Here is a 288,358-nt window from a genome sequence, read left to right as displayed (position 1 = left end):
TGCTACATAAGAACATTTAAAATGTTCTTGTAACATACTTGCTTCCAGTGATTTCTGAAAGTCTTTTTGGGTCTAATGCATTGTAATACAATTCATTTTATGACTACATGCCCATTTTTTGGTGTGAAAATGTAATGATTTATATATATATATATATGTATAATTGGCTGGCATCCTGTGGTGCCAGAGAAAAAGACTTGCCAATCTCAAGAGTGTCATCTGATTCCTAGTTTTGCAAGCTGCTGTAATCTCTTCACAATATTAAAAATTAAAGCAAGGCAACGTTACGATGATTACAAAAGGCTTGGTATTTTGGTTGTGGGTTCTAAGGGTTTTGCTTATAAGGAAAGAGACCTAGATGCAAAAAGAAACCTTTTAGAAAGAAGTCTTAGGAGGAGGCAGAAGTTTTTTTGACTGATTTGCAATTCAGTGAATAGATTGAGTATACACTACAGTACAGTAGTTTCTGGCATTGTTCACCTACGCTGAAGTTACTGGCAAGCTAAAATCTGGAGTGGAATATCTTTTACTAACATATGAGCATGAATGTCAAATGAGCAAAATAAATTGTATAGGTTAAGATAATATAGGAGGAAACATGCTTTGCCGTCATACTTTAAAACATCACATACTGAGTAGTAAAAACAGCAGATAATAAGAGGATTTGTTGCTGAGTTTGTTTTTTTTCAGTGGCTGCTGTGACATTTAAATATGGAGCAGAATATGTAGCAATAAGATTTCTTGTTTTGCCTGCATGGTGGCATATAAACACTTTGATATATTTAAAAACTGGTTCATATGAGAATGAAAACAAAATCTTCTTGTCCTCAAAGAAAACAGCAGAATCTTCTTGACTTGGCTTTGACACAAAGCGACGTTTGCATGAGAGCCCCAGCTGTTGCCTGAGAGGAGCTACTGCTGTATTATTTCATTCAATATGCAGGTATGTATGTCATCTTCTTAATGAAATTGTGAAACCTTGTAAAAAGACACTGTTAGGCCTTGACCCCTTAAAAGCACTATCGGTAAGTTGTTTACTAGAACCACCTGAGAAATTCTTCAGATGGACCTGGTTGGAGTATTTGGGAACCCGGGTATTTGAGAATACAAGTTAACCAACCACTGAATGCTGAAAAGTTTTGCATTTTTTTAAAAAAAATTAAGTTATTTTATTTCTCTTCCTTTTGCTGTTTGGAAAAAGTTCAAAGAATTTGCTTGGATTCTAGCACTGTAATCGTATACATGTTTACTCAGAAGTAAGTCCTACTGTTTTCAATGGGCCTATTCCCTAGTAAGTGTGTTTAAGATAAATGTATGCTCTTTTGGAGGACCATTCATCCTCCATAAAAGGGAGGGGATGCATGGTTACTTTTGGGGTGGGCAGGTAATGGGGGTCACTCTCCCATCCCAGGGACATGGTGTGACCAAGAGCAGCTAAGCCTCTGTACAAAACCCAAAGACTGAATATAATTGTTTTTGCTGCAGCCCCAGATTTAACAAGAAACATGGCAAGAATGTGCCAAAACATGCCATCTTCTTTAACAATTGTGCCACCAAAAAACTTCTTTTCTCCTCTATTCTGTTGTTGGTAGGGTCAGGAAATAGTGTTTAGCTACCATTGACATTTGTAACTCTGTATAATTTTTGAGTTTCATAAATGCTAAGGGCATTGGGTTCCTTGCAGGTTCAGAACTTGAGCAGCACTGATAGGTGTGGATATCATTTCAGAGTCAAACACTTGTGAACACTAATTCTGAAATCTCGATTTGCAGTGTTCCTGCTTTCAGAGAGGAAAGGTTGGGGAAACAGAGGAGAAATCTTTCTCATGAATTTATGGCCTAGAGGATATAAGGAACCTGGGGATGTCAGTGTTGTGTCCAAATTGCTCTCCAGACATGGTAAGAGCATTAAGAAGAGCCCATCTGGCTCAGTATCCTGTTCTCATAGGAGCCACTGTGAGTTTTCTCTCCATATTGATGTTTAGTCCAACTCAGCACTAGAGAACAGGTTTTCCCCGGGAAAGGAGCAGGGCAATGGGGTAACCACTCAGGCTCTTGCTCGGAGAAACCCCCAGAGCAGATTTAGGAGCACTTGCGGGGAGAAGTATGTTCCATCATGCAAGGCAAAATCCTTGTACTGTACTGACAGAATGTTTGGCATAGTGCTACATTGAATACAATGTAGGGGGTATCCAAACGTAAATTCAAATATGCAAAATTGTGGGGTGGGGTGGGATCATCAGGATATGGCTAAGCACCTTAATGCTGCCCCCTTTCTGTGTGTGCCTTAATGCAGATTAAATAAAGAAATATCACATGCAGGGTTTTGGTTTTTTTTATTAAATGGACAAGTCTTTTTAAACTGTTTCATTTTGGCTGCATGATCCCTAACTGCAACAGTTAATACTGAAGACAAAGTTCCCACTGGCTTGCACTGATTTAAAAAATAAAAAAAAGGATATGGGAACACTGTTATTTTGTTACTCGTTTGAAAAAAAATTCCCAGGGAAAAAGATAAAAAATATGTGGGGTGCTTCCCATGGGGTTCATAGTTGTCTTGTGCTATTAAACAAGTAAGATCTCACACTATATATTTTGCATGTGGTGAAGTCATTAGGTTTCTTATTTGAAGCGCTTAAAAATAATAAAAAGAGACCTTTGTTATACAAGAATTATTATGTATGGTGTGCCCGTTTCAATGCACTTAAAATAAAAAGATCTATTTAACTTGCAGCATTGTACATCCATTGGGGTGATTAAAAATGTTTTTAAAATACAACTAAAATGAAGAGCCAAACCAGCAGCCCTATATCTTGCTGAGCCATCTGTTTGCTGTTTTCTCCAACCACATTTACCAATATTCAACTGCTTTCGTGTGAAAAGCGTTAATGTATATTCTGAGTGGGAAAGTGTGCCATTTTTTGTGTGTGACGCTGCTAGAAGTCTTCTGTGGAAATTTGCTCTGCTGAATGTTTCATTGGAGTATCAGTATTAATTGACTTAGTATTGTCAGATGTGTTCTCAGAATGCCTGTTCTGCCTTCTGCTCCTAAGCTTAAACATCATTGGAATTAAAAAAAAAACACCACTATTGAGGTTCATATGATATACAGTGAAAAGAAGGAAAGCATGTCCATGAATATTTAACATTTTTATCATGTGAAAGAGAACTTCAAGAACCCCACTTCATAAGGATAAATAGCTTGCATCATTTTGCCACAGAAGTTTTCATTCTTGGAGAGCTACAACTTTGCTTATTCATAGTGGATCGGTCTCATCAATTCTTTATCTTAAAGACTATCAGACAGAATCCAAGTTCCAAAAGTAGAGGAGCAGTAGTATGATAGGACTGATATCTTCTTGGCATAGGAGCCAACATTTTGGGGCCATGGGGGCTTTGGCCCCCAAAATAAAATCTTTGATGGGGCTGGGCCCCTGCAAAGTTGATGGGCATTCCCATTCAAATGGTGTGTGTGCACCGTGTCATGTGATTGATTATGCAGGGCAGAGCTTAACTAGGCAATGTACTGAAATTCTTTGATTTTAGTACATAACATTGGCCTGGTTCTTGCAGCATGGTAAGCCAAAGTGTGGCTTAGCAAGGCTCCACAAATGTGTGGGGCCCTGGAAAAAAGCTTGCAGTCACTTTGTCAAGGTAACAGATTGCAGTTAGCGAGGAGAAAGCTTAATCACAAGTCCCAGTTTGGATGACTCGTGAAGATGACCTTGGCTTAGTTCAAAGTGGTGCAACAGTAAAAAGGACTGGTGGGGAGCAAAGAGGTTGTGAGCTTCACTCTGGGAGCCCACACATTCATGCTATCTCTCTGCACTATATTTTGGCCTACTCTGTCATGTGAACCAGCCCATAATATTTTGGTGGTGGTTGCATAATTTCAGCTCTGACCCGAAAACTATTACTTTTTAAAGCAGCCAACTGATGTTAGGGAATATGCTATTTTCAGCCTGATCTATACTGATGGGGTAAACTATCCTGATCAAGCTCAAAAACCAAGATACGTTACTCTACTCAGAAAATTGCTCAATTTATTCTCACCCAACTGTCAATCAAATCGGATTATATGATATTCCTAAATATGTCCTTGGGAGCATGATAATGTTTTGTTTCCTTCTTCAGCTATTTTCTATCACCTTAACTTCCTTGCAGATCTTTCCCTCCCTTCCACACCCCTCTGATACATGGCATGTTGTTATAGCCATGCTGAAAATGCATTTTTCCTCATGCAGCTGGCATTTGTCAGGGAGGGAGGACTTAAAATCTTTACTGGCTTGTATTTTAATCCAAACCAGAGACATTTCAGGGCTATGATGCTTGCCCCATATTTGGGGTGATGATTGCAAAAAACCAAAATTAATGTATCTGAGCAAGGAAATGTGTAATTTGGCAACTTGACTACTCATTTGAATCTGCCTCTATGTTCAGTCTTGCTCATAGTCTTGAACCCACTGATTAAATGGGGAGTAATACTAATTTTAATCTGTCATTGAAGCTTTAGTAAAGCTATCAATTAAATCGATTGAAAATTGTAGCCCTAGAGAAAATTAATTCAAAAGTTTATTATTACTAGCGGGCAAAAGGCCAAAGCAGAATATTAGCACAGACTTATAATCTTCACAATACAGTTGCCTAGTTCATATTAATACTGTAGTTGTACAAAGAACACTTTAATTATAAGAGTGATCATTTCTTTTTATAAAAACACATTTTAAAAGACTGTTCCATAGGTCAGAAAACAGCTTACTTAGGCCCATACATATTTATGGATAAAATTCAGTAGTGAACACCCTTGAAATTCATAGGTCCTATGAAGGTTAATGCATAAGTTTATATGAGATATTATATTCAACATCAGGCCTCTTCTTTCTTTTTCAGAGGAACCATAGGCTACAGCCTGGCAATTATAATGTTAGTCTGATTAGTTGACATGTATTCATTTCTGTTTTTGGCACATGTGGATGTCCCATGTGCTAACATAATCAGCAATAAAATGGGTCAGAAAGAGGAGGTGAGTATATTTCTCTGTGCCAGGGCAGACTTCCTGCTCCTGAGATGTGCAGGAAAATATTTACTTCTTTAAACAACAACAACAACAACAACAGACACACACCAAAATGGCAGAAGAAGCAGGCACATGAACACTGCCCTTGGGCTGAAAATATACATGCATTCCTGAGATCCCAATTCCCCCTCCTAATCTTTCCAACCACGAGGCAACATGCTGCCATTTAAGTTACAAGAACCCCAGCAAAAGAGAAACTACTGTGAAATGTGTCTAGGCACCTGCACATCTTCCAGTACTGATTTCTTTGCACACAAGACTTCCAACCCCAAGAGTGTCAAGCCTTTTTTAAAAAAAATATCATGGCCTCTTTCAGCCTTGGCCAACCTTCTTGGGGCAACACCTCACTCTTGGACTCGCACACAGGTACATAGCCTGGATCAGGCCACTGAACTGGAGGTTTGCCACCTCTGCTTTTAAACTGTAAAGGAGGCATTATCCCAACGTAGCACAGCCCTCTGTGACTGGTGGCTTCAGTGGGTGAAAGGGAGAGAAAACAAGCTACTCTCCCTCCTTGCCCCTACCATGAGCCAGTGCCACTGCATCGACTTCAGGAGATGAATCTGTTTTTTCTGCCTTCAGTCATAAAGCCAAGGACAAGCCAGGGGTAGTTCCTTGGGGGGTCTTGAGCCTGTTACTTCCCAGATGGGGCTACCTGCAGAGATGGGTGTTTGGAGCCAACCTCAGGGAGACCCACCCCAGTCCTTATTCCTTGGCTAGGTGCTGCCCTGTTGAGCAAAGGGAATGCAATGGTTATCCTAGCTAGGTTGTCTTTTAATCCATCTGAGAAGTTCCACATATGGAAACATGTTTCTTTGCATGGATTTCCCTTTGTTTAATTAGGCATGCATCATTGATCAGAGTGCTGCTCAGTTATTTGCACTACATTGTTTTCACTGGAGTGAGCATTTGGGCCTTATCCAAATGTGCATCCACATGCTCATTCCACTGAAAACAATCCACTGCAAATCGTCATCAGCCATTGCCAGTCCAAGTTAGTGTCTCCTAATTGTCTAAAACTGGAATTCGAAATAAGCTTCCAGCAGTGAAAGACGTTTGTGAATTTTTTTGTGTATCACAGAGAACAGCAATCCTGTAACATACTGGGATTGCATAAACATTCTTTTTTTACATAATCTGGATAGCCTTGGGAGAACGTAATCAAAATGTTGACAATTCTAGTCCTTTAATTTGTACTTTTGGTAGGACCTTCACATATTCAGTGTCACCTACTTCAACTGCAGCTAAAATGCAGTTTAAGGCAGCATGACAGACTCATTCTGTGCTATCTTTAAAGTGACTGCAGAGATGTGAATGCAGAATAAATCAAATCAAATCTCTTACCTGTATCGTATCTGCATAAAGCATACGAATGTGCCTTTGCAGAGCTAACTGCTTTAAGCTTAGTGGTCTTAAAACATTTTTTTCAAGCTGTTGTTGAATTAAAACTGTGATGTAGCTACTGGAGGATTCTAATCAGTTATATATTACTAAAGGACAGTCAGGTTTGAGTGAATTTAAAGAGTGTAGAGCAGGATAGTTGATATATTTTCAGTGGATTTGCAGCGCAATCCTGTACTTAGAAGTAAGCCTAAGCTGTTTCTAGGGATTGATTCCCAGGTAAGTGTGAGTGGGGTTGCAGCCTAAATGTCTGGAGGAGCAGCGTGTGAAGAAGATATTATTTGATTCTATGATTCTAATGTAAAATGTATGGAAGGAGTTAAGATTATTGGTTTCAGGGTCTCTGAAAGATCTTGCTCAAAAAGGCAGCCCAGGCATTCATGTTGAATCCATCTCTTTGTACGAGACAAAAATTGTGTTTGCATTACAGTTGCTACAATTTTATTATTTAGTTTTTTTCCTTCCTGCCAAATGGTCAAGATTTATATCAGCATAGGTGAAATAAATTTATGGAAATCCATATATTGAAACTTTCAACAAGAACCCTAATAGTGAATGTCACAAAGGAACTGGCTTTCCTCCTCCCCATGTAAACTGATGGGTGTTCTCTTGATCCTCTACATCTGGTTGTTTGTTTGTTGGTTGGTTGGTTGTGCAAGCATGCCAAATCCATTTTAATTTCACAACCTGAATTTCAAATATATTTTTGAATACCACCTGCTAGTCTGGAAGAGCCTTTGGACTACAGACAATGCTGGTAGACTCTGCATGGGAGATACTCAACCTTGTTAGCCAGTAAGGAATCTCCACCACTGGGCAAAGAATGTCTTTGTTTGGGACCCATCTCCTGACATGAATACTATTTAATATCTGCTTAGTGCCAGCATCGTAGAAATGCTGCAAAGTAGACAGGACTGATGTAATTTCTAATGAAAGGACACAGCTAGATGAGATGAAAATAGAGGAAAGAGGATAAGATTTGTTAAAGGCTACATGGGAATGCAATAAAATCTAGCTGACCCAGCAGTGTGTAAAAAATGTGAGGTCCAGGAAAATCTTGGCAAAAGTATATTTCACTTTAAGGAGAAATATGTAGGCAGAATAATGTGCTAATTTAGATGAAGTAGAGGATAAGGCTGATGCAAGCATGACAAGAGGCATTTAAGACAGGAGTATACAAGACAAAGACAGATTTCACATGCTTAAAAGGGCTTTTGAAGTTCTTTCCCACTTGTGCATGTGTGAAATACAAAAATGAAGCATTAATTGATGTACTGTATAATGCTGTTAAATTGATTGCGGGCCATATAAGATAGATTTACAATCACGTTTCATTCTACATTTTTCATATGTGTTGCTGTTGAGTAGATTTTTTCGAAATCTGCAATAGTTTTAGCGATCCACCAACTATTTTCCACAGAGCTTGGCTTATTTGCGAATATGTTTTTTAGCATTTTAATCTCTCCTCACTATGTCGTCTTGGTTACTGTTAAGGGGTTCAGCTCCTTTACCCAATCCTACTTCCTTTTCTATGATGGTGTCAGCATCTTCCAAACCATTCTTTCTTCTTTGATCAAATTGATAAGGTCAGGAAAAAAGCCTTGTCTATTTCATTGTTGTTTTCCAAAAGGGCATGTATAATTTTATGTTGTTATTTAAAAACCAACAGCTGATGAGATCACTTTCGAATTCACCAGGGCTTTCCATGGTGTTGTCAGTTTCACAGGAAACTGGAAGGGAAGAGAGAATGAATAAATTTCCGAATGAATGAAGTTTGAGTAGGAAGCAGTAGTGCAGAAAGGTGAGTTAAACACTTTCTTGACAGTCACCAACAATGGCATGATGGGATTCCATTTGCATCAAGCTGCAGGAGAGTATGGACCAGTACTCCAGGCAAACAAGGAAAGCGTTACCTTCCACATGCTATCTATCAAGAGGGGAGGGTGGCGGTAACAATATCCAAGGCAGGATATTGGATAATCCACAGGAATGGTGGATGGGGTGAGCAGGAAGAATTTTCTGAATAGCAATTTAACTGCTTGAAAATGCAGATATGATATGGGCTAGAGGCACATAGAGCTGTGCACTCCTGAGAGAAGGACAAATCAGTGACAGTTAGTGGGTGTGTGTGGGGGGTAATCAGAGGTGGAGTGGTAAATACTAGTCAATTCATATCAGTTTGTAAACTGATAGTGAGACTTAAAGGTTTTAAGGATTGGAACAATGGTAATGAGTGTAGTAAGAGGGAGGGAGGGAGCTTTAGGACATCCATTCTCAAGGTATTTGGCATGAGTGGAGCTAGCAAAAGAGGTTATATAGTAACTAGACTAAGCAGCATAATGTGGCCAGTGGCTTGGATGTGCATAGAAGGAACAGAGAAGGAAAGTGCAGAGTTGAGTCATTATTTAGCTCAGTATTCTTCTGCTTAGTGCATCAAGAGGTTGATGAAAGTATATTCAAACATTTTATCCTTGTTGCAAAAGACAAAAATTGCTGCCCTTATTTTTTTTCCTTAGGGGAAAAAAAGCCTGCATTCATAGTGAAGTGTGTGTATTTCAAATGTGTATACAATATATACAGTACACACATACACAGTAAATTTGCTCAATATTTCTAAATCTGCTTGCAGCTTAAAGTGCAAACAATTACCGATATTTTTAAGATAAGCATTTTCAGAACGTGGCTGGAATATTCATTGGTCTGCATTAAATGAGGCTTGTGGCTTCCAGCTCACAAAAAAAACCCAAACAAACACGTGATGGCTGCAGCTCACATAAATAGGATCACTTGTCCCCCTCAGCTGAGACGCTAAAGGGTGAATAGTCATAAAAACTGAATAAGCTTTTCTTTTCCATTTCCTAATGAAGCCACATGGTTAAGCAGTGTGTGGGAAGCTTGCCTATACCACAACTGTTCAGTTCATAAACGAATTATTCACAGCTAGGACTCTTTGGCAACTGTCAGGAGCAATAAAATATTAGGTACACAAAAATTATTTCTTTTAAAATGTTGAAACTATCTGGGTGCTAATGTGGTGGGTGATTCATGCCTGAGGGCCAGGGATTAATGAATTTGGGTGAGGACTGTACCCCAGTGCCTCTGTCCCAGTGCTGACCTCCTGCATACCTGGATAATAATAATAATAATAATAATAATAATAATAATTTATTTATTTATACCCCACCCATCTGGCTGGGCTTCCCCTGCCACTCTGGGCGGCTTCCAACAAACATTAAAATACATGAAATATCACAGATTAAAAACTTCCCTAAACAGGGCTGCCTTTAGGTATTTTCTAAATGTCAGGTAGTTGTTTATCTCTCTGACCTCTGGTGGGAGGGTGTTCCACTGGGCGCGTGCCACTACCGAGAAGGCCCTCTGCCTGGTTCCCTGTAGCTTTGCTTCTCGCAGTGAGGGAACTGCCAGAAGGCCCTCAGCGCTGGACCTCAGTGTCCGGGCAGAACGATGGGGGTGGAGATGCTCCTTCAGGTATACTGGACCGAGGCCGTTTAGGGCTTTAAAGGTCAGCACCAACACTTTGAATTGTGCTTGGAAACGTACTGGGAGCCAATGTAGGTCTTTCAAGACTGGTGTTATGTGGTCTCGACGGCCGCTCCCAGTCACCAGTCTTGCTGCCACATTCTGGATTAGTTGTAGCTTCTGGGTCACCTTCAAAGGTAGCCCCACATAGAGCGCATTGCAGTAGTCCAAGCGGGAGATAACCAGAGCATGCACCACTCTGGCGAGACAGTCTACAGGCAGGTAGGGTCTCAGCCTGCGTACCAGATGGAGCTGATAGACAGCTGCCCTGGACACAGAATTAATCTCCGCCTCAATGGACAGCTGTGAGTCCAAAATGACTCCCAGGCTGCGCACCTGGTCTTTCAGGGGCACAATTACCCCATTTAGGACCAGGGAGTCCTCAACACCTGCCCGCCTCCTGTCCCCCACAAACAGTACTTCTGTCTTGTCAGGATTCAATCTCAATCTGTTAGCCGCCATCCATCCTCCAACCATCTCCAGGCACTCACACAGGACCTTCACCGCCTTCACTGGTTCTGATTTGAAAGACAGGTAGAGCTGGGTATCATCCACATACTGATGAACACCCAGCCCAAGCCCCCTGATGATCTCTCCCAGCGGCTGCATGTAGATGTTAAAAAGCATGGGGGAGAGAACGGAACCCTGAGGCACCCCATAAGTGAGAGCCCAGGCGTCTGAACATTCATCCCCCAACACCACTTTCTGAACATGGCCCAGGAGGAAAGAGCGGAACCACTGTATGAGAGTGCCCCCAGCTCCCAAACCCTCTAGACAGTCCAGAAGGTTGATGGTGTCAAAAGCTGCTGAGAGATCCAGCAGCTTTGACATTACATATTGGGGTCTACCATTGGGCAGCTACTGATGTCTCAGTGGCCTCAGAGGGCAACACTGCTGCCCCTGAACAGAGGAAACTGGTGGGCAGATGGCCCATCTGATGGGATACTGCTGAGGCTTCTCAAAACCTAGCTATGTTGTCCACTATAACCCCTAAATGATCTCTGGAACCTATTTTGTTTATACTGTAGCCGCATTCTCCATGTTATTATAATTTTGAAAGTAGCTACCATTAACCTTTCTGTGCTGTCTTACATAGTGCTGGGATACATTGGGATAGTGTCAGACTGGGACTATATCTCCCATAACCTCGTTTGTTTACAAGTAGAAAAGCTATGGAAGATATCATGCAGATGACTTCTTGTTTTGTTCCAATAGCAATAATAATTTATTAAATTTCTATACCACCCTTTATCCGAGATCACAGAGTGGTTTACAATATAAAAACACAACAATGCATAACATAGTAACAAACAAAAACAATTAACACCCCCTGCCACAGTTTAAAAGGCCATCAATTGTTTAATTAGCCAAATTCCTGGACTGTTTTTGCCTGGTGCCTAAAGATATGTAATGACAGCACCAGACAAGCCTCGCTGGGGAGAGCATTTCACAAATGGTGAGCCACCACAGAAAAGGCCCGCTCTTCTTTTGCCACCCTCTAGACCTTATGTGGAGGAGGCACATGAAGAAGGGCCTCAGATGATGATCACAGGGTCCAGGTTGGTTCATATGGGGAGAGGCAGTTATTGAAGTATTGTGGTTTAAGGGTATGAGCTATTTAAGGCTTTATGGGTCAAAATAAAGCCCTTAACTGCCGTTAATTTAATTTTGAAACAAACATTAATATGTTGTTGTTGTGGGGAGGGGGAAGTGATAAATCTATTAATTTGTTTTGCAATGGCTGATGAGAGGACATGTTTTCCTCTACAGCTAGAGAGAGTATGGAACTGTGGGCTTTTGGTTCATCTTGTTTTGAAACCTTCCCAATAGAAGAGATTATAAAGTCTTGTTTTTTCCTTAGCCTTTTCCTTAGCATTCCTTAGCATTGCTGCTGCCTTGTTTGTTTAGGAAGGGCCATAGCTCAGAGGTAGAATATTTGCTTTACATGCAGGAAGGTCCCAAGCTCAATCCCTGGTCTCTCTAGGATAGGCTGGGAGAGACCCCCGCCTAAAAGCCTGAATAGCTGTTGCCAGTCAGTGTGTAGATATATGGACCAGTAGTCTGACTTAGTATATATTCCTACATCTGGTAAAATGAATCTTTAAACAGTTTAGCACCAGCCGCCAATGTAAAACTCCTATTTGGACATAAAAGTGTATGGCATTAACTTGCATTAACTGTCCTCTGTTAGGAAATGGCTTATCCTGATTTCTGCTCACCTTCTGCATATAACAGGCTATCACTACCCAAATATTTTATGGTGTATTTAAATACAGTGGTACCTTGGTTTACGAACTTAATCCGTTCCGGAAGTCCGTTCTTAAACCAAAGCATTCTTAAACCAAGGTGTGCTTTCCCATAGCAGCGGGGGACTCAATTTACAAATGGAACGCAATCAACAGGAAGCGAAACATGTTCTTATTCCAAGGCAAAGTTCACAAATCAGAACACCTACTTCCAGGTTTGCAGCGTTCTTAATCCAAGCTGTTCATAAACTAAGCTGTTTTCAAAGCAAGGTACCACTGTAGTTATTTTCATATCAGTGCTGTAGTGTTGCTGAACTGGACACAGCTCTCAGCACCCTTCTGGTTCCCCCCCCCCCCCCCCATCCTACCAATCAGACTTGTGATTTGGAATCTGACAAATAGATAAGATACAAGGGAAGGAACTGATGTATCAGTTAGTTAGTGGTATTACTAAAGCACTGGCACCAAGTATCCTGTTAGTTGCCATGGGGTTTCCTCAAATGTAGTTCTTGGAAGCATTTGGAAGGCATTTCTTCTGAGGTACGGTAGTAGGTTACAGAGAACCATAACTAGCCTGTTAATTTCTCTTCCTCTGATCTTTCTCATAGTACTTCCCTAGTCCAGATCAGCAAAGCTTTTAAGGAGAAGGTGGACAGACATACATGAGTTCATTTGCCCAGAGACGTATGCAGCCTTATATAGGTGGAAGAACAACAAAATTGTATTGTGGCTTAAAAGAATCTTAAAAACGGACAAATTTATTATGGCATATGCTTTAATGGACTAAAGTCCACTTCATGCCAGTGATGGAAACTGTGAACAGAGGACGAGGGAAACTCAGCAGGCAGCAATTGCATCCAATGCTCTGGTGTCGGTTTTTCTGAGGAAAGGCTTTGTAAAAAGGAACATAACTATTCTACTTCAGTGATAGCATTTATTGTTTTCTGTTTTGCTTTCCTTACTTTTGAATCAGGAAAAACCTCCAAAGAAGCCCTGAGAGGGTAGCAGAAGCCGCCAGAAGTCTGTGCTTTATAAAGAATAACATGAAAGATTAAAAATAAAAAGGAAGTGAAACAGTTTGAATGCCAACAGTGCCACTGAAAAAGAAGTGAGGATAGTGCGAACTGGCAGAAGTTTGGGGAGGGTTTATGGGCCCACAGCAAAACTGAAATAGGAGGCTGGGTGGGCCGTTCACAACAGTTCCCCCCACCCCATGTGAATAAATCTACAGATTGAAATGAGCTGCCTAGCGTAAGGGTGGGTCCTTGTCACTACTACTCTTCCTTCCTCACGGGCAATGGAGAGGGAGGGCATCATAATGAGCTTTTAGATGCCAAAGTAAGGAACAGACACTGCAAAAGCCCAGAAGGAGATGTAATGGAAAGCTAGGGAAAGCCAAGCAGCAAGAGATCATCAAGTCCTGTGCCCTCAGCTACTCCTGTGACATGAATATGTCCAAAGTCATACTCCTCAAATGGAAGAGAATTTGGGTGAAGGCAATGAACAATGTTCTTTTTAAACATTTTGGTGGCAAAAGGCAGAGACACAGAAAACCCTATTTTTGTAACTTCTCCTTAGGCTTTAATAATACAGGCATGATCTTACCTGTGTAAAGTCTTCACGTGTGCCTGATTACATTTAAATGCAGTTACCATGTGTGCTTTCCCTTTCATGTGTAATGTCATCATCCTAACAAAACCAGGCCATTGATAACTGGCATGCTACATTTACAAATGAATTGGCCAGCATGGCAGGTACATTTTAATGTGACTGGGCACACATATGAAGTATATGTGTTAAGGACTTTCACCATGGCCCACTATCATCTGGATTAAGCAGGCCATGGTAAGTAACTCTTGGTAAGCATTGTCTTCAAGTAGCTCTAACTATCAGTTTCCTATCAGTCCTGGGGCAACAAGATTCCTTTCATGGGCTTTGATTAGTTGAGTCTGTTCATTTTTAACGATCACCTACCATTTCTTCAGTGCTGTTCCACCCTCCCCCCATTGCAAACACCTCTGCAGCATCTGCATTGCTTCTGAATAGTGTGTTAAGGGATGACTGCCACGTTAATGAGTCTGTTATTCCATCTTCTTGGATGAAAATAGTGAAAATATTTAGAGTTTGCAGGCTGCCTAGAGTTTTTAAGTAGGGAAAAAAACCTGGAGGGTGACTTGAACTACTAGTAAGTGGAAAATGTTGCAACCCATGATGTGTTAATAATTCCTGTGGTGATATGTTCTATAGACATGGAATGATTATCGGGCTACACAGTCAAGACTTAACACTGATTGTTGGCATTTTTGTTGTGCTGGAAGAACAAATGAGTCATGCAAAGAACTCAGTCTTCAGATAATCTTAGATATTCTGTTAACTTTTGAGGATTAGCTTCTCCTTGGTCGAAAGGGCAATTTGGGTTTCCTTTCTCAGTGGGAAGTTTGCTTTAACCCCCATTTCCCTCTTCAATGGGTTTTCGGGTGGGAAAGCACATTATATTTTAATGAACTAATACAAAACAATTTCACTATGCTTTGACAGATGTTTTGAGTAAGACCTCTAGATGTATTGCTATAAGTAAACTTTTAACTGATTTAATAGTAATTGCATCTTCTTAAAGAACCCTGGGATGCAATCCCTAATTGATGCTGGTCTGAAGTTTTTGCATGTAAATTTTGGGGCTGCAGCAAAAACAATTATATTCAGTCTTTGGGTTTTGTACAGAGGCTTAGCTGCTCTTGGTCACACCATGTCCCTGGGACGGGAGAGTGACCCCCATTACCTGCCCACCCCAAAAGTAACCATGCACCCCCTCCCTTTTATGGAGGATGAATGGTCCTCCAAAAGAGCATACATTTATCTTAAACACACTTACTAGGGAATAGGCCCATTGAAAACAGTAGGACTTACTTCTGAGTAAACATGTATACGATTACAGTGCTAGAATCCAAGCAAATTCTTTGAACTTTTTCCAAACAGCAAAAGATTCTTGGGAGAAGGCCGTGACAGTTAAAGATTTCTTCCCCAACCAATATGAAACCTGGTATCTGTGTGCCCTGGGTATGCTTTTCTGAAACCCTCCTCTCATACATGAAGTACTGTACCCTGCTTGCTTTTTCATTTTGCTTGTGGCTCTTGGTGAAGTTGTGTGATTGCCTCATCATATGCTTAGCTAGCAATTTAAGCCTGCCATGCAACCACAAAACTGACAGAAGCTAATTGAACCAAAGCTTGATTAAATGCAGGTTGTGCTGTGAGCTAGGTAGATTACACATGAAGCAATTCCACAACTTTTCAGATTTTGCAGGTGCATTTATCCTATATTCTTGATGTACCAATATGTTGACTCTTCCTGCAACTGGCATGATAACTTGGAAATTTCTTGAGGATACAGGGCATAAATTAAATGAATTAATAAATATCATAGTGTGCTAATTGGATAGAGATGTTGGGTACCAAATGCAGGCAACTCCCCATTTGCACACGTTTGAGGCACATACAACTGATACGTGCACCGTTTTCAGCACCGGAAGGGTGGGGCTTATGTGCGTCCCGCCAACTCGCGCGGTGTCTTGGAATGAAACCCCCTTGCAAATGGGGAATTGCCTGTATGCTTCTTAGAGTGGTTATTTGATTCTCTTTGGGTACTATGGGAAGTCACTGAATGCATTTCTAAAGTTATCATTTAGTCTAAAACTAGTTTTAAAATATTATATGCCATGTGGCACTAGTATGTGGTTCAGAGCCTGTTACTAGATCAAAAGGCTGTGTTTTGCTCCTGCTGAGTAGACCAGTGCATTTGCTTATGTATAAAAATGTCCTTGTCTTTTCTGCTCAGCATTTGTTCTGCGAAATAGATCTGTGTGAATGCTAAAACTGTTTCCAAATGGAAGTGAGACTTATAAGCAAGCTAAATGACACAGTTTAGAGTATCTGATGTTTCTATAAATATATAGGAGGGAAAGTATAGCTTGAAAAAGTTAAGTACTTCAAAGGGCTGGCTATACTTTTCAGAGGCAACTGTAGCTTTGGATAAAATAGAAAGAAAGGAATCAATACTTGTAATTGCATGGATGGAGTTAAAAATATCTTCGGAGGTTAGAAAGTTGTTAACATGACAGCTACATTTATGCTACAAATCTTTCCCCAGAGCCTATAATCATACCAGAAGTTACTGTAGATCTATATGACTTTGCATTTTAACATAATCTTCAAAAGTAGAATAAATTTGCACGAGTTTTGGATTTCCTCAGCAGCAAATGTAGTGAATTAATTTTCAGTCAAGGAACCTCCAGTTCAGTTCTGTAACATATAACTCTGGAAATTATCAATTGATTGTTTCCTTTTTCTTCCAGGAAAAGATTAAGAAACCACCTTTCATTCTCATTTTTGAAGGAAATGAATTGAGAATCATTTAACATTATCAGTGATTAAGAACATTCTCTAGAAACTTGTTTGTACTATCAAAACCCTCTCTTGTTTTAAAATATATCCTATTGCTGTGGGTCCTCAGAAGCCATAAGTTGGAGAGAGTAAACCAATAGTGAAAACCAAACGCTATCAACCAGTAATCTTTTTAAATACAGGCAAGATAGCCAAGCAAAGGCTACGGAGATTTAAAAAAAATTGGTAAACTGGATTTTTTAACCAGGTAAGAAAATAATAATAATAATAATAATAATAATAATAATAATAATAATAATAATTTATTATTTATACCCCGCCCATCTGTCTGGGCCTCCCCAGCCACTCTGGGCAGCTTCCAACAGATTAAAATACAATAATCTATTAAACATTAAAAGCTTCCCTAAACAGGGCTGCCTTCAGATGTCTTCTAAAAGTCTGGTAGTTGTTATTCTCTTTGACATCTGATGGGAGGGCGTTCCACAGGGCGGGTGCCACTACCGAGAAGGCCCTGTGAGGAGTAGCAAGTACCCACTAAGGGGTTAAGCTGTGTGCTATGTGCTGTGTGTCACCTGATCACTGGGAGGTCCCACATACGGGAATGTTTCTTTGTTCTGTCTGTGTGAAAATTAGTTTCGGTTTTGTCCAGAGAAGGGAGAGCAGCCATGCCGTCTAACTCTCCCGGTTAGATGTTATATCTTTCTGTAAATAAAGCAATTAGTTTAGTAAAGAGAAGCTGTTCTTTGTGAATTATTGTGAGCTACTTCCAGTTAAGTTCACACAAGGTTTCACTACGCAAGGAGAAAGAAGATACTCTGCAGTTTCTTTGCCAAGAGTCCGCTGATAAGGAAGCGCGACTGGACCCTGAAGGTGGCAAAGACCTAATGAACTAATCAATCACTCATTAGGGCCGTAAAACTCAACAGGCCCTCTGCCTGGTTCCCTGTAGCTTTGCTTCTCGCAGTGAGGGAACCGCCAGAAGGCCCTCAGCGCTGGACCTCAGTGTCCGGGCAGAACGATGGGGGTGGAGACGCTCCTTCAGGTATACAGTCCCATTGTCTTAATTTGCATTCTGCAAATCTCTTTTGATCTCTAGTGTTGTATGGGGTCATGCAAAGGGATATGCAGACAATCCAGAGATCCACCTGCCCCACATTCTATTTCAGTACTTCCTCTGACATATGTTTTGGAATACGACAGCAAAACTCAGATTTGTGTGCACTTATCCACCTGAGATTTAGGAAGAGCAATGTGTATTGTTATAAATGAATTCTAAATAGGAGTCATAATGCATCTGTATACAGCTTTAAAAATTTCTGTGCTAACTGCAAAATAGAATGGATTTTATTTCAAACCTTGTTAATTCATTCATAATTTCAATTTTTAAAAATAGCAAGCCTGAAATGACTTTCAGTAGTAGGGTTTTTGGGGGGATTTGGAAATTGAGGGGATTTACTAAACTGATGACTCTTTTTTGCTTTTATAAATTTTCTCCTTTGGGCAGCACTTTCTAAGTATTACAGCCGGGTGAATCAAATCAGAAATCTGAATGAAGCACTAAGCGACTGCATTAGAGTTCATTCTTGGAAACGTTCACCTATATCACACAGTACTTCCAGGAAGGAAGGCACTGCCTTTACACTGTAGTTACCTTACACTTTAATTGGTTTTTTAAAACACCAGGAAGAAGAGGAGACCTCCCTGGAACTATTTTCAATGAGATGAAGTAGAAAGCTTCATACCTTGTCATCAGTAAAGAACACACAGTAATCTAAGTGGCACCAACACAGTGGCCTGGTTCACACGTCACAGTAAGCCAAGCTTATCGGGACTGTGTGAATTTTCTGGCTTCTGGAGATTAGGCTGCACCCACTTTGTTTCTTGCTGGGCTTTTTTAGCTCAGCATGATACAGCAGCTGTATCATCCAGATAAAGGATTATGGTTGAACTCTCTCTTCCTTAGCTATGATCTGGAACCAAGAACAAAACTAGTGCTCTTTCCGTCATGTACCACTTCAGTGCTTTATTTCTAGCTTGTATTAAGCCACAGTTCCCTCTTATGTCAGAACCAGACACTTTGGCTTAAGCCAGGTGTGTTATATTAACACATGACATTAAACTAGATGTGACATTAAGCTAGAATTCCTTGATTGGACATAATGGGGTAACTGTCTTAATACAATCCAGAATTGAAGTGCCACATTGGTATGAAAGAGGAGAAAAACTCATCCCTGGCATTTCCCTTCATAATCATGGTTTATGAAACCTGGAATTATCATCTACATCATGCCATTATATCTGAATAGCTAAACCATGGTTTGCAAATGTCCAGAAGCCAGAAACCATAATTTGAAATGGGTTTGTAATGGTTTGCAGTACATCTGTATTGATTAAAACATGATTGTGATTATTGCTCCAGAAACCTCCTTACTGTAGAGATAGAAGTGTTCAAGCAGGCAGAAACCAAAAACCCACACTGTTGTTTCCTGAGCACAATCTGTTTCGCACTGTGGTTACCGTGTTTCTCATATTATAAGACATGTCTTATATTTATTTTTTCCTCAAAAAATCACACTATGGCTTATTTTCAAGGGATGTCTTATTTTTTTCCTCCTCCTCCTGCCGCGGCCGGCATTGCTGCTGCGCCTATCACTATGTCTTATTTTCGGGGTATGGCTTATATTCCTTGAATGCTTAAAAATCCTGCTGTGGCTTATTTTATGGGTATGTCTTAAAATATGAGAAACAGGGTATACTTGCAGGTGGGATCACTTCAGCTCTTTGCACCTCTCCTCTGTTCAGAACAGAAGGGAGGGAGGGTACCCAGTCCTGGCATCCAATGAAAAGTGTGCATGTTAAGAGGGGATTATATAATGTATGAGAGACTGAGCCACTGCAAATAAGAAGAGCAATCAGTGTTTTATGCATTTTAGATTTTAAGGGGATATTTACTGAGACCTTTCAAGAAATACTAGTCAGGACGCTGCTGGCTGCTCTGGAGGGCACCAGGTTGGTAAAAGTTACCTTGTGAATTCATAGTAACACCTGGGCAAGATATATTCTATGAATCCTTTGAGTTTGTGTGTGGGTTTAGGGTTTTCTGGAAAGTTTATCCAATTATGCTTTACAGGAGGGTTGACAGGGAAGAAGCACCAAAGCACAGCTACACTAGTAGTAGTGATGATGCATGTCTTGTTAACTTTTATTTGTGTGGTCGTTTCCTCCTGTTCGTAACTGTATATGGTATTTTCTACTCTCTGGCGTACTTTCAAAGAAAAATGGAAGAATGTCTATTTCAGTGGCATTCAACCAATGGAAAAGGGTCAATAAAAGCTAAAGAATACACCCTGAATCTAATTGAGATCTCTGGTGTACTTGCACTTCCTGATTATTTTGCTTCCCTCATTATGTTATTTTAGAAAAATTTCTGTAAGTAAGAAAAAATGTGCCTGCTTTCTCTGTGCTGGATGTAGAAACAGCATTAATAACACAAGCTTGAACAAAATAATAGGCATTGAAATGCTGATTTCATGAACAAGACATAATGAGAGTGAAGGAAGCTGTGAATTACTTCTTGTGTGAGCTCTGTGTGTGAAAGGAAGGCATTTTTTAGGTCTTATCATTGTGAAACATCAGAATGGTTTATTGCAATGTCTTTGTGTGTTGATGATTTTGTGTCAGTTATAGATAAGATGATGAATAGAAAACCATGTAGGTGTGTGTGCGTTTCTTGGCTCTTGCACACATGCATGTAAACAAGAAATGTATAAAAATGGTTTCCCAGACACCATTGAGGCCCAGACCTACATAGTTGCAGAGATGGATGTGCTTTTAGACCTCTGGTCTACATTGTATTGGTGTTCATTCGATGGTCTTTGTTAGCTTTGATTGTGGCAGAGGTGTGAACCGATTTATTTGGTCATGTTATATTTCCTCCCTTTCCTTTTCCTCAGTCGCTGGCCACTTCCAGACTGTGTCACTGTTTCCTGCTGAGATTCAATCACAGACCATCAAATTCAGGCTACACAATTAGAATTGATTTGGAGCTATTTTGCAAGAAATTCACTTCTCAAAATCAGATTTTTTGCAATAAGAAAAGTAACAGTGAAAGGCCCTGAAAAGTGTGGGATAACATTTGCTGAACTCCTTGAACACAAATTAGAACAAATCCTCAATAAAGAGCCAGTGTCCTATTATTTTCATGCAAACAAATTAGTATGAATGTTACAGCCTCTCATCTGTTCAGCGGCTTCAGGCCACTCTCCGGAGGCAGGGGCATCGCAACGGGGCGGGCAGCGCCCCCTGGCCCAGGGCCGGCCCTACGGCCAGGCTGGGTGGCACAGGGTGCCGGCCCTCCAGGCGGCAGCCACGCTGCCGCGCTGTGCCCGCCCACCCACCGTCATGGGAAACGGGGCGGGGGGCGCCGGAGGGATCTGTCGCGCCAGGGCGCCAGGTATGCTGAAGACGGCCCTGTTGATGCTTGAAGCTGGAGGGAAGCTAGGAGCAGCATCTGGTGCTTTGAGGGACCAAGGAGGGACCTCCTACACTTTTAATTTAATACAAATTAAGGCATTTGATTGAAACAGGTCAGCCCTTACTCATCTTGATTTATTGGTTCATTACTTGTACAGAAGATTGGATAAAAGAAAATGAAATGTAGACCTGAATGAATAACCCTGTAAAAATAAAATATTCAAAAAAGAAACTCATGATGAGCAGATTTTAAAATGAATTGCAGAAATTGCTTGAGCATAGTGTTGTCTTGAGCAAAGTCTGTCTTGTTCATCTCCAAAAACTCAGTTTCATTTACCTGGGCTAAGTTTCTACATGTGTTACTACATGCATGTATGGAAGTAATTTCCACATGTATTCTGAAATTTCATGTAATGCTGAAGCAGAGAACTCAGTAGCACTTGGTTGTAACAGAAGAGCAGGGAAGCCTCTCACTCCCTTCCTTCTATGGAGAGACCTTCTGAGACCATCCGCAAGCTCCTTTAGTACCCTTGAGTTAAGCTCATTAGACCCTGGAAATTTGAATTCATTTAAAGTAGCTAGGTGTTCACTTACTACCTATTTTTCCTGTCTTGGGCTGCAGCACCCTCCTTACTTTGTTTATTCTATTATCACAAGGTTGGGCACCGCTTTCCTTTTGGGTTAAGATAAGAGACAAAGTAGGTGTTGAGCAGTTCTGCCTTCTCTCTATCACCCAATGGCATTTCTCCATCTTCTCCACTGGGAATTATTTTCCCAGGGCATTTCAGTCACAGTGTTGTGGAGGAGAGGTGTTGAAATAACAATGTATTATCCCCATTATTATATGGGGATAAAATAGAGCTGCAGATTTAACGTATCAGATTTGGACCCAAATAAAGAATGGAATCAAAACAACACAGATGAGGATGCTCTCAAACACGGCAGATACAAGGCAAATCTTATGGTCACTGCTCACCCCTATTAAATACTTCTGAAATTGTGGCTACCCTTCTACTCTATCAAATTCCAGAGTGCTCTCTTCTGAGCCCTTTGCAATTGTTTAGAATATCTTGCCAGACTTCTAATGTCAAAGCAAAGTAGAACAAGGCTGACATTTGAAGCACATGGTGGCATTTTCTCTCCTCCTGTGGTGTGATGTAGCTATCTATTGCTCAAGTTCAAAAAGAAGACATTAGTGTTACAAGAATGGCTTTGTGTAAGAGATTTAAAAAAACCCAGTTCAGTTTTTAAAATATGGCTTATTTTTTTAAGCGCTGTTCCTTTAAAAATGAAATAAAAATGTTTTCTTATAACTAAGTGTTCTGGAGGAGTCTTAATTCAGGCTTGCAGCTGCAGGCTATTTTTGTTGTTGCTGCTGCTGCTGTTGTTTTAACAATGCTCTCTTGGTTAGACCTTTTCTTTTTTTACTGTGTCAGGGTGGGGAATTCTTTTCAACCTGATGGCCATATGCTCTCAGCAGGAGCCTTCCCAAAGCTGTGTGTTGGTAGAGGCAGAGGCAGAGGCAGAAATGGGTGTAACAATGGATGTGGCTCTTACCTTTGTACAGTGGGCTTCATTCCAGCCATGCAAAAGTTGGAGGTTTCTACACACTCACACCCACACACCAACACTCCATCCATCGAGGCAAGCAGGAGGCATTATCACAGCTCCAGTCACATAAGGGCACTCAAGGAGGATACATAGGAGAGAGAGTGAGGGGTGTGGCCTGGGGATAAGATATGTGGCCTGGGAAGGAGATGTGGCTGAGGGAGAGTCCTGAGGGCCACATAGAGACATCTGAAGTGCTGCCTTCATACCTGGGCCTCAGGTTCCCCACTATGTGCAATCAGGTATTGGAATTAGCATTGGTTATCATAGCTATCATTCTTACTTACGTTTCACATTTATTTATTTATTTATTTATTTATTTATTTATTTATTTATTTATACCCCGCCCATCTGGCTGGGTTTCCCCCGCCACTCTGGGCGGCTTCCAACAAATACCAAAATACATTAAAATATCACAGATTAAAAACTTCCCTAAACAGGGCTGCCTTTAGGTGTTTTCTAAATGTCAGGTAGTTGTTTGTCTCCTTGAACTCCGATGGGAAGGCGTTCCACAGGGCAGGCGCCACTACCAAGAAGGCCCTCTGCCTGGTTCCCTGTAGCTTTGCTTCTCGCAGTGAGGGAACCGCCAGAAGGCCCTCGGCGCTGGATCTCAGTGTCCGGGCTGAACAATGGGGGTGGAGACACTCCTTCAGGTATATATACTTGAACACTTGAACCAACACAACTTTCTCATGCTCCCCTGTTTTACTCCCCACTTTGTCCTGATAGGGACCTGGGTGGCGCTGTGGTCTAAACCACTGAGCCTCTTGGGCTTGCTGATCAGAAAGTTGGCGGTTCAAATCCCCGCAAAGGGGTGAGCTCCCATTGTTTGGTCCCAGCTCCTGCCAACCTAGCAGTTCAAAAGCACGCCCAAAAAGTGCAAGTAGATAAATAAGTACTGCACCGGTGGAAAGGTAAACGGCATTTCCGTGCACTGCTCTGGTTTCGCCAGAAGCGGCTTAGTCATGCTGGCCACATGACCCGGAAAAACTGTCTGCAGACAAACGCCGGCTCCCTCAGCCTGTAAAGCGAGATGAGCACCACAACCCCAGAGTTGTCCGCAACTGGACTTAACTGTCAGGGGTCCTTTACCTTTACCTTTTTTTTGTCCTGATACTTTGAAGATTGCTTGTTCAGCTTTGCATTTTATAACTGGTTTTACTTACCTAATAGCCATAGTCTACAAGGAATTTCACAAAGTGAGTGGGCTGGTAAAGTGAGGTATGCTTAGCTCTGTCCATCTCACTTTTGTGTTTGTGCTTGGTAGTCAGCTGTTAAGGCTACTAAGAGGCTTTCATGGTAGCTACAGGTGAGAGTGATCCCTGGTAAGGGGGTCCAAGGGGAAGGATTCTGTTGGTATGCCCAGGTGGGGGCTAACGGGTCACAGAACGTTTATGTATCCTATGCTGCACTGTTCATTTCCTAGCAAAATTTGAATTTTAAAACAAACAACCTTATTTTCCAAGACAGTAATTTACCAGTTGTGCCATTTGGAGTTATGCAGAAAAGGGGTAACAATTAACACATTGTAGAGAAGAGTAGGGATGTAGTCTATGTTACATAGAAGGTCTATAACAGAAACCTATTGAGTACATTTTTAAAGTACTACAGTGCCAGGAAGTGCCAAAGGATATTTGGACACATGAAAATGCGCCCAGCTGCTTAGAGGAGAAAAAGACCCTGGTAGGATTGTATTTTGTCCATTAGGCATCTGTCAGCAAGTAGACACTATGAATCCAATATTACTATATTTAAAAAAGCAACCAATAAGTTTTATAGATTGGTTTCACAAAGTTAATTGCATTTTTACAGCATGATCCTTTGCATGTCTAACTGGAAGTAAGCCACACTGAGTTTTCAAGTAACTGTGCTTAGTGTTGCTATCATAGAAAAGTAATCTCTTTCAGGCAATATTTCTTTTCATGCCATTGAGCTCTAGACTAAGAATAGGATTGCTATGAAAAATGAACGGTTTGAACAGCTGGGACTCACAGTTGCTTGCTCTGACACTTTTCCTTTTCTTTTTTTTGGAGAGAGTATGTGAGGGACGAATCTTCAAACACCATGTTGATGCTGGCTCCCTGTAGGGAATTTAGCTATTGAGAATCCGTTTTGTGGAACATTTGCTACATGTCAGCATTCTGAACTTCAGAGTAAATGTTGTAGCTCCCCAAGGTTTCCTTCCTCTGAAGCAAGGCCTGAAATAAAATTACATTAAAAAAGGGAAACCTTTTGTTTGTCACCATCACTTACAGCTGTATGTCCAATACCTGCAATGAAAATAAATATCTGAAAAGCACACAATATGCATTCCCCAAACTTGAGATCTGGTGGCCCTATACACTAAAGCCATTTAACTAGGAAGGCCCTAGGACTTGTCCATCTGCGCAGAATATTCTCTCATGGGCACAAAAGGCTTTTCAGGGCTGCGGTACAAATAAGCAGAATTGGGCTGGGCTGTGGCATGCTGAGGCATGTCATCAAAAATGTATGTTCTGCGTAGACAGTGAAGGAAGCTGCGTAGAAAGCTTCATTGAAGGAAAATGGTAAATCCCAATGTGTAGGGATGCCATGTGTGATAATCACATGGCTGTGGTGAGAAGGTACAGGGCGTTTCTGTGTGCTTTGGCTTCTGTCATGGTGTTCCATTGCACAGGAAGCGATTTAGTCATGCTGGCCACATGACTTGGAAAGCTGTCTGTGGACAAACGCTGGCTTCCTTGGCCTGAAAGTGAGATGAGCGTCGCAACCCCATAGTCGACTTTGGCTGGACTTAACCGTCCACGGGTCCTTTACCTTTTTAGCTATTTTACTGTGTGCAAGGCTTACAGGAGCCAGTAAACTGCATGCAGTTGTGTCTTTGCAGGCACAACACGTATGTGCACAAGGTGTAGTAGGCAGATATTCAGTCATCACGTTGTACTATGTGTGGGTTTTAACACTCTTTCCTGTGCCGAATTGCTTTCCAGACAGGAAATGTATCACATTGTGACAGAGCACTCATGCGAACCACAAACGCTCTTGAGTCTAGGCCGATGAAAAACATCAACCTAGCAAGAAGTAAGAAGCCAGGCATAGACCCAATAAGTGCATGAATTGTCTTGGATCCAAATGTGAATTGCAGTCCACAAAAATTTCTAATACTGGTTGTAAATGTAAGTAGATTACTGTATTTTTTGAATTACAATTTTAAAATATTGGATAAATATATGTTCTCATTGAAAGCAACAGGAATGTTGGACTTGCAACATGGACAGACACTTGCTCTTATGTTTCTTAAGCACTCAGTATTTTAAGGAATGGTAGGGTGTAGTTCAGTCTTGACCATAGGGTGGCTCATGGTAACACTGCTACAAATAACGTGAAATGCAATTCTTAAATCTACCTGCTTAGCTTAAATCTACTACTTGTGGAAATGCTTTAGCCCTGATACTCAGTGGTGTAGATGAAGGAAGGTGGTTCTAATGAACTACTGTGAAGCACAGCTCTGTAAATGGGGTTCCTAAAATAATATCAGAAAAGGCTTCTATTTCAGTCGGGCTGCTTGCCTGACATCAGAAGGGAAGGGAAGGGGAAGAACACAAAATGCTCCAGGTTCAGTTCCCAGGATCTCCACTTAGAAGGATCACAGATACCAGCCTGGGAAAGACTTGACCCGAGACCTTGGAGAGGTGATACCAATTAGAACAGACAGTACAGTGGAGGATGGAACAATGGTCAGAGTTGGTGTAGTGCAACTTCATACTTTCAATTCATGATTCTGAAATTCAACAAAGCTCATCTTGTTGTTTGTAAAAAACAACAACCCAAACTCCTCAGAATGAAATCACACTTAAATAACAGTAAAGCTCCAAGTAAAGTTACAGGGTAAACAGCATTTCCGTGATCTCTGGTGTTCTGTTGCACCAGAAGCGGTTTAGTCATGCTGGCCGCATGACCCAGAAAGTTGTCTGCAGACAAACGCTGGCTCCCTCGGCCTGAAAGTGAGATGAGCACCACATCCCATAATTGCCTTTGACTGGACTTAATCATCCAGGGGTCCTTTACCTTTTAACTTACAATTCATGCAAATAATATATTGGTTTTTTTAAAAAAATTAAAGTCCAGACAACATATTAATCAGAAAAAGGCTGAATTGAAATACATGCCAAGAGAAAGTGGACCCAGTGAGTGGCTCTTAATACATCCCATAGCCTGAGGGGAACCACCAGGAAGGACCATTGTCTGAAGGAAGGGATACTCTTAACAGGACCACCTCTAATGATGTTAAAGTGTATGGAGAGATGGTGGCTCTTAAGATAGCCTGGTACTAAATGATGTAGATGTTATAATAGTAAATAAATACCATCATTTCTGCAGTGTTTGAGAACCAGAATAGGTATTGAGAACAGAGTGTAATATGTTTCCAGTGGCCGCTCTGTATTGCAACATCTGAACACAGTTCAGTTGTTACTACACTTTGGTCTGAGCCTATGTCTGTGATCTAGCAACTGGAGTCTTGTAACTTCGGGGCTCTGCTTCTGCGATTATTTTTTGAACAAAAGACAAAGGCTTCTGCTGTTCTTTCCTACATAAAGAAAGCTTGGCTTGTGAGGTAGAGAATTTCTCTACACACACACACACACACACACAGAGAGAGAGAGAGAGAGAGAGAGAGAGAGAGAGAGAGAGAGAGAGAGAGAGAGAGCCTCTCTGTAGAAAAACAGAAAGTCCTTTTAAATTTGATTAAATCCTTAGTAGATTTAAGGGAATGAAATGGCCTGCAAAATGCATTTAAATTTTTTGAATTAGTATGCGCAAGTGGACAATGGTGTTCTGCTCTTGGAAAGTGATTTGTACTGAGCACTTGATCTGTGGCTGATAGACTAGTAATAACAGTAGTAGATACTGCAGCAAAATATTATTTCCCTGATTAGAACACAACAGAGGGGGGATCCTAAGCAATCAGCTCTGATATGAAAAATAATTGATAATACTGTGCAAGTACTGTATAAGAATGCTGCTGTGTTCAGCACAGTTCTGCTGGACACAGTGAGATTCTGTGTCTGCTGGTGGTAGAATATGTGTAATGGAACAAGAACTTGTAAGTTGTAAGTTATTGGGATTCAAAAGAGTTTTCAAGTTGTGAAATGTGATTCCTTAAAAAGGGCAGTCACCAAGTACGGTTCATGCTATAAACAACTCACTCTATTGACATAAGTTCATTCATTGAAAGAATCCTATCAATGGGGTTTTTGTTCCCATCTGCAAAATGCTTGGTATGTGGCTGCCTCATAGTATGTGCCTATTTCAGTGTGAGCTCTTGCCTCCTCAAGGGCAAGCGGGGAAGACTATATAGTGAATTATTAGTAATGTAGTTAGCTTAGCTATCTTGGAAGGAGTTATAATTTCTAGGTTTGACTTTCACATAAGGCATACTATAAAATTAAACAAATGAATTAACATTCTTGACAACGTTGTTGTTTTGGAATAACATCAATCCCTGATCTTGTCTCAGTTTCAATATTTGTTGTGGTTGGAGGAGGGAGGATCAGCAGCTAAAACAATTTTAAAGAAAAAGCAGGGGTTGTTGACTTGTGTAAAGAGATGATATCTGAATAAAAATGGAGGCAAGTGGAACTTGCAATGAATTGTTTAGTGTACCACAATGGCTGATCGGCATTCTGTGACCCCTGAGCGTGCTTTCAATTTGATCTAACTCTGTGCACAGTTTGTGACAAGTTTAGAAGGCAACTGTCTTCCTACTAACTTTGGTAGCCTCCTGGCTACAGTCTGAAACATTTGGTATGAAGTTTTTTATCATGGAATTGTTTTGAAGACTGTTGGCTATATTCCTGAAGGATTCCTGGCCTGCTATTTTTTTGTATTGTGTTAGAACTTAATGCTTTTTATACCCAAGGAATTATTAAAACTTTCATTCTCATGAATGATAAAACACTCTTTCTAACTGGAGGTAAACAGTAGTTTAAGAAAGTTGAACAAAGTGTGAGTGAGAGAAGCATTGTTTCTCATGGTTGTTGTTGTTTAGACGTTTAGTTGTGTCCGACTCTTCGTGACCCCATGGACCAGAGCACGCCAGGCACTCCTGTCTTCATAGTATACATCCTCATTCATTTTGACCTGCTGCTATCTTCGGCCAGACATGTTCTGCAGATTAAAAAAAAAAAACCTACCAAAAAGTTGAGGCAATGGGATTAGTATACATGCCACAGGCAGTAAAACTTTTCCCATCCCAATTTCAACACTCTTAAGAGGGAGAAAAAAACACCATACTCTGTCTGCCATTTATAATATGCAATTTAGAAAGCTCTAAAAACAGCAAAGAAATAGTTCATCTCAAATCTAATGAATACAAATATCTTCTGCAGCCTAAGCATAGCCCCTTGCTTGAATGTTTTTTCCCTTAATTTCTTAATCAGACCACTGAATTTGAGTGCTTAAATATTAGCAGATTTTTGACAGATTGAATTGTTCAGAATTGCGAGGCACAGCTAGGAGGTAACAGTAGCAATTAGGGGAGCTACTTGAGGCATGCCTAAGGGCTTGTGTGTCCTGCAGGACTCAGGAGTTTTCTTGGAAAAGCAACATCCATCCACCATGCTGTAGCATAAACTGATTCTGAAGCAGTATTGAACTTCAAAAGTGGTGTGGCATGTAGTATGTGAGACTGATGTTCTGGGCCCTGGGCACAGTAAAGCAATGGGTGGTGGGCCAAGGCATGGTGAAATTGCAAATAAACAGAGAACAACCACTTGGGATATAAAACAGGCCACAACTTTATTGATTACAGGCACATGCCTTGGGTGTGTATCCTGGCTCAAATTGCCTATCTGCTGCTTTATTGTTTGAGAGGATTAACCAAGCTTAAGGGTCGCCCTATGATGTACATCAAATCAGGGCGATCCCACCAGAGATCACAATATTGGTGATGCTGTGGCCCTTTAGCGCCCATCTGGGTTTCTGGACAGAAGTACCCCCACCCTGGATTCCTTAAACATGATACAGTCATACCTCGGGTTACGAACACCTCGGTTTGCGAACAGTTCGGGTTACGAACTGCGCAAACCCGGAAGTGTTTTCGATGCGCGTGCGGTCGTGCGCTTTGCGCATGCGGAAAATGGCACGTCGCGTCCCGTTCAGTTTACGAACTATTCGGGTTACGAACTGCGATCCGGAACGGACCGCGTTCGTAACCCGAGGTATTACTGTACCTTGATTTCCTGGACCAGGGAGTGAGTGGGGGTGCTCCCAGCCCACCATCCATACAGACTAAGGATCCAACCTAATCCACCACACAATTTGGTCCCATCCCACTGACTCACTGCCAAACCAATTTCATCTTCAACCAATCCCTGCTGCTATTACACCGAGCTACCAGCCCTCATTTCCCCCTGCAGAAAGTGCACCCCAATGGGTCTGTATAGAGCCCCGTTGTCAAATCTAATGCCAAGGTGCTGAATCACCTGACCCTTGAGTGCCAACACTGCGCACTGTGCTACCCTGTTCATTTTCTTCCAAGTGTGATTGACTTGTGCAGGCTCCAAAGCACCGCTCCCATTCTGCCATTCCAACGGTTCTGACCACATAATTGCCATTACAGTTATAATCAGGGCATCTGGGGACCCACAACTGCAATGTGCAATGTCAGCCAAGGCAGCAGGCCATCCCATGTTATACCCCTTTGGCCAAGTCATGTACCAGTAGTATGGGCTCAGGCATTCAGACCAAGATGTTGGCCCCATGGTGTCTAATGCACAATGCTGTGAACGCAGATCCACCCACCCACCCCAGGTGCCTGGAGACTTGCTCTGCCACTGAGACTTCTCATTCACTTTCTTGCCAACTCCTACATACTTGCAACTGTCTGTGACTGGAAGCCATAGTGCTACCTGGAGTGAGAAGGATACTATAAAACATGCCTGGTATTTTCATGTGTTTCTGGCAGTATATGTGGTACTCTGAAGCCACTTAAGAGAAGGTTGGATAGACATTTCTTCTATTTATTTTAAGGTCATGATTCAGTAGTGTGCTTCTGTTCATTTGCAGGCCATATTTCATCCATGACCAGTTCCTCACCACTTAATCTCACTTGATCTCAAACATGATTTACTTTATTATGAAATGTTTATCGTTGCAATTCTTAGATGCGTCAAGATATGTATAGTATTCTCTTTGTTTTTCAAGGGTGCATTTGTGTCATATGAAAACTATCCTACGTGATAGCACCTGACATCTACCTAAAACAAGGAAAGTAGTTTGTCTTGCTATCTTGATTTCACCACTATAACATTTTGCATTGTCAGGAGAAAGATCTGGCTTGTCCAGACTTGTTGTGTATAGTAATATTGTTGTGATGTTATAGTTTGCTGGTGCATGGGGAAAGAGATAATTTCCCTCAGAAGATTCCTGATTGCTGTGTTTGGAGTCACCCTACTGATCCTACCTTTCGGTTTGGGCTTTCTTTTTCATATTATAGAACCTTAATTATTGCAATTATTGTTTTAAAGCAAGATGTTTTAAATGCTGCCAGACTACAGTTTCCATCATTCCTGGCCATGCTCAATGCTACTGTTGGGAGTTGTAGTTCAGTAATATCTGGAGAGGTTAGCCATCCCTGTTTCAATTGTACATCAATTTTTATTTTAATGTGAGCTGGGTTTTTGTATTGCTTTGTCATTTTCTGGAATCCTTTGGAATTAAGGGCAATCTAAAGGCCTAATAAATAATAATAGATATTATCATTATGTAAAGCAACTTATATCTGTTGAAATCATATAGGGCCCAAGCCTTTCCAGTGCTGCTAAGCATCTCTCATAGTTACAATTACATTAGTCTTTTCAGCATCTGTTGGTGCCCTCTAGGTGGAAAATTCTGTTTGTATTCGTATTGGATTTGAACTTGTTATTGTGTATGCAATTGTTTATATATTTTTAATTGTTTTGCTAAATCACTTTGAAATGCCTCATAGGAAATGATTCAAAAATGAAATAAATAATCACAATAATATAATAATACCATTTTGGGGAACAAATATTGATCTGTCCATATCAGTGTTTCGTCTGGACTGTTTTTAGGTGCTACCCATAAAATGAGTAGCAACATTAACAGCAAAAACTGAGAACTGTATTCCCAGAGATAGCTTGTGATTTTTTTCACACTAAGCACTGAAGGTGGCTAACAATAAAAACATAACATAGATAATATAATTACAAATGATTTAAAGTACATAATAATAGAAATAATATTAGGGAATGCTTCAACTTGATTAATATTCCAAATCCAGAGTTTGGGAGAGAGGAGGAAGGGGGCAGAGGAACTCATTGAGCTAGAGTTGCTTCATAGCATCATGGAATTGTAGAGTTGGAAGGGACCCTGAGGGCCATGTGTCAGAGTTGCTTAAATCAGATTCAGTGGCCTTCAGCATTTCATGGTTTCGGTTTTCCATTCCAGATTTAATAAACCATACTTTTTTAAGCTGGGAAGAACTATCCTGGTTAATTTACCAACATTAAACCAGGGTTCCACATTTTGAGGTGAGAGGGGGAGATGTGAGCCCTGTGCGTGTTCCTGGTTTCATAAACCATGGATACTGACCCAGTATCTTCTGAATTAGTATGGCCTAGACTTGCAAACAAAATATCTTGGTACCACTGTAAGGGCTGCCTCTTGGAATCCGAATATATCATATTGTATTTGGCTTTTATTCAAATTAGTTCCATTTTAAAAAATAAAATAAAAAGTGTGTGGTTATCTAACCAATTTCATCAGCAGTTATGGTAAGCATTTTTCTTTTGCAAAAGCTGAGCTACTGTGTAGCTAACAAGCTAATTAACATAAGCAAGATAATTCTTTGCAGATTTATTAGAGTTTCTGAGCAGAGCAGGAAGAAGTCAGAGGGAAATAAGAAATTCTAGTTATTATTGTTTTCTGCTTTGCATAATGTGATCTGAATGAAATCAAGTAATAAAACATCTCATTTATCTTTAGACTTTCCTTTCACTGTGGTTTGGGTGTAGAAGAATTCTAGGTCAGGGGAAAATATAGTTGTCGCCTTGGTTTTCAAATCTATTAAACATGGGAAAACTCTTTCTCCTTAGTGTTTATAGCTGGGGAGCGGTGGACAGTAGAAATGCACACATTGAGGCTTTGGTTTATAATAAATATCTATATATTTCTTTATCTGAGTTTTCTATCTACTTCAGTACTGATCTATCACAAAATACACTCTTAAATAGTAATCTGGTCTCCCAAAAATAAGTGAATCAGCATCAGTCTGTAAGAATATACTACTTATTGTTTCTTCTGTACATACAGCTGTACACCACCACAGCTCTTTTCATACTTAATTTATGTGCCCACTCTATAGTTTGCTACTAGTAGTTCAGAAAACACAAGTCCAATATGGTAGGGGATGAACATCCCTGAATACAGTGGGTTATGTTTCTGAGTATAACCATGCATAGGTTTGTGCCGCATGTTCTTAAGTTACAACATCATAATTTGTTGATCAGTGTTTTTGGGTACTTGAAACAAAAATCAAGTACAAAAATAAAAGATTTCTACTTCATTCTTACAAAGCAAAGCCTCTAGAAGCATGTGATTCAACCATAGCCAACATATTATTTAAACACGACCATAATACATTAAAAAAAATCAAAATAAAACAGAGCAGCAGAAAAACAATGGCTTAGATTTGAAGAAGAAAAAAATACACAAATAGACAGAAGCTCATGGAAGGGGTTTTTCCTTTCCTTCTAAACACTCTCCCCTTTGTGCTGTGAAAAGGTTCCTGAACAGCATGAGAATGGCTTGGGGAGCTGGTGTTGGAAGAAGGAATTACCCAAAATCAGACAGAAGCATTTTGCATGAAGGAAATTCTCATTTTGCACAATTCAAACATTCACTTTGTGGTTCTTAGGATGCAAACGATTTCAAGTCAAAACACACTGTGAAAGCCAGCAACAAAAAGATCTGTCCCCACCCCAAGAGTCTTTACTTGATACCCAGAAGATGCTGGAAAACCTCCCTGGGGAGAGAGTGTCACAGGCAGAGCAGCTGTCACAGGTTACAACCTGCCTAACATCTAAAGAGGGACCCAAAGACTAGCCTCCAAGGAGGATCTTAATCGCAGGGCATGCTAATGTGGGATGAAGTCATATCTCGTGTGTGTGTGTGTGTGTGTGTATCAGTATCATTAAAACATAGATAACAGAACTCTTTTTACATATGCCGTACAAAATATATTTTAAAAACTCCCCTGTGAAGCACTCTTGCCACTCATGCAGAGACTCAGTTTTATTTATTTATGTATTTATCTTGTATATTTATGTATTTACATTCATATCCTGCCTTTCTTTCATCATGGAACACAAGGTGGAAATACATGTGGTTTCCAGGCAATCTCTCATCCAAGCACTGACCAGACAGAGGTATTAACCTCATGTGCCTTCATTCAGACCATACCCTGAGATATATTTAGACACCACCATAACTCTTGCCTCCCCAACATCTGCCCTAGGTACTCAGCAACTGCAGCTCTCCTCACACTCTAGATTGTATCATGAATGTTCACTTCAAGGAAACACCGTGACTGCCTCATGGCTTCTATGGAACCACCCACACTTTCCTTGAGATGTGTTATTTGGTGTAATAAGCTGATTTACTGATTTTTGTAATGAATTTTGTACTTTCGGGTTGGGTTTTTGTTGTTGATCTTATTCTGTTCACTGCCATAATATTTTTTTCTTAAAGTCAGCAATACATTTTTCCTGGGGAAGGGGGAAATAAATAAGGCACTTTTCAGAGTAACAGTATTGCATGTAGGGGCTTAAGGAAAATGCAGTTCCTGGATTGCTTTATTGTGCATCTCAATAGAGCCTCTTCTTGAAATGAATAGTTGAGCTGTGGCAGAGCATATGTGGAGTAGGCATGGGTGAGAAAAGAGCCATACTGACCTCTAATGAAGCCAGTCTATAGCCTCAAATTAAACTACAGTTTGAAACAAACAATGGTTTAATGTGAAGAAGAAGCTTGCTAGTTCACGGTGTACAGATGTCCCCATGGTGCTCCTTCTGCACTGCTGCTGTTTATGTACCATAAACAAAACAAAACAATGTTATCAAAACCTGGGCTCCTGGTCTGATTCTTCCCAACAAACTACATGTGCTAACCAAGGGTTGTTCTTGACTCACCACTCATGGTTTGTTTGGAAAAGCAAACCATAAGCCTAGGTTGAGATGACACAACTCTGCCAGATGACACAGACCAGGGGTCAGCAAACTTTTTCAGCAGGGGGCTGGTCCACTGTCCCTCAGAGCTTGTGGGGGGCTGGACTAAAAAAATTTTTTTGGGGGGGGGATGAATCAATTCCTATGCCCCACAAATAACCCAGAGATGCATATTAAATAAAAGGACACATTCTACTCATGTAAAAACATGTTGCTTCCCGGACCGTCTGCGGGCCAGATTTAGAAGGAGATTGGGCTGGATCTGGCCCCCAGGCCTTAGTTTGCCTACCCATGACACAGACACTCTGCTTTGCTTCATGGCAGTAGCAGGAGGTGCACCCTGGGAACAAGTACCGTACTCTGCTAATTCACATTAAAGCATAGTTGGTTTAATTAATGGGATGTGTGAACTGGGCCTTTGTGTAGGCCAAGCAAGATTATGCCTTCAGTCTTTAGTCATATGTACCTTAAACACAATTGTTATCCTTCTCTCAATGCTGAGGAAACAGTTTTGAACTACGGTAACTGTAGAGAATGTACTGTACTGTACCTCTGTTCTCTTCCTTAATCTTCAGTCATTCAATGGCATTGTACCTCTTTCTCCAACCACTCCAAGATCTTGCTTGCTCTGTTTCTCAGATCTCATACTACCACAAGACACAGGCTCTCCTTTTCCCCAATGATTATTGCCATAAAAATTGTTCTGACAGTGCTGCTTGTTGCCAAAGAAATTTTGAGGGACTATTTCCATTGGAATTTACATAAAGAAACAGGACTTGACATTGTATGGGATGCAAGTAAAGCGGTAATGAGAGGCTTTTTAATACAGAAAAATAGCTTTTTGAAGAAAAAACAGGAAAAGAAAAAGGAAGAAATCCTGAAATACCTCATGGAAAATGAGAAGAAGTTGATCGACAAACCAGACGATCATCAAATCAAGAATAATATTAAGATGCTACAGACGCAATTTTCCATGTTGGTAAATCAGGAGATAGAATGGAAGATAAAACAGATGAGACAAAAAAATTTTGAATCAGCAAACAAAACGGGGAAGTTATTGGCTTGGCAACTGAGGAAAAGACAAAACCAAAATACAATAAATAAAATTAAAATTCAAGATGATTTGATGGAAGAACCAAAGGAAATTAGAAAAGCTTTTCAAAAATATTATAAAAATTTGTATAGCAAAGAGAAAGAAGATGTTATAAAAATAAAAGAGTATTTGGAAAAATATAAATTAAAGCAGATCTCAGAGAGTGAAAAAAATAAATTAAATGCCTCCATCTCCGCCCAAGAAATTCAAAATGCAATAAAGAAGATGAAGATGGGGAAGTCACCAGGACCAGATGGACTTTCAGCGAAATATTATAAAGTATTGAATGAACAACTGGCACCTGTCTTGGGGGAATTAATGAATAGCATACTTAAAGGAGGGAAGATCCCAGATACTTGGAAAGAAGCGTACATAACATTGATACCGAAGCCAGGTACAGATGGTATGGAAGTAAGGAATTATAGACCAATTTCGTTATTGAATAACGACTACAAGCTCTTTGCAGATATAATGGCTACAAGATTGAAAGAGATATTGAAAAGTTGGATTTATAAAGATCAAGCAGGCTTTCTACCTGGTCGGCAACTAAAGGATAATGTAAGACACATTATAGATGTGATAGAATATTTAGAAACCAGAATAGATAAACCTGCGGCGTTAATGTTTATTGATGCAGAGAAAGCTTTTGATAATATATCTTGGCAGTTTATGAAGATGAACCTGGAACAGATGAAAATAGAGGGATCTTTCCTGAAAGGAATAGAAGCGATATACTCGGAACAAAGAGCTAAGTTGATAATAAACAATGTTTTAACAGATTACTTTGAGATTACGAAAGGGACAAGACAAGGATGCCCGTTATCACCGTTATTGTTCATTATGGTCTTGGAAGTGTTATTAAATAGAATTAGAGAATCTGAAAAAATAAAAGGAATAAAAATAGGTGCAAGAGAATTCAAGCTAAAAGCATTTGCGGATGATTTGGTATTGACCTTAGAAAACCCCAAAGAAAGCGTTGCAGAAGTATTAGAAGTAATAGAGGAATTTGGACGCTTGGCTGGTTTTAAATTAAATAAACAAAAAACGAAGATGATAATAAAAAATTTAGAGAAAGAGGAAAAAGAAGATTTGCAACAAAGATACGGTATTGCAATTGCAAAAAAAGTAAAATATTTAGGAATATGGATGACAGCTAAGAATATAAATTTATATAATGATAATTATGAACCAACGTGGAAAGAAATAAAGAAAGATTTAGAAATATGGAACAGGCTGAAGTTGTCGTTCCTAGGCAGAATTGCGGCAATAAAGATGAATGTGCTTCCCAAAATGTTATTCTTGTTTCAAACGATACCTATTATAAAGGGGACAGGGCAATTCAAAGAGTGGCAAAAAGAACTGCAAAGATTTGTCTGGCAGGGGAAAAAACCAAGAATAAAATATAAAATTTTGATCGACAAGAAAGAAAGAGGTGGATTTTCCTTGCCGGACTTGAAAATGTATTTTGAAGCGTCCTGTCTATGCTGGATAAAAGATTGGATAACATTGGAAAACACAGACTTGTTAGATTTAGAAGGATTCAACAACAGAGCCGGTTGGCATGCATATTTGTGGTACGACAAGAAAAAAGCGCATAAAGGATTTACGAACCACGTGATAAGAAGATCATTATTTGAAGTCTGGGAAAGAAATAAAATGCTGTTAGAAACCAAGACCCCATGGTGGATTTCACCAATGGATGTATTTATTGTGAAAAAGGTGAACATGGAAGGAGAGAGGTTAACATATGAAAAAATTCTAAGAAAATCAGAACAAGGATGGAAATTGAAAACATATGAAGAAATCAAAGATTCATTAACCAGTTGGCTGCAATACCATCAAATAAATGATATATTTGTTAAAGATAAAAAGATTGGCTTTGAGGACAAGAAGTCCAAAATTCATATAGAATTGCTAGAAGGCAAAACAAAATTATTGTCTAGAATGTATGATTTGTTGTTAGATTGGGATACAAAAGATGAATTGACAAAAGAGGCCATGATTAAATGGGCAAAAGATTTTGGGCACAACATAGACTATGATTGTTGGTTGAAGCTGTGGAATCAATCGATGAAATTCACTGCATGTATCGCACTGAAAGAGAATATGTGGAAAATGATATATAGATGGTATTTAACTCCAGTAAAATTATCTAAAATGTATAGAATGAATGACAGATTGTGCTGGAAATGTAAGGAGAGGGATGGAGACTTTTATCATATGTGGTGGAAGTGCGATAAAGTTAAAGAATTTTGGGATATGATATATAATGAACTGAAGAAAATCTTTAAATATACTTTTCCAAAAAAACCCGAATTATTTCTGTTAGGAATTATAGGTCAAGAAATCAAAAGAGAGGACAATGTATTATTTTTATATGCAACAACAGCGGCCAGGACTTTACTAGCCCAAAAATGGAAGACACACGACCTACCGACGATCGGAGAGTGGCAGACAAAAATGATGGACTATGCAGAATTAGCGAGACTCACTAGCGGGATCCGGAACCAGGGGGAAGCAAGGTTCCTAAAAGACTGGAGTAAATATGTGGATTATATGGAAAAAAACCGTAGAAGTTTAAAAACTCTTGCAGGGTTGAAGTAAATCCTGTGAATTGAATGTGAAGGGAAAAATTTAAGAAACTGCGAGACAAGCTTTGATTAGAAAACCTTATGAGGGGAGGGAGGGAAGTCATAGTAAAAGGTATGTAGAGGTGTTATGTTATAATTTGAATGTTTAAAAATGTAATAATTGGAAAATCTAATAAAATGTTATGAAAAAAAAGACAGTGCTGCTTGTCTGCACTGCAAGCTGTTCTGTCTAAGGAAAGAACTCGATTAGCTGTCATGAAAAAATTAGTTAACTTTGTTGAAATAGTGGCACCTGTCCATTTTACCCTTCTTAACAGTGCCCAAGTTATGCCATGTCTGTTTGTATGGCCTTCAGTAACTGGAAAATTGTTTCCAGTTATGATCATGAACTTATTGTATTGCTTATTTGTGATTTTGTATAACGACAAAGGGTAAACCAGTTGCAGCAAACTGTAACTTTACAGAAAGATACAATTGCAGCAGTAACAATTTGCTGAGTGTGGGAAACCAATTTGCAGACTTCCATTCTTACAACTACTTTGTTGCATATGATTGAGACACTTTATTGCTATGTGAAACGCCAACATGCCGATAACGGAGCAAGTCTGAAGGAATGAATTGTATTTATTGTAAAACTTTTCCTTTAACAATATGTGAAAATTCCAATTATGCGGCATTGTAATTTTGAGGGGTATATTATTATTATTTTCATCACAGACCCTATGTTTTGTTAATAATGCTCAGAGTCATCTCAAGAGGAAAAATTAATACTGTGAAAGAAAGATTGGACAATGCCTTCATCCCCTGGTTCTGTTCTCTTGGTTGTTGGTAACTCCATATTGGCATTTTTAAAAAATCGAAAAACAGGTCAACTCCCTGTGTTGGTGTTATGCTCCAGTCCCATCATTGGTGTACAATGTTATACAATCCAAAGAATGTTATAAAAGGAGTTTTGTTAGAAACACCAGAGTTGTTCAGCACTGTGTAAGTAAATAATGATGGAAGTACATAACTGAGCAGTTCCCTCTTTTGTTGCAGGACCAGTCTTACAGAAGCTCTTGAAAAAATGTGGTGAATAAAAACTTGCTCTGTTTACAGGGGGGAAATTCTGGTAAGCAACTCTATTTCTTGTGCTTTTGTAGTTGTGCCCATTAAATTGTTTCAACTGCTCTGCTTTAATTTCTACTTAGATAGGAAACCTATAATTTTACAACGTTGGTTACTGGTGTGGGCAGTATTTTCCTCCTTTTCTTTTTTCCATTATTTTAGTTTTGCATGAAGACTTTTGGGTTATAATGAGAAGTCTTGAAAGAAATCAAGCTGAGCCTGGAGGCAAGGAATGCACTAGACAGTTTAATTTCTGAAACAGCTTCCACTTATTGTGCTGTGGCTTTTACAAAGTACTTAAAAGCCTTGGAGCTAAAATCTAAGGGAGGAGTATTATACAGGTTTGCCTTAAAAAAGAAATTTTCTATTGCATCACGCAAACGAGTATTATGGTTCAGATAGAACTATTTTTAAAAGGTTGATATAAATGATTTCATAACAGTGTGGAGACTGACATACCACATCTGTTTCTTATCTCTTGTACCATTTCTTTTTTATATACCGGTAGGACTGATTTTGTATAATGTTACTCCTTGTTATATCAAACAATGGCATATAACCTCCCTAGAGATGATCCATGCAGATTTCTCATTGGAGGAAAGGACTTCCCATATAATTCTACTTTTTGTTCATCAATTTCCAAGTGTGCTGACTGAAATTAGTAACTCTTGTTAGAGACTTGGAAAAAGGTGGAAGATATTACCGTAGTGTCTAAACAATTGGTTTTTTCCCCTCCCACCCCTCCCCCTGGACAGAAGAGTAATAAATCTATATTTGTAGATGGTAGTTGCCAGTCATCAGAGTATTCATTTGAATACTTTATAAAGGGGTGCCATATTTCAGCAAAATTGTCTGTATCAGTTGCCATCATTCAGGGCATGTACTCTCTTAGTTTTTCAGATAAAGCAATATGTTCTGCTTCCATTGTGTGATGTGTAGGTGATCCAGTCCTTTCCCATTTTTTCTTTATATTTTTTGCTGCTACCAGAAGAAAAGTGATAAGTTCCTTGTGCAATAATCTGAGTGACTTTAAAAAATTGTTAATAAACCTAGGCATGGGTTGCATTGTACATTGTGATTCGTACTTTTACTTATTTCCGTAAATAACCTTTCCCCAAATGGCTGGACAAATTCCCATGTCCATCACATATGGAAAGACATGCCAATTACCTTGCACCATCTCCAGCATGCTGAAGAGGATGTTTTCTCTATATAGCTGAGTCTTATAAGTGTTAAATGCCATGTATCTATTAACTAAAAAAAGCCCAAGGGGTAAAACATCCACAAGCACCACTTTGCTCTCTCTTTTACCCTTTTGCTGCCTGCTCAGCAGGACTTTGGATATCTTACATCCTCTGCCATCAGTTTTCACCCTACACAACCATTCAGTAGGATTGCTCTGCAAAAGCAACATACATTCATTTCCATATCACATAGCGTGGCATACTAGTGCCTTGACATAATTATGTGATTTATTTAAAGATATTTATGGCTTTTCTGTACGTTCATATGCACAGCCTCAACAGTAAGGATGTGGCCTCAGTGAGAAAACTACACATTGCTTGCTGACTAAAAGATCTCTCCAGGTTTTTCTTTTAATCTCTTTGGCACATGAATTATGAAAACAGCATTGGAGCTTGGTGTGATTTTTAAAAAATGAATAACACATGATGAAATATTTTTATTGGGTTGCTTATTAATCAGGTTGCTGAGCTCAAATTAAGACAGAAACCTGGGAAAGTATCCAGGCTGACCAGTGACAGGAACTGGAATAATGATGCTCATGTGCTAGGTTTTTTTAAAAAATGCCCAGGAGGACTTTCATCATAGCTATTTAAAAAGAAGCATCTGTTCTATGTATGCATAGCACTTGGACTTAGGATGTGTTCCTGCTTATTGTCTCATTTCTCAAGGATCATTTGGTTCTGATGGTAGTACTGAAGAGAGATAATTATGGGTAAGATAGTTGTGGTCATTGATAGGATTTGTTCATATAAATCATAAGGTAAAAAAGCTTATCTAGTATGATATTGAATTGATGCACAGTTTTATATTAATACTGTTTCAAAGGGTGATTCTGCATTCTTTCTAATGCCTGTTTAGTATTTTAAATAATATGAACAGGAACAAAAAATACTTATTTAATTTAGCATTTTATTTTCTCAATAATAAACATTTGGTATCTTAACACTCCATCAGTAGAGCATCTTTAGCCAATTACCAGTAGCCATTTTCAAAATGAAGGCCCCCAAAATGAAGCAGGGGACAAACCATAGCACAGTAGTAAGGTCATGTGTTTTGCGAGGCTGAAGTCCCTAGGTTCAGTCTCTGGCCTCTCCAGCTATAAACACTGGGTAGGTAGTAATGTGAATGCCTCTGCCTGAGGGTCGAATCAGATGCAACATTCAATGTAGGATTAAATTTAATATGTCCAGTTATTTTATTCTAAATAACATTAATAGGGGAGAAGGGAAGACCAGGATTGGGGCCATGGAACATGGGGAAGGAGGACAAGCCTTTTCCCCCCTTACCATGAACCTTATGAAGAAGCACCCCCTTGAAGCTGTGGTTAGCCCCAAAAAGGAAGCTGTCACTGGCATGCTGACAGACGTTCGTGCTCTAGGATTTAGCTGCTTCCTGTCAGTGATCTGGTTCTCAGTGTGCCCAACTTTATGAGTGGTGGTCAACTAAATTTTACTCAGACCAGATCCATTTTAATTATTGCCCCTAAGTTATGTTCTACCGGTAGGTACATAGTATGTTAACACACACATTCATGCTGAGATTTCACTGTCAAGAGTGGCTCAGGATTTCATGTCCACCATGACATGTCCCAAATATATTTCATGCCACCCATGTTATGGTAATAACAACTTGCAAAACAACATCAAACCTGGGGTTACATGAAATACATTCAACAAACACAACAAACACAAAGACATAACCAGCTGTGCATTCACATAAATAATGCTCTTGTATATTTTCCATAATATCAAATATTTCTCTTACACATAATCAGCACATAAAGTTCAACAAAGTAAACAGAAGTCCCAATAGATCAGTTCATTCATAAGGTCCAAATATTTGCTAGTTTCTATTCCATGTATGTCTTAGTATATTCATAAAATCCAAATGGGAGCTTGCTACAGTTCCACAGAATCTTGACAAGGATTTCCGGAATAATGGCCTTGTTTTGCCTTCCTGGGCTTTGTCAGTTGTACATGTTCTAAATAATATAAATGAATACAATGTCATATTTCAACATATATTAACAAATAAAATAATAATATTGTTTATATTGTTTATATTATTTTTTATATTGTTTGTTGTACCCATGTTACGGGGCAAACTCTGGACTTCTCATCTTTATTTCCCCTTCTTTTAAAGCTCTCACTTAGGATACTTTGTGAAAAGCTTTGATTATAAACCAAGTCTGCCTTCATAGCTGTGCCAGCACAGAATTACATCCTATATGGGGTTGAGGGAGAGAGGCTGTGCCTCTTCAGATATTGTTGGGCTCAAGTTCCCACCATCTCTGGCTATTGGCCATGCTGCTGCTAGGAGTTGGAATTCAACATCTGGAGGACCCTTGCCATGTGGGGTGATATGGTACAGGAGAGCCCACTGCAAACACCATGATCATCACGATGTTGCAGTGAAACTGTCATACATCTAGCATGAACCCAGTTGAGAGCACATAAGTTGATTTTTCCTTGGTGTGCAATCTGTGGGCAAGTTGCAATATGAAGGAACAGGGTTGGTGAGTATTTCTGGAGAGCTTGGCAACTAGCCGGAATAACATCTTGTATATCTGACATCTTCGGAGGATTTTAATAGAATGGAATATCTTCTGCTTTGCACTTGTGGGGGCGAGGGAATAACTGTGCTAAGGGTTAAAAAAAAAAACCTGCCACAAAACTGAAAAGATTTTGCTCACTGAAATCCAAATATAGTTTCCATTTAATATCCTTAGAAGTGGCTTGAATTGTAGATTGACCCCAGAAATTATGGTTTCTTTCTTGTCCTTTCTTTAATAACACTTCCCTTTAATATGCTTAGAAGTGGCTTGAATTCTAGAAAGACCCCAGAAATTGTGGCTTCTTTCTTTGCCATTTTTAAATTAACATTTTCCCTTTAACATGCTGACAGAACATCCATTTCTAAGTATTAGGTTTGTCTGTATCTGCATTCCTTCCAGTAGCACCTTAGAGACCAACTAAGTTTGTCATTGGTATGAGCTTTTGTGTGCATGCACACTTCTTCAGATACACTGAAACAGAAGTCACCAGACCCTTATATATAGTGGGAATGGGTGATTGGCTGATAGGTGTGGTAAACCTGTTAACAACAGCAATTGGTCTTACAGGAAAAACATGCAATTTATTACCAAATTTAAAATCATGGAGAGACCTGGTCTGAATAGAGACATTGGATTCTTATCTCATTATACATGTTAAAGCTATTTTTAGCCATCTCACCCCTTGCTTTTTCCTATAAGACCAATTGCAGTTAACAGTCGTCAACAGGTTTACCACACCTATCAGCCAATCACCCATTCCCACCACCCTTCTTAGTAATATCCCTCCCCACCCTCTCACTATATATAATGGTCTGGTGACTTCTGTTTCAGTGTATCTGAAGAAGTGTGCATGCACACCATAGCTGCCAAGTTATCCCTTATTTTAAGGGATTTTCCCTTATGCTGAATAGGCTTCCTCGCGAGAAAAGGGAGAACTTGGCAGCTATGATGCACACGAAAGCTCATAGCAATGACAAACTTAGTTGGTCTCTAAGGTGCTACTGGAAGGAATTTTTTTATTTTGGTTCGACAACAGCAGCTCTTGTTGTTGTTGTTTAGTCATGTCCAACTCTTCATGACCCCATGGACCAGAGCACGCCAGGCACTCTTGTCTTCCACTGCCTCTCACAGTTTGGTCAGACTCATGTTGGTAGCTTCAAGAACACTGTCCAACCATCTCATCCTCTGTCGTCCCCTTCTCCTTGTGCCCTCCATCTTTCCCAACATCAGGGTCTTTTCCAGGGAGTCTTCTCTTCTCATGAGCTGGCCAAAGTATTGGAGCCTCAGCTTCACGTTCTGTCCTTCCAGTGAGCACTCAGGACTGATTTCCTTAAGAACTGAGGAGTGAGAGAGAAGCCTTCTTTTCCAGAAGTGAGATTATGTTTGTTGTTCATGCATTTTGTACACTTTACCACTACTAACAAGAGCTTTAGCAGTGGCTAAGGGTGGGGGGGAGGAGATGCTTTTAAATTATTTGTCATCTCAACCCATTTCGATGGTTTATTTATTTAAATCTCAATAAATCAGTAGTAAAATCCCCAAGTGTATTATCTATTATTAATCAGTGCGATTTTGAAACTTGCATCAATCTTATTTTAGCTGTACTCCTTTTTTCCACCCTTGTTTTGATTAGTATTTCCAATAAGACTAGTGTGATATGACTTAGGGGCTACTGCACCATATATTTCAATATATCTACCTACCTTAATCAATACCCAGTAGAGGCAAATCTGGAGAGGCACAGTATTGGGACTGGATTGCTTTCTACTCAAGTGGAGTGGGAGGGGGGGATGAAGAGCAGGGGAAGGTGCACCTAAGCCTGAAACTTTATCCCTTCTTCGTTTCAGGAAATAACTAACAGTGCAATTCAAACCCACGATCTGCCAGGATAAGGGAGTTGGGATTCAGTGGATCCTAGATCTTCCTGGCTTAGCTGGGGCTACACCAGTAGAAGTCCTTCACCCTGGCTAAGCTGGTGATGTGCCAGAATAAGGCCCTCAGCTCAGCTCAGCTGGCGGAATTTAAGCTGGTAGAATTTATACTGACCAAAGGCCCCCAAAAAGGGACATGGTCAGTGCAGGATGGGGTAAGGAAAGACATACCTATTCTAGACCCCTTTCGGCTAGGACAGGTGATCTAGTAACCCAGCAGAATTTAGCTGGCAAATGGTAGTGTCTGTCAAATTTCTCCCGAATGAAGTTTGGAATGGGGTATCTTACACTAGCGTAACTCGTGTAATTTACACATAATTTCAATAGTTAGGATTGGACTGTTGGAGTCATTTTAATGTAGGCCTATAGAACTTGAGAAGCATATTGTACTTTCCAAATGTTCAAAGCAGCTCACGTTATCTTAGGAACAGCCCACTAAAGTAGATTAGTGTTGTTATTCTCATATTGCAGGGGCAAAGGAGTAAAAGAAAAACCTCCCCCAAGTTCCCATCCAGATGGGGCCTCCTGCAGCAGCTATTTAGGAGCAGCAGAACTGTACACGCTTCTCTGGGAGTAGGTCCCATTGAACTCAGTGGTGCATACTACTGAACAGCATTGCACTATTAAAAAACGTTTCTGCAATTAGTAAATGAGCGAATAACGTCACACTTCTTTTGGTCCTGAGCTTGTTGCTAAAGCAAGGTTTAAACCAGCAAATTTTTCTGACTCATTCATCTATTTCAGACTTGGCTAATCTGATGTTGTTGGACTCCATCTGCCCAAGTCAGCATAGCTAATGGTCAGGGATGAGGAAAGTTGTAATTAAACATCATATGGAGGGCTACAAGCTAGCTGCCCCTCCTCTTGCTTTATATGTTATAATACATAAAGCGAGTTATAATCCTGTTTATCATGTGAAATATAAACTGAATTAGATTTGAAGACAATTAGATTTGAAGACAATTATGCATGAGGAAATACAGAAAATCTTATATAAATAAATAGATCCATTTACTATGACTCTTCAAATGCTCAACGTAGTTTTCTTTGTAGTATTCAGGGTATATTTGAATTCAGTCCAGATGCTTAAGTGTAGTTTGTAATTTTTTATTTTATTTGCATTGATACATGTACCTGGCAATCTGGGAAGATCTAACTAAAGAGATTGTGTGTGTGTGTGTGTGTGTGTGTGTGTGTGTGTGTGTGTGTGTGTGTTCACAACCCTTCAGTATATTTCCAAACTATAGGAGGTTCAACCTATATTTCATTAATCCATTGGTTTAGTGAAGGCAAAATAGCTATCCCAGTCTAAAACTTGAATTTGTGCAATCACCTGTGTTCTAAAAGTATTTTTGAATTATTTCAGGTTTACAGCAAAGTATGCAGATGAACTTTTACAGAGCTGGCACTGTTTTCTTCTGTGCACAAGAATGTGAAATACCTTCAGAAAAAGGTATTTTTCACATAAGTGTCAATGTTTGCTCTGCTTCCATAGGAAATTTATTTAACTGTCAGCTGTATGTAAATAGCAGTTATGATCCCTTGTCTGCTGATGTGACAGCTGCAGACATGGCTCCTCTGTTCAAGACAACTGTACTATAGAGGATCTGCATTTAAATATTAACACAGGCTGCCTGTATGCAGACACATGTGCCACTCTGTTTTCTCATCAGTACTTTGATTGCTTTAAACCCCATGGGTAATTAGCATGATTGTTACTCAGAATATGCAGATAATCAATTAAATTAAATGCCACTGGCATTGGAAAAAGGTCAAACCAGGTTTCCCTAGTCTTTTCACAACCCAAACAGCTTTGAGGAAATAGTGTGTGCTTGTGATGTTACGTGATTTTCTCATATTTTGTCTTGATTTGGATTCTGTTCTAGTTCCTTGATAATATTTTGTTTTAAAATTGAAAGTTTCTTTCCCCCAAAGTAAATGCACATTTATTCAAAATCTGATTAAAACTATTTGGTTTCACTGTTGACAAAATTGATGAGCTTGATGCAGTGATTCCAGCTGTTCAAAATCTGATAGTCATTTACACTCAATTTCAGATACATGTTGTCCTATCCTACACAAGTTGACTTAATAATGTTTACTTCCAGCCACAAAAGTTGAACCAATATTTGTTGTTATCTGTCTATCTCAAGATAAAATTGAGTACACCTTTTAAAAATGAAAGTTGTATTGCTTACCAAAACGTTTCCAAATATTTTGAGGACTCTATTATTCTTTTGATGAGAAAAGGCTGTGCTGAATGTTCTCCAATAAGAACTTTCCCCCTGAAATGAGTTGTGTGATACTGTCTTAGGGGTTTTAATTAGGTAGTGGTTTTGGGGTTCTGATCCCCACCTTGAAAGAGCTTATCATTTGGGGGGCTATTTTAAAGTATATTATAAATTTTATTATAGATTATATGTCATGATTGGCTATTAGGATACAATTCACTTTGCAAATCAGGATTTTAAGTTTGCTGGTATTGCTACATTAGGTTTCTTGCTTATGCCTTTTGTACATGTATGCATTATCTCATGAAAGTGGAACATAAAGGAAAACTGCTTTAATATAAACTAGTAGTTATTGAGATTATATGTGGGGTGCTATGAACAGGCATTATGAAGTATTGAATTCAAGAGATAAGGTCATTGTGCATGTCATCACTGAGTATGTGATTAATCTGTAATTAATGTGCTAATTACATAAATTGGTTCTTATTCTAAAGGTTATAGGGGAAATCAAAATTCATGAATATGAATCCTTGAATAATCTAGAAATTGTAGAATGCACAACAGATGGGGCAATGAGTACTTAATTCCTGTTGGTAATGAAGAAGGATAAGGGGTTATAACTATATAATGGAACACAGGAGGAAATCATACCTCACAAACAAGTGTACTAGGGCTAAGGGATTGATTGTTAAGAAGAATGAATGCCTAGTGTTATTGGAGGATACGGACACTTCCTAGTTGAAATGTGATTAAATTGCATAAACATTGTTCTTTAGATGCACTCATATCTTGCTTATCTCTTACTACCATTTTTCTCTCTGCTTAGCACCTATTATTGATCCTACTTGTTTAGGGAGGTTTTTAATGTTTGATGTTTTATTGTGCTTTTAATTCTGTTGGGAGCCGCCCATAGTGGCTAGAGAAACCCAGCCAGATGGGTGGGGTATAAATAAATTATATTTCTACTACTACTACTACCTGCTCTTCCATTGTGGTACTCCGCTTCTTAACTACCTTTCTCCAGTTTGCCCACTCCTTCTTTCTGAGGCAGGCTTTGAGTTGAGACCTGATGGTTTCACACTCCCCATCTCCTTTTCCTTCTAAAGCCCTGGGCACATGTCTCTGCTCCATTTGTATCTCCTGCACATGTCATCTTCACCACTATTAAACTACCTGTGCTGGGAGAAATCAGTCTTTAATGAGAGTCATGTTCAAATGGCACAAAGAAAATGGAATACAATTGTTGTGGGACACAACTTTACTCTTACACCAAACATTGGGTACTCAGGGTTCTCACACCCCAAAGTTGTATGAGTGACACTGGCGGAGGAAGAGGAGTAGGGAGGGAGCGCACTGCCCCCGGCAGCATGATCCTGGTGGGGTGCCATTGTGGCTGCTCCCCCGCCCGTGCTGGGCGCCACGCACCCGCAAGCGGTGCGCCACGCCCCCAGGAAGTGTGCCGTCCCCGTCCCCATCAGCTCTCCGCCCCCCCAGTGCCAGAGCATGAAGCTCCACCACTGATGAGTGAATTTCTCCTATTCAATGGAATGCCCTTGGCAGTAACTGCCACGTCACCCCTGATTCTGTTTAACCCAATTCACTGAGAGGAACCTTTTGACTTTGAGGGGAAGAAAACCTTGCATACATTGTGTACACACAAAGAAAGAGAAAGTTTACACTTAATCTCACTCTGACCTTTTTAGCCCTGTTGGAAAAACCCATGCACCAATATATGCCTTTCCTATTCCCATTTTCTTAAATAATTGTTAAAGTTAAATGGATGTGAAAATCATATGGCTGGCATTTTATTACGACATGCATACACACACACACACACACACACACACACACACACATGCAGGCATAATTAAAGGGTTCTTGCCTAAAGAAGTATTCGAAGAGAGATAAATTTGAATTAAGGCTTAATTACCAAGATACATACCTATTAACTTCACATGATTTATTTTTTTCTAACTTGCTTGGACGACTAGTTGCATTTAATCTGAAACTGTGCTGTTCTCCTCAGACTCATTTCTTCTCCTCACTACTTTTATCAGTCATCACATTTCATGCTTTGAAGTTGGGAAATTCTCAAATTTATTTTTTTTAAAAAAACAATGAGCTCTGAGAAATCCTGCTGTGCCTGAGGTACAGCATGGCTATACAGTATGTGCTCCTCTGCTAACTGCCAGTATAAGGCAATAGTAATTTGGAAGTGTCAGTATTTAGTGTAAAATTTGTGAGTGAAACCTGCTCTACTTTGGGAAAACAGGAGGAGACAAAAAGAGCAGATAACTCTTGGCCTTGAATTTTGATTAATTGGACTCAGCCTCTGTGCCTGGTAATCTGAACCCACTAAATTAGAAAGTCCCTTTTGTTTTAAATAGCAAGTTCTTCTTATACCAAATGAATGGCATTCTTCTACATAGCAGTTGCGTGTTCAGTAAGCATTGCATGTTCATCACAAGGTCTGGAAATTATATAGTACCCAGGAATTCCAAATTTAGTTATCTCCAAATCCCATTTCTCAAGTAGTTTTTCAAATCATGGCTTAGCACAAGCATCCCCAAACTTTGGCCCTCCAGATGTTTCGGACTACAATTCCCATCATCCCTGACCACTTGTCCTGTTAGCTAGGGATCATGGGAGTTGTAGGCCAAAACATCTGGAGGGCCGCAGTTTGGGGATGCCTGGCTTAGCATGAATGTGTGGGAGTGTAGACTCCAGGAGAGGAGGTTCAGCTACTTTGCTCCTCCCTCTTCATTCTACTACTATGAGCATAAGAAGAGTCAGCTGGATCAGGGCAAAGGCCCATCTAGTCCAGCATCCTTTTCTCACAGTTGCCAACCACAGTGGCAGCTTAGTGCTATGGACTAACGTATAGCTTAATTAATCATGAGCTGTATCAAAGGCTTACACTATGGTTTTCCAGCTTATTATTTGCCAGGGAGAGCTAAAACCATTACCACATTCTCCTCTGGAAGCCTTCGTGCTCATGTGGTCATACTAAGCAAAGGTTTGGCTTGCTGTGGCATGCGAATCAGGCCATTGTCACTAAAAAAAATATCAATTTTTGTAGCAATGTGAGGGAGAAGAGCAAGATCCACTGCAACACCTCAGTGGGATAGGTGCTTTTGCATGTACAAGGTTCATCTTCTGTTCTGACCATCTCTGGTAGCAAGACTGGAAATGATCTCTGCCTGAGGCCGGGGGGCAAACCTGCCACTGAAGATTTACAATAGCAGGTGATATGTGCCATTTGTCTGACTTTGTGAAATACAGTTATTATGTTTTTACCCCTGAATCTTGCAGTTCATTGAGCTGTGACCCTCTCCCAGCCTTACCTTGCTTCCTACAGAGATACAATACCAGGGCTGAAGTCAAACCACCTGGGTTCACAGCAAGGACAGATGAAATGCCATTCAGTTCCCAAGTGTGTGGAATTGTTTCAAGAGCACTGCATTTAAATAGGTTCTGTGCATTTTCAGAACTGTTGATGCATGTAAATGCATGTAAAAATATCTACAGGTGAAACGATAGTTGACTTTCTTTGTTGCATAATTATTGCACTTTTTTTCTTACTCCCCCCTGTGTCTTTTTGGCAACCGTTCCTTACCTTGGGGAAAGAAAGAAAGAAAGAAAAGAAAGATCAGAGGTTTTAAAATCAGTTTGAGCGGGAAGGCAAAATGAACTTTGGCAAAGTTGTTAACCTACATAGGAATGGTGTGTGGTGTGTTTCCTTCCGCTTTCTCACGCTTAAATGTAACATATGCATTACTTTGTGGCACCCAATGTAAGGCTAATTTGCCTCATTTGAATCTAAAAAGGAGCCCACATCCTTCCTGTGCCCTTCAGAGAATTCTAAAAGGCTCTGCAGAGAAAACAGATGTACGAGTATGTATCACTTACAATTAGGGACGACATGATTAGGTTCTATGCTGAAGAAACTAAAGGACAAAGCTGCCCATGCAGAAAATAGGCTACTGAGATGATGAGGGGTGCTGGACACACTTCTGTTTACTTTTTCTTGCCGCAGTGATTAAAAGCATTTAAAACAGAATAGCTACAAACAAAGCCAGAGTATTGATTGTTATGCTTCAAGAAAACTCAGTTCTAAAGATGAGAAAACGTTTACAGAAATATTAACAAGAATGGACAAAATTAACTTCCACCTCTCTCTCTCTCTCTCTCTCTCTCTCTCTCTCTCTCTCTCTCTCTCTCTCTCTCTCTCTCTCTCTCTGCTTCTTTTTTGGGAGAGGGGGATTAGTATGGGAATACAAGCTTGTGTGTGTGTGTGTGTGTGTGTGTGTGTCTACTGTATCTATCTTAGACTGTTTGCAGGGAAGCTGCTGTCCAGCTCTGTAAAATGTAACAGCTTAACTAAAGTCAATTTTGAATGTGCACATTAAGGTGAAGAATGAAGACTGCATTTTGGGGAGAAGATGATACCATATCTTGCTGGAGCAGCTCTGTGGATTGGGAGTCAGGTGCACCATGTTACAGTTGTTTCATTCTTTCCTGTAGGACTCCTACCGGAAAATAGCATTCATGAACATCTGCTTGGTCCCTAGCACATGTGCTATTGGATCCCACGGGTTCCATTCTGTCCGCCATGATATTTAACACCTGTATGATGACACTGAGAGGCATACCTGCCAAGTTCCTGCCGGGAAAAAAAAGGAATCGGCAGACCGGAAGTAGCACTGTCGCCATTTTGGAACTGGGCGGAGCATGCTCAGAAGCGACTTTTGATGCTGCTCTGCCCAGTTCCAAAATGGCCGTCATGCCGGAAGTCACGCTGCGGCCATTTTGGAACTGGGCAGAGCAGCATCAAAAGTCATTTCTGAGCATGCTCCGCCCAGTTCCAAAATGGCCGTCACGCCAGAAATCGCTTCTGTGCATGTCCAGAGACTCCAGACATGCGCAGAAGGAGCCTCCCCTGGCCAGTAAGTAAACCGGGAAAAAACAAAAAAATCCGTTTTTCCAGCTGGAAAAACGGGGTTTTCCCAGGGAATACGGGAGACTTGGCAGCTATGCTGAGTGGTGTCATCCGAGGATTTGCAGCACAGTGTCATCAGTATGCTGGTGCTACTTGGCTGTGTCTCTCAGTTCCATCGGAATTAGGAGATGCTGTGCAGAAACATCCCAGGCAATGCTGGGATGGCAAGCTATGGTTGTTTTTGAACCAGGATAGTCAAACTTCAGAAATCTATGCCTGGGTAACCTTGTGAGTATGCCACTGCAATGCACTGTACATGGGTCTGCCCTTGGAATTGGTCTGGATGCTGCTGCAAGTGCAGAATGTGGCTGTATAGCTGTTGGACTATAACACTAATTGTGAAAGGATTGTACTAGTTACCTGTAAGGCACTGGGTTCTATTCAAGGTGTTAGTATTTGAAGCATTGGATAGTTTGAAGCACAGATGCCTGCAGAATCACCTTCTCCAATACTGCCAGCTCATACGCTAAAAGCTGTGGTGTTGACCCTGCTCATGGCCCCATCCATGGGCATGGTCTGTTTGACAGTGACAAGAGATATGGTCTTCTCTTAGATGTCACCCCCAGTGTGGAACCCTCTCCAGGTATAACTGCATTTGTTCCGCCCACTAAGAATTGCACTGTTAAGAAAAAGACCCAATTGTTTAGAAGTCTTTGAATGTAGTAAATATAGCTGATTATCTGTTATTCCTTGACTCTTGTCCTGTGCATTCTGAAATGTGTGTGTGTAAAATGTTGTGTGAAGTTTTTAAGGTTTTAATTTTTTATATAGTATTAGATGATAAGAGTTTCACGCTCCACTGACTGAGCTATATACTTTGACACAACTTTGTTAATATATTCAGAAATGTTTATCTGAGTGTTTATTGTTGCTATATTTTTAATTTTATGTAATTGTTGCATGACATATGCTCTGACAAAGATATATCTCAATGCAACCATGTTAAACAGTTTAAAGATGGAAACAAATAAAAATATGTTACAATTAAGATTAATTGACATACAAACAATGTATTATTTGGGAAACTATCTTAAGCATGGTGGTGACAAATCTGATTAAGATCTGGCTAAGACTCTACCTTCTAAATCTAAACTTAATGAATTAATCTACTGAGCAATCCTATTGATGCTTTAATTACTGTTAAGAAGGCAGATTGAATTTAGCAGATTGAATACATGCAGACCATGTGTGTGTACATTTTCTGAGAAGCAGCCTCCCCCAAATCCAAACTGTCCTTAATACAAACTGCCCTGGAAGTTTTGGACTGAAGGCAAGTTAGCTGAGCAAAGGAGAATTCAGTTTCAGAAATTTAATTTTGTTTCTGTATAAACTAAAGTGCATATTTTTGACAGTTTCTTCTGTCTTGTGCTGGCTCATCCATACTTCTGTTTGTCCCTTGATTTCTAGTCACAGGTCTGATAGATTTTAATCTTTTCCTGCCACTTTCCCCAGGAATACCTGCTCTTTACTGCTGAATCGGAACAAATGTCATTCCGCAGAAAACCCGATTAGCATTTGTTTTCCCAGGAAAAGTGGCAAGATGAAAGAAGAACTTCTCAGACCTGTGACTGGAAATCAAGGGTCAAACAGAAGTCTGGATGAGCTCTTAGTGACTACCTTGAATCACATCAACAATTCATAATTTTTCATAATGGGCAAAGATGGAAAGCTGTTTGACCTAGTTCATGGGCACTTTGAGAGTTCATAAATATGGGTAAAAAGTACAGTGGCTGCTTAGGTAGCATTTTGTACTCAGTTGCTGTTAATAACCAATGTGGGCATTAGCCCCCATGTACCATCTATTAATAAGAAGCAGTTATAAGGAAAAAGTGAGTGGAAAGCCAGACTATGAGTAAAGTTTTTGCAACATGCATTGGAAAAAACTGAGACCAGAACCACTGATTTCTGCTAAGTAGTTCTGAAGGAGCTGAACAGCAGAAATATACTGCATTGCTTAGTCATTTGAATTTTGTTTAGACATGACATGAGAGTTATTAAAAAAAGCCATAGCAAGTGTAAAGAAATGTTAGAAGTTGTGTTGGGAATGTGTGTATACACACAGCTGCCTTTTGTAGTTTGCTTTTCTTTACAACTTTTAGTAATCCATTGTTTTATACATTTTTAACTGAATATGTAATTAAAAGGAAGATCCACACCAAACATTTAAAACACATCCAATGTGTACATTTAAAACACGTGAGTTTCCTGAAAGAATCCTGGGACTTGTAGTTTCCCTGTCATGGAGCTACAATTCCCAGTACTCTTAACAAATTATAGTCCCTGTAATTCTTTGAAGCCATGCAAAGCAATGAGATACGTATTGATAGGTCACTATTAAAATTGAATGTGTTTAATGCCTTAAGACATTAAAGTATACATTAATACTAATTAGTTTTACTAGGTGGACAACCTAGCTCTTGTTGCAGTGGTAAAATGCAGGCTTTAATCCATGGGTAGGCAAACTAAGGCCCGGGGGCCGGATCCGGCCCAATCGCCTTCTAAACCCAGCCTGCAGACGATCTGGGAATCAGCATGTTTTTGCATGAGTAGAATGTGTCCTTTTATTTAAAATGCATCTCTGGGTTATTTGTGAGGCATAAGAATTGGTTCATTTTTTCTTTTCAAAATATAGTCTGCCCCCCCCCCACAAGGTCTGAGGGATAGTGGACCGGCCCCCTGCTGAAAAGGTTTGCTGACCCCTGCTTTAATCCATGTAAACACTAACCAAAAGGTTAAGAGGGGGTATCATTTGTGCCTTGATTACAGAAATGTATAATGCAGGGTTTGGACTAGACAACCCTTGGTGTCCCTTCCAACCCTATGATTCTATGATTTATTTATTTTTTGCTGCAGAATACATTTTGGTAGGTTCTTCGCCTGGAATGCAGAAAGATATGCAAGCATAGGGATTGAGCAAAATAATCAGCTGGTGTGTGTGTGAATGGATTAATCAGGACGGCACCAGGGCTGACTTCTCTTGCCTTGTAGGAGTTGCCACAGTGCCATTCCTTCCCATGCAGTCAGGTGAAATGGGAATCCCATGATCATGCAGCAGGAGTTCACACAGGGACTTAACCCCAAGCATAGGAAGAATACTCTTCTTACATGGGCTATGTACACACCATACATTTAAGCCACACACACCCTGGGTGTGTAGTTTGTTAAGGGTACTCAGACATGCAGCTCTGTGAGGGATAAACTACAGGTCCCAGGATTCAGGGGGTGCTTTAAATGTATGGTGCATATGCAGCCCACATCGGGAGCTCTTCATATTATCCCTGGCAGTGTAGGAAGGATCAGTGTTGCTGCCACTACTGTACCACAGGCATAATGCAAGGGCCAAACTCTATTTTTGGATCCATTTAGTTATTAGTATGCTTTTGAACATCTATAGTACAGCTCTTATTCTTACTATGTATTCATGGGAGTCACTTGGGGGCCCTTTTAAGGGGCAAAAGGTATCTATTTATAAAACGATTTGTAAATCCAAAATATCGGTGCCCATGCTGCCTCCTTGCATAAAATCCAGGTAAATTAAGAAATCGGAAGAGTAATATATATTGGATAATAGGGACGGGGGGGTGAGATTCCAAATTACATTTTCTTGGAGGTTCAGGCAATCCATATAGAAAATTCTATTAGCAAATAAACCTTTAGACAGCTGACATTATACTTCATTTAAGCCTGGAAGCTGAAATACGTGGTTCAGCTTCTAGATAAAGTACATTCCCACTTATTCAGGGTTTCCCCCCCTTTCTTTTAATAGAGTTTATAGTTGCTGCTCCTTGCACTGTGCTGCCTGGGATTTTTTCCAGGAATCAAAATGAGCTAAAGACAGCAGCTGCCATGGGGCCAAACAACTCCCCTCTTTCCAGCTCAGCCACTACCCACCCATACACTCATTGATGGGACTAAAGTCCCTGGCTGTGGTCCCATGTAAAGGAGCACAAAAGCCTGTACTGTGTCCTTAAAGCTCACTAAATGCACATGCTGATGGATGGATTGCCAGAGAGGGTGACTCCTATAACAAAAGGCCCTTCCTTCAAGAGTTCTTCAAGCTTGCAATTTCTATCCCACCTGAGAAAATCAGACATGCACTTAAGTCCAAATCTGCCCAAACTTTAACTTTGCATTCTTCACAGGTTATATAGCACAACCAATGATGTTTAAGACTAGTAAAGCAATGGCCCCTGCAACACGGTCTATGTGGGGCTTCCTTTGAAAAGCACTCACAAACTTCAACTGGCTCAAAGAGCTACAGCCAGATTGCTGACTGGGGCTGGTTACAGGGAGCAGAAAACTCCCTTATTAGAAAAAGCTCCACTAGATACCAGTCTGTTTCTGGGCACAATTCAAAGTGCTGTCCATCTGCTGTCACCAGCATGTAAATGTTTCTGCTTATTTAACAATTTTTACATATTTAACATGGAGCTATTCCCATGGTATTTCCTTCCCAATGTTGCTATGTTTAAAAGTCCAGTTTCTTTGGAGTTCCAGCATGCTAAGAAATTACACACACACACACACACACACACACACACACACACACACACACCAAAAAAGAAGAAGAAGCGTATCTTTTTTTTTGCTTCTTTTTGCAGTGTAAACAATTGCAGAGAACAAAAACCAACAAAGCTTGTACTTTAAAAAGTATTCAAAAGGATACATTTGTGCATATTATATCATAATACATAAAGATAATGTGAATCTTTTCCTTAATTTTTTTTATATTCTAGACAAAGATTCATATCAAAGAGGTTTAAACGGTTCCTCTTTTCCTAAACTTACTTGCTCCCTAGAGTTTAAAATGGAGCCAGCTCATTGTTATAAGTCATTTTTGTCTTTAAGCTCATAACAGTGAATTGAGTTTCAGGAGAATAAACCTGCAGGGTGAAGTACATTTTACTACATATTCATACACATCCAAATAGGCCACTGGAGCTTCAAATATTTTGTTATTATAATGGGTAAAGTCCTTAGAAGCTATACCCTATAAAATGTTGACAAAATGCTTTCATTGTCGTCCTTAGTAGCAGTTGGAGTACCAAGTAACTAACATATGAAAAGAGTAATGTTTTAGACCTCTCAGGTGTATATATTTTGCTGCACGTGTTGAAACAGGCATCCACTTCTGAGAGAAAGAAGAAGTTCCCCTGTGACACTATGGCACTTATCAGCTCTGGTTTTAGGGAATGTGGAAAAAAGTGACCAAGATAATCCCCTCCTTTTAAAGAGTACAAAAAGCTTTAAACTTTTGTGAAAGCAGTGTGAAAGGGTACAAAGGTGTGTCTTTTGGTCTTAGTGCACAATAAATATGATTGGGCAAATCAAAGTGACCTTCTAAAACTAAGGGCATAACTTAATAACAGTATGAATTTGAAAAAGAAAATAATACAATTTATATATTTCTGCTTCAAAGAAGAGTAAGCCTTCACTCTTTAAAAATAAAACAGACCTACTTCGTAGCTTATACTAATTAGTGCTCCATGATATAATGGTTGCATAAGTTCTTTTTATAAAATATAAATAGATTTCCGGGGAAATGACAGAATCTGCCTGTCTTGCAGATGGATTTCAATGGTGCTTGCTTAAACAAGTTTGCTGAAATTACTCTCCTTCCAACTGAACACTGCTCTTTTCCTTGACTGAAACTGGTACAAGCAAAGAGAATGGAAAAAGAATTCACTATTAACCAAACAAAACAAAAAAGGGAGGCCCTAACACTCATAGAATTATCTGGCAATGAAACTCTGTTCAAAATGGGAAGAGTTGGCAAAGTGGCCTTTTGTTGGGAGCTTGGAGGTGAGCCTCCTTCTCTTTCATTTCCTGCATTGGAGAGTTTTTGATTACGCCTGCTCAAACAGCCACTTTGTGCTAATGTGTTTTCTTGTGGATTTGCCAGGTGACCCCCTGACTCATGGGCACCCTGCCAGTTCCGCCACAGCGACTGTTCCTTAAACAAGCACAGCAAGTGAAGTCAGTTTTTGCTACTGCTGTCCAGATGGAACACTGACTTTCCTGTTCCTTTTCAGCTAGTGGTGAATATATCCTAAGGTTGTTTTTGGTGAGTTGTTGTTGTTTTAAAGTACTACCTCAATGGTTCTCAGAATGCCAAAAGAAAGAAGATGACTTTTGATGATGGTCTGCAAGATAATTCTTCTTATTCTTGATCACTACATCACCCAAAATACTAGTGGATTTTCATCCCATGGAGTGCTCTACTTTGGTTTCTTCGGTTTCCTTCCATCAGCTTCTTTCTGTGAGGCTTATCTGTACATATAAAATGAAGGATAGCTCATAAGCTACAGCATTTGTTCTGGAGAGGGGCAGTTTTGTTAACAGGAAAAGGTGATCATGTGGGTTTATTTCTAGTGTGTGTCCTTCTCCCCACTCCACCAACACCAGAGCAAAGGCAACACATCTATAATTGTAACATTGCTGTTGTCTTGCTCTGTCCATACTGGCTGTAAACATCAGTGCCAATTAGGGGCTGAATAAATGCTGTGAAATGACACAACATAACCGTAAATTTGTTCCATGTAACATAGATATGGAAAGTAGCAACTGAGAGAAGCATAAAAGAAAACAAGAAAGGGCATACTTGACATGGTACAATAGATAAGTCTTTCTTTCTTCCTTTCTTCCTTTCTTCCTTTCTTCCTTTCTTCCTTTCTTCCTTTCTTTCTTTTCTGTTCCTTCTTGACAAATGCCAGGAAATTGTCTTCTGTGGGCAACAAGGACGTCTTTTCATGTGCTATTTCTATAGCAGGTAGAGGTGAGAGGGGATGCGGGTGGCGCTGTGGGTTAAACCACAGAGCCTAGGGCTTGCCGATCAAAAGGTCGGCGGTTCGAATCCCCATGATGGTGCTCGGTCCCAGCTCCTGCCAACCTAGCAGTTCGAAAGCATGTCAAAGTGCAAGTAGATAAATAGGTATCGCTACAGCGGGAAGGTAAACGGCGTTTCCGTTTGCTGCTCTGGTTCGCCAGAAGCGGCTTTCTCTTACATACTAGGCCTGGGCGATATATCGATATATCGCCCAGGACCAGTATGAGGCGCCAATATAGCTTATTCCTCCTTCTGCATCTTTGAACTGCTCGACTGAGGAGTGTGCAGCTTCCCTTACCTCAGCCAAGCAGTTAAAGGAGCTCCCTGCCCAGGACTGGCTCCCGTGAGCCGGCGGCGGAGTGGAGGCTCCGTGAAACTGCTCAGCTGGGGGGAGCACGGTTGGTGGTTGCCCGCTCACCCGTGAGCGGGGGGGGGAGCGCCAGGGCTTTCTCAGCTGGGGAAGGGGAACCTTCCCGATTCCCAGCTGAACTGTGCAAACAAGCTGCGTTGTCCCAGCCCGTGAGCCCCTGGCTGAAACCGCCTCAGTTCCTGAGGTAACAAAAAAGTTACAAAATAGTATTAAAAAATAACAATCCTAGTGTTAGTATGAAAAATGTTGAAATAAAAATTTGTTTATCACTGAAGAAAGAGAGAATTAAAAGTATTGGGTAATAGATCCTAATTAAAGCAGGGCCTATCCCTTCCCAGTAAAGAAATCTGGCATTAGCAACACAGATGTTATACTACTGACACAATTAAACAGGCATACCTCCCACTTGGCACATTATGCTTCTTGCTTGGTTCTGGATCAGACCTTACACTTTGGCAAGTCACTTAATTTCTGCCTCATTTTCCCATCTCTATGCAGCAGAAAAGACCACATGACTTTGAGATCAGCATTTTCTTCTTCCTCTTCTCACTTTTCTTTTTTTATTTCCATCATGGAAAATAAGCAGGAAACATCACAGTATTGCCTGGAATGTTGTTTGCTGTTATACCTGTCTGGACTTCATCAAATATTAGTGATTTCAGATGCTTCTTCCCACTGGGTCAAGGAATAAAATACTTTGCATTAAAAATGGAATGAGGTCCCTGTGGATAGAAGGCAGAATTGACATGAATTTATCTTTCTGTAACATACCACTAGGATGCCTCTCTACATTCTGGGCTAAGCAGAAAATGATTGGAATATATATATTAAGAGTACACTCTGATTCAAAGGCATGATGAAGCAGGCAAGGCATTTATTTATCCAAGAGGAGTAGAAAGCCTGCAATACCTACGTACCTCTCTTTGTTTTCTCTGTGACTCATTTTTTATTAGAGAATTGGAGGGAGAGGGGGATGATATACAGAAAATAGGATGTGCAGACAATGGAATTGGAAACCTTATTTGGAATAAACTGCTCAGAATGTTTTAAAATATTGAACTAAAAAAGGATGCCTGATGCTGAGGGAATTGTGCCTTTAAAAATTATAACAGTGTGAGGAAATGATTTAGTCTGGGTAAAATAGTGAAGGCAGATAAATTATCACTCTAGTACTGCTGCTCTGGTTAGACTTGGAGCTCTGTGCAGATTTTAAAAAATCAAAAAGTAAAGATTTAAAAAAACACTTTAGAGGTCCATTTATTAATTTGCCTTTATTGGTCACCAGGCAGGTCAATGGCTTGTGTCTGGGTGCTCAAAGCCTTGCTTAAGCAAGTTGTGTCTGCCTTACTATTTCCATCTCTAAAATGGATAACAGTTATCTGCATACTTGGCAGGTTTTTGCTCACTTTTGCCATTTAATTCCTTAATGTGTTTTGCGTTGTAGTTGAATGTGACTTAATGCGTAGTCAGCAACTGGGTATACCTGTTCAGTGTTCTGCTCTGCATTGCATTTGGAGTTCTAGTTTTGTGTTTCTATCTATGTTGTCTCTGTTAGGGGCTGTTATGTGTGAATGGAGCTACTCAGTAGCTGGAGAGTTATGAACATATGGAACAGCTGACAGTATAATTTACCCATGAACAGAATGTTTTATGTGGGCTTTTCCTTTAGGTGCCTGCTTTCACAACATTGCACAGATTACAGGAGGCGGGGTGGGTGTCTGGAAAGATTTGAGAATCACCTCTTTTGGGGGCACCAATACCCAATGAAAACAGCACAGTCTGTTTATTTGGCAGTTCTTGTCTCTTCCATGCAAAACTGATGACCACAGTGAGTGGGAGGAAAGCAAGGGCAAGAGTTTACAAAAATTTATTTAACGGTTTCTAGCCCATTTAGCAATATCAAAAGAGTCTTAAAAATTGCTTTTCCCCTTCTGAACCATTCTGCTTACGCAAGTTCCCAAATCAAAGCTGTATTTTTAATATTTTCATCTGTTATACACCTGCCATATTGTACACAACAACCCAAGTACATGAAGGATTGCAAGCATTTGAATAAATGGCACTGCATAAGCAACAGAATTACTGTCCCTTTAAGGAGGTGACTACTGGTATATAAGATTAAACTTCCATCCCCTAACCGAACCCTTGCCAATTACCCTGTCACTCTCCTTCCCCAGTTAACACACAACTTAATACATCTAGAGGACTTTACATGGAGACTCCAACGTGGTCTTCATTCTGGAGTCCTTCAGGCTGCTCACAGATTGCAGCCTTGGTCTTCAACCTTCAAGCATCAGGTTCACAACAACCAACTATTACTTGCCCAGAGCTCTTTCTTGAGGCCTGTCATACAATTCTGTTCTCTTGTTAGCAGACCTTTTTCATCTCTTTGCCCCCAATATTATCAGCTCCTGGGTTGAATCTTCATTACCCTGTTCCACCTTGGTCTGGTAGTCGCATCAGGGCAATTCAAAAACACAGAGGAGAAGCTGAGGTCAAGCACAGTGATGCAAGCCAAGCATGGATGTGGTCCAATAGCAGGGACATGAGACAAAGCCAAAAGTAGGCAAAATTTCAAAAGCAAGGGGTTAGCAGCGGTCAGTCAGTGTAGGAGGCAGGAACAAGAAGTCAGGCTGAACAGAGTTAAGGGTCTGTGCTTTTCACAACTGGGAAGCTCACAGTAAGGGCTAATATAGCTTGTCTTTCCACCACCACCCCAACCTAATTGCAGTTGCTGCTGTTTAGGGGTATTCAGAGAGCTCTTCCCTTTTGAGGAGTACCCTTCTTCATAAGAAGTTCCAGGGTTCATGACAGGGGATCCTGCATGTTCCCCAAAGTCAATGGGAGGTTCAGTCCATCCTCCAAGGTGCCTGTGTCCAGTTCAGGGCTACACATGACAGACCTTTCAGATGCCTGCCTCTTAAGTCCAGCTCACTCAGGCCCCTTCCTAAATCTCACCCCTCCTTCAGCTCCAAGAGCTGCTCTACACACCCAATACAAAACCTGGCCTTTTATTTACATCAGACAAGACCCACCATGCGGTCACTAAAATTTGGGTGAAATTCTATCCTCTTACTGACATGAGTCAATAAGACACAATAGACTGTCCACTAATTGACAAATTAAAACTGACCACCCTTTTAATGACTGAGTCTCAATGCAGCCAACAACCATTTTACATGCATTCAATATGTGCGTGACACATAGCCACAAACATGTGCATGTCACCACAAACCTGGAGGTGACTAGAAAAAGTGCAAAAGTGGCCCTAAAAGAATGCAGAAAGGGCAAAATCAGTGTGAAAGCAATCCCGTAAGCCTTTGCAAGTGTAATCTCAGGAGCCCTTGCACTGACTGTTGAGTCCTGTGGAGAGTTGGAGCTTGGACAGGGCAGTTTGGAAGAAGTGATTGTGATGGAATTTGGTGGATTATTGTTTTTTTCAAGAGGTTTTCAAGGGTTTTCAAAGGTTTAGAGGGTGTTTGTAGGCTTTTTCAATGGTGTTCCCGCTATACACGGTTTCACTTAAACGTGTGGTGCCTCAGAACAAAACCCCAGCATAAAATGGTCGTTGCCCGTATAAAGCCAGAAACCTCTCCAAGCAAACCCCACCCCCACCCCCAATTCTAGACTGGAGTGACAATTTAACTGACACTATTCTGTCTGCTATTCTATCTTCAATACAACATATTCCTCTAGCTTCCAGCAGGAACATGTCAGTTAAATGATCATCTTGTTTCAAATGACATAAGATACGTTTAATAAACTTTACATCAACAGAACAAAGCTTCTCAACAGCTGTGATAGCTCAGTCAGTAGAGCATGAGACTCTCAATCTGTTGGTCACATGGGTTTGAGCCCCACGTTGGGCAAAAGACTTCTGCACTGCAGGGGGCTTGGACTAGGTGACTCTCATGGTTCCTTCCAACTCACAGAATTAGTTGAGCCTTTGATCCTAACTATCCATCCCTTCCACAGATATTCACTGTATGTTCATGCATAAGGATGACACTTGTGGCGTAATTTTATGCATGTTTTCTCTAAATCAAGTCCCACTGCGGGGCTTACTTATGGGATTCAGCCTTATAGTGACTCTTATACATAACACCTCAGAAGTAAGCCCTATCGAGTTTAATGGAGCCCATGTAAGAATGTATAGCAGGTTCCCCACTTCTGATGTATAGTGTTGCAACTTCAATAACACATTGGTGAGTGTATAATTGTTGATTCTGTACAATGAGCAATATTTTGAAAGGTAAATTTGTGCTCTATCACTTGAAGTTTCATTATTCCTGTAAACTTCGTTTAGCTTTCTTTAGAAAATTCCTAATACTGCTTTGGGAAAGTGGATCAAGATTAAGCTGCTGAAATTATGGTAACGGTAATGGCAAACTTTGAAACAGTCCTATGACCCAGCAATCCAAACATTTGAGGAAGAAATACATCATCCATTAGAACCATATTAAAATCTTGTTTACCGCTTGTGGTGTTGAACATAAATCTCCAAGGGGTCTGGCACAAATAGTTTCCAGATTTTGTTGAATGATATCATCACCGCTTGTCCTGAGCATGCATGTTTTCAGCGCTACCAAACCATGAATACCTCCATTCAGATCAGGTTTGAATTTGAGATGCTTTGTGATAACAGCGGAAAATAGATTCTTGCCCTCTGGTTGTTCAGAGCTGTGGTGCTACTGCTGAATGGAGGATGTATTTAAAAATATCTACAAAAACCCTGGAGTCCTTTTGAATCAAGTCCAGCAATGTGCTTGTACTTCCTCCTGAAACTTAACTAGGCGGCTAATGATATCATCCATAGCTAGTGTCTTCAAAAAGGAATGGACAACTTTTCAAAGTCTTGGCTTGAAAAGAAACATGTAGGTTACACCCTCTGTCACATCTCACACAGTCCTGCAATCAAGCAGCTTTTATACGTGCACTGCCCAGGCACTGGAGCCAAGCTGAAGAGGACAATAGAAAGGGAAATGACCTCTCCATCAAACTTTTCTGCCTGCTCCTCCCCACCTCTCTCAAAGAAAATACATACCAGCAAAAAGAGAGAGAGAGAGGAGAAACTGACTAAAATATATTCATTAAAATATGTTGCACTGATGTCACTGTTACCTCTTATAGAAATCTCTTTCGTTTGGGTCGTCTTCTTTTTTACAGTTTGGAAGGCCTGTGTACCTATTCATTGCTGGCCTAGTTTTCTGTTATTTGTTTAGTTGGCCTGCATTTCTTGAATAGCTGCTTTCTTCCTTTTTCTTTCTCCCCCCCCCCCTTTTTGGCACCTCGAAGTTAATAATTCACTTTTTTGTTGGCTCAGCATGTGAATAATACATTTAGGGCCATATCCTCCCTTCCTCTGTAATAAAGTATATCCTTTCTCAATTCAAATTGTGAAAATTGCTCAGATATCTATAAAGCACTATTAAATAGAGATGGGGGCTAAACCTAGTGGAAGAGAAATTCCACATAAATTCATATGCCCAAATGTGGGTGCGGAGGTTTTTTTGTTTCATTTTGAGGTTTGTTTTATTTTGGGATTCTGATCTCCAAAGCATATTCTGCCCTTTCCAATATGTGCAGTTTGAAATCACAGTGTGCAGCTATTCTCCAATCCTGTGTGGAGGCCTCTAGGAGCCAGTGTGATATAGTTGGCCCCTGGAGATGCTTAGAGCACACACACACACACACCGCAAGGCTGTATGTTGCATGATACAAAATTGTGCCACATTTGTCCCCATTAGAATCATCTGGTGGGGTTGCATGGGGAGGGATAGAGGGTTAAACCGACACCACACCATTTTTCCCATATAGCTCTTACATATGAGTGGTATATTCTTATATATATATATATATAATTTTTAAATTGAATTTTATAAATATTTTTTGACAAAACATCCATGTTACATATAATATATATAAACCACTTGGCCATCCTGGCCTGAGACTTCCCTCCTCCTCAACTAATGGTTTTCCTAATTATGCTCTGATATTGCATGTTGTTGTTGTTGTTGTTGTTGTTGTTGTTGTTGTTGTTGTTACCCTTAAATCCAAATCTTAAATACAACATTTAAACATCATATTGATAATAATTGATATCTCTACCCATACAAAACTTCTTGTAGCCCTACTAATGATGCCAAGTGTTTACAATTGACACTCAAATGCAATGTAAATTTATTCCAGTCTTTCAAAAAGGTCTGGTCCTGCTAGTTCCGAAATTTCCCGGTTAGTTTCGCCAACTTGGCATAGTCCATTAACTTCATCTGCCGCTCTTCTTTTGTTGGGATCTCTTCCATGAGTGGTATATTCTGAATCATGCTGTGTGTCGAAAGTGAAGCAGTGTAAATGCTGAATGCAGCATGTATATGTATGTATGAACTATACATGCAATAAACCAGCAGCTATCTCCAAGGTAACAGCCTCTAGCATAAAAGTGCAACTAACTCAAAAATGGCTGCCAGCTCCTTGGCTATATTGAGGGTGAGCAGCTGCCATTGCCATCCCAAAGTGTAGTAGAGAATAGGTGAATTGTGGTGTGAGCAGGAGGACTATTGGAGTAGCCATGGGATCCAGAGAGAGAGAGAGAGAGAATCTGCTGAGGATGGTCAGAACCTTGAGCTGACACTTGGTGTGGGGTTAGGGTTTGCCCAGGTCAGGCAACTAGAGCATGAGTAAATCTCTTGTCAAAGCAAATACAACAAACAGAAGAGCTTGGTGGCCGTTTCTACTTGCAGCTTGCTCAGTGTTGGGGAATTTTTTTAATGGGGAGGGAGAAATTGAGACTATAGAATCAGAAATCAAATGCACAGTGGTTCATGAGCAATATTTTCCACAGTGGTAATGTGAAGTGACTTCAGAAAGGATGTGAGATGACTTCAGAAAGCCAACACAATTTTAAAGGCACTTTAACATCAATTAAACGCGGGTGGCACTGTGGGTTAAACCACAGAGCCTAGGGCTTGCCAGTCAGAAGGTCGTCTGTTCGAATCCCTGCGACGGGGTGAGCTCCCATTGCTCGGTCCCAGCTCCTGCCAACCTAGCAGTTCGAAAGCACGTCAAAGTGCAAGTAGATAAATAGGTACCGCTACAGTGGGAAGGTAAACGGTGTTTCCATGTGTTGCTCTGGTTCGCCAGAAGTGGCTTTGTCATGCTGACCACATGACCTGGAAGCTGTACGCCGGCTCCTTTGGCCAATAACACGAGATGAGCACCACAACCCCAGAGTCAGTCACGACTGGACCTAATGGTCAGGGGCCCCTTTACCTTTTAACGTCAATACTTTGTAACAGGAGAACTACAGAAGAGATACCTATGAGATCGGTTAACAAGAGGCTAAAATCATTGGGTGCAAAGATGCTTTTTATGAATTGTAGGAAACTTTATCCTGTGTTGGTCCATAGTCTGTCTTTTTGCTGTTCACATCACAGCAAACAAAGGACTGGCATAAGCCATGTTTGAATCACACTTTGGAAATGCAAAAGGGGGGACATTGCCTTGTAAAGGAAACTTCTTTACTGCCCACCCATGTTTCTCAGTTGGAGCACAAACACCAAATGGAAGGTTCAAGAAGTTGCTTTCTAGACATGTCCCAGAAAAGAGATCTGCCGCCTCTAGCGTGCTTGATACTGATTTATCCCAAAAATAATTCTGCATTTGCTGATTGGTAGAATTAACTGTTTATGTGTCATATCATGTTGATAAAGTATATCAAACATCAAAATGAAAGCAATTCTTGTTTGTTTGTTTACTGCAGGATTTTAGATAATGGGCTGTGTGCAATGTAAGGATAAAGAAGCAACAAAACTGACAGATGAGAGAGATGGCAGTTTAAACCAGAGTTCAGGTTTTCGCTATGGAACAGATCCCACCCCTCAACATTACCCAAATTTTGGTGTGACTTCAATTCCAAACTACAACAACTTCCCCACAGCCGGTGGACAGGGGCTGACCGTCTTTGGTGGTGTAAATTCCTCATCACATACGGGCACACTGCGAACAAGAGGAGGCACAGGTATATAATTTAGAATAACTTAATCTTTTTCAAAGCATATTAGGTTTCTTCAGTACAAAAAAATCAGTTTTTATTGAGGATCATTTGCATTCTTGCAACACCCATCTCTGATCTGAAGACATGAAATGATTCTTGCTCATATGGGGCACAATTAACAATATAATAATAATTCACAATGTAAGCAGAGCACAAAAATGGAGGCCTGCATAAAGTCAGATATGACTTTGGGTATAATATATTCTTTGTCTCCATTCCCCCCTCACTGTCTCACACAGTGCACACAGAGCCCCCTCACGCTGCTCATTCTCAGCACTCACATATATACACTTCTTGCACTCATAATTTACATGCTGCTCTCATACTTATGCAACATTCATACTTGCAGTCTGTAACAGGTGACCTTGTGATTCACATTGCCTACTGCTGTTTGTGCTGAACTCTTTTCCACAGAGTACATGGCCAGAACTCTTACAGGCAATAACTCTTGCAGCCAGAACTCTTACAGGCAATAGCTACACAGATTTCAAAGTCTCTAACCTATCTTTACCTCATTTAAATAAATGATAAAATTTTGTTGAGTGCACATGCAATCCAGTGTAGCATGTTGGTTGAGAGACTGAGATGTGAATTCCCTCATTCAGATATCACCTGTATGACCCATGAACTCAACAAGTGGCCTTTGGAAAGCCACTACTATCTCTTCCTTAGACACACACCCCTTATCTTTAGTACAGGAATATTGATAGTCCTCTGTCTTGCACAGGTTTTTGGTTTTTTGTTTGCAAAGATAATACTTCGTGAAGTAGGTGGAACAAAAAACAATTTTAAAACCAAATTCTGTGTTGTTATTTTTTTAAGGCAGAATTTATTGGCCATCTATTTTCCCCTACCCTTATCATGCCATAGCAAATTTGTAAACTGTCGTTTTATGTCTCTTAGGTGTAACTCTTTTTGTGGCTCTGTATGATTATGAAGCAAGAACAGAAGATGATTTAAGTTTTCATAAAGGAGAAAAATTTCAGATACTTAACAGCTCGTAAGTTTTATGTTACCGCATGACTTTGTTAATATTTGTTGAGTGATTTGTACCTTCAGCAGCACTCCCAAAAGATGTACAGGAATGGCTTTAAAGGTGATTAAGACAAATTCATGGAGGATAAAGATACTAAAGGCTACTAGCCATGATGGTTGTGTACATCGTCCAGGACTGGAGGCAGAATAATTCCTAATACAGTCATACCTTGATTTTCGAACAGCTTAGTTCTGAACGCTGCAAACCTGGAAGTGACTGTTCTGGTTTGCGAACTATTTTTGGAAGCCAAACATCTGGCAGGGCTTCCATGGCTTCCGATTGGCTGCAGGAGCTTCCTGCAGCCAATCAGAAGCCACACTTTGGTTTCTGAACATTTTGGAAGTCAAATGGACTCCTGGAACAGATTCTGTTTGACTTCCAAGGTACGACTGTACCAGTTTCTGGTAATCACAAGTGGCAAGAATACCATAGCTGCCAAGTTTTCGCTTTTCTCGCAAGGAAGCCTATTCAGCATAAGGGAAAATCCCTGTAAAAAAGGGATAACTTGGCAGCTATGAAGAATACTGCTGCTCTCATGTCCTGCTTGTGAGCTTCCTGTAAGCATCCATAGCTGCCAAGTTTTCCCTTTTCTCGCGAGGAAGCCTATTCAGCATAATGGAAAATCCCTTTAAAAAAGGGATAACTTGGCAGCTATGTAAGCATCTGCTTGGCTACTGAGAGAGCAGCCTTTTCTGATTCAGCAGAGTTATTATGTGAAATCTTCACACTCAGAGCAACTTCTGCTCCTGGTGCAAGTGGACATGAGAAGCACACCATCAGGTGCTGTAAGCTACCTGTAACCAGTGCTGTAAGCTAAACAGCTTGAGGAAGAGATGCAGGATACTTGAGACAGTCCTGCTTCTCACTTGTCCGAAACCCTTGGCTTATTAGTTTCCACTCACTCACTAAAAGGATCCACTGTGTCCTACCTTTCATGATCACAGCTAAATACTGAACTGGATTTTAGTCCTTGAATCTGAAAGATGGAATAAATTAATTAGCAATGGAAATATGACCTTTTATAAGTCAGTGCTTATACTGATGCAGTTTGCAGAATGTTTATTTCAGACCATGCTTGTACATTCCTCTGGTTTGGATAAGTTTTTTAAACAACATATTTAAACTGTAAACAATATTGAGAGCATTATGACCATCTTCCTGGATTTTTGACCTGGATTATGACCATCTTCCTGGATTTTTGTAGCAGAACATAGAGCCAAGTAAATTTTTGCAGTCATTGCACAAACTGTCACCAAATATCTTTGGTCTGCAGGACATGGTATGCCACAGTAGGAAATAACTACAGTAAACCATAATAAGCCGTGTTTATTTCTTACTGTAGTTTACTGTGATGTGCAAACCAAAGGTATTATTATTATTATTATTATTATTATTATTATTATTAATTTCTACCCCGCCCATCTGGCTGGGTTTCCCCAGTCACCCTGGACGGCTTTCAACAGAACATTAAAAACAGAAGAAAACTTCAAACATTAAAATCTTCCCCAAACAGGGCTGCCTTCAGATGTCTTCTAAAAGTTGGATAGTTGTTTATTTCCTTGACATCTGATGAGAGGGCATTCCAGAGGGTGGGCACGAAAAGGCACTCTGTCTGGTTCCCTTTAACCTCACTTCTCTCAGTGAGGGAACCGACAGAAGGCCCTAGGCGCTGGACCTTAGTGTCTGGGTATTTAGGGGTATTTAGGGGTATTTAGTTATAGTTTTCCATTTATTGCAAATAAATTATTGTGATGTATGGAAGAGTGAAGTTTAAAGAGGAGATAATTTCAAGGAATATTTCATTATTCTGCCTACCTGAACAGCTTTTATGCACATGAAAGCACAGTCACTTGGGCTATGATTTATAAATGAAAACACACTTTTCTTTTAAATTGGCAGTGAAAAAAGCCGACAAAATATTTACATTATACACTTTCCTTTATGCTCCAAAATGCTCCTGCTGCAAGCCTAAGAAAGTAATGCTTGAATAATAAGCAAATCCATTACAAATTCTTAACTGCAATGGGTGAGTTTCAGGTCCTCTGCTGTCAAGAATTTTGGGGCACAGCAAAAAGTGTGTGTGTGTGTGTGTGTGTGTGTGTGTGTGTGTGTGTGTGTGTGTTTAGGCATTCTGCTCTAGTGTAAATGCTATCTGCAAAGAGGATGAGTACAAATGTGCTTACTTAGCTCTTCCCCTACCCCATCGCTGTCTCCATCCCCCCTCCACAAGTTGGAGGGAGAAGTGTGAGGCGGGAAGCTGCCTCCTACTTGTGGCGACTCCCCACCTTAGATAATCGTATTCCAGATTGTGGAGAGTAACAGAGATAGCAATGCAGGAGCAGAGCTTAGCATGCTTGTCCCTGCCTGCCCTCATATAAGCTTTATGCCAACCAATACACTGAACACATCGTTGCTTTCATAAACATAAACATGCTGGGGGGAAATTGCCCCAATGCCATGTTTTCATGCCACATAATTTCTGGCTGTGTAAAGACTCCCATTTACTCTGCATCCAGGGCACTCCTTACCACTGGTTTCGGAAGGGGGGGTACACACAAAATTAACAATAATCCACACCTATCCTCTTAACTGTCCTGTCATGGTTTTTCCTGAAATACCACATTTTGGTGCGTTTCTCCCTCCGATACCAGCTTTATCCAAGTTACAGGGAGGGGGAGACTTAGTGGTTTAAGCCGGTAAAGTGTATGCAGCCTCTTTCTCACATTCCTGTTCCAGAGTCCTGCCCACTCACATGCCTCTAAAGCAGGGGTGGGAAGCTTGTGCCTCTCCTGATGGTGTTGGACTATAACTCCTGCCACCCCTGACCATTCAGTGACCATGCTGACTGGGGCAGATGCGACAAAATCTGGAGGAGGCACGGGTCCCCCATCCCTGTTCTAAACCCTCTTACAAGGCACCTCAGGGGGCTGCCATTAGGGAAAGTCCCTGGTGTAGATGTGTATACTTTAGAGCTTCTGAAGCTGCTCATACTGGCACATTCATTAACAGAGAGACAAACTGTACAAGATGCGGCAATCCCAAACAATCCCTTCCTCTATTTTGCTTGGAAAAGCTTACCCCCCTATTAAACGACACCAGCCACAGTGTTTATGGGTGTGATAAAATATCTCCATCTAGTGGAATTTCTAGGCAGCGGTAGCAAAATAAAAACCAATACAGTAAATAGTTTCAATACACATTTGACTCTTCTGTCACTTTTCTGACTCTTTCTGTCCTGTTCCTTTAATTCTCTCTTTTTATGCATAATGAACTCTGTAATGAAGGGTGTCTAATTAAGTCTATAAGAGTTTATGGTAAGTAGCTTTAAATTCAGAGTGGGAATTCTCTTACTGTTTCTTTCCTCTTGTTTTTCAGGGAAGGAGACTGGTGGGAAGCCCGTTCTTTGACTACAGGAGAAACTGGCTACATTCCCAGTAATTATGTGGCTCCAGTTGACTCCATCCAAGCAGAGGAGTATGCTTTTTTAATTTTATGGAAACTGTTTAAAGCTGTGCTTAAAGAAAGTGCAAAAGGTTTTGTGTGTGATTGATTGGGGTGATTTTCAAATTTCACATTGGTTTCCTTCTTCAGCTCAGTGATAAATAACTGGGTAAATTAGTGGAAGGGGGGAAACTAAACTCATTCTCATTAGGTCAAAGTTTGAGCACCCGAAATTTCTTGGCCTGAGTGTCCTTCATGTTGCAGTTGGTATGTCAGTACAGAAGACAAATTGTATAAATTTTGCAAAGCCAGTTCACTATAGATAAATGCGTAATAATTGCAAACTGAACAAACTTTTTATAATTGTGGCTACACTATTTAAATGTAAATGCTATGGGAAATTTTTGCTGCATTTTTTGTTCAAGGGCCATTGAAGTTGAAAATTTAAATCTTAAACATGCATATATAGTCAATGGTTTCTAGATCTGCCAGTATAAGTGGTTCAGTTTGGAAACTATTTTGACTATCCTTCTGTTCTGCATTGTGCATTTCAAATAAATGTCAGGGGTCAGGTCCTGGCAGTTGTCACCACAGGTACAAGTTGTTCATATTGGCACAAGTCATGCATCATGCTAAGCCAAACCATGGCTTTGTGTGAATGCATGAGTGTACAGCCTCTCAGAGAGATCAATTACTTTTCTTTCCCTGGTCATTCTGCTTCTGCACTGCAGAAAGCTAAGACATGGCTTGGCTTAGTATGTTGTCTGAAGTCAGCTCATGGTTTAGCTCTTTCATAAGCCATAGAGGAAACCTTGGTTACAGCTCATGGTTAGTCTGAATAGAGCTAAATCATGAGCCCAGGTTCAGACCACTGGATAAGCCATGACTTAGACGCAAAACCATCAGAGAGGATCAAAGTGGGCCATGAACTCTCCTCAGAGAGCCTGCTTCAAACTAAACTGGGGTAGGCAACCTTCAGCCTGCTCCCCATAAGTCCTAGCAAGCATGGATAATGGCTAGGAGATGAGAGTTGTAGTTTGGCAACATCTGGAGGGTCATAAGTTCCCCACACCTCCATTATATCATGATTTGACTTTTCATGAAGTGAACCATACTTTTGACTGCTACTGCAGTTGTCCTTTTCCATCTTCTGCTTCCAGAAGAGTCCTGTACCATTTACTATCCATAACAGGTTTTCAGATTGTATTTTCAGGGCACAAGATCCTCACAAATCACCCTTAAATAACCTCCTGTTTGTACAAATTAAATAATATTGCTCAGCATTCTATTTAAAATGAAATTTTCTTTCTTGGTGTTCGGTAGATGGTACTTTGGCAAACTTGGACGAAAGGATGCTGAGAGGCAGCTGCTAACATTTGGAAATCCGCGAGGAACTTTTCTGATTCGTGAGAGTGAAACCACCAAAGGTAGTGTGGCCAGTGTTTTAATTCTTAAGTAATCCCGGGGGGGGGGAGGATGGATGCTTACAAAGCGTTGAGCCAATAACAAGTGGAACCTAATGTATCATACATACATTGATTTTTTTTGTTTTTGTGACCTATGAGTGTCAATGTTGAGTTTACCAGTATTTGGTATTGAATAATCATCATATCTAAAACATTACTTCTGTAGTGCCTTTCCTAAATTATCTGAGTATATAAAAGCAACTGCAGGGTTAAGGGGTTACTTCTCCAACTTTTGCTGCATGCTTGTGGAATTTTGCAAAGAATTTCGGAAAAATAAATTTATATTTGACTCAATAAATAGCAAATCACTGTTTGAAATTGGTTAAGAATTTGATCAAGTGTATCAATATAATACAGTATATATTTCAAAGAAGGGGAGGAGGCAGGTTGAAGATGAAGGGATCCTGTTCACATAGATAGCATTTATAGTATGATTTCCTTTTAGTTTTGCTTAAGCCATCACTTAAAGCATGCCCTGGACATGAGTTTTAAACTGTCATGCAATTCAAAACAGTCAAGCAATTCTTGATTAAAAAAACAAAACTATATAGGTGTTATAATTGTTGTTCAGAGCTGACCACAATATAGAGGTATCACTTATCTTAAAATACTGAAAGTTGTAGCTGTAAATTTGTATATCCAGCAAGGTCTTCTTTTAGCATATATGATGCCTTAATTATGTCTTAATTGCACGGGTGGCGATGTGGGTTAAACCACAGAGCCTAGGGCTTGCCGATCAGAAGGTCGGCGGTTCGAATCCCCACGACGGGATGAGCTCCCGTTGCTTTGTCCCTGCTCCTGCCAACCTAGCAGTTCGAAAGCACGTCAGAGTGTAAGTAGATAAATAGGTACCGCTACAGCGGGAAGGTAAACAGCGTTTCTGTGTGTTGCTCTGGTTTGCCAGAAGCGGCTTTGTCATGCTGGCCACATGACCTGGAAGTTGTACGCTGGCTCCTTTGGCCAATAACGTGAGATGAGTGCCGCAACCCCAGAGTCGGTCATGATTGGACCTAATGGTCCGGGGTCCCTATACCTTTACCTTAATTACAATGTGTGGTCCTTTTATCCTTTGGATTGTAATATGTTATCAAAAGAATTTAAATTACTTTTAGTTTGAATTAAGACTATTTCCTTTACTTCTGACTATATGTAGTTTTTAAAAACTTGTTTAATAGGTGCCTATTCATTGTCTATTCGTGACTGGGACGATATGAAAGGAGATCATGTCAAACATTATAAAATTCGCAAACTTGACAATGGAGGATATTACATTACAACCAGGGCACAGTTTGAAACTCTTCAACAGCTTGTTCAGCATTATTCAGGTAATTTTGCAGATAAATGTTTGGTATATATTCTCAGTTCCTATAAGATATCAATAGTGTATATAGAACTTTTACTTTATAAAATATTAATGAATTATTCGTTCATTCAATAATTTCGATATTATTCACCATGAGGTCCCAGAGCAGGTTGCAACAATAGAATATGCAATTATAAAAAACAGATACAATTGCAAAACACATTAAACTGTTCCAAATGTAACACAACAATATCTGATGAGAGCAAATAAACAGTTTCCTTAAAAAACCAAGAAAATAAAAGCAGCTTTGCACTACATAAGCAATGTTCTTCGTTAATTACACTGCTAGAGTACAAAACCACAAAGAAACTATTGGGAACATTGACTGGATAATTCTTGCTAGCTATGCAGCATATAAGTATTTTTTCTTTCTTTGATACTGTCCAATGTTGTGCAACCAGACTTCTGCTTGTACAAAACGGCTTCACTTTCCTTTCCCCCATCCTACACCCCCCTAAGTGCCCCCCAAATCATTTTTAAAGGCAGCCCCATATAATTTATTGCAGTAATCCAAACAAGAGGTTGCCAGAGTATGAATAACTGTAGTAAGGCTGTTTCTGTCCAGATAGTACTGTACATTATAGTTAACATGTATGTTTTATTACATTGATTTTCATATATCTTTAGTAATAATCCATACTTTGCATTGTAGCACAACTGTGAAATAGTTAGAAATGTGTGTCTGTATAATTTGCTTAATCCTTTAAAATAGTTTCCTCACACTTTTATGTTGTGTATGTTGTTTCAAATGTGCATACACACACACACACACACACACACACACACACACACACACACACCTTTAAATATTCTGCAAAGTTCTTATCTTCAAGATGTTTCCTACCATTATTTTTAAGTAAATTTATTCATAACTATATTTAAAATTGCTCATTCTAGTCTAGGATATCATAACTATAATGGTGCCTAAGATTGCTCGATCTTTAAATTGTTTCATAAACAGTAGGGGGAGGGGGAACCTGTTTGGGATTATTGCTGCATCATTTTATTTCTGTTTGTAATATTACTCAGAGCTTCCCTGAAAAGAAAATCTGACCTTCTATTTCTGCTTGGCCTAAAGGTTATGCTAACTAGAGGAGTGCTGACAATTTATGCTTCAACTATTTCTTAATATTAATCCTACGTCTAATTCTCATACATTGCCTCCCTGTTTTGCATTGCACCAAAGCCCTCGATCTTGCTTCTTAGATCTATTTATTCTATCCCTATACACATTCAGACTTTCATATGCTAATACTTTCTGGTTTCTAGTCTCAGCTCTTCTATTGATGTAGTGCTGGAAATGTTATCTTGACAGATTTTTGCCATTGGTAGGAAAATATGTGGCTGCAAAGACATTGGCTTCAGCCTAGAAATTTGGGTGGCTGTTTCAAATCAAGGTGTGATGGCTGGTGAGATAGAATGGAAAGCAGTAAATTACCACCACTGAACAGGCACTGAGAGGGTGGAATGTCTGGGGTAGCCAGTTTTGTTTTGTTTTTTAGGTACAGGGCTTCTTAAACTTTTAATACTTGTGTAGAAGAAGGAATTTCAGCAGATTTAGATGGTCATGCAAGCCACATCTATTGAAATTCCTTCTTTCCTGGGAAGCTGCTTAAAGTTAAAGGTGGGCCTGTTTGAGGGTATTTGAAGCAGGGCGAAGCTTCTCCCTGCGGTGTGCAGCTGTGCTGCTGATGAATGGCCAGCATCAGTCTCTTTGGGTGTGGTCAATTACATTTGCCAGCAGTGTATCTGCATGAGCCACTCCCTGTCTCTGCTGCCCACCCATAAGGGCGCAGGCCTCCCCTCCCTGTCAGTGGCAGCTATTTGCTGCTTTCTACTCCACCTCACCAGCCACTGCCAGTTATGGCTGTCCGTTCTTTTCCTCTACAGCTCCTAGCTATGTGTTCTGTCCCAATACTCCTTCCTCTTTTAGACTTCGCCACCCCCCTGGCCTTCTCCTATGAAGGTCACAAACAAACAAAATACACAAAAAACTGCCTCAAGCTATGGTTTTGTTTCCATTGGGAACATAATTGGCCATGTTGCAAATTCTAGTAGTGTTAGGAAAGCAGTCTTGAAAATTCTGGTGCCTAGATTTGAGCTAGCTCGTAAACAAATTGCAAGATCCTCCACACATATTCTGGCACTACACCATCCTGAATTGTCTATTAATTGCCCAAGCTCTTTCACCCCGTCCACCATTTCTCCCTTTTCTTCTCCTTACCTGCAAAAGTTTGCTGCATCTGTTCCATGTTTATTTCAGAAAACCCCATTTAAAAGATTTACAAACTCTAGGTCAGGCTCCTGTGTATTATGATAGAGGTATAACATGTACCTATCAGCTCCAAAGAACAAACTTGATTGTATTAATAGCCATTAATTGATTTTTTTCTGATACCCATGTATTTCTGCAGTCATGGGTGAAAAGAAAAACGTTTATGTATCATTTATTTATAATCTGCTCTTCAACCAGGTCCCAGGGCAGACATACACAAACCTAAGCAAGAATTCAGCAATAAAATTAAAACAGCATAAAACAAAATGCAGATTTCAATTACAGATAGAACCAGCAGCAACAGCAGAAATTCAAATGCCTGATACACTGCAAAAACCTGGCCAAAAAGGTGCATCTTCACCTGCCACCAAACGGTTATCAATGTCATAATGAGGCACACCTCAGATGGGAGGTCATTTCAACAGAGAGGGTCCCTAGAGAAAGTCTACCCACAAACTCCTGTCCCATGAATCTCATTATGCTTTGGGACCATAAGCAGTGCTTATCCTACTGATCTTAAAACTGTAGCAAGTTGGATGAGAGAAGGCCTTCTTTCACATAGTTGGGGCTTAGATCATTTTGGGCCATATTAGTTTTAAATCAATGCCAGCTTTAAAAATAAATAAAAAAAAGGCACCACAAACTTGCTTCTGGGCATTTGTTTCCCCATGTCCCTTATTCCTAAAGCACCAATTATGACAAGTAAATCATATATATTTACCCAGTAGTGCACAATCCAGTAGCCACTACTGCATTTAAATCTTAGATAAAGCCATCCAGGAGATACTGCAGCCCATCAAATAGCTGTTTTTTTTAAACAATCCTACAGTTTAAATGTCCTCTTCCTGCTTTTCAATATTTGTCCTCACTACTTGTGTTAATTCCTGACTTGGAGCCTCTTAGCACATTGTAAGAAAGAAGCAAAAAATAATAAAAAGTAACACTACAAGGAAGCAGTTGGGGCAGATACTACTGGGAGTGGGTGGTGTTGCGGTCTAAACCACTGAGCCTCTTGGGCTTGCTGATCAGAAGGTCGGGGGTTTGAATCTGCACAATTGGGTGAGCTCCCATTGCTCTGTCCCAGCTCCTGTCAAACTAGCAGTTCTACTTGCACGCCAGTGCAAGTAGATAAATAGGTACCGCTGTGGCAGGAAGGTAAACAGTGTTTCCGTGTGCTCTGGCTTCCATCATGGTCCTCCATGAACCAGAAGCGGTTTAGTCATGCTGACCACATGACCCGGAAAGCTGTCTGTGGACAAAAGCCAGCTCCCTTTGCCTGAAAAGCAAGATGAGCACTACAACCCCATAGTCACCTTTGACTGGACTTAACTGTCCAGGGGTCCTTTAGTTTAGCTTATCTTAGTTTAGCTTATCTTAGCTTAGTTTAGCTTAGTTTAGCTTAGCTTAGTTTACTGGGGTGATAACTTTACAATCAGTCCATCTGTGATTGTCTGTGTACAGACAGGGAGCTGATTTGCAGGGCATGCTAAGCCAAACCATGGTTTGGCGAGACTCCCTGAACACGCAGGTTCCTGGAATGGAAAGGGCAAAGTGGCTGCAAGCTCATCTTCAGGAGCTCACACATTTGTGTGGACTTGCTAAGCTAAAGTTATTTTCGCAGCCTCACCTGCCCCACATGCTTCCTTGTAGCTCAAAGAATTCTGCAGACTTTTGTCATGCCAACCATTCTAAAGATCAACATTACTGTGAAAATACATTCATGGTGACATTCAAATACAAAATGATGTAACATGTATGGCATCCATTCATGGCCTCCTTGGCTTGGGGTAGGGAAAGGAAACACAAATCTCATCAGCATGTCCTTCTTCTTTCAATGCAAACCACAATCTGTAACTTAAAACACTTTTTATTATAAAAAGTAAGATTCTCATAAAGGTAATAAAGTTAGACTGAGGTGTGAGGATTTTTACTTTATGTGCTGCTTTGTTTTTTTAACTTGTTAAATAATTCGAAATTTTAACGAATAAATAATTTATCAAGTCATACAGTATTAAATGAATATCTTTAACTGCATTATGCCAGTTTCCCATAAATGCAGGATGTTGCAGTAATAGGAAGAAACTAAGAGATGATTTATCCACTCCTTATGCCAAACAAATAATGGGATTAATAAATGCCCTTGAGTGAATATTTCAAAAGTGAATGTTTTAAGTGTACATTTTGTTTATCTTCGAGCTTTTGGGGGAGAATGCTACTAACAAATGATGTAACTTGTTTACTAGCATTGTTTTTCTTGCTTCCTGTGTATGTTTCATGTTTGTTACTCTTTTCTTTTCCCTCTGCTTCACTTCTGCTCCATCAGAGAGAGCTGCAGGTCTTTGCTGCCGCTTAGTAGTCCCTTGTCATAAAGGAATGCCAAGGCTTACTGATCTGTCTGTCAAAACCAAAGATGTCTGGGAAATTCCACGAGAGTCACTACAGTTGATCAAGAGACTGGGAAATGGGCAGTTTGGGGAAGTATGGATGGGTATGCAGAGAAAATACATATCTATATATATCCCATAGTCTCCTAACTTTGGGGGGCAAGAATGGAAGATGGAATGTGGAAGCAAAATGAGCCGTGACCAGCAACATCAAAGAGCAGATGTCTTCAATTACTTAGGATAACATGCTTCTGACTTCGAAAACCTTTCATTCTGAGCACTGAGTAATTTATAGATGATGAAGAAGAAGAAGAAAGAAAGAAAGATGATCTCATATGCTCTCCTGGCTCTATATGTCAGGTTTGACAAACTACCTTCAGCTTAAGAATCAAGCCTTACGCACTCTAATCTGTTAATTATGTAAAGGTTGTGATGAGCCTTCTACCTCGAAATTAAGTGAGCATTGGCACTGAAGGACAAAACCACCTTCCATCTTTCTCTGTGCATGTAATAACTGTGTGGATTATAAGTATTTCTTTTATTAATTTCCTTCCCTGTAGAAAAAGCTGATGGTTTATGTTTTAACTTAACTGTGATTGCATCGAATTGCACTCCACAAACTGTCGGATTGGCTAAGGATGCATGGGAAGTGGCACGAGATTCATTGTTTCTGGAAAAGAAGCTGGGTCAGGGCTGTTTCGCTGAAGTGTGGAGTGGTAAGGCAGCGGAAACTGTTCTGTTTGGGATAGATAACTTTAAAACCATCATAAATAAAACCCTGTCTGTTTCAAAATCAGAAAGCTATCATTAAACCAAGTGAAATAAATCTAGCACCTAAATCTAAAGTTAGTGCCACCTAAATCTAAATTTTTAATATGGTCTCTAGATGCCTAGTCTGTCAACTTGCTACCTATGCAAGTCCACATGGGCTTTGAGCAGACCACACCAAGTGCTGCCTTTGTGCAATGTCACAAACTGCAACACTGACATTGCAGAAATTTATTTTAGCACTGCAGGCAGATAATACAGTACATATCCTTTGTATTTGGTTGGATACAGCCCTTTGTACCAGTTCCCAAGTTTCAGCATTTGTTAACTGGTCCCAGAAATGAAATCAAGATTGGGGCTATGCAAATATGTACTGACTAGTTTGTCAATAGTTCATATTGAGTTCTATGAAACAAAGTAAATGACCTATAATTTGAAATACATCTGAAAAGGGACAAAATCTGATCCAGATTTCAGAGTACCCAGGGTCAGGCAGGATGGGGCAGGTTGAAGCTCGCCGAAGGGTTGTCCCCAAGTTCACTTTTCCACATATATATGTGTGGCTACCACATGTCAATGGGAAAAGGTAAAGCACTACACTAGGAGACATCATTGTAGTGATGAAAAAAACCTTCACTCTGTCCTGTAGTGGTCAGTGGAGTAGGACATCTTTGCTTACCTGACCTGTCACTTGCATTGCTGCAGCTTGCTAGGGAGGAGGGGTGAGATGGCAATGAGCTAATTAAACACACTGGTGGGAGCAGGATATTGGTTCTGCTCATGCATTTGCACCACATGGACCTCACGTCTCACCCTGCTGATAAGCCACAGCGATACCAGTGACAGGAGGTCAAATAGTCATGATCAGGGCTGGTGCGTCCATTTAGGCGAACTAGGCAGTTGCCTAGGGCGCTAAAATGGAGGGGCTGCAGCAAGCGGGCGGTGGCAGCGCCCATAGCTGAAACCTTCAGCTATGGGCACTGCTGCTGCCGCCGCCGCTCACTCCCTGCAGCCGCCGCTGAGGAGATCACAGCATCCCCTCCATAGGCAGGAGGAGCGCGAGCCAAAAGGAGAGCTCAGCGCCCTCCCGCCCATGGAGGGGATGCCGTTAGCTCCTCAGCAGCTGCAGTGAGCGAGCGAGCGGTGGTGGCTTCAGCTATGGGCGCTGCTGCTGCCGCCACTGAGGAGCTCACAGCGTCCCCTCCATAGGCGGGAGGGCGCTGAGCTCTCCTTTTGGCTTGCGCTCCTCCTTGCGCAGGGGCGTCAGCGGCGATGTGCGTGGGGCATGCCGCATGCATCATGAAGCATGCGCTGGGGGGGCGCCAGAAGGTGATTTTGCCTAGGGCGCAAAAAGCCCTAGCACCGGCCCTGGTCATGATGCCTTGCCAATGACTACTGCCTCAGTTCCTATCAAACCTGTTCCTGGTTTCAAATACGTAGTTAAGCAACCCTGGGGGTTTGAGTTGCATGAAGACTATCTATTCTGCAGAATACGTGAGAACAAGTTGCTTGTGTGTATTAACGTCTATAGACATGTCAGCATAGCCCCTTTATGATCCAGCTTTCTCTTCTGGATCAAAATAAGTGCCTCTCATTTCAGGAGGGGTGGAATCTATAGCTAGTGAACAGCCTTTGGCAACAAACAGATAAAATATTACCAAAAAAGTATTGAGCTAATGTGTGAATTCCTGCATTAACACACTCACCATTGTTGGTTCATTGCAGAACTAAGAGTGAATGAATTCCTTAGCTCTGTGTTTTATTTTAAATAAAAAAAACACTATGTGATGTGCTGTTTTGGCCAAAGCTATATATATATACAGTGGTACCTCGGTTTGGTACACAATTGGTTCTGGAAGTCTGTACTTAACCTGAAGCGTACTTAACCTGAAGCGAACTTTCGCATTGAAAGTAATGGAAAGTGGATTAATCCATTCCAGACGGTCTGCAGAGTACTTAAACTGAAGTGTACTTAACCTGAAGCGAACTTTCCCATTGAAAGTAATGGAAAGTGGATTAATCCGTTCCAGACAGGTCCGTGGAGTACTTAAACTGAAAGTACTCAAACTAAAGCGTACTTAAACCAAGGTATAACTATATTCTTCTTCTTCCATTAGGAAGTCTTTTTATAATGAATTCCCTCAAATAAATGGACCTAATTTTAGCACTGAAATATCAGTCTGCACTATTTAGTCAACTAAATTAGACTTCTGCTGATTTGTGTAAGAAGCTCAAAAATTATGGCCTCTTTTAACAATAGAGGCAGAAAATTTTATTCCAAGTTGCTCAGGGCTGTGTCTCAGCTATGCAATAACAGTATGAAGTAGATTAGCCTAAGATCAAGGGCTTGTCTTTGGTCACTTAGTTTATAATAGAGAAGTCAAAACCAGCTTAGCATATGAATTCATCACTTTGGCCACTACAGTGTATGGATCTAGATTACAGTAACTGTCAACCAAAAAATGCACAGCCTCATTAATGTCCACTGCTTCTTAGATGTCTCACTCACTGATCTTCGCTACTTCTGTTCTTGTAGAGTCTTGTGAGTTCTGCAGTAGAGTCTTGTGAGTTCTGCAGACACTGGATGTTTCTGCTGACAGCATTTGTGGGTGTTTTGTAGGTACTTGGAATGGAAATACTAAAGTGGCAATAAAGACTCTGAAGCCTGGCACAATGTCCCCAGAATCATTCCTGGAGGAGGCTCAGATCATGAAAAAGCTAAAACATGACAAACTGGTCCAGCTCTATGCTGTGGTATCCGAAGAACCTATCTACATTGTCACAGAATATATGAGCAAAGGTAGGTTAACACCATGCTGCTTGTAGATGTGAGTCAGGAATTACTCTCTAGATTGATTAATGCAAATTAGCATCACCTTCAACCATTTGCTTACCTATTATTTTTTTAAGCTACCCATTTGAAGTAATGGTTCTTTATTGCGTTTTTTTTCTCTCCAAGGAGCTGAAGGTGATATAAATAGTGACAAAAGGTGATGATGTACACAAGACTGGGTGGATTCAGAGTGTGATGAACACATCTTTGTGGGAATAGGTGATGCTTGGCACCTTGAAAGAGGCAGTAGCATGGTCACTTCAGGGGAGGGGACCCTAGACCTGATGATGTTTCAATGACTACCGTCTAGTCACAAATACCTCTTTTGGGGCAAGGTCTACAAGATGGTTGTGGTGGTGCCATTGCCAGCATCATTGGAGGAAACTGGTTTTCTAGACTCATTCCAATCTGGGTTCACACCTGGGTTTGGGACTGAATCAGCCTTGGCCACCCTTTACCAAGAGAGGAACACTGGAAGTGCAACTCCTGGTGGATCACCCATCAGCTTTTGATACCGTTAATCATGGTAACCTTCTGGACTGTATGAGAGATGCATATTGGGGCACTGTTCTGCAGTGTTTCTCATCTTATCTCCAGGGAATATGATTTTGGAAGAGTGTTTCCCAGAGACCTGACACTAGAGCTGTGTGGTATCACAGACCATTGAAAGTGAGATTTGAAGCAAGGTGTCTTTAGTAGCCTGCTTATATCTAGCTTTCTGTATAACAGGCATCCCCAAACTGCAGCCCTCCAGATGTTTTGGCCTACAACTCCCATGATCCCTAGCTAACAGGACCACTGGTCAGGGATGGTGGGAATTGTAGTCCAAAACATCTGGAGGGCCGAAGTTTGGGGGTGCCTGCTCTATAACATCAGAACTGGGAATGGGTGAGCAGGACCTGGACCAGTGTCTGGATGCAGTGTTGGGCTGAATGAAGGCTAATAAAATGAGCCTGTATTCCTGCAAGACGGAAACTCTGGTGGTAGGTTTTAGAAGTCAGTAAATTGCCTGTTCTGGATGTGATTGCATTCTCCCTGAAGGAGCATGTGCATATTCCAGGGGGTACTCCTCAATCCAGTTCTGCTGTTACAGGGACCAGATTACTTGACAGACCACCCTCTCTAACCCTTACATTTCCAGTAGGTCACTGCATTCTGCAGGAGAGTTTCTGCTTCAGGTCTCAAAGCTATCAAGACTCAAAGCAGGGCTTTCAGTGTGGCTGCTCCTGTTTTATGAAGCAGCATCCCAGTTTAGATACAACAGAAACAACTGAAGAATTTTTTTTTGTTTTTTCAGCAAGCTTTTTCAGCTGGATGAAAAGATCTCTGCCTTATATGTTAATTTTGTGTTGTTTTTAAGCCTATATTTCATTTACAGTTGCTTTCCTTTTCCCTGTTTTAAAATCTATTTTAGATGTTTCATGTTGCCTTGAGACTGCTGTAAAAGGCAATTCATAAATAAGTTCTCCTCAACCATATTTTATCCCCTTACAATCCTGTGAAACAGGTCAGATTGGCTGTACTAAGGCCACACATTGACTGAGCTCCAATGACCAAGTGATTGTTTAAACTAGAGTCTCCCTGACTGTAGTCTGATACAGTCAAACCTCGGTTGTCGAATGTAATCTGTTCCCGAAGACCATTCGACTTCTGAAATGTTCGACAGCCGAGGCACAGCTTCCAATTGGTTGCAAGAGCTTCTTGCACTCAAGCAGAATCCGCGTCGGACGTTTGGGTTCCAAAAAAACATTAAGAAACCGGAGCACTTCCGGGTTTTCGGCATTCAGGAGGTGAAACATTTCAAAATGGTGCCATTCGAGAACCTAGGTTTGACTACACCATATTGTTGAAAAAGAATGTCTTGCTCAAAGCCTATTCCCCCAGATGAAGTTCATGTCTTGGTGGGTATGCTGTCTCTGGCATTTCACAGCACTGCCCTCTGCTTGCTGCCCATCATTGCTATCCTCTGCTTGCTCACAGGGCAGTTTAAGGAGGATTTGACCTGCCATCAGCATGTTATACCTGAGCCTCTACATTACATGTTTCCCCACTGTTCCCCATTGCATTGTTGAAGCAGCGATGGAGAATGCCTCCTTTAATTATTCTTGCATTGACTCTTTGTATAGTATAAACATGGCCTCTGGTTTCTTTGAGTGTTGAATTAATTGATTACTCATTAATTAAACTGTTAATGAGTAAAGAAAACTGCCTTTGATTAATTGGAGGGTGTAAAAGTTGCCATTTGCTCCATGTCAGAATTAGATATTTTGAGGGTGCCAAGGTAAGTGGGGATTAGAATTTAGCCTGATAGTCTTGATCAGAACACACCAGGGTTACCTGCGTGAGTGAATGAGGGTTGTTGATTCATTTTAACAATCTTGAATCCCTCATCATATAAACATGAAGCCCCATTGAACAACATATTGAAATTAATTTAATCAACTTTAATTAAATCATGTATTTACCCAAAACACTAAAATAGTACTATTCCCCACAAGGCAACATAAAAGAAATTATGTAGGTACACACAATATAAATTCACATGAAAGGGCATTTGTTTCACAAATGGCAATGTTTTCTTGGAGAGAATGTGTTTCTTCACTAAAATCTTTCTGGTCCCAGAGCATTAAAAATGCCTCTGTCTTCCTGCCCCTGTTGCTTCTGCTATATGGTGAGGACTGCACAAAATCTCCTTGCATATCACTGTCAAAACCCCTCCGTAGCTCTCTATATAATTATTTGCATGCATATTTTTCTATGCCCGCTTGATTGTGGGTGGCAATCTAGCAAAAAGTTTTAAATTGCTATTTTTAAGTGCTAGAAAGGAAACATACTTTTATGTATTTTTAATTGTGTTTTCACTTTGTTGTCAGATTGTTTTCCGCATGCCTTCTCAGACTGCTCTGAGCATTTCCTGGCAACCATGTTATCATAGAGATGAACATCTGCTTTTGTTTGTTTGTTTAGGACAGAAAGCATTTTTTAAAAGAATTTTGCAAAATCTAGCACTTTAGATATTACTTTTGTTTTTGAAGACATGGATGATTCTGTTATGGTTCAGGGCACAAAAGATTAACCCTTGCCTCTGTGCTACATTCTTCTTACAGAATAACAAAGAACAGAAATCCCTTTTTAAGATTGGTGATATTATTATCACAACCACTTAACCCTTTTTGTCATTTCAGTGTTGAAAAACAGCCCATTTCTTTCTTTCCCATCTTGCTGTTCCTAGCTGCTCTACAATCTATATTAGGCTATTTTCCCTTAACACTGTATCTTTAAATTTTTATATATTACTCCATCTTATTCTCTCTTAAATGGAAAGAGTTATTGATTTCCACTTCCTAAGGCAATTGTGGCTCCATGGATTTGCTGAGCTCAGGCATTGTCATGCGATCTAACCACTTTCTCCATCAGGGAATGCTTAACGAAGCATTCTGAACTGACCTTCTAAATACATTACCTGCATAGAAGCCCTCTGCAAGGTATTGTTAGGGTGGTGAGAACTCATTTTAATGATGAGCTAGCCATGCATGGGCACTGGCATCTTTTACCTTTTAAAAAATATTCATGCAAAGTTGGTTGATCTTATTAAAGACTGCTCTTTGTTGTGTTTGCTCTGATTTCATGCAAACTGATACTAAAAGTTGTAAATTCAGAGTAAAACATTGTTTTCTCTTCTATTGTGTTTCAGCAAAGGGGGCTTTATTAAGCTGTTTTACACTTCCCACTGCATTTACATTTAAGGATAAAAGAACTATATCTTGTTAAGTTTATTATATATATTAATGTCTTGTATTCTATATCCAGAAACATAGTTTACTGAATACACTTGCTAGATGTTCCATTTGCTTCTGAGAGGTAACTTTGGTGATAGTTAATGAAAAACACATACATCCTGGTGACATGATATATTGGCCTGCTTTGCACTAAGGCTTAGCGCAAACCAAGTACCCATATTTTTCGCTCCATAAGATGCACCTAGTTTTCAGAGGAGGAAAGGGGGAAAGCCTTGGTTTTTTGGGGGGGGGATCAGCTCACAGTTGTGCAGCTTCTTTTTGCAAAGGGGAAAAGCCCTTTTTAAGGATCAGCTCAAAGTTGTTGAGCTTACTTTGCAAAGGGAAAAAATCCTGTTTTTATGGGGTTCAACTCATAGTTCTGCAGCTTCTTTAGGAAAGGAAAGGGAGCCGTTTCTACAGTTTCCAGACAGATAATGTAATCAGCCAGTCACATATCGCTGGGGCAACAAACAGCCTCCGTCTGCAGAGCATTCAACAATAGAGGCCTGGGCAAGTGGGCGGGGCCGGAAAGGGAGCCAGCAATTGACCACACATTTGCTCCATAAGACACACAGACTTGCCCCCTTTTTAGGAGGAAAAAAGTGTGTCTTATGGAGTGAAAAATACAGTATGTAGTTTCCTAGAGAAGAGGTCATGGCCACTTTGCCCCTTCCGAAAAAGTTTGCTTCTGTGCTGAGCTAAGCCATGGTTCAGACCCAGGATGGAGTTTAGCTCTCCCAGACAAACCACAAACAGTAAACCATCCAGGGGTCAGCAAACTTTTTCAGCAGGGAGCCTGTCCACTGTCCCTCAGTCCTTGTGGGGGGGCGGACTATGCCCCACAAATAACCCAAAGATACATTTTAAATAGAAGGACACATTCTACTCATGTAAAAACACGCTGATTCCCGGACCGTCCATGGGCTGGATTTAGAAGGCAATTGGGCCGCATCTGGCCCCCGGGCCTTAGTTTGCCTACCCATGGGCTAAACTGTGGTTACAGCTCATGGTTAATCTAGAGAGCTAAATTAGAACCTCAGGTTCTTACTGCACACAAAGTCAAGCCATGGCTTAGCAGAGTGCAGCACAGAACCAGAACAACTGCACAGAAGACATAGTTTGGTTCTGTGTGGCACACAAGCCAGGTTAATGAAAATTATAACAGTTTCTCAAGATGCACATTTCTACGTTGCTCAAAATGAATTTCACTCGCCAGAACCCAGGCACCCCAAGTAAAGAAATCTCAAAGCCCTATCCCAGCCAAGTGTCAAAACAGCAAGACATCACACTTTCAACATTTGTTTGCCCACCTATCTCTGTATGCAACTATGTATCTTTCACTGTATATTAAAATGTAAATTAATGAATGGTATTAAGTGAGAAAAGGTGTGAGCAAGACATGATGGCCAGTCCAAACAAGGCATATAGTAACTTCTCCAATAATATTTTTGGAAGGATTCTCATGAATCATTTTCATGACTATATGCCCATAAATGTTTAAGATGGAGCATACAGGCAACTATGACAGCACAATAATCTTATGCTGGTGTCATAATAATAATATACATCAGGAGATTTTTAGGTTGGGATAGTTAGGTGTTAGAAAATCTGGTAATAGGTTTGAAGTATGAAATTAGGGTTGTAGTTCACTTGAATTAATCTACCATTTCAGATTCTGTAACTCTGTAAACTCCATCTGGTTATCTTACCAGAAATCTTCCATAAATTGTATGACTTGCACTTTTAAAAAAAAGTATCATTACATTCAATCAAAAACATTAGTGTCTGTGTGTTGTCCAGCACTGAGTACCTAAACCTCTTTAAACCCTTTTTTGTATTCCATTGCAGGAAGTTTGCTAGATTTCTTAAAAGATGGAGAAGGAAGAGCTTTGAAATTGCCAAACCTAGTGGATATGGCAGCACAGGTAAATTTTGACTATGTGCTTAATACAATGTACTCATGTCAAGGTTCTGTGTTCTTTATTAAGTAGAGTGTATTGTAAATCCAACAGGTTGCTGCAGGAATGGCTTACATTGAGCGAATGAATTACATACATAGAGACCTGCGTTCTGCAAACATCCTGGTGGGAAATGGTCTAATATGCAAGATTGCTGATTTTGGACTAGCAAGATTAATTGAAGACAATGAATACACAGCCAGACAAGGTAGGATAAGTAGTCACTATAACTTTTACTGTAGCTTTCAAAGGTGATTGACAGAAAAACATGCCAAAATCTTGATGGGTTTTCTCCCTACTCATCTAGTGTAAAGGAAATGTGAATCGATGTTCAATTTACAAGTACAGATAGGGAATTATGATACTGTTTATCAGTTCCAATACATGGGAAATGTAAGTGTAATTGTATAATATATGACCTCTTTGGCCAATTTGACCAGCGGTTTTCAATAAGAATTTCTGAAAGACAAAGAGGAATGGGATTCTATTGATGAGTGTAAGGAAAAATGAAAGAGACCCTAAACCAGGCATAGGCAGTCTCGGCCCTCCAGATGTTTTGGGACTATAACTCCCATCATCCCTGACCACTTGTCCTGTTAGCTAGGGATCATGGGCGTTGTAGTCCCAAAACATCTGGAGGGCCAAGCTTGCCTATGCCTGCCCTAAACTCAGTACCATACAACAGCATTAACTATGGCTTGTGTTGGATGGCTGCTCAAGCAGGCAGCAACTTGTGCACATTATCTTTATTTTCTGGCACCTCCCCACCACATCTCTCTGAACCCCTAAAACCATCTCACATTGGTTGGATGCCTAAATCATGTGGACTGTTTAATATGGGGCTGCAGTGCAAAGGGGAATATCCCAAATTTAGGCAATTCATCCCCTGCACTGCAGACCCATACAGGCCCATACAGAATAGCTCCTATTGTTCAGGATGCTTTTGACCCTACGGAGAGAAAGATCAGCTGTGTGAGCTTAAGCAACCAATGGATAAAACCCTGTCAAAGGGAACAACAGCTGTAACTAAAGTAGAATATTATTTCCTTGTTGTTGTTTAGTCCTGTCCGACTCTTCGTGACCCCATGGACCAGAGCACACCAGGCACTCCTGTCTTCCACTGCCTCCCGCAGTTTGGTCAAACTCATGTTGGTAGCTTCGAGAACACTGTCCAACCATCTCTTCCTCAGTCGTCCCCTTCTCCTTGTGCCCTCCATTTTCCCCAACATCAGGGTCTATTCCAGGGAGTCTTCTCTTCTCATGAGGTGGCCAAAGTATTGGAGCCTCAGCTTCAGGATCTGTCCTTCCAGTGAGCACTTAGGGCTGATATCCTTAAGAATGGATAGGTTTGATCTTCTTGCAGTCCATGGGACTCTCAAGAGTCCCCTCCACCACCATTATTTCCTTAGTGTACTGTTAAGAACATTTTAAAAGAAACCGTTCTGTACATTCTTCACTCCATATATATAGATCAGTCCATCTATGGATCAGTCCATATAGTTCTTTTTCTCTTATGGATTAGTACAGCCAGCATATCTTGAAATTTATCATCCCAAGGAAAACTAAACGTAACAGTCAAACATTCTGGTTGTAGCATGATTGTGTAAAAATGAATCATGTAAACCAGGCATCCCCAAACTTCGGCCCTCCAGATGTTTTGAACTACAATTCCCATCTTCCCCGACCACTGGTCCTGTTAGCTAGGGATCATGGGAGTTGTAGGCCAAAACATCTGGAGGGCCGCAGTTTGGGGATGCCTGATGTAAACCAATTATTTCCTTGTTAGTTTCTAAATATTTTATTGGTTAAAGTGAATTTATTTCACAATGTGTACCATGCTTTAATTCATAGTATACTTAAACTATGCTACTTTGACTTTATCATATCTATTTGAATACTGCCCAGTATAATTGCCAGTGCAGTATATAAGGACATACAAGCCACAGTAAAATCAATACAGTAGAGCAAAAACTAAAATAAAACAAATTCACAGTTAAAAACCCTCAGCAGGTTAAATGTAGTAAATGAAAGAGTCAAAAAATGAAAAAAATAAAAGCCCACGAGAACACAGGTCTTACTGGGCACCAAAAACATGCAAGCCAAGCAGATTTCCCTAGTGAGAGATCTCCATCCACAGGGCTCCACCGCTGTAAATACCATTGAGAACAGAATGCTAGAATGGGTGGGCCTTTGGCAGCAAGGATTATCATATGTTCTTAAAAGGCCCTCTCAGTGGAGGAGAGCCTCCACTAGTGACCTTGCTTTTGTGAAAAGCATTAGGATCTTCTCTTAAAGGGCAAATTTAATATCATTGTTCGGGCCCACAGTAACCAAACTGCTTTTGCTAAAAGTTCCCCCCAAAAATGTATGCTCTATATAAAAATGCAGAATTAAATGGATGTTGATTGTAAAACACTTGCAGATTCTTCTGTAGATTCTTCTGCAAGTACATTCTGCAAAAGGAAATTCTATAATCAGCCTGAGTTACATGAATTAATGCAGACCTATTGGCAGTGACTTCTCTATATGCAGTCTAGAGCCTGTAATTCAGATCACTGTCTGTCTGGAATTTCTCTCTTATGTTTAAAATAATTTTTGAGGCAAGCTTTTAAATACTGGAGTATTGTACAGATTTCCCCTTGCTCAACATTGCTTAACTCCAGAGGGGCTGTTGATGGCATAGTAACACTTTGAAGCAATAGCTGTTTTTGTATGTTTTCCCCCACGACCCTCTCACATAGATTTTCCAGAGGGATGCAGCTGGGGGATTGTCATGTTTATCTAGCCAGCTACTGTTCCTATGGTGTCTCTGGCACACAGGAACAGAAGACTGGCTGGGAAAGTATGATACAGGCTGGCAATTGCTTTTGGAGACAGGAAGCGCTTGTTTCTCTTAAGAGTTGAAGGTTGCATGTCAAATACACTTGGCATTCTTTCTTTTTTTTCCTTGCCACCTGATAGTTTGTGTACTTGACATTAATAGAACTGACTTCCTGCCTCTTCCACTCTCTAAAAAGTGCTCCTATGAATCCCTGAATAAATTGCTAAAGGAAGCAGATGGTGTTGATACCCATCTCCAGTGGTCTTCTAAGACGTGGCACTATTCGTTCAGTCTGATTTTTCAGTGTTTTTCTAACATTTACGCTATTTATAAGAGCAAAATAGACCTGTAAACTTTATTTATTTCCTATCAATCATGTGGAAGCAACAGATGGGCATGCACTGACATGTGGTTTTCCTGGCATGCAGCAAAAGCTGTTCCTGCCTTCTCCCTCTGCCCTGCAAAGTGTTGCAAGTCTGGCTGCAAGTCTTGATCACTATCAAAGAGTGGCCAGGTCATGATCTACAGGTGCTTGACATAATAAATTTCTGTGAATTCCTTTGTGAACTGACTGGATCTAGTCCTCCCAGACTTATGTGTGGATTAGAATGTAACTTTGGATTTTGCCTTTCACCAAAACATCTTTGAAATACTGTACATATTTAAGGGCAACATTCATGTAGAAGCATAGAATCGTAGAATGGATGATAAAATACAACTGCAATACCAATTTCCATGCAGATCATGTTTTTTAAAAATATCATAGGGTTGTCATACGTCCAGAATTTCCCAGACATATTTGGAAGACTGCAGTCAGAAGCAGTTTTTGTGGTGGTGGACGTATGGCAACCCAACCAAAAAAAAGCTCAACTTTTCTGTCCGGATTCTCACTGTTTGAAATATGGCAACCGTAACATATTATAGTGGAATGAACACACTTGAAATTGACATAGACTGAAAGGTTTGTATACAGATTTAATTATTAATTAATAATAAATAGACTGATCCATCTATCCCTGTTCATGACACACTCAGACAAAATGCCTGTGTTTTCATATGTAATTTTATTTATGTATATTTTTAAAATGTTGATTTTATTTTGGGGGGGAAATAAGCTAACTTGTTTTACATAAATGAGACTCCACTCCCCCCACCAAAGGTCTAACTGCCATGCTGGAGGGGAGGTTGAACAATATAACACAACACGATGGCCAATAAGAATGGCACTAAACACTATTTATAGACTAATATAAATAATCAGAAATATATACATAATCTGTCACCAAATTTCACCGGATCAGAGTTTCCAGATAACCAATCTGTTTCGTTCAGTGCTTCATCAGCCAATCTTGATCAATTCTTCATCAGCCAGACTTGTAAGAATTAATATGAGAAGGATGCAGTTCAATTTCTTAATAAGCTGAAATTACAATATACATGCGATGAAACCTGTGTCTGTATAAAATAAAATGCATAATAAAACATGTACAACTAAAATACATACCCAATCTTACATGTAAGCAAATATAAACGCTGTAGAAAATATGCTCTGGATCAGTGCTCATATGATACTGTAGTCACTGATGCTAGTAACAAATTATAAAGAACATAATATAGTTAGCCACAGGTATATATTAAACTTCTGAATTATTCTACCACGACAGGTGAAGAAGATTTAGAGACTTTGGTTGTAATTTCTGATCATTTGTATTAGTCTATAAATAGTGTTTAGTGCCATTCTTATTGGCCATCGTGTTGTGTTATATTGTTCAGCTTGTCTATATTGCAAGACAGGGGTCTGTTTACGGAATGCTGGAGGGGAGGAGCAGGATTTTCAGGGGGGTTGACACTTGGGGAGGAAAGGCTTAACCCTGTCATTGCAGCATGCTACTATGGTAGAAAAACAGAAAATATAATACAAACCATAAAACAATATTGAAAACATTAAGCCAATAAAAATTAAAAAATACAGAAATAAAATTCATGAAGCTTTGGGGGGAAAGAATTCACGATACTTAGGTGCCTTTCCATATGCGAGCAACATGTTCAAAATTATTATGCTTCTAGATTTTGCAATAAGAACAGGTAGGTTTGGGTGGTGCCAAATGCACCCTAATTTCTGATTCTCTCTCTCTCTCTCTCTCTCTCTCTCTCTCTCACACACACACACACACACACACACTGTCATTTATATGCAAATATACCCAGATGCATCATGTTGTAAATATGAGAAAGAAAAGAAAAAAGAATGTTGTGGCCTGAAGTTGATATTAAGTAGAAAGAAGCTTTGAATTATTTCCCCAAGTAAAGAAATGACGTGACCTTCTACCAGCAACTGATACCTCAATGGTAGCTGCTTTTTTCTCTCCTAGGTGCAAAGTTTCCAATAAAATGGACTGCCCCTGAAGCTGCATTGTATGGAAGGTTTACAATAAAATCAGACGTCTGGTCCTTTGGAATATTGCTGACAGAGCTAGTAACAAAAGGGAGAGTGCCATATCCAGGTAAGGAAATAAGAAACCATGCTAAAAATTATTTCAGACAAATATGTGAGTTGGGTGAAATCTGTGGCTTTCATGCATCTCTCTGTTGTTGTTTTTGCAGGTATGAATAATCGTGAAGTCCTGGAGCAGGTAGAACGGGGCTATAGGATGCCATGCCCTCAGGATTGCCCCATCTCCTTACATGAGCTCATGATCCACTGCTGGAAGAAAGACCCAGAAGAGCGCCCAACATTTGAGTACTTGCAGGGTTTCCTTGAAGACTACTTTACTGCAACTGAACCCCAGTACCAGCCAGGTGACAACCTGTAATTTTTCTGGTCTGTGCAGACTACAGTTATCAGGTGTTCCGACTGCAGCTGACAAAGGCTGACTAGCTACTTCCAAAGGCTGCATCTTAAGAGCACCCAAAAGCACTGGAGCCAGAAGCTGAGAATTCCCAGACCTAACCTGCCGTAAAGATCTGAATGTCTTCTATGAACAGAAAAGTGAACACTTGATTTTGTTCTTCATCAGAGACTCAGAAACTGCATTGTTTTGATGTTATGTAAACTGCAAAATCTTTGTTCAGTGTAAATAGTAATTCAGTGCCAATAACATCCTAGTGCTTTCCTTTTTTAAAAAATAATAATAATGCAAAGTTATGTGATTTTAACTAGTCTTCTCCTGATTCAACTAAAGTATTATTTTCCAAAAGTGGCCTCTTTTTGTCTACATTTTTTCACGTTCTAACAAAATAAAATCAGGACCAGTGTTTGGGGATTTTGGTTTTCGTTTGGTTGGTTGGGTTTTTTCCTTTTCCTTTTTTCCTTTTATATATATAAGATATATGTAAAATATATACATACTTGTATATATAGTTGTGGGTGCTACTGCTGAGGAAACTCATTTCAGAAACGGATTAGCCATAATGCTGAAGCACCCAGAAAAAGACTAATTTCCTTGTAGACATGAAACACTGGTGAAGATTCTGAAAGCCAGTGACTGAATTTTTGGCTTTTGCCAAGCATGACTTTTTAAATTGGATTGCACTTTTGGGTTTGACTATGTACCTGTAGGTCGTTGTAACTTTTGATCTTTCAGAAATCATGTGCAGCATTTCCAGCAACTTTTGCCAACCGCGTGGTTTGAATTTGTGATCAAAATTTAATAACAAACTTATTAAAGCAAGAAAATGCGCCATTACCTGTTCAGACTGGAAGACTGAAACTGCAAGTACTTTCCTGTATCAAAAAAATGTATACTGAACATTTTCTGATTTTTTAAAAAAATTAATAAACATTGCAATCACATGCAAATAGTCTCAACCTCATAGCATTTTAATCATGTCCCCATGCTTAACCATTCATCAGGCATCCGGTAGAGTCCCTTTTTCACATACCATAACCCATCGTAAAGTAGGTGTTTTAAATGTCCTGTACTGCTGATGAAATTACTTTCAATAGGTCTGCAAGTGTTTCAGTGGAATTACTATGCACTTCTTTTATGGGGAAATGGGGAGGGAATGGAGGGATACACGCAAGTATTACTTTTTCAGTTGTCTGTATCAGCCTTGGATACCTTCTTTTCTTACCTTTAACCAAAAAGAAACAAAAAATCCACATCCTTTCTATGTCTCTTTTAAGTTTTTTTTAAAAAATAATAATTTTAGTCTTAATTACATTTTGTTGTTGTTTTTATTTGCAAGTTTACATTTTTAAAATGTTTAACCGTCTTAATTTAGTAATTAAAAGAGTATTTTACATTTGGATTTTTGTTCTTTCATTCAAATCATAGCCAGATGGAGGTTTGTAGCAGAGGAGGAGTGTCCTTGGCCTGTTGGCTCTTGCTGCAGCAGTTGTGTTATGAAGCTGATGTGAAACAGCTGGGATTCAGCCTAAGAGGATGGCTGGAAGTGAAAGGGTTTTGTACTCTTACAATTATTCGAGAATTACTTTCTTTAGCATGAGTCTCTGTGCACTGTTGTCAGAAGGAAGAATATTTTCTATGTAGAAATAAATATATTTTCCCAGCATTCGCACTTGGAACTCTATCGCAAATGAGATGAAGCAAAACAAAGGTAAAATCTTATCCATATCTGGAAGAATCCAAAGGGTCATTTATGCTAATAGATCTTTAAAAATGTTACAAGAAACCTCAGAGGGTGTTTGTTTGCTAGACTACTACCAGCAGCTGATAATGTGGTGGGGCTGCCCTGTTTACCTGACCTCCCATCTTGCTGAGTCACTGCAGCATCCTAGAATGGAGGCAATGCATCGGTGGCAAGGGCAGTGCAGAGCAAATGGGCTGGCAGGAGTGCTGGATTGGCTCCACCAGCACATTTGCAATGACCCACCTCCTCGTGTGCTGCAGCAACTCAGCCAGGCAGATGAGCAGCAGGAAGGCTCACTACAAACTACAAAAGTACAAGACATTTTTTTCCATTAAATAAAAATGTTCTGTATCACTTTACAAAGCCCTTTCAGGTTTTTCACAATTGCACCTACCAGCTACAGGGAAGAGTGGGGTCTGAATTATATCCCTGAACAGCTGTTTATCTAATGCAGGGGCAGCCAATCTATGGCCCTCCAACTCCCACGAGGCCTCACTAGCATGACAAGTGGACAGGGATGATGGGAGTTGTAGTCCAGCAACATCTGAAGGGACAAAGATTAGCTCAATTCAAAAGCTAGCTCTAATCTGTGATATCACCTGCATACTTAGTGTGTGTGAATTACACAACTCTCCAAACATTGTGCGGATTGGTAATTGTTTTTATGGTCCAAACGCACAAAAGACTTATCACCATGTAAAGAGTCAGACTGAGATTAAAATACCTACAAATGCATTATGTGAATCAGTCCTCTGTAACAGCATGGCAAACGTGGTGTGTGTCCCAAGAGTAACTGGTTTCTTTTGACACAGGCTAGCAGCTAGGATCTCCAGTTTCTTGAAAATGATTTTTTGCACTATCTCAGTTGATCACAAACAGGCCTACATTGTCAGGTATGAAGCCACAGTTTCATGGTGGATCAAATACTTTAAATGAACCAAGTCCCAGGTGTCATTGCTGACATTTCCAAGTTAAAGGATCTTGGAGCTGAGAAGTTGCTCTCCATGGAACCCTGGAAAGTTGCTCCTAGTCACAGAAGACTGCTCTGTACAATGGGCCACTGCTCTGACTCATTGAAAGGCAGGTCCATTTATCTTCATTATTAGGTTACCTGATGCCTGTATTGTTTGTGAACCATCATGTTGAATAGAGTCCACCACATTTGGCCTTCTAAATGCCTGACCTGCAGGCTCCCCCCACCCCTGTTAATTTTATTTTATTTTTATTGCATTCATGTCCCACCTTTTTTTCCTCAGGAGCTCATAGATCTTCTCCCCTTCCCCATTTTATCACAACAACCCTGTGAGTGTGACAGTAGGTTAGGCTGAAAGGCAGTGACAGGCCCAAGGCCCACCCAGTGAGCTTCATGACTGAGTAGAGATTGTTGCCAACAGGCAGCAGAAAAGGAGGTCTATAAAGGTCAAACAGGCCACAAAATAAGGCTTGTGTGTTGTATTCAGTTTGGTGGGCCAACGTATAACAGACCTGTAATAATCTAAGCAAAATGGGTAACAATGCTATTTGTTCTCCAGATGTTTTCAGGATAAGTAGCAGACCAATCTGCACATTGTCTGATATTCTACAGTGAAAAACACAGTATTTATAACACTTAGAAGAGATATGTGAAAATGTGTTGGAGGTTGCTGTGACATATAATTGCTCATATAATTATGTGGAAAACACCTTAAGCAGCTGCTCCGCAAGGATGATGTAGAAAAATGTATGGACGACACAATGTTTGGCTCAGAAAACGGTTTGCCTGTTTCAATTCAAGGCCAACAAAACTTACAGATTCATTCATAATGCTAAAATCTCACAGCATTGCCACAGTCACACCAGAAACCAATTATTATTCAGAGTGTGTAATAGACAGAAAGAATGCATGTATTTTTTATTGAAGCGTGGTATCATACATATCTGTTCAGAATGTTGCTGAGAGAATTTCCTTACCTGCCATTATTTAAATCCTTGGCAAATATCACTTCTTGTGCTTCTAATACAGCCAGCTTTTGCCAATAAATTATTGTCTGATTATAGTATGTCTTGGTGGCATGATACAGAAAGGATCTCCATATCTCCGGGAGTCTTCATGCTAACATTACCCTTGAACAATGCTGTCTCTAGGGGCAAAAGACACCCAAGTGATTTCGGAAATAATTACTTCTGGCAAAGCCCTTCATCTCTGAGTATTCATGTGAGTACGAATGAATTATTCCAGGAACAGAAGAGGAAACTCCCAGAGGTTGGTATTTTGTATGAGTAATCCTTCAGATTTGGGGGTTGGGGAAAATAGTCTGTGAAAGAAAACAGAGAAAGACTGTAATCCCTGAAGTATCTAACTGAATCGGTTGTGGGCAACCAAGCCTTAAAATGGTCTGCTAGTAAAAAGCCTGCAGAACAGTGTTTTAATGAATTTTAACTGTTGGGGAATGAACTCAAAAGGACTCATTTAAACATGCACAAAGGTACTCTTAACATTTCATAAAGCTAAAAATTCCATAGTCTAGCAATGCTGTGATAAATATATTTCAACATTGAAATCATGCCTTCTCTATTCAGCTCTTAGACCACTTATTTGAGTACTTTCCCCCTTCCTCATATTCTAGCCACACTTTGTGGGCAAGATAACACGCGCACGTCCCCCCTAAAAAAAATCCTGACGGCTTCAAATAATTTCGATTCAGATATTTATTCATTTTTAAAATCACATAAAGCCTTTGCCTTGATAATAACTGTCTCCCTTTTCATTAGCTTTATTTTGTCCAGCACAGCTGGTCCCATATCATCTGCTGCAGATTCTAATTCTTTTTGGGTGTGTGTGGTTATGCAGTCTCAGGGCAACAGTGGGTGGGTGGTCATTCTTTTATCCAGCTGAGGAGCATCAGCCTCTTTCCTTAACTCCAAAACAGCTCTTTTTAACAACTGCGGTAGCAATAGCAGTGGCTGAAGAGTGCCTGTGGCTGCTCTCTCTTCGCGTTTCTTTTAGCATTTGGCATCATGCACACCCCTTTCCCATCTCTCTTGAGATATCTGTCTACAGACTCAAACCTCACAACTGAGACTCAAACCCAGGCCTCTCTGTCTCTCGCAGGAAGGAAGAGTACATAGTGGTGCTTGCTTACACTCCAATTGGCTTTCACAGTCCAGCAAAATCTCCCTGTTGGACTTAAGGCTGCCTGTTTATTAATATTATGCAAGACCAGTAGGTGTTTGTCCTATCTGAATTTATTGATATGCTTTGTAAACTGGTTTCTCTCCCCCACCCCACCTGTTTTGTATTTTGAAAATAAATCAACTTTTGTTGTAAGCTGCTTCGGGCACACCCGACTCTGGAAAAGGTGGCATATGAATGAACAGAATCAAATAAAGAAATCAATAATCTGTATTCAAGGGGGAAAGGGAGCTTGGCCAAGGATTCAAAGCATGTATACACTGTGTAAGGATCCCAAAATTAGATGAAAGCACACATGCAGAAAACCCTCTAAATTATTATGTATTTAGGCTTAGATTTTCACCCTCCTCCCATTCTAACACCAGGAGCAATCCAAAAGTCTAGGTACAATGAAATTTTCCAGCTTCTGTTCTATCCACTTCCTATTCTAAGATAGAAAATTACTTAAGCAAGCAGTTAATATTTCATCGCTGTTAACACCAAAGCTTGCACTTCTTTCAGCAGAGCCCTATCATTAAAACTGACCTTCACGGCTCCTATTATTCCCAATGAACCTTCAGATAAGATTCGTGTCATTCATTTTAGTCTGTCTCCTGTCACAAAGCAAGCAGGATGAAAAGTGGGATGTGATTTGTGTTTACTGAGAAAGAACCTAGGATGGGTCACATGGGGAGAGGAACAAAGGAATCTGTTATGTACTGAGCTGAATCCTAGAACAATAGGATTCAGAATCAGCGGGAGCTACCCAATCCAACGCCAGGTGGAAGTGAATCCGCAACCTGATTGGCCTGCTGGAGCAGCCAATCAGGCGGCTGGCAGAAGTGAATCTGCTACCTGATTGGCCTGTAGGAGCAGCCAATCAGGCTGCAGCCAAAAGTCAATCCACAATATAATTGGCCCACAGGTGTAGCCCTGAAGTAGCCAATCACGCAAGGCCCATTGTGTAAATAATGTATATAAGCAGATGGTTTTGGGAAAAGAGCCATTCGTCTTCTCTTCTCCTCCTTGATGACTATGAGCTGAATAAAGAGCATGAAATTCACTCTTGACTCCGAGTATATTTCACTGGCGACGAGGATGGGATCCTGCTGAGCTGACCGCCACCACGCACTGCACCGCAGCACCGCCACCTGCTGCACCGCTGCATCGCACCGTGCATCCAGGCTTCAGCTCCAGGACCCAAGGAACCCAGAATGGCAACCGACAGCAGCTTCTCGCCATTCAAACCAGCATCAGGAGACTGGGAAGGGTACGCCGCCCGTTTCAACTTCCTCCTGCAAGCGAAAGAAGTCACCAACGATGCCATGAAGAGGGCGACATTCTTCAGCGTCTGTGGAGAGGAGACGTTTGAAATCGCCCGGGCTCTCCTTGCACCTAGAGATGTCGCTACCGTCTCTTACAAAACAATAATGGAACGGCTGAAGGAGCACTTCTCACCACAGCCCTCGGTGGTAGCTTGCCGAAATGCCTTCTACGCAAAACGGCAAGCCCCGGGGGAAACCATAACTGGGTTTGTGACCTCCCTCCGCCAAGCCGCCCGGTTATGCAACTTCTCAGAATTGGAGAACATGCTTCGTGACCGCCTCGTCGGTGGCCTGAGGGACGAGATGTTGCAACGACGCCTCTACGCCAAAAAAGACCTCACGTTCCAGATTGCTCTGGAGGAAGCCCTGGCAACCGAAGCCGCCGAGAGGTCAACGCAAGAGGCACGACCGGCCCCGCCATCCCAACCGAGGGTCTACCACGAAGACCTCACCGACGAATCCGAATCTGACAGGGAGGAAGTACACCGAGTACAGCGGCGCACTCAAGCAGCACACACACCACAGCAGCCTCGACGAGAAGGAGGGAACTGTGCAAGCTGCGGGGAGAACCACGAGAGGAGGACCTGTCGTTTCCGCAACGCAGAGTGCAGGCAGTGCAGAAAATTGGGACACATCGCCCGGGTGTGTCGGGCTCGACTCACCCGTCGACAAGCATCAGATGACCGACCCAGGAGCCCCAGGTCACATGGCACCATGCACCAAGGCAACTCGACAGAGATCACGGACTACCAGGTATTCCAGTTGCCCCATCCCAGCACAGAGAAAATTTATATAGAGGTACAGATAGAGGGAGCCCCATGCCGCATGGAGCTGGACACGGGTTCAACTCTATCCATAATCTCGGCCCGAACATTAAGGGAACTGTGCCCTAATGGGGGTCCCAAACTAAGGCCGGCCCCATTCACCCTCCGGGACTTCCAGAAACGTAAGGTCCCTACTATGGGGGTGGGGACCTTCAGGGTGCAATATCGAGGGCGAAAGCAACAATTGGACTTGCTGGTAGTTAAGGGCCCCTACGTTAGCTTACTGGGACTGGCATGGTTTGGACCTCTGGGGCTAGCCGTTACCGGGGTGAACCGCACTAGCTTACAAGTGGACGTGGACGCCATATGCAAAGAGTTTCCAGGGGTTTTCGATGGGGCATTGGGACGATATACTGGACCCCCCATTGCCCTACAGCTAGACCCCGCTGTACGACCCATCAGGCACAAGGCCCGCCGGGTCCCGTTTGCCCTGAAACCCCGCATAGACGAGGAATTGGACCGGCTCGTGGAGCAAGGAGTGCTGGAGCCGGTGCCCAACGCCCCCTGGGAAACTCCAATTGTCACACCCGTCAAGCCTAACGGTTCGGTCCGCATCTGTGCAGACTACAAATGCACCATAAACAAGGCTCTCACGGCCCATGCATACCCAGTGCCAGTGGTCAGCCATGTCCTCGCCACCCTGGCTGGGTCAAAAATCTTTGGCAAACTGGACTTGGCCCAAGCGTATCAACAGTTGCCTGTGGACGAAGCCACAGCAGAGGCTCAGACGATTGTGACGCACAGAGGGGCATTCAGAGTAAAGCGGCTGCAATTTGGCGTTAGCGTGGCACCAGGCATATTCCAGAATCTAATGGACTCTCTCCTTAAAGGGATTCCTGGTGTCACCCCCTTCTTCGATGATGTACTGATCGCCGGGCCCACACCAGAGGAATTTGAGGACCGCCTCCGCTCCGTCCTGCACCGTTTCCAGACGGCGGGCCTCAAGGTGAAGCGGGAAAAGTGTTTACTGGGAGTGCCGCAGGTGGACTTTCTGGGATTTAAGGTGGACGCAGAAGGGGTCCATCCAACCGGTGACAAGGTACGGGCCATTTGTGAGGCCCCAGCGCCCAAGAGCAAGCCCGAACTTCAGTCATTCTTGGGACTATTGAACTTTTACCATGCCTTCCTTCCCCATAAGGCAGCGGTAGCGGAGCCCCTACACAGACTCCTAGATAAAAGGGCCCCTTGGGTGTGGGGCCAGCGACAAAGGGCCGCATTCCAGGCAGTCAAGGACTTGCTCGTCTCGAACTCGGTCTTAGCACACTTCGACGAGAGGCTGCCAGTGGTGCTGGCATGCGACGCCTCTCCCTATGGCATCGGCGCTGTCCTGGGACACCAACTCCCGGATGGAAGAGAGGTGCCGGTGGCATACTTCTCCCAGACGCTTGCTGCAGCCGAACGAAACTACTCACAGATTGACAAGGAGGGTCTGGCAATCGTGAAGGGCGTAAAAAAATTCCATGATTTCTTGTACGGGCGGCCCTTTACCATAGTGACTGACCACAAGCCGTTGCTTGGCCTGTTTGCCCCTGAGAAGCAGACCCCCCAAGTGTTGTCTCCACGTGTCCTCAGGTGGTCAATTTTCCTTGCCGGCTACCAGTATGCACTAATCCACCGCCCTGGGAAGGCGATGGGCCACGCAGACGCCCTCAGCAGGCTACCACTACCAGAAACAGGCCCCGACCCAGCGCCTGCGCAAGAGGTTATGACCCTGGAGCTGCTTCCCGACCGACCCATTCAGGCACAAGAAGTTGCGCACCATTCCACAAAAGATAGGGTCATCTCCCGGGTCCTGGACTGGGTGTGGCGAGGATGGCCCAGCAGCAGCCCCGGGCCAGAATTCGCTGGCTACACAAACCGCAAACATGAACTGTCGGCCCACAAGGGGTGCCTGTTATGGGGAAGCAGGGTTGTTGTTCCCCAGCCCCTCCGCAAAAGGGTCCTCACAGCCCTACACGAGACACACCCAGGGGTAGTGAGGATGAAGGCCCTTGCCAGGAGTTATGTGTGGTGGCCGGGGATTGACAGAGAGATAGAGGCCTGGGTCCAACACTGCCAGACCTGCCAAGAATCCCGCCCGGATCCCCCAAGGGCCCCAGTCCAGCCCTGGGAGTCCGCCCGACATCCATGGTCACGCTTGCACGTGGACTTCGCTGGCCCCTTCCAGGGAAAAACATTCTTCATAGTGGTGGATTCCTACACCAAATGGCTGGAGGTCGCACTGGTACCATCCACTTCTACGGCGGCAGCCATCCGGGTACTACGTAAGCTGTTTGCGACCCACGGGCTCCCTGACACCCTCGTCTCGGACAATGGAACCGCATTCACGTCAGAGGAGTTCCAGACCTTCACAGCGCAGAACGCCATCCGCCACATCCGCTCAGCACCATTCCACCCTGCCACCAATGGCCAAGCGGAGCGCATGGTGCGGACCACCAAGGACAGCCTCCGCCGCATGACACAAGGGGACTGGGAATACCGCCTTGCCGCATTTCTTCTAGCACAGCACAGCACCCCAAGCACAACGACGGGCCGGAGCCCAGCTGAATTACTAATGGGCCGGCGCCTTGCAACTAGACTGGACCGACTTCACCCCGACAGAGCTCAGGATGAGGTAGTGGTGGGGAAAGGCAGGAACCCCCGGACATTTGTGGCCCAGGACCCAGTGTATGCAAAGAATTTTGGGGCAGGCCCAGCATGGGTACCCGCCACAGTCACCAAGGTGACCGGTCCCGTGTCGTACGAGGTACTAACGGAAGGGGGGCAATGTTGGCGCCGCCACTGCGACCAGATACGGCGACGATTCCCAGGAGGAACCCGGGAGGAGAGCGGGACAGAGGGGTCCCAAGGGGACAGCAGGGCAGTGAGGCCTGTAGAGCGAGAGGGGTGGGCAGAGGAAGCAGAAGCAGTAGGCACAGAGGGGCGCCCCGAGGCTGGAAGGACACCGGAACCAGAGCTACAACCTAGTGGTTCAGTGGCGCCAGACCAGACAGCCCCGGCACAGCCAGCAGCCTCGGAACACGAGCCAGAACCAGAACCCCTGACCAAGGAACACCCCAGGCCACAACGCACACGGAGGCGGCCAGCAGACCTTGGGGACTACGAATGCAACTTCCCGGGCAGGACTGGAACTTAGAGGGGAGGGGTGTTATGTACTGAGCTGAATCCTAGAACAATAGGATTCAGAATCAGCGGGAGCTACCCAATCCAACGCCAGGTGGAAGTGAATCCGCAACCTGATTGGCCTGCTGGAGCAGCCAATCAGGCGGCTGGCAGAAGTGAATCTGCTACCTGATTGGCCTGTAGGAGCAGCCAATCAGGCTGCAGCCAAAAGTCAATCCACAATATAATTGGCCCACAGGTGTAGCCCTGAAGTAGCCAATCACGCAAGGCCCATTGTGTAAATAATGTATATAAGCAGATGGTTTTGGGAAAAGAGCCATTCGTCTTCTCTTCTCCTCCTTGATGACTATGAGCTGAATAAAGAGCATGAAATTCACTCTTGACTCCGAGTATATTTCAGAATCCATATCATGTAGAAGAATAAAGCTGGGTGAACTTTACTGTTGGGGAAGTTTTACTTCACTGGTGGGGAATTCATGAGGGCTGGTGTGGAATTTCCCCACTATTTTATATGTTTTTAAAAAATGCCCTGTGTAGAATTTTATGAAGCGTCCAATCTGATGACAGGTTTGGGTGCAATCTTCTGAAACTATCTAGCAGCCGCAAGATGACTCCTGCGATTACCTCACTGCTCTAAACCCCTTGGTACTGCATAATGCTAAAGCCAAGGACTTCATACTTTTGTGGCTTTTGCAAGACTCCTGTAATGTTGTGTGCTCTGAGGACCTTCTCCAAGGAAAAGTAGGTGACTGTCTAAAAGGCAGCCTTGAAATCTGATCAGGCCATGCAAGTGGTTTAAAGGTTACTGGACCAGTTGAGCTCAGAACATCTGTGTCTGAGAGCTTGCCAGGGATTCAAGTAATCAGATTTACTACAGCGCCAAGGGATCTGAGCTCCAGATCTGCCTGCCAGAATTTGCAGGCCTCCTTAGTAGGGCAGCAAGCGTAATCTATTTATACTATGCAATGAGAGCAAGTAAGTGAGTGCAGGGATGAGCTTTCAGCAACATTTCTGTACTCTGCTCCTCCAGCCGATAATATATATGTGTGTGTGTGTGTGTGTGTGTGTGTGTGTGTGTGTGTGTGTGTGTGACATGCTTGGTTCTCACCCCTGTTGCCCTGAGACTGCATAACTGAGTGGAAAACACACACTAACTTCTGCCTCTGACCAGGTGGCCAAGGGCCACTGGGAGCCTGCATATCCCCTGTCTCCTGGGAGGAACAGCACAGTTAAATGATCCTATCCCGCAGCCAGAGAAGAATCAGCTACAGAAAGTTCAGTTTCTTCCTTGCCTGCCAGAAGGAAGACTTGGTTCCATTTGCATGGGTTCTGCAGAAATGAGGGGGCATTATGGTCTCGCACCCTCCATCCGCCAGGAGATTAAGGGCCGCTAAGTTGTATGAATATGTGCACTTAAAGGCAGGGAGGCCCACATGCTCAGATGATTCTGCTAAGGTTATTTAACTTGAAATGTTGATATATGAATCTGCTTGCTTTTCTCTTCTATCCCCATTCTTTTTTTTGTTTCGTGTCACTTATTAGTTTATTAACTATTAAATTTGCATACTGCCCTATACCTTTAGGTCTCAGAACAGTTACAACATAAAATCACAATATAAAAATACAAAAAATTTAACCTGCTAAGTGTGCTTAACATACATTAGCTAATAAATGATATAGTAATATAGATATCATCCAGCAAGCAAACTACTTTATAATCTTATAAAATAAGAGGCTATTCAAAACCATTAAAGGCTTGTACATATATGGACCATTAATATGGATGCCAGATTCCCTGTGGAACCAGGAGTGAGAAACCAATAGTCCTCTAGATGTTGCACTTCATCATTTGCTTTTGCCGTTGTAGTAATGCCTTCTTTAAAAAACAAAAACAAAAAAAATGCCAATCAAATTTCCTGGTGGAGAGCCGCTTAGATGTTTTCTATGCTACAGAGCTACTGTGTTCCTCTCACATACCCCTCCCGGACAACTACATTGCAGAGAACAGATAGTAAACAGGGCAAGAGAATAAAACAGGAGAGCCAGGAACTGTGGGGAAAAGACTGCGTTGACTGAGGTTTCCTGGACTTGAACTTGTCCAGTAGAGAGAGCATCTGGTGTACCTCTCTTAAAATGTCTGAACTGCGTCAAACACAGTTACTTGGTGTGGCGTTCACACAGAGCCCCCGGTGGTTCCACGGACTATTGACCCTGTGCCACCATGTCTATTCTCTTCCACTGCCACCAACCAGGTTTCCCCGGTAATATATTCAGACTCAGTCAGGTTGTAACGTATTAACAAAGATTCCAGTTTATTGTGAACGCAAACAAGTTTTAAATACTTTGAAACACTGTAATCTGATTCACTCTCTCTGTCTCTAACCTACTCTGACTCCTATGCCTCCCACCCACAAGAAACCAAACAATATAACTCTCTGAGCCAATATAACTCTCTGAGCCAATATAACCACTGAGCCTAGGGCTTGCTGATCAGAAGGTCGGCGGTTCGAATCCCTGTGACGGGGTGAGCTCCCGTTGCTTGGTCCCAGCTCCTGCCAACCTAGCAGTTCGAAAGCACGTCAAAATGCAAGTAGATAAATAGGAACCGCTACAGCGGGAAGGTAAACGGCGTTTCCATGTGCTGCTCTGGTTTGCCAGAAGCGGCTTTGTCATGCTGGCCACATGACCTGGAAGCTATACGCCAGCTCCCTCGGCCAATAATGCGAGATGAGCGCGCAACCCCAGAGTCGGTCACGACTGGACCTAATGGTCAGGGGTCCCTTTACCTTTACCTTACCCCCACTGTCTAAAACAGGCGTCGGCAACGTTTTCCGGCCATGGGCCAGTGGATTCAAACGGACTATCGTCCGTGGACATGGGCAGTGTGGCACCGGAAGTGGCTTCTGCGCATGTTCGCAGCGCCGGAAATCACTTCTGTGGCTGCAGAGAAGCTATTTCTGGCGCTGTGCTGCCCATGTCCAGGACGCTGGAAATGGCTTCTGCGCACGTCCGCAGTTTCTGTGGCTGCACAGATGTGATTTCCAGCGTCTGTGCAGGCGCCATTTTCGGCGCCGCTCGGCGAGTCCCTGAGCTACGCTGTGCTGGTTTAGCGCAGTGCATGGGGGACTCGCCAAGCAAGTGGCTCGGTTCACGGGCGGTCTGTGGGTCGGATAAACGGCCTTTGTGGGCCACATCCAGCCCATGGGCCAGACGTTGCCGACCTATGATCTAAACCTCTGGCTAAGCCTTTTAAAAGCAGGTAGGCTCCACCTCTGGACTTTTCTATTCGTCTACCTATTAACCCTTTCTCTCCTCCTATACAGACATTTCCAAAAGAACGGGCAAACGCCACATTTGGTAACAACTAATATTAAATCTGAAAGTAGGGCTTCCTGATAACATTCTCTGGGCATGGATGACAATCTTGATCTAATTTTTGCAAACACCAAAACAGCCACTATCCCAAATAGCATTTCAGTGCTACCTACTGCTTTTGAGCTCCCAATCCTTTGTTGATACAAAAGAATCACTCTAAGACACCTGTGGGAAACCTCAGGGTTGTGGGTTCAAAACCCAAAATGGGCAAAAGATTCCTGCATTGCAAGGTGTTGGACCAGATGGCCCTTGTGGTCCCTTCCAATTCTTCCAGCAGTTCTATGATATTACACACACACACACACACACACACACACACACAAAATCTCAATCTATGCATTTATCCTGAAACACACATTTTAAACCCTTGTTGATGTGCTTCTGAAGGTGATATCACAACATTCAGAGAAGTGCAAAATCCTGATCTAATCCACATCAGTCTGGGAGCTCTGAAGTCAGTTAACATCAACATTCCAGAAATCTAATTCTTCAAGCCTCATACACATAGTCTTGCATACAAGGATTTCTGCAGACAAACATTTATTCAATTGAAAGCCAGTCACCTACAAAAAGTTGATTGGAACTGTCAGAAACGATAACAGCAGGCAAATATTTGGTGAAAAAAGGTGAGAGATCCTTGCAGGCTGCAGCAGGCACCTGGAGTGCTCCAGTAAGTGAAGATAATCTCAGGTACAGCCAATTTTCCCAGGTACTGGCTGTGATCTTTTACTAGCAGTTTTGTGTGTAAAAGGTAAAGGTAAAGGGACCCCTGACCATTAGGTCCAGTCGTGACCGACTCTGGGGTTGCGCGCTCATCTCGCATTATTGGCCGAGGGAGCCGGCGTATAGCTTCCAGGTCATGTGGCCAGCATGACAAAGCCGCTTCTGGCAAACCAGAGCAGCACATGGAAACGCCGTTTACCTTCCCGCTGTAGCGGTTCCTATTTATCTACTTGCATTTTGACATGCTTTCGAACTGCTAGGTTGGCAGGAGCTGGGACCAAGCAACGGGAGCTCACCCCGTCACAGGGATTCGAACCGCCGACCTTCTGATCAGCAAGCCCTAGGCTCAGTGGTTTAACCACAGCGCCACCTGGGTCCCAGTTTTGTGTGTATGTGGATCCCAATTCAGAAAGATGATCCACTCAGAGAAGCTTGCTTCTCCTATAAACGCTTGGCACCTCATTCTGTGTAATGCTCAATCTTGAATTAAATACTCCTTTAGCTTTTCTTAATGCTACATGCACTTCCAAGTATACAGTATGTGTGTTTTGTCTTTTCCTATCCAGTACATTCCCATTGCCTCTTGACGCCTTTCTTATCATAGCGACTGAATCTTCCTTTACTCCTGAAGCATAATTTCCAAGTAAATTTCTCTCTCTCTCTCTCTCTCTCTCTCTCTCTCTCTCTCTCTCTCTCTCTCTCTCCTATTGTTTATTCTTGTTCTATTAATCATCAAGCGTCTGCTAGGTAATGATCAATGAACAGTTAATTGAAAGCAAGAGGGAATAAGGAAAGCATTAGTTTGTTGCTGATCTTAATTAAGGAGATATGTATTGCTGTGGGGAAAACTCTAATAAATAGCAAGAGAGGTTTTTATCATTAAGAGGGAGTTAATTGGAAGTTGCTTATAAATTAACATAGAGGCATTGTGATCACTCTTTTGTTTGCATCTCAGCAGGGTGTAACAAATCTTGTAGCCTTAAATCCTAATAAGATGAAGATTCAGCTAGCTACAAAATTCATACAGCCCTAAATGGAAATAATTTACAATTTCTTCAGCAGCAGCGAAGCTGTAAATAGGTGACAGAATATTATAGCTGGAAAAAGGCTGCTTACCTAGAAAGCACTCCTGATTCTTACTCCCCTCATACTGGTCCTCAGAAATAAGTTATTTGATTTTAGAGGCTCATTGAAATGAATAGAACCTATTCCCACACCAGCTGCTACAGGTTAGTGTCTCTGTCCCCCTTCAGATATGATAGTGCACCACAGATTGCATTCTTGAGCTGCTATCAACTTTTGGGTCTCGTGCTCCCCTCCCCTTCTGCACTCCTTCACACAAGGAAAGGAAATGTAAATATTTCCCTCAAGGTTTCTAACAAATAACAGTGTCACATTTTATCCAAATGAAAGAAACCATGGTTTGACATCCTGGTTCATTAACTAATTATGGTTTGGATGTTGCATTTTCACATACAGTATTTGGACAAAACAGGAAACTCTTCAAAATTACAATCAGATGTTTTATATCCTCCTCAAAGCAGACAGGCACTGTGGCTCATGCACATAATGTAGGGTTAATAGATGTCCCTGGTTCCTGGGGACAGGTCCCGGATTTGCAAATCTGTCCCCAGACAAATTCCGTCCCCGGAATGCCCCCAGATTTGCAAATCTGTCCCCAGGAAATGTGACAGCAGCAGCCTCGGCAGCCCGGAGCCAGCCTGGTAGCACAGTTGGCTCTGGCTGGCTCCAGGAGCTGCTGGCTGCTGGCTGCCATGGCGCCCGCCATTTTTCCTTGCCGGGACTTTGGCGGGCGCCACGGGAGCGAACAGCTCCTGCAGCCAGCCAGAGCCAACTACACTACCAGGCTGACTCCGGGCTGCTGACTGCCACTGCTACTGCCAAAGGGGAACCGGGGATGACATCCAGCGGTACAGCTCTCCTGCCCCCTTCTCACTTTGTTTTGACTGATCGGGGGAGGCTCAGGAGTTGCGGGCGACCAGCTGTTGCCAAGTTTTTAAAAAGCTCTGCGCATTTGTGTTTCACAAGGTGCGAAAGAAGGGCTTTGCAGCTTGCCTTGCAGATAAACCATGCACCTTATGCCCCTGCTGGGCAACAGCTGCCCGTCCACGACTCCCAAGACTCCCCTGATCTGTCAAAACAAAGGGGGAAGGAGATCGGGAAAGGCTCGGGAGTCACGGGCAGGGATCTTGCTGTTGCCCAGTTTTTTATTTAAAAAAAACTGCACATTTATGTTTCACAGGGTGCGAAAGAAGGGCTTTGCACCTTTATACAATATGCATGTGTGCTTGGGCCCAGGGTCTTTTGCCTCACTATCCCCACTACTGTTGCTACTCAGCTTAAAAAAAAAAAGTGTCCCCAGATTCATTGAAAAAAATCTGGTAACCATAACATAATGCTAAAGCCATGATTTGTGCTTTGTCTGGGCATATATATCCAGCATTACCTAGTATCTATAGTTTTGCCCTCTGCTAGGAGCAGAAGAGCCTCTGGTGACAATCGTAAGCTTGACATACTGATCAAAATCTGAATATTAAATAGTTATGTGCTAAAAAAATGTCTCCTGCAATTTTATTCACCAAATAATGAGAAAATAAATGCATGAATTAATTTAGAAAAATACAATAAAACAACATACCTCAAGTAATTTACCACAAATTGTAGTAACAGGAAAGTATAAAAATTAAAAGCGGGCTGATGCAACATAACCCTTTAAAATGCCTGAGCAAATAAAGAAGTTTTAACCTGGTACGGAAAAGACTGCCATGTTAGTGCCAGGCTTACCTTGCTGGGAGGGCATTTTAGAGGTAGGGTGCATCTCTAAGAAAAGTACCTCTTTTTAGAACATGCATAACATACCTCCTCAAAGGAAGACATGGGGGAAATTATAAATGAAATAACACCATCCAAATTAAAATGGAGGAAAATAACTTGTTGAATATAAGCAGAAATTAGGTTGCCAATTTTTTTAGCAGGCCAGACCCACACATATTAACAATTTGTATGCAATTTGCAGCCTCTGAACTTCCTCCATTTTGAAACTGTTCAAGGTGGACACCCTTATACTGTATAATATTTCCTCACTGCCTTCTTCCCCGTGCTTCAAACCTTATCTCCACACTTTATTTTCATTTTTATTTGCGCAAAGATGCATTTTTGGCACTATTTTGAAATTGGCATACCAGAGAGATACTGAAGCAGCCTTTTTTCCCATGTTCTGCTGCCTGGAGTGTGTATGAATTCAGCCTGTTCCTCCTGCCAGCAGTATTACAAATCATAACTCATGCCGTCAGCCCTTGCCACACTGGAGCACATTTTCTGCTTCATTCATCACCGTCAGGGTCTTATGAACGAGGATGTGTTCAGGCAGGTCATACAGTAAAGAAACCGCTGAAGTGAAGCTGCCTAGAGACCTGGTTAATAGTTCATGATTTCTACAAGAAATTCAATTACGGGGCCAGAAGAGGGCTCAGGCTTTCCCTCAGCAATCTTCCCAGCATCCTGATGTTGTTCTTTTGAGGCACACATACAGCCCCAAAGGTTGTCTAGTCCAGTTGCCTGCTGATGCCAGAAATCTACATCTATAGCCTCCCTAATAGGTGGACATCCATTCTCTGCTTTAAAAACTTTTAAGAAGAGTCCACTGCCATCCAAGTTGAACAGCTAATGCCATCAGGAAGTTCTTCTTAATGTTTAGCTGACAGTATTTTTTAAAAACGTATTAAAACTTAGTTTAACTTATCCCTTTCCTTGCAATGTGAACTCTCGGTTAAGGTGCTCCATCTATGTGAAGATGGCTATCACATTGTGTCTTCCCCAGGTGAAATACACCCAGTTCGTTCAACCTCTCCTCGCAGCACTTTGTCCACAGGCATTTCACTGTCGTCATCACCTTCTTGTGTTCCAGTAGTTTGCTGGCACACTTCTTAAACTGTGGTGACCAGAACACCATACTTCCACTGAAGTCTGACCAAAGAAGAATAGAATAGTACTGTTTCTTTTAATGACCTGGACACAACAAATCTGTTGTTGCGACACTGCTAATGCATTAAGCCTTTTTAGCTGCTGTATTGTTCTGCTGACAAATAACTTGTGGTCTATTAAACCCTCTGCATCTTCCCTTCTAAAATTTACTGCTGTAAAGCCAGGTGTTCTGTGAGAAGGATTGATGGCAAGGCTCAACCACACGGCCTGCATTCATTTGAGCATGCATGTGCAAAGTGTTTTCCTCTTACCATTTTGAGCAGCTTCAGATATACACAGATATGCACAAGTGATGTGCTTCCTGCTCCCTGTGCTTAAGCGATCCACAACTTAACATTCGCATCTGCAACCGATGTGTGTAATGCGACTGGGACATATGAATGAATTTCTCCACACAATAGGCAGGGGTTAATAACAGCATGGAAAATAGTTAGCAAGCCCTGCACAGCATGTATGAGCCAGCCGTCTTCCCTGGCATGAGCTACAAAATCAAGGAGATGGCTTCCATTGCACCATTTTTACTGCTCAAATCACACCAGTCTTTCCTCATGTATGTGGCACAATTCATTAGAGTGTGAATCCCTTGTGCAATAAAGTTTCCTCTAAATCCAAAAGGCATGCGCGACTTTGTTCTTTCTTAACTCCAGGGCACTCCGCAGCACACGTACTGCTTCCATGCCCAGCTGTTTCACACATGTACAACGCTCAGCTGCTTACACAGCATTAACATCTGATACCCTTTTCCCACAGAAAGAAAAGGCCAAGCCAAATCGGTTATATCATCTACCACAAGTTGAACAAAATGAACTAACGGCTATATATCCTTTCACTGCATTGGTTCCAGTGGGGTTTTTTTAACTATCACAACCTTTGCAGAATATTAAGGACGAACACATTCTCAAGCGTGAGCTCTATCCTGAAAAGAAACACAGACTGTGTGCCTTATGTTTTGCCAGTCTATGCTCTTCTTCATTTCTAAAGGCAATGGAACTGTGGAATAGTAACAAGGCCAACAACTGGGAATAGTTTTCCTCACTTGGCTGCCATATTCTTGCAAACACCGTCTGGAAAACTTTTGGGAGCAATCAGGGAACCAGAAGACAGCTGTCAGCTCACAGTGAGAAGTCTGCCTTGCATAATATCATTTTTTATTGTTGGAGAAATTGCCTGAGAAATAAACATGACAGGTTTGCAAAAATTAGAAAGTATTTTTAGGTCTGATATGAAACTGAAAATGGATCACTTTTTCAGTAAAAGAGATAAGCTTCTCTCTCTCTCATACCGAAATCAGTGGTGCTACAAAAGTGCATTGCGTGATGATAATAATAATCTGCTTAGCATTCTGCAGTATGATCCTCACCTTGTTTACTCAGAAATAAACCCTACCAAGTTCAATGGGGCTTACTCCCTGGTAAGCTTGTTTAGGATTGAAGCCCTTTTTGCAGAATGCTGTATAAGCTTGGGTTTGCCCTCACAACATAAAAAATGTAGTATGAACACTGACAACTGGGAAACACTGGCCTGCGAGCGCTTCAGTTGGAGAACAGCCTTCACCAAATGTGTCATGGGCTTTCAAGACACTCAAACTCAGGATGCAAGGGAGAAACGTGCTAAGAGGAAGGCACACTTGGCAAATCTATACCGTGATCAACTCCCGCCTGGAAACCAATGTCCCCACTGTGGAAGGATGGGTGGATCCACAGTCACTTACGGACTCATTGTTAAAACCGTGTTTATGGAAGACAATCTTACTCGGCTACGAGGAAGAAGAAGAAGAAGAAGAAGAAGAAGAAGAAGAAGAAGAAGAAGAAGAAGAAGAAGAAGAAGAAGAAGAAGAAGAAGAAGAAGCTAGGCAGGTCACAATGGCTGCAATCCCTTTACATATTTATCTGGGAATGTGTCCCATTGATCTAAATGTATTTTATGTTCTCATTTTGTGTTTTTATGTTGTGAACTATCCTGTGATCTTCAGATGAAGAGCAGTATACAAATGTAATAAAGAACAACAACAACAGGATTTACTGCTGAACAGACATGTATAGTAGGATTGTGTTGTATAATTCTGAGGACTGAGATTGATATGCAATAATGTCAATAGCCACATAATGAGCCACACAAAGGTTGGTTTTAATCCAAAGGCCAAAGCTAAGTTCTTCCCTCCACCTACTGCACAATGCCTTTGTTTTATTGCCTATGGCAATATAAATATAGAAGCCGGGAAACAAGCCACAAAGTAGCTCTGAAGGGCCTCCTCCTGATCTTATGCTTCATGGAAGAGGGTCACTGAATTATTTATGATTCACAAAGCACCTTTAATTTTCAGCCTTCTATCTGTGCATGTATATTACCTGTCCAATAATCTCTAAATGACTCACTGATAGATATCCAACATTTCCAACAATGGTGGTACAGTATTAAAAGGTATAGTTGCTGAGAACAAGAAATGAAATTTCAGGAAGAATGCCTGCACTAGGCTTATCAAAATGAAATGTGTTTTAAAAAATACAGTGAGGTAATACATACACAGAGCACCATCCCTATCATTTGGTATGGCTGCCTCAGGGAAATGAAACAATGGTGAGGTGTTAGAGGACAGAGAGGAATGTGCCATGGGGCGGTTTGCCTTGCCCAAAGCTTGCCTCCTGCTCACCAACACAAGGGAGGACACTGGCCTTTTGCAGGTATATACAACCAATATTCCTCTTTCCAGTAATAATAAAGTTGCCAGGCCGGTCAGCTTCTGTATGTGAAATTGAGGTGTGGGGCACCATCTTGTTTTTTGCCTCAGGCAGTAAGACATCTTAGGCCAGTCCTGTACGTACAACTATAACAATTTTCTTTTTATTTAAATAATAAATATCAAAAATATTCTTACTAGCAATATAATTAGGCTGAAAATTGTGATGCTTTTCATTTCAGCTTCCCTACTCCACCAGCAAACAGGAGCAAGATAAGTACTCTTCAAAATGGAGAATGAAGACTCTCCTCGCATTTCTAATCACCATTGCTCTTTGCTGAGGCCCTTCCACTGATTTTAGTTCGTTAATCATATTCCTTTTAACTGATTTAATCAAAGAATAAGTACATTTAAATAGATGTTCAAAATGCTTCAAACATAGCTGCCAAGTTATCCCTTATTTTAAGGGATTTTCCCTTATGCTGAATAGGCTTCCTCGCGAGAAAAGGGAAAACTTGGCAGCTATGTGCTTCAAATAATAAAACAAAAATGCTCTTCCGTCTCAGGGCCAAAGTTGACAAGAGCAGGCCCTGTCGTCTGACAAGCATGACAAACAGCCAGTCTTCCTCCCAACATTGAAGCAGTAGAGGTGTGGGGGATCATCCAAGAAGTTGCTAGGAAGGAGAGGACTGCTTGGCAGCTGGATGGTGAAGGGTTCTGAAATGCCTCAGCCACATGGGGCCAAATCAGCAATTCCATACAACCCTCACCCACCTGTCTAGCTTCCAAATGGAAAAAAGCAAGAAGGGAAGAGTTGACACGGCTGTTTCAAGGCTCTCTATGCATCTTTGTGCAGCAGCACTCAGCAGTGCACACTCCTGCCATCAGTGTCCACCTTCAGGAAGACGTGGGGGGGGGAGCCAAAGTGGTGTCCTTCAGATGTGATTGGACTGCAACTCCCATCATTCTTGGCCATCCACTTGTTCACCTGGGCTGATGGGAGTTGGGAGTCCAACAATGTCTGAGAGGCACCACGTTGACTACGTCTCATCTTTTGGAATAGGTCCAGTTTCTTATGTAGCTCTGCTGCAGAGATGGGGGGGGGGTCAGGGAAATTATAGACTTTATATTGAAATATGTTTAAGTCTCGTTGCTTGGGGGATTTTTTTTAATCACACATTTTCACGAACGGCACCTAAAATGAAGCCCACTGATGTACACCCCACTTTTCGACAATAAAATTAACACCCATCATATCCTAACCTGAAAACTCTCATGTTAGCATTTAGAATTGTACAATGTAGTGTCGTATTTGTAGCTAATGTACTAATATTTGATGCAGCTGTTCTACCTTCTCCCATACTGTAACACAAAGTGAAGATCTTCATACTTTTTCTCTGTCAGAAATTAAAGTAGAATCCCCTCTTCTCCCACTTCCCCGAACAGCTGAAAGAAAAAGAGCTTCGCCTCCTTAGGCAATCTCTAGTCAATTTTTAACGTCGTTCTGCTCTCTTATCGGTTGCATTTCCCCCCTCTGGGCTTTTCAGAGAGAGGCGTCCCGCTCTGTTTCTGTGTGATTTGCATAGACTGTTTTACTTCCTGGTACAGACGAAGCCTGTTCAGCAACTTACCTGACAGAGGAAGGCACAGAGAGAGGGGGGAGGGGGGTAAGAGAAGAAGTCCTAAGAGAAGAAGGACCCTAGCAAGGCTAGGGTGGTCCTCTCTGCCTCCCTGGTCATCTTCTGGGGTCTAAGGTAAGTTCTTAAACGTCCTTCCACCCCACTTCCTTATATATTTCTCACTAGCTGCTGACCCACTTTCTCTCATGTGGTTTGTTCTTCTCTGCCTGGGTGTGTTCTTCGTGGTTGCCAAGTCTCTCCAGTAGCAAAAGGGTTGCGCTTTGGTGACCACTTTGCAGGTAGCTATATCCGATTATCAGTGGGGATAATTTGAAAACACAGAAAGGTTTTCTTTTGTTGTCCTGTACGTACATCTGCAGTACTGTCGTGGGGAAATGTCAGGCCTTGCTACAGCAGATCCTCACAGGTTGAGAGACCTTGGCTGCGATTCTTCTGCTCCTCCGTATATGCAATACAAAATGTGCTTACTTCAACATATGGGTGTGAGAAGTGTCGACCTGTGTATGGCTTCCAATTTGTAATGGCAAAATAAAAAGTAGCACCTTAAAGACCAACTAAGTTTTTATTTTGGTATGAGCTTTCGTGTGCATGCACACTTCTTCAGATACCAGATGCATGCACACAAAAGCTCATACCAAAATAAAAACTTAGTTGGTCTTTAAGGTGCTACTGAAGGAATTTTTTTATTTTGCTTCGACTCAGACCAACACGGCTACCTACCTGTAATTTGTAATGGGTTTGGTTATTTTCAAAAGGTGTGTTTTTACGGGGCTCACAAGTTATTACTACTAGTTAAATGGTTAAGCAATTAGTAATGTTAGTGGATTTAATGGCCAGAGATTAATATATTATAGATAATAGATAGAAATACGAGATAACAAATAGAAACACATTAATAAACCACACACTTTTTATGGGAGAGGGACAGTGTCACAGAGCTGTAGCTGAAGAAGGTTGTCACTAGGGTTCCAAATGCCTTGGACTGCTAAATGTTCCTATGAAATATGCAGGACTGAGTGCTGTTGAAAGCAAGATAGTGAGTTCAATGAATAATTCTTTTGGACATTCGTCTTTTGTCCTGTACTCTTTTTAATTTAATAAAAATGCTGTGACAAAAGCATATGAAGGCAAGTGTAATTCTCCTATTCCCTCTGCCCCTCCCCCCCCCCCCGGTCACACACACACACTCATTTACTCAATAGTCTTTTCTTCACATGCCTGAATCCTAGCTATGGGCCTGTCTTAAACAGCATGAAACTCAAGGCCTTTGAAGTGGGAGGAATTTACCGTACCTGGTACGCCATTATTCTCTGTGCATTCTTTTTCTTCCTGTCAGAAAAGTTTTAATCAAAAGCAGGCTGGTTTAGTGAGGCCTGTTCTTTGGAAATCTCGTAGGCTGACACAAGCCTTTAAGCAGGAAACTACACAGATTTCAAACAATCTATGTGAAGAATTATACTAAGCAGTGTGAATCTGGAACTGAGCATGAGAGTAAGATGTGACCTTTCTTAAATGCTGAATCTTACTATGTTGTGCATTTCAACCATCAATATGAACTCATCCATGATAAATTATTAGCTAGTTATTAGCATCAGCTTCTCTTACTACTCATCTACTGCATCTTGGAAGCCTGAATGACTGTTATCCATTGGCACAGTCATTTAGTTATCAACATTGCTGTGCCTCTTTGTTTTAGCTAAGAGGAAACTGCTCCCCTGCTTCTGGTGTTTCCTAGTCCTTCAACCATGCTGACAGGCCAAATGGAAGATCTCCCCTCTGTCTGGGCCTTTTGCAAGTCAGATTTGGCACAGCCTACTCACAAGAGCTTGAGCTTTCTGCCAAATCTCTCACTGAAGACCTCCAAAGCAATTTGCAGAAGGAATTTGTGTTGTGTTTTGACAAGGGAAGGGAGAGAAAACATAGGAGTTAATAGATCCTAATTTTGTTTTGGTGCTCAAAATTCACAGATTTTACAGCAGAAAATGTTATTTGGATCATGGGTGTAGCCAGGGGGGGCAGGGGGTTGCTGCTCCCCCCTAAATCAATAAAAGACTTCTGTTTGCAGGAGTTAACAGTCAGTGCAGGCAATTTTGAGCTAGACTGTTCAAGAGTGCAAGTCAGTATAATGCAAAAACCTATGTTTCCATGCTTTCAAGTATCTGTGCATATGCACACCTTGAACAGATGATCAGTGCTATAAGTTTCATAGCAGTGTGCAGTGGTTAGAGTGTGTGATTAAGACCGGGGAGACCCTGGGTCAATTCCCCACTTAGCCACTGAAAGCTCACTGGAGAACTTTGGACCAGTCATGCTCTCTCAACTTAGTCTACCTCACAGGGTTGTTGTGAGCATAAAACAGGGAAGGGAAAGAACTGTGTATGCCACCTTGAGCTCCTTGAAGGAAAGGTGAGGTAGAAATGTAATAATAAATAAACCATAGAACCACAGAATTGCAGAGTTAGAAGGGACCACAAGGGTCATCTAGCCCAACCCCCTTTCAATGCAGGAAACCTTTGCCTAAAGTGTGCCTCAGACCCACGACTCTGAGGCTAAGAGTCTCCTGCTTTATTATTTTTTTAATATTGGCACAGCAGCACTATTATTACTTCCCTGCCGCATTTCATTGTATATTCAGATGACTTGGGAAGTGGAGGGTTGAAGACTGTATTATAGACAGAGCTGAGAGCTGTTTAAACCAGGATTAAATTACTTTTGCCCCAATCCTTTGAAAATAAAAGTCAGAATGAACTTTCCTCAAGCTGAGGATACAGTATGGAAATGTTCTCCTGGGTCTTTTATATTCTCTTCCAACATCTCTGCAGTTACAATAAAACATCATCATGACCATGAAGCAACAAAGGAAACAAAAACATTCATTTTAAAAATAAATTGTAGAGTGATCGTCTAGTTGCAGTGTCCATTTGATCTCACTTTCTGCTACTAATGGATGCTTTTTTCTTTCCATTTTTTGGTTCTGTAGTCCTTTGGGAAAGGATGAGATTCAGTCTGATATTTTAGAGGTTAAAGAAGGAGGGGGGGAGAGACATGATTGTCCTCTGACCCAGTCAGCAGATCTCCTATTGTATTTCGTTTAGGAGTAGATTTTCATCATACCTGTTTATGTTTCTCCAGAGAGAAATACATTTTAAAGTGATTGTTTCTGATGATGTGGAGGTTACTACAGTTTAAGTCTACAGGACTCTAGGTATGTACAGGCTGTTTTCAGTGGTTTCTCCTCAGCAGAAACGGAGAAGTTAAATTGGATTTGTTTCAGTTTTAATATTGAACTTTTCCCTTTATGCAACTGCAAAATGAGTGAGGCTTGAAGGAACACATCAAATCAGCTCTACTGGAACACATTATTATTCTCCCAAACTTGGCAAGAAAAAATAACCATGAATAACATGTGCTTCCTCAAATTAAATGCACAGATTTTTGGACCAGAGAGCTACACAGGTCAGAATGGAGAAACAAACACTCATTTGTTAGGATCCTAAGTCCTTTAGGTTTTCCCTCTGTGGGTAATAGCAGCTTTGGGAGGGTGCTAGCTTGATTTGGGGCTATAATGCAAAGGCAAAGGCTTGCAACCCACCCCCCTCTCCTGTATCACCTTCCAATCCAAATCTGTCACCATCTCCATACTTGGACATTCTGTGGCAAATTTATGTAACAAAATGCAAATCTCTTAACTGTAACTAAAACTTCTAAGGGTTTTAACAAAGAATTTTCTCGCCTCTACCTAGTTTTATGTGTTCATTGCCTCCATAAAAGAGATGCAATATGGAATTGGAAAGTGCTAATTTAGATAAGTCACAGGCTGTGGAATTCAGGGTATTTTACTCATACACCCAGAGTCCAATAGCAAATGGATGCTGTAAAATGAAAAGGCATGAGAGCTAAAGTAGGATGTCCTTAACAAGTATTAACTCTTGGTTCTGAAGTGTTATACCATGGAGGACAGTATCAAACTAAAACATTTTTAGTAGCAGGGGGATTTGTTATTATTTGTGTATCAGAGACCCTAAAAGTATGAAAGGTCCTTTGGGAAGGTGTAATACCGTAGCTGGAATGGAACAGGAAAGAGTTGCTATTTTATAAATAAAATCATAGTGAAAAAAGAAACGGGGTGTGTTGGAGAGAGTCAGAAACAATATATTGCATAAATGAACATTTTATTAACCTATTATTAGCCAGAACCCACTTTTAAGAAAAAAGAGGAAAAAAATAAACCAGAGCACCAGGTTCTAAGGATCCAAACCAACACAGTATCTATGGTACAGAAGACTAGATAGGAATGCTGCTATGAGACTAAGAATCCATATTGAGAGATCAATGTGATCAAAAGTTTTGCTCTGATCCTCAGCTATGATATTTTTGTCTTCCCCTGCGCAGTTGCATCTGCAGTTGGTACATCTATCAACGGATTTCTTTAAAAATATCGAAATGACATCCCTAACAGGTTAGTATTTTTGCTCCACAACTATGCAGAGTTAATTTAATTCATCAAAAGCCATTCAGCCAGTGATGATAAAATGCATCGTAATCTCTTGGCTGTCTAATCATGAATCACATCAGAGATGGGTGTGCTGCTTGCTGTGAAAAATTATCATTGAAAGAATGCCAAATACCTTCCAACACTGGCTTAAAAACACACGCCTCACCTGGAGACAGGGGCAAAGGGTGGGGTATGAAACAAAAAGATTGGCAGTTAGGGGCCACTCAATGTGACTTGTGCCCAACTTAATTCTGCTTGCAGGTATCTGAGCATAGAATCATAGAATTGTAGAGCTGGAAGGGATCGTCTAGTCCAGGGGTCAGCAAACTTTTTCAGGAGGGGGCTGGTCCACTGTGGCCCCCTTGTGAGGGGTCGGACCCACCCTCTCCCAAAAGCACCACCCCCAAAAGGACTCCCCCTCTCCTAAAAGGACCCACCAATGCCACCACTCCCACCTCAGCCCTGCCGCCGCCGCTTCCTCCCACTCGGCTCTTGGCCATACACAGCCACCTCAGTGGGAAGGAAGCGTCGTCCAGAGGTGTCCACAGCTTTGGATTGGATGCAGAAGCCGCCCCACCATCGCAGAAGTCAGTCTCCACACCGTGCCGGTTTAGTGTGAGGACTGACTGATTGGGCGGCAGGGTCTGCAAGGTTCGCAGGCCGGATTAACGAGCCCAGCAGGCTACATCCGGCCCCTGGGCCTTAGCTTGCCAACCCCTGATCTAGTTCAACTCCCTGCAATGCAGGAATATCCAGCTGCCCCATATGGTCTCCTGGTATGCCCATGGAGGACCTTATGGTCCAGAAATAATAACATCTTGGAGGTCCCAGGCGTCACGAAGATTTTCAGGTGTGGCCCCGGCCTGGTGGAATACTCTGTCACAAGAGAACAGGGCCCTGCGGGATCTGACATCTTTCCACAGGGCCTGCAAGACGGAGCTGACTCCCCCTTTCTCCTTATAAGAACTTGCATGAAAGTGGCTCATACAAGATCAGTACTGTATAAACACTAAGGCCTGGTGAGCATTTAAGGTCCCCATCCCTAATTTGCGGGTTGCCATCTGATTGGATTTCACTTTGATTCTGATTTGATTTTACTGTGTATTTTAATTGATTGATTGCTTTTATGGTAATATGTTATATATTTGATATTAGCCGGTCTGAGCCCGGTTTTGGCTGGGGAGGGTGGGGTATAAATAAATTTAGTAGTAGTAGTAGTAGTAGTATGGGGATCGAACTTGCAACCTTGGCATTATCAGTACCATGTTCTAACCAACTGAGCTATCCAAGTTGTTCACAAGATCAAACATCTTTGTTTGTATTTTATATATATAACAAATCAATAGACGCCTTATACTGTATTTCTTTTCTATTTTTAGGTGCTGCGATGGGTCGAAGTATACCAGTTGAACATGATGAAACTGGAGATTGGTCGCCATTTCCACAGCATTCACTGGAAGAGGCCTTGGACCCTTCTGGTGAAAATATAGAGAACTTGGTGCCCATAGGATCTTATCCATCTCAAATGGCTTCTCATTCATTGACTAGGCAATCATGTTTCTGCAAGCACCTTAATCGTGTGGATTATAATAATGCTGATCTGGAAGCGTATGACCACAATCACCTTCAACGATGCCAGGATTCTAGAAGGGAGATACCTCCTGGTCCATTCACTGAATCAACAGCTTCATCAGAACTTCATATTTTATCTATAGACAAAAGGAACCAGCTGCTGAGGTCTAGGCCTTCAGCTGATTCTCCTGACACTGGACACAATTCTAGTGGTCTGCAACAGAGCTCATCTGACATTTCTCAAAATTCATCTGGTGAAAGTCAGGAGAAAGCAAATCTAAACCAAACTCAACACAATAGAGCACCAGTAGACCTACGAACAGAAGATGCAGGATATGATTCTCAGCCTCTGGATCCTATGGGCATCAGGCAGCTAGAACCTCCATTGCCACTTACTTCTGTGTTTAACCTCCAAGACCTTCCAAGGCCTCTGATGTCCAGAGAGTTACCACAGATGGACCCTCAGCCATATCCTGTATTCCCACAACTGGCCCATCCTTCCCCACAATCTCAGTGGCATCCTAGATACTACATTCCCGGGAATTTACATTGCCAGAATCCATGTAAGTTAACTGGTCAGGTATTCAGAATACTTTTTTTCCTAAGTAGCTTAGAGAATTTTGCACAATGTTTTTCCAACTATATTTAATCATAAGGAACGTGTGATTCTGGCTTCTAACATTTCTTGCCATCCACTTTTATGTTTGCAGTTCTTAGCTATACCAGTGACCTCATAAAGGCTGGGGATTCCATTCAACAAATCAGCTGCACAGTTCAGATGTTTACACTTCTGAACAAGAGATCTAATCCTCACATTTTGTGATCTGACACTTGCCTTTCTCTACTATAACTTCTGTCCTAATAATATTATATTTCCCATTTTCATCCTTTAATCACTTCCATCATTTTTCTCCTTCCTTTCTGCCAGAATTTGAAGATTCAATAGTTTTCTGTCCTATTATTAATTTGCTAAAACTAGACTAAGGGTATACATCAACTCACTAAGGGTTTGCATCAACTCTGTACTCAAAATTACAAGGCAAATCAGGGTGATTTTGAGTACGGTTCTCACATTTCTGATTGCACCAATAAATGCCTTCTCCTGACCTATGGAGAGATCTCTAACATAGCCCCAAAAATCTGTGGTGGGAAATGTCTACCCCACCACCACCACTGACCCTTGGAGTAAGAAGGGCCTTACTAGGGGTTACATTTCCTCCTCCACCCCAGTCCTTCCTGGCAATTAATGCTAACATTCCACCCGTCCTTCCCCTGGGCAAATCAATGTAGAAATTTCTTTCCCTCAACACCCCTGCCTTCCCTCAGTTCCCAGGTTCCTGCTGTACTGCAGAAATTGTAATGTCTGTGTTTAGGGGAGGAAACGTGAAAGGTGCCCCCTCCTGCATTAAAACCCTACGGGTATCTGCCTACAGTTTATCAGGCTCCAAACTCTGGAGGGGCTGCAAGTTTAATTCTCTTCTGTGAAAAGTTATAGCTGCTTTTAGATTCCCCGTTATAGTGAATTTACCCATCTCACTGTGCTTCATCTTCCCTGGGGTTCTTATGGCTTTTATAGCCATCTGCCAAGGTTGTTACCTGACAGATAGTTGGATACCACGTCCTCTTTTGTGTCCTCCCTACATTCTGGCACCCTGATGCTTCAAACTAGAAGCAATCCCACCACGTGCCCATAATGTGCCACGTTCTTGCGCAAAGCTGCACTAGATGAAGATTTATAATTTCCATGATGAGAAATGAGGATATTCAAAAAGATATACAGTAAGTGATAATTAGGAGGATAGTCAAAAATGCACAGGAATCCCCAGGTCTGGGACAGTCTGGTTCATCGTGGGCACAGGGTGCCTTTCCATGGGAGTGTTCAAAGTTTGAGCCACTATCACATCAGATTTGATCACCCCACTTTCCAAGCTAAGAAGGGAAACTAGAACATAAAGACAAAAATTACTTGCTAAATGGACCCGGACTGATGTATAACGCCCCCTCATTTCTCACCCTGAATATATACTAGTTTAACAGCGCCACTTGAACAACACTTTCTTTATAACATGAGCCATTATGTAATTTGATCCATATTTCAAGAGCCTCCCCATGCCTCCCCCCCCCAATCCCAAACCAACATACTTGTTCAGAGCTGGAGGCAGTATTTTGCTTACTAACTTCCTATCTTCTACGAGGCATAAAATGGCTTCCTGACAGCTTTTCACATTTCCAATGATTACTGGGCAATCATCTCTCACAATAGGGTTTTGTACTTAATGTGTTCTAATGTGCACCTTCTAGACAGAAACAATCTAGTGTGCTGTGCTCCCAGGCAGCCATCTAGCCAGGGCATCTGCTCTCTCATATTCATAATAGACTCAGCACTGCATTTCAGCTGCATTCTCTCAATGATAATGCCTTCTGAAATGAATGTTACTTTTGCAAGGGGGTCCCTAGTATTCAAATCACAGGTATGTGATTGCTGAAGGTGAAACCAGCTCATATCCCCGTGGAAGGAAGGGCAAGATAAATTGCTCGCGGTGTAGCACTCCCAGTTCTTGCATTTCCATCACGAGTCTTGTAGATTGTAGAGTTTATGATCACACCAAAGTGAAGCACTTTGAGACTTTGTTCATTTCAGTGAGTTAACATGGCCTCTAAGGCTGAAATCCTCCCCACACTGATCTAGAAGTAAGCCTCATTTATTTATTTATTCGTTTATTTCCAACATTTGTTTCCCACTTTTCTATAACTCATAATCAAATTGGATTACAGTAATCAATTAAAAAAAACCAAATGCTTCCTTTAGTGTAAATATGCAAAGGATTGCCCTGTTCCTCTATCCTATTAATTAGTTTGAACTGAAAGAGTGCTTAATTTGGCCAGGGGTTTTCTTAAAATCCATGAAAAATACAAAACACTATCTAAAACTAATCAATTTTAAGTCTATTGATTTCAGTTGGACAATGAAGCACATGCTTAAATCCCTAGTAGAAATGCTTGACCTTGGCTGAATTATGCCAAGGTTTTCAAGGAGAGAAACCTGATTGCACTCTCAAAAACAAAAACAACCCCCCAGTATTGATGCTCATAATTTTATTTCACACCATTTTAGTCTGTTCACAACACTGGCAATTTTCTTAATTGTCAAGATTCTCAATTCCAAATCTGCCATATCTTCCAGAGTGAGGCAATGTACTGCTAACCTTTTTCTGGAAGTAAAAAAGTGGATCATTCCCATTAGCTATACTGTGAACCTATATCCATCACTCAACCAGTGAAGTGAACTTTAAGGCCTGCCACTACATTGCTTGGCATCACCTTCAGCAAATTGGAAGTTCTGCTTAAAGTGACACAGACCATTTTCTAGTACACAATTTCATGCTTAAGCCTATCGATTCTAGTTGGTGTAATGTGCTAAACTTTTCATTTGATCATATTCATCAGCTGTTTTGTTAAATTCTGTTGTTCAAAGTTGACTTAACTATGCAGTGGCTCAAGTTTTTCTTTTCTACTCTTAGATGGGCAAACACGCTACCAACACTTCGCACATCCGCCTCAACCACGGCTTCCTGTTCCTGGCCCTTGTGTAAGAGCCATCCATCCTGGTCGGCAAATAATCCCAAATTATTCCAGTCCTCCTTCTCCTAAATGCAATGAAGAAAGGCTCCCTGAGAGTGAGAGCTCTTCTGGAGAATTCCAGAGATTGTAGTAAGTTTGTCCTGAGATTCATTGAAAAATTTCAGCTGCAAGAAGCTGATGGAAGCTGATTCAAGCTTTTAGGAGGTTGTCTTGACTGTAGCAGTGGTGCTATTGGTATGCATAAGGTGTTGTTTTAACTGTGGCAGCTAAAGTAAGTCTAAGCAGCCTTCCCCAATCAGGTGCATTTCCAACATTTTGGACTACAGCTCCCATAATCCCTGGTCACTGACTGTACTAGCTGGAGCTGGTTTAAAGGCCTTGGTGATTCACAGTACCAGACTGCTTTTATATCACACAGAGAGGGTTTTTCAGAATGCCGAGTACGTTTATCTCTTATTTGCTACATTTATAACCCAGTTTTTGACCAATGCACTGCAGAAACCTTGCAATTTAAGATACTAGAACAAGCAAAATTAAAAGCTAAAATAATGAAGGACTGGCCACAGAATTCTTTTAGACCTCTGGTGGTCTCTTCAGGGGCTAGTGGCACATGCTTCCTGCCCTGGGCTTATTGGGGGGCTCGTGGATCTTTAAGCAGCCTCTGGAAAGATGCTGGAGGGCCTTCAAGAGAGACTCTCTTTGGCTCTCTTCAGGAGCTGACAGCATTGAGCCACCTTTTTTATTGCTAAAGTGACTTTTGCATAAAAGGAAAATGTTCTAATTAAAAACAGGCCTCACAAGTGGTATAGGAAGCCGCATGGGCACTGGGAGCGGCAAACATGCCGTGCACCCGGGGGTGGGGCGTCACTACGTAGCGATGGTGTGCATGCGCGCTACGCCACTCACCAGGCCCCCCCAAAAGACGGAGCTGGGAGCAGTGGATGGGCAGGAGGGGACGCTTCTCCCCACCAGCCTCCAGCTGCCCAGTAAAAAGCCTCACTCGGTGCAGCAGCAGCTGGCTTGCTCGCTGCTGCACCGAGTGAGGCTTTTTACCGGGCGGCGGGGCTCGGCTTGGGAGTCATGGGGGGCCTCTGAGTGTCACCCCACTCCAGGGTGTCACCCGGGGCGGCCTGCCCCCAACTCATCCCCTTGCTACGCCCCTGGGCCTCACACATGTGTTGTTAGAATCAGCAGCTTTTAACATTTTATAATGACTCTTCATGTTTTTCCTAGTGGCCAGTTTCAGAACCAACTACTGCATGGTGGAGCATCATCCAAGGCTTATGGCCCTCCTGATTCGATGGCTCAGCCTAATGGCCCACCATGCCCAGCTGCCATCCCAAGGCATCCAAGTAATTTTGCAGTCAGGGGAACACTGAGGACAAGTAATTTGCCAGAAGAGCTGCGTAAGTTTTTTTTCCCCTGCCATGTTTGGAAAATTGTGTATAAAGCCATAGCATTGGTTAGTGAAGAAAGTGGATGGCCCAGTCCTAGCAGGATCATGCATGCATAGAACCACACTCTCCTGCTGATCGCAGCAACTTCTAGTGCTGCCTCAGCCTAACTGCAGGTAAAACCAGGGCATGCACGGCCTTTTAAAATTGGTATCTTGTAGTTGCACTGGAAGTGGATCCTTTTCACCAGAAGCCCAGCTATATTCTTAAAGGGCCTGAAACTATTCCAGGTGGAGACTGCATGGCTACAACTCTGCTAGGCCTGAGGTTCTTGCTACTCCCCATGTCCTTGATTTAACCACATCCACATGTTGGGGTTCAAAGTAGCATGCAGTTCAAAGTGTTAGGCAGGCACCATGCAATTAATCCGGAGAACAGACAGCTAGAAGGATTAGGAGGATGTGTTTGGAAGATGAAGTGACATTTTCATGGCTTATAACAGTTTTCATTTTTTTTTAACGTTCGGGTCCAGGAATCATTAGGTGGTTGGAGAAGGAGCATTTTCCATTGAAAGTGTCCATATGCTCTTAGGGTTTCTGCTTTTCGGAGCAGGGACATGGGCCAAATTAAAGGTATTCTAGAGGTCTCTAATGGAGATGCCTAGCATGATCACAAAGCCACTGAGCCAGTTCAGCTCCATTGCATAAATAATAATCAACCCAGTCAGATGGGTGGAGTATAAGTAATAAATTATTATAATTATTATCTAAATCAAACAAGATAGAGCTTATTGTCTGCTCTGTGGTGGTAAAACAAAGAAAAGGCAAGCACTTTTTTCTAGTACTTTGAACAATACTTTGATCATCTCTCTTAGGTAAAGTCTTCATAACCTACTCTGTGGACACAGCTGAGGAGGTCATGAAATTTGTGAACTTTTTGTTTGTCAACGGATTTCAAACAGCTGTAAGTACTCTATTATGGAAGGGTGTTTCCCTTTGCTGGAATTCAATCAAGAATGTATGAAATGGTTGTCTTTATATTTAAAGCTTTGTCTTCCTTTTTAATGTTGCTGCCTGCGTTGATGAATCTTGTATGCAGTGACATATACTCAAACCCTAAATATATAAATGAGGGGGGAAGAGGCTTAAATGGTGCATTTGAAATTTCAGTGCAAAGTTTATGTAATACACTAAGTGGAGAAAGGTTGTACTGACAATCCTTTGGAACATTTAAACTATTTCTACATCACCTGTACAACACAAGCTTATGCAGTTTTGCTTGGAAGCAAGTCACACTATGTTCAATAGGGCTTCAGGCAAGTGTGGATAGGGTTGTATTTTCCCTCAAGGTAACTGAAGGAGTTCAAGGTTAAACAGGGGTATAAACCAGGCATCCCCAAACTTTGACCTTCCAGATGTTTTAGACTACAATTCCCATCTTCCCTGACCACTGGTCCTGTTACCTAGGGATCATGGGAGTTGTAGGCCAAAACATCTGGAGGGCCGCAGTTTGGGGGTGCCTGGTCTAAACTCTGCATCACAGCCCAAACCTCAGGCAGTGAACTGTCTTGGAATACAAGAATCCTACACAACAGCACAGGAGACAAGATGTGAATAATGCCTCTTTTTTCTAGAGGGGGAACTTTTGACAAATTGGGGTTCAATCTTGCAGAATACTAAGCAAGCTGATATGGAGCCATGGCTCAATGTTTCTAAAGACCATGGCTAGGCAAACTAAGGCCCGGGGGCTGGATCCTGCCCAATCGCCTTCTAAATCCGGCCCATGGACGGTCTGAGAATCAGTGTGTTTTTACACGAGTAGAATGTGTCCTTTTATTTAAAATGCATCTCTGGGTTATTTGTGGCGCCTGCCTGGTGTTTTTACATGAGTAGAATGTGTGCTTTTATTTAAAATGCATCTCTGGGTTATTTGTGGGGCATAGGAATTCATTCATTTTTAATTTTCAAAATATGGGCTGCCGCCCCACCCCCCACCCCCAGGTCTGAGGCACAGTGGACTGGCCCCCCTGCTGAAAAAGTTTGCTGACCCCTGCTAAAGACTATGGAGGGGAAGGCAGGTAGTGGAAATTGAAACAAAGGATTGGATGGAATCAAATGACAGTACAGAGTCAATAATGCAGTAGTACAGAACAACATTTTTGAAGCAGGAGGAGCAGGCGGTCTAGAACAAAACCATTAAAATACACCGAAAGTGTATACGGTTTTTGCAGAATACACCTGCTGTCAAAGACCCATCTGGAGTCAGCCTCAGGTGACAGAAGGGGAAAATAATCAGCTGAGGCCCCTGGAGATTCCTTGTCAGCTGTGATATTGCTAGCATAAACTTACCAAGCTGCAGAAATGCCCTGGCTCTTTGTGAATAGAGAGCCTTGTTAGACTATGTACACTTGCAACTCAATCTTTGAACTTGGAAACTACACATTAAGGGTAGAACCATATTATGCCTTTAAAGCACATCCAATAAACATTTAAAGAGCGTGGCTTTCCCCAAAGCATCCTGGGAACTGTAGTTTAAGGTTGCAGGGAATTGTAGCTTTGTGAAGAATAAACTACACTTCCCAGGATTCTGGCCTTCAATATGCATTGGAGATACTTTGTGAGTCTTCTTTGTATTGATGGAAATATTTGCCTCCTTTGCGCACAAGGCTGAAGAAATGTTAATATTTTCCCGTTCTTATAGATTGATATATTTGAGGACACAGTTCGAGGTATTGACATTATCAAGTGGATGGAACGCTACCTGAGTGATGTAAGTAAAGTGGGGAAAGGTGGTTCTTGTACAAGCATTTTCCACAGGCAGCTCAAAGACAATTTTGGGCGTAGGAAGCTCAATGGCAATCCTTAAGGAATCAGTCCTTTAGACAATACTGGTAAGAACCCACGGACTGAAACAGAAGCATCTCCTGCCCCCCTTGTGACTTAATTATTCATGTTGTTCCTACCCTTGCCTCCCCACCCATTCTGTCTAATTTAAAATGTGAGCCTTCTGAGATAGGAGAACTTGGCTTTCATAGATCTGTAAAATGCCTGTGTTAACCACATATTTGTTTAGGTTTTTAAATGTTGCATACAGGAGCAAAAACATTTGTGTTTTTAGCTTATAAATGCAAACAAAATAAAATTAACACATCAGGCCTTTTCAAGCATTCCAAACAAATGTGTGAGAGCTTACACTGGGGAAGGAGGGGGACTTATGCCAGCCATGCCCCAACATCCTTGTGGGTGCACTTTCTATGTCCATTGCACACCCACACCCCAATCTTCTCAGGAAGTCTGAAAAAAGTTTGTAAACACTTTCCATTTCCAAATCTCCTCATGACAGGGAACCTATGCATTTTGTAACCCTGGTTGACATAGAAGCTTTGCATAAAAGATACTGCTAAGTATTTTAGGATCACAAACCAAGAGCACAATCCTAAGCATATCTACTCAGAGGTTAAGTTCTACTGAATTTAGGGAGGCTTACTCCTGGCAAAATGGGGATTTAGGCTTGCCGTCTAAAGCATTTAGGGAAGGAGGACCTATATAAGATTAAAATAACTCTTGACAAGCTGTGTGCATTCCACAATGACATTGTGTTAGTGCTAAGTGTACAGCTGAAGGCAGAGTGCTTCCTTCGCTTTAATTATTTAAAATAAACAAGTTCTTTCCAAGGGTCCCAAACCGTGAAAACATGCTCAAAAATGTTTCAGCAAGGTGAATTGGCTGTTCATGGTGGTCATATATATATATGAACAAAATTCAGTTAAAATCCTCATTATACCTCTTCAAATGAAAAGTAAAACTTAATCAAAACACAATCTGAAGTGGGGTGGGGCAGAGCTGCTACGCTAGCTTCCCAGCAGTGAGCCACTACTGCTTATCTGGACGGGGAGGTGGCGGAAACAACAGCATGGCGACTCACCTGCCAAGAAGCTGGTGTTGTGGCTCTGTCCCACCTGGCAAACTGCATCTGGACACAGCAATTAAAGCACATATTGAAAAAGCTCTTACGGGTTCTTTTTAAAAATCACCAGTGATAAGGGTGGGTATATTAACTTCCTGTAGAAGGGCATTCTGTAAATACGGGCGCCTCACTGAAAAGGCCATGTCTTTAGTTGCTGTTTATCTTCTTAGTGGACCAGGCAGTAGGGCCTATGGGGCTGATCTTCATGGTCAGGCAGGCTCATTGTCAGGAGCTGGAGTCAGGCACAGGTCAGCAATAAAACAATAAAGCACCCGATGTCAGTGAAGTTAACTCTTTATTCAAAGAAATAAAACAGCTCAGTCCTAGTGATCCGGGCAACTCTTCCCAGTAGGTCTTGCCTCAATGGGGCATTTGTGAGGACTGAAGGTCCCCACCTTCCTTCTGTTCTCTAAGGCTCCTCCCCTGGTTCCTTCCCCATCAGCCTAAAGCTCCTTCATCTTGTCTCTCATTGCTCCACCCTCTTCATTCCTCTGTATGTTCTGGGAGACCAGCAGGTGGGAAGCTGGTCACAGCAGGAGGGGGAGAGTCCCTGGATTTTTATGCAACCTGCCTCATCTCTGTCTCCTGGTTTCCATCCTCTCCAGCCTCTGCTTCCACCTCTGAGTCTAGACTGCCTGCTGCCACAGCCTCTTCCGCTTCCGACACCTCCTCCTCCCAGTGTGCTACCTCTTTTTCCTCTGACCACATATTGTTGTCCCATCACCAATCCCCTGGCTCCGAGCTTTCTTCTTCCTGAGGGTTCCCTTGCGTTTAGGTCATCCTAAATGGTTTAGGACTTTAAAAGACAAAACCAGCACTTTATATTCGGTCTGGAAACGAACAGGCAGGCAGTATAACTAGAAGAGAATAGGTACAAAACAGAAACAAAAATAAGGATATTTATTAATGGGCACAATTTTATACAGGTCACAAATCATGGTCTATTTTAGCATAGAATTCAGATTCTTCTGAAATAGGGGACATATTCTACTAGAAAGAGTTATAGTGTTTCAATTAATAAGCAATAATGGTGCATTGTTTATGCATACATTATTTATAGATTTAGGTTTCTGGAAGATAACCTGGTCAATGCTAAAATGTATTTTTCCCCCTCTCCATTTTAAAGTATGTTAAAATTTACTAGTGGAGAGAGAGCCCAGAAATCTGGTATGAGGAAATACAGTGTGCAGAGATTAGTTTTGCTTCATTGCCAAAATGCACTGGATTGTCTTATGCTTCCAGAGAACATCAGATCACGTATAATACAAACTGGCAGGTTTCCAAGCTGCTCTGCCCAACCACACTGCATTTTACAATTTCATAAAAGCGTCTTTCTCCCTGACAGAAGACAGTGATGATAATCATAGCAATCAGTCCAAAATACAAACAGGATGTTGAAGGGGCTGAATCCCAGCTGGACAAGGATGAGCATGGCTTACATACTAAGTATATCCACAGGATGGTAAGTGAGGACATGTGCTTGCCATTTCAGAAGAGGTCTGCAGCTTCCCCTCTCCCAAATAACTGCCCTTTGTGTCTTGTCCTTCATCAGTCCTGAAGTTAAGTGCTGCTCTGTTGGTGTTCACACATTGTTCCCTGTTAGTATTGGGTGTTTTTTTAGAAGCAGTGCTACTTGCGACTGCTCATAAGTTCTGTTTGAGATTAATGTATACGACTGGCTGCTTGATTTTCTTTGGGGCTTTTGCAGCCTGTTTAAATCCCTTTATACCCTTTCCCCAAGTCCCTTAACATGAGCTTATCTCATGCCTGCACTTCCTCATACAGATTCACTCCAAAAAGAGATGGGAATCCACAAACAGTAAATCTGACTGCCTGACCTATGAAAATAAGCATGGGGCAGGCGGGGAAGGAAATTCCCATCTGTGTATCTTCACAAACCTCTGAGCTAGTGTATTCTCCGCCTCTGTGCATTTGAGCTGCTCTCCCTTATGGCCCTCCCATTGCCACAGAAACTCAGCTTGCTCACACCCTCACAAAGTATCTTTAGTTTCTTCTGATCGGATCAAATAAGCTGCCAACGAAGTTGGTTCTTCTTTCAGCTGGGAGATAAGTAGAGTATTAAGTAAAAGAACATCCACCAGTGAATCGGACTTCTTCACGTGACACAAAAGCATAGAGCCAGACCGTGAAAAAGAAGCAGAAGTCTTGTAGGGAAAGGCGTGGTTTCTTCAAACATTGTTACAATGAACATTCCTAACAGGAGAAAAAGCTTCCTGATTTAGAATCATCAAATTGTAAATAGGAAGGGACCCCAAGGACCATCTAGTCCAACGCCCTGCAATGCAGGAATATGTAGGCACTAGCGGAGGAAGAGGGCTGCAGGGGGAGCGCCCCGCTCCCGGCAGCATGATCCAGTGGGGTGCCATCACAACTGCCCCCCCCGCACGCTGGCCGCCCCGCCCCCGCAGGCGGCATGCCACACTCCCAAGACGTGTGTCACGCCCCCGGGACACGCACCAGCCCCGCCCCTGCCTGCTCTCCACCCCCCGGTGCTGGAGCATGAAGCTCCGCCACTGTATGTAAGTGGCCTGTATGGGGATTGAACCCGCAACCTTGGCGTTATCAGCACATTGCTGTAACCAACTGACCTGGGCAGAAGTATCAATAGTGTCTGCGCACTTTATCCAACATGAGCCCACTTTGATTAGAACCACTGTAATTAATGGACATTACTAACTTAGGTCCATTAATTTCAGTCTACTGTATAATGCAGCTGGATAAAACCTACTGTAGTGGGTTTCTTTCTTCCAACATTGTTTTGCATCAACATAGGATCATTTTTGATGAAGGGCTGTATACAAATTTAATCAATCAATCAATCAATAGGCACAGTTCAGCAAAAGCTATGTAAGCCTAAGTCATATTCCACTGCTTTCAGTAGGACTTAGTTTTGATTAGTTATGGCTGGTGATTTAAGATTAACCAGACTCTTCACCCAGATACCCAACTGGTATTTGCAATATATAAAATTTGTGATATCTATGTCTTCAGGCAGCACACAAGGAAGGGACAGTGGGGAGCTCGGATCCTGATAAAATTCATGATACTCATTTGAAACCTGGGAAGTAGCTTGGAGAACCAACTTACAAGCCTAGTGTCACAGGTTTCACCAAAGCCTAGGAAACACCTGTGTGTGCAAAGCAGGTCCTGAGCAACAGTTGTTACTAATCCAGATTCATTTCAGACCAGAGATGGACTCTAGGGGGCTCGGAAATCAATCTGAATTGAATTAGGACAGGAGGGAATTAAACTCCTAAGCTGGTCAAAAGTCCAGGTTATTTAAGAAATCAAATACAATTCTATTTTGTATTGTTGTCAACAAAAAACAAGTTCTGTAGTAAGGAACTGATTAATTTTCTTTTTTATATTATTTAAAACACATACACACAGATTTAGATATCATTTTCTAGTATACCTAAACAGCAGATGAGAAAATACAATTCAACATAGTGTTAGGGGTCTTCAGTCAAGAATATGCATCAATGGGTTGCCTGCACACTGCAACACATGTACAGTACTTGCAATGTGGAGGTGAGGAGGGAAGGGGAACGAGACACAGTTCTGCCACCTCCAGATATGTGACTGGCACTGTCAAGAGCTGAGAATGCTGAGCAGGGCAGGGCATGTAGTTTCTGACCTGGTGTAAGGAACAGCTGGCACCACCCTGATGCTTCTGAAATTCAGCGCAGAAGGAGAGGCCTTCACAAACAGCCTTGCACATGTGAAGCATAACCACTGGATTCAGGAAATGTGATACAGCAGATCAGTTGAGTAGGAATGGGCTCCAGCACAAAGAACGGCTGAAGCATAAGAATGCATAATTCTTACAATTAAATTTGAGCTAATGTTGTTTTTTCATATTTTAGATGCAAATTGAGTTTATACAGCAAGGAAGCATGAACTTTAGATTCATTCCTGTGCTTTTCCCAAATGCAAAAAAGGTAAAGAAATCTGATCAGTCATGCTATTTTTCTTTTTACAACCCGAGACAAAAAACTTCAAAAGCCTTTTTTGAATGTTGAATAAAATCACGTTAGTATTTGAAGTGGCACCTTAGACAAATGCTTCATAACATTTTTAGATAAAGGTCTAGTTTGATTTCAGTAGTGTGCTTTTTATTCAGTGTGACTGGCACAATTTATCCCATTTTGATGGACTATACCCATTGTTTCTATTTCCCCTCTTTGAACTTATATATGAGGTAGCTTTGAACCTCTCTGCTCAATATAGTACCAAACACCTGTTTGGTGAGCAGATGTGGAGAGACCTTACATGCAGTTGTGTACATGCAGCCTGCTGGTCCTCTCAAAGATAGGTAGCAATCTCACAGCAGCCTTTAGAAAAGGAACAGAGCAAACTGCCTTTGTCCCCCTTTGTGCCATACAGGGAAATCTCACAATAATTTCCTCTTCCCAAATCTCACTGAGATGATCAGGCTGTAAGAATGCTGTTTTCTCCAACCACTTGGATTAGTGGGGATCCACTGCGAGTGGGGGTGGGGGGGCGGTCAGCAGTCTCCTCAAGTGTGATTACGGGAGAAGATATCACTTACTACAAGATCCTCTTTCTCCCTGGAACTTTTCTTGCCTCCTCGGAATGCCTTCCTCTGCTATAAATGAATGTGGTGGTGTAAAATAATTTCCATTGTACCTCAGTATGAAGGCTGGGGAGTGCATTTTGGGACTATGTCTACTTTATGTCAGTTAAAGGGCATTAAATCTACGTGATGGTTAATGCCACAATGTGCTGACAGCAATGTTTCACACAGGTGATTTCTACAATGAATTATTCAAATTGCACCATAAGCTGAGAGGGGATCCAAAGCATGACTAATTGCTTGTTTTGGCAAAGGCTCTTAAGAAAGGGAGGGAGGGGAAGGTATATGCCTGTGACTGTGATGCCTTCAGGTTTCTGAAAAGCTGAAATACAGAATGGAATTTAATATAGCTGCCTCCCACCCTCCCTTCCCCACAGGAGCATGTGCCTACCTGGCTTCAGAACACTCACATCTACAATTGGCCCCAAAATAAAAAGAACATTCTGTTGCGGCTGCTGAGAGAAGAGGAATATGTTGCTCCTCCGATAGGACCTTTGCCCACTCTCCAGGTTGTGCCTTTATGAATGTCCATTAAAGTGCATGAAGCAATCGTTGTATAACTGTTGGCTGGCAGCCAGGGTTTTCCTGGCTTCCCCTTCTAGGGTGATGAACAGCATGTGCACACAGACACACACACTAGAATTGTCTTGGGTTAATGCAAGCCCATGTGTTTTCTTTTATTCTGAATGTTTCCTTCTGCAACTGATCAGGCACATTGCTTCCCTGGCAATATTTAAACAAACTGCAAATGGAAAGAATGTCTCATCGTTTTGTCTTCTAGCAACTTGCTTTCTAAGTCTGTGGCACAGCCAGTTAGTACAGTGAGTGGCACTGTAATAAGCAAAACAATTGCATTCCTGTTTCCTCTGGGTTCCTTTTATTATTCGCCAGCTGTTCTTGCATTGTGCAATGGTCTCCTGCAGTCATTTCGTGTACACAATAAAACTGTGGTCTTTCGTATGGATTGCAATCTTTCTCACTGTAGAGAAAGACGTGAGTGTTTCACCAGTTTAATTGTGGGTAAACACAGACATTACCCCCCCCAGGTTGGTTGGTGTGTGTGTGTATACATATATATATACATATATATAATCAATCCTTTTCATATATCATGGAGTTTTCTTTGCTGGTGTGGCTGTGAACTATTGTATAGCATAATGACTTTATGCTGGATTCGGGCAGCATAAACTGTTAAACGCAAGTCAAGCACCATCTGTGCTCTATTTGAATACCCTACCACTTATTAGGGTAGGGCTGCACATTACACTTGACATGCGGCTACTCCCCCAAACACATCCCCTAATGTCAGGCTCCCCTATTACATGCAGAATTGCTTATCCTGTGACATGACATCACCATGAACTGCATTTCTTTATCAGTGGCATCTAGGGATATGTAAACCCGAGGGATCTTTATTGAGAAGGCAGCTGTTGACATGGGTGGAGGACAGTTAAAGGCTACCTACATTCCCTGTTCAAGAAGCGATGGAAGCTTACACCCCCACCCCGGTAAGCCTAATAGAAGCATGAGGGTTTTTGGAGGGTTTTTTTTTTTACAGGATTGCAACTGGGGTGATAAGGCTTAACACTCACCTCCCTGTGTGCTGTGGTACTGATCAAACTCAGGGTTCCATAACTATTGCTCATTACAAAAAATAAAATAAACACCACCTATGACTGATTTGGCATTCTGAGTAGTTTTGCCCTTGGACTATAACCTGCAGCATATTGGGAAGTAAGTTCAACTGAAGCTGACAGAACTTCATTCTGAATAAAGCTGAACACGGAATAGGTTGGGAAAAGTTTACTGCTGGTTTGACTTAATTAAAACTGTAGTGTGAAAGGGGAATGAGGCCCGATAGTATAGATTATGAAAATGAGTCTCAGAACATGCCAGGAGTTGAAGAAATATTATCATATATCTGCTGCCCAAATCCATTATTTTTCCATGTAAATAACAACATAACAAATGAGATAAGTGCTCAGTTAATAAATGAGTACATTAAGGCTGCCATTCTTACCTAGCAGAAATTATTGATCTGGGGTAATCATGAAAAGTTGCCACAAGAGCATGTTTAAAATGAGAGAATGTGTCTTCCCCCACCACCCACCAAGAGTAATTGGATTTACTGTATATTCCTGCGTATAAGACTACTTTTTAACCCAGGAAAATCTTCTCAAAAGTCTGGGGTCGTCTTATATGCCAGGTCGTATTTCTTATACAGCAAGTATATCCCAAACTCTATATTTTAACTGGAAAATTTGGGGGTCGTCTTATACGCCCAGTCGTCTTATACGCCGGAATATACGGTATATAGGAGCTAATGCAGTGCAGTTTCCCCTCTCAAAACAGTATTTCAGCTGACACACACACAGAAAAATCTAGCTCCAAACTGAATGCCAATTTCATTGTTCTCTTCAAACCCATAAACACCCATACATTTTGGGCACATTTTATAAAAATGTTAGGGACATAGTGTATTCATACGGTTAAATGTGTCTTTGGCACCTTAAAAATACAATACAGGGTGTTTATAGGCTATTGTTTTAAATACTGTTCTGAATAGGATGGGAGCACTGCAAGTGGGGGCTGCGCAAGTGCAGCTGCATCTCTGCATCAGTCCTTAGATTTCACATGGAGATGCAGCTGACAGGAAACTTCACAAAAAGTACTAGTATCCTATTAGTCCCATGATCCATTGTAATGCTGCACTGTCCCTATAGGCAGGAACCGAACATTTCATTAGTGTGCACCCAGGGGAATTTTCTTTTAAGGTGAATATTTCTTGAATGCATACTCATACACAATCATAAATGACATTGTTTTTATCCAAGAAAACTAAAGAAACTAAAACTTTTTTAAAAATTAACTAAACTTTATTTTAAAAATGCAAACTTAAAAAATGAGACACAAAATACTATTTATTTTTTTACTGTAGATAAACAGGCATATACAAACAGTTCGTGTCCATGTTCGTGATTTTAACTTTAACCAGATAGCAAGCTAACCTAAACCAGCCAAAACATATGGTGTATTTCTTTCTGTCCTAGAGAATGAGACCTGTCTCACCAGGTGTTATGGACTTAAATTGCTCGATCACATTATTGCAATTAACTGACAAAGCCGAGGGCGGGATGAATTTTCCTCCATCTCCTTGCTTGCATGCCACAAAAGCAGCCCCTCACCTCAACAGATTTCTCTCCACAAAATGTGGCAAGCGGAGCTTGGACAAAGCCACGAGACAGAGATGCCGGCAGAAGGGCTGGAATGGATCTGCAGCCTCTGCCTGCATCTGACTTTGGAAACGGCAGTGGGGTGATTGGCTCCAGTGGCTGCAGTACAGGAGGAGCCAATCACCCCACTGCCACTGCCACTGCCACTTCCAGAGACAGACACAGGCAGAAGCTGCAGATCCATTCTAGCCTTGTTATTCTGCCTGTTATCTCTCTCTGTCTGTTTTCCTCCTCCCTCCTGTTTTTGTGTCACCTCCCTCCACCACTTTCCCACGGGATATGGCAACTGACGGAGCCAGGTTGCTGCTCCATACCCTCTCCTCGCTATGATCCCTGTCTTTTTGAAACATTAGGATGTGTCTGGGTGCACCCCCTGTGCATGCCAATGACCTGTCCCAAGAGCTGCCCATTTGCCACTCTGAAAACCCAAAACGAATGTGAGGTTAAATGCACTTAACATGCCTGTTTTTACTCTTAACAATAGCAACTGTGCAGGATGGGGTTAGGTGAATTGTGGCAAATGGGGGGGTGTTAACTACAGCAGCCCCTCCCCACTTGCTATTGCCCACACCTTGCCTCTCAAGTTGCTGCTAGCCCAATAAGAGAAGCTTCCATTAGCAAACACACACAAAATTACTCCTTCACTTTTAGGTTCTGTTTGGCACCATTTACACAAGAAAGCCAAAACCTATTACTACATGCGCAGCAAGATAAACAAGAAAGCTTTGCCCAAAAGAGTTGTTTAATTGAAAAGGCCTGTTGTTAAAGGCCTAGCATCCCTTATCTCAAGTTACCAGGGCTGGGGGTGCAGCAGGAATCAGGAACGACTGCTACTAGCCTCCGTAAAGTTCAAAGGGAGAAATAGTTTGTAGCTCTGTGACACACAAGCGAGACAGGCTGCTGAAAGGGAAAGATAATTACTATAATTTATCACTTGTCCACATTAATGAAGCTTGGGTGAATACCTGGATTTTTAAAGAAACAAAGCTGCATATCCTTGTACAACAAGTTTACCATGGCAACAGGCAGAAAGTAGCCTCTTGGAGCTATCCTATCACTGAAGGGACAGAGTAAGTTTGACTTAGACTTGAAAGAAAACAGTCAGGTACTCAAAGAAATGCCAGTGGGCAGGGCTTACTAAAGCAGCTCTGTTCATGTTCTTTCTGATAATCAGGCAAAGGGTATTTGTTTATTTGAAGATCGTTTCTTGTCCTAATCAAGAATTCGCCTTGGGTTGTTTTGTTCTGCTGTTTAGAGACCTGAATCAGAAAAATAGGTAACCCTTACCTTGGGGTCCCTATAGTGTAGTGCTGCCACTTGTATTGAGATAGAAAAGGAGGGCAATGAGCTTATATTTCAGGCCTTATGTAATCAGGCTTCAGAAATGCTTCTATTTATGCCCACAGCTCCAATTCTGTACAATGAATGTAGGATGCTGCTGTATCCTGAAAAGGGCCCTTGCCAGTTACTTTGGCGAACTTCCCTTTATCTGAAAAGGAAGAGCGGAAGCAGCAAAGACAAGTTCCTCAATGTGCTTGTGTCCTAAAAGCCTTTTAATTGATTTCTAGTCCTTCATTGCACTTTTTTTTAAAAAAAATGCACAAAGCTCATGAATTTCAGCATAGCCACACCTGTTCCATTAAAATAATATTTGTACAGTCAAGCAGCAGCTATACAGCTTAGTTTATCAGCACAGATAAGGGCCTCCCAGCAGAAGGGAAGCTCATAAAAGGACTGTTGCTCAGAGGTGCAGCTCCTGCTTGGTATCTACACATAGGGCTAGGAAATACTCCTGTCACAAAACTCTGGAAAGCTTGTATCTATCAGTATAGACAGTACTGAGCTAAATATGCCAATGGACTGACTCGATAGCGTCCTATGTTCCTAAATTCTCTAAATTAAAGTTAATTTCACAAACAGTGCTCAAACATAATATTGCATATAAATCAGTTTAACAGTCTAGCTGTTTTTGTTGCTACACCACTCCCACTAGTAATAATAATAATGTGAGTGGGCTCATGTCTAGGCATGTACCGTGTTTCTCCAAAAATAAGACACCGTCTTATATTTATTTTTCCCCAAAAAAACACACGGTGGCTTATTTTCAGGGGATGTCTTTTTTATTATTAAGTATGGTACAGTTTAACCTACAGTTTAAACTACAGTTTAACCTACAAGGTTAAACTGCCTATCACTATGGCTTATTTTTTGGGGGGGGGTATGGCTTATTTTCGGGGTATGTCTTATTTTCGGAGAAAACCCGGCAAGAAACACATTTTTATCAAGCCCAGCTAACACATGGACACAGTGTCCATGCAATACAATGTACATGGTACACAGTACATTGTACACAGTACAAATGTGAAGGCTTTAGCTAACAGCTAACTGTGCATTGATTTACACTTTATTACTAAAGGTTCTCTGTAGCTTCATTGAGACGATGTTCCTTTCCGTGCTTCCTCTCTGAGCTTCTGAATAAGGATAGGGGAGAATGAACTTCCTGAATCATTCACTTCACTACAAAGAAATGCATTGTTTTCTGACCAAAGAAGCCTATCCATCAGTAAACAGTTTGTGTGGGAGCCTCTGAAGAGTCTTCTAGGAGGATAGCTTATTCTCCCAGATCTATTTGTCTAATGAAGTGGATCATGTGATAAATGTGCATAATGAGTTTTCTCAGTTGCCAGTGGAAATCCTAGCAGATAAAACACTAAATCTCACAGGCATCACTGGATGCATAACAAGCTGATCACAGAGAGCCAAAGTCATTTGGAGAATGCTTCCTTTTCTCAACCAGAATGAAGATGCACAAAAAAGCTAATGTACTCAATCTAAATTCTAAAACCTTGGCCTCGCCAAATCCTATCAAGTCTAATACACAACATATACTACAACTTAAGAAAATGAACAAATCACAATTTGCTGTTCACCTGCCAGTTCCAATGTATGAAAGTATTACTGCCACATTGGGGGGGGGGCTTTAGGGGAGCATATCCTCTCCCCCCCCCACCAGTGATGTGAAAAAAACTGTTTTACTCAATTACATAATTACTGAATCTGAAGTATAAAATAAGATACCACAGTTGAACAACACGTAGCTCCGCTTTAAATCACTGACCAAAGCTGAGGAAATAACATTACTGACATTTAACTCTGGTTCCTGTTATCTCCAATAGCAAGTGATGTGAAAGATTACCTCATGTCACACCCCCAGATGACCCATTTATTGAGCATTTGTGATCCCCCCCCCCAGAAATTAGATGACATTTGGCTTTTGAAGGAGCATTCATTCCGATTTGTTTGTGAGGTAGTTAGATGACATTGCATCAAAGCAGTGTTATCTCACACTTTCCAGTGCATTTCCAATCACTTTCCTTATCACAAGAAGTATGATTTTTGAGGAAGCAGGTTTGTTGCACAACTATGATTGAGCAACCTGAATTTGCCAGTATGTGACAGAATCTGACCTGAAAATAGTAAATTGAGAAGTGCCCTCAGACACAGAAGAGTCATTGACAAAGCAGACAATGGACAAGGATGGACAAATAGTCTCATCTGGTGATAAAATAGCTTCTGTATTCCTTTGTTTTAGAAATCCACATATGAAGTTAGAGACCTAGTTGCTTATTAAGTATTCTTTCTAGCACGACAATGCTTCTCTTAGGCTGCCATTCTATGCCTACTCATGTGGGAGTAGGTCCTATTAAACTCAATGTGGCTTACTCCTGAGTAGTCATGTGCAAGATTGTGCAGTTAATTGTGTTTTTGTTTTGTTTTTTGACTGCATATAAGTAGCTAACTAGCTGAGGGCCAGATTTTGCCCTGGTATGGTGCCAAATAAGTACAGAATTACATCTGGAATTAATTACACCATGGCTTCGTGAAGTGAAGCTCTACTTCTGCAGAAGTTACACAGTGTTTAATGTTACATTTGGAAAAGCTATACTTTTTTCATTGAGCTGTGGAAAACAATCCTTTCTGTTCTATGTGGGCTAAATAAGGAGTCTGTTCTAAAAATAGTCGCTCATATTGGTCTAGTTATAGCAAGAGTTATAATCGTTTACAGATCTGTAAGGATCAAGTTCAAGTGAGGACATACAAGCAGAGAGGAATGGATTTGCATTTAACTGAGAAGACATGTTCTTGTTTGCTCATTAGCAGAACTGAAATTATCTTAGCTCTCTGTTTAGTTTGAGATGCTAGGGTTTCATACTTCAAGAAATTATATTTCATTCTGTAAGAGATACTTATATAAATATTGTGTAGTCAGTAAGATATGGTTGAGTAAAACATTAACTGTAACTTTTTTTACAGGTATCCATTTTGTTAAATATCAAAAGCATGCATAAAAAGGAAATCTAACAATTACAATGATATAGCCTTGCCACAAATACAAATCAAAACTAAACAATACTGCAAATACATACTACATATTCCAAGAGTGCAGCACCTTTGGTCTTCCAGATGCTGCTGAACTACAACTTCCATCATCCCTGGCCAGCTGTCAGGAATATCTGGAGGGCAAAAGGTTCCACATACCTGATCTAACATGACAAATGAAAGAACAGATAAATCCATTTTCCAATTACATATTAATAAACAATTCTGTTTTCTTCTACTGAATTTTAGATGTAGCTCAAATATGTAATAAATATATTAAAAGGGTGATTGTGGTCTGCTATTTTTTCAATCAGAATATATGGAAAGGAACATCAGCATTCTCCGTAGCATTTTAAATGTTACCCTCAATATAAATATAACATATGCTTACATTAGCAAAGATTTGCTTACATTAGCAAAGATTAGCAAAGATTAACAGTTAACTGCAGAATAAACAGCACAATTTGAGGGATGCTACTGAAACTCACACTAGGCATAATTTTATCATTTACAGCTCTGTATTCAGAGCACTTTCTACCAACCTAGCAGTTCGAAAGCACGAAGTGCAAGTACTGGTAGATAAATAGGTAACGCTCCGGTGGGAAGGTAAACGGTGTTTCCGTGTGCTGCTCTGGTTCACCAGAAGCGGCTTAGTCATGCTGGCCACATGCCCCGGAAGCTGTAAGCCGGCTCCCTTGGCCAATAAAGCGAGATGAGCGCCACAACCCCAGAGTCATCCGCGACTGGACCTAATGGTCAGGGGTCCCTTTACCTTTATTCAGAGCACTGTTCTTGCATATTTCCCATTTCCTGTAATCAGAAGTCTTACAGGTTGAGTGATTTAAAAAAGCTAACAGTTATTTTGCAGCAGTACACTATAATAAAGGGATCCTACTTTCGCTTAAAACATACTTAAAACTCACAAGAAAAGATTCATCTAGGAAAATTAAGATATAAGAACAACAACCTAATAAACATTTGAGAGAATGTGAGAATCATTTTGTAAAATCTGAAAATGAGCAGTAAATGAAATGAAATGAATCTGCACTGTGATGCCAATTTCAAGAAAGCCATTGCAGGCTTGAGACAAAAGTACTAAGAACAGAAAGATAAGAACTCATCACAATTTCTGCTTAGACTGAGATGATCGGTTCCTGCAGTTTCCACAGCACTGTGAGATCATGCAAGGTCCTCAGCATTCAAAGCAGCTGAAAACACAAGTTCATTTATTTAATTCAATAAACAAAATAGAATTTTGTCATGTTTCCACTAGAAAAAACTGACCTCATTTATTACATATTTTACTTGTTGAAACAACTGAAATATTCAAGTTGACAGCTTTTCCATACTCAGGGTTGCTGGACATAACACAGATTGTTTCAAAATACATACTTTCATACATTTTCCAATGGCAAACAGAGCTGCAGCAAAAATTATGTGTTCATTGTCAGCACCTGCAATAAAATCAAATTCTTCCTACTAGAAAAAAACGAGCAGTAGCCAAAATTTTGTTTGCCCACTGTTCTCTATTCCAAATGTCACTTTCTACGCTGTTGTGACATGGAGTTCACAACTATTTATTATGTACTGCATCCAAAGTCACTGAATGCAAACCAATTCCAGCTGTTAGACTTACTATGAATGGGGAGTACCAGAACATATTAGCATGCAGGGCTTGGGGGAAAAATAGCTCTGCCGCTGCTACCACTAATAGACATTAAATGTACCATCACAAAACTGAAGCTAATCAGAACCACCAATCAAGCTATAGTTGTTAAATGTTCACACACACAATAGAGTCATTACAGAGCCAGCTATCAAAACAGCAAAAATTTTGTTTGCATTCCTGGTGGTCTTTTCAAAAGTAATATTATTATTCCTTTCCATAAGCACAACCCTTAGATAATTAAGCATCAATCCTACGCGACAATCCACAAGACTTAACCATAACCTGAAATTCTATTGCTTTAAGTACCATTCACACACACATGCTTCATTTTCTTTGAAGCACACTTTACCAGTTCACTCATAGCTACAAATTCAGATGAGCTTATATAAGAAAAACAAATGTTAAATAGTTGGTGGAAAAAACTACTTTCATTCTTTGACATGCTTCTATCTTCCTTTAAATTGTCCTGTGGTTCCTTGGAAGGAGCCTCACTAGTATATTTGATGAGAAAGATGAAACCGGAGCTGAAAACATTGGAAAGAAATATTTTTACTTCTTTGCATCCCTATTTATTAACTTAACTTTAAAAAATCCATTAAAAGAGTATTTATTTTATAAACAAAGCGAAGACAGTAACTTTATATGAAAAAAATTGCTCTATTATATATACACATACACACACACTTTTAAATTGTATTTTAAACATAATAAAGTCTGGTAGAAACTAACAGAATTGGGTCCATCTATCATGTTTGTTTCAAACTTTGCGGACTTTGGCTTATCAGTTGATATTGAGAAATTAATGCTATCCCTGTCTTCTTTACTTTTTGCAGACAGGGGAAAAATGATTCCTCACAAAATAATGTTCTATTGATTCCAGCGTGTTGATATTAAAAAATTTAGCTAAATTTATTTTAACTAAATTAATTTTGTGTAATGGTGTAATTTATTTGCGCCATTGCTGCTCTGTGGTGTTATGGTTTGTTTTTAACTTTTTACCCAAGTTTTTTTAGTGTCATGCTATTTTGTTTTTAATACTATGTACAACTCAAAGGCCATTTGGGACAGATAGGTGACTAAGAAATGACATACACTTAGGCAGAGCTGTTTAATTTTCTTTGGTACCAGTTATTTATTCAAATTTGTAGCTGATTACTGAGGAATGTAAACATTGCTTAGCAACAGATGTCAGGAGTTCTGAAAGGCAAAGGGCAGAAATTCCTCATTTCAACACAAAATCTGACTAGGACCTTTGGATATTGCATAATATGGTATCTTCTTTTCCTTATGAAATTTCTATTTTAACAGTGGCTAAGGAGCTTCAACAATGTTTATAATAAGTGTTCATGCACACTCTATGAACTTCAGAGGTGTAAGTCGAGAATGATTTTTTTAAAAAATTAAAATAATTTGGGTGACAATTTACCAGACAATATGTTTCAGCTCTAAGCAGGATTTGAACACATCTGTTCAAGATAAATACAGAAACAGACCATTGGTCTCTCCCTGCACCTCTGCACTCTCCAAAAGCAGCTCACACCTTTTCCCTCCACGCTGTTTGCAAGGTTGTTCACACTCTCCAACTGCCCCTCTGAACACTCTCTCAAGGTGAGTGCAGTGGTGGGTAGGATTGCTGACATTTTTTTTCCTGGACACCTATTCCCCTTTAATTTTTTTCAGCCAAATGTATAAAGTTGAACTTGCAGGTGTTAAATGAACATAAGTCACAGTTTATCTGTACTGGACAAAAAAGGAGGGAAAATTTCCTTATATTTTCAGAACTGACCCTTAGTTATCTCTTAGGAAACTGACGAATAGAGTCAGACCACTGGTCCACCTAACTCAATATCATCTCTTGACCTGGTTTGCACATATCAAACCACAGTTTAGCATTACATGTTACTTCAGTAAAGCACTTTACTATGGTCTGTTAACAAAAAAGCCATAGTTTGTTGCTGACTTTAACTATGGTTTAGCATTATGTCTGAACCCAGACAGTTCTTCAACCATGGTTTCATGGTTATTGGTTGGCTTGCCCCACCCATATTGCTCTTCAAGCAACTGAGACACCAGCCAAGAGCATCTGAAAAATGAAACCCTCTCCATTCTCAGCTCTTCTTGTCACTTTCTCCTATGCTGATATCACCATTAATCATATACTTTCTGCTTTCTAACCTCACCATCCAACCTTTGATTCACAGCTGCGGCAAACACTTGCAGATGAATTGGTTTAATATTTTGGTGTATCTTTTACTGTTGAAATATTGAACTTATCTGTGGGTGGGTGGGGGAACTGAATGTTTTGTTGCATGCCTTATTTAACCTGCAGAGAGCGTCTCAGGAAAAAGTGAAGACAGCAAAGTATGCCTATCAACAAGGTCTGTTCCTGGAATTCCTTCCCTCCACATTCCTCTTTGTAGCAGTGGCTTGGAACATTTAGAAAACTTTCATGGAACATTTCCAAAGTCTGCACTGCTTAAGAAGGAACCATTCCCCCCACAAGCAGCAATTTGTTTCCCTCTTTTCTTTCTACTCTACCACTGAACCATGACTCTTCTTCAGATGGGAAGATTATAACTGGCACAATGTAAGCCAGTATACAAGAAACCAGCAGAAATTTAGCAACCATTTTATGCTTGCTATTCCCTGAATTTCTACTCTTAGAGTCCTGTTAAGAGAAATCTGATCTGAGGTTGGCGCAAGTCCTGAAAAAGAGGCATTCCACAGGGACGCTTACCCATATGTGAAACTCTGTTCAGCTTGGTCACATGTCCTACCAGCCCAGCATAACTCATACTTATACATACATACATACATACATACATACATACATATCTGGTAAAACATACATATCTGATCATATTAACAGTGAATTTTGTGTGTGTGCTTCTTATATTGGGTGACCAATATATTATATATATTGGCATAGGCCAATACTGTGTTTCTCCAAAAATAAGACCACGGTGGCTTATTTTCAGGGGATGTCTTTTTTTTTAAGTATGGTACATTTTAACCTACAAGGTTAAACTGCCTATCACTATGGCTTATTTTTGGGGTATGGCTTATTTTCGGAGAAACACGGTAAATGGACCTAACTGATGTTACTACACTGCTGAGAACCCCTACTAGGTTTGGCACGACTATTATATCATTGCAAACCACAAAAGCCCCCAGTTAATAATAATAATTTATTATTTATATCCTGCACATCTGGCTGGGTTTCCCCAGCCACTCTGGGCGGCTTCCAGAAGGATAATAAAATACAATAATCTATTAAACATTAAAAGCTTCCCTAAACAGGGCTGCCTTCAGATGTCTTCTAAAAGTCTGGTAGTTGTTGTTCTCTTTCACATCTGGTGAGAGGGTGTTCCACAGGGCGGGCACCACTATCAAGAAGGCCCTCTGCCTGCTTCCCTATAACTTGGCTTCTCGCAGTGAGGGAACCGCCAGAAGGCCCTCAGCACTGGACCTCAGTGTCCGGGCAGAATGATGGGGGTGGAGACGTTCCTTCAGGTATACTGGACCGAGGCAGTTGGCTTATCTATGTGGCACACTCATGACCAAAAGGCCACCAACAAAACTACCGTAAGCATGTGGTAACAGTAGGTAAGTGTGCTTGTCCATCGATTACAGTGGCTGACAAAAGAGCACAAGGAAAGGGCTGTAACTCTTTCAAGCAGAATCTGAAGGTTCCACATAGCCAGTATGATTAATAGCTATTGATAGACCTGGTTCTGTGAATTGTTCTTATCCCCTTTTAAAGCCATCAAATAGTGGCTATCCCTACATCTTCCTAAGTTATTTATACATTGTGGGGAAAATACTTTATGTGACTTGAATCTCTTTCACTGAAGGACCACAAATATTGAAAAGGGGGCAAGTACACAATCCACGTTCTTTACATTACCTATGTTATAAACCTCTATAATGTCCAAAACAGTGCAGCAACTTAAGCTTGCCAAGCTTCAAATTGTGCACAAAAGACTGGACTATTGGTGTCAAATAATCTAGCACTATTATCTTTACTAGATAAAGCATTCTTTTTAATATACTTGCAGCATAACCTAAACTGCAAACACATAAGATGTGGTGCTTGTATCCTTATAAAATAATGTTGCTTTAAGTGTTAAGCTCCGGTCATTTCTGAGGTCTGTGCTGGAAGGGAAACACAACCTGACAGATATTGCTGGTTTCCAGACAAACTGATGATTATTGTGACTGGAGAAACAGAAGGGTTAACATTATTAACTGGCCAAGTGAAGCAACGCTTTCCATTTGTCATTCACTCCACTGAACACTGACATATCTGGATGGAGGGGAAATGATTAATACATTCTACTCCGGGTTTCAGGTTTGAATAATGGCTAGAGTCCCAAAGTTTCGTCTCAAAGGAAGGGCGGGGGGGGGATCAGAGTATGAGTATAACAGGTATCAGACATGACGTTCCAGGTATTTCAAGTTTTGACCCACATATACATCCCGAAGCGTGAGGGTGGGTGGGTGTAAAACACATAGCTACGCAACAGTAGAAGCAAGGCCCCTTCTACCGGAGGCCCTTTGCTCAACAGCGCCCGGGTTTAACCTTCATATTATAGGGGCTCCTGCGAAAGCAGTTGAGCTCCTCACCTGTGGCAACGGGCGGAGCAAAGAGAAGAGCACGGCGGTTTCCACTTCCGCAGAGCACGAGAGTAGCCCCGCCCCGTCCAATCGGGAACACGCTCAGCGGCAACCGCCCTTTTATAAGCCGCGCTCCATTCATCTTTCTCTCCTCTGCACCGCCCCCCACCCCGCGCGCCCAGAGGAGACGTTACCTTAGAAGGGCCTTGAACCCCTTCTCTTATGTCTGTGCCCCATAAATGTTACCGGCACCCGAGATTCCTCTTGTCCTCTGAAGCGCCCCAAAGACTCACCTTTTCCTACAGACAAGCGCTTCCGAAATGGCGGCCAAACATGGACCCTGATCATGAACAGCCCCCACCCAAGCCTCGAAGCTGCCCCGCCCATCCGCGATTCGGCATTCCGCAGGCTTCTCTCATTCCCACCCAGGCCCGCGCGACCGAAAGCCGAGCCACCGATGCCTCCTGTCACTAAGTAGAAACCAAACTCTCGCGCTAAAGCTGGAGGTGGGAGGGGAAAAGAAAGCAACAGCCCGCCCTCCCTGCGCTTCTCGGTCGGCACCGCCAACACACCCCTTCCGTCACCCAACGGCGGTGGTTGGGTCCGTGACATCATCATCATGGCAACAACAGCTGCAGCCAAGGAACTCCTGCTTTTGACCATGTGAGGCGTACACAATCGCCTTGGCTGGGGCGAGCTTTGCCCGGGCTTGCCGCCGCTGCCGTTGCCTCTGGGCTGGAGCGTGCGCGCGCGCGCGCGCGCACACACGTCGGGTCCCTCCTCCCCTCCCATGAGTGCTCCGCCCGCTCGTCCATGCGCACGAGGAAGCGCGCGCGGCGGGCGGGTGAAAGGGAGGGGGCTGCGCTCGAGCTGCGGCGGGGTGGCAGCAGCCGCCGCCGCCGCTGCCGCCTGAGGAGGCGTAAGTGCGGGGTGGGGGGGCGGTGCGCCCCAGCCTCGCGGTGCGCCCAACGGTCGCCCTCAGGGGCGCCTCCCCCCGCAGTGGCGAACATGTTCTCAGTGAGGGTCGTGACCGCCGACTACTACATGAGCAGCCCTCTGCCCGGCCTGGACCCCTGCCAGTCCCACTTCAGAGAGGCGCCCGTCAAGAAGGTGCCCGTCGTGAGAGTCTTCGGAGCCACCCCGGCAGGTAAGAGAGAGAGAGAGAACCGCCCAGATGGGGGGTGCAGCAGGTTCCCCCTCTTCCGCCCCATTGAGAAACCATTGGCGGCTCCGGCATCTTGCAAGCGCGGCAGCAGCAGCCCTTTTCTCGGGGCTGCCTCTCCTTTTTGTGACTGGCTGAGTGACAGGCGCTGCCTTTCCTCCCTGCGGTGTTGGCGCGCTGCAGCGGGTGCCTCACCTACCTGCCGCCGCCACCCCTTTGGCCGCTGCGGTTGAGTGAAGTCGCCCATGGCCGGGGCCCCGCCTGGTGGTGGCGGCGGCGGCCGCGGAAAGCAGCCCCCGCCGCGGTGTGTCTGTGTATTATTGTGTTCACTATGGCACGCAGGCAACGCCGGGAGAGCGCCTCCTTCCCTTGTAGGGACTGCGCCGCTGACCCCTGACAGTTGCACAGATGGGAGGTGGTCGGAGGGTGGAGGGCGCTCTACTTGCTGCTGGTGTGTCTCGGGTGCACTGCTAGTGTATCCTTTGCTTTTTGCTGCTGGAAGTGGATGGATACGCTCCCCTCCCGCCCCCGTGTATTACAAATGTTATAAGCCGTAATGAAATGCAGCTGTATAAACAGGGCTATTTTATACTAGTGGCAGTGCTGAGCAACAACTCATCTTGGGAGGGTTTTTTATTGTTGTCTGTCTGTTTTAAAGCATAACCTCCTCAGCTGTAGAGTTTCCACACCTCATGTAGGAAGTTCCTGAGCCTGTTCTTATTTCATGAAAGGTTTCATTAAGCATCCATAATAGGGACATTTTCAATCAATGGTGAAACCTGCCTTTAAATTGCCAGTCTGCAAACTTCATAAATTCGTTAGGGTGGTAAATAAGAGCTGTTGGCTCCACTGCAGGAGTACTATTCTAATCCCTCAGAAAATTTCTAAAACTGGTTTTCCTTTCAAAATTCATTGTTAATATCCATATATTACTACATTCTGTTCTTTTCATTTTTTCTCTACTCCGTCATCTTCCTGCACCGCCAGTCCAGCTAACCACTGTTACTGGGTTTTTAATAATAATAATAATAATAATAATAATTTTCCATTACTGTTTTAACAAACCAGTTTTAGTTGATGTTATATAAACCTTTGATAGCCATAAAGTTACCTGGACAACTACACAGTTTGTGTTTCAGCTGGGCCATGTATGTATTGATGATTCCACATAGTGATAATGATTGCATGGTGAAAGACTGGACTTATACAAGAAAATGACACAATAGTTCAGACTTAGGCCAAATATTGTAATGAATAACAAGGAAGTAGGTTGGACATGATATGCTAGTGTAAAACATCAATAGCTCTTCTACAATTCTTTGCTTGTGTTTAGTATCCTACATATTATTGGCAGTAATTAATATGTCACATGTTATTTTCACCTACTTTTTTGAATTAGTTTTAAGACTAATTTTATGAAGGGAGAATATTTGAGTGTTATGAATTATGAAAACAACTACCCAGTTTACCTAAGTATGAAGGAAGCTGTGGAAGCAGCATGGTTTTGCATTAAATGTAGCTTCTTGTCCCGTCCCGCCCCCCCCCCCCCCGAGTACTGTGATCTATGATGTTTCCTTTTGGAAATTTTTACACACCCATCCACAGCAGCAGTGAACATCCCTGCATACCCAGTGCAGAGAATGGGGAGGAGAAGCAATATATGTCCTGTGTAAGCCCAACAAAAGACATAAAAAGCACCCTCCTTTTCTACCAGAATTCTCTACAATTCATGGGCAACTTGTGAGATGGAGAGGATATTTTATTTCCTTCTCACTGGACTTTTACAAAAGGGGGGGCAGTACTTCAGTGCCTTCTAGGAATGCCCAGAATCACCTCTCTGCATATGACACAGGGCATGAGAGAAGGGAGGCAACCACAAGTGATGGCTGACCACAAGCCAAGATAAAAATTGTCCATCCCTGTATGACAATGGAACATACTATGACAAAGCCCCCCCCCCCCGCACAATGTAGAATAAAGAGTAATTGAATAAAATTTCCTGATAACATGGGATGCACTTTTACATGGCCTGTGAAATAAGATGTTCTTTCTTTACTTCTAAAAAGTTTAAAGCTTAGCCTGATACATCTCCTTGAGAGAGCTACAGAATGGAAAAAAGATTTGAGCAGCACTTCTCAACATCCTTAAAGCTGCCTGCTATACAATCTTACTTGGGAATAAGCCAAATAATATTCAAAGTGAATTCAGTGGAAGTTACTTTCAGTAAATCTGCATAAGAATGGACTGGAAGTCTCACTGAAATTGAACAGAATTTTCATATAATGACTGCATATCTGGCAGTACAAAAATTGTCAAGTTAATATTTTGTCATTGTACCATGCTTCAGTATACCTGTATTATATAGCCGTGCTATTGTAACCTTGTCTTTGGAAGACAATCTTACTTGGCTACCAAAGAAGAAGATTTAAAAATCTACAGCTAATGCATTGTTATCAAAGTTTCATGCCTCATCAGTTTAGTGTTCCCATGACTTGCATAAGATCCAACATGACAACAGTGACCAGAGTATTCTTACAAGAGAGTCCCCCAAATACATCAACCCACAACTTTTTTTACTAGTCTCTGTTGGCTAGTCTTTGTAATACATTGCTGATTGGAGGGGGGCAGCTCTTCCAATTTACAAAAATTTCCCTGCCTGGTTCTAGGGCAGTGGTCATTTAAAGAACTGCAGTACCAGTTTCTTTATGGAATCCTCTACATAGCAACTAATCTTCTGTGGGATGTAGCATGCAACCTCACAGTGAAGTAATCAATATATTGCATAATATAATACTAGTGTGATTATAGCCGGATAGGGGATTCATACATGAACTACTCGATTTGAATTTTGGTAAATACATTGTTTCCATTATTGAATCTTGTGCATTTCATTGGTTGGGGAGCATTTCTATTTTCTCTGGATGGGAAAGAAAATGAGCAGCCAACCATGTGAACAGGCTGGAGATAAGTATTATCATTGTTGCTTCTTAATTTTATATGCAGACTGACACTAGAAAGTTTCCCTTTGACAACTTTATTGCCTTTAACAGGAAAATGAGCTAACCTCTAATGGGGAGTAATGAGGAGAATATCAAATAGCTATTGAATTTCCCTACTACATGTATATTCTTTGGAAAGGCATATTCTTTAGCAAGATTTTAGCTCAAAAACCTTGTAAGGCCTAAAATATAAAAGAGCCTTTGGCTGCTGCTAGAAAGACATCAAAATGGGCACTAAGTGACACTTTCTGGGAAGAATATTTTCAAGCTGAGGCACATCCACTAAAAGAGTTCTTTATCCCACCATACTTCAGATATTTACCAGTATTTTATTTTATATATGTTGTTAAAAAATATAAATATACTGCTTGATTGTTGAAAACAAGAAAGCTCAAAGTAGTTTATAAAATAAAACATTAGAATTATTGCGAAAAACAATTACAGTCGTACCTCGAAAGTCGAACAGAATTCGACTTCCAAAAGTCCATTCGCCTTCCAAAACATTCAGAAACCAAGGCACAGCTTCTGATTGGCTACAGGAAGCTCCTGCAGCCAATCGGAAGCTGTGTTGGACGTTTGGGTTCCAAAGAACATTTGCAAACTGGAACACTCACTTCCGGGTTTGTGGTGTTCAGGAGCCAAAACATTCGACTCGCAAAGCATTTGGGATCCAAGGTACGACGCTATAAACAAGTATTTAAAAATATTCAGAAGATGTTTAAAATCAACAATAGTTAAAAAGTTATAAAACACATATAACTACTTGTCTGCCTAGGCATACCTAAACAAAAATGTTTTAAGTAGACAATGAAAAGACTATAGCAAATATTCCTGCCTAATTTTATTTTAGGCAGGGCATTCCAATGTGTTTGTGCCACTATGCTAAAAGATCAATTTTGTGTGTGTGAGTGCTGAACGAGTATTATGTGCCCTGTAACAGTGCCTGTTCTACAGATCAAAGCGATTGTGTGGGCATATATGTGGTATAGCAATCCTGTAAGTAAACAGCAGGGCTGGGCAATATCTGGTTTTCAACATTGTGACATATCACCAGCTAAACGTCACGATATATTCATATATAATGATGTCTGAAATAAGGATGGAACTGTGTAGAGACAAACACAGATCCCAAGTTGGTAAGGGCTTTATTTACTAATAGTAAATCCATAAACTTGGCCCAGTAGCAAATGAACACCCAGATCACAGAACAGAGGAAGGTCTCACTCCTGTCAGCAACTGTGCTGCAGCATTCTGCACTAACTGCAGCCCCTAGATTGAGCACAAGTGCATTGCAGTAAACCAGATATTTGAAGATGGCTATCTTATCTCCTCTCAGTCTCTCCTTTTACGGGCTAAAGATACCCAGCTCCTTCAACTGTTCCTCATAAGGCTTGGTTTCCAGACCCTTGATCATCTTGGTTGTCCTCTGCACACTTCTCTCTGACCTTGTGCTATTCACTATGTCTAGAGTCTAGACACCTGTATAGGGCAAAGAGCATAAAACCTTTTTATGTCCTGTATAGCACTTGACACATTAGCAACAAACACCTTCTAGTAGCAGTAGGGTGATAATGGTAAGGGAGAAGGAAAGCAAAGGCCTACTGGTAGCTGCTCTGAGGTACGGGGACAAACAAGAATCCTGGTGAAGAGGGAATTTTGTTCCATCAGCTGCCGCCGTCTCTGCACAGCAGGGTCAGTAAAGTAAAGGGGCTTAATTTCTTGAATATCCACTGTATTAGGGGAAGACGGGGATAAGAACTGTACCACATATTCCATGACTAATCCAGTGCAATAGCTAGTAAAGGAGAATACATGTCTTGGATTGCTGTATTTTCTTGTATGTGGAACTACCATTGAAAATGGTCTGAAAAATTAAGGTACCTCCAAACCAGGCAGTAAGGTTTTTAACCGGGACTGTTTAACATGACTGAATTACATCGGTACTTCTTCATTTGCACTGACTTCGACTCTGTTTCCAGGTCCAATTCAATCATCATCCGAGCCCTTCTTCATGTGCCTCCTCCATGAGAGGTCTGTAGGGCATCAACACGAGAACAGGCCTTTTCTGCAGTGGCTCCCCGTTTGTGGAATGCTATTCCCAGGGAGGCACAGAAATTTTAATAATAATAATTCAAAGTGCTGATTTAATTTTAAATAGCTATGGCAAGGTGACATGAATTATCTCCTCCCATATATACTTAGCCAGATTCTGAAGGACCTTTTCCAGGTGCCCTCACCAAATGATAAGCAACTGTTGGTTGCTGGAGGGTGTGTGTTTTGGGCAGTGGCACTCCAGTTGTTGAATCCCTCTCCAGAAATGCTTACACAGTACCCACTTAAAGCCAGTTGAATATAGTTTTTTTGTTTGAATCATGTTTTAATGAAATATCAAATATATTTGTGTTGGAATCTTCATTGATTTTGGAAAAATCAGGTAAATGCTGAAGTGTTCATTTATGTAGGAGAAAAGATTTTCTTTCCAGGATTACTGTGTTATATTGGACACAACGAAATAATGGAAACATGAGCATCAAATACATTGCTGCACCAATTATATGTTTGCATGTGTATGTAAAGCATTTTACATGTACATCTAAAAATGTAACGAGTGTTTGCAGCAAATGTATGCTTCCACTGTTCATATGATATGGCTGTATACGCCAGGGAGTTGAAGTTGGTCTCAGTTGGTCTCAGCTGGTCTGTCTTCCCGCCCTTGTACACAAGCTGGTAAACATAAATTTACTGCTGTATAATATAGAAGTAGCCCTCAGTGTTGCTTTTACTGGTTTAATACTATTTTCATATAATAGAAAAGTAAAAAAGATTAACTAGCTTTTAATGGAAATGTGTATTCCAGTTTCATAATTTATAATAAGAAATAAACAAGTAGAGAAAAGTAGTTTTAAATTCTTGAGAAAGTGTTTTAATATTTGGTTCATCTTTGGCTTGCATTTTATTATCAGTCATTTGGCCTATATATAAATCCTATGCATGCCAAAAAACACTAAATTGGTAGAATGCTATACTTTGCTTTTACCAAACTGCAGCCACATGCCAAAGGATTTTTATTTATTTTTTGTTACATTGCTAACTTGCCTTCACTTGAAGTTTGGGTAGTATACTGTATATGAGGTCAATTCCCTCTGTCTCCTTCCCCCCTCCCTCCTTGTTTAAGCAGTATGAATGGCCTGATTCTTGATTCTGTGCTCAAGACTTTTTCTAAAAACTTTTTCTCCAAATCTCTTAAACTGAATTTTTATTTGCCTCTTTGTTTCTGGAAGCTGCTGCACCAAAAAAATATTGATTCCTCACTCCAGTCATGGTTTTCAGCTATACATATAAAGCTCTGGATTGCAGTTTAGGAGATAATCAAAACTGTTAGCACCTTAGATATTCCCACCCCCAGCCCTACAGGGAGTACTAGTATAATTGCTGTTTACTTAGAAAAAAAGGATCCCTTGATACCAAGTAGCAGCCACAACAAGGAAATGCTTTAAAATCTTGTGATTTCAGGTCCTTCCTATTATTTTGCTAACATGTCCTACATGTTTATTTTAATGGTTATAGATTGATTGATTGATTGATTGATTGATTGGATTCATACACTGCTATTTTGTCAATGCAGTGTACAATTTTGGAATTATTCAGTTTTACAGTTCTCCCACCCATTCACCTGCAGATACGGTAAAGCAAACAAACACAAACAACCCCGCCCCCATCCCTTTTTCATTCTCACAGAGCTGATTTTATCTGTTGGTCCTGTGGGAGGAAGGAACAGACTCACTGGCACACACGCATATGGTAACATTTTTCTGCAGTGGGAAGGGAATTCTCAGGTGCCTGATAGCAAACTTGGATTTTTCCAAAATCTGTGATAGTGTCATGGAATTGAGTATATGAGCAATAATCTTTCTATCTATGTTATGAGGGTTTTTTGTATACGAAATTCCTTGACCTACTCTGTTGATATACTGGACAGTCTAATTTTGTTTTAATTAGGGTCATGCATATGATTATCAAATATGATAATTTTCCTTTGAAATAACATGGCATAAAAATACATAAACTTATATTCATGTATTTTCCCTATGCAGTTAAAATATAAAGTAGTGCCATTGAAAAGTATTGTACAATGGTACCTCAGGGTTACAGACACTTCAGGTTACGCGTTTTCAGGTTACGGACCGCGGTAAACCTGGAAGTACCAGAATGGGTTACTTCTGGGTTTTGCCACTCGCACATGCGCAGAAGCGCTAAATTACACTTCGTGCATGCGCAGAAATGCCAAATTGCGTCATGTGCAGACGCAGCACTGCAGGTTATGAACGCTGCGGGTTGCGGTCATGCCTCCGTCACGGATTACATCTGCAACCCGAGGTTCCACTGTATATGACTGTCAGGTCTATTAGTTTCATAGGTCTACTCCAGGCATCCCCAAACTTTGGCCCCCCCAGATGTTTTGGACTACTGTACAATTCCCATCATCCCTGACCACTGGTCCTCTTAGCTAGGGATCATGGGAGTTGTAGGCCAAAACATCTGGTGGGCCGCAGTTTGGGGATGCCTAGTCTACTCCAAAAAATGCCACCAATAGCCATACAAAGATATTTTGCCAAAACAATCAGAGCAGCATCCATATCTCTCCATCTTGTGAATTAACATAGATAAACAGGGACCACATAGCCAAGAAGCCATGTTTTTGTATTCTTCCTTCATAAGTTTACATTGCTGAGTTAATTTTTCATCCAAGTTGAAAGTGTTTCCAGCCTTTGAGTTTTGCACTATTTCCATAAGCGCTGCAAGGAACACTTTGAAGATTAAGTCCTTGCATAATGATTACAGTACAGTATTTGGTTCCCCTCCCCTGCAAAAAAGTGAAGGCACAATCTAATTGAATGGATTGCTGCTCTGTTTCCTAGTACAACCTGACTGAGAAAAGGTACCACTTGAATCTCAGGCCAAAGTTATGCCATGTTGAATTCCTACCCAATCAGGACAATTTAATATTTTATCCAGACATATATTTCTTTCCTTAAGCCTTTTAACAAGGGATCGAAGTTTATCACCTCATTTGTAAAATAATCTTAGTTATAATGATAGCAATGTACTGAAAGCTGCTGAATTTCAAAGTCAAGTATGAAATGGATTTTTGCAAGTGCTTCTGCACTAAAAGTGATAAATTAATACAAAAGATAACGAACTTTGCATAATTATTTTAAACTAACCACTTTATGGAAGCAGTCTAGTTGGCTTCAGTGCTGAAAATGTCAGTACGGAGTTCAAAGTGTTAATAGCACATAATCAGCAAAAAGACTGATTCATAATATGTTTCTTATCATTTATGTTTATACTTTGAAATCCAGGAGCCACTTTATGTTTTTGAACTAATGCCTCTGTTGCAGTTGAAAGAGGATTTGGGACAGTAGACACCCCTGTTTGGTGCTCTAGGTCTGTTAGGATGAATAAGAATGATTGTAAATATTGCATTGTTAGAAATTTCATAGAAACAAACAAAAATACTATTGTGTAGTAGACTTCAATGTTGATGAAAAACAGGTCACACAGTAAACCTGTTTCTATGAACTATCCAGCTTGTTTAAGGTGTTCATATCTCACATATACTCATGAATCTATGTTTATAGGTTACTTTCAATAGAATTGGTTTGGTTTTCTATTTGCCTTAAAAGTTAATCATATTAATTGTTCGTTCTTTTGGCAAATAGGTTTGACAACTTTCTGGACTCTTCCAGTTTTTTGATTCTCAAATATTGGTATCTGGTCCTCTAGGTCAGAAGACTTGCCTGCATTTACATGGCATTTTTCCTTACCTATATGTGCCATATGATGGTTATGGGCAGCTGGCAGAACATTATCTGCGTCATTTGGCATTCAGCATTGACCGAGCACTGAATGTAGCTTTAGGAAATCCATCCTCTTCTGTTCAGCATGTATTCAAAGTGTCACTAGTCTATGGAATGTAAGTATTACTTTATTATCCCTTTTAAATTTGGTGGGTTGTGGGGCGTGAGTTGCTGTTGACAAAATTTAAAGAAACCTATAAGGTGTTCAGGTTATAAAGCACTGTTAGTTAATAAAGGATTTAGAATAATAGAATTGTAGAGTTGAAAGGGATCCTGAGAATCACCTAGTCCAACCTCCTTAAATGCAGGACTCTCAACTAAAGTATCCGTGGCAGATGACCATCCAACCTCTGCTTAAAAACCTCCAATGAAGGAGACTCTACAACCTCCTGAGGGAGTATGTTGCACTCTCAAACAATTCTTATTGTCAGAAAGTTCTTCCCAATGTTTAGTCAGATTCTCCCTTCTTGTAACTTGAAGAAAGGTGTATTAAAAAATACCGTACTTCTGCAAAGGCTTTGAGTTGACAATACTTGTTAGTACCCTTATACACAGAACAGAACAACTTTCCCCCTCCCAGTAAGTCATTTCAACTTCCACTCTCTCACCACTTTAGTTATCCTTTTGATGCCATGTAAATGTGATGTCCTGAATTTAATTCAACCCCAACTTTTCTTTCTCTGAAGATGTTTTCTTAAAAAGTGGGCTATAAATTTATCAAACAAAATAATTAAATATATTGTCTACACAGGTTTCCAGTACACTTGTGCTATATTCTTTAACTTATACTATATTTTTGGTAATATTTCCTGGATAGTTTGAGAACCATATGTGAAAGATTTGTTTTAAAGCCATCTAGGATTGTCTTAGTAAGCAAGGTCTTATTTTTCAAGTACTGTGATTCACTCTGGTCCATTTGCTACATAGTTTTTGGATGATAAAATGCCCCTCATATAGGACTAGCAAACAGCTATGATTATGATGCACAGAGGATATCCAAATCTAGAGCTTAGTGGAAGGTCTAAAGTGCTGAACTGCCATTTACTAAAATAGGGTTGTTCAGCATACAGATCATGGGACAAACAATAACATTACACCTTACTGAATATTTGTTTTCCAGACCCTTTTATGGTTACCATGAAAAAGAAAGACAATTTATGAAGATCTACCTTTATAATCCTGCTATGGTGAAAAGGTAATGTAGTAAAAATATGATGTGTCTGCTTTAGAAAATAACACTTTCCCTGTTACCTTTCAATATTGCACTGTGCCAGGGGCTGCCTTTAAAGACAATTTAGAAGCTGCTGCTTATAATTCTAATCTCTGGATCACTGGTGGCTCCTGGATCATAGTTTGGGAACTTTTGGCTTAAACAGATGCAAACAGCTTCTTTTAATATCTGCTCCTGCAAATATAACATATGTAAATTGGCTTTTTGGAACATGGTTTTAGTGCCTAAAAATTTGACTGTTTAGCTGTAATTCTGTGTGCTAGAAAAAGTATATTTTGTACTTTTGGCTTGTGTTTCAATATTGATCAGCATTATATTTAAGCCAGCATTATGTTTAAATCATCATTATATTTAAATAACATGGTAATATGTTTCATTTCTAACTTTTTCCCATTTTAGAGTGTGTGAGCTTCTACAAGGTGGAGCCATAATGAATAAAAACTATCAACCTCATGAAGCTCATATTCCCTACCTCCTTCAGCTCTTTATAGATTACAACTTGTATGGAATGAATCTAATAAACCTGGCTGCTGTCAAGTTTAGAAAGGCGAAGAAAAAAGGTATGCAGTTCCAATTCATAAACATTATTTAGCCGTTTTTGACAAATCTCTAGAAGAGACTTTGTGTGACACAAGATAGGATAATTGTTTCTGCCTTACTAATAAGTGATGTATTTTCCATACTATTCTTCACTGTTGGTATGCCATGTAATCGTAATGTGTAGAGATGTAGTTTGAATTGAGGAAAGAAACAGTACTTTCCCACATTTAGAGACAATTTATTCAGCTTGGGGTTCTCTTAGGGTTATTTTTGTGATGATAGGAAGTTAGCTGGCATATACAGAGCTACATTGGAACTACTGCAGCCTCATATTTAAGCATTAGCCACTAGGAATTCCATGCAGCTGAATACAGTGGAACCTCGGTTTACAAACGCGATCCGTTCCACGGAGGCATTCGTAAACGGAGGCATTTGCTCCCCGAAGGCACGCTTCTGCGCGTGTGCGAAGCGCCGATAGAGCGCTTCAGCGCATGCACTGCGCAGATCGCATCTGCACATCCGACGCCGCAAACCCTGGATGTAAACACTTCCGGGTCCGCGGCGTTCGTAAATGGAGGCGTTGGTAAACAGGACTGTTTGAAACTGAGGTACCACTGTCTGGTGAATTGCTTCATTTTTTTTCTCTGTGCCTAGGATAGACACCAGGTAGGCAGCTAAAGGAGAGAAGCCCCCTCCTCCATGCCTAGCATAGAAATGCTCCTATATGAGATGTGATGATCAATCGAGACAACCTCCCCAAACGTATGGAAACACTGGTAGAGACCTAATGGATTAGAGGCTTTAATAAGCATTATAAATCAGTTCTAAGTAGTGGTTCCAACTTTTCACACTTTTCACAATAAATGACAGACTAGCTGCTACAATTGTTGTTTATTGTATTTTAGATTATTTTAGATTTTAGATTATGTTTATTACATGTGAAAAAGGATTAAAATTCATTAAAAACGAATGCAGTGGGATGATTCAACAGGCTATTAATTCTGTTTTCAGGCTAGTATTCACAAAGCTGTGCTATTTGGATCGTACAACTGCCCTACATTTGTTGTAAGGCTGATAAGACAACAACCATCTCATGCATTAATTGAATACATGAGGAGGAAGCAGGAACACTCCTGTCAGCCCTGCCCCAGATGCTGACACATTCTTTGTACATCCTCACCACCCCAGCAGCTGCAGGAACATAGCCAGCAGGCAAAAAAAGCATTTAGTGCATATATATGGGGGAGCCTCTGCTTTAGGGAATCTGTCATAGGCAGTAGCAGACAGTTGGGTGTAGTGGCAGTGCTTACCCAGCAGCAGAGACCAGGAGAAGCCAGATATTTTGGGAAGTTGGTTTTGTGCAATGCACTGGCAGGAGTGCTGTATCCGCTCCTCTTCTGAGTTTGCACCGTGGCAACTTTCCTTCTGCCTTGTTTCTCCCACTTTCCAGAAACAAACCAGTAAAAACTGGGAAAATGTGGGAAGTCCCATTTTACCCCCTGGGCCTTCACACCAATAATAATTGAAACTGTATATGATTGAGGCAATGTGTGCACGCAGAGATTTTTCCCTTTCCCCTGTAGGACCTCGTTAACATTTCTCAAGCGCCTCCTTCCATGAATGTCAATAATTATCTTTGACTCTCTACCGTGACACTACTTTTCAACACTGGGAGAGCAGGTTTAGCCCTTTATTTATTTATTTAAAAAATTACATCCTGCTTTTCACTATCGAAATCTCAAAGCAGCTTACAACGATAAAAATATACATTTAAAAAATAAATTAAACCCCAGATATTTAAAACCTCAGAAATATAAACAAAGAAATTTTACCCCAACTGCTAGATTGCGACCACTTCAAATTCTCTGACAGAAATGTTTGGCTCAGATTAATTTCTTACAAAACCATACTTTTTTATCAGGCAACAGGAAACTAGTACTGTTGTGAGAGGACAGTTGAGTTATACTAATGGGCATTGTTAGGGACCAATCTGTCAATACAGAGTATTGAGAGCAAATAAAATATGTGACCCAAGCAAATAAAAGCTAAGGCCCTGGAAGCTCAAACTTTGTTGGAAAGTATTGAGATTTATTAGTAGGTTCTCTTCTACTTATGCTACACCCAATGTTCTCTGAATCTGAAAAGGTCACATGGGCCAAACAAATGGGATTAGAGAGTTTTAAGACCATAAGACAAATCCTGCTGGATCAGAGCAAAGGCCCATATATTCCAGCATCCTGTTATCACAATGGCCAACCAGATGCCTATGAGAAGCCCACAAGCAGGACCTGAGCATAACAATAGTTTCCCCGCTTGTGTCCCTAGCAGCTGGTATTCAAAAGCATATTAACTACTGATACTCTTATATTGTCTCAAGCACCCTTTCTTAAACTGATTTTGCATTTTTGTTATAGGATTCTGACTTCATTCACAATGCAAGTGGAATATATGAACTGTTTTGTTAAAGAAACCACAAAAAAATCACTTTCAATATAAAATGTTTAGAGTGATAATAGTTCACAGTACTTGAAGCTTATCTACTGTTATCTGTTTGTAGGTGATGTATTAGAAGAAAGTGGATGTTACAAATACTGTTCGTCAGGACATTCTGCTACCAGAACCCTTCCTCAATGGGAAAACAATCAAATACCAAGGTTAGCATATCTGAATATATCTTTCTAAATAGTCTTGAGACCACTTAATGTCTAAAAATAGTTATGCCATAAGCTTTCATAGACGGCATTCCACTTCATCAGAGGCTTGAAGTATGACCCTGAGGTACAGAAATATATGCATATTTGGGGAAAATTGTAAACAGTACAATAATGTCAAAAGGAAAGGAAATGCTAAAAGTATAAAAGGTAAAGGGAGCCTGACCATTAGGCCCAGTTGTGACCGACTCTGGGATTGTGGCGCTCATCTCGCATTATTGGCCGAGGGAGCCGGCGTACAGCTTCCAGGTCATGTGGCCAGCATGACAAAGCCGCTTCTGGCGAACCAGAGCAGCACACGGAAACACCGTTTACCTTCCCGCCAGAGCGGTACCTATTCATCTACTTGTACTTTGACGTGCTTTCAAACTGCTAGGTTGGCAGGAGCTGGGACCGAGCAACGGAAGCTCACCCCATCAAAGGGATTCGAACCGCCGACCTTCTGATCAGCAAGCCCTAGGCTCTGTGGTTTAACCCACAATGCCACCCGCGTCCCATGCTAAAAGTATAGATGTTGATAATTATGTTATTAACAGTGGCCATTGACTAAAAACAGTTGGAAATGTACACCTCCAGGCACTGGGCAGCTAATTAACACATGAAATGTGAAAAAAAGAAAATTTTGCCCCAGTTCAGTGTCTACTTGATTCAGGACAAAGGTGGCTGGATGGAGGAAGCACAGATAGGCCCAGTTAAGCCATGTTAAGAATATGGTTCTGACCAAACACGATTTACTAAATACAGTAAGCCTTCAACTTATGCACATTTCACTTGTGTGCTTTCAGCTTTACACAAGTAGCAAAAAATAAAAATAAAATAAGGGGTGGGGTTCTGGGAAAAATTACTTTGGCAATCCCAGTCACTGCTGAACCCAGTGTGTTTTGACTATACACAATTTTGACTTTAGGTGCAATCCCTGTGTGGTAAGAATTCACCTCTACACCACCTTGTTTGTTAGCCAGTTGAGGAACAACCACCTTTTGAATAAACAATGGACCCAAGGAAACTATTTCCAAGTCCAGCATCCAGATTTAGGGACCCAGCATTTATTATAGCTATTGCAATAGGACAGAGATCACTCAGCTTAATCTGCCAGTTAAGAAGGTCTGCCCCGAGGCACTTCGGAACAAAAGTTTATATAGTAGTTCAAACACAGCAAACAAAAAGTCATAAAACATCTTCACATACATCAGGAAAGGTTACAGGTCATGAGAAGTAAAGTACACATGGCTGCATACTGGTATCTTCACCTCCGCATCACCTTGGAGTGGCCCCGATGTGCCCAGACCAATTTGAATAGCCGGGTGTCCGGCATTACCCTGGCAACCTAGCCTTCAGTGAGGGAAGAGCATTATAAAATCCTCTTCCTGGGTCTTAGATAGCTTCAATGATAGCTGATTTAAACTCTGCTGCTAAAACATCCTGCCATTTGTACTACTTTCAGGGGTGGATAAGGTTAGATGGAATGCAGCATAGGAAAGGGGAGACTCACAAATGCAGAACACACGAAAATCAAGCCTAATACATTCTGAAAAGTTAAATACAATTAAAGTGAAACCTTGAAACATAAAATAATTAAAATATACACCTGGGGTCTCTAATTCTTATATCACCTGGAATGTAAGCCCTGCATAAATTGCAGACTTACTATATTACTGTTTAGTTGATTATGGTAGAAGAACGGTTAATATTTCCAAATGTTGTAATTTATAATAGGCTATACTCTACCCATGTATATTTTATGGTTTCCTGAACTCTATATCCCCTAAAATCTTCTGTGTTATCTCTTATCTTCACTGTCAACCTCTCTTTCTTATTTATTTATTTATTTATTGAAATATTTATTGAAATATTTATATACCACCAACTCATAGAAATATCAAGGCAGTCTACAGCTATATATATAAGTACAATAAAACATCAAACACAATAAAAAATACAAATCTTGCCTATATTTCTGTCATTGTGAACACATGAATCTGTCTCTCCCTTTCGGTACATTCACAAACCACTGTCCTCTTATTTAAATACATCCTGACTTAGCTGTATTTATCCCATGGGACATATTCTGAACTTAACTTCCTTGTATACTCTGCCCCCTGCTGCCTGCAAATCTCTATGGATACTTTCTTTCAGTGGTGTTGTTTATATAAAATGAGAATCTTTCTCTAGGTGTCATTAAGGTTGGGAACAGGTGATGATTTGCATACATGTTCCATCATTCAGGGTGCATTACTAATGTGCCTCTGCCTACCATCTAACTATGGCATAAATATCATGACTTTAAGATAAATTGTGATTTAATATTCAGTTAGTTATTTTTCCTACTAATAGAATTTAAGAGAATATAATTTTAGTGGGAAGTAACATATTTTAATCATCCTTTAATTTTAATATAATTGCAGTTCTTTAATACTGGAGGGTGTCGAACCACAGAGTACCTGTGAACTGGAAGTAGATGCAGTGGCTGCTGATATTTTAAACAGATTGGAAATTGAAGGTAAACAATTTTGCTGTGTGTAATCATTTAGGACATTAACAAGTTTGGTTTTTTTATGCATGCTTAGCACAATCTAACCCAGCTACTCCTCCAGATATTTTGGGCTGCATCTCCCATCAGCCCCAGCCAGCAGAAAAGGAAGGCTGACATAGCCCAATGCATCTTAAGTGGTATTTAAAACCTCTAAGTTACAGTTAGCCTAGTAAGTAAATACAGTGGAACCTCGGTTTATGAACACCTCGGTTTATGAATTTTCAGTTTATGAACGCCGCGGACCCATCTGGAACGGATTAATTCACTTTCCATTACTTTAAATGGGAAAGTTCGCTTCAATTTATGAACGCTTCAGTTTATGAACAGACTTCCGGAACCAATTACACCCATGTTTCAGTTTATGAACGCTTCAGTTTAAGTACTTCGCGGACCCGTCTGGAACGGATTAATCCACTTTCCATTACTTTCAATGGAAAAGTTCGCTTCAGTTTATGAACGGTTACTCCGCGGACCGTCTGGAACGGATTAATCCACTTTCCATTACTTTCAATGGGAAAGTTCGCTTCAGTTTATGAACGCTTCAGTTTATGAACAGACTTCTGGAACCAATTGTGTTCATAAACCGAGGTACCACTGTATAACTGAAGGGATTATATAAACAATTGACACAAGGGGAAGGCAGGAACAGGTGGAGGGGTGCTACACCACTACCCTCCCAACAGTGGCATTGCTGTCACTTACTGGGAAGGTACAGGGACAGGTACGCTAGTTGAGCCACTCTGGTATTGAAGACAGTGTCCTACCTTACTCCCACAGCATTATGATAAACAGCAGTAATGGTGCTGCTGGGAGGGTAGCAACATAGCACCCCCTCACCACAGTAGTCACTTTGGGAAGGCAATTGTCTGAAAAATAGTCAGATTAATTCTTGCAGACAGCATAGATTGTACAGACAAGAGGTTTTGCAGTTTACATTTTAGTAATCGTGACACTCCTGTTGAATTTGCTGTATTTTTCACTTTTTCCAGCCCAGGTTGGTCGGAACCCAGGTTTGCAAGCGATATGGGATGATGAGAAACAACGGCGTAGAGAAAACAACGAGTCCTCTCAAATTAGTCCTCCTAACTCACAAGGTAAACAGGGCAAAGTTTGTTGTTGTTGTTCTTGTTGTTACATACTGTATATTCCTGCGTATAAGACTACTTTTTAACCCAGGAAAATCTTCTCAACAGTCGGGGGTCGTCTTATACATCGGGTTATATTTCTTATACGGCGATTATATCCCAAACTCTATATTTTAACTGGAAAAGTTGGGGGTCGTCTTATACACCCAGTCGTCTTATATGCCGGAATATACGGTATTTATTTCCTCAGTCACAATTCCTGGGCAGGTACGTTTGAGGGTCAGTACTCAATTAAGCATTTGCTGCTTGTTAGATTGTTAATTTTATCACAGCAATCAGAAAGTCAAGAAGCTTTCCCATTCTTCTAATACAGTACTGTAGTTAATAAAATTAATGCAGACATGATAGTAAACTTTACATTCTTTATGTAAGCTGCTGCTCAAGTAAGCAGTGCCTGGTTCGTTGATTAATTTAAAAATGGTTAATTGGTCACTGCAACAGTTTCAGGACTGCTGACACATGGTCCCATCAGATTGCCCCACTTACCAGCCTCACTTCAGACCACCTTCAAGGACAACCCCCCACACAATGCAATACAGTAGTCCAGATGAGAAGTAACCAGAACATGGACAACTGAGGCCAGGCTACCTGTTCCAGGAATGGCCATAGCTGGCAAAGCAGCCTAAACTGGGCGTAAACTCTCCAAACAACAGAAGCCACTTGAGACACTTTTTTCAAGGCTTTAGGTGTATTTCCATTCCTTTGTGAGGCATTCATCACTCCTTGGACCCATACCGTCAATCCCTTCCTAGATTTTACCAGATCTTATGGGCAGAAATTGAGAGAGCATGTAAGTCAGTCCCAATACTGTAAGCATCCCATTCACGTCCTTGGGCTGCAGCAACTGAAACTGAAACCACAAGCTATAATTTGATAGTGCTCTAGGATCCTACAATCAGTTGTGACATCAAGTAGTGGGTGATACAAACGTTTTTGAGAATGTTTGTGCAAACAAAAGAATTCCTCTGGATTTAGAGTCAGTTTTTTCACACAGTGCTCTGTCTCTAATTTGGAAACAGCCTTCTGTGAGTGGGAGAAGCTTAATTAGTAGAACAGCACATTTGTATATAATCAACAGATTATATTCCTTATAATATTTTTATAACTATATAGAAAGCATGGTAAAAAGAAAACAACCTTTTAAAAATTGGCTCAGAGCTGCTCGAAATTCTCAGACTGTTACTTGCTCTGAACTTAAAAGTATTAGAAAAAGTACATAAAGAGAAGGGTAGTAATTGTTAATAGAATGCCTATGAAGTTTCAGTTTCTTATTTAGGAATTCAGTAGTCTTTGTTGCTGTATTAACCATCCTGTATAACCTTTCCCCCTTAATTAAAGATCGTGGATTTGTAACTGCAACAGAAAGTGAAAAAATATTTCAGAAGAGGCTTAAAGAAATCCTCAAGCAAAGTGATCTCTCTATGTAAGCATTCATTTAGCAATTTTAGCTGTTACTCTTGTTTTTATTTGTGAGTTGTACAGTCATTTTAAAAGGTTTTTTATTTATTAATAAGGACATTATCTGGATCACTGGACTACAGTAATGGATCACAGGAATTCTCTGCAGAGTTGACGCTACATTCTGAGGTACAATCTCCTAAAGTTGTTCCGTGTTCACCAGCAAATATGGTAGAAGTACACAGAGATAAAGAACTCGGCAAAGGTTAGTAGTATTAATACAGTTGGCTTTTAAGTCAAATACAACTCACCTTACATGAAAGCTTGAAATCCTAGCTGGAATTATTTTTATGAAAAAACTGAGCAAAGGAGAAGAAAGAGACATAGAAGAATGCACAAGGAATAATCTTAATAATAACAATTATTATTATTTATTATTTATACCCCGCCCATCTGGCTGGGTTTCCCCAGCCACTCTGGGCGGCTTCCAACCGAATATTAAAAACAGTACAGCATCAAACATTAAAAACTTCCCTAAACAGGGCCACCTTCAGTTGTCTTCTAAAAGTAAAATAGTTACTTATTGCCTTGACATCTGCTGGGGGGGGGCGTTCCACAGGGCAGGTGCCACTACCAAGAAGGCCCTCTGTCTGGTTCCCTGTAACCTCACTTCTCGCAATGAGGGAACCACCAGAAGGCCCTCGGTGCTGGATCTCAGTGTCCGGGCTGAATGGTGGGGGTGGAGACGCTCCTTCAGGTCTGTCTACAATATTCTCTGTTCTTTTCTTTCTGTGTCATAAAACAGCTGAGAAAAGCAAAAGTGAAGAGATGGAGAAAGAGAGAGAGAGAGAAAGGCACAGGAAAAAACATTTCTCCCCCTGCGTGCTTGCATTTCATTGTTTCTGTGGGTTTGGTAATGACGAGGAGGAAGTGGCACCAAGCAAAAGTTACCTTCTGCATTTGCTTTCCCCAATAGTTTTTTTGGGCAGGAGTGGGGGGGGAGGAGAAACTTTTGAAGAAAAAAGAGGTTTAGTGCACATCCTTGTGCCCCATCCTCTTCCAAAAACTCCATTCTCTTTCCAGAAATTGCTGGGAAGAGGAGATCTGAATTGCACCCCTCTGTTCTCAAGTGCAGAGTGTGCTATTGCACTCAGGATCCACTTTCAGGTTTCCCATAGGTATCTGGTTGGCCACCATGAGAACACAATGCTGGACTAGATGGGTCATTGGCGTGATCCAGCAGGCTCTTCTTATGCTCATGTAATCTTCTGCTACTTCCTCTGAGCAAAATCCCTGGGAAGAGGCAACTTGTGAAAGGAGTTGATACCCTTTGGAAATGTATTGATCTGCTGCAAGTTCCATTAAAAACGGTTTTAAATAACCACAACTGAGTTTGCTCAAATAGTATTAAGAAAAGTCTTGCCACCATCAATTCCTATCTCTTTCAGACTGTGTAAGTTGTATAAACTTGTGCATCTCAACTAGAACAAGTATCTAACTATCTTTTGAAAATCTTGTTCAACTAATTTGAATATGTTAATATGTTTAATAGTCTTCAGCGACTACTTTTGTGGGGGAAACGTGATTGGCAGCTCATGTGCAGAGTTTTAAATCTCATTTTTAGAAGAGTCCAACAGGAAGTATAAGGAGGAGGAGGCGCTTATTAATGAAGAAGCTATTTTGAACATCATGGAAAATAGTCAGCATTTTCAATCCTCATCTCGGAGACTGAATAAGACCCCAGTGTTCAGTAAGTACAATATAAATGTATTCTCTTTTTCCAGAATAATAGGTTATTCTTCAACATGCTGGCAGTTTTATCTCTAGTGGTCCATGCAGTTTATCTAAACTGAGTTTACTCCTAAAATTAGATTTCTGTAAAGTATTTCTAGTTTAGTTGTTCATCAATAGTGGTGTTCTGTTACTGATTGAAAAGAGGAGCCTTTGAGTCCCAGTGCTCTGCAAAACCACTTCCCTTTGGAAGCTTGAAATTCAAATATACACCGCAAAAGTGAGATATTATCAAAAGGTAGTAAGATTCTCAAAGGACAAGGGCATCAAAAAGAAGATACAGTACTGTAAAAAGTTTTGTTTGTCTAATATTTGCTTTTAAAATATTGTGTTCAATCTGCATATGGAAAACATAGGTTATTTAAGAGAACACATCACGAAGAAAATCTTGAACTTTTTAAGATATAGGCTATGTCTGAATTATTATTTTTTTCGTTCAGTGGACAGTAGTGCTGATCAAGCCATGATTCATCTCTTGGCTGGGTTGGAGGATGATGGATACGCAATTGGAGGACATGGTACATTATCACAACACTTCTCCTCTGGAAGCTGTAGAAATCCCCAAAACAGTGATGATGAAGAAAATGAACCACAAATTGAAAAGGAAGAAATGGAGCTCAGCTTGCTAATGTCCCAACGATGGGACAGCAGTCCTAATGATGTGAATGCAAAGAGAAGGTATCTTCTGTTTGTTGAACCATAGCTCTAAAGGAAATGGTACTAACTAACCTAGACTGAAGTTCTCATACTTAATAAAGAAAATCAATGTGGGTGTCCAGACTCCAGTATTCTATGAAGAGAGGTGTTTATTGGACAAGAAATGTGATTGGTGATTTAATTTCATGTGACTCAAATGAGCAGGCAGATAAGGGTTTACTAGACTATCAGAGCTTGAATGGAACGAGAGAGATTTGTAAAGTGTGTTCTGCAATGACTGCTCCAGAATTCTACTCCTTATTGTGTATTGCTATATTTGTTCAATGAGTATATTAATGTGTGTAAGGTACTGTGAGGAGGAAGGAACAGTGCTGCTGTGTCTGTGTAAGTTGTTACAGGAAGCCCCACCAGCAAGAAATTGGGTTTCTCAGCATGCAGATATAAAACAAAAGCACTGGCGGGGGTGGGGAGGTGTGGACTTGATGAGAAATTACAGCGAAGATCGCTGAGAGATGCAGGGGAAGGAGAGGAATTTTCAGGCCATATATCCTACTTTCTGAGTGAACAGTTTGGGGGAATAAATAAGAGAAGGTCCATTGGAGAAGGGAGCACCCATACTTGGTGCAAATAAGAAGGCAACAAGAAACAGATATATTGGAATCAGGGTCTGGAACACAAACTCACAGTAGCATGCTTGTAACAGAAGAGTGGTGGAAATTTTAGGGGAAAGTAGGATTTCGGAAGCAGGATAAAATATAAGTCCAGGGGGGAGAAGTCCTGTGACGAAAAGAGAATCAACAACAGCCTCAGTCAATATAATCTGATGTAAGATTGTATTGGCACTCTGAAGATTCACTGGTGGGTGGATTTCAACCTCTGTTGAAATTTGAACGCTACTGTGATTTTCATGAAATATTTTCATATTCTCAGGGGAAGAAACCACTTTATGATTATTCACTTTTGCATCCTGTCAGTTTGAAGTACAGTTTAATGACTGTCTTTAAAATATTGTATTAGACCACATTCTGTAGTGTAATAAGCTAATGTTCATTTTTAGTAAGCAACACTCAAATGCTTTGTATCCTTCCTCCCAAAGCAAGTTATCATGTATTAGCACCATAACCAGTAAACTCTCAAGTGGCTGACCAAAGGTTTTTATATACCTTAAATAAATTGCACTTCCAGGTCATTGGGCAGAAGTAGGAACCAGAGCTCAACTGAAGATGATGGCACTTCAGAAGATGATATGGACTGGAGTGAAAACAATTTGCTTCTAGCAAGCCTATCTATACCTCAGTTAGATGGAACTGCAGATGAAAACAGTGGTAAATCATAATTTTGGATTTTCATATACCCATGAGAAAGTAGTTTTCCTTTCTTGATAAAAAATATCTCAATAGATTCCTTACAGAATATTTACCTATTTGTACTAAATATGTACTAATTCTATGAATTAGAATTCTCAACATAAATAGGTTGGAATTTTAAAACGTCATTCATCCTTTCAAACTGTGAAACAAAACTGTAATGTATTTTTTATTTAAAATATTTCTTATCTATTCTTCATTGCAACTGCAATTCCAAGGTAGGTTACAAATAAAAACAAATCCAAGACATATAGTAAACTAGATGACTCTCAGGATCCCTTCCAACTCTACAATTTTATTATTATTTTATTCTAACCAGCCACTAAACTTTTTTGCAACTAGCTAGGTCCCTTATGACAGCCATTTTATGGCAACTACATCAGTTTCCAAATGTGCCCTCAAGCCCCATAATGTTGGGAACTCCTGATCCAGGTAAAAAAAAAAAAGAATTTCAAACTTTTTATGTCATTATTTATTTATTTCATATATTTGTATACTACTTAATGCCAAAACATACTTTAAGCAGTTTATAAAAGATAACCGCATTGTTTACATGGTGAAATTATAGGCTATTTTATCATTTCAAAAAAGATGAAGTATGTGAACTAAACTGCCTTTGTTTCTGCCAGGAATTGAGGGATGCATTGTATCAAAGACTAGCAGGCAGCAAAGTGTCAGTTAAATTGCAACCTAGTGTTGGCAAGATGCCTATATTTGAAGTGGTTTCTAGCTTTATATTCAGTATCGTAAGCAACAACAGGGTGGCCAGTTTTAATTGGTCCATCGACATGCTTCCTCATCTTATTGGCTCATAATTATAGACCAATAAGGGTTGAATTTCATCCAAATTGTAGTGATTGGGTAAGGAGGGCTAGTAAGAGGTAGCAAAGCTTTGTGGCAGTCATGAAAAGAGAGGTATTGTCAAATGACAACTGCTTATTATAAACCTGAGATGGCAGTTGTTGCTGGGCCATGTTGAAGACTGCAGAGAAGTGAAGAACTCCAGGCTGAAGGAAATGAGGACCAAGTTGAAGCCTGCATGTAAAGTTCTAGGTGATGGGAAGTTGTGTGTTAATTGGAAAAAGAAAGTGATAGGGTAACTGGCCAGGCTTGGATAGGGGATGAAACTGCCGTTTTACGTGTCTAACATCTTAAAGGGGCAATAATCTTGTTTATGCAGTGCTATTTAAAGTAACTAAGTGTAGCCTGATAAATAATCCTTCAAACAAGCATTACTATTTGTTAATACTTAAAAATGGCTTCACTACAATTTTAGTGCCTTGTTTTTAACTTTAAATTTAGTACAGTGGTACCTCGCAAGGCGAATGCCTCGCACAACGAAAAACTCGCAAGGCGAAAGCGTTTTGCGATGTTTCCGGCGCTTCATAAGACAACGTTTTCTATGGCCGTGCTTCGCAAGGAGTTTTTCAGCGGTTTTTGTTTTTGTTTGCCAAGGCAAACCGCGCTTCGCGAGACAAAATTACCGCAAGACGAAGCGACTCGCAGAACAAATTACTTTTGTCTTGCGAGGCACCACTGTATTCTAGTCTGCTTTGTCCCATATCCATCTGTAGCTACTTAAAAGTTAGCTGTTATAGGAGAATCTAAAGTGTGTTATGGTGGCTGCAGAGATGAAGTGCCGGGGGGGGGCACAAGTAGAATAGTCAGATGGGGGGATTAAGTGGAGGCTAGCAGTAAGGAGGAAAAAAAGTATTAATTGCCACAATGTAACTGGTGAGAAAAATACAAGAAGGTAAGTGACTACATGTTGGCTTACTATGTTCTAGGTTTGGCCCACTACAATAACCAATATATATATAATAAAGCAAACAATTAAACAAAAATACAAGAAAAACCATATAATGCAATAAAATCCTACGGTAGAAAAACAGAAACAGTAGCAGACTTTAAAAGCATCTTAAGAGACAAGGAAGTCTGACTTCAATTGTCTTTGAGATATAGATTGTAGGGTGTAACTAAATTCCAGATTAAAAATACAGCAATAAAATATTTGAGGGTGGTATTTTTCTAATAAGATTGAAAAATTCCGAAAAGTAAGTTTCAGAGGAATGGTGAAATGTAAGATTAAGGAAGAGATAGAGAGATTGGGTCTCTTAGCAGTTGCTATTTTACCTAATTCTTAAGTGACTGACTAATCTTTAAAATAGCTGATCTTAAAAAATAGAAGATGAATAGTAAAAATTGCATGTGTTGTATCTATCTCATTCTAGACAATCCATTGAACAATGAGAATTCTCGAACTTCCATAATTGCAACAAGCAAAACATCTGTAAAGTCTTCGATTTTTCATAAAGATGCTGCTACTTTGGAACCACCTTCTTCTGCTAAGATTACCTTTCAGTGTAAACACACAAGTGCCCTTTCTTCTCATATTTTGAACAGTGATGACTTAGAAGGCCTTTCTCAGCCAAACAAAGGAGACATAGGACCTGAATTGTCAGTCCATTCTCTTACAAAAGAAAGCACTTACAATGTGAAATACCCAACATCCTTCAATAATATTCTCCATTCTGAAAATTCACACATGGAAAGTAATAAAAGTGAAATATTCCCTGTTTCGTGTGAAACAGTTTATGAAGACATTTCCTCAGTAAGTAGACATTTGCCTCACAGAAAGTACACTGGAATAAGAAAAGCTACAAAGGATGTATCTCTGCATATGAACCACCAAATGGGTGAAAGTATTTTGGTTCAAAATTCTAACTTTTCAGATTTGGTCCACTCCAAAAATAAAGCATTCTATGAAGCAAATAAAAAAGCCAGCAACACAAGTACAGATAACCTCTTCCCAGCACCAGAAAACTGTGAAATAGTATCTTGCTCAGAAGGTAATCGAACTAGTATTTATTCTGCTGAAGGTAGCACTGATGGAGATGGCCTTAATAACCTTAAAATTAGATATGAAGAATTTCAGGAGCATAAAGCTGAAAAAACAAATGTTAATCAACAAGCAGCGCATTACATGTTCTTTCCTAGTGTTGTTCTTTCTAATTGTCTCAGTCAGCCACAAAAATTAGGTCCTGTTACATATAAATTGAAAAAAGGCAAGAAACAATCTAGGTTAAAACTAAATAAAAAGAAAGTAATCCTTAGCAATCAGCCGTCTACAACTATCAGCGATATTGCTTCCACAAAAGAGAGCTGCTATGTACAAGGTAATGCTAGTAATAACATTCCTGATAAAGACAGTTTGTTACCAAATGATATCATTCAAATTTCTCCTGGTGCTTCAGAAAATAAATTGTCTATGGATACAAGTAATTGTATTGACTGCCATTTTGAAGATGGAGCTGGTGGCGCTCGAGAATCTGAGCAGGCATTTGGGCTATGTGGAAATAAGTACACGCTCAGAGCTAAACGCAAGATAAGTTATGAAACCGAAGACAGTGAATCTAGCTTTGGTGTGCAAAATTCAAAAATTAGCCTACCTCATTCTTCGGAAAATGATGAAAATATTGATGGGTCAAAAAAATGTCGAAAACGAAGAAAACTTTCTAAAAAATTGCCACCTGTTATTATAAAATATATTATTATTAATAGGTTCAGAGGGAGGAAAAATATGCTTGTTAAATTAGGAAAAATAGATTCTAGTGAGGAGCAAGTTACACTTACAGAGGAAAAAATGGATCTATATAAAAAACTTGCACCTTTAAAGGACTTTTGGCCAAAAGTTCCTGATTCGCCTGCAACCAAATATCCTATTTATCCATTAATGCCAAAGAAAGGTCACAAAAGAAAAGCAAAATGCAAGTCAACCAAGAAAAAGGTTGGAAAACTGCAAAACATGAACAGTAAAAATGTTAAAAGAACCCTATATTTCAGAAGAAGAACCTCTGCTTTTCTGTCTCCCCCTATACCATCATATAGCACTGAAGCTGAAGACTGTGACTTGAACTATAGTGATGTTATGTCTAAATTAGGTTTTCTGTCAGAAAGAAGTGCAAGTCCAGTTAATGTATCCCCACCTCGCTGTTGGTCTCCCACTGACCCAAATGCAGAAGAAATGATTAATAATCTAGAAAAAGAAACATTAGTGTTTAAAAATGCTACCACAAAAAGCACTAAGACGGTTAATTCCTATACAGGAAAACATAGTCAAGCAAAAGCTCAGACTAAAAAATGTAAAAAGCAATTTGTTAATGCTACTGTAAGAGCTAATAAAAAGATTAGGAATAATCTGGCTAGCAAAACCAGAAATGAGGCGAAGAAAAAGCCTAGAGCAAAACAAAAACATAAAATAGAAAAAGTGTCAAAGTTGATGACAGATGAAAAAAGTAGTATTGCTCCTTCAACCGAGGTTACACTTGTGCTAAACCACCATGATTTACCTGAGAATGCTCACAGCTTGGGAAACTCGCAGCCACTTTGTACCCAAAAAGATATCCAAGCAACTGGCTGTTCAACAGGGCATCTACCATCAGCACAACTCCCATTGACAGCTCATGCACAAGTAAATCCATTGGTATATTTCCATTCACTCTTGGAAAATGAAAAGCCTGTAGGATATCAAGGTTCCCTCCTGACACAGGAGGACCATCATCCAGCCATAACTTCTGTGGTGTCTGGAAAGGAAAAAGCCAAAATGAATTTCCAAAGAGCTACTAGTCAAAGTGGTATATTTAGGACAAAAGAACCAATTCAAAATAATTTATTTGACCAGTCTCACCATATATCTCAGGTAGCACTGAATGCATACAGTTCTAAAGATATAATGCAGAAAAAGGCTGAAGAGGTTACAAATTCGCAGGGCCGACTTTTATCCCCTGTTGGAAATGTAAATGAAAAGTATATTTCTTCGGACGCAATGAAGATCGATCAGATTCATCCTAGTAAACTTTTGCATTGTAAAGATAATCAGCAGCAGATTGTTTATCTTCCAGAATCAACAAAAAATGCTGAGCATATTTCTTCTTTTTTTAAAACTTCTGAGGAAAGCCATGGATCTTTTCAGTTGCCAAAAAAATGCTTTGTAGCTTCTTTGAGAAGTCCAGTTAAAAAGCAGGGATGGGAACAGAAACAAAGAGGATTTATTTTGGATATGTCACATTTTAACCCTGAAAAAAATATAAAACAAAAGGGTCTGTCAGAAACAACCTCTCAAACCAAAGCTGATTCCCAGTGTAAAGGCAAGACACTGGTAACACCTTCAGCATTCAGTGAAGGACATTCTGGCTTAGCTGTTCTTAAGGAATTACTTCAAAAAAGACAACAAAAAGCACATCTTAACAACATGCACGAGCAGTTATCATTTAAAACTCAGTTGAACAGAAGTGCTTCCTACCCTCTTGATCAAAACAAATCAGTTAAAAAATCACGTTCAGTTGCATCCCCACGAAATCCTCGTACATCTAGGGTGAAAAAATCTAAAGAAAAAAATCTCAAGCTTTTAAAAGATTCTGCAAAGCAGCAAAACAGTAAGACTGGCCATGTGTTATCTGTTGATAGCCCGGTTTTTGGTTCAGATCCAGGTTTTGAAAGTTGCTACTCACTTGAAGACAGCCTGTCACCTGATCATAATTACAATTTTGATATTAATACTATAGGACAGAGTGGATTTTGCAGCTTTTATTCTGCAAGTCAGTTCGTTCCAGCAGATCAAAATCTACCACAGAAGTTTCTGAGTGATGTAAATCAGGACCTTTTTCCAGGTCAAGCAGCAGAAATGGATCTTTTAAGTCATAATAGCAAAATTTCTAAGGAAGAAAACCATTATTCTTCAGACCCCACAGCTTGGTTAAGATCTGGTCCACTAAGTCCTCAGCTTTTTGATAAAAGGTGCCCGGATACGAATGAAAACCATCTCCACAGCCAGTGGAAAAATAACATTATTACATCAACATCTGAACCTAGCTTACCACTAGATGTGCAACAGGCAGAGATGTGCCAAAAGGAACAATTTCAGTTGGAGAGAAATGCAGTGAAGAAAGGAATTTTTCTTAACCTTTCATCGCCAAATAGTGATTGGAGTCAAAACCACTTTAGAAAGGAAGCCACTTTTGAACCTGTTCAGTCACTTGATTCAATTAGTATATCTTTTTCTTCCATTTTATCATCACCGGATGGTGAACTTATGGATGCAGCTTCTGAAGATTTAGAGCTGTATATTTCAAGAAACAATGAGGGATTAACACCAACCCCAGATAGTTCACCAAGATCTACAAATTCTCCCTCACAGTCAAAAAATGGAAGTTCTACACCTCGTGCTGCTCACATCCTCAAGCCTCTCATGTCACCTCCAAGTCGTGAAGAAATTATGTCAACTTTACTGGATCATGATCTTGCAGAAGCAATTTATCAGGAACCCTTTTGCAGCAACCCTTCTGATGCACCAGAAAAGCCAAGGTAATGTGGTAATACCAGTGGACTGTAGTCACATTTTTCTGTTTTGTACCTATGTATTTTTAGTTGGCTTTTACATAATTTATATAGTCATTGAAAAATTAGGTGTAGCTTTAATGTAGCATTCTCTCCTGTTCCCTTAAGCAAGAGCCAGAATTGCATGGGGTTGAAGTAGCTCATTAATGTGCAACAGGGTTTCCCAAACTTGGATCTCCAACTGTTTTTGGACTACAACTCCCATCATCCCTAGCTACCAGGACTAGTGGTCAGCAGTGGTGGGAATTGTAGTCCAAAAACAGCTGAAAACCCAAGTTTGGGAAATCCTGAGATTCTATAAAAAGAAAATATTCTGCTTTATCTTTGCAGATTCATAAATTCTGGGCACCTCAAAGAATTTAACATAGGGTTGTATCCAATGTTGCAGGTGTAGAAAACAAACTTGCACAGTCTTACCTTTCCCCTCCTGCTCACATTATCTTGTAAAACCTCTCCAGAGGGTGGGGGCATGACATACTGTATTACACAAGGCTGAAGTTGGCAGAAGGTATCGCCCAAAATTGAGCAGAAGGAAAAGATCTATTGTGCAAACTCTTCCTGCTCATGCAATACTGAATACAATTCATAGTCATTAGCTATTGCTATGGGGAGTATTGAAATGTGAATCAAAACTTTAAATGTCTGCTTCTTCTTTGAAATGTTGATGACCTAATTTGGATATTGACAAATACAAGAGTTGATATTATGTGATGGAATCTTTTTTCCTGACATTTCTTTCCTTCTATTAAGATAAATTTATTGTTAACTGAAAATAATATCTCCACAGAGAAATTGGAGGACGACTGCTTACAGTAGAAACCAGACTTCCAAATGACCTACTGGAGTTTGAGGGAGACTTCTCATTGGAAGGGCTACGACTATGGAAGACTGCATTTTTGGCAATGGCACAAAGCCCTAGACCAGGCTCTCCACTTCGCAGTAGCCAATCCACTACTGACAAAAAGCAAAGAAATAACCGTAAAACTAGTGAAGACAAAAAGATAGTGATCATGCCTTGCAAATGTGCACCAAGTTGCCAGCAAGTTCAGTCATGGCTGCAGGCAAAAGAAGATTATGAACACTTTAGGAAAAGAATGATTACCAAATCGATTGAGGTGGAAAAGGTTGATGAGAGTTTGAACTGCACGTCTTTGCCAAAAAACATGTGTTATCAAATGGCCACGGGAGTTGAGAATTCTATCTTGCCAAGCAAAAGTGTTGTACGATCAGAAGGTACTTGTTTTTCATCCTCAAATCCAATGCCAACACAAACCATGGAAAAGCATGATACAGATATCACTGAAATGAGTAAGACTGTGCTGCTTGACACTGCAGCAATAGAAACAGACAGGGATGAGGAGAATTATGTTGATTATAGTTCCCCTGATTCATCAGTGCTTCCTCCTTGGCAACAAGTAACATCCCCAGATTCCAAACAATCCTCCTCAGAAGATTCAGAGGATATTTTATCCTCTGTAGAAGAAAACGAAACATTAACAGATGGAGAACAGAAGCTTGTCAAAGAGGAAAGCAAGATACCCTTCACTGTCTCCCCGTTTGTGAACAAAGGATGCGATAGTAATTCTGAAACTGCTTGCCTGCATAGTACACCCCTTAGAGAGGAAATGTGTAAAGGAGGAATAACTGAAACACCTGGATTCACGCCATTATTACCAGGTAAGATTATGAAAGGAGTGGTATGCAGAAATGGAAAGTGAAATTATGCAAACATATATGTACTTACGTAATAGAAGATAGGCAATATAAGCTTGAAACCACTTATGGAAGTACAATTAGACAAGTAGTTTAAGGTTTACTAATAGAAAATAGCCTTAACCAGAATAACTTGATTTCTTCCAAAATATGTAATTAGCATGACAAAGGAAATGAAGATTAATTTTTATACTTGGGATAACTGTTAGGTCCAGCAGTATAAGATGCTACAGTGTCAGACCATTCTATGCCTTGATATTGTACTTAACATTTTGTAGCTTTTGAAAAATTCAGTAATACTAAAGGATGCTATAGTGTATTTTTGTTGTGGTAGCCACTCCTTACTTTCTCCTCTTTCCTTCGCCTCAGGACCAAACATTCAGAAATTGAATCCTAGAAGGGGAAGGGATGTTGATGCTTTTCGAAAAGTACTTTTAAGAACTCAAGTCAAGGTAAAAATGGAATTGGATGCATTTTTATTAGGCCCAATTTTAGTTATTTTCTGAGTTCTGAAGTAAAATATTTTACCTCTTTATATTCCGGTAAGGATACTTCTGTACAATAAGTATACTTCTATTTTTTCTTAATTGAAATTGTGTCATAATATTTGCACTGAAAAGTGTATTGATAACAACTGATGCAGAACACAGCAAGCGATTAACTGCATCTGACCATTGTCAGATCAGTCTGCTGTTAAAAGAAAATCAGTAGCTCCCACTTTATTTCTGGACTCAATTCATAATGCTGGTTTGGATATATTTGCATACTATAGGGCTCTAGCATGTTTTGTAAAACAGTCCTTCTGTGAGCAGAAATTGCATTCTGTGCCAGAAAAGTACCTTTAGCTCTTTGGTACTTATCTGTAGGTAACAAAATGATCCTGATTGTGAATAATGTTGACACACCCACACCCCGCCAAAGTCAAATTCAATATTAGTTTGACTTTCCTTAGTGCTAAATACATTTAGAATGCATGTCGGGCACCTAGAACCTGATCTAGTCAGATTAGGGGACCCATTCCTATACACCTGCGGCAGCAAAGGACCCCTTGTTCCTGTGGTGCAATTCCATGTGACTGATACGCATGTGTGAATACTGGAATCATGTTGATAGTTAGTTGCTTCCCTCCTCAGCCTTCTATATTGCCTAGCCAGAAGTTAGGAAACAGTTGGTGGGCAGCCTTACAAGATTTGCCATACCCATTTGGTTGCTCCATTTAGACACACTCTTAGTGGTGTGCCTAATGCTACAGTGAAATGGTTCTCACGCATGTGCATGTAAATAGAAGTTTTATATGGCAGGGCTTCTGTTCCTGGAAATGGGTATGAGTTAATATATTTTATTACTGTTAGCAACTGAGGAAAATGAGTAATCCCAATAATTAGTAATCCCAATAATTGAATTGGTTCAATAATTAGACTTGGTAGAGTTAAGGCCTTAATCAGTGAAAAGTTTATTGTTGTCGGTGTTTTATTTTTACAGAACCGATTCACTCCTTTAAATGCCCCAAAGAAAGAGACTTCTCAGATTGAAGGACCATCATTAAACAACTCATATGGTTTTAAAATAAGTGTACAAAATCTTCAAGAAGCAAAGGCTTTACATGAGGTAATTTACAGTATTATTGAAGATGCTTTACCTATGGTTGCATTTGCTTTTTCTATGTTTTTAGCAATTCCTGGTTTTATCTGTAAGCTGCCTTGAGTCCTGTCAGAGGGAAAGGTGGGGTATTTATTTCATTCTTCACATTTAGCATTTAAGAGGGTTTGAGTTTTACTCAAACTGCTGTGGCAGTAACCAAAATTGTGTGGTTGCTGCTGTGACAGTAATCAAAATGTGAGATTATTGATTTCTAATTTAAATACACCCAGGATTTAATAATTTTCGTATATGACTGCTTATCCACTGGATTTATTTATTATATCATACAGGCAGCCTTCCGTTTACGCACATTCAATATGTCCACGATTGTGTATATGTGTATTGTTCCAAACTTGGAAGTGACCGAGAAACAGCATAAAGACGTCACTGAACCATCACCAAAGGGGTGGAAGCAGGCTTTTTCAATAGGTTTCAATTTTATGTGATTTCACTGACCCTTGTGGTGCCTCAGAATGTAACCCACATGTAAACGGGGAGTTGCTTGTATTATATTTTTATCCGGCTCTTCAAACAAATACTGTCTCCCAAAACTGCTCCATTCAATAAAACAATGGCATGTATTGTCCTCAGACTAGCAAACTAAAAAGGCAAGATACACGATGGATGGAAGGAAAGGGAAAGGGAAAGCAAAGGAAAAGAGGGAGGAGGAGGTTTGGTAATGCCAGGATGAAGTTGTGAACTGGACCCAGCTGATCTTTCTTTGCTGTTTTTCTTGCTTGTATAGAAGTGGTGCAACTACCCGGTGGCTCTTTGTAGATGGCAATCTTGGAGTAAAATGGTCAATATATGTCAAATGTAACAGAAGTAAAGTTGTGTCAAAGTAATGCATGTAGCTTATGTGTAACACAAAATGGAATACCCAAGGAAGCGGGGGGAGTGCTTTTTCATAGCTTATCTGGAAGCCATTAAAAACATGCTTCTTGAACCCTCAAATGAGTAACCAGTTGTGACCTGGGGTAAACTTGTGCCAAGCCCAGAGTGGATGAGTTGTACTGTCTGTCTGGCCCTGACTGAGGTAGATATATGCAGAGCCTTATGTAGGCCTGCAAATCATACTCAGGAAGACCCATAAAACCCAGGAAACCTGGCTTCTGTGAGACTTTGTCTCATAGGTCCCATGAGATTTGGAAATCCCAGGTCTCACACTTTCCCTCCCTAGCATCGTAACAGCCAAGGTAGGTGTGCTGGATGGACACTGAGTAATTGCCCTACCTGCAAACTCGTAGACTCACAAGCCTTGTTATAGTCACAGATCCCCTAGGCCTCTGGCTGGTGGCAGAAGCATTCTCATCACTTCTATAGTCATGGGACTACTGGCAATTACAGCAGAGCTCTTTCTGACGGGAAGGAAGAAAGCAACCTTCCTGCAGCTGTTTCTTTTTCAGCTATCTAAAAATATTGCAGGCATTTAAAAAGTGAAGCATTTAAAAAGTGAAGCATTTAACATAGCCCTGGAAATTGTTTTAAGAGTAGCAGATCTAGCAGGTGTAGGCAGGCTGGATATAGAATACGAGATCCTCTTTGATGGTAACGAGATTTTGAGGTTCTTGGTTTCTAATCTAAATACAATCTGGAATGACAGATATTTGCTTGTAACTTTGCTTGCCCTATGCTTTTGTTTATTACATTTCATCAGCCTTTGCCAATCTGGTCCCAGCCTGTGCTGACTGTGGTTGGTGATAGTCCAAAATATATGGACAGCACCAGATTGGCAAAGGCTATGTTACATTATCTCTTGCACTGATGACCTGTGCTTGATTAGCATTAAAATTTGTCAGCTTGCAGAAAGTTAACAACTTGATCTGATAAAATAATTTACTACCCTGCTTTTCAGCTGCAGTTGGCTCCTCAAGCAGCTTGCATTTAAAATCCACAAAGCATACAATGTGTTAGAGTACATGGAGGTATCTGGCAGTTGATGTCATAGTGTTCTCCAAGGTTATCCTCTAGAGGAAGAGAGGGAAGGGACTTGCAGATGGAATGAAGGGCAGATTAATGGAAAATATGCCAACTCACAGAAGTCACACTCCTGATTATCTGCAGTCTTCTCTTTTATATTCCCCTTATTTTGTGTCAAAACTAATTAGCTCATTTAATATGTATTTTCTTTGGATTTCACATTCAAATAATCCATGTATAATTTTTTTCTGTTGAGTTATATTTTGGTATGCCTTGTGTATTGTGAATGTAACCACCTGCCTTTAAAATAAGTGTACAGTAATGTAAAGTCTAAATTTCAGAGCCAATCAGGCAGGGTGGATGCTATGTGTCAGTTTTCCTCTTGCACACTAGTCATATCCTGAATTGGGTAAAAATATGTATTATTATGGAATATTGTGTAATTGGGCAATTCTTACTCTGATTACATAGTGATTAAAAATTAGCTGATGTGGGAGTTTCTGGGTATCTTGACTGTAATTTCTTGTATAGGTGCTTGTTTGGTAGTGATTGCATTTGAATATTAATATTTGGTTTTGGCGTCCTGCTAAAAAAATCCTCAGAAAGTGTGAAGATAGGGAATGACACAAGCTGTTTGAAATACTAACAAAATTTAATGCAGTGTATAAAATACATGGTTTCTAATATACCTGCTGCAGATTGGTACTTTTTAAAAAAATGCATAAATCTTCCAATAGTAGGGAACAACAGTCTAGATTTCCTATACTTCTTTCATTTAATCCCAGTTATTATAATTATCACAAAGCATACTCTATATTTTTTCTCAATTTCACAAGCAAATTTGAGGTTATTTTTATTGACCAGCATGTAAAATAAATTGATAGTTTCGTATTTGATTTGATTCAAAGGTATCTTAAAAGAAGATAACAATGTATACTTTTTGCTGTAGGTTCAACATCTTACACTTCTCAGTGTAGAGTTACATGCTCGAACAAGAAGAGACTTGGAGGCAGATCCTGAATTTGATCCTATCTGTGCTCTATTCTACTGCATCTCATCTGACACACCGTTGCCAGATACTGATAAAATGGAAATCACTGGTGCTATAGTGATTGATAAAGACAGAACAAGAACAATCTCAAGCCAAGGTTCTTATTTCAATTTTATTTTAGGAATTCACTTCAGTGTTTGAATGTTATCATATTTGGGTATTAATGAACAATATGAGAAAATATGGCTTTGAAGGATCTTTGCTAGTGTTGTTTAAATTTATGTCATCTCACTGTCCAATCATGAGAAGCATAGTAATGGTTTCTACCTTATATCTTCCTGCGCACATTTGCAAGGGCTATAATGCTTTTAAATACCAATTAATAATATATTAAACCAAAGTTTAATATTTCATGGCATGCTCCTGCAGAAGTCCAGAAGATATAAACAGGAAAACATGTCTTAGAAGGAAGTGCTCAAAACCCTTGTGCTGGACCAGTTCCTTTTAGTTTGCATTGGGACTGTTCAAGAACAGCAACTTTGGTAATCTGTCAAAATTGATTTTCGTAGAAATAGCAAGTTGATTTTGTTAAATATTGCATAAGGGTTGTTGTGTGGTTTTCTCTGATCTTTGTAGGGTCTAAACAGGGCCCTTATTGTATTGTACCTTTTTGGCTTTGTTTAGACCAGTGATACTCAACCTGTGGCTCTAGAGCCGGATGCTCTTGAGGCCCTACAGGCGGCTCTCGCAGTGTAGGCATCTGATCGGCGCTCCATTCTATCAGGCAGCGCGGGGAGCACTGACCAAAGGACCGGCAGTGTGGGAGTCACTGAAGTACCTCCTCCCATAGGAGGAAAGCGAAGGAGCTGCTGGGATCTCCCCACAGGTAAGAATAGAAATTGCCTCCAACCCAGCAGCCATGGGGGGAGAATGGGGAAACCTCCCTCTTTTTCCCAGCAGCTAATAGAAACTGAAGATTACAGTGGTGGGGAAAAGGACAAAATGTCTTGTAACGTATTATATTTGTGGTGGCACGGCATCATCACAAATTACTGTAACATCATGATGCAAGGTTGCAATGTTGGTACTTGATGTTATGCTCTGCAACAACAGTTAATGGTGAAGTGGCTCTCCAGCTGTTAAAGGTTGAGTACCACTGGTTTAGGCTAGTAAACAAAAAATAGATTTGATATTGAGAGTAAAATGTTAAACTGTGTGAGATGATTTATCATTAAACAACTTCATGCTGCCTAGCTTTAAGGTTCTGAGAAAAATAAGAAATTAGCATTATGACAAAACTTCTATCTTTCATCCACTTTTATTTCTAGATGTTAAGAATATTAATTTCCTGTTCTTACCTTATTTCCTTCAATTTTTTACTTTCTAAAGCAATAGATCATTGTACTAAATTTTCCTGTCTTCCTGGAGGCTAACTTGATGGACTCTGGAAAAGAATTTATGAATAAGACTAGATTGTAAACACAGAATTTCCCCATTTAATGTTGCAGAGTTCTTTATTTATTAGTATTGAGTGCTGGCATTTTTAAATGAAGAGTCTCTTGGTTTATTTGATACATCACTGAATAAAGTAATGCCTAGTTTATGGTTAATCTATCACTTCTATATTGTCCTGTCTAGATTTTGGTTTAAGGCGACTAATCTTTTTCAGTCTTGCTTTGCTGTTTTTAAAACTCAGATCTATTTGAAATGGTTAAGTGATAAGATTTCTTCTGATAATTGTTTGAATCTAATAACTAATGCATTTTTGACAGTTTGAATATTGGATATAGTCCTACTTATCCCATGCACAGGAAGTAGAGTGCAGAACAGCTCCCTCAGAGCCCAGCATAGCCCCTTGCCCACCATGCCACCTTAGTGACTGGCAACTGCTGCTCTTAATGTTCTCCATCATAGCCTAAGTGTCACTTCAAAAAGATGCCCTCCCATGCATCTCATACCTGAGGCAACCAGAATTTTGTCCTTGTACACGTCTATATAATATATTAAGTTTTTTAAAATTATTTGCAGAATGATTAAGATGATATAGCACAGCTCTTATAATGTTCATTAAACGTAAGTAGTCATACTGTTGTGGATGTAAAAGGTTTCCATTCTTTGGATCAAGCATATTCGAAACTGAGGACTGCTGAAAATTGCATTCATTTAAAACATCTTTTTGTTAGTTGGTTTTAATGGCCAAGCTCTCATAAATTGATTGGGGGGAAAGTAGAAAATTGCTTATGAATCACATTTCAAAAGAGGCTGGCTTGGTTTGCACATCTTGGTAAACCATTTTCTGAAATAATGTTCCCCTGTAAACCACGGAGTATGGTTTCCCATAATGTGTGGACAGAGCCTTTATTTATTATCACTCTGGTAAATGGTAAAAGCTAAATCTTTTCCTCCAAAATTTAGAAGTAAGCTTGGGAGGTGCCACACTTTATTGTACCACATTTATGCTGATGAAAGGTCATATTTGAACAAAAGATACGTTACTTAAATCAGAGCTCTATAAAATTCAAAAGCATGTGCGTGCTTTCCCACAGTTTGTTCAAATACAAAATCTCCATCAACTATTTCATTGTCTACAATCAGCAGTAGTGGCAGGGGACTTGAACAATGAAAAATCATGGCTTAATTTTAATGTGTGTGTTTTTTTATATAATAAAAACAACAACAACACGGTGGTATTTTACTAGAAATAAGTATTCAATTTGCTTTTCAGGTAACAGAGAACATGCGCCTTTGCTTACCAGATCTGGAATCTCAGGATTGGAAGTCAAGTATGCTGCTGATGAGAGAGCACTTTTCCAGGAAGTGGTGAACATTGTTAAAAGGTAGGGCATCTGTAGACCCTGATTTTTCATCCTCTGAAACTTTTATTTAAACATTTTCAACTCCAAGTCATCCTACCTTCTCTCCCTATGTTTAAATGGTTTTGATTTCTTGGGGAAGTCTGTTTTCCCTGCTCACAACAGATATATCTATATTATAAGGTTCTTTATGCAAGTCTCTCTTATACAGGCCTCTCACATCAATCTTGCTGGAGTTTTAATATTCCCAAACTGCATTTCAATCTTTCTTAGAATACACTTTTTAAGTGATTTTGCAATACAAATTAAAGCATACACTGTCATAAGTAGGAAGAAGTTTGTTTCAAAAAGAACTTTATGGCAAAACTCATACCTCGTAGTGGTACAGACATAAACAGATATAAAAACTGGCCTCTTTACATAAGTCTTCTCTCAATGGGAAAGTCCTTATTTTCCCTGGTTTGAAAAGTTCCTGGCCAGTTTTTGTAGCAACCTCTGATCATGGGCCTATGGAACTTCAGGTGTGTCTTTCTTCAGGTCAACTGCCAAAAGTCTGAATGTTACCAAGGAAACAAAATTTTGAAACATCTGGCTGGAATACATTCTCAAGGAAAATGTGTACTAGGCAGAGTACATTTGCAATTCTCTCTCTCTCTGACTAGAAAACTTCTGATGAGAATGGCATTGACTAAATCCAGGAAACCAGAGTACTAAAGAGTTGCTGAGAGCAACCAACACAGGGTGGGTCCTGACGAAGCAGCGGATTCCTGTTCAGAGAAGACAAAATTACAGGTAAGGGAATTAATTTTTTCTTTCTCTTTTTTGGGAATCCGCTGCTCCGTCTGGCTTAGGAAACAACTTGGAAGTAACAACCTGCTACGTTTACTTTTCCTATAAAGTTCTCCGCCATTTGGGGAAAATGCCACTTGGCCACATGAAACCATGCCAAAGAATATCATGTTACAGTTTATTTGTATTTCTGAAGACTTAACAGCTGAAGGCTTCATTGAATGAAGAAAGCGCACCGATTTCTAATATCTTTGTGGTGAACATTCAAAGTTACCTGGGAAACACCTTGTGAAGTGTTGTGTGCCTATTTGCACACATCTGTACAACAAGTGGAATATAGTGTGTACCTTCAAATATTTTGATTAGGCTGCTTTTATCCCTAGAAGGATAGCAGTTCATAATCCTTCTAGGAAAGTTGACACTAGACTTTTTCAGACAGTTTTCAGCTTAGAACAGTACAGACATTTGCTCTTTTTCATTCTTTTTAAATAGTTCTCTATTAATATTGTTGCTTTAACTTGATGGTAAAGAGAATTTCACATTTGTATGTTTTAAATGATAGATTAAAGGGCAAATTAATTTACAAATTACAAGTGAGTGCTTGATTTGTAAGTCATCAGTTTATACCATACCTTCTTAATGATGAAGATACTGTGGGGGTTTATGTAACTGACTTAATATAAAACACAGAGGTCTCAGGAATAACAGCAATTACCGGTAATGCCTAAACTGTTCCTGTTGGGGCACATTCTTTGCAACACCTTTCTGTAAAATCAATGACTTACTTCAGAATAAATATGTTTTCAGTTTCACTATGAGAGCTAATAAGAATTTAATTTAACCTCTTCCCCCCCCCCAATTACTCTTATATTTATTTGTTAAATTTATATACTACCCTTCATCATTAATAATAATTATATTGGACCCCAAAATCCTTTTGTTGCTAATTATTATGCATCACTTGATTTATTGAAAAGACTGCTGAATGGAGAAAATCCAAATGAATTTTTTTTTTATAATTTCTATGACGTTAAATTGTGGATTTTTTTCTTTAGGAGCTATTGATTCTGATGCTGAATTCAATCCAACTACTTGGTCATACAAATAAGACCAGCAGTTGTTTGAACCTAGGAATGGTCCAAAACAATACAGCAAATATCATTTGTAGTTTGGATTCCATACAAACCTCCATCAGAATCCTTGACTTAACCTGGCCAAGATTTGACAAGGTTTCAGTGACATAGGATTTGGGAAAGTGTTTTATAGCAGGTCAGGCTATTGGTCCATCTACCCAAGATATTAAGTGCTCTGACAGGCACTGGCTCACTAGCATGTCAGGCAGGGGTCTTTCTGGTTACCTGCTACCTGAAGATGCTGGCAATTGAACTTGGGAACTTCTGCACACAGAGCAGATGCTTTACCACTGAACTATGGTCGCTCCACAGTTTCATTTTGAAGATCTTTTCAGCAAGTTCAGGTTAGAAGCAAATTATGTTCACAAGTTCAAGTTGGTAGTATCGCTAATAAAATGGTGATATTTGTAGGTGACATCCTTTTAGCTATGGAAGCTGCTGCTGTAGATTTTTCTGGCTACATTAAAGTAAAACTGAAGATAACGGTGTCTCTGTTACGATTTCTTAAAAGCCTGTTGAGTTAATTCAGAAATGAGAACTTTTACAAAAAGAACCAAATTATTTCCTAGAAGAAACTTCTATTTTTCAATAGTACAAATGACCTGAAAAAATGTTTTGAGAAATCCAATATTCCCTAATATTACTAATGGATAAGCCTTACCAAATAATTTTTATGTGTTTGAATGTCCTACAGTTCCTTTTTGTCTAAACTGTGCAATTTAGAAAAGTATGCTCTCTTCTGAGATGAAAAGGAATATAACCTGTAGAACAGAGGTGGCTAACCTATGGCACTCCAAATGTTGTTAGCCACCTCACTGCTATGTTGTTAGGTCTACATATTAGACCTAATCCAGAGAAAGCACCAAGGGAATGATATACAAAACTATGGATACATGGCACTTCATGCTTACACTTGGTACAAGTTTTCACATGGGGATAAATATGGAATTTTTGCTATTTGTGATTAAATGTATTCAGTTCTTCTCCCTAGCCCCATCCACTTGGCAGACTTTTGCATACTCAGTACCTTTTTTATGTAGATTGTGTTTTCTCACTCATGGATGTGCTTCCTTCTTAACTCAAGCAAGACTTCATGTTTATCTTAGGCTGCTGGCATTAAATTCAGTATAAATTTTTTGAGCTTACTATTTTGTTTATTCAACAGAGTTTATATACTGCATACTAGGAACAACAATGACCTCTAAGCAGTTTACAACAAAATATAAAACATCCATTAAAAATACCTGTAAAAGCAAACATTAAAAACAAACCACATAACATGGTAAAATAGAAAAAATGATGGTTACAGGTAGGTAGCCGTGTTGGTCTGGGTCGAAGTAAAATAAAAAAATTCCTTCAGTAGCACCTTAAAGACCAACTAAGTTTTTATTTTGGTATGAGCTTTCGTGTGCATGCACACTTCTTCAGATACCAAGAAGAAGAAGTGTGCATGCACACGAAAGCTCATACCAAAATAAAAACTTAGTTGGTCTTTAAGGTGCTACTGAAGGAATTTTTTTATTTTAGAAAAAATGAGTAATGTTTAAAAGCATACTTTTAGCTAAAGTGAAATGCTAAAATTACATGTCTGAGTAGGTTTGCTGAAACAAAAAAGAGCACATGGTTCTCTGAAGAAAATGTATGTTCTCTTTTTAGATATGATCCAGATATTTTGCTGGGCTATGAAGTTCAGATGCATTCCTGGGGGTACCTCTTGCAGAGAGCTGCTGCTCTAGGTGTTGATTTATGCCAAATGGTCTCACGTGTTCCAGGTGTGTTTATGATTCTAAGGTTCCTAATTCTAAAGTTATTAATAATTGTGAGAAGCCGTGATTTTATTCTACTATTATTCCAGGTATAAAGCCATTAGTACCCTATTTTTTGTGTATAAGATAAGGTTTTTTGCTATTATAAAAAATTAGTAAAAAATTGGCAGTCATCTTGTACACAGAACATGGGCATCTGGGGGAATTTTTAAAATATTTAAGCATATGTCCGGGATTTTGGCTTGGGTGGGCTGAGGCAGTCCTTCCTGCTGCCGTCCCCCTTTCTCCCCCCCGCTCAGAACCTTCCTCAGCTCAGTTTGCTCAACGGCATGGCCCGGCGCAGAGCACCCACTGCCTTCCCCCGGCTCTTCCTTGGCATCCTGTTTGGGAGCCTGCTTCCCCGCAGCAGCAGCTGCCACCGAGGGGGAGCATGTGGTGCCCCAGTCACTGCCTTTGGTTCTGCACCACAGTGCACTGCATGCAGCTCATGCTAGAAATTTGGAGGGCCATCGCCCCCAAGAATATCAACAACATGCCGCCACCAATCATTCAGATTTTCACTTCTATTTTAGGGTTTCATTTTCTTTATTTTGGGTTCAAAAAAATAGGTGTTGTATTATACATGGGGGGCGTCTTATATATGGAAAAATACGGTACTGCTGTCCCATTTTAGTGTTTTTCACTGTCTGTCTCTAGCAAGCTTGACTACATGCATTCTGTTCAGTCAGCTAGCAAGGATCCTTCTTTCAGTTTTCTGTATTAGAGTAGTGGTTGTTTATCTTTTGTTTCAAGAGATGGGAGCAGAAATAGATAAAGCAGCTAGCCAAGGGAGAAGCATTTGAGTACGAGAGTCATTACAATGAAAGTGGGAGACCCATATCCTGTGTAGAGTCCACAGGATAAGAACCTGAAGAAGAGTGACTAAATATAAACCAATTTGCATAACGGAAAGCATATAGAACTGTGGTCTTCTTCACACACTACTTTAAACCTAGGGTGTGGAACTGAATCCGACCAATTGGGTTGGAGTCGTACTTTGCCTGCCCACCTATCAATCACCTGATGTCCCAGTGACATCAGGCAATCAATTTTCCTTTGATCACACAATTTGAATTAAGAAAGAATGGGTAAAGGCCCACTTTGCAGGCTCCAATGGTTAGCTGGTTGTTGGTAGTCACAAAGCCCTATGTCTTTGCAAGCATCAGCATGATAATCAGGGCTTGCAAAGGCACAGGACTTTGTGGGAACAGCTGATCTTCAGTACCTTCAAACCCCCCTTTCAGCAGGGAGCTGCAACTTTATTCCCCCCCCCCCGACATCATATATAAGGTGTAGGGCAGGTGGCTGTGTCTTGTAGAAGGCGGCTTCACAGGCCAAATGGGGAATCCTGATGGGCCTAAGTAGGCCCATGTGGAGGTTCCCCCTCACTACTCTTCCTTCTGATAAATATTTCATTGTATTTGTACTAAAGTTGATTTGAGTTGCTGAACTACTCTCTTTTAATGATTTAGATGATAAAAAAGAAAACAGATTTACTTCAGATCAAGATGAATATGGGTCTGATACAATGAGTGAAATAAACATTGTTGGAAGGGTTATGCTGAATATCTGGAGAATTATGAGAAATGAGGTAAACTTTGGCAAAAACATAAATAACTTACTTTGAAATAAATGCCATATTTTCAATAATAATCCATGTTCTTGTCTTGGAATTTGCAAATTTGTATCTCCTTCTTCCCATATGCTTGTATCAGTACAGGAAATATGAAATCCATGGATCAGATACAGAATGGAGCATCTGATAAAATGAGCTCTGGTCTTTGGTGGTTTATGCCACAATTAACTTGGCATAGGTCTCTGTTTTTGCTGCAAACTAATGTGACTTCTTCTGGATTATGTAATGAAAAAGCATAAGACATTTATAATTCTTGGTGAAAAACCAGTTGTTTCCCTCCTTAGTCCCTCTAATTGTCTACTTTGTGGGTGTTTGAACTTCCTTGTTGCATGTTCAGGTGATGATCTGTGCCCCCCACCCCCCGCTGCAGGCTGAACCCCACCAGCACTGGTTGCACCTATTGACTTCCTGGGGGCAGATCATGGTGTGAACCAGAGGGGGAACCCTCCATTCTCTTCTGGTCCATTCCTGGGTTGTGAAAAGTTGGCCTGGCGTGGGCCTCAGCAGTGCTGTCAACTTTCATACTTCTTGTCTTATAGCACACTTCACCCTACAATTGATTAAGCTGCTGGTTAATTTTACTCATAGTCACAACTGGCTTAGCAATTACAAAGGTGTTGCCTTCCCCACAGCAATGTTCTTCAGTGGTGATTCGATTAAATTGTCCTGTAGTTTCATCACAACTGTGTGGCAGACCTTGAAACACATAGCAGGGACTGCCTCCCCATTGCAGGACCCTTATAATGGATCTTGGGGTCACTTCAGGGCCAAACCCAACTCACGGGCTAGCAAGCCTACACACACCCAGGGTGGTTGCAGTGGTAGCTCATAGTTCCAGTCTGCTCAGAGGTGGACCTGAGCTTGCCTTCTGTCCATTGATGGTTTCCAAGTATTCAAGCTGAGTGGATGTCTTGAACCTGACCCCTTGTTCTGTGCTATGCCATGCCAACTCTGTGTAAGCTATAACCAGTAAAAGTTGTGAGCATTTTTAAACATACCCTGTAATTCTTACTCTTCCACTCCACCTTACCAGGACAAATTATATAGGCATATGATCATACAAATCTTCTCTTATTTTAGGTGGCTCTAACTAACTATACTTTTGAAAATGTGGGCTTTCATATACTTCATCAGCGCTTTCCACTGTTTACCTCTCGCGTTCTGTCTGATTGGTTTGACAACAAGGCAGACATCTATCGGTAAGTAGCAATTCTTATAAGTATTTTAAAGTATGCTTCCTGAATCAAAGTCTGATCTATTGCATATAAAGTTTTCAAACCAAATGAAAACTTAATTAACAAGGAAATTTTTAAAGAAAGTTGGCTCCTGACAGAAGAGTAACAAATGTGCTGCCAATCCGTAGTGCACAATTCAACTTTCTACCCATATCATTTGATCAGTTAAGGCAGCAGTGACCAATGTGGTGCCTTCCAGATGATTTAGGACTACAATTCCCATCAACCCCAACCATCATAGCCTGTGGTCATACCGTAGATGACAGCAGTTGTAGCCCTGTAGTTGTAGCCCTCTGGAGGCCATCACATTGGCTACCTTGACTTCGTCAAGTTTGCATACCACTCCTGCATTACCAGGTACCACTGGAGGTGGATCAAGTGATATATATTGCTGAATATCAGACATAAGTAGTTATGTAACATGGTTGCTGATCACAGGATTGGCAACTGTGCTGTAAAGGTAGAATGTTAACTAGACTTTGCCATATCTCAAGTGTAACAGAACTTCATGGTGCAGTTTTTCTTCTAGTTTATTCAAGCAATAAATAACAAATTGCTATCCCTCAATAGCTAGGATAGCTGAATTCATGCACCAGTGAGAAGAAATTATTGAAGCTAAGAAAAAACAATCTACTGTAATTGAGAAGAAAGTAGTCATGCTACTTTAAGTCACTTCTAAAGTAGCATGACTACTTTCTTCTCAATTACAGTAGATTGTTTTTTCTTAGCTTCAATACATTTCAGTACATTTTCATAATGAATCAAATTAATAATGAGTGGCATAGTAAGTCACTCCACTTTTAATTTTAAGGTATAAAATCTATGGCACCTTATTTCAAAGCTCTGAATATCCCTTCCCAGCAGTTTCATTTATATATTAAGTAACATAGAGGACAAAGCCGTGGTGTGAAACAGTAGTCCCCCAACACCACATTCTAGATATGGTGCAACAGAAAGAACAAAAAATAAACCAAGGAACAACCCATTCAGGTGGTCCAGAAGGATGCCATGGTTGATTACTGGACTTTTCCGGGGTCCTTTACCTTATGTTAAAAGCCTCCAAGAGAACGAATAGGGCTGCACATCAATTTATTAGAGCGGCAAACTGTTGATTACTGCCCTGAAAGTTTTTTTTCTAGAGCATCCTTTAAGACTTTTAAGATTTTTGTATGTTTATTTGATTTTAAAGCTGGAAAATGATTGATTATTACACAAGCCGTGTCCGTGGAAACCTCCAGCTGTTAGAACAAGTGGACTTAATTGGCAGAACAAGTGAAATGGCAAGGCTTTTTGGAATTCAGTTCTTGCATGTATTAACAAGAGGATCGCAGGTAAACTGTCCTTAATATTTTTGAGAAGTTGTTGGGACCTCATAATTTTTCTCTCATGTTTTGAACCTTGAAAGTTTTCACAAACAAGTGGTCATTTCTAAAAGACATGAAAATCCAATTGCCACTACTAGCCTTGCTGCTTATTAGGAAAATAATATTAGATGTATAGCCATACTAGATCAGTATTTTTTTTAAAAAAAATAGAATTTTTATTTGCAAATACAAGAAAGAGGAAAGAAGATGAAAACATTGCCAGCAGACATTAAGAGTAAGAATACTCCATCAATTCTAATTTAAACATATAGGTCAATATAAGCAGTTTCTGTGCTCCAATGGGTATCTAAACAAGACTGGCAGTTAACAAGGCATACATTTGAATATAGAAAAGAAGTGAAATCTTCTGTGAAGTAGTAGACAGTGGGTGTTTCGACCTTCCAGACTTGTAATGTCTCTTAGCCACCATAAAGGCTCACAAAGTCCACTTATATTGTCCATTAGTCCCCACACCACAGGCATATATTTTAAGAGTATATGAACATTAAAAAATATCAGTAATTAATGTTTTTCTTTTGTAGTACCGTGTGGAGTCAATGATGTTACGTATTGCCAAACCAATGAATTACATTGCTGTTACACCGAGTGTCCAGCAACGAGCTCAAATGAGAGCCCCTCAGTGTATTCCTTTAATAATGGAGCCAGAATCCCGTTTCTACAGTAATGCTGTCCTTGTACTAGATTTTCAGTCTTTATATCCATCTATTGTGATAGCATACAACTACTGTTATTCCACGTGCTTGGGACATATTGAGAACTTGGGAAAGTAAGTATTAAATATTTAAAACCAAGATGCATTTTCTCTGCTACTTAATAAGTACTTGAAAGATCAAATGGAATATATTTAGCCCACTTCTCAAACCATGCAGCCAAGAAGTTGGTTTTCTTGTTTTTTTTAAAAAAGTCCAGGATTTAATAATAATAATATTTGTACCCCGCCTATCTGGCTGGGTTTCCCCAGCCACTCTGGGCGGCTTCCAACAAAGATTAAAAATACATTGCATCAAAACAAGTGTGTAACTCTGGCTGCATGTGGGTGGGTGGATTCGGTCTCCCACACATGCATACCAAGGAATAAATAGATGAAATATGGGAGGAAAAGGTGTGTTTCAAATATATGTATTGGAGATGATACAAGGACTCAGTGCGGTGGATGTTGGAAGGTGGGCACACTCCAATATGATTATCTCTAAGGAAATATTTTGTTAATATTGATCCTTAAATTGTAAGTTATTTGCTGATAAGAACATAAGGAGAGCTTGCTGGATTACAAAGAGAAGGCTAGAGCATGAGAGAGACTAAGAGATAGAAATCTGATGTAAAATTAAAATAGGTACTGTATTTATGCTGCCATAGCACTAAATAGTGTGTAGCATGGGATAAATCTTGTCTATGAATAGCAGTTAGTCTGTGATGTTACTTGAGGGTTCAGTACACTTTGTCTTATCTTCCAGATACGATGAATTTAAGTTTGGCTGTACTTCTCTGAGAGTATCTCCTGATTTGCTATATCAGCTTCGTCATGACATCACAGTGTCACCCAGTGGAATTGCTTTTGTTAAGGTAATGCTTTATTCTTGTTATTTACATTTTATGTTTAACTTGTTGTTTCTACTTCTATCTTGCTTTCTGGAAGTAAAGAAAAAAGACACTGAAGCATGAAATGTAAATATGTTAAGCATCAATCAGCTGACATCACTCCAATGATATCAGGCGATGGGTGAGATGGCAAGGTTCAATTCTGCTTTAGGTATGCTCCCCCTCCCCACCCAGTTCTGCGTGCACATCCAAAGCAGGGTTTAACCCATACTTGTTAGCTGATAGTTTAAATCCTGCTCAGTTTGGCTGTTTCAGGGAACAGGCACCTGCAGGTTAAGCAGCAGGATTTAACCTACTATTCATCTGCTGATGAGCAGAGAGTCTGATACTATTTGGTGCTTGCTTTGTCAGCACACATTCCCTGCTATGAACACCATCCCACAGATCAACTTTGACAAGTCGGTGGCTCTGACTCAGCTGTCAAAATTGTTGCATGAAAGTTGGGGCAGACAAAGCTCTGGCCCACTGGGATGGGGGGCGAACACTCATACTCCATCTTAACACCCAGAGGGAAAAATTACCTGGTTACCAGTAGTGTAAAAATCTGATAAGCAGCATTACAAACATTTGACCCAACAGTGGTCTACTGTAAACCACCCTACAATAAACAGAATTAATGTTGCTGCTAAACATATATATATTAATATTAAATGTTAATTCTTAATGGTGTTGTTTTTGTGCAGCCTTCAGTAAGAAAGGGTATATTGCCAAAAATGTTAGAAGAAATTCTGAAGACTAGAATCATGGTGAAGCAATCAATGAAAGCTTATAAAAATGACAAAGCCATCACTCGGATGCTGGAAGCACGTCAGCTTGGCCTTAAGCTCATAGCAAATGTCACATTTGGTTATACTTCTGCTAATTTTTCTGGAAGGATGCCATGTGTAGAGGTAAGTGATGAAAGTAAAGTGCAAAGATATTTCAGGGACAAGAAAACAAAGTCTTCTTCATTATAATAATACCTATATTAAGGCAAAAGCTGATTCTTAACCTCAGTTCTGATTGTAAAATAGGAACAATGACTTCAGAGGGTCCTGAGGACATGCAATTAAAGATTTATAAACACCTTAGGTTGGATCCAGACTTACACAAGTGGAAGACCACTCATGCCACAAGGCTCCTCCTCTCTTGTGCCCACTTGAAAACTACTCTGAAAGACTGAGGAGACTGTCCTGCACAATGTAAAAAGGCAGGCTGGGAGCATGCAGGAGCAGGCAATATTGGTAGAAATTGGACAAGGGAACATTGGTCCCATGCAGCTCCTGGGCCTAAGCCCTTGAAATATCTTATATCCATGCTTACTAATAACTTGCAGTTGCTATTTCCTCTTGATCAGGCATCCCCAAACTGCGGCCCTCCAGATGCTTTGGCCTACAACTCCCATGATCCCTAGCTAAGAGGACCAGTGGTCACAGTTAATGGGAATTGTAGTCCAAAACATCTGGAGGGCCGAAGTTTGGGGGTGCCTGCTCTTGATCAATCCACAGAGCTATTTGGACACAGTCAAGAGAGTTTGACTTGTTTTTAAAAAGTTATCACGCACACGCCTTCTGCAAACTTCAGCACAAATTGCTTTTGAAATTTTTGTCTTATGGAGAAGAGGGCTGCTGTTAATCAAAAAGATCAAACTTTCTACAGGGTTTATAGAATGAGTTACAGAAATTTCTGAATTGTGACCAGGGAACCTAAAACAATGATATATGCATGATCTGTCCACAAGAAAGATTGTATCAAGGTTTGTCTTTATATTTGCAGATTGGTGATAGCATTGTGCACAAAGCCCGAGAAACCTTGGAACGAGCAATAAAACTGGTGAACGAAACAAAAAAATGGGGAGCACGGGTTGTATATGGAGACACAGATAGGTAATAAAAACTATTCTTTTGTTTGGGAGACTTTCCAACCAGTAATATGTCATTGACTGCCTTTCCTTCCCTTACCAGAAATTAGAACATTTGTAATATGCAACCTTTAAACCAGAGTAGGAGTTTAATATGCACAATAGTTATGCTAGCTGGAAGAAACATTTGTTTTCTCAGCAACAAAATAATATATTTTGAATGCAAGGAAAATGTGTTTTTCCTGCAGCAGAAGTCTTTGAGGAAAGAAAGCCTGAACAACAGCAATTGTAAGTTTATTTCATACACACATTTTTTTAATTACATTTTTATACTGACCTTCAGCAAAGGACCACAGAGCGGTTTACAATATGAAAACACAAAAATATATAACATAATAACAAACGAAAACAATATCCCAAACATAGTTTAAAAGGCCATAATTATTTAATTAGCTGACGACCTTGGAGAAGAGTAATGTTTTTGCCTGGTGCCTAAAGATATGTAATGAAGGCACCAGGCAAGTCTCCCTGGGGAGAACATTCCATAAACAGGGAGCCACTACAGAAAAGGTCCATTTGTGTTGTCGCCCTCTGGACGTCTCATGGTGGAAGCAGATGAAGAAGAGCCTCAGATGATGATCGTAGAGTCTAGGTCTCCTCTGATGGGGAAAGGCGGTCCTTGAGGTATTGTGATCCTGAGGCGTTTAAGGCTTTATAAGCCAAAACCCAACTTTGAGTTGGGCCCGGAAACTAATTGGCAGCCTGGCTGCTGAATTCTGCACCAGCTAAAGTTTTTGAACCGTCTTCAGAGGCAGCCGCACATATAACATAACTTAAGATGACTTCTGTTCCACTAGGATTAACTTTCATTTCACCTTCTCACATCCACTCCATTACAAACTTCAGATATCTCTCTCTTGTGTATTTATCTTGTATTTTTATGTTGTGAACTGCCCTGAGATCTATGGATGAAGAGCACTATACCAATTTAATAAATAAAAAATATCAATTGCTTACTTGTTCATTTTCTGTTTTTAGTCCCAAGGAGAGAGAGAGAGAAAGTTGCCATACTTTTGGAATATTTTTAGAGTGGGAAAGCTAAACAGTCATTTCTTGATTTCCCTTATCTTATTTCAGCATGTTTGTACTACTGAAAGGAGCTACCAAGGAACAGTCTTTTAAGATTGGCCAGGAAATTGCTGAAGCTGTAACAGCTACCAACCCCAAACCAGTAAAACTGAAGTTTGAAAAGGTAAGAGAAATCTGAGTGTTTACCTGACTGCAACATTTAACAGGACACCTTTCCAGAAAGTGACATAATGAGCAGGTTAAGAAATAGATATTAAAGTGTTAAAAGAAGAAGTAATTTGGATGGGAAAGCAAACCTGGGAAGAGCTGCTAGCTTATCACTTAAAGAAACAAAACCATAAAAAACAAAGACCGCCTATAAAAATGCACCTACACCAAGCAGGATTGAACTTTCCATGCATCAGTGCATGCACAACAGTCCTGCATTCTGCAGGAAACCCAAGCTACATCTTTGCCTCCCCCACACAAAGGGGGGAACATGAACATAAAAATACAGCGAGTGTGCACACACTCCCCGTACAAATGAATGCAATCTTGCACAGAAATTGCACTGAACTTAACATGCTTTGACTGAGGCTTTTCCACTATTGCTCTTCATTGATTCACTGCCATCAACCTCATTGACTATTCCAGTGTCCTTAGTGACCTTCATCACATAGCTGTTCTGTTTTGCTGCAGAACATCAAACCCAGAACAAAAATCTCCCATTTTCCTCTCCAGAAGGGATTTGTGAGAGGGTACTAATATTAGTCTAGCTCTGGGGTTTCTTGGAACCTGCCCAAAAAGTCAATAATGAAGGTGAGATTGCAAGTGTCATGGAATAGGTGGTTTAAAACTGCAAGGAAATATCAGACTTCCCTCAATTGGATTTAAGTACCTATTTTATAATCCATCACTTTCTTTTGTTGTCAAACTGATTTTCCTTCTCTATCTTTTCCTTCTGCTACACTTCCCTTTGTCGTCTTTATGCCTGAGGAGAAGGTCCATCTTTCTCCTTTTTTATTGGTGTGAGCAGGGAGAAAATATTTTGTCAGTAAAACTGGACAAAATAATAAAACAAATAAAATTGCATGGTAAATGGTTTTTGAACTCCACAGTACCCAAGGGGTCAGAGAATGTTCTGCATTATACTTCTGTCCATGTCTGGTGGTACTATGGATACATTTGCAGTTCTGCCTAGCACAGTGATCAGGTTGATTGAATAATAATATAACTTAAGATGTTTGTACACTAATTGAATAAGGACAAAGATGTACATTCAGAGATTAACAAACATCCAGTCTAGTTTTTTCCCAATTTAAGAAAAATGAAACATTTTTCAAATTCAGAAATAAATCTGCTCTAAGTGTAAATATGCTTGAAAATATTTTATGGTTAACGGAAACTCTTTCAGTGCATCCAAGTGTTTACATGTACACAATGAGGGCTTTCATATCCTCCCTTCTAGCCCCCAGTCCACACACAGAGAGAGCTCTTCAAATTGCTGTTTTTGAAGCTTCTCTGAGTTGAGAAAGCCTGTCATGCACGCACAATTTACCATCTCATCCTCTCACTTAGGGCCTAAAATAGAATATGTCGCTTAGTAATGTAGATATATCATTTAAGGGTGACTTGGGTCTAATTATGAGCAGTAAAGAAAAGCGTTCAGTCCTGAAGTTTGCCTGCATTTCTCTTATATCTAGACTTGCAAAGTTTTTCTTTGCATTGCAGGTCTATTTGCCATGTATTTTGCAAACCAAGAAGAGGTATGTTGGTTACATGTATGAATCACTGGAACAGAAGGACCCAGTATTTGATGCAAAAGGCATAGAAACTGTCAGAAGAGATTCTTGCCCTGCTGTTTCCAAGGTAAAGTGGCACAGGCATTTTATTGTGTTCAGAAGTTCTTTTTAGTATAGTATCAGTTCCACATATTGGGGGGAAATGCCAAAGGTGAAAGTTGAGGGATTCAGAATGGGAATGTTTAAAATGCCTTTAGTGTTTCAAATGACTTTAAAATCTTTTTAATACACTTTTTCAGATGCTTGAGTGTTCTATTAAGTTGCTCTTTGAAACACGTGATATAAGTCGTATCAAGCAATATGTGCAAAATCAGTGCATGAAATTATTAGAAGGGAAGGCCAGCATGCAAGACTTCATATTTGCAAAGGAGTACAGAGGAAGTTCTACATACAGACCTGGAGCCTGTGTACCAGCTCTAGAAATCACAAGGTAACAAGGATATATAATGAATGGCACTGTGAGATCATTTTAGTTTATATTAAATCATTCTCGTTATGGGAGTTCAAAGATGCATTAAATACCTACTACAGAAATTTATACTTCTGAGAATATCAGGATTTTATTACATTAAAATATAAAATATGGATCAGTGGGAGCTCCTTAGCTGTAATCCCTGTATTGCAGGGGTTTGGACTAGATGGCCCTTCGGGTCACTTCCATTGTGACAGTTCTGTAGATAGATATATTTTCCATCAGCCAGGTCCTAAATACATCCACAGCTTGTTCTGCACTCTTCCTTCAGAGGGAAAAGTCTGGAATAGTGGTTCTGTCAGAGGCTCCAGACTTCGGGGCAAAAGTATGGGGCCTCATAGTGCTCAACATTGAAGGGGGGACTAAGAGCCCCAGAGTAGTAGATGGTTGTGGGCAGAAGCAAGGGATGCTAAGCGAGGAACACACAGACAATTCAGGTGGGGGGTTCTGTTTGTGAGGCTGGAGGGTTTCCTCAAAGAATTAGAAGTGCTTCTGGCTGACCCAACCTCCCATATAACCATATATAGCATATAGTGCAAATTTAGCACTTGTTTGCAAACAGATATTTTTTTCTGGAAGCAAATAACATGAAAATGAGCCCTAAACCTCTGCTGTTTCTGGAAGTGGCTTTTATGTCATGTGAAAGCACAAATACAAAGCAGAAATTAACAGTCTGGGAAATGTAGGGGGAAATGAATAAACCACTGTGAATGCAGCCTCAGCCCTAAGGTGCAGTGGTGAGTATAACATGTCCTCACTTTCTAGAATTATTCTGTGGTTGCATAAGGTGCTGTTTCATTCTCTCCTTGTATGTTTACTGTTGCTGTGCAAACTGGCAAGACTGATAGGAAAGGATTGCAAGAATATATGGAGATTATTAATGGGAGTTGAAACAGGTACATAGATCTGTCTGTCTCATTTGTGGGCCATATATTTTGAGATTGATTTTATTTGTCCCAACAGAAGGATGCTTGCCTATGATCGGCGGTCTGAGCCGCGAGTTGGTGAAAGGGTGCCCTATGTCATTGTGTATGGCGTGCCGGGACTGCCCCTCATACAGTTGGTTAGGCGGCCAATTGAGGTTCTACAGGATCCAAGCCTGCGTCTGAATGCCACTTACTACATCACCAAACAAATTCTTCCTCCACTGGCTAGAATCTTATCACTTATTGGCATAGATGTTTTCAGTTGGTATCATGAATTACCAAGGGTAAGTAGGTGAAATAGTAAATTCTGGATATAGCTACAGCTGGAATAGAGTTTTTATAGATAAGTAGTTTAAAACAGTTAGTACTGGTTGTTGAATTGGCTCTCCAACGATCAGTGTTATTCAACCAAATGGAAAGGGTAGAGGGTATCCCTACCAACATGAGCCCATGGCTGCTGTGGGAGGGAAGGTGAGACTATATCCAACAGTTCATCCAGTTACCTGATGAATCACTAACAGGTTTGGCACAGGTTAACAAATAGATATTCCTTCCAATCCCCTTTCACTTGATGAAGTTCAAGACTTACTAGGGAGATTGTTGTAGGAAAGAGACTACCCACAGTAATAGCAATGCACAATAAAGAAGAAAGCAAATAAAGCAAAACACACATCTACAGGTTATGTGTATGCAGACAAGGAGTTGACTTGCTATAGACCCAAATCTCAGAGTGTTCATACCTCTGGTTCCCACCTGGTATTAGTTGGCCAAATGGAAAACAAGGTATCTAAGGTGGATTTCCACAACACATTAATAGGGTTGGCTTTCATCCATCCTGATATGAACCTTGTGTGTGGGCAGCCTCTCAAGAACGGTTTCACTTACCGGTAGCATGTGAAGCTGAACTCAAAATGGGTGTTCAGCTCCACCTAGTGGTAGTAGGAAAAATCTCAGCTCCAACAGTTTTGAATGGACTTGTTGATGTTTTGATAACGTCTTGGGGAACGTATGATACCAAGACTCAGCAATCTAATTTGAGACGGTGTAAATTTGATCAAAGTATGTTGGCAAAAATAGTTATTATTCATATGTATCAAATATTTTTAAACCCTGTAGATCCAGAAAGCTGCTACCACATCCCACAGCGAGCAGGAAAGCCGAAAAGGGACAATTTCCCAGTATTTCACTACTCTACACTGTCCTGTGTGTGATGAATTGACTCAGCATGGCATCTGCAGTAAATGTAGAAGCCAACCACAGCATGTAGTAGTGATTCTTAATCAAGAAATTCGAGAGCTGGAGCGTAAACATGAACACCTAGCCAAGGTAGGGGAAATAATTTATTTTGCTTCTAATAAACTTGAACCTAAATAAATTTTTTCTGAGATGGAGAAAACAGCACCTTTTGTTTTTTAATAGTTAAGTATAAACATGTTCCCTTAAAAGCAAAATAACGAACTTTCACAAAAGGTATTCCAGAGGGATGAAAAAGTGCTATCAGAGAAACTGGCAGGCTAATGAATGACCTTTTAATACAAAATTATGTTGAACTCCCCAATATATTACACAAGAACCCCATCATACAGATCTTCCTTTTATGTGACAGGTTATGTTTGCTTTGTACAGAAATTAAATCTGACTGAATTTGGTTGTAAACAGGCTTAGTAAGCCACTCTTTTATCAAAGGATCATCATCCAGTTTCCACTTTGAAACTGTTAGAATTTCTGCCATTAAAAGTATATTCCCCACTCTTCTGTTAATTTCAGGATATTATTTAATATTACCAAGCAGTACCAGGATTTAATGGAACTGTACTCTCATAAATATTTTCAGTGTATTTATGTCAAATATACCTTAATACAGTGGTGCCTCGCTAGACGAAATTAATTCGTTCCAGGACTCAATTCGTCCTACGAAAATTTCGTATAGCAAGGCACCGTTTCCCATAGGAATGCATTAAAAGTCAATTAATGCGTTCCTATGGGCTCCGGGGGAACTGGTGGCAGCGGCGGCGCTTGCTCTCTTGGCTCGGGGAAGGCAGGCAGGCGCTTCCCCGAGCCAAGAGAGCAAGCGCCGCTGCTGCCAATGACAGAGCAGGATTGGACGAAGCTTCTGAAGCTTCGTCGGATCTGGCTCTGTCGGGAGGGGTGGGGGAAAGGCGAAGGAATGATCCTGCGCCTTTCCCCCACTGCCGCCAAACCAGTGCCAGAGCCGAAGTGTGGCGCTGCGGCCGGGGGCTTTTCGCAGTTTGCCTCCCCCTTGACTCGGGGAAGGCAAATGGCAAAAAGCCCCCCGCAGCGCCTGCCTCCCTCGACACTGAACGCAACTTCAGAGACCCGAAGTTGCGCTCTGTGCCGGGGGTGCGGGGAAACACCTTCTCCCGCCGCCGCCTCCCGCCTGCCTCCCCAGACACTCGGCTTTCTCGGCGAAGACAAGCGGGCGGGCTAGGTGTCCCCCGCTTGCCTTCGCTGAGAAAGCCGGGTGCCTTCTCAGGGAACGCAAGCGGGGGACACCTAGCCCGCCCGCTTGCTTTCCCTGAGAAAGTCGCAGCGCAAAGCCGGCATGGGGTGCAGTTTCGGAGGCTTCCGAGGCTGCACCCCATGCCGGCTTTACACGGCGAGAAGCGGCCCCCCCTCACCGGCAGAGACCAGTGGAACACAAAGGGGAACGAACTGCAGCTGCCGGAAGAAGGCAAAGGAAGATCAGCTGAGAGGCAGTGACAGCTGTCAACGCTTCTCAGCTGGTCTTCCTTTGCCTTCTTCCTGTGCTGCAGCTTGTTCCCCTTTGCTAGACGAATGCCCCTTTAGGTTTTGCAATCAGAGGTTTTTATGGCCACACTTCGCAAGACGAAGCAGTGGCCATAAAAAAACTCCTCGTCTTGCGAGGCAACCTCCGATCGCAAAACCTATTCGTATAGCAGAAAAATCGTCTTACAGGGCATTCATCTAGCGAGGCACCACTGTATTTTGATAATCCCACATATATAGCCAAAATCAATCTTATCTGCAATGCAGCTCTTGCAGTTTATAAATCCTCTTACCTTGCCAGATGCATGACACTAAAATGTTAAGAGTGAGTCAGCTAGAATTTTTGTTAAAATATTCTCCATTATTTATGCTTAATTTTTTCCTTTGAGTGAAGGTGTTCTCAAGCGGAATGTGAGCTCCCTCCTGCAACTCAGGAAGAGGCTGTTGTCCCATATGGGGATCCAACCTGTAGCGTAGGCATCACTGCTGTATTTTTATGGGGTTGGTTGGTTCTGGCCTTTCCTTCCCTTTCTCTGGAAAGCCCATTCATTTCCTACAACCCTACTCACGTTTCTTTTAGTGTTGGTCCCATCTCACCTGTCTTCCTCCAAGTAAATGTTGTAGCCATGATTATTAATTCTTCTAGTTACGTGAGTTTTACACTACTCCATTTTATGCACCTCTAGATATGCAAGAATTGTACAGGCTGCTTGGAGCGACAGATACCTTGTGTTTCACTGAATTGTCCTGTACTTTACAAGGTCTCAAGAGTGAGCAGAGAATTATCAAAGGCACCGTATCTTCGCCAGCTACTTGATCAATTTTAGATTGCCTATAATAGCAGGAATGCAGGTGCTATTTTTTTTATTAATGTTTACCATTCTAAAACTATCATGCATGGTCCTTCAATTTCATCTTGTCTAGAATTTTCATTCATTGTCGACCTACTCTGAGAAATAATAAATGTTTGTCCTAAGTAAATTGAAAAACACTTGTTAATCTATTAATAACTGACTTTTTACAATGTCAATTTTCCTCTTTCTTCTGCCTTTGTAACATACTGTTTTATAATACAGATGTTGAAATAGCTGTGTTAACATCTTGTAAATCCATTTCAATATAAAAACTTTCCCAGTGGGCTTCTGAAGTACTGAAAATCTTTGGGGAAATGTCATTGTGTTTTATTGAATTGTCAGTATCAGGATGTTACTTATAGATATCTCATCCACTTTATAATTTTGACTGCAGAATATTTTGTAAATAGACTTTTTTACTTTTCAAACAACTGAGTAAAAATAATGTGCAATGAATTTTATACGGACAATTTTAAAATTGGTTGGAGTATTTCTCCCAAGTTTTGCTTGATTCCAAGTAGCTTTGTTGTTTTGACCAGACTGTGCAAACAGTAGCGTGTAGCATTTTTGAAACATTTTCTAAAAATCACTGTCTTGCTTTAGCTATTAATTGGGGCATTGTGAAGAACTGTGCAAAGACATTTTTGTTACAAACCTGTGGGACTGTTGCAATACTTTAAATAAGAAATTTTATTCCATTTTTGCTTTTGTATAGACATTTCTATTGCTTCTAAATATGCTTAATATTTCATGATGTACTGTACAGTTAAATCTTATTTGCCATCATCTTGAGAAAATGTGTATTTAGAATATTTGTATAACTATAAAATTAAAAGGAATTATGTGGTCAGTGCATTTTTTAATTGAAAATCATTTTGTTTTAAAAATTAATGGAAACCATAGTAAAATAAAATAAATGTATGTGCATTTTTAAACTTCACTGTAGCTGTAGTGCTTTTCTTTAACAATAATGGCCAATGAGTTCCAAAATGACAGTCCCTAAAAACTGAAGCTAGTGTCAAAACCATCATTTTTAATTCTAAAGAAATCCACCTTTGATCACAATTTAGTATCACAATCCCCCAAGAATACTGTTAAATGACCTGTTTACACAATTGCTTCTTACCTTACTAAATTTTTCATGGCTTTGTCTATTGTGTGAACCTGGCACTCTTTTTCATAGTTCCTTTGGCCACCCCACAAGCAGGAGCACCTGGAAAACATACCAAACTATGGAGAGAGAGAATGGTTTGACTGAAACAACTCAGGATTTATTTCTGGTCTCTTGAATCATGGCTTAGTTACATACAAAGTTGGTCATTAGAGAAACAATGAATGTCATGGACTTGATTATTGGATTCCCTAAGAAATGGTGGTCAAGGCTCACATTGATAAATAAATAATTTTTATTCAAGAAAATATCACACTTCCCAATACCCCTGTAAACACAATCAATTAACTCCCTAGCTACATTTACATTACAAAATTACCTTACCAATAGACACACACTTGAGAGAAAATAATAATCAGACCCAAATAAGAGCTATAACATTTAAGGCAAATGTAGCATTGATTAGAGTTAAAACAAGTTGTCAAAAGGTGCAAATTGCAGAACTGATCTATTTCATAATGCCATTTCATACAAAACAATCACAAATATACCAGGAATAACATTTGCATTGTAGGAAAGGACCCGATTCCTCAAGTAAATACTGAGTTTTGAGTTACAGTACAGTATTTACAGTACTTAGAACCCCAAGCAAGAGCAAGAATCCTTAATATGACCTTTAATACCCAACACCCACAACTCAGCACAAATTCTTCAAAAACATAAGCTATTACCATGCTCTTGATTTGATTTCACCCAACAATCGGCAGCTATTTTCATCAACAAAAAGGCTACCACACAACCACATGGCTTCATCTGTGGCCCCAAAGAAACTTTGAAACCATAATTCAGCAACAACAGGTTTTCATAGTGCATGGAAAACTTCTTGTTATGGCAATGAGGTGCACCATTCAAAATGAGGAGGGTAAACAATCCCCTGCGCATATTCAATCCTTTATGCATGCGTAAAGTAGTATTTTGGATCCTAGTTCTTACAGGCAATAAGTTGGATATACACACTTCGGGCAGTTCAAACTGTTAAGAAATTTACTAATGAGATTCAGTTAATGGAAACACAATTAACTCTGGCTTTTTAAGTTTGTAATATTTCTAATTGTGAAATGGTGTACAAATTTAGTCTAATCCGCAATTTATTGCATATTAATGCTTAGTTTTTTAAAGACTGACATCTTCACTTATTCAGCTTTTAATATTAAGAATCATCCCATTGAGGTAGCTTCATTGTCTACAGCCAAAATGCTAGCTTTCCCAAGTTCCAGTCCACAATTCCTCTGTTTCACCATGAACAAACCACATACCACAGAATCTTGCCATTTAATTGTAAAGTCATAAATAATGCCATTCCAATTATACAGCAGTTACAAAAGAGCATTTATTATGTATGGACAGTCTGTACACTAATAAGTTGAGAACTTATGCCTGGATTGGAGTGGGGGAAGAAAGCACAGCCTGTGCTCTTCTAGTGAGTGCTTGCAATGTTGTGTTCTTTAAACCACATTCTGCATGTTCTAGAAAGAACACCTCTACCAAGTGGCATTATTGAGGGTAAGGATCTGGATGAACTGCCATTATAGATTACAGAATTTCCCTTCTACAGTAACCTAGCAAACTGCTGTTGCCATGTGCTTCAATAAAATAAAATGATATGACTTGTAAGTTCTGTTAATGAAAATAGGATGGATAGGGCTTACTCATACTAAAAGGGAAATAGATGTGCCTGGGTTTTAGCTTGCTCCCAGAGAAAGTACAGGCAACGATCAATTTAGGATTGTCTGAACGATGTGCAATCACCCACATGGCTCTGAACCTGAAGTAGCCCCCAAACCTCCTAAAGATGTCACGAAAAGGGGTGGGGCAGGAGCAGAACAGGCTTACACGTGCTCCATCGATGTGCACGGGAACATAACCTCCAAACAAATTAAAAATTGCCTGTATCAATAACATAAGTACTAAAGAATTAAATATTTTCATAATGTGATACTTTTGCTTTTCGAAAATAATTCAGATACAGCTATTCAAAAGCTGCAAAACAACATTTTTTTCACTTTCTTAAAAATATACTTATTATTAGAGTAAATCTTGGAATCAACATCTTAGGAACACAAAGATAGCTATTTACAGAATGAGGACTATCCCTGGTGCCCTCATAAGGTACCTTGCTAAGTATCACACTATGGTTCAAATGAAATGCAACCTCCTTTGGTCAAAGCTTGCTTACAATGTTCAGTATAGAAATCAGATATGAATCAAGACAGTCGTGATTATTTTACTACACTTCCCAGATGTAAGCTCACCATCTGCCTAAAGAACCACTAGAATATGGATTTATGAAAACCTGGCTTTTGTTTGCTTTTTCTACTACCATCACGCTCGCATAAATGGCTCCACCACATCATCCCTTTTTGCTACCTGCAAATACACAGTTATACCAAAAACCAAATTTAACTGGGATTGAACCAAGCTTCTCACCACTTTAATGAAGTGTCTGGTGAACCTCTTGTTCTTAAAGCAAGAGAGGCTTAGTCATTCTTACTAGAATTCTTTTGTTTTGGGGAGCCGAGAGTAAGCTGAGGAGAAGAATTAAAAATGTTTCTTGAAGAAGGGTGACCAGAGGTGGCAGGTGTTGATTCCCCTTCGATCTTCTTGGATGTTTCTATGACAGAGTTCCTCATAGTGTCATTCATCTCAATTACTTCAAAGTCTACTTCATTCCATTCTCTGCCATCATCATCCTCCTCCTCCTCCTCAAGATGAGAATGGGATAATAAGGCTTCCTGGAGCTCACCATCTCCAGCACCCTTCAGTTTAGCATCACAGGGTGATGTAGCTAATTTATACATCACGGGGAACAGCACTGATGTCATGGTTGCTGCTCCCAATGCAGAATACATGAGCACAGGGATAGCAGGAAAGTGTCCTTGAAGGAAGCCAACCACTGCAGGAATACACATTTCCCCCAGAGCTGCACCCATTACAAATAATGCTGCAGATTTCCCTTGGATGGTTGTATACTGCTCAATCCAGGAAATGCCGCTAGGGAAGATAGTCGCCATGGACGCTCCATACACTGCAGAGCCAAGCCACAGAGAGATTGGGTATGTACTAAACAGTGCCAGGAATAGGCATGACAGAGTGGAACCTATGACACTCAGAAGGATCATAGTTCCAGGGTAAGAGCAAGCAGCAAAACAGATTGCCAGTCCCCTGCAAGCTGCAAATGATCCCCAAAAGAGGGAATTCAACCCAGCTGCTTCATGTTCCTTCATGCCAGCAAAGGTTTTTGCATAGGTAAAAATGTAAGAACCATAAGTGACCTCTGCCCCTACATACCAGAAAAAGAACACAGAGAGGAGACATATGACGGCACGGTGGTATTTAGCAATCTCGTATTTCTGTGTGGAAAACTTTGTCCTGTCGCGGACGGGACTGCTCTTCAAACACAAAACAAGGAAAAACAATGCAACAAGCAAAAGATAACTGCCTATAACAACATAAGACCACATAAAGTTCAAGCTTAAATGCAGCTTCAGGACTGGTGTAGCAGCAGGAAGAGAATTCACGACAGACTGATTGTCAACATTACCACCCAACAGAACCGGAGAATCAATAGCGGAGCCACCTAGCGCCATCTTGGCCAGGATGGGAGCCACAAAAGCACCCAGAGCAAAACTGAAGTGTAAGGCCTGCATATGCGGACCGGCCTCTGCTCCCCATGTGTCCAAGGCAAGAACATTGCCACCTGTGGGGTAAAGAAAATATATAGGGTATAGTTTCCATATTCAGAAATTTCTTGGAACTACACATCATCACTCAAGAGCAACCTCACTCCACCTGCTAAGAACTCTGAAGGCTCCCTCATCAACAGGCACAGGAAACTAGAAGGGATTACAGTCAAACGAAAGGAAAGGGGGAGCTGTGGCTAGTTAGCCTGTTTTCAATTCCCAGTGTACCTTCCCAGGGTGGGAACCTCCAGTTGCCCTCCAGTTGCTGCTTGGCTTAAATCCCCATCAGCCACAGTCAGTAGGGCCAATATTCAGAGACGCCGAGAACTAGCACCCAACAGTATCTGTAAAGCCACAAGGAGCCCCCCCCCCACTCAGGAGTTGAGGGGGGAAGAAGTGATGAAAAGCAGATAGACTAGCAGCTCTTCCATCCCCACAAGTCTTACTAAAAGCCCTCTTCTCACACTCCCAATCCATATTCAGTGTGTGAAGAGTTAAGCTTGTACCTACTGAATCCCACCCTGCTGATGGGCCCTGTGCACATTCAACTGTAAACACATAGGGCCTGAACAAATGATTAGGACAACTAGGATAACCCTGGTTCCCCCATCACACATGCAAAGCCCTACATCATACTTTCACTCAGTGAGCACAGGTGAGGGGGGGGTTCAGGGGGACGACAACTGGCAGCTGTATGCGGGTCATGCCAGTTGGTGAATGAAACACAGGGGAGGAGAGCATAAGAGGTAAGACAGCAAGGAGTTCCTTCAAAATTCTCAACAGGCAGAATCCAGGTTCTCTCAAGTGACCAGCACTATATGCAATAATATGTATAGCATCTTAATTAAATGGAATCCATCTGCTCACCAGTATGCAGAATGAGGTCAACTTAACAGAACATATTCAATGTCAACTATAAAGCTTCACAATTATTTCAATAACTAAGTGAAAATTTCCATAAAATTCTGTAATTGTTAGCGAACAGTTCCTGCTGAAAACACTGTTTTGATAATATTATGAATAAATAGCAGGAGGTATTCAATGGCCTCTATTCACAGAAACACAGAAAGTTTGCTTGACAGTGACACTTCAAAGGTCAAAGGTTTGCTTACTGATAAGAATTTATATCCCATACTCTCATAAAATACCAGGGCGGTGTATAGCAATATAAAAACATTAAAATCAATCATTAAAATGACTGCCTTAAGAAAAAAGTTTCAAGGAAAGCACTTATGTTTGCAACAGAAAGATGCAGATACATTACTAGGCAAGATATCACAGCTGCTTGACCCTCTTACCAGCATTACACCATAGAAACAACCCATCATTGAAGACAACAAGATTACCTGCCAGCGATGCATTTTATGGCCCTCACTGCTCTACCAATATCATTTTCCATTTCTCCTTCAGAGCCTTTTCTCGGTTCTGGAACTCTAGTGGCTTCCTCCAGCATTGTGGCATTCACTTGCCGTCTCCCATTCACTGCTCCCCACTCCTACTTTCATGCTTCCTCTGGAACTGCTGCTCCCTCACTCAGAAATCATCTTTCACAATCCTTTCTTCTCTTAAAGCCCCCAGCAACTTGCGCTCACCAAAATCTGACTCTCTACCACCAGCATATACCTACCACTGCTGCTGCCCTCTCCTTCAGTGGTCTCTCCTTCTGGCACTCACCTCTTTCCTGTGGCTGCATTAGCATTGACCTCCCTGCTAATTGCAGTGCCTGACCACAACCACACCCATATCACTGTTTTTTAACCTCCAAAATCCATACTTCTGTATGATACTGTTCCCCATTACCACTCCATTCTGCTTCCCTTTATCACTCCTTGATCCTTCTCAATAATCATTTCAGATCAAAATCCTTGGCTCACCTTCTTCCTATTTGACAATATTCCCATCCATCTGCTTTAATATACATGACAACTGAAATGCTTTTTCTGTGCAGCCTGAGCAGGAGCAGTGAATGATGTAATAGTTAATTGTTGTAGCTTGTCTTCACTTACCCTACCCCACTACCCTGCTCGCAGTTGTGAAGAATATTCCTACGTTATGAATGGTTTGTATCACCATTAAGAAAAAGAGGTTTGAATAGGCCAATATATATTTCTTCAAGTTCTCAAAGTATTATTAACCTAGCTTAAGGCTGTCATCTGAACTAGCCAGATGTTTAACTGAGAATCAATCAGTCGGTCCATCATTTGAAAAATAAGACCTTAGAGTAGTCTTGCCCAAAAATGGCAACTAGACATTCTGTGTTGGCGACTGCAATCTTGGTTTAAAAAGCCTTTTGGCTCCTAGCTTATATATCTAAGTTTCTAACACCGCCTCTGCTGTGCTCCTTTGACCTTCACCTTTGAATTAACTGCCCCATTTACTGCCTTGGATACTCTCTTATCTTCAATAGCAACTGTTCTGTCTCTAAGCTCTTTGCTCCCTCATCTGTTTGATTATCACCATAGCTTCTTCAACACTGTGCACACTCCATCTTCCCCCACATGGTATCTCTTACCTCTTCCATGACCACTAAAGCAGTAGTTTTCTTCAAAGTGTCTCACTTTCCTGTTATTTCTGCTTCAGTTCAAGACCGTCTCAACAGCTGACTTGATTGCACTGCTCTCCCAAAAAACTCTTTTGCCCTTCTGATCCCTACACCTCTTCTATTCAGAATCACACACAGTCAATCAACCCTGAAGATTATCAAAGGCACCTTCTGCCATATCAACCTCCCATTGCTCTAAGATCATCTGCCAATGGCCTTCTCTGATTGCCAACACCAGAAGGCGGCAACTGCGAGACGGGGGGGGGGCATTTCAGGTGTGGTGCTCCAGTTATAAAATGCTCTTCACAAAGAAGCCGGCTTAGCATCAGCATTAGTTGGTTTCCCGGGCTTTTTAAGCTTTGCTGAGTGCTTTGTTAACTGCTGCTTACATTTTTACTGTAGCAGCTTTTTATATACTGTACTATATTTCTTTATATTGTATTTTTTATTTAAATACTGTAAGCCATTTTAGATTCAACATAATCCTAACTGAATCATTCAAAACAGGATGAATATCATGAAACAAGTGTTGTGGTTTTATTACCTGTATCAAGGACTCCCATTGCAAACCCAATGACAGACATCATGAATGTTAACAGAAGTGCTTTATTGCACCAGGGGATGACATAAAGACCCAGAGCTGTACCCAGCATAGAAAATCCTATAAGGGAGAAATAATTAAACACACCATTTTATATTGCACTTTTTAAAAGCTACAATTTATAATACTTGATTTCAAATCTAAGTTTATTCTGGATTTTTTTAATTCCAGGAAAATGTTTCAATTAGATTTAAGTAATAAACAGAAGACATTAGATTAGTCACACAAAATACCCTGTATGCTAGTTTTACATTTAGACATGAAAAGCATGCATACAGTATAATCTTACACAGGTCTCCTTAGACATATACTTGTCTACTCAGTGTGTGTTTCTCCCAGGTAAGTGGGAATAGGACTGAAGTCTTAAGACTCCAAAAGGTTAAGATTGCATATTGAAGCAGCAATCTAAAAAAAGTTATTAACATGCAAGGAAGCTACCCATAAAGCTGAATTCCATTGAATTATAACTGCTGAAGAGTCAAGCCATTTTAAAAAAACTGAATGACTTGCTTCAACGGTGCAAAGAAAGTATCAAACAGCCTGGGGAATGGGCTGTGGGAGCAAGAAAAACTTAATCCACTCCGTTTCCCCTCAGGTTGGACTGCATGCACAACCTTGTGACATACGTATTTGTGCCCTTACATTTTTGACTATGCAATTGCCCATCCAACTTTTGTGAATCAGGGCAATGATATAAAAATCAGTATTATTCCCTGTGTACTTACCCAAGAGAAGTTGGGCATTCATGCAATCAAAAAGTATACCGCCAATCAGAGAACCACCAAAGTACCCCGATGAACGGCCCACAAAAATATAAGAAATTTGACTGACATTTTTGTTCACATTTGCAGCCAGGTCTTCAAATGTGGGCCCTAGGATAGCAATGGCCATACCCTGGAAATAAATAAATATCAATGTGAAGTGCAAATCAAACATACTTTCTGTTATTAATAAACTTGGCATAAAAAAATAAAAATAAGTCAGTAGGTGACAACACTCCTTGCAATCCTAAGCACACTTATCCAGAAGTAAGAGCAACTGAAATCAGTGGGATAATGGGAGATTATTACTTGTAATTCAAATTTTTAAAGAAGTATCTTATCTACAGAATACAAATATTTATTCTCCCATTAAAAATTTTTAGGAGTAAGATCAAAAGCAGTTTTAAGATCAATTAAATGCTCATGAAACCACCCCAATCAGCTATATTGTGAACTAACTGTGGTTTCCAGATAATCGTCAAAAGCAGCAAGTACATTATGATTACCAGAGCTTATTTCAGTGCAAGAGGAGCCACTCTAACCAAAATGATGTGACTTAAAAAAAACTACTGGTACATGCTAGACATATAACCCCCACCTTCAATAGGTTGAACACCATGTCTGAGACAGAAGAATCACCTACCAACAGCACCTCCATTTTGCTGAGACTGGGCTTGGTAATGGATTAATAAATTTAAGATCAAACAACAATTTAGCACTTCCACTCTCCCACCTTAACCACAAAAAACTGCAGAGCATCAGCAGCATATGGATTGGCGACACCTGACTCAAAATCCTCAGAAACCACTAGGTGGTTTCATATAATAGGCAACAAGATCTTCATCCTTTGACCCTACAAATATACTTCTCCTTTTTACCTGGATTTTTCTGTTGCTGCTGCTCTGACCTATTTAATTTATATGGTTAAATATATATATTGCAAGCTATCTTAAGGCCATCCTGGCAAAAGGCAGGATCTAAATCCTAACCAACTGAGGGCTTCTATTTTGGGACTGCAGCTGCACTACACAGGAGTGCCCCATTCACCATATTATCCTTTGGCATCCTAGTGCCTTCCAGGTGTTTTGGGCCACAACCACCTGCAAATCTTCACTTGGCTGCAGTGGATGAAAACTCTAGTCCACATTCCTGGGAAGGCCACGCTAATATATTTCAAGTACTTGAGGAGAACAGTGCAATAGGCGCCCCGCAAATCCCTCCACCGCTGACTCCCTCTCTCACACACACCTGTGTGTACTTGTTTTTACGCATCTACTGGCGGTGACACCGCATTTCTGTCCGTGTCAAGGACCGGAACGTGCCGAGTCCCGTCCTGAAGTTCCTTCGGCTCCTCCGTGGACTGAGGGCCTTCGACAGCATTGCGAGGGAAATGCGAGGTCGCCTCGCATGGACAACCGGGGGTGGGGGGGGGAGAAGAAACCCTGGAAACTTTAGTTACAGGTAGGTAGCCGTGTTGGTCTGAGTCGAAACAAAATAAAAAAATTCCTTCAGTAGCACCTTAAAGACCAACTAAGTTTTTATTTTGGGTGGCACACGCCCACCCCCAGAAACTTTGAGTGACACAAACGTGCGCGCGCCCCCCACGCCCCACCCGCGCGCTTACCAGGCCCAGGAAAGCGGCGCAAAGAGCCGCCGATGTGCACCATTTTAGCGCCCGCCGCGGAGCCGCCGCCACAGCCGCTTCCCGCTTCGCCGCACTGTCGCCGCCGCCTCCAGCCCGGCTTCTTCGGCCGCCGCTGCCGCCCTCGGCCACCACGACCAGCGGCGGAAGGGCGAGCCGCGCAGCAGAGCCCCCGAGGGGCTCCTCCGAAGGCGGCGCCGCCGCCATCAACTCACTATCTGCCTCGTAGCGGCTTCCTCCTCCTCCGCCTTCATCCTCCTCCTCCAGACGAGCGAAGCGAACCTGCTTCTTCCTCTCGGCAGCGCCCGCCATCTCGACAGCCGGCAGCCGCTACGGCAGCGCCAGGCCACGTGACCCCGCGACGCACACGTGGCTTCCGCATGTTGCGCGGGGAAGGCCGGAGGGCCAGGCCGCACCTCCCCTCTGTTAAAACTACAACTCCCAAAATGCCCTGGGAAGCTGTGTGCCCGCTCATTCCTGTTTATTTCCGCGAAGGCCGTTCAAGTGTTCGCACTGGCTAATGTCGTTCAAATGTGCTTTTTGAGCTATGCCAGAACGATTCCCAGTTAGGTTGCCTGCTTTACGGAAGCGGTTTCCCGCCAGGTGAAAACGTGAAAACGAATGGCCAGGTCGCTACCTGCCGCTTGCTCGTTACTGTATTTTGTAGGTCTGGGCTTGACGGCTATTCCCGAAGTGCTGCCAAGGGAACGAACATGTTGACGGGGACAGAGATAGGAAAAGACTAAACTCTGAAGGGACCATTCCGCTGCCGGAAAACTGATTTATTGTGCATTTTGGGGTCCCCCGCCTCCACCCATCCACCCCCGCTGCCTTTTTACAGGGACGGGAGTGAAAGCTGTCTTTCGACATAGAAATTGGTCATTCCTTGTACAGTATGGGTATGTTAACTTGAAATTAAGAAGGGGAGAAGGCAATGGAGAACGCCAAACATTTTTTATGGTTATGGCTGGGTAACGACGTGACCATCCACTCAAAACAGGACTTGATGCTTTTTAAAACTAGGATCTTGCTGCGTGTGGAAAATGTCGTGTGTGTGGGTTGTCTTCAAGTGGTTAGAAAGAAAATGTCTTTCCACTTTAAGTTCCCCTTATACAAAAATTCACTGAAGCAGGCCTTTTCTGTCGTAGCCCCAACCCTCTGGAATACCCTTCCAAAGGAGATTTCGACATGATACTCCATCTCCTAAAAACTCGAGTTATTTACTCATGCCTATTTGGAGTCCTGAGTGTTACCCTGTTCAAGAGGCGACTTGCTATTTTAAATGATGGGAACAATGTATTTATTGTAATCTGAGTCTTTAGATGTACTGTTTTATCTACTGTATTTTTATTTTATCGTTTCTGTAGGCCGGTATATACTTTCTCAATAGCTGTGGGGCTGGGGCGGAGAGTGGCTTAGGAGAACCCTGTTCATAGTACCTTGCTAGAGGTGGGGCTGAGTAGTTTGAATTTCCACCCTGCCTACTGTGACCTCTGCCGATCAACTATCTGGGTATAAAGGTAAAGGGACTCCTGACCATTAGGTCCAGTCATGACCGACTCTGGGGTTGTGGCGCTCATCTCCCGTTATTGGTCAAGGGAGCCTGTGTTCAGCTTCCAGGTCATGTGGCGAGCATGACTAAGCCACTTCTGGAGAACCAGAGCAGCGCACAGAAACACCATTTACCTTCCCTCTTGGAGTGGTACCTATTTATCTACTTGCACTTTGACATGCTTTCAAACTGCTAGGTTGGCAGGAGCTAGGACTGAGCAACGGAAGCTCACCCCGTCGCAGGGATTCAAACCGCCGGATCAGCAAGCCCTAGGCTCTGTGGTTTAACCCACAGTGCCACCTGCGTCCCTTATCTGGGTGAATTTTCTGCCTTGTCAAAATGAAAACGGACATCTATCTGGGTATAGATGCCCGTTTTTATTTTGACAAGGCAGAAAATTCACTACCCTGTTTTTTCAAGGAGGTAACAAAATATATAATACAACTAAATAGTTGGCAATGGGTTTTTAATATTTGAGACAGGGTTATTAAACCTTTGCTGTCACCACACTCCTTAAGCATGGCACATGCACAGAGAAGCACAGCTAAGAGAAAAAGCCTCATATACATGGGACTAAGCTACAGTATTAAGAAAACAAGTGAGATAAAGTTGATACTTCGGACATAAGCAGTTTTTTTCTTTTAAGCAGCTAGAATGTTGGTAATAGGAATATGGCTAGAAGTAAAACTTGTAAATTTTTATGTTTTCAGATAGTGTGATAACTAAAAAGGTCTTCTTGAGTGTTTATTGTATAAGTGGAGGAGGTAGAACTACAAATATGTGAAGAATCAATCTTACTCTTCTAAAGAATTATGACTGGGTACTTTGCAAGTCAGTTTATTGCATTTCACTGATAAGGCAAAATGTCAAAAGACGTAGTTACTGATGCTCTTACTTTCTTGGTACTGTCCTTATCTTGTAAACAAGTACAGTACAAGTAACAAATGCTCCCTTGTATCCATTTAGTTACACAGGATGTACATTCTGTACCATTAGTATTTATGACGTCTTTATTTTCAACCACTTTTAGTGCTGCATTCTTGAGATGGAGCAAGGCACAATTATAAAGTTTATAGAATTCTGCACACTTTTTCATATCACACAGTATACTTTTTAAATCAAAGAAGTGATCCAAGAGCTAATTATTGCAGAGTGCAATACCAGCACATTAAAATGAATCTTTTAGAAGATGTAGCACAGTAAATTAGAAGTGAGGTGGGCCTTTTTCTGCCTGCTACTCAGAAGCATGTCCCATTGTGTCCAATGTGATACAGTACATCCAAGTAAATGTGTGTAGGGTTTGCATAGATAAGCCACTCCCTTGTGTGTGTGTGTGTGTGTGTGTGTGTGTGTGTGTGTGTGTGTGTGTGTTGTAGAATAAATAACAGCATGCTAGTTCAAAAATTGCTTCTTTTTCATGGGATTAATTTATGCTGCAAGAAACACTTTTTTCTCAGATAGAAAGCTTTGTTCACATAGTAAAAGGTGAACTTTTTTTTACATTCACATGGGTTACACAGCAGTAACAAAAACTTCAAAGGCTATGTCTCCCACCCCTCCACCAATAGCAATGGGCCCAATAGGATTTTGGTTCCATTTATGAATACTCTAATATTATCTGCACCAAATAGAAAAGTGTGCATTTATTGTAGGATGTGTCATGTGCCACTCTACTTCCATGATCACACTTTCAGATTTTGCATTGTACATAAAAATTGTGTAGAGCAGACATGAGGGGCAAGGGGGGGGGGCTTCTGAAGTGCATGAACAAGTTGTGCAATTTTTAAAGTTACATTGCAACAATCCTATTACACAACTATCCAGTTTCTAACATTAATAGTCCCTGCCTTAGACATGTTAAAAGCAAAGCTTGAGAATTATTTAATAAAATCCATGCTTTTAGAAAAACTTTGGTTAATATTGTAAAGATGAGACAGAACAAGCACAGATTAATTTTTTAAAAAATACTGTTGCTTGTTCCTTTACAAGGATTTGGGGTTTCTGTTGCTTTTAAAATAACCTTCAGTGAATAAACGGTTCATCTGGTACCAATCACTTTAAACATATACATGTGATAAATTGGCAGATTGACGATAGATTTTTAAACATTGTCATGTGCATTCTGTTATACATACAGATAATGTATTAGATACCAGTAGTAAAACACTGCATGCTATTTGTAGAATAAAATGTGTTTTTAGTCAAAACAATTTTGTTTTGTTACAGCTTTTAAATAATCTTTGTGTGTGGACATAGAGATGCTGTAAATATCTATATAATTGTGCAGATGACACACTGGAACAAGCTAGTTCATTCGTCTTGCTACAGTACTTTATTTTGAGCGTTTGTCCTCCACAAAAATCTCCCTTATTCTGTTTGTACTTTGCATAGTCAGGGAAGGCACACTGACATTAGAAGGAGGAGGGGGAATCTCTGGAGACTTGAATACAGTTTTGGATTTCTCAACTCCCAGCATGCTTCATGAGACTTACAAAGGTTTCTTCTTTCAAATCATGAAGGCTAAGGAATATCAGTGGACTTTCAGACAAACTGTTCCCAAATAGATAGGCAATAGGGAAGATTTGCTGTGTGGCAACATATTTACCCATCCAATATGCAACTGCAAGTGTCAAAACCACACCTCTTGGAAATGAAAGAAGTGGTTTTTTTTGTGATTTGAGAAATGATAGACCCACTTCAGGAAAACATGATCATAACGATTTGATGACAACATGCAGGTGCTCTATAAAGTGTACAATTCCACACTCAGTGCCTAGTTTGGAAGCCCATCCCACCCCCAACTTAAATGTGCACAATATTATGCTATTTCCCCCTTGTTCTCCCTTCCCTCTTGCTGCTTCTGGAAGAAAGATTCTCTCAAGAGAGAAATTCATTCCCAGTGTACATACCTCAGTATCTGAGAAATAGCAGCAACATCTTGTTAAGTCTTAGTAGGTTTTTAACATTATCAAGAAATATGAAGGCACTTTATCAAGAACACCACCTCTGAGACTACACATACACCTTCTACAAGCCTCTTAGGTCCTCCAAAGACCTCACATGGACACTGAATCTAATCCAATCTCTAAGTCTCCTTGGAAGAAGTAGTTGAAGGCAGTTTGCTATTGTTTCTACTCCATAGTTTTTCCATGATCCCATAGTGAGCAAGGAACACTGATTCTTAGCCCTGATCTTTAAGGAACTAGAAAGAGAATGAAATTATTTTGGCAGAATGTTTTTTAGAGACCATGCAATTAGAGACTGAAGCTCTGTTTCAGATCCAAAGGCTGTTTCTACCCCACTGGGGTGTATATATTGAAAGAAAGCGGGTATATAGACCACAGAAGGCAAATACAAGGTGTCAGATGCTTTTGGGACATTCAGAAAAGTATAGCTTGTGGTTTGAAACTTGGAGGAGTAAAGGGTCTCCCCATCAATCTTGATTTCATTAATTCTTTCAATTTCAATAATTGAAAGAATTTCAATAATTCTTCTCATACCTGCTGTTAGTAGCAAAGAGAAGCAATCTCTTGCCTCCATATATGGGCTATGTTGCTTTGTATATCTCTTGATACTGCAACAGAAGGACTCAGTTGCATAGCAGGACTGAAACCAGAATGTTAGTGAAAATATTAAGTATGCCCCTTGATTTGAACTGATCCATCAAAAGAAATCACAAGCAGTATTACTACACTTTGGGTTAAATAATGAAAATACACAAATCTGATAGAGAACAGTTGCCTCACTGTTTTCCTAATACAGGATGGAATCCAATGGGTGTCACTGCACTAATGAAATGTACCTATCCAATGTGAGGTAGGGGTTTTTTTTGGCAACTACCCCTGAATCCCCTCGCCCAAATCTGGCAATTTTTCTTCCCCCTCCATCCTAGCCAGATCTGTCTGGAGGATACCTCAAGAGAAGATTGTTGGGTGCTGAATTACAAAGAAGGAATTGCCATATACTGCTCCCCATTTGTGGAATGCTCTCCCCAGGGAGCTTCAGCTGGCACCTGCATTATATACCTTTAGGCACCAGGTGAAAACATTCCTCTTCAACCAGGCCTTTGGCTGAATGACATCCAATACCCTTTTACAGTCATACCTCAGGTTATGAAGACTGCAGGTTGTGTGTTTTCGGGTTGCGGACCGCGCCGAACCCAGAAGTACTGGAACGGGTTACTTCCGGGTTTTGGCACTTGCGCATGCACAGAAACACAAAATGACATCATGCGCAGAAGCACCGAATCTCATCACGCACATGCGCAGACGTGGCGCTTCAGGCTGTGAACACTGCAGGTTGCGAATGTGCCTCCCGCACGGATCACGTTTGCAACCCGAGGTAAGACTGTAAATATGTTGTGGAAGGGAGGATTATTGGTTTGTTTCTGTTTATATTTTTATCATGTATTTTGTGTTTTTTATATTGTAATTTTATGTTGTGAACTGCCCTGAAATTTATGGGTATAGGGCAGTCTACAAATTTAATAAATAAATAAAATAAATTGACCCCCTACCCACTCTATTGGTGGATGGCTTCCAGCAGCAGAGCAAAACCCATTAGATTTCATTCAGTATATGTGATTTTATAATTACTAGTAACCTATTAAGAAAGGTGGTGTAAGAACCGTGTTTTTCACATACACACAAATAATTAGCTTATCATTAACTCAGCAGTTTAATTTAAATTATTTTAAAAATAAAGAGTTATAAGGTTACCATGATGCCACCCACCTTTAAAATACATGAAGCAAATAAATGAAGAAATGGAAGAAGGTTCCACTGCAGAGTTAAGCAAAAGTTAAATTGTCACTATTGCATTATGAAACTACGTTTTCATAGTTTACTGCAATGGTTTACTGGGGATTAAAAGCTAAAGCTGCAATCTTACACAGTATTAGGCATTCTTAAACCCATTGAAATCAGTGGTCTTAGGCATGGCAAAATCTGCATAGAATTTGTTTTTAAGATGATCAAAAAAGCTGTGACTCCACATTGCAAACCCCACAGATCTTTTTAAAGATTAAAAATAGTAGCTTTGAGAACATTAGCATGTTACTAATAATTCCAGGTGCATGCCACCATTAGGTGAATCATGAAGTTGCTGGATGCATTCTGAAAGGATTAGTTAGTAGAAGGGGAACATTTCTTGAGTTCCAGAAATGCAGTCATATGTGTTTGTTTTAAATTCTCCTGACACATGCCCTCACTAGCATGTATTCTGATGACAAAAAGCTCCATGTAGTATGTGGAAGTGTGTTTTGAGACCACCTAAAAATGGGTGAAAGGCATTTTTAGCTATTAACCATTTTGTTTTAACCTTAGTACTTTGATAGTTCTCATTGTGCCTTTGCTTTTGAAGTACAATCATATGGTACATTCAATTCATAAACAGAAAGCTAACCTAGTTCTTATAAAAATAAATTCAATCTGGTAGGAAAAATATCAACCATTAAATAACGGACTCTGATTCTTTTCTGGGTTTTTCATATGAGTCTGGCACTGAGGTGCTTTTGATTTCCAGCATTTTCTCCATAGTTTTCCCATCCATAGGGCTAGCTTGTTCTTTGGGTTTCTTCTTTTCATGCACCCATGGGATGAAACACAATACAGCTCCTCCGATCATTGGGGGAACTCCTGCTAGGTAGAATGCTACATCGTAAGTACCTAGGTGATCTTTAAGTATTCCTGAGGAAAAAGAAAATGGTACAGTATTCAGTATTCTGTGACAAAGTAACAGACCTGAATACAACGCATGCCATGTTGTTTAATATACCGTAGCAGCCCTCAACTTCAGTATGGTAATAGAAGCAACATTGTTAATGGAAAAAACAATACTGATCTGAAATCTCTTGAGAAAGTTACATAATTATACAAACAAAGCAAAAGGAAAACACACCATTCTACACTTTGGAAGCAATTACTACCAGCACTTTCACATGCTTCCTAAACAGATTAGAAACAAAAAAATTCTGCCTACCTGCAACAGGTGGACCAACTATCATTGGAACAGACATGAAGCCCAAGAGGAATCCAATTGCCTGAGAAACATACTGTGCACCAACTAGCTCAAAGGCAATTGGTGCCATAATGCTAATGAAGCAGCCATCAAAAAGACCCATGAAGAGGCAGACAGCAATAAGACTTCCAAAGGAGTCGCATAATGGAATCATCATAGACATCAGGCCAATGAAGAAAAATGAAATCACCTACACATTGGTAAAGGAAAACGTAATTGTAAAATCAGAATAAAGGGGCAGGTTTCAGGGTACTAAATATTATGAAGCCATTTCAGATTTTGTTGTGGTTAAACAATTAAAACTGCATTTATTCAGGGAAAGGTTTTTGAAACCTTACAATAAAGGGAGCACGTCCATTTATTTTCCATTCATTTTCATTTGGAATGGTCTGAGTTAATTGTAATTTCTATAATTTATAATAATTGTTTTATGTAATAATTTTCATTTCATTTTGTAAACTGCCTTGGATGATTTTGCATTTGAAGGTGATAAAAAATATTTTAAATAAATAATTTCTTAGAACAAAATAATTGCAAGGATATTGCATTTCCCCCACCATTTAGAGAGGCTATTTGCATGCCATGGGCACCTACTGAACATTTTCTGAAACTCTTCCCAATATGTACACCACCTAGTTAAAAGTTTAATTTTGTTATGTCATAAATATTTTTATTGTGTTTCACACTACCACAAGTGTGGCAATGTCTATGTAGTTCTTTACGAATAAACCAGAAAAAGTAGCAATCAGCAACAAGGAAACACCTGTCATCTGCAGCAGTGACCTGCCACTTTATAAACTTTTGGAGTGAGGAGAATTATTTTTTGCCAGTTGTGTACTTCTCATCTCTAGTACTAGAGAAAATGTTTTTAAATAAGTCTTATTTAATAAGGGAAAAGAACAACAGTGAAACTGAGCATAACAACAACCCTGTATCAAGGCAATCCTCTCTAGAACTTACTTCACTCTGCTGGGGACTAGATATAGTGCATGTTTACTGTAACAGCATTCACAAAGCATGGAAGGATTATCATCATCATCACACTGAACTCACACACGCCAGACCAATTTCAACATTCAATCCATGGTATAATCTTGCAAGCTTGCTATCTGTCAGGCCACATATGGTGAAAGGTTGCACGTGCAATTTTTAAATCACTAACAACTTACTGGCCAATTCAATTTGTTTTAATAGTAAGGTAAAGGGACCCCTGGCCATTAGGTCCAGTCATGACTGACTCTGGGGTTGCGGCGCTCATCTCGCTTTATTGGCTGAGGGAGCCGGCATACAGCTTCCAGGTCATGTGGGCAGCATGACAAAGCCGCTTCTGGCGAACCAGAGCAGTGCTCGGAAATGCCGTTTACCTTACCTATTTATCTACTTGCACTTTGACGTGCTTTTGAACTGCTAGGTTGGCAGGAGCTGGGACAGAGCAACGGGAGCTCACCCTGTCGCGGGGATTCCAACCGCCGACCTTCTGATCGGCAAGCCCTAGGCTCTGTGGTTTAACCCACAGTGCCACCCATGTCCCCTGTTTTAATAGTACCTTCTCTCAAATATATGCTTTAAAGACTGGATTCAAAATTCTGTGTTGTGCTAAGATTAGGATATTGAATTTCAATATTTCTATTAAGCTGAGTCAATCACTGTGGAGTTAATCTCTCTCTGCTCAGACTTGCCATTTCCTAACATTGAAACTTCAAAGAAGAATGTAGTTAGCTTCCCTTCCTGATATCTGCAAAGTCCTGTGACTCACTCATATGCACCCCTTCCTAATCACACAGGTGAGGAAATATTTACTCAGACCCTGATAGACAGAACAAAAGGATTTACTTGGATACCATCTCTAGCAAGTAGCCCCGCTGAGTCTTAAACATAAAGATATCCTTCTTTGCATTTTGATTTAAGTTCTCTGTGGGAGCCAAACTTCAAGAGAAACTATTGTTCCATACTGTTAGTCTCCCTCTGATCCAACAGGCTTCCTGTCTGATAAGATTTTTCACAAAGGCAGACCTCAGCATGTCCTGCACCAGATCATAGCTGGTTGGTCCTGACTACATGGGTCCAAGTCACACATTTAGCACCTAGCATTAAGTGATGCCCATTTGTTTTGTGCCAATTATAACCATGTTTGAAAAATGCTTAATTGTCCAGATTGCAAGCAGATAGCAATATGATTCATCACCAGTGTGGTTCCTTGAAGAACCACAATCATATATACCGTAGTGTGTATGTTCACACAGCACCTTATTTTAGTTTTGCTCTAGGTTTTATGGTCTGCTTTTATTCTGATTATTGTATTTTATTGTTTTCCTGTGCTTTAATGTAATTGTGAACTGACTTAGAATTTAGATGAACACTATGTGTTGTATTAAAAATAAATACATGTGTGACACTGACACTGTCAGTTTGCAGGAATTAACATATATGGCTGATGATGAACATATTACCGTTCTCTAACACAGGGCAGTGGTAATGGAGACAGATGACTGGACTTAACCGTCCAGGGGTCCTTTACCTTACCATCAATGGGCCACAATAGTGACCTTGATCTTCTTGTAATATATTATTTATTCCAATATATATATTTATAAGCCACTTAATATAAAATATTAACTGGTGGTGTAATGTATATAAAATACATAAGATAAAAATAAATCACAAAACAAAATTACAAAGTACAATATAAATATTTCATTGTACATTGTATCAGCTGCAATCTAAAAACAATTACAATTTCTAATCTTATCAGGGTTGTTATGTATTTGGTGTACCTGTAGATAAACCTTTCTTGCACCTGGAATATAGTCTGCAATTCTGCCAAAGATCAATCGACCAACTCCTGAAGTAATGCCAAGGCAAAGCAGAAGTGCCTCATCTGGAACATGATCACCAATACGTTGCTTCACATGGTGCAACTGTTCAGAAACAAAAAGATGGCATTAATTCAACAAGAAAATCTGCCTTTCCTAATCATAAAACGGATTTTTCTTCATGATGCTGTAAGTCATATTTTTAAAGTTGCCTGAAAGGTCAATTGGTTACTTCTGAAATAGATTAACATGACAAAAAAAAACAACACCCTCATAACAGAAAGTCCAAATACAGACAACTGGAAACTGAGGAAGTTGTGGTCTGCTGTTATATTTCTAGACTGCCCTCCATCAAGCCACATGTAACTGTGGATCATTATCTGTAAACTGGCAAAATATGAGGTCTGCCAGTTTACAGGCAATAAGTACTATCAGAGCTGATAGTTGGGAATATGATGGCATATGAAGACTCATAGACTGTAATACTGGATAATTTAAAGTTGTTATGCTGTGTTATGATAATTACTGGAAAATCAATAAAAATTCATTGTGGGGAAAGTTAGTTTCAAAGGGTCTACTCTGAGTATGAATTAATCAGATCCCACCCAAAGACAAAGAACTAGAAGAACTATAAATGTGTACAAAGAAAAATATGTAGAAAATAAAGATCGAAGATATCCCAAGTGTTATCAAGGGGAAAAAATAAGGGGGAGGAAGTGACTAGATACTATTATTTCACACAATGAGAAATGGTTTAAGAAATAAAGAAAGATATGTTGCTGAAGGAAAAAATATTAAAGATGGAAGGATAATACAGAATGTATGACCATTAGCTTATGAAGAGTTCAGATGAGTTACAGCATATTTAAAACCAACAGAACAATACAACCACACTCTCATTACCACACCCACAAAACCAATTTCTGAAACCCATTTATAGATTGATCAAGAAGCATTGCACAGATATGAACTAGATTTTAAAGTAAAAAATGTAATTTCCTTAGACAGTTGTAAAGAAAGAAAGAAAGAAAGAAAGAAGGAAAGAAAGAAAGAAAGAAAGAAAGAAAGAAAGAAAGAAAGAAAGAAAGAAAGAAAGAAAGAAAGAAAGAACTGAATGCAAAAGCCTAAATCTTCTGATTCTACTAAGTTTGTGAAGTATGGAACACACTTTATTTTATAATGGCATTATAAAGCAGAACTCCTAATGAAGAGATGTGTAAAAACTACAGTATTTGTTTAGACCTTTTTATTTACTGGAATACTAGACCTTTTTATTTACTGGTTTTGGTACTAAACCCATTAAATGAAAGCATGTTATTTCCCCTCTTTTTCCACAAGGAAAACTGCCTTTATTAGAGAATTAAAGTTCCAGAGAATTAGTGTCTTCCTGCACCACTGCTACCGGTATTTATAAAATAAATTATCTGGTGCAAGGTACAGAGCACATAGCTGCAGCTTAAGCATAGCCAGTGCTGACAAGCCTCAGTTATCTTCAGATGTGCTGTTTCCTTCACTCTTTTGCATAATGATAATAAACTTCTCTACTTGGAAGTGCACTCAATTTATTTTAGTAGGAGTTTCTTCCAAGAAAGTGTGGTCAGAAATGCTAAACTAAAACAGTTTAAGAATTTATGGCTTAGGTTACAATCCTGTGTCTAGATCTATGTTTGGCTATCAAGCAAATTGTTCATTGCCTCTCACAGAATTGTTGAAAGGAAGAATAAGGGGGAGAGCTATATATATCACTCTAAAGTACTTGGAAGAGGGATTAAGTAAATCAGATGTGAGGAACCTTTGACCCTCCAGATGTTGTTGAACTACAATTTCCATCAGCCCCAACAAGCATGGTCAGTAGCCAGAGATTATGGGAGTTGTAGTTCAGCAACATCTGGAGGAACTCTCAAGGAAAAATGAGTTTGTTACCTAGTACACTCACTCCAGAGCAAAGAAAGGGTACTAGTAAGGCTAACTGATCCTGGAATATGCTTTAAAATTCCAAAAGGAAGCAAATGACACTTCAAAAAGACTTAACTTCACCCATATCATAAATCTTGTACCAGAGTCACCCCACAACCAATAGAAGAAAACATCACAGTATTACTACTACTACTACTACTACTACTACTGCTGCTAAGACCCACTTAAGACTACACACAGTAGTCAGGGAGAAGCTTTGTTATATTCTATTAACTACCCAAACTTGGATCATTGTGGTTTTGTATGTACAATGGTTTTTGACAGTACTCTAAAGTCAGTGATTTACCACTACTGTTAACATCTGCCAGGAATGCACTAAAGACACTATTTGTTTTAACTGTTATCATGCAAATGATTCATTTATAAAGGTAACAGTCCTCTATACATCTTAAATGATACTGACTTTATACTATTAGCTGGCGTGTTCCAGTCTCTCACTTCCAGTCACCACTGGTGATAATTTGCAGCAATTATAACTCCACTTATTTACTCTTCTAGAAGTACCAGTATATGCTCAGTCATTTAGAGAGTGAAAACTAACACAATTAATACTGTTCCCTTATCAATGGTAGGAAATAGAGGACACCAGAGAGTTTTGCCAAAATTACCAGGGACCATATGGCACAGCTGAACAACAAAACATTATTTATACAAATATACAAAAATAAACATTATTTTTCATCTTACTGTAGGTTTCATTTCATTTCAAAAAATAATTTTTATTATTATTATTGTTTATATTTTGTGATGCACCAAAATCTTTTAAGTGCTTAGGGCCTCTAAAGGTGTTAATCCAGCCCTGACTATATGCTTTGCATGCTAATGTCCCAGGTTGGATTGGGGAAAATTTCTGTCTAAAATAGATGAGCTACTGCCAGAAATAAGAAACCTCTGGCCCTCTATATATTGTTGGACTCCCAATTCCCATCGGGTCCTGCCAGCATGGCCAATGGATGATAGGATGTATAATCCAACATCTGAAATGCCACAAATTCCCTATACCTGGGGTAAACAATACCAAGATAGATGAACTGACTCAGTATAAGACAGTTTCTAATGTTCTTTATGATGCTGTTTAATGAGAAAATAATGTGGATTTTATATATATACTGTAATATCAAACACCAGGTAAATGTCAACTTGCCCATTTCTGTTCCATTCAAAAGTAGCTACTTTTGAATGCTGAACTCAAGACTATCAAGTACATTAACTTTAGGAAAACATACTCTTCATGCCCCTACTCATAGCTTATATTTCTGGGGAGTTCAAGAGTATAATAAAATTGTGTACTAATAGCCACAAATAAAACTGCTGTGGTTATAAATACTACATTTAATTAAACATGCTGAGGGACTTTTGTTCTACCCCTTAGCCTTTCAGGTGTCTCAAGATTCTACAATGTCACATATGCTGTTTAACTTACATTAAAACACAGGGAGAAATAATCTAGAGCAGGCATCCCCAAACTGTGGCCCTCCAGATGTTTTGGCCTACAACTCCCATGATCTCTAGCTAACAGGACCAGTGGTCGGGGAAGATGGGAACTGTAGTCCAAAACATCTGTAAGGCCGAAGCTTGGGGATGCCTGCTCTAGAGCTTTAGATGGAAGAATCATAAATATGTAGATGACACACTGCTCTATTTCTGTTTTCCAGCTGCTAATCCCAGGCTGAGTGATAAAGCTGCCTCAGGTGGGAGATGCTGAGGTGTGGGAGGGGACAGAGCTGTGAGTGCCATGTGGCATGGCCTGCCCTGTACCCCCTGTGCTAGCCTGCTGTCCTCATCTGTGGTGGAAGATACTGTATTCTTACCAGTATTGGAAGTGTGTGTACTCAGCCTTTTCAATAACCCTAAGGTTAACATCATTAACTATTTTACACTTCTTCTCCTCCAAGGCTGACCTCAATAGCTTTGATGTCACATTAAAATAGTGCTGCTTTTATGTTTATTAATGAGCCTCTTTTGTTATGTAATGCCATAATTAGTGCAAAGGACCAATAAATGTGTGTGTGTATACTAGGTTACTTGCTTTTTCCTCCAACACAATTCTACATGCTGTATGAGACTCAGGATAAGTACCCAAAGTACTCCCAATTTCAGGAGTGACTTAAGTAATACCATATTGGCCTGAATATAAGCCTCACTTTCCCCCCAAATTCCGACCGTGAAAAGTTAAAGTGCAGCTTATATTTGCAACCTTACAGTATGCAGCCAGGAGCATGGGGCAAACAGGGCCAGGAGTGCGGCAAAGCGAAGCCATCCCCGTGCATAGTCCCCCCCATCTCTCCCCCAAGGCTGGGAAGGGAGAGAGCAAGGAAGGGGAAAGGCCGCTGGCAACACAGTGCGGCTCCCCTCCGCCCCGCCCCCCAGCCTAGTATGCAGCCAGGAGCAGCGAGGAATGGAGCGGTTTATATTCGAGTATTTTTTCATTTCCCCCCCCCTCCAATTGTAAAAGTGCAGCATATATTCAGGTGTGGCTTATATTCGGGTCAATACGGTAGCATAGATTCTGGGTGGAAAAGGCTCAGAAACTTAATTGCATTTGTGAAGCTCACTGCACTGTCATTAAGCTTACATACATGCTACATGTGGATTCACATTAAAGATCACAGCCTCAAGCTCCTACTCCTCAAGAGAATGAGTCATTTTATTATAACATAGATTCATGTGGAAAGTAATACAATGGATGATGAACTGGGTATGGCCATGGGGGATTCAGGCTGTGATCACATACACAGTTAACTTGCAGTAAGTCCTACTGAACTCAGTGGGGCATAATTCTGAGCATACATGCATAGGATTGTGATGTAAAATTAAATCCCTAACCTGTTTGGATTAATTTGCTGTAACTTGCTCTAGGCCACAAGTTTAGAGTATATGGATAATCAGTTAATTGAACAAGTTAAAGTCTTTAAATACCTCAGCCTTATTTTTCAGGGTCATGGGGAGCACATCAGAAATATGCAAATAAAAAAGTGTCTCAAAAGTGCCAAAATTCTGACATGCTTTTTCCATACAAAAGGTGGCAATCACATACCATCAGCACTTAAAAGTGTTTAAAGCTAAACTTCTAGCACAGTTATTTATATGGAGCTCAGCTTTGGACAGGCGCTCACCTTGTATCTACAGAAGCTGTTCAATCTAAGTTCTTAAGGCATTTTTTCTCCTGTTCCATCCTGTGTTCCAAATGCTTCATTGCGCTTGGAGGCTAATTTCCCCTCTGTTGAATTACAAATTTGGTGTAGGACATTCAGTTATTGGCTTCAGCTGAATTTAAACCCCACCGGTCTACTATCCTTAGTATCGCAAGATTGTCATAAGAGCGCTTGGACTAAAACCTTTACTTTTCTGGTTTATCACCACAGCAGTTATTAACACTGAGTTTCAGTAAAGCAAATAATTTAATTAGACGGTGCCTACATGATATTGAGTGACAGAATAACTTGGCCATGATAAAGAAATTTTGTCAATGGTATGATTATTCCCCACCTAATCATTTTGACACGTTGGCACCCTATTTGCAAAATTTGACAATTCCAAAATACAGATGCGCTTTCACTTACGCAAGATTAAATATACTCTCTTCAGCTGTACTTGAGGGTTGATTTCAAAAAATTCCGCCGGAAAAACAGTTATGTACATGTGGAGATGGCAGTATTGAATCAGTAGCTCATGTGTTTCTAACTTGTATTCTTTATAAAGATTTGAGGAATGAGGTTATTACCCCTCTACTACTATTCATACCAGGTCCCTCAACCATTGCTACTGTGTCCTTTCTTCTAGCAGATCAAGATAATCAGGTGACAGCAAAAACTGCAAAAAAATTAGCCAGGGGCAATTCGAATAAGATCTATTATTTGATTATTGATGTAAACTTCCAGAATGTATTTTGTATAGTTACGTTTTTACCTCTATCTTCAGTACATTACATTTTATTTTATTTTATTGCTATGGTTAGTGGCTGATGGAAATAAATATTATTATTATTATTATTGCTCTAAATCCCTGGAACAAGGAATTAAAATGATCCATCATGGAAAGTAATATTTGATGTCAGCCAGCATTTTATATGTCTACTGCCTCGTTGCATTTAACATTCATGCCTCACATTCCTTTTGTTCTTCTGCCCTTTCCCTCTTCCAATATTTTATAGAAGTTTCAAGAGAATAATATTTCTAATATGCTAACAAAAATAGTACCGATAAGTAGTCACTGATAATTATGATGAACAATCACCAGTTTGGCCTGGTGCAAACAAGGCAGAGCACTGTTAGACAGAGTACTGTTCTGTGGAGGGAAAAATGGTTTCCTGACTTTTTTAAAATGAACATCTATTCTATACAGTAATGTATCACTTTCAGATGGAAGTAAAGGGGCTAGACTGCCAGGTCAATATTGACAAGTGCAAAGAAGAGATAAGAAATGCATAGTAAGAAATGCAGTATTAAAGGGGGGGAGGGATCACTAACCTGGGCAGTCAAATTGCAGCAGAAGTTGAGATCTGAAGGAAGATAAATGTAAAGATTAGAAAAGCAAGTACAGCACACAGGAGGCACTGAAGATCTGGTGCCTTAGAAAATGTCCAGCTGAAAATCAAGATGGCACTGTAATACACAGGTACCATATTGACTTTGGATAGGAAAAAATGTGTAGAAGGTGGCATGGATGAAGAAGAAACAGAAAGAGAGAAAGAGGGGGAAAGGACACAAGAGGAAGATAGATAGATAGAACTTATTTTTTATACAGGCGTAGAAAATACTGTTTTAAAGCAGCTAGTTGTTATCAAGACAATTATGTAAAACGCCAAGTAAATGCTTAACTCAGTAAAAGTAAATTAGGAGTTAATTTATAAATTCATACAGAATTTGGAACCTATGCTTGCCCAGACTGGGTTGTGCCCTAGACACTCTTTTTGCAGATCACAGTAAGTTTGTCACATGGTGCTCTACATTTTGGGTAAAATATCCACAAAATCATTCTTCCTTTTTAAAAAAAGATATTGCCAAGTATTATTTAAGGCTGGATCCAAAGGGCCTCTCTGGCAATTGGAAGGTATGTGTGTTTACAGGGGCAGGGGTTCTCTACTTATCTCTGGTTCTGTTCTCCAGCAGCCCTCTAAAGCACATACCAAAGTTGCTAAAGTCCTCCAATTTTAAACTTAGGCATTGGGCAGGGGTAGACACAGCAGAGGTAAATCCAAAGGCAGGTAAATTGTTTTATAATCTTTTCCAAGCAATCTAAAGTTGAACTTCAGGAATTTAGTCTGCAGGAGTTTCTTTTGGGGGGGGGGGTTAATAGTTCATTAATGAGAACATGTTGAGAGTGTTGAGAATCCAGACACTAAAGGTTAAGATGGGGTTGGACAAGCAGCATTAGCAATGTTTCAGGTATGAGTTTTCATCATTAAATTGGACTACATAATGCTACTGGTGTTTTTCAATGGAGTAGCCTTATTCACAGCCCTAGCTGAACAAGCTAGCTACCTCTGCTCTATTATCAGGTTGTCTTGCAGCTCCAAATTGATACCAGATGTCCATTGTGAGCAGGCTTCCTAGTCATTGCTCTGGAGCAGGCATAGGCAAACTCCAGCCCTCCAGATGTTTGGGACTACAATTCCCATCATCCCTAGCTAACAGGACCAGTGGTCAGGGATGATGGCAATATAGTGATGTCATGGCACAGTCACAGGGTGTCTACATACACTGCACTTGCCTTGCAGCATCCTGGAGCTGCTTCCCCTGATGCCACCAATCATCAGTAGTTAGGGCACAAGGCAATCTATTTGGAACTACTGTTTCTTGCCTGAGTTAGGCCTTCAATGCACCTCATGAGCAGGCTGACCTCATTTCTATTTCCTAGTATGAATTTAATTTTAGAAAAGATACATGGATATATAAAAAGTCTTCATCAATACCCAAAGCATACCCATTTACAAAAAAAAGGCCATGCAGGAAATATCTGAGATATACAGAAGGTAGGACAAACACTGAAACCAAGAGTTCCCCTTAGGTTTATCTAGCACCCTTTATATCAAACGCTAGATGCAAACCTATGACATTCACAAAATTGAAGTTGCACTTATTCAGGAACAGAGATCCCTACCACGAACAATTTCAATACTTCAAAAATGAGCAAGTGTGTTTTCTGAAGAAGCCACAGCTGCCAGCTCAAATGATTTATCCAGTTTACAAGACATTGCATAAGTCTCGTCAAAACCAAGGACATAAATTTGCAAAGGAGGAAACAAAGACATTGTAAGTTATTTGAGCATCAATGTAACCAAATATTCAAAATATCACATTACACTGCAGTAAAATCTGAAGTAGACTTCTGCTTGGGTTTTTTTTTCTATGTACAGAACACCTGTACATGCATGCTTCCTTCTGCCAATGGGATGGAGTCTGAAAAACACACTGCAATCTGCTCTGTCCATTAAGAAATGAGTTTGGGTCTCCTGCTCCTCATGTTGGTTTTGTCACTGCTTCCTAAGATTTTTTTTAAAATTCAATTAATAGGAAACAACTTGTCCCAACACACCTTCATTTCCCATGTTAGAACACCCAATGGTTGGAATAGGGAAAGGGAGCAGGCTACTAGAACAAGCAGCCAGTTATTAGTAAGAAATAAACCAGACAGAATAGATGAAAAAATGGGAGGAGAGATGGAAAATGGGGTAAGAGAGAGAAGGGGAAATGCAGTAGAACTGAGGTAACACATTGAGTTGTAGATGTATCTACATGCTGCCAGTTCTGTTGTGATGCAGAAGAGCAAGAATATACCGTAAATTCTCTCACTATCTGTCCTAGATTTTACATACACACAAAAAACTTTACCCCATAGGCTTCACATGCTTCTCCAATAGATTAAGTACCACAATATTGGCAATCATAATACCGAGCAACAAGGGGATGCATTCTCCCAGTAATTACCAGAAACAAAGGAAGGGACAGAAAATATTTTAAATGTGCTTTTGGGGGATTGTAAACTCTTCAAATATAACAAATTCCAGAAAAACTATTTATATTTCTTGCTGAGATTTTACAAAAAGTGATTTTCAAATGAAATCAGAGTTAATATTTTAAATATTGACATAGGAACATAGCAGTCAACCCTCCCTTTCTTGCAGGAAACTCCCTTATTCCAAGCCACAGCTGTCAACCTTCCCTTTTTTTGCTGGAAATTCCCTTATTCCAGCGCCGTTTCCCGCTGCTATCCTGGATTGTTAGATATATCGTACTGTCCCCAGGACAGGTGAGGCTGCTGATCCCTTATTTTCAAATCCGAAAGTTGACAGCTATGCACAGGAATATTATGTATATATTTATATATATTTGACTTATTTGTCTTATAGCCTTTGTGCCAAGGACTAGACACACGAGAGCAGATCCATCCTTCCTGCCCAAATATTGGAGTTATCCTCCGGATTTAGCCTGCAATTCTAAACCCACCTAACTGAGCACACTTCACTGAATTTAATGGGAATTTCTCTCACACAGGCACCTTGTTCCAAAGCCGATAACCATTGTTCCCTAATTCAGATGAAACAGGAAACTATTATTAATAAAAGACTTCTTTACTTAATCATGACTTGTACAAAGGGGTTTCATACAGATGCAAAGTAACTGTGTATCACTTGGCTTATTAAATAAATATAAAAATGTTCAACTTTAATAAAACATGTATAAAATGAAGAAGATGCATAGCCTTTTAAATAAAAAAATATTTGCTAAAGAGAAGGCTCATAACTTCTGCAAGTTGTAGAGCAGGCATCCCCAAACTTCGGCCCTCCAGATGTTTTGGACTACAATTCTCATCATCCCTGACCACTGGTCCTCTTAGCTAGGGATGATGGGAGTTGTAGGCCAAAACATCTGGAGGGCCGCAGTTTGGGGATGCCTATTGTAGAGCCTAGAGCTAAATATATAAACTGCAAAAGACTAACACAGCTGCCCCTCTGGAAATTGCTCTATGATTTATCTAAAAGTTTCACAAAGCCTTGAAAAAAACAATTGTTTGGCTAAAAATAACAGGATGCATGACAGAATGTACTCAATTATAATAGATTCTGCTAAGAGCCAGACAAAGAACTACTAAGTTAAAATAACCAGGTCTTCTATATCAGAAAATTTTGTTTTAATCATACATAGATTTGTGATTAGATCTTAACACTTCCCAACTGCAGTTTATATTTACATATTCCTGTTCAAGATTATATAGGATTTAAATATTTGTTCCTAGGATCTTCTACATTTGGACTGAAAATGTATCTATTTCTTATATTCCCTTAGAATAATATATATCTATATATCTATATATATGAGAGAGAGAAATAAGTTTACTTACTAGGTGCACATAAGGAATGAAGTATCCAAATAAGGCAGCTGGGATCCCAATAGCCCAGATTAAATAACTCTTAATTTTGAAAATAGAAAAATTAAAAATATTTTTTGCAGGAGGAAATGTGGACTTGCTCTTTTCCCCATTTTCTTTGGCACTAGGAATGAGGGGTTTGTAAGTAAAACCAGCCAGGAAGAGAACGAATATAAAAATGCACAGGATCCGGAAAGTGTTGTGTAAGCCAGCTGAGTCAATCAGTACAGTTAAAAGAAAAGGCAGTGTTACAGTAAACAAGCTGCTGCCAGCAGTGACAATGCCATTCACCAGTCCCAGACGCTTCTTGAAATAATGCCCCAAAATGACCAGGGATGGCTGATAGGCAAATGAGCAACCACAGCCAAATAAGATTCCATAAGTGAAGTATAGAGGTCCAAGTGAGCTACAATAAAACAAAAAAACATAATGGTTATGTTCTGCACATTTCTTTTATTTTTTCCTTATAAAAACACTTTATGCTACCTTCTGTCCTTAAGAAGGGATCCCAAGCTTGTTTAAAACAGTAAACACTAAATGCACATAAAAACAAGATAGCAATAAGAGTTGAAGTAAAATGACAGTTAGGAAGATTAATATATACTAAGAACCTGGCAGAATAATAGCATTTTAACTTCTGCCTAAAAGACAACAGGTATTAGTTTAACCTCCTTTGAGTTGGAGTTCTGCAACTGGGACACTACTAAGGCCCACGTCATCTCATGGTGGCAGAATGTGGAGGAAGGTTTTAAAATGTGACTTCATTTGATTTGCAGGTTTATGGGTTAGGTTGTGATCCAGCAAACCATAGTTAAGAATAAGCACAAGTTTGTACAAGCTTGAACAACAAGACAAGCTATGGTTAATCTAAAACAGAAACTGTGTTCATGGACTTTTCTCCTTACATTTAATACACGTAATGGAAAACTGGAAGAGTTCTCTCTGAACAATATGTATTGAAATCACAATTTTGTATGCTTCATTTCTGAAAAGCAAGCTACCCACATCTTATCTTCTCCTTGAAGAGCAAACAGATTATGAGAGAAATTTATTAAAAACTTCATCTGCAGCTGTTGAACTCTTTACTAAGTACCTGGAAGTGGGGAAAAAAATTACTTATGCCAAAAAATACAGATGTGACTAATGCACAACTTTAGGTGCACACAAGAACTTGGGCATGAAGACTGGATTGTTTAAAAACTTTTTTTTTTTTTGCTTCCAATGACACCCCCCTCATGCAATTCTCAAGTGCTTTCACAGATTGCTTTGAATAGTCCCTCCGCTGTTGGAAATTAACATTTAAAAAATAATTTACCCTCAGTTCATGTGGCATGTATAGGGGAATTGCCATTTTAAAAACAAAAACTAATTCAAGCTCCCTTATGTACACAGAACTAGTTGCACAGTTCTCTGGATCCAATGTGTGTGTTCTATCAAGATTAATGTACTATTATAAACATCATAAAGCTGCTTTTTTGCATTGTTCTATAATAGCTACAAAGCATAGAAGAGGCATCAGTAATAATAAGAAACCGATCTTTATGTTTAGTTAACAAAAATAGGTATATCAATAATTAGTAATGTTATTTAAAATAATAATACATTATCTCTACTAAATATTCAAAGATATGTAAATTTGGTTGGAAAAGTATATTTGTGCATATTAATTTTACTGGAAGCTTTTAGAGCATGTTCCAGTACAACAGACTCATTCAAGGCCAACATCATTAATAAGTTAGGAAGCAGCATTAAATACTGGTTAATATTTATCAGACCTTAAAGGTAAAGGGACCCCTGACTGTTAGGTCCAGTCGTGAACAACTCTGGGGTTGCGTGCTCATCTTGCTTTACTGGCCGAGGGAGCCGGTGTACAGCTTCCGGGTCATGTGGCCAGCATGACTAAGCCGCTTCTGGCGAACCAGAGCAGCACATGGAAATGCTGTTTATCTTCCTGCCAGAGCGGTACCTATTTATCTACTTGCACTTTGACGTGCTTTCAAACTGCTAGGGTGGCAGGAGCTGGGACCGAGCAACGGGAGCTCACCCCGTCGCGGGGATTTGAACCGCTGACCTTCTGATCGGCAAGCCCTAGACTCTGTGGTTTAACAGTTATCAGACCTTTTGTTATTGTTTAGTCGTTTAGTCGTGTCCAACTACCTTATGACTCGTTAAAACAGAGATAAAAAGCATAGAGTTTTGTTTGGAAGAAGAAAAGCAGATAGCCACATCTGATATGTTTCTTCACAAATCTAGTGGGGAGGAAAAAGGGGGGGGGAGCAGGACTCCAATATAGCCAAACAGCTTATGCCTAGCATGTGGCATAAGGTAATTGAAGGCAAGACTGTTCTCCCTTCTAAAAATCTGCTCAAGTAAGCAGGAAACGTTTCTTTTCAGAGATACCATAACACCACCAATAAGCTCTTCTCCATTTTGTCTTCTCTATCAGAAATCTCTCCCATATACAAGGTGCTTATCAATGGAAAGAGACACTATCTGACAATAATGAGGTGCTACAGGGTTCCATCAATGGAATACATGAATGCCTCTTATTTTATTAAGAGCATAAGAACAGCCCTGCTGGATCAGTCCAAAGCTATCTAGTCCAGCATTCCATTTCCCACAGTGACCAACCCAATACCTATGGGAATGCCTTAAGACAGACATGAGTGCAACAGCACTCTCCCTTTCAGCTTCCTCAACAGCTGGTATCCAGGGACATACTGGCTCCAATACCGAAAATAACATTTAGCCATTGTAACTAGTAGTCATAGGTAGCCCTTATGCTGGCTCTTTCCTTGGTGCACTATCTATGCAGCCCAGTGTATGAATTATCTTGTCTTGCAGGAATGAGCAGCAAAGAAAGGGGCTGGTTCACAGCTCCATACCCAGTTAAAAATCTCATTACTGCTTTGAGCATACTACAGAACCATAGGCAAGAAACTTAGACATTCTTATAAAAGATTACTTAAGTAATCTATGTGAAATGATTTAACCCTCCAAGGTACTATATAAATGGCAACTATCACTCTTTTATGTTAATTACTTCTGATCCACTTGGTCTGTTTAGAAAATCATAAGGCCACAGAATACCTAAGTATATATTTTTTTACATTTAAATTTTGTGAGTGGACACTTGAACTTTACTTTCTTGCTTTCCTCCTGGACATATTGAGCTTAATACTTGATTATCATAGATGACAGTTTAATACTCGAAAGGCTGCCTTTCAAATATTTTGTAGCACATAATACTGCCTTGTCTATGTCAGAAGAGAGGTGCAGCATAACCCACCATGCCATGTGCTCACTACCTATAAAGAATGTATGGTAAAGTCTGCAAATTAAAGCTATGTAGTGGTGGTATCTTCAGGATATATGATCAGGATGCCAGGAGGTATCATTTGGTCTGTCAGCCAAAGTGGTCTAAATTAAGATACACTGCCAAAGGCCATGATCATTCAGAAAAGTCAGTGGAATGTGTATTCTTACCTTACAAATGAGCTTGACAAAAGCCCAACAAGTGCCACTGCTGCTCCAACAACAGCTACTATACGACAGCCAAATAGGTTGGTAAATACACTGACTATGGGAGAACAGAAGAAGATCATTCCCATGGATAGGGAACCAACCCAAGCTGTGGAAAAGATTAAGAATATAATAGTTAACTTAATACGGCAGATTTCATTACATGACAAAATAGCATATAGTGCAATTACTGTATAACTAGTTTTAAAGCAGGCATGTCCAACAGGTAGATTGTGATCTACTGGTAGATCACTGGACGTCTGCGGTAGATCACTGGTAGATCATTGGCTCCCCCCCCCAAAGAAGCTGAACAACTGTGGCTCCCCTAAAAAGCTCAACAACTTTGACCTGAACCTCCAAAAAGGGGATAGATCACTGCCATTTTTTAACTCTGTGAGTAGATCGCAGTCTCTTGGGAGTTTGGCCACCCCTGTTTTAAAGGAACACTAACCAGCATTTTGTTTAACCAACAGTTTGAAAAGCCTCAGGAAAACTTCAAGCTGAACTCTGGGTACTGTTGTGCAAACTAACAGCATAAGAAGAACCTGCTGGATCAGGCCAATGGCCCATCTAGTGCAGCATGTTGTTCTCACGGTGGCCAACCAGATGCCTGTGGGAAACCTTCAAGCAGGACCAGAGCACTCTCCCAACTTGTGATTCCCCAGCAACTGGAATTATAGGCATATTATATGAGCAGTCTTGAGAAATTATGTTAAATTATATTAAAAATTGTATTCTACAAAAACAGAAGACTGTATGATAGAAGTTGCTAGTCAATGCAGACAATACTGGGCTAGATGGTCTGACCCAATATAAAGCAGCTTCCTATGCTAACTCCCATCACCCCCAACCACTGACCACACTGACTAGGCCTGACAGGAGTTGCAATCTCTCACACCTTCATCACTTCCCTAGCAATAGGAATTTCTTTCCCACTTACTGACATAATTTCAGCAACCACATCAGTGATAAAAAGCACACTATTTTATAGATCTAGTGTATGTCCTCTGAGGCCTATAGCCATCAATCTTCCAATACTGTATTCCCTTTCACTCCCACTGTTTAATCATTCTATTTTGTCTCCAATTAAATTAAGGTAGTAAACTCGGAGGCTTGGGTCCTAACCTTGCTCCAACCAGTGGGAAGACAACCAATGGCGTGCAGTGAAATTTTAAACAGGGGGAAAGTTAGGGCCAGAGACGCCAGCTTGTGAGAGATATTGGGGGGGGGTGTGCGAAGTCACGCATGTGAGCATAACGCTTCCCTCCCTAAGTCAGGCAGAAGCTTCATGGACTTTGGGAAGGAGGCTCCATGCTTTAATACTCTAATTTACTGGGAACATTTGCTGATCGCACACCACTGGAGGCAACATTTGTCAATTCCCCATGCAGCCCTTACACTCACTGACAAAACAGGCTCCAGAGGGCTTGGGGAAACTGGCAAATGTAGTCTCTTCCCTGGTTCTTTCTTCTGTAGATGGAAAAATCCCTTCTGTTAGCAGAAGGCTACATTTGGATCCTGCCCAGTAAGAATGATGCAATATTAAAGCTGTGTGTTTGCATTATAAAGCAGCTGCATAAAACTCCACTAATCTAGATGCTGGACAGTGAGTGTGCTTGTGTTAATAGGGCATTCTAAATGATAGTTTCAAGTGCAAGGTTTGGAAGTGCAATTCCTGCAGTCCTGCTCCCTGGGGTGCTTACATCCTCACTTGCAGAACTGATATGCAGCAGATGGGGTGAGGCAGAAGATATGGTCCAGCCTTTCCCTGGGATTGTTCTAGTGCCCTCAACAAGTAGTACAGGAAACTGTCTTAATTATGCTCAATGTTCATCAGAAAAAGATGCCTTATTTAGGCTTTATGGTGGAAACATCTTAAATATCTACTGAAAATGTTGTTCCACATACTTCCCAATCATGACCACCAGAGGGTGTAGAGAAAAATAGGTTTGAGTCCTTTGGGGCCTGAATTTCAGCTGACAGCTAACTGGAGTTGTGAAGGCCAGCATGTACAAGTTGGATCCTTGCCCAAGAATTTTATGAATTATTATTTTTTGCCAGAATTGGTAATGCTTTCTTTAGAAAGGGTTGGCTTCTCAGAGGTTGAAGAAGGCAATGATTTGTCTACTCTTAAATAAACATTTTTTTAAAGATAAGGGCAGTCAAATCAATCTAGAGCCTGTTTTCAACCTCCCTTTCTCAAAATGATTTGAGTACAAGATAACACAGCAACTCCAAACATTCCTGAGTTATGTGTTTTTGCTTCAGCTTTTTCAATGTGCCAGAAACTGCTTGATACATGATCTACTAGGGAGGACCAAGGGAAATACTTCCCTCTAAATTTTGTTCGACTTCTCAACAACATTTGATATGGCAGGCCAAAATATTTCTTTTAGCTCCATTACAAAATTTGGCTGGTGCTTGAAGGGCTGCAACCCAGTAAGACGAAGAGTTTCATTACTGAGAACAGTGTTAGCAACCTGGGACTAACCAAGGTGCCTTAAGTGCCAATGCTTAACATCTACGGTATGTCAAGTTACCAAGCAAGTTCAGAAGCTTTGGGGTTGACTGTCATCAGAAGATGACACCCAGGTCTATATTTCTTCAGAGAAGCAATCTCTGCCCTAAAATTGAATCCATACAAGACAAAAATTATATTAGTGGAAGCATTTCTACCCTGGAGAGGAGCAGTTTTATCTACGATAGGGTGCTGTTGCCTGAGCAGGTGAATGGGTTACTGTTGTATTCAGGCCTGCTTAAGATAGATACTCTCCCACATTCCAAGTACTGTACTGTAGCTCAGAACTTGCTACACTAATCAATACTTCTGCAACTTCCAGTAGAGATGTCCTTGAAAGCTTCAAGTAATGCAAATGCAGCAAGTCTTCCATCAAAAGTCATGTCCATATTTAACCTGTTCTGCTCTAGTTACATTGGTTACCAGTTTGCTTCCAAGTTCAATGATTATTTAAAGCCCTTCACAGCTGGAACTCACAAATCTGAAAAACCAAATCTATTCCCCATAAGATCTGACTAATCAGCATTGTTTGCTGCTCTGTCTTAAAAAAGTAAGGATGACACAACTAGAACTAGAATCCTTGCAGAAGTGTTTCCAAAGCTTTGGAAACTTCTGCTTAAGCAAATATGAAAAATAACATCCTTGCTGGGATTTTAGAGAAACTGTAATACATTTTCCTGCAAGATTTTGGTTGATTTTGCCTTGTTGCTATGACCACTGTGTTACTACTGAATTATTTTTAAAATAGGTTTGTTTTATTCATTACTTTGACAAAAAAGTGTTTTATATCTTACCACAAAAAAGTGCCCACAAATTTTTGCCTTTGTGTTTTAGACCAAAACTTGATCAAAATTTGATGCAGTTCAGTATATGTACCACATCAGGAAGAAGTGGTAAAAACAGTTTAGAACACCAATATAACTTGCCCAATATGGCAAATTTTTGTTTGCCATTCTGAGTACAGCAGTATACTTAAATGTTTAAATAAATATTTAGCATTAAAATGTGAGTTCAGCTCAGCTCCACTGGCAGAGCTTCAAGATAACAAGCAAATTTGGCAGCAGGGCAAGGAGGCCAGGGCTGACTACCTTTTTGAAATTCCCAACTCCTAAGTAAGTAAAGTCAAGTACAAATATAGATATCTAGGTAAGCAGCCAGCAGCATATACTCCAACATTTCTCCTATAAAAATAGGGAAGTCCTAAGGAAAAGCAGGACATTCCTGGATCAAATCAGAAACCAGGACGGCTTCTGTAAATCCGGGATGGTCCCTGGAAAATAGGGGCACTTGTAGGGGCAGCAGCAGGGTTGTGGAGCCTCTCCACTTTACTATTATTTCACATGGATTACCATTTGCCTACTTTTCTATTGTGTAGTCACAACAGCATACAATTTAGCACCCAGATACAACTTTTGGCTACAACTGTAATTTTTTTTAGAAAGACTACATGCATAACAACAAAATCTAGATTTCTAGAATAGCGAATAGACAAGCTGAAGCTAGAGATTATAGTGTTGGAGAAAGATGGTGGAATTTATTAAGCAGAGGTTGAGATATGTTATGCAGATATCAAAATCTGATATATAGCTATTGAATTATGGTCTGTTAAATAAGGATTACAAGAAAGAGGAAGGATAATCTAGAGCATGAGTAGGCAAACTAAGGTGCGGGGGCCAGATCTGGCCAAATTGTCTTCTAAATCTGGCCCGCGGATGGTCCAGGAATCAGCATGTTTTTACATGAGTAGAATGTGTGATTTTATTTAAAATGCATCTCTGGGTTATTTGTGGGGCATAGGAATTCGTTCATTTCCTCCCCCAACAAATATAGTCTGGCCCCCCACAAGGTCTGAGGGACAGCCCCCTGCTGAAAAAGTTTGCTGACCCCTGATCTCCCGTGTTTCTCTGAAAATAAGACACCGTCTTATATTTATTTTTCCTCAAAAAAAAAAAAACCACACTATGGCTTATTTTCAGGGGATGTCTTATTTTTTTCCTCCTCCTCCTCCTGCCATGGCCAGCATTGCTGCTGCACCCATCACTATGTCTTATTTTCGGGGTATGGCTTATATTCCTTGAATGCTTAAAAATCCTGCTACGGCTTATTTTATGGCTACGTCTTATTTTCGGAGAAACAGGGTAGAGTCTGTCCTGGATTTCACTTCCCCTAAAACCATTACTTCAATTTACTCCATTGTGGTAAAGCATAATGGGGTGAAATACTAAACAGATGTTTGTCTGCAGAATGATTGACAATAACAATAGTTGCTCAATCTGTACTTTCCACATTATTTTTAATACCGTAGTACATTCAAACCTGAGCCATGGTTTAACTGTAAAGCATAGTTACAAATTATCAATAAAGACCTAGGAAGTTTATAAAAATTAATTAAAGTAACAGCAGCCAGAAATTAACAGCAGAAATTAACAGCAGATTAAATCATATTCTTATTGCAGACATTTATTGGAAGTAATTTATGTCATTTTATTGAGGTCTGCTAAACATTACAGTATCTCCCTCACATTAGCCAACACACAATGAAATGCCTGAGGCAAGCTCCAGCTGCTTTCTTGCTTCAAGTGGAGGGAGGAAAAGCAGAGTGCAGGAAGCTGTATCAGGAAAGACCATGTGCCCTTAAGCTCTTTTCAGACTTTGGGTCAAAGCATAGCCAAAAAAAAAAAAACCCTGGCTGCAATGTACCTTAAAAGGTGCCTAAAAAGAAACAAGCTGCTTCAGTTAAACACTTAGCACTGTAACAGGTCAGCAGAGCCTGAGGCCTGTTGTTTGCTAATCAGACAGGAAGGACTTGACTGGGAGCAGAGGTGAAGGGTCTCCCCTTCTGAGATAACTTGGCTTGGTGGAGTGTGAGTGGCTCCAATACATGTCCTCTGAAGTTTGATTCATACCCATTTTACTTTTTCTGATAAGAATAATAATTAATAATAATTTATTATTTATACCCCGGGCATCTGGCTGGGTTTCAGAACCCTTACCCATTTTTAAAAAAGGTATAAACCAGGCATGTCAAACCTGCGGCCCTCCAGATGTTTTGGCCTACAACTCCCATGATCCCTAGCTAGCAGGATCAGTGGTTGGGGAAGATGGGAATTGTAGTCCAAAACATCTGGAGGGCCGCAGGTTTGACATGCCTGGTATAAACCCTTAGGCATGGTAATCCATTTTCCAGGCCCCAACTTAGAACTTGTTTTACTTAGCTGAAAATACTCTGGGTAAAAAGACATAATCTGTCATTGAGACAGAAACAAAGCAAGCCCCTTTGAGGCTGTGATCTCCTTGCTTAGTGCCACCTGCCAATTCACATTTCAGCACTGTGACTAAATTAATGATGACCCAAAATAGTCAAACTGAAGGGATGGGATATGACAATATGCTAAGCTACCTGGACTCAGCTTGAAGGCATCCATACTAGGGATAGCCTATGCTTCGTATTGCTCCCTCACCAGGACTAGCCCAGGTGCTATTGCTGCCATCTGAAAGGCATAGCTGCCAAGTCTCCAGTTTTTTTGTGGGAAACCCCTGGATTTTAGTCCATTTCCCACTGTTATCCCGAATAGAAAAAAATCCTGTAAATCCCCTGACTTCCTACCTGCCAGGGAGGCTCCTTCTGTGCATGTCTGGACATGCGTTGAAGTGACTTCCAGTGCCACACCGCTGCTGATCCTGGATTTTCCAATGGGAGACTTGGCAGCTATGCTGAAAGGAGGATGCTTCTTGCCTAAGGATACAGGATTGTACTCCTTTTGGGGGGGGGATAGGCAGAGAGTAAATCTCTTAATGTCAAGCCTGGCTTTCTTCTTTGCACAGAAGAGCTGGCCCAGCTGCCAGCCAACAAAAATACATTTTCTGTGCAAGAACTGTGTGTGTGTTTCTGCTTGCCAGAAGCCAATGTGGAGGTACACTCCATGCAGCCAGTTCCACTGTTCTCCTTCATAGGGAATGCGGCAGATACGTGGCAGAAACTTCCTTCAACAGGGGACAGAAACTGCTGGCTGACAATAAAGGGCTTCTCTTCCTTCTCCTTTAGCGTGAATGATGAGTGTATCTATTTGCAACAACAGACTGCTGATTCAGTGGAAGGGGTCTAGAGAGATTCTCCAAACTTAACAATGGGTAAAAGTTGGCATCTAATCAGATTACCCATGTAACATTTCCCCATGGTTGCTGGCTGACCAGAGATAGATTAGGTTCCCTCCAACTGAAGCTATGTTGGAGTCTGATTTAATTGCCAGGACTCCAACCTTGCAAACTCTCAACTTGCATGTGCTAAGGGACATTAATGTAGATTATGTCCTGCTAGTCACTTTGCTAGGCACGGAGCTGGGCTGCCAAGAACAAGAGGTTGTCCTTTCCCAGACTGTTGCCCAAGTAGGCATGAAGAAAGAAAGGTGGTGCAGAATGCCATCTCTTACTTTTCTGAAGCACCTTGATGATGACCACTGAAGGAGGGAACAGAGCACTAAACCTGAGGGGCTGAAATAACTCCTTGAAACTATAGGCAGCTGGCCCCTGCTTAACAGGGAGAAGTTGGGTGCTACATGTGGGGAGCTATGAGAGGGTCTTCTCACTACCCGATGTGGTTGTCCCGCACCACCACCACCAAAAGAAGGCTGTATGGATCTATGATCCACAGAGCATTGGGCATTACCACTAATGCCTAGTGCTCTTAACAACATTTCCCCCCACTACTTCTTTCTCACTTTTTGTAAGCTACTTCAAAGCAGTAGCTCAGGAGCAACAGAGCCATCCTGATATTCTCTGGAAGGCAGAACCCAAAACAAGATTTCTACTCTCCTTTAAGGAAAAAGTGTCTTTCTATTCACCCGGTCTTATTTTTCAATAGAAGTTACGGTAATTCTTTGATGTATGCTCCATTCCTTCTGACTGAGAAGAATACACTCATCTGCTCTAACAGTACAATCCAGACTACAGCTCTGCTGCTGCTCTCCTGTACCGCGTGTTACATACAAAAGATCATCACAGAAATGTGCTTGTAATATCAGTGAATAAAGCAAGTCACAGAGGAAAGACAAACAACTTCAGGGTCAACACAGTCCTTTGATTTCTATTTCTCACCACTTGGAAGTAACAGATGACAAGTTATATACTTGTTGCTTTGTAACTATCCCTTCTTAGTCAATGACATTAAAAGTTTTTTAACACAATGTTTCAAACTTCATATATGAAATGTGCATGCAAACAATTGCTACTAGAAGAAGCAGATTGACAGTTTACGTAGCTACAAGTGTATCACATTTGTATTACATTAGAAACACATACTGTACAGTTCAATATAAACCATTTTATATTTATTAGGTTGGAACAAGTATGGATGTTTACAGTTTCTATTACATTGTATTTGTCTAACCCTTTAGCAGGTATTATTTGATAAATTAATTTTATAATGAGAATTACAGTGATATGATTTATAGGTTGTTTTGTAGCTTGCCAGAATAGCTGTTGGAATTATTTTATTTCTTCATTACACATAATTAGCAACCTTGCAATTTTCTACCTTGTAATTTTCAATGAAAAGCTTAACAATTATCCCTAATAGGCTCTAGGTTTATAAGAAGACAGATACACATTCGGCTAGAACAGAACAGTACATTTTGTTTCAGAAGAACAGGAATGCCCAGAGGCAAATTTCAAGTCTATGGCCTTTTAACTTGCTTTTATTTATTTATTATTATTTCAGAAATGTATAGACTGCTTGATCGTAAAGAAACAAAAACTGAAAGCGATTTACAAATAGATAAAACAATAAAATAAACAGTACTTTAAAGCATACAAATGTTAAAATACTAAAACAAATTAAAATTACCTAAACTTTCTAAGCATCTGAGTAGGCTTGTATGAACAAGAATATGCCTCCAGCCATTAGTCCTAGAGAGTTTAATGCAAATTTATTTATTAAAATTATATCCTACTTTGGGCTCCTCTTGGAAGATGGGCAGGACAAATTTTAATAAATAAATAAATGCAATAATCAAACATTACCTAGCTCCCATGCAAAGCACCTGAAAATAGTAGTGAAACTGACAAGCTTCATCATCACCTCTAGAGCAAGTCTGGAGAAGCACCTTCACCACAGAGTTAAGCTAGGTTTAACTCTAACCCATTAGCACTTTTACAGTTGATCTTTGATGTCTCACACATTCATTCATGTTTTTGCAAGATATTGCAAATAACTACATTATATTGCATCATCCTCCAAGGAACTCAAAGAAGCATACATGGTTCTCTATGCCCCCATTTTACCTCACAACAACTTTGTGAGGTAGGCAAGGGCTCATTGGAGGCTGGTTTATTACAATGAATTAGGCACTGCCCACCACCCTCAGGTCTGCCCTCAGGTAGCCCCATCTCCCTGTCAGCTTTCTCCTCCTTAAGACTTTGTTGCCCTTGTAGAATTCAGCAGGGAGGAAGATGAGGGGGAAATGAGGACAAAATGAGAATTATTTGGCTCTCCTGTCGTAGGTTTTGGCTCCACTAATGGTTGGTCTCCCTGCATTCCATCATGGGCCTCCCTAGTCCTACACGAACACTCTTAGGGTCAGATTCATGTACCTAGCACAAGCCAGCACAAAGACTCTGGCTAGTGCAAAGGCTTTTTCCCATTTCCTCCCCCCGCCATGCCTCCTGAATATCTGCTCTGGAGGGTTGGGAGAATCCCCAGAACAGCACACACAGAGGCAAGAGCGAAGAGGAAAGCCCTGATGGAACAATCTCCTAGTGCCACATTGAATTCTACCCTTAATCATCATTCAGGCTTCCTGTGTATGCAACGGTATTTAATGAATAGCAAATACAATAGGGTTTTTTTGTGTGTTTTTTTACATCCAACTACCAATGATTTTTACAACAGAAATTTAATTAAAATAAATAGAAGGGATGGGGTCTGCAATATCTATCCAGGTTGAAAAATGAATATGCCGCATTATCACAGCATCCTTAACAAACACAAATCCTTTTATGGTATCCTTTTAAAACAGATAAATTTCTGTGGAGAAGTAGTTGTCATTGAGAGAAGAATTAAGGAGAAAACCAAGGTGATAAGCACAACAAAGGCCCTAACCTTGAATGGGAGGCCAAAGGCCTTTCAAATAATTTATATAGAGTTATGCCATTGCCTCCCTATAGCATAATTTATTAAGCACCAATACATGCAACTACTGCGTAAAATATTATAAAAAATATTTCTGTACAACAAGAATGTGGTTTCTTTCTTTTTAAACTGCAGGAGAAGCTCTGCAATGAGTGTGAAGGGGAGTGACTGCTTTAGTCTCTTGGCACCAAATTTAGAAATGCCGAATTATGGAATGCAATGCCTTGACAATTAATACTGTAATGAGGAACACAATTGCTCCTCATTTAGTCATTATTTAATCTACCCATTACTTACACAATGCAATTTTTAAAATAGTTTGAGCCACTTGTATGTAAAAACTCATGCTGGGTAAAGCATAAAACAGAAATATCCCAAGAATCCTCCACTTTCAACACAAGATGGGATACTGCTAACATCTAACACTTACTGTGATTACCATGATTAGTTCATACATATGCTTTTTTAAAAAGTTTAAACATACTTGGAGAGTGAGTGCTTCTGTGCATCCTTTTTACAGATGAAAGGGATTGCATAGCATCAGGGCTCAAGATTAGTCATACTCAGAACAGACCAACTGATATCAATGGACTTATTTGGTCTACTCCAAGTATGACTGTTATAATCCAGTCTTAAATAGCTAATAATTCACTAGTTAACTCACTAGTTAATGACACTTCCAGTCAAAGTTACCTGAACTCTCCACTACCCTTGTTTGTGAAATATTCTCCCATGATTAAAAATGGCACTGTGTCCCCATTTAAGGGTTCAGTATCCAAGTTCCTGGGTAAGAAGAAATAAGGCCAAACTGTTATTCGCACCACAGCATTTCCTGAAAAAGTTTCATACTGGGCTCATTAAGACCAGCTCTGCATGGGTAATTAACTGGAAAAAGTCTGTTTAGTACATATCCTTATTATCTCAATAGCTGCAATGATGAACAGGCAGAAGCATCATAGCCAGACACTGGAGAGATCTGCTAGGAGTGAGCATGGACCACTGGTACCAAATCATATGGGAAACAGTCTTACTATAAAAGCTAACCATCAGACTAAAACTGACACAGGGACAAATAGAAGAGGACGCCTTCACCCCGGTATGGCTCCCTTTCATTACATACACAACCCAAACAAGACAACAACAACAAAAACTGACAGCATACGAATCAATATGGCTAACTTGACACCCAATAGCCCCCCATGCAAACAAATCTCACTGCAAATAAATATTCCCACTCTTTCCCCCCCCCCAACTTTATTCTGCATGCAACACTAATACCTCATTTTAAAAAGTTGCAATGGTGAGTGTGAGGACAAAAGAAACCCTAGTTAAAATATGGACAGAGAAAATCAGTAATTGTAATTATCTCAAAGTTTGCTTAGAAAATTAATTGGTTCAGTTTCAGAACTTTCCTGCAGCCTGTTCAGGCTTCAGTCCTAGCCACACTTATCTGGGGGTGGATGTACACACAGGGGGAAAATGCTATAAATAAGTCAGAAATTAGATAGTTCTAACAACAACAACAAAAACTCTATGGGAAAACGCATATAAAAGTTTCCTGCTCTCTGGCACCATCTGGTGTTGCATGTTTATAGCGCATTCAAATCATTGTGGGGTTTTTTTAAACTAATGTAGCTGAGTCCTGGGAATAGGTCCTACGGTATTGTACTTTGTGCCACTTAGTTTTGAATAGATACAGAATTGCACTGACCATGAGTTAGTATACTTGCATTAAGCATCAATCCAATATGGTGTGTATAAATGTTCACATTGTTTTTCTGATGGGAACAACTGAGTGCAGCATTTTCTAAGATGGATAAAAGAACCCTGAATAACAGAACAAAGGCTTGCTTAGAGCAATATATTTGAAAGTGTCATTGACTGCTGTGAAGTACAGAGGCATTAATAGGTAGGAAATGCTTTATTTTAATAGAATAAGCATATCTCACCCAAATGACTCCACTAATGTAATGTGTAGTTTGGCTCTGAAATAGAGGAAGGTCAGCTTGAAAGTCTAAAGTGAAGTGGTGATACTGAGTCAAACCATATACAGTATGCATCTCTACACAAAAGTGAGTCCCATGGTACTCCATGGTATGTAGGTCTTAAACAGAAATAAATCTTATCTCTGAGAGGAAGAGGACATAAAAGCTATTGACACTCTGATGGCTAGTTACAGGAACAGCAAAATGCACAGCTCAGGGAACTAATTAGTAGTTAAATTGGCATTCATGTTTCCTGTCCATGGCTCTGTAAGAAAATCGTTAGAAAAATAAAATGCTGAGTTTGGAGCAAACACACAGAAATTTTATGTAATTATTTTAGAAACAATTGTGAGGTTCTTTGAGAAAGGCATATTGAGTTTGAACCAGTAAACTAGTTTTAGACTTTGACTTGCTTATATGGCAATTTCTATAAATTGTGATAAGTAATATCTGTAACCTTTGAATAACCATTTAAGGTTTGATCATAGTGCAAAGATCTTTCTGTCATAGGAATAGGGAAGCTTCTCAGCAAAAGTGTTTTTCATAGTTTTATTGGATTGTAGGCTAAATTCTAACTGGAACATTCTACTGAATTTTATTTTTTAGTATATCTTTTGTAGCATATTTCCCTGGTTAAATTAAATAATTGAAAGTTCTAGTTGTGCACTCAGAAATTCCTGAGAATTCCAGGATTTGTACATTTTAAACTTATGGGAGTGGGGTCAGAATAAGAAATGCAGCAAAGGGGTATGTTCTTTTTAGATTGCAGTGACAACTTCCTTTTAATGCAAAATAGCATCTTAAGGAGATTTTTGCTAAAGAATCTTGGTTCCAATCCTAATGCCTCTTTCATTGTGGCACTAGAGTCATACCTCTGGTTACATTCACTGCGGGTTGCGTACATCATGTGTTACAAACACGCTGAACCCGGAAGTGCCGGAACGGGTTACTTCCGGGTTCGGCAATTCACGCATGCACAGACGTGCCAAATGACATCATGTGCATGCGCAGAAGCACTGAATCACACAGCAAGCATGCACAGATTCAGCGCTTCAGGTTGTGTACTGCTCTGGTTGCATCTGGGGCTCCGGAATAGATCCCATTCGCATCCAGAGGTACCACTGTATTTAAATAAATTAAATTAAACTAATGCCAACATGCAGTTCTCAGTTTTAACCTTGTGGGCAGAATGTGTCTGAGATTTAATGTAGCTTCACTAATGTACCCCCTGATTAAATGAAATGCAGCCACAGTCCTAATTACGGAGCTTTTGTGGACTAGATTCAACTTCATCAGATGTATAAATTACCAAAAGCTTATTCTACCACATGCAAGGCTAATCTGTGGTCCATATCCTGCAAGCCAGAAATGTGGTTTATGTGGTTTGCCAGTCCTGCAGCTTTCTCTCTTAATTTTCACACTGCTGTATTAAGTTAGGAAAGGGGGTGATACAATCCCTCTACCCACTCAAAACACCACCTTTTACATTCCAGAAGGACTCATAGTCAATGTGACCTTCAAGCTGAAAAATGTTAGCCCTCCCTGCTCTACAATTAACTGTTATGGTTGACATCAACTAAGGACATACTCAAAGGACCTACTGAAATCAATGGACATTATTACTTTGATTTCTTTCTCATTCTTGATCATAAGGTTCCAGGGTAGGTGAAATCAATTTTAAAATATAATTAAAATCAGTGATGTTTAAAATTTGTTTTAAACTAATTGAAGTTAATAGACTTAATAAATTTCAGTGGGTCTAATTCCGTGTATGCTTTAGCTAGATCTACAATTCACTATCTTTAAATGTATCATAAGCCTACTGTTTTGCAGCAACAAACTAACAGTTTGTATATATTCTGTTATTGACTCTGCACACTCAAGAAACCGTAATACCTATGGGCACTTCAGAAGCCCATTGATTCCCAACAGCTGCAGATACTCAACTATACCATATGTTCTGGTAGCAAGTTTTTTTATACTCTGCTCTTTACAGAGAAAAGGCAAGGTAAAGCAGAGGAGAAAAATCAAGGAAATGTAAAAACCTTTCAGGTCAAGCAGTCAGTATTTTGTTTCCAGAAAGAAGACTCAGGACCTCAGTACAGAATGAAGAAGATGTGCACACTAGAAGCCTCAAGTGAATACTTTAGCTGTCCTGACAAAAGTCCATCCCACATTTGCTTTGCAATGGAAGAAGCTACTAGTTATCTGAGTGACATTAGATGAGGAAAGGTATATTGACAAGCCACTAGCAGGTCTAGATCTTCTACCAAGTTACTAATCTCTTCTGTTCTTGTTTCACAAAGTCTATAGTCACTCCATCAGTGCTATGGCAGGATCAGTATATCCTGATAATAGCTCAGCTGAAATATGTGCTGCTATCATAATGACAGGAGCACCACAAGTCCAGTAATAAAATGTTTGGTTTAATGCAAACATCTAGTGTCTTGCCTAGCAATTTAACATAGTGATGTAAATTTTATCTTCTATAAGCAATAATTTTAATATTTTCAAGCTACACATCAGATAGCAATATATTTTTCTTACATCCTCCACTAGAAAGCTTTAAATTTATGAAGGTTCTAAAATATGATCCGAGATCCAGAAAGGCCTGTGCATGCACAGAAACCAGCCAAGTCTCCCTACATACAGCAGCCTTTCATGCATCATTGAGAGCTAGTCTACAGGAGTCCAACCTTTGAGTGGTGCAAGTGCCACCATTGCCCATTCCCATGTGCATGCATGCAGTGCTCCGGAACCCAGAGTGGCTCAATAGCCATATTATTATTTTTTCAAAACAAACATGGGAGGGCACATAAGACTCTAATAATTAGACTTTTCTGAATACTTAGCTATTTTTGACAATTCTGAAAACTTTTAGAACTTTCATAAGAATGAAACACACCTCCAGCCCAAGTTAGAGCAATTATCCAAAGATTACTGCTTATTAATTCACTTATCCTCTTCAGTGAGCAAAAATAATGGGGATTAGGTTGTCTTCACCTTTTGTGAAGTTCATGCTCAGTTTCAACCAGATGCTTGCAGTCATGATAATTAATTATAACAGGAAGACATGCTAATTGGATTAAGAGATACATGTATCCATTTTCTTTTCAGCTGGAAGTAGTTGTTTCTCTCAGAGATCGTTAGAATAGACAAATTAATTACCAGGGATTGAAACAAAGTGTGTTCCTTCTATTCTACCTTGGCAGCTTATCCAACTATCAAAGCATTCATCAAAGCTGTAGGAAAAATATATGGGGTTATATCCAAAATGGAAGCTAGTGTGGAAAGCATTTTTGCTTGCACAAGATGGGTTATATATGCTTTTTATTCACCCTTCTAGCTACTTATGTCTCTAGCTACTTATGTTGCACCCAATGTCTGGGTAATTTATGGGATGTGGTTCAGAGGGCTGCAGTAAGCAAGAGAAGATTAGTAAAATTTGGTGTCCTATTTTGTTTAAACAGAACTGCTTTACAAAACCCACTACTAGATGCCATTCATAAGAGCTAAACTTTAAACAGAAGATACCGTATTTCAAACTTTTATTCAGTTTAAGGCAGAGTTGAGATGAAAGAAGCGTGGGTTGAAATCCTATACATATTTACTAAAGTAAACCTCTGCTTCAGATTGGGTTCCAAATTTCCCTCTAGATGTAGTTGTTACATAGTTAATTCAAAGGTTAAGCCAGATGAACAGAAACTTTGTCTACTAGAATAATTTCCCTTCTACATACCAGGAGCTCCCTGAAAGTCTTGGTGCTCAGCAGGAAACAGTCTACAGTTGCTAAAATTTGTTTTGATACAACAGAGAAGCACCTCCCAAGGCCACTATTAATTTAAACAAGATTTGTTCTAGCTGACTATTCTTTTTCAGTTATTATCCAAAAGAAACACACTGTTGATTACAATAGGGGGCAAATTTGAAAGACTGCATGTGTTCAGACGGATTTTATATTGCCAAGATTTCTTGAAGATTGACACTAGTTCAAAACAGCTGTTCAAATAGTTGCAAGTTTTGGATAAGTTAGCAGTTTACATGGACATTTCTGATTCACATTTATTTAAGTTAAATGACACTAAATCTGTTAAAAGTGTTTTGCACATAAGTAGCATTATCACAATAAATCAGAAAAGTTCATTTATATTTTAAGTTGGACCACAGAAACCAATTTCTGCTACAAACTTAGTGGCTAGTCTTGTAAAATTTGCTTTTCAGTCTCAGCTCGCACATCTGTGAAACAGATTAGGAGAAACCTGCATTCAGAGTTACTGCAAAGGTGAGAAAATAATTATTTTAAACAGTCCAATAGAAAAGTCTGAATAAGAGGAGACTGAGAAGAAACATGATAGCCATCTTCAAATATCTAAAGGGATGGAACATGGAGCAAGCTTGTTTTCTCCTGCTCTGGAGGGTAGGATCTGAATCAATGGATTCAAGTTACAAGAAAGAAGATTCCAACAAAACATCCAGACAACCTTTCTGACAGTAAGACCTCTTGGACAGTGGAAAAGACTCCCTCAGGAGACAGTAGACTCTCATTATATGGGGTATTTTAAGCAGAGGTTGGATGGCCATCTGTCATGTATGCTTTGCAGGTAATTGGACTAGATGGCCCACAGGATCCCTTCCAACTTTATATTTCTATGATTCTATGAGTATTGTTGTTCTGCTGGTTACAAATCCTTAGCCAAACCTTTAAACCCAATTCTGTTTAATTTTCTTTCTTTCAGGAAACAGAATCTACAAACTCTTGCACAAGCTAGACAGAAAAAGAGGGTGAAGGAGATACAGACATAAAAAAGTGTAAAGATATGCATGCTGGCACATGGGGTCTGAACTGGCAGTGACTGACCAGGAACAAGACCTCGGGTTTGTAGTAGATAGCTTGATGGAAATGAATAACTACCATGCAGTAGCTGTGAAAATTATTAGGAAAGGAATTGAAAATAAAACTCCTAATATCATAACACCATTGTACAAATTTGCTGTACAACTGCATTTGTAATATTGTGTAATAAAGAAGGATATTGTAGAATTGGAAAAGGTTCAGAAAAGTGTGACCAACATGACCCTTAAAAGGGAATAAAGCAACACCCATGTGAGGAAAAGTTGCAATCTTTGGAACTTTTTAGTTTAGAGAAAAAGCAAGTAATAGAAGTTTGTAAAAGTATGCATGGCATGGAGAGAGCGAAAAAATTTCTCCCTCTCATAGCACTAGAACTCATGGGGATCAACGAAGCTGATGTTGGAAAATTCAGGACAACTGGTAAAAGAAAGTTCTTCTTCATACAGTGCTTAGTTAAAACAATGGAACTCTGCTCCCACAGGAGGCAGTGATGGCCACCCACTTGGATGGCTTTAAAAGAGGAAATATTCATGGAGAATATGGCTCTCAATGGCTACTAACAGTGATGACAATGCTCTGCTTCCATGATCAGAGGTAGCAATGCTTCTGAACACCAGTTGCTTGCAGGTTTCCCACAGGCGTCTGGATGGCCACTATGAGAACAGGATGCTGGACTAGGTGGGCCACTGGCTTGATTCAGCAGGGCCCTTCTTATGATTTTTTTTAAAGGACATCACGCATAGTCCCAGAACAATGAGAAGCAGGGCAGAAACTTCCCCCAAATAAAGTGGGCAGATTCTGCACATACACAGCAGTAACTGCAAAACCTTAAGGGTCTGGTGACTTCTGTTTCAGTGTGACTGAAGTGTGCATGCACACGAAAGCTCATACCAATGACAAACTTAGTTGGTCTCTAAGGTGCCACTGGAACTTCTGGAAGGAAGTTTTTTTTATTTTGCAAAACCTTAGCGCCTGCTCCTCCTTCACCCAGCCCGCCCACCAATTCGGAGGTTTTGTCCTGTGCACCAAAAACGAATGGGTGATTTTCAATCTAAACACAAGCCACCTTCGCCCATAAGTGCTCCTGCCCAGTCTCTCCCTCTCCCTATCACCTCCCTATCTCTCTGAGCGCAAAAGCAGGAGCCCCGATTCAGAGGCGGTTGTGTGTGTGTGTGGGGGGGTTCATCCATTCCCGCACCTCCCGCCTTCCCCTCCCCCCCGCACTCGCTCACCTGTCTTGAACGTCAACTTCGGGTCGTTGGGGTCTCCGAACTCCTTGAGCATGGCTTTGAAGAGGACCCCGCACGAGTTCTGGATGCCGAACACGGCACCGTTGCACCACATGGAGGCCAGCATGACCACCCACCCCCAGCCGCCCTCGGGGGGCTCGAACGGCGCCTCGCCTCCCTTCGGCGGCGGCGTGGGCGGCATCTGCAGCTTCTTCTCCGGGGGGCTCCCGGCCGCCGCGAACGCCGTCACCGGGGGCGGCTCCCCGGCGGCTGCCTCCAGCGAGGAGAGCAGCGCCTGCTGCGAGCACCACTCGCCACCGTTCTCCTGCTTCGGCTCTTCGCCTAGCGCCTCGCCCTCCTCGAAGGGGGCCACGGGGGCGGCCGGGACGGCGTCTCCCGCTCCCACCTCCTCGCTGACGGGAGACATCGCAGCAGCCCGCCGGCGGGAGCTACGCGGAGGAAAGGAAAGGCGGCTGAGGCGGCCTCACGCGGCTGCTCGCTCCCTCGCTCTGCCCCTCTCTCTCGCTCCTTCGCTCTGCCTCACAGGAGCCCAACCGCCGCCGTCTCTCGCTCCCTTCCTTAGCTCCGCCGAGGCAACGCGATCATCTCTCTCGAAACAGGAACGGGAATGAGCGGGTGCGGGGGGGGGGGTGTATCAAACTTCTCGACGGAAAAATAAACTCAGCGCTTTGAAAACGTATATATAGAGTATATACAAATAGATCTATATAATTCCCCAGTATAAAATTCTCCCTCACAAACCGGCCCCTGAGGGTGGTAAATTCGCTCAAGGCGCCTTCAGGTTATTTTAAAGGGGTAACTCCCCACCCCTCACCCACCCCGCGCGCGCCCCACTAAGGGGCGTGGCTGTCAAAGGGACGTGCTCCCTCACCGCCACCTTCCCCGTCCCCCGTCCCCCTAATCCTCAGGTTCTCACTGGCTACTTGGCGGTGAAGCCCCGCCCTCTCCGTGGGCCGCAGCGGATGGCTGGGAGGGTGGAGCAGGAGAGAAAAGTACAGCGTGCCAGTGGATGAGGAAACTGACTCCAGCCTTACAGCGACGTTCGGGAGAGAACATGCCTGTTGGCGCGCTTGCGCGCGTGCCGAGCCATAAGTCAACAGTTAACGACCACCCATGGAAGGCGGTTGGTGGAAGGCGGCGGCAGCAGCGAAGGGAGCTGCTTCCCTCCCTCCGAAGGCACAATTTGGCGCGTGGGGAGGGGGGCGGGCAAAGTGAGAAGGCAACGTCCCCATCAGCTTTGCGACAGAGTTCATAGAGAGAGATATATATGAAAACACATACACTTCTATACTGTATATAAAACGTAAAATATATAAAGAGCGGCCCCAGAGGCTGGTACCGTAACACACAAAGCAAGGTGTGTGCCTGTGACGTCAGTCGCCTCCCCAAAGTCAGCGACATACTTTGCTGGCAGGGCGACAGGGAAACAAAGGTTCTGCCAAGGTACAGGACAAAGGGGCAAACCTTTTTCCCAGAGTTCAATTGCTTACATATGGGAACACAGATCCAATAAGAAAAAGAGGAAAATATGTTTGTACTGGGTATTGATTACTTACTGAAGCCACATAGCACATGATTGGGGGAAACCAAATGGAGATAGGGCTCTTGAGGAACAACCTTTAAAAGTAAAATCCAGAGGGGGAACAGCAGGGTTTATACTTTAGTGTACCACAAACACCTTATAATAGATTTACTGTAGTAGTATAAGCTTTTGTGGACTACAGTACTCCCTTTTGTAGACACATACACACACACACACAAAATCACTTTCTCCATTTCTGATGTTACGTTTGTGACACAGGAGGAATTTGGTCTGTTTTTCACAGGAAACAGACGCAATTTGCTGTTGCCAGTTTAATGTTCCTGTAGATCACAGCGCAACTCCCGGCCAGTCACTTTTCCATATTTTTGCAGTGCTTCAGTGTGCAAAAAATACAGATTTTTTTCTCCTGGAAAATGCATTGAGAAGCATTGAAAATGTATTTTATGTAAAAAGGGCATATGAAATTCATACAAATGCAAATACAGGCTTAAAAAAAATCAACGCAAAATGAGAGATAACATACCTGTGATTGAGTGCTAGGAAAACCGAAACTGAATCAGGCTTATGTAGCACAAATGGTACAAGTAATGCACAATAAAGAAGAAGCAGTAGGCATGGGGGAAATCCCAATATTTGCAGAAGTACCAAAAATTGGTTGGTGCGGGGAAATGCCCAGTATAGGCTGGTTGTGTTTAGTAGGTAACAAATGCTGGTTGACTGTTGAGGACAGGACTAGAAACCTGAATAAGAGCACTCCACACTACAACATTTTGTTGCAGCCCCCACTTGTGCCAAAATAAATCTGTTAAGGTTTTACATTGCCATAAAACTAATTTGTCAATTTTTTAAAAGAGATATTACATAACTAAAACAGTCCCACAAGGACAATGTAGGCAAGATATCACCATGTACAAACACAGCCAAAGGCACAATACGAAGTCAGGTGTTTATTGATATATCAATATCCCGGGTTTTGCTATTTTTGTCTCGCCATATTAATACCAATTATATAGAAATGTAGGTTCAAGAGGGATCATTTACAGTATACCATAAAAGATATACCACACCCATTAAAAGCAATAAAAGGGCTGTTGTTTGTTTTGTAAGCAGATTTACTGGGGATAAATCTATATATATATAAATGTAAACTGGCCATGTGGGTGTGTCTCCATTTTTCTCCGAAACCGCTTGACCGATTGCATTCAAACTTGGACACAATGTCCCAAGTGAATATGCGAGTGACCATATACAGTTCGCATAGACAGATGTCACACCTGGGCCAGGTAAAAAACCCAAAACCCCGTGTTCTGGAACTCACAACTCAGACAAAAGTGCATGCTGGGAAATAGAAGCCAGAAGCTGCGCCTCCAAGGCCGAGGCAAGATCGTGACATCACCAGCCAACATTCTATAACCTCCACAAAGGCCATTCCTCCTCTAAGCCCAACGCCGGCATCCTGCCCCTAGCCCCCCGTGTCCAACCGTCCAGACAGAGTACACCGCGCCGATAACCACCCCATAATCCACCGTTGCCTCCCCCCCCATGCCAAATACCTGACATACAGGCCAGGATACACCAACACCGCACTGGGGGAGTCACAGGGATGTGCCGGGGGGGGAGGGGGGTACAGGGAAGAGGTGGGGCCAGTCATAGGGATGTGCCGGGGGTGGGGGAAGGAGGAGGCAGAATAGGTCATGAGTCAGGACGGGGGGGGGGGAGACACAGCAATGTGTGGCCGGTCCAGTTAGTCACTTTTAAAAATAGGGTTTGATTTAGATATGTATGTGCATAGGGGTGTCATGTTAAATGTGTAATACTAGGTATCCTGGTGGCTAACATCTGCTACCGTATTTAGTTACACAAGTCTGGTCTGGGAGAAAATGAGTTCTTTTAAAATACTGTACTGAGAGAGACTTTTGTAAAATTACACTTCTGATTGACTTATTGGGCAGAAAATATTGGTCACTTGTTGGATTAGGAAACTAGTCTGATGAGGGGGGAGAATTATATGCTGCTCTGATATGATTGACTGAAGGATATGTTGGCTGGAATATAAGGAGGCCCAGGCCCATAGTGGAAGCTGTCCGTCCCCCCGCACAGCAACAAAAATTGTTACAAACAAATAATTTAACCAACAGGAAAGCCTTTGTTTTCCATTCTTCAAGGTCCTCGTGTCTTGCTTTTCTGTCTCTCTGTGGCCAACCAAACCCCAAGCCACAAAAAATAAGCGGGGGGGGGGGCATGCTAAGCCAATCAGAACTATGCATTCTAAATTTATCAGTTTGGTCTTTCTAGTCTGCATATTCCCTCCTTTGCTAGCTTGCAGCAGCCTGTGTAAGTTTTCTTTGTGGAAGAGGACCAAGCAGAAAATATTTTCTTCTTTGCTAAGGTGGGTTGTGAGGGGGGAAAGGGCTCTTAAGAAACTATTTTTCCCATGGTGAGGAGAGAAGTGAGCATTATGGAGACTGAAATGCGTGGGAAATCCTTTGTGGCTAGGATGGGTAGTAATCCTAAACACTCTGGGTTGTATTATACTAAGTCCTACCCATTGAAAGTAATAAACCTAAGTTAGACATGTCTATTAACTTCAATGGGTTTACTCTTGAGTAGGTCTAGCATTGAGTACTACCCACTTATGTCAAAATATATGTATATGTGTGTGAATAATGATAATGAGATGGAGGGTGAAGAAGAGATAAGTGGCTACTCTCAAATGGGAACAGAAAGTGAAGGCAAAGTGGCTTTTGAATCTCTTCTGAGCTCTATGAAGGAAATTAAGGCTATACCCACATACCTGGGAGTAAGTCCCAATTAACTTAATGGAACTTACTTCGTCTTTTTATTCCTTTTTAGAAAGCATTTTTTTAAAAAAAAACTATCCATATAACCCAAACAACAAAATAGAACTTAATGAAACAAACACATAAAAATTAAACCAAACCATACCAAGGTGGGCATGGAATGTTCACAAGAAGAAATACTAAGTCTGGTTCTCCGTATATTTGCAGTGTGATACAGACAGGTAAACAGAGAATACCATCAGAAGAAATAAGAGAACAAGAGGTGTGGTGCACACAACTTGCAATATTTACAGAAACATAAACCTGTGATTGAAACCATCAGAGGCACAAGGAATACCAAGAATAAAAGGCTCTATATTACATAAAGAAAAAGGAAAAATCAACCAGTTAGGTATTGCTTGTCCCAAATCTAATGGGACTTACTTCTAAGTAGACATCGGATTGCACTGTTTACAGAGCAAGACAAATCAGTTCCAAGTTCTCCGTGATTGTTATGGGGGGGGGGGTTTGTTGGCCACTGGTTGGCAGACTTTTAAAAGTCATTAGTGGAAGTAGGACTTGAGACCCAAAGCCTTTCCTGTTGCTAGCCTCCACAACTTCAGCTTACTCAGGCAGACTGCCTCTGAAACTTTGAGTTCCCTATAGCAGGCACGTCCAACAGGTAGATCATGATCTACCAGTAGATCACTGGACACCTTTGGTAGATTACTGGTAGATCACTGGCTCCCCCCCCCAAAGAAGCTCAACACCTTTGGCTCCCCTAAAAAAAGCTAAACATTTTTGCCCTGCACCCCCCAAAAAGGGGGCTTTCCTCCTCCCTAAGAAAAACTCAACAACTTTAACATGAACCCTCAAAAAGAGGGTAGATCACTGCCAGTTTTTAAACTCTGCGAGTAGATCACAGTCCCTTCGGAGTTGGCCACCCCTGCCCTATAGCAATTTTTCCTCCATCCATGTTCAGAGGAAGTCTGTGTCTGAATTTGCTGAAAGAGACAACAGAATAGCATTATTGACTTCAAACCCAAGTGCATACAATGGTGTTCAATTAATTGTGTATGTCACAATTTTTGTATTTTTTTGGGGGGGGAAGGTGCCGGTACTCACTATTAAGTTGTTATAGTAAGTGCCACAGTAAGTGTGTGTGAATATATGAATAGAGAAGAGAATGAATGGAGGGAGGGAAGACAGAGAGAAAAAGAGGCTTCCCTGCCTAGTTTTGGTATTGGACACACTGCCAGATGGGGCCAATGCCAAATGTGGGCAAGAAAGCCCATTTACTTTCTCTTTCTCTCTCCTCCTTTCATTCACTTTTGTATTCATATATTTATTTTACACACAGGTTTCTGGGAGAATGTGACCCTCAACCCTAAGAAAGTTGTCCACCACTGGCATAAGGTATGGAGATAGGACTAAGGAAAGTAGACTATATAAAGCAATTCTGGGTGTTTAGAGAAGAGAGAGTAAAAGGCAAACAATATGAGCAAATCCATAGCCGCAACTCCTTATTTGCAGAAATAACAAGGCTACAGAGACACAGAGTGGGGGACATTCCTCCTAAACTCACCCCTTCTACTCTAGCTCCTTTCCAGTTATAGAGCCTGGATGTGGGGTGGGCTGATTGCTTGCTTGTTTGTACCCTGCCTTTTCCCCTGACAGGACTCAAGGCAGCTTACAGATAAAAACAAGGACTGCTAAAAAAACATGGGGGAAAACAACGTACAAAATACAATTAAAACTAAAATGCATGGAGGTGGTGGGTTTGTAGGGAACAATCAACAGGCAAAATTAAGTGTGTCTCAACCTCCTACATTAGCATTATAAAATGTGTTTCAGGTTGAAAAGACCTTGGTTTCCCCCCCTCCCCTCCCCTCCCAAGATTTATTTGGTCAGGGGCATAAAGGAGAATGAACAGCCTCATAGGCAGTGGAACAAATACATTTGGAGTAGAGAGTCCTAGCTGATTAAGTGTGGACAAAGTGCTTTGCAAGCAGGGGTGGCCAACTTAAACTATGGGGGGGGGGCAAGTAAGCCAGGCTGCACAAAATTGACCACAAGATGCGGTGCATGTACACTATTTGGATGGCAATGCCCATCAACTTTGGTGGGGGGCAGCCCCCTCAAATACTTTATTGTAGGGGGGCCAAGGAAGCTGGGAATTGGCTTCTATGTTCGCAAGGGATATGGAGTTGCTTATTTTTCTATGGAAGATTATTGACCTTTCAGAGCAGGCTTTCTGGAGGAGGCAGGAAGCTGTGGTAGAAAGCAGGAAGTAAAAAGCCCTCTCTGTGTACATGTGATTTATCATGTGTGGCTCTTAGCATCTAATACTTTTTTGAGCACTATAATCTCTTTCTCTTCTTTCTCTTCCATGCACAAACAATTAATTCCAACAAATAATTCATTTCAAGTTGATCTATGTACAATAAGAATAAAAACAAGAACTGTAGCTAGAACTATAAACCATGTGACAATAAAAGCAAAGAAAGGATTTTAGTAAAACCACTGCAGTTTCAGGCGAGTGAACCAATAAATTAGCAATTTTCTCTGAAAAACTAGGAGAGACTTAGAGCTCTGTTAATATTTTTCTTCATTTCTCAATCCTATTGGCTTTCTGAACAAAATATATCTTTCTTACCAAACTGCTAAACCATTTTTGCCCAAATTCTTTGAGAAAAACATTACCATACTAAAGACAGAATGGTTTTCACACAGAAGCCCCTTTACATATTTTATTATTTCATATTTTCTACTTCAAATGGAGTACTAAATTACAGATTTGCCTCATTGTCTCTTAATCCCTTTAATATTTTAAACAGTCTTGACATATGAAAGTCAGTGGTCATGAAAGGCCCTAACTTAAAATAAAAAAACATAGATTGCTGCAGGAGCTACACATTGTTCTGATTCGAAGAGCATTTCTATTATTTTATAAAGATTTCTTGACATATTTGGCTGCTTGGCATCTAATTTTAGCTGCATTAGAACAAGTCATTTGCCACCTCAATTTTTCTCTATTTTATCCTGAATATAAAAACAAAAAGCAATCAGTATTTGCAATTTTTTTACACCAATTATTCTAGTAATTAATATTTCCAGCAGGATGTGTACCAAGTGCCAGTAGTCCTGAGCCATGGAAAGGTATCAAATGAGCTTATTTTCATCTATGACTGCTGGTTCAGATTCTCTAAAAGCTGGAATATAAAACGATTTCTGAGCAGGTAGATAATACAAGCAGATTTATTGGTTGTGCAACCTCATCACCATATGTCGCCCACTTAAATATAGTACATCTCATATTCCTGCACAGAATACAGTAGTAACACCCAAAATGAAATGTAAGTATTACATTGTGTTAATTCTCTTTTAAAATAATGTTTTCCAGCTTAACACGCTTTTTGATGAACAAATCTCATTTATCCTAGCATATGCTATGTTATGACCACATTTTGAAAGGTGCCGGCGAGAGGAAGAATAATTATTTGCCCCCTAGAAACCAAGCAGATTCTCCTCATTCTAGTTTGTTTTTGCAAACTATTTTCACCCCACTCTTCAGTCAGAAAATAACAGATTACAAAGGAATAAAAATAGCACAGCCCCTGCCCACAGACTCACAATCTGAAAAGACATGACACAAAAGGGATGTGGGGTGGGAGGGAAGGAAAACAAGCAAACCAAATTCTAATTCAGGCACCAAATTCCTAGTGTTAAAAGGTTCTTACAATGATGAGCTTGGATGGAAACAGGCTGCTCACAGTTTGTTTGTTTTGAAATGCCCTGCGAAGAATTTACAGTGACCCAGCCTTTGAGGAAGTGACTGTAATGCAGTTAGAACATTAAGAAGGACCCATCTTAGCCCAGCATCCTGTTCTCACAGTGGCCATGAAGATGCCTATGTAGTAAAAAAAAATTTACTCGGTTGTGAAGTGGTACTTCCCTTTGTCTATGCAAAAGCCTTCAACTTTCAGTTTTATTGCATGGACTCCTAGTATTTGAAAGAGGGAGAAAAACTTTTCTTCACACTGGGTATCAGGGTGGGGCCTTCTGGACTCTTAACCAGAATCTGACAGCTTCATATCACTCCTACCCCAGCAGATGGGCTCATGGGACCTAGCTGATATTACACTCCCAGTGGATAATTGCCTCTAGGAGTTGATTATAGCAGGGGACCGTTAGTGGTCATTTCCAATTGTTTCTTTGCAAGTGTGCCTTGCCTTTGGTTCCTTTTAAATTTGACATCAAATCCATGTACCAGTGGGATTGGTTCTGCTCAGAAGCTCAAGTGGAGCCAAAAGGGCAGTTTGAACTTGGTGCAGATCAGCACTGACTTTAAATGCCACTGGGATCACCTGCACTTTCCCCCAATGCTGCCAATTCCAGCAGGGTTTTCAGCCAGAGCCTATCAGTGATGACTTGAAGTCCTTGGAGTTTGACCTCAAAGGAAGGAAAGAAAAACAACTCTTTTCCTTTGAAGTACCCCATCTTCAATAGCAGAATGTCAGTCGCTGGGGGCAAATAGCAAGGGAGGGATGTTGCCTTTATTCTACATTTGTGGGTCTTGTACAGGGGCCTCTTTTAAAGGATTCACCCTGTACAGTATAAGCACTGCTGGAAAGAGGGTGAACCTTTAAGCTAATGCAACTGAGCTATTATTGCATTCTGCTGGTTCAGCCCCTTGGGCCTGGAACAAAAGTGAGTATGCAGAAGGCTTCAAATCAAGGTTCAAAATAAAGTCAGTCTAGGTCTCATATCCAAGAAGCAAGTTGCAAGGGGAAGCTAGATGGAAAGGGAGGAGGTGGTTGGCCACATTTACTCTTCCAGACTAAGACATGAGTGCTGCACAAATGTTCTGTATGGCCTGCCAAATGTTCCTTCCTGCTCAGTTTGGGGTTACAGAAGACCTTGAGAGGTTCATACTGTGGGTGTAATTAAGATAGTATTGGGGAGAGAGAGAGGGAGGGAGGGAGAGAGACTGACTGACTTCTGGCAATAACTTAAGCAAACCTTAGTTACAACAAAATTGAGAATTATATATAGATATTTGATATCATGTCTGAAAGGAATTACAACACAGATCAGACAATAAAAGTTTATTCACGAAACTGACTAAAAGCTAAATTTCTGATTTGCTTTTTCACTGTTAAAGCTGCCTTAAGGTGCTTCCAGCAGAAGATTCAATATGGTTAACAGGTCATTCAGATATTGCAAATGAGTCACTGGCAACAAGCTTTAATTTACAGGGTTAAATTAAATAAAATTTGGATTAAATAGGAGGAAACATAGGCTGGTATTTTTTATGTCAGAAATATCATTTAGATACTGTGGTTCCCCACAATATCTAAATGATATTTCTGATAAATGCATGCATGAGGACCACCCATCCCACAACAAACACTCCTCTGAAAGCACCCTTATATTCTGACTATGAAGATACACAGCTGTTCCTACTGGTTAGTGTCAGCTGTAAACATATTTTTAAACACTGTGGTCCAACATTTGCTGCCGTGACATGATAGACCACACAAAAGTGCCGACATCTGCCGTAAGGTACACAGTCTAATGTATTCCAGGTAATCCATGGGCAATAAATGCAAGAGTAAAAGGAAAAGAAGATAAGATTAAAAAGTCCAGCCGAATGTGAAAGTTTGGCATATTGTGCAAGTTTATTAAGGAGGGGGGAAAACCATAAATAGGGACATGTCACTTAAAAGAGATACGCTGTCAACTATAAAATGTTAATAATATTAACTGAGTGGGTTCCCCCCCCCCCCAATATTTGGTCCTAAGTTTAAATAAAAAGGGAAGGAATATAAAATTGAAGGCTACATGGTAGCCAAGCAATATGGAAGTCAAATATTTATGCTTTTTCCTCATAATAGCATTTAATTCATGCCTCTCTGCTGGAGCAAACATTTTGCTGCTGCTTAGTGCCTGGGCTCCTGCTGTTAAGTAGTTTGAGGCAGGGGAAATGTATTTGCCTAAAAGTAAATAAGGATCTGGATGCTTATCTCTGTAAGAAAAATAACATTTAGCAAAAGAGACCAGAGCTTGCTTTGGGACATTAAATCTCAGTTTAGGATTCTTAGAACAAGGATTGTTAACCTATGGCTCTCCAGATGTTGTTAGACTCCCATTATCCTTATCCATTGGTCAGACTAGCTGAGGTGATGGAAGGTGGTGGAGCTACAATAGCTGTGAAGCCCCAGGCTCTCTACTGTTGCCTAGAGTACAAGTGAGTTTATCCTGAAATGAAAATGCTTTGCAAACAAGTCACGGTGACTCAATTCTATCACTTTGGGCCAGGCTGTAAAAGGTCCCATAGTGCCTGGAAAAGCTTCGCTAAACGTCACAGTGAGCAAAACCAGTTCCAGAGTGTAGCTTTCCATATGCATGAAGCCAATGGCATATTGGGACACCCCCAAGGTTATAATGGTGACCATGAAGTCCTGAGCCACCCCCAAAGAATGGCCTCAGCATAGCTGTTCAAGCCCCACCACCAGTCAGGGAGTCCTCAACTGAGGACTCTGAGACCATATCTGTCAGGGCAGGCAGTGAGGCTGCTGGGCAGTAAACCAGCAAAATCTGTTATAATGCCTAAAACCAGGTTGAGATACTCTATATTGCCAATCAAATGGACAGAAAGCATGGGAGGAGATCCTATAAATTACATAAACTCCCTTTCCCTAATACTCAAGTCTCCACCTAGGCTGCCCTGAGTACCAAAGTGGGCACAATAGGGTGAGATGAACTCCACCATGCTTGCTCACTTAGGCCTCAACGATACAAACCAGGTCAGTCTTCTCCTCACGTATGATCAAATAATGGATAAGGGAAGTCTTAATCAAAGCTGACCTGGCATTCAGTAGCAGTAACTGCAGACCTGAGGGCTGGCTGCTAGAAGAACCAAAATTCCACAGGCTGGAAAGGGGGCTGGCCCACGGAATAGCCACTAATTGTCTGTGCCATGAACCTACTATGGTACATGGCTTGCCCCCTTTCCCACACCATATCTCCCAGTACCCATAATGCCTCCCTGCTTTGTTCCCTTCCCAGCTGATCTCACCCACCATATGTATTGCTTCCCTGCCTCCAAATAACTCAACAGTATATGCACCAGGTTAAGCAAAAGCTAAAAAGGTCCACTCGAGCAGACACAAATAGGCAAGATAGCATACCTCATACCAGCATAAGGCCTCAATTGTGATATATTAGGGAGGTGACCCATGCATCCTCCCTCTGAAGTGGTTCATCCCCAATGGGGAAAGGGCACATTGGCATCATTCCCTTCAGGGCCAATGCTGCCTGGGGAGCTGTGTCAGCCCAGGAACAGATATATAGCCCCAGCCCCCCCCTGAAAGTCAAGTCCAGGTGGCATCTCAGTCAGTGGGGACGGGGCAAGCTTGTATCTGCGTTAGTGGTGGAAAAAACTGGTGGTGGAAATGTAGCATACTGTTGAAAGGTATCTATTTCTCCACCCACTTTCCCCTCTGCCCCTATGTCACACTGGAATGTGGACTCCAGAAGGTTGTCCACAGGAAAAGATGGTCTTTGATCTGAAAAAGCTTCCCTAGCCTTGCATTTAACACACTGGGATTTATTTCTGAGCACATCTGTATAAGATTGCACTCTGTGAGATCCTTAAATCTACAAACATGATGATAGTATTAACTTGCATTCACCAATAAATGAGTACATCAACTGATTGCATAATTCCATCAGATTATATTATCTATGCATGTAAGATCACCTCTACCTGGCAATCAAAAGACATCATATGTACAGTCATACCTCGGTTTAAGTACGCCTCGGTTTGAGTATTTTCAGTTTAAGTACTCTGCGGACCTGTCTGGAACGGATCAATCCACTTTCCATTACTTTCAATGGGAAAGTTCGCTTCAGGTTAAGTATGCTTCAGGTTAAGTACAGACTTCCAGAACCAATTGTGTTTGTAAACCGAGGTACCACTGTACCTGCCAATAGTATTTAGTATGATAAATTTTTAAAATCCTTTTTTTTGTCCTGCTAGTAGTATTTCACGCAGATTGGTGTATGATTAACAGAACTGTTAGCTGAGGCATAAGATTGCAAAATCTTAGTGATGCATAAACCAGAAATACATCTGAGCTTTCAGTTTCCAAGCTAAGTATGCAAAACTGATAGGCAGAAAACATTTCCACCACAGTTGCTATGAAGTTCTTAAAATATAAGCCTAAAATACCAGAAGCTTGATTAATTGTAGTCATTACTCTAGAGTCTAGCCAGAGCTGAAATGCAGAGGTAAATGAAGTAGGGACCTCCACATGACATTAATTGCCCTTTTGTCTCATTTGACTCCCTTCTGTGATATACTAGTTATACATCATTACAGTCAAAATTGCTTCTACTGTATTAATATTATGTCCTGTGCTCTTTATTTTAATGCATTCAATTACCTGGCATAATGTGCTTTTGCTAAACCAAGTCAGAAATATATTGTGTGCATCTACCACCTAGCCATACCCAGTGAGCTGCTGCAGAGGCAGGTGAAAGGCCTGGGGTTTGTGTGCAGATGTGACTCACTTTCATGCAATTGTAGCAGTGTGTCATGTCAATTTTTAGCCCTTCAGGAAGACTATATGCTGAAATACATTGGACATGCCTGATATATAAAAACAGTCAGTTAGACACTGCCTCTTTTGTTTTCTAACATACTGTTGTGAGGTGGTGTGTATGCCTGAGTCCCTTCTAATTCCTGTATCCAGCAAGGGTTAAAATCTAATGGAGGATAAAACTGTTGGAATAGCAAGGCCAGCTTGGTAATGGCCCTAAGTTTGGGTCTTTAGTATGGATCTTTAATTACTTGCTCTGCGCTAGAGAAAAAATAATGGGTGGGTCTCCTCCCTCACCTGGCTGGTAGTAAGAAAGACAAAAGACAGAATTGTGTGTGTGTGTGAGAGAGAGAGAGAGCAGACAGAAGCCAGAGTGTGAGAGCCGTGCCTGATTTCTGCTTGAATCCAAGACTTTGGCTATGGGAGAAGCAAGACCTTGTATATAAGTGTGTAAATCAACCATATATCATAAAAACACCACAGTCTCCACTGCCCCTCCTACCAAGGAAAGTGAACCCGAGTTAAGCGCCCTAAACCCCTAGAATTTTGCACCACTCAGAGATTGGGGTGCTGTGCAACAATTCTACTACATTACTGCAGCTGCCTTAGAAGACCACATGTTGGCTCTCTGAATTTCTAGTGTATTGTTAGGGAATTTTATAGGGAGGGGGGCACCCAAACGAGGCTTCATTTGGGAATCAAGATTGGCACTAATGCCCTCAAGGGGACCCCATTTGATCCTACAACACCACTCTAGTATCGCACCAACACGAACCCCCTCAAGATCAAGCCCTGAGTAATAAAGGCTCCCTTTCCTACCCCTTCTCTGTTGCCTGAGACTCTATGTAACCATATTTCTTTATGAATGAATACAGTGTATCTTTATTTCTAAATGAAACCCCCTTTTTCTACTCTGGCCAAGGGCTCTCAGGGATGCAGGGAACAGCCATAATCCCTTAAGCAAGAGGTCAGGTAGCCAGGGTGGTGCTCCTCTGCATATCCATAATCCATTCAGGTACCATCTCCTGCCATTCCCAACCCTCCGAAGCCAGAGGCAATACTCACACCTGGACCCATTGTTTTTCCCCACCAGGAACTCAAGGATCCCCTCCCAAATACTTACTGGTACTTGCTTAACAATGTCCTGGGACATCGTGCATTGTTACCTTATGCTAATCCTGCTTACCTCCTGTTTACCTGTATGCTAATGCCCCTTGCACCTTCCCCTTTTCTGACGTTTTACCCTGTCACAAGTGATGTATGTATGATGCTTTCGATGTGCATTATGGGATGGTGGTGGGAAGTTTTAAAAGTTCTTGCAGCCCTGTTCACGGTGTTCAGTCTGGCATTGAACCTGCTGCGCAGTAATCAACCTTGCTGTTTGCTCCGGATCATGGCTGGACTCCTTCCTTTTATACTCCGCAACGACCACAGGCCCTTGCCTGATGAGCTGGGTGGCTGAGCATTCTCGCACCCAGAATTTTGCCCTAACATGTATGATAACTCTCCAAGTGTACACTAAAACGAAGTTTCTTTTTCTTATACAGTATATGATTCCTTTTTTAAAAATGGCACTTCATTCAGTGATGTTCTCTAGGCCACAGAAAGGTTGGGCCATAATCAACTTATGAACATAATAACTTGCTTTATACCAAGTTATTTGGTCCACCTACCTCAGTATTTCCTGCACTGACTGGCAGCAGTCTTTAAGGTACTTTAAGACTTTTTGTTCCTATTGCTGCAACAGACTAACATGTCAGTCTCTCTGAAAGTCTGCATTAGCTTCCATCAGTAAATAAATAATATTCAAAATAAAGGGGAGACACCCAGATCTGTTCAAATAAATTTGTAGTTTGGAACTACTTTCTTGAGTCTAAGGTTGCCATCCCATGTGTCTTATTTTTCCAGGACGTGTCCTCTTTTTTAGGGATAAAATTTGAGGCAATTTGCATTTATTTGCTTTGAATGGCCATCACAGTGTCCTCTTTTTGATCTTCAAAATATGGCAACCTTAAAATATCTTGACAGCATTCTAAATTTCTATAGTCAATGTTATCCTTCCCTGCTATACCCATTTCTCAGTTCCATACCGAGTCCAGCCAGGCTTCCATTCAAATGAAGTACTGTAATAATACATTTTCACCAGCCTTCACTTCGGTCTCAGTACTTATGGAAGAGATGAGATGCTGAAGAATGATGCAATATGGGTCTTTTCATCCCATCAGCTAATGCATACATCAGCTCCAAGGTCCAGACAGGTTGAGTACTTAGGAGAAAGCTTCAGTGTTGGTCATTCATCTGCTTATCTGCTAAGACAGATAACTGAAGATAAACCATTCAGAAGCTTTCGTTTAGTCCATTAGGTGCGGAAGTATATTTTTGAAACTTATAAACAATGTGCATGATCCAGGCAAACTAACTTCAGTGCTTTTATATCTGATTGATTTTACAGAGAAAATAAGCAGATACTAAACACTTTTCCCTTCAAAGCAAGAAGAGTTAATTAAAAGTGTGTAATTTTGACCATGTCCAGTTTAATTGAAATTGACTGTGTTTCCTATGAAAGTAATATTTGAGATGCACTACCTTCAAGTAAGCATTCTATATACTCACTTTTTAACAAACTTAACAAGAGATGTACTGCATATTTACTTCTTAGACATTAACCTCACCTCAGGTTTTTCAAGCTTTTGAAAGTCATAGCAATCTTGCTGTGTGCGCGCATGTGTGTGCTAACCTCTTCCCTACTTTCATTTTTACCACATTTCTAAATTGCTCTGTTTAGTTTCTGCTAGCTTCAGTAATTTATACTACATATGCTTACTGCTCATTGCATAATATAGCCTGTGGTCTGTTTATTTTTAGGCACAAGCCCTGTGTAAAGAAAGCAAGTCAAGATACCAAAAGAAATGAATGCTTGTGATATATAATTTGTACTTTGCATTATTATTATTTTTAAAAAAGTTTGTTTTAAGGTTTAGCTGAGTGCACTATGGATTTGTTTAAAAGTCTCCAGTACCTACTTCGACACAGTCGCTGCAGGCAAACAAAAACAGAAGTTACAACATAGTTCAATATTATGTATTATGTAGCAGAGAAAACTTCAGCCTAAAAGGGTGAACCTAGGACAGAGACCAACTTTGACCAATGAGCTGACTTTAGAACAATGTTAACCCTTAAAAAACCCACCTCCTTCAAAAGACTCACAAAAGCAGTTATGCTGAAAATTCTCTGCTGAAGTTAATTTTATGTGCATCATAAACGGTTCACTTTATTACTTTCTTGACTACTGCTACATTTCCACCACCAGTAAAATTGCCATCTGCTGAGAGATCTGGAATTGTTGCAGAATTCAATTTGCTTTCTTACTTTTCTCTGGTAAAATCAGCAAACACTATCCTTAGATGACAGGAAACAATCTGGCATTTGCTTTTGCTTTTTTGTTGTTGTTGAAAAAAACAAGTTACAGTACTCAGAGCAAGACAATAGATGTTATCTCTGTTAGAGGCAATCAGTCAAGAAGCAGATGAGAGACAGGTTTAGCTGAGCAATGGAAGTTTAGTTTCAGAACCATGGCATTTCAGAACTTAGCTTGTCATTGTTGGTGGTTCCAATTTCTTTCTCCAGCATAAACCACCCCAGTTAAATTATGGCCTGCATTCATTTCTGAAAATAATTTTGTCCTATGAGAATATGTGCAGCGCCAGATAAGGGTGGTGTGGGTGTTCGCCCGCCCCCCAAGGGCACTAAACCGAGGGGGCACATGGTAGTAATAATAGTAATAACAATAATACCTATATTTATACAGGTACCTACTCAAAGTTAGGGGATGCCAAATTTTGTGATTGCTCAGGGTGCCGCATTACCTAAGTCTGTCCCTGATATGTGGTGGTCGTTTAATGGAAGGCTGTAAAAACCTGGGTTTGATTTTTATGTATCAGATGCTGCAGAGATGATCAAAATAAAATCAAGGTTCTTGACTTTCTTGGCTTCCATCCTGGGAGAAATGATCGATTGCAACATTGCCAGCAGTGAACATATGTGGGGGAAATGCCTGTTAAAGTTACTTATGAATACCTCAAGGGAGAAAGCTGAGACACAGTATTCCATGTAGCAGAAGAACCAAAAATGGCCATTGTCAAAATGGGCCACCCTGCAGTCACAGTCTCTTGTACACAAATGCACACACACTACAGCACCCCTGCAGTCCACTCTCTCTCTAAGTAAGCACACACTTTCCCAGCAAACAGCACCGCAGTGGGGATTATATTTGTGCTCTCTGTGCTACAGAGACCAATCCTCTCAACCCACAGTTGTGATAGGGAACAAGATGGTGGCTGGCAGACAACTTGTAATGGCTTGGTGGGCCTGTTGTGGCCCACAGGTTCAGCATACTTGCTCCAGTTATCCCACAAAAAAAATACTTGGTGCAAGTAAATTAATGGCTCTGAAACCCAAATAATTATATTTGATAATGGTTATAGTTTACAACAAAATGTGGATTTATTTTCCAGTCAGCTTAAAATGTAATTTAAAACACTTTATCAGACTGTTTGCTGCTACAGCATGGAAAATACAAGCCTTCCAGCATGGAGTAAAGCAAGTAGAGTCTGCTTCCGCCCCCCCCCCGCCCGGTGGAGGGCAAATCTAATAGTTTAAACTTGAGACAGAAACTACCGTTTTCTCAGGGTCAATCTATCATCAAAATCAACCATCCATTCTTTGCCAGGCACCTTCTCTTTTGATCTCAGAGCAACAATATGACAAATCCATCAGACCTGAACAAGAAGAAGCAGTTTCTCTGATTTTTTGCCTTAAAACCCCCCACAACTAATAGTGTTCAGAAATGTTAAACAACTGGACAATGTATTTGCATGTAGCAATAAAGCAACAAATTTACCTTAATAAACCATGTCATTGACAAGTCACTCCTATTTTGCTCCTCTCTTCACAGGAGTGCCGCATGAAGTCTGGTTGCTACTACACAAGAAGTTAAATAAGAAAGGAAAGCCATAGCTTAATGTTGCATCTGAACTCCACATCATCGTTTGTTTCTCCCTAAGAAGACAGGATCACTAGCCAGTCCTAAACCTGGCTTATTGGGGAGAAGAAAGCCACAGGCCTAGGTTTGGCTATTCCCTTCCTTGTTTCTTGGGCAATCTGGCTATATGCTCTTCATGGTGGGTGAACACAGCCACTGTCTTGAGTCAGTCTATGCTCAGTATAAAGCACTGTACTTTGAGAAAGATGATTTCTATTTGTCACTGAACTTCTGTTACTTGCATAAAGATTTATTTTTACCTAGAGAGGTTAAACACAATGCCAACCTTTTTAAAAAACCAGCAACTCCTAATTAACAGATTATTATCATCAGTGCTTTTTTTGTGAGGGGAAAAAAACCACAAGATGATAGTGATGGTTCTTGACATACCCATTCTTATTTTTCTATTTGTTTGCTTTGAATTGCAGACCACTTTGTCATCTCAAAAAACTCTTTTGGAAATCAATCTCCCTTTCAAAAGGCATATGCCATATGTGCTATTATTTGAGAATAAGAAGTCTGAAGATCCCTTTTGTGTAAACCAATCTTTGACCCTCCCAGGATGCTAATTTATTTTTCCTTTCCTCTCAGGCTTCTGATGGGCTGTTTTCATATATCATTAGTTTATCCATTTGGGGTTAATTATACACTCAACTGGTTTTGATTTTGTTAATTGTTATGGGATATGTGCTGTGTGTGTGTGTGTGTGTGTGTGTGTGTGTGTGTGTGTCTGTCTGTCTGTCTGTCTGTCTGTCTGTCTGTCTGTCTGTCTGCCTGCCTGCCTGCCTGCCTGCCTGCCTGCCTGGTTATATTAATAGTTGTATATTTTATATTATTATAACTTGCCATGGGTGGCCATTGAGAAAAAGAGACTAAGTCGTGGTACCTTGGTTTACGAACTTAATCAATTCCGGAGGTCCGTTCTCAAACCAAAGCATTCTTAAACCAAGGCGTGCTTTCCCATAGCAGCGGGGGACTCAATTTACAAATGGAACACACTCAACAGGAAGTGAAACATATTCTGCTTCCAAGGCAAAGTTCACAAACCAAAACACCTACTTCCAGGTTTGCAGCGTTCTTAATCCAAGTTGTTCATAAACTAAGCTGTTCTTAAAATGAAGGTAAGGTAAAGGGACCCCTGACCATTAGGTCCAGTCGTGACCGACTCTGGGGTTGCGGCGCTCATCTTGCTTTATTGGCCGAGGGAGCCGGTGTACAGCTTCCAGGTCATGTGGCCAGCATGACAAAGCTGCTTCTGACGAACCAGAGCAGCACACGGAAACGCCGTTTACTTTCCCACTGTAGCGGTACCTATTTATCTACTTGCACTTTGACGTGCTTTTAAACTGCTAGGTTGGCAGGAGCTGGGACTGAGCAATGGGAGCTCACCCCGCCGCGGGGATTCGAACCGCCGACCTTCTGATCGGCAAGCCCTAGGCTCTGTGGTTTAACCCACAGCGCCACCCGCATCCTGGAAAAAAAATGAAGGTACCACTGTAATATTTATTGTGGTTGTTTAAAAATAATTAATGAATCACTTCTCATAAAATATGCCAAAGTGATTTAACAATATAAACTACCATAAAACATATATAGTTACAGTTTCAATGCAATGCAGATAAAAACCAGGATGAATAATATAATTAAAAGACTTCAGTAGGTGTAGAGCAGACAGTAAAGATAGCTCCTGTCTGAAATGTAATAGAAGAAAGTTCCAAAGGGTAGGTGCCGCCACACTAAAGAACTAATTTCTAAACCATGCAGAATGGACCTCCTGAAGAGATGGTATCTGCAAGAGGCCCTCTTTTTTATCAAAGCATTTACACAGTACACAACACGATCTATCCAAGATTACGACGACTGCTTCTTCTAAGATAAAAAAATCATGTGGCATCTTTGGGAGATCAATATGACTTCGCAATCTTATTGTTCTCTCTGGTAACTGCTATTTTCTTCACAGCCTGAATTACATTTCATGAGCTCTCTGAAAATAGGGAATGCTTTAGATCTGTGCAAAAAAACATTTCCCCAAAATAGGTTTACTGTTTACATGGAAAGGACTTCTTTTCCTTTCCTCCCAGTATCATTTTCAGAGAACTTGGTCCTACCTGCACTATGAGTCCTAGCTGCTCCTATTTGTATTATTAATGTATTATTCATATAAATGTCTAATCCTTTTTCAAAATCCCACTAAGCTCTTTGCATTAGTAAGCTTATCATGTATCTGGATCCAGTACTGCTCACACATAAACCAAACATCCACAGGAATAATCTGCTTTGCCACATGAATCCTCCATACTTGTAAACTACAGGAGCAAGCAAAGTTTAGGCTACAGGAAACAAACAAATCAAAACTAGATCTATTAACAGCACTACTGGTACAGTGGTACCTCTGGTTACGAACTTAATTCGTTCCGGAGGTCCGTTCTTAACCTGAAACCGTTCTTAACCTGAGGTACCACTTTAGCTAATGGGGCCTCCCGCGGCCCCCATGCGATTTCTGTTCTCATCCTGGGGCAAAGTTCTTAACCCGAGGTACTACTTCCGGGTTAGTGGAGTCTGTAGCCCGAAGAGTTTGTAACCTGAGGTGTTTGTAACCTAAGGTACCACTGTACTTGGCTTGGGACAAACATCCTCGAAACAAAAAAACACCATTCTGTAACATTGATGTGGCACATTAGTAGCAACACTCAGTGTTGTTTCTTCAAATCTCAAAAGCTCAAAGCAGAAAATTTGAACAACTTAAAAGCATGCTCCTAGAAAGGTGCTTTCACAAAAGTTTTGGAAAACAGACCAGTGGAAAAGCAGTCTCAAATAATGTTAAATAATCCTGCAATGACCACCACGTGAGTATTCCCCCACCCTACCCTGGAAGTGGGATATTGGGCATCAGGGTCCAGATAACACAAAATGTTAATGTCCAAAGAGGACAGAGGCATCTCTGCATTTGGACAAATGTTGCCAATGTCTCCTCCTCTCATAACAAGCACAAACCTTGGTTTACAACTCATGGCTTTTTTTGGAGATGAACAAACCATGAGTCTGAGTTTGCCCATCACAACAAGTCAGCCTCTAGCGTTTTTCCTTCCCCAGGCAGCTTATTTGCTCCAAGAGTGGGGAAGGGGCAAAGTTTTCACACATGCTAAACCACAGTTTATTTAATGGTTACAGGTAGGTAGCCGTGTTGGTCTGGATCGAAGTAAAATAAAAAAAATTCCTTCAGTAGCACCTTAAAGACCAACTAAGTTTTTATTTTGGTATGAGCTTTCGTGTGCATGCACACTTCTTCAGATACAGTGAAATGCAGGGGCCATTTCACTGTATCTGAAGAAGTGTGCATGCACACGAAAGCTCATACCAAAATAAAAACTTAGTTGGTCTTTAAGGTGCTACTGAAGGAATTTTTTTTAGTTTATTTAATGTTACGTTTCAACATGGTGTGTGAACCAGGCCTTTCACATTCATAATACATAAAAATTAAATGAAAAGATTTGGGAAAGCAATCCTTCATGCAATGATTAATTAACTTATAGAACTTGCTGGCACAAGATGGAGTGATGGTCCCTAGGTTAGTATCAAACTAAGTTAAACGTGTGATCGGATGTAAATTGCCAGTGGTGCAACAGAAGCTTCCTTCCAATACCAGATAGTATCATCCAGTGCAGGTGGCTTGAGGAACCTCAGGGCCAGGGGCCCAAATGCAGCCCTCTGGGTCTCTGTATCTGACCCTCAGGCCTCTTCTCAGCCACACCCCCTTCTCAGCCTCTCCCAAGGTCACACCCCCTTCTCAGTAACTTATCCTCTCCAGGCCACACCCCTCACCAGCCCTTCTTGACTTTGCCTAGCTAGAATGTGTCCTTGAACGCTGATAACCCTTCTTAGTTGTCTGGATAGAGGCTAGAAAGAGGTGTGTGCAGAAACTAGGCTATCAAAGCTAATATGTACATTTGTCACTTCTCCCACTTTTGCCTCTGGCCTTGCACGCCCCCCGCTGGCAACTTGGAAGGTTGCCCAGAAGGTAATGAAAAAGGTTTGCTGCCATTGCAGAAGAGGGTGGATTGTTGACAACAAGGAAGCACAGAGGATGAGGGATGAAAATAACTGCAAACAGGAAGAAGGTCCATTACCTTTATGCTCTGTGTTCTGACTTCTGTTGGAATCAGGATGCTTCATTAGAAGGGCCTTTGATATACAGGATGCTGCCTTAGAAGCAAAGTTTTTAGTGTTATGTTCCCACTTTACAAAATAAACATTGCTCACATGAGTGAGGTGTAGGAGCTAGCCAGTGGTATGTTTGGGTAGGATTTGGATAGAAGTCCTGAGCTCTACTTAGCAGAATGAACAAAGCTGGCTTACCACACGTTGCATTAAGTAGTACACATGCCCCGAAGGACGACTTGCTCCTGCATAGATCTGTAAGATCAGTTAGATAATTTGGGCAACATTTATTCGTGCCCCTGCACCCTACAAAATATCATGAGTGAGAGAGAGTTTGGAAAATAAGGATTTTCTGCCATTGCCTTTGGAATGCTCTTCCGTCTGTCATATATGAAGCATCTCCAATTACTTGCTTTTGACGCCTTGTAAAGACGTATCTTTTTGCATGTGCCTTCCTTGATCCGAGACCACATGTTGTATAACTGGATTCCTGTTTTTCCTTCTTTCTTTCTTTCTTGCCAATTATTTTTATTGATTGTTCAAATTGTTTTTATTTCTTTTCTAAATGGCTTAGAAAGGAAGAAAATAGGGGTGCCCTGTAAGACTAGTAACTTCAGCATCTAAATTGCACCACTAGCACCAGCTCTGAAAGACCTTTAAAAAAATATGTTCTGTACATAATTGATTTTATTGTCTTTATGTTCTAGCAATAAAGAGACAAAGACATAGATCAAACTTGAGGCCTAAACTTCCTGGGGAAAAAAATCAAACCCTCAGATTTGGTATTTAAGCTTTCTTCATTCTGCACTGGGCAGCAGCAGTTCCTCTCTAATGATGACTCACTGCTCTCTCTATTTTCAATATATTCCAAGATGTACCATAATAGTACTGCAAGTTCTGCTTATTTATCCTTTAAGATTAAAAGTTTACCCTATTTATTTTTCCTTCCCCTGTTCATAGAAGAACAAAACTTTGATGTAACTTTCAGTGACATTGCCTGATAAAGCTAGTGCTGAATAAATTATATAGAGCTTCATCAGAAGTTTGTGTAGCATGAAAATTGTGAAATGAAATGCATTTTTTTCAGACATAAACCATTTGCTAGTTGCTCCACTGCATTGTGGTTCACACACACAAAAGTGTCAAGAGTTGTGATGAGCATATGCACACCCACAATAAGCAAAGTAGATGGAGGAAACATTTAGCACAGCAGCTGCTTCCTTTCTTAAAAAGCAAATAAACCAAGTCAAAGTGTAAGCCACCTCCTTTAGGATAATGCATTAAAGTCAAATATTTTAGCTGCTTACAATTAGAAATGTTTATATCTAATCAACATCCATTACTCAAACTTAAACATATTGTGCCCAGGAGAAATCTAAGCACAATCCAGTTCATCACAAGCACATCCAAGTATTTTATTCTAGTTCATTAAACAAGTACATTCAACGCTGCTCATAAAGCCTTATTCATAATCCCCACATGTGTCCCCTTTGTGACTTCACCAGCAAAGTAAAAGCTCTCTATTCAAGAAACTTAATAGTGGAGAAAAATCACTCCCACTATAATACACACCACAAGAGGAAACTTGTCCAAAGGCCTGTTGTCAAATGGAAGCTGGAATAGTTTCTGATATTATGCTGCTACTCAACGTAGCCTAAGCACAAAGAAGTGCAATACTGTATACAATTAAAGAATTGTTATTGGCAATATCCTGCCTTAGTAAGAATGAACAAATTCCACAATTCAAGTTTTCTTCAATTTCTCATTTTTCCAGTTCAGCTTGTCAAATTTTTGTATTATGCAGCATTTTACTGCGCTTTTCTCCTAATATAAGCATTTTTTGAACATCTCAAAATTTGAAGGAGTGCAAAGGATACCTATGATTTGTTTCAAGTACCGTATATATTTTTGGGGAAAAAGTGAACTAGGAACATAGGAAGATGCCTTATAGCCAGTCAGGCCAATGATCTATCTAAAACAGTACAGTCTACACTGACTGTTATTAATACTCTAAGGTTTCATGCAGGTGTCATTCCCAACCTTAGCTGGAGATGTCGGGGGTTAAGCCTGGGCTTTTTGCATATAAAATAGATAGCCTACCACTATAGGCTATAGCCCTTCCCCTAAATTAGATTCTCATTAAAATGCAAGCCAAGTTCACCCCCATTCCTATGCCTTAAACAATTAACAAATAAAAAACAAGTGCATCAAGCTTCTGGACTGTACATTATGTTGTAGCATCAATTAGATATTAGAAAATTTAGAAAATTTGGGACTATCCACTATTAGCCCCTATTAAGGTAGACCTATTTTATCAACATGGCTAACATAAGCCCATTCATTTCAATGGGTCTGCTCAACCCATGCTAATTATCAAAGTACAGTGGTACCTCACAAGACGAAATTAATTTGTTCCACGAGTCGTATCATGTTGCGATAATTTCGTCTTGCGAAGCGCGGTTTCCCATAGGAATGCATTGAAATTTTATTCATGCGTTCCTATGGGGGGGGGAGCGCAAAAAAAGGCACCGACTCACCCGCCACGGCCGGAAGTTTTTCAGGGGGAAGCAGGAGGAGGGCCAGGGAGAGGCTCCCTCCCTCCTTCCCCAGCAGCCGGACCCTCGCGCCCAACCAGACAGACAGCCCGTTTGCGCGCAGGCAGGCAGGCTTAAGGTGAGTGAGGGGGGATCTGGCTGCTGCGGAAGCCGGGCGATGGCGGGCGGCGGAAGCGCGAGGCGGGCGGGCTCTCGATCTGACTTTCTCCTCGCGGCGCCCTGCTTCATCTTGTGAGCCTGCCAAAAAAATCGCAAAACGTTTTCGTCTTGCGCTTTTTTCATGCCGCGAGGCGTTCGTCTAGCGAGGTACCACTGTATTTAATTGCAATAAAAAGTCAGATTCATCAGGGCGTGGAGGCTGAGAGATCGGGAGAAAATTTTAAAAGGCAACTTTCATGTTGCTTTCTAGGTTTCCTCCTCTTTAGCACCACAGTTAGAATGAGTAAGAAGCTCTCTTGTAACATTGGAATCTAAGGGCAAGCAGGCTGTTACCATTCCTTGTTAGGAGCCTGAAAAAGTTTGTCTATGCATATTTCTTAGGAACAATTTCCATTGAAATCCAATATTGTTTGGTTTACTAAATATAAATGGCTAAAAAGAACCTGAAGTTAAATAGCAGTTTTCAGTTTTAAGATATTGAAAGGCAAAGCTCCCCGCAGCCCATTTCTGTGAGGCTATTTAATATTCTACCTAATAACCTGCCATGATTTATTCCTATGCAAAATGAGTTTTAATGAGACTTCAACTTGAGCACTTAAAGAAATTAAAAGCTTATTACTGTTTTATTAGCACACCAGGAGTTTAATTGGTGTGCCTTAGGGATTATTATTTTTTGTATTATATGTACGGAAATTAGATAATTGAAGTACTACAAGTAAGAAATGTTATGTGAAAAGCTGCATGGCTGACTGAGATGCTCAACTGATCTTTTTTATTTTTTAAAAGCAGTTAATTGTACGTACTTTCAAATTTTGTATTAAGCGCTGCTAGTCCTTTGTCTGCAAAGTACCAAAAGTGACATAGCTGCTACTGGCCGCTAAGGATTTTAGGAGCCAATATCTATTCTCCCAATATGTTTACTAACCTTCATTTGAGAAGATCACTTAGCTTTAGGAAGAAAGCATCTCAACACAGAACACCAGAACAAAGACAAAGATATGCATAATATTTACATGTGCTAATTCATATTAGTGGCTTAGAATGCCGTGTGGCCATCCACTTGCGGAACAGGGTTTTGCTTCCCTTTTGCAGCCTCCCTATATCCCTCAAAATCACCCAGTAACCTTGGGCCAGTCATTGCCTTCCAGCCTAACCATCCTAGAGAGAACCATGTATGTCACCTTGAGCTCCTCAGAGGAAAGGTTGGTGTGACAGAAAGCTCAGGTAGGCCAGAGTCTAGAAGTTTGCAGAGTGCTGGGCTGGAAACCTCACTCTGATTGGCTGTAGGTACAGCTAGCCAGAGGGGGCAGAGACAGCATTTTGGGAGGGGGGGGAAGCAGTTGAGTGTTGGGTCCCTGGCATTCAGCTGGTTAGTATAGCCTCTGAGCTCAAGGGCGTACCCACCATGCGGCAAGTTAGGGCAGCTGCCCTACTCTAGAAGCAGAGCTGGTGGGCAGAGGCGGAGCACAGCCCGGCGGAGCGCGAGTTCGCCATTCCCGCCGCACCGCGCCGCACCCTCCCTCCAGCTCCCCGGCGCGCCCTCAGGCAAGGCCAAGCGCGGCGGGGAACCAGGGAGCGCGGCGCGGTGGGCGGGAACGCCGAACTCGCGCTCCGCTGGGCTGGGCTCCGCCTCCGCCCACCAGCCCTGCTGCTAGGGAGGGGCACAGCCCGGCGGAGCGCGAGTTCGCCGTTCCCGCCCGCCGCGCTGCGCCCTCCCTCCAGCTCCCCGTCGCGCCCTCTGGCAAGGCCAAGCGCGGCGGGGAACCAGAGAGCGCGGCGCGGCGGGCAGGAACGCTGAACTCGCGCTCCGCTGGGCTGGGCTCCGCCTCCGCCCACCAGCCCTGCTGCTAGGGAGGGGCACAGCCCGGCGGAGCGCAAGTTCGCCGTTCCCGCCCACTTTGTGGCCCCTCCCCTTCC

The 288,358-nt window shown here is 40.7% G+C and overlaps 5 protein-coding genes and 1 long non-coding RNA gene across 20 annotated transcripts in view; 3 read left to right on the top strand and 3 right to left on the bottom strand.

Moving 5' to 3' along the window:
- FYN (FYN proto-oncogene, Src family tyrosine kinase) overlaps nt 1-102,628 on the top strand; it is a 117,710-nt gene extending 15,082 nt beyond the window's left edge. The window contains exons 2-16 of one of the 12 annotated variants that reach the window (XM_035109100.2): nt 834-943; nt 39,695-39,767; nt 44,793-44,933; nt 46,860-46,946; nt 67,679-67,936; nt 68,876-68,972; nt 72,384-72,482; nt 73,773-73,876; nt 75,091-75,240; nt 79,877-80,041; nt 83,326-83,505; nt 89,166-89,242; nt 89,330-89,483; nt 94,469-94,600; nt 94,701-102,628. In XM_035109100.2, the coding sequence (XP_034964991.1) occupies nt 67,690-67,936; nt 68,876-68,972; nt 72,384-72,482; nt 73,773-73,876; nt 75,091-75,240; nt 79,877-80,041; nt 83,326-83,505; nt 89,166-89,242; nt 89,330-89,483; nt 94,469-94,600; nt 94,701-94,909 (1,614 nt within the window). In that variant the 5' untranslated portion in view covers nt 834-943; nt 39,695-39,767; nt 44,793-44,933; nt 46,860-46,946; nt 67,679-67,689 and the 3' untranslated portion in view covers nt 94,910-102,628. Of the gene's footprint in view, nt 944-10,561; nt 19,177-19,413; nt 19,674-23,393; nt 25,901-39,694; nt 39,768-44,792; nt 44,934-46,859; nt 46,947-67,678; nt 67,937-68,875; nt 68,973-72,383; nt 72,483-73,772; nt 73,877-75,090; nt 75,241-79,876; nt 80,042-80,497; nt 80,654-83,325; nt 83,506-89,165; nt 89,243-89,329; nt 89,484-94,468; nt 94,601-94,700 lie in introns of those variants that run through there. The other 11 variants (XM_060272640.1, XM_035109098.2, XM_060272638.1 and 8 more) reach the window with 11 other exon arrangements.
- Nucleotides 102,629-117,471: 14,843 nt separating this feature from the next.
- On the top strand, nt 117,472-138,123 carry TRAF3IP2 (TRAF3 interacting protein 2). Of its 2 annotated transcripts, XM_035109089.2 has the most exons (11): nt 117,472-117,646; nt 120,665-120,737; nt 121,925-121,991; nt 123,407-124,162; nt 127,121-127,310; nt 128,415-128,587; nt 129,450-129,538; nt 131,276-131,344; nt 133,887-134,003; nt 136,429-136,503; nt 137,537-138,123. In XM_035109089.2, exons 3-11 carry the CDS (start codon nt 121,976-121,978, stop codon nt 137,681-137,683), a joined length of 1,632 nt encoding a protein of 543 aa, XP_034964980.1. In that variant the 5' UTR covers nt 117,472-117,646; nt 120,665-120,737; nt 121,925-121,975; the 3' UTR covers nt 137,684-138,123. The 2 variants fall into 2 exon arrangements, with proteins under 2 accessions (XP_034964980.1, XP_034964981.1); XM_035109090.2 differs by lacking the exon at nt 120,665-120,737.
- Nucleotides 138,124-142,611: 4,488 nt separating this feature from the next.
- LOC132591894 (uncharacterized) lies at nt 142,612-151,813 on the bottom strand. The gene is made up of 2 exons (XR_009557333.1): nt 151,352-151,813; nt 142,612-146,965 (listed from the first exon to the last, which is right to left on the bottom strand). It is a non-coding gene; the product is annotated as an uncharacterized LOC132591894 (long non-coding RNA).
- A 22-nt stretch (nt 151,814-151,835) lies between these two features.
- REV3L (REV3 like, DNA directed polymerase zeta catalytic subunit) lies at nt 151,836-210,725 on the top strand. Its single transcript, XM_035109081.2, has 32 exons — nt 151,836-152,205; nt 161,007-161,196; nt 162,201-162,275; nt 162,711-162,871; nt 165,409-165,505; nt 167,968-168,062; nt 169,085-169,189; nt 170,579-170,663; nt 170,755-170,903; nt 172,263-172,388; nt 172,870-173,107; nt 174,272-174,411; nt 176,685-180,816; nt 181,637-182,526; nt 182,932-183,014; nt 184,045-184,170; nt 187,073-187,271; nt 189,840-189,951; nt 193,506-193,621; nt 195,127-195,245; nt 196,371-196,489; nt 197,715-197,856; nt 198,432-198,676; nt 199,365-199,473; nt 200,193-200,399; nt 201,265-201,374; nt 202,487-202,601; nt 204,149-204,286; nt 204,459-204,649; nt 205,655-205,901; nt 206,734-206,943; nt 209,052-210,725. The coding sequence occupies exons 1-32, from the start codon at nt 151,872-151,874 to the stop codon at nt 209,190-209,192; spliced, it is 9,546 nt and encodes a 3,181-aa protein (XP_034964972.2). The 5' UTR covers nt 151,836-151,871; the 3' UTR covers nt 209,193-210,725.
- MFSD4B (major facilitator superfamily domain containing 4B) lies at nt 210,608-219,973 on the bottom strand. 3 transcript variants are annotated; one of them, XM_035109082.2, is made up of 4 exons: nt 219,599-219,973; nt 217,939-218,107; nt 217,157-217,273; nt 210,608-214,087 (listed from the first exon to the last, which is right to left on the bottom strand). In XM_035109082.2, the coding sequence occupies exons 1-4, from the start codon at nt 219,926-219,928 to the stop codon at nt 212,868-212,870; spliced, it is 1,836 nt and encodes a 611-aa protein (XP_034964973.1). In that variant the 5' UTR covers nt 219,929-219,973; the 3' UTR covers nt 210,608-212,867. The 3 variants fall into 3 exon arrangements, with proteins under 3 accessions (XP_034964973.1, XP_034964974.1, XP_034964977.1); XM_035109083.2 differs by having other exon boundaries at nt 217,939-219,416; nt 219,599-219,667; XM_035109086.2 differs by lacking the exon at nt 219,599-219,973 and adding an exon at nt 219,223-219,583.
- A 1,585-nt stretch (nt 219,974-221,558) lies between these two features.
- SLC16A10 (solute carrier family 16 member 10) lies at nt 221,559-262,410 on the bottom strand. The gene is made up of 6 exons (XM_035109080.2): nt 261,582-262,410; nt 243,833-243,977; nt 240,320-240,752; nt 229,961-230,104; nt 227,148-227,376; nt 221,559-226,855 (listed from the first exon to the last, which is right to left on the bottom strand). The coding sequence occupies exons 1-6, from the start codon at nt 262,003-262,005 to the stop codon at nt 226,620-226,622; spliced, it is 1,611 nt and encodes a 536-aa protein (XP_034964971.1). The 5' UTR covers nt 262,006-262,410; the 3' UTR covers nt 221,559-226,619.
- Between the last annotated feature and the right edge of the window lie 25,948 nt (nt 262,411-288,358).

Source organism: Zootoca vivipara, chromosome 3, assembly GCF_963506605.1.
Source record: "Zootoca vivipara chromosome 3, rZooViv1.1, whole genome shotgun sequence".
NCBI lineage: Eukaryota > Metazoa > Chordata > Lepidosauria > Squamata > Lacertidae > Zootoca > Zootoca vivipara.
This window is presented reverse-complemented; position numbering and strand designations above follow the sequence as displayed.

Bases quoted from the DNA above. Each gene is read 5' to 3' on its own strand.
- SLC16A10 (XM_035109080.2), bottom strand. From the start codon at position 262,005: ATGTCTCCCGTCAGCGAGGAGGTGGGAGCGGGAGACGCCGTCCCGGCC. The intron at 240,753-243,832 runs GTAAGAATACAC...GTTTTATTGTAG, and splicing joins TTGTCAAGCTCATTTGTAAG to CTCACTTGGACCTCTATACT. The intron at 230,105-240,319 runs GTAAGTAAACTT...GTTTCTGAACAG, and splicing joins TCATTCCTTATGTGCACCTA to TTGCACCATGTGAAGCAACG.
- MFSD4B (XM_035109082.2), bottom strand. From the start codon at position 219,928: ATGGCGGGCGCTGCCGAGAGGAAGAAGCAGGTTCGCTTCGCTCGTCTG. The intron at 218,108-219,598 runs GTAAGCGCGCGG...ATTTATTTCCAG, and splicing joins GCGCCGCTTTCCTGGGCCTG to GGTATGGCCATTGCTATCCT. The intron at 217,274-217,938 runs GTAAGTACACAG...TCTCCCTTATAG, and splicing joins GAATGCCCAACTTCTCTTGG to GATTTTCTATGCTGGGTACA.
- TRAF3IP2 (XM_035109090.2), top strand. The intron at 127,311-128,414 runs GTAAGTTTGTCC...TGTTTTTCCTAG, and splicing joins GGAGAATTCCAGAGATTGTA to TGGCCAGTTTCAGAACCAAC. The intron at 129,539-131,275 runs GTAAGTACTCTA...CCGTTCTTATAG, and splicing joins TCAACGGATTTCAAACAGCT to ATTGATATATTTGAGGACAC.
- REV3L (XM_035109081.2), top strand. From the start codon at position 151,872: ATGCGCACGAGGAAGCGCGCGCGGCGGGCGGGTGAAAGGGAGGGGGCT. The intron at 172,389-172,869 runs GTAAGTACAATA...TTTTTCGTTCAG, and splicing joins GAATAAGACCCCAGTGTTCA to TGGACAGTAGTGCTGATCAA. The intron at 205,902-206,733 runs GTAAGTAGGTGA...TAAACCCTGTAG, and splicing joins GGTATCATGAATTACCAAGG to ATCCAGAAAGCTGCTACCAC.